The sequence below is a fragment of the Platalea leucorodia genome, assembly GCF_965183815.1.
Source record: "Platalea leucorodia genome assembly, chromosome: W".
NCBI classification, from domain to species: Eukaryota; Metazoa; Chordata; class Aves; order Pelecaniformes; family Threskiornithidae; genus Platalea; species Platalea leucorodia.
The window spans coordinates 815,705-1,093,313 of record NC_138859.1 but is presented as its reverse complement, the minus strand read 5'-3'; the positions used below and the strand labels follow the sequence as shown (position 1 = coordinate 1,093,313).

The 277,609-nt window shown below is 51.2% G+C and overlaps 12 protein-coding genes across 33 annotated transcripts; 6 read left to right on the top strand and 6 right to left on the bottom strand.

Annotated features, from left to right (window-relative positions):
- The first annotated feature begins 23,318 nt into the window (after nucleotides 1-23,318).
- On the top strand, nucleotides 23,319-30,624 carry LOC309601858 (golgin subfamily A member 7). Of its 2 annotated transcripts, none has more exons than XM_082335064.1 (5): nucleotides 23,319-23,496; nucleotides 24,823-24,975; nucleotides 25,330-25,431; nucleotides 26,628-26,691; nucleotides 29,273-30,624. In XM_082335064.1, exons 1-4 carry the CDS (start codon nucleotides 23,386-23,388, stop codon nucleotides 26,673-26,675), a joined length of 414 nt encoding a protein of 137 aa, XP_082191190.1. In that variant the 5' UTR covers nucleotides 23,319-23,385; the 3' UTR covers nucleotides 26,676-26,691; nucleotides 29,273-30,624. The 2 variants fall into 2 exon arrangements, with proteins under 2 accessions (XP_082191190.1, XP_082191189.1); XM_082335063.1 differs by having other exon boundaries at nucleotides 29,276-30,615.
- Nucleotides 30,625-30,894: 270 nt separating this feature from the next.
- On the top strand, nucleotides 30,895-33,822 carry LOC309601596 (DNA replication complex GINS protein SLD5-like; the record flags this gene model as incomplete). Its single annotated transcript, XM_082334700.1, has 7 exons — nucleotides 30,895-31,005; nucleotides 31,633-31,719; nucleotides 32,026-32,139; nucleotides 32,626-32,723; nucleotides 33,048-33,136; nucleotides 33,524-33,614; nucleotides 33,726-33,822. Exons 1-7 carry the CDS (start codon nucleotides 30,907-30,909, stop codon nucleotides 33,820-33,822), a joined length of 675 nt encoding a protein of 224 aa, XP_082190826.1. The 5' UTR covers nucleotides 30,895-30,906.
- A 5,850-nt stretch (nucleotides 33,823-39,672) lies between these two features.
- Nucleotides 39,673-41,115, top strand: LOC309601595 (protein phosphatase 1 regulatory subunit 3C-B-like). The gene is made up of 2 exons (XM_082334699.1): nucleotides 39,673-39,757; nucleotides 39,854-41,115. Exons 1-2 carry the CDS (start codon nucleotides 39,744-39,746, stop codon nucleotides 40,761-40,763), a joined length of 924 nt encoding a protein of 307 aa, XP_082190825.1. The 5' UTR covers nucleotides 39,673-39,743; the 3' UTR covers nucleotides 40,764-41,115.
- A 166-nt stretch (nucleotides 41,116-41,281) lies between these two features.
- Nucleotides 41,282-52,480, top strand: LOC309601816 (glycerol-3-phosphate acyltransferase 4). 2 transcript variants are annotated; one of them, XM_082334969.1, is made up of 13 exons: nucleotides 41,282-41,337; nucleotides 43,156-44,052; nucleotides 46,775-46,865; nucleotides 47,150-47,447; nucleotides 47,630-47,704; nucleotides 48,149-48,238; nucleotides 48,356-48,449; nucleotides 48,943-49,058; nucleotides 49,287-49,342; nucleotides 50,218-50,303; nucleotides 50,540-50,668; nucleotides 50,750-50,829; nucleotides 51,457-52,480. In XM_082334969.1, the coding sequence occupies exons 2-13, from the start codon at nucleotides 43,888-43,890 to the stop codon at nucleotides 51,563-51,565; spliced, it is 1,389 nt and encodes a 462-aa protein (XP_082191095.1). In that variant the 5' UTR covers nucleotides 41,282-41,337; nucleotides 43,156-43,887; the 3' UTR covers nucleotides 51,566-52,480. The 2 variants fall into 2 exon arrangements, with proteins under 2 accessions (XP_082191095.1, XP_082191096.1); XM_082334970.1 differs by having other exon boundaries at nucleotides 46,775-46,844; nucleotides 51,457-52,479.
- A 6,681-nt stretch (nucleotides 52,481-59,161) lies between these two features.
- On the bottom strand, nucleotides 59,162-61,149 carry LOC309601566 (homeobox protein Nkx-6.3-like; the record flags this gene model as incomplete). Its single annotated transcript, XM_082334630.1, has 3 exons — nucleotides 60,720-61,149; nucleotides 59,469-59,638; nucleotides 59,162-59,392 (listed from the first exon to the last, which is right to left on the bottom strand). The coding sequence occupies exons 1-3, from the start codon at nucleotides 61,099-61,101 to the stop codon at nucleotides 59,162-59,164; spliced, it is 783 nt and encodes a 260-aa protein (XP_082190756.1). The 5' UTR covers nucleotides 61,102-61,149.
- Nucleotides 61,150-62,133: 984 nt separating this feature from the next.
- LOC309602018 (ankyrin-1-like) lies at nucleotides 62,134-103,153 on the bottom strand. Of its 6 annotated transcripts, XM_082335295.1 has the most exons (44): nucleotides 103,112-103,153; nucleotides 102,912-103,004; nucleotides 92,838-92,939; nucleotides 87,256-87,354; nucleotides 86,057-86,155; nucleotides 85,244-85,342; nucleotides 84,945-85,130; nucleotides 84,708-84,806; nucleotides 84,020-84,118; nucleotides 83,568-83,666; nucleotides 82,929-83,126; nucleotides 82,747-82,845; nucleotides 82,287-82,385; nucleotides 81,926-82,024; nucleotides 81,538-81,735; nucleotides 81,264-81,362; nucleotides 81,077-81,175; nucleotides 79,785-79,982; nucleotides 79,462-79,560; nucleotides 78,958-79,056; nucleotides 78,539-78,637; nucleotides 78,342-78,434; nucleotides 78,075-78,147; nucleotides 77,666-77,689; nucleotides 76,663-76,765; nucleotides 76,233-76,380; nucleotides 75,921-76,018; nucleotides 75,609-75,833; nucleotides 75,035-75,189; nucleotides 74,645-74,856; nucleotides 74,339-74,543; nucleotides 74,056-74,152; nucleotides 73,456-73,684; nucleotides 73,178-73,303; nucleotides 72,972-73,091; nucleotides 72,669-72,753; nucleotides 72,334-72,408; nucleotides 71,631-71,762; nucleotides 71,292-71,438; nucleotides 69,060-69,612; nucleotides 68,151-68,409; nucleotides 66,749-66,832; nucleotides 66,307-66,474; nucleotides 62,134-64,416 (listed from the first exon to the last, which is right to left on the bottom strand). In XM_082335295.1, exons 1-44 carry the CDS (start codon nucleotides 103,136-103,138, stop codon nucleotides 64,390-64,392), a joined length of 5,826 nt encoding a protein of 1,941 aa, XP_082191421.1. In that variant the 5' UTR covers nucleotides 103,139-103,153; the 3' UTR covers nucleotides 62,134-64,389. The 6 variants fall into 6 exon arrangements, with proteins under 6 accessions (XP_082191421.1, XP_082191422.1, XP_082191424.1 ...); XM_082335296.1 differs by lacking the exon at nucleotides 77,666-77,689; XM_082335298.1 differs by lacking the exons at nucleotides 102,912-103,004; nucleotides 103,112-103,153 and adding an exon at nucleotides 102,246-102,507.
- Nucleotides 103,154-142,203: 39,050 nt separating this feature from the next.
- On the bottom strand, nucleotides 142,204-194,289 carry LOC309601874 (histone acetyltransferase KAT6A-like). 2 transcript variants are annotated; one of them, XM_082335106.1, is made up of 18 exons: nucleotides 194,156-194,289; nucleotides 192,234-192,283; nucleotides 191,350-192,120; nucleotides 170,635-170,743; nucleotides 170,031-170,146; nucleotides 169,689-169,770; nucleotides 168,796-168,931; nucleotides 166,753-167,090; nucleotides 165,467-165,585; nucleotides 162,108-162,223; nucleotides 159,985-160,126; nucleotides 159,382-159,543; nucleotides 158,322-158,415; nucleotides 156,769-157,000; nucleotides 155,424-155,634; nucleotides 153,650-154,342; nucleotides 152,458-152,773; nucleotides 142,204-147,299 (listed from the first exon to the last, which is right to left on the bottom strand). In XM_082335106.1, exons 3-18 carry the CDS (start codon nucleotides 191,950-191,952, stop codon nucleotides 144,712-144,714), a joined length of 6,057 nt encoding a protein of 2,018 aa, XP_082191232.1. In that variant the 5' UTR covers nucleotides 191,953-192,120; nucleotides 192,234-192,283; nucleotides 194,156-194,289; the 3' UTR covers nucleotides 142,204-144,711. The 2 variants fall into 2 exon arrangements, with proteins under 2 accessions (XP_082191232.1, XP_082191233.1); XM_082335107.1 differs by having other exon boundaries at nucleotides 166,777-167,090.
- A 334-nt stretch (nucleotides 194,290-194,623) lies between these two features.
- On the top strand, nucleotides 194,624-208,769 carry LOC309601906 (AP-3 complex subunit mu-2). Of its 3 annotated transcripts, none has more exons than XM_082335167.1 (10): nucleotides 194,624-194,902; nucleotides 196,058-196,110; nucleotides 197,472-198,860; nucleotides 202,056-202,227; nucleotides 202,760-202,897; nucleotides 203,434-203,519; nucleotides 204,053-204,186; nucleotides 205,055-205,262; nucleotides 206,092-206,236; nucleotides 206,661-208,769. In XM_082335167.1, exons 3-10 carry the CDS (start codon nucleotides 198,588-198,590, stop codon nucleotides 206,759-206,761), a joined length of 1,257 nt encoding a protein of 418 aa, XP_082191293.1. In that variant the 5' UTR covers nucleotides 194,624-194,902; nucleotides 196,058-196,110; nucleotides 197,472-198,587; the 3' UTR covers nucleotides 206,762-208,769. The 3 variants fall into 3 exon arrangements, with proteins under 3 accessions (XP_082191293.1, XP_082191291.1, XP_082191292.1); XM_082335165.1 differs by having other exon boundaries at nucleotides 195,034-196,110; XM_082335166.1 differs by having other exon boundaries at nucleotides 194,624-195,137.
- An 892-nt stretch (nucleotides 208,770-209,661) lies between these two features.
- Nucleotides 209,662-225,467, bottom strand: LOC309601898 (tissue-type plasminogen activator-like). Of its 3 annotated transcripts, none has more exons than XR_014230610.1 (15): nucleotides 225,383-225,467; nucleotides 219,770-219,871; nucleotides 218,712-218,751; nucleotides 218,166-218,297; nucleotides 217,646-217,759; nucleotides 217,107-217,281; nucleotides 216,458-216,549; nucleotides 216,028-216,199; nucleotides 215,601-215,686; nucleotides 215,007-215,202; nucleotides 214,383-214,519; nucleotides 214,152-214,292; nucleotides 212,534-212,682; nucleotides 211,416-211,670; nucleotides 209,662-211,327 (listed from the first exon to the last, which is right to left on the bottom strand). XR_014230610.1 is itself a non-coding variant. In XM_082335146.1 (15 exons), the coding sequence occupies exons 3-15, from the start codon at nucleotides 219,848-219,850 to the stop codon at nucleotides 211,512-211,514; spliced, it is 1,674 nt and encodes a 557-aa protein (XP_082191272.1). In that variant the 5' UTR covers nucleotides 219,851-219,871; nucleotides 225,043-225,235; nucleotides 225,383-225,458; the 3' UTR covers nucleotides 209,662-211,511. The 3 variants fall into 3 exon arrangements, 2 of the variants coding, with proteins under 2 accessions (XP_082191272.1, XP_082191271.1); XM_082335146.1 differs by adding an exon at nucleotides 225,043-225,235 and having other exon boundaries at nucleotides 209,662-211,670; nucleotides 225,383-225,458; XM_082335145.1 differs by having other exon boundaries at nucleotides 209,662-211,670.
- Nucleotides 223,864-242,224, top strand: LOC309601897 (inhibitor of nuclear factor kappa-B kinase subunit beta-like). Of its 3 annotated transcripts, none has more exons than XM_082335143.1 (21): nucleotides 223,864-224,286; nucleotides 227,720-227,814; nucleotides 229,043-229,277; nucleotides 230,025-230,094; nucleotides 232,902-232,990; nucleotides 233,472-233,561; nucleotides 233,929-234,053; nucleotides 234,323-234,430; nucleotides 234,726-234,855; nucleotides 235,319-235,513; nucleotides 235,756-235,870; nucleotides 236,232-236,355; nucleotides 236,615-236,766; nucleotides 236,879-236,940; nucleotides 238,013-238,122; nucleotides 238,383-238,432; nucleotides 238,976-239,075; nucleotides 239,271-239,418; nucleotides 239,621-239,748; nucleotides 240,463-240,553; nucleotides 241,123-242,224. In XM_082335143.1, the coding sequence occupies exons 1-21, from the start codon at nucleotides 224,251-224,253 to the stop codon at nucleotides 241,189-241,191; spliced, it is 2,322 nt and encodes a 773-aa protein (XP_082191269.1). In that variant the 5' UTR covers nucleotides 223,864-224,250; the 3' UTR covers nucleotides 241,192-242,224. The 3 variants fall into 3 exon arrangements, with proteins under 3 accessions (XP_082191269.1, XP_082191268.1, XP_082191270.1); XM_082335142.1 differs by lacking the exon at nucleotides 223,864-224,286 and adding an exon at nucleotides 227,494-227,639; XM_082335144.1 differs by lacking the exon at nucleotides 223,864-224,286 and adding an exon at nucleotides 227,495-227,639 and having other exon boundaries at nucleotides 229,160-229,277.
- Nucleotides 241,946-262,774, bottom strand: LOC309601900 (non-selective voltage-gated ion channel VDAC3-like). Of its 6 annotated transcripts, none has more exons than XM_082335153.1 (9): nucleotides 262,752-262,774; nucleotides 252,786-252,857; nucleotides 251,588-251,637; nucleotides 247,612-247,764; nucleotides 246,414-246,466; nucleotides 244,825-245,052; nucleotides 243,787-243,937; nucleotides 242,649-242,706; nucleotides 241,946-242,401 (listed from the first exon to the last, which is right to left on the bottom strand). In XM_082335153.1, the coding sequence occupies exons 2-9, from the start codon at nucleotides 252,850-252,852 to the stop codon at nucleotides 242,310-242,312; spliced, it is 852 nt and encodes a 283-aa protein (XP_082191279.1). In that variant the 5' UTR covers nucleotides 252,853-252,857; nucleotides 262,752-262,774; the 3' UTR covers nucleotides 241,946-242,309. The 6 variants fall into 6 exon arrangements, with proteins under 6 accessions (XP_082191279.1, XP_082191276.1, XP_082191278.1 ...); XM_082335150.1 differs by lacking the exon at nucleotides 262,752-262,774 and adding an exon at nucleotides 256,308-256,380; XM_082335152.1 differs by lacking the exon at nucleotides 262,752-262,774 and adding an exon at nucleotides 256,308-256,357 and having other exon boundaries at nucleotides 252,786-252,874.
- LOC309601899 (DNA polymerase beta) lies at nucleotides 252,807-273,838 on the bottom strand. Of its 3 annotated transcripts, none has more exons than XM_082335148.1 (15): nucleotides 273,728-273,838; nucleotides 273,585-273,642; nucleotides 273,405-273,471; nucleotides 272,796-272,870; nucleotides 272,232-272,290; nucleotides 270,681-270,730; nucleotides 270,205-270,256; nucleotides 268,590-268,644; nucleotides 268,430-268,502; nucleotides 267,869-267,939; nucleotides 267,001-267,087; nucleotides 264,024-264,088; nucleotides 263,342-263,481; nucleotides 262,752-262,858; nucleotides 252,807-252,857 (listed from the first exon to the last, which is right to left on the bottom strand). In XM_082335148.1, exons 1-14 carry the CDS (start codon nucleotides 273,786-273,788, stop codon nucleotides 262,764-262,766), a joined length of 1,008 nt encoding a protein of 335 aa, XP_082191274.1. In that variant the 5' UTR covers nucleotides 273,789-273,838; the 3' UTR covers nucleotides 252,807-252,857; nucleotides 262,752-262,763. The 3 variants fall into 3 exon arrangements, with proteins under 3 accessions (XP_082191274.1, XP_082191273.1, XP_082191275.1); XM_082335147.1 differs by lacking the exon at nucleotides 252,807-252,857 and adding an exon at nucleotides 256,739-260,452; XM_082335149.1 differs by lacking the exon at nucleotides 252,807-252,857 and adding an exon at nucleotides 256,740-260,441 and having other exon boundaries at nucleotides 273,728-273,823.
- Between the last annotated feature and the right edge of the window lie 3,771 nt (nucleotides 273,839-277,609).

Sequence of the window (277,609 nt, the reverse complement as noted above, 5' to 3'; positions counted from 1 at the left end):
AGGAGCTGAATGAAAGAGGCAATTGGATGGAGCGGGCCCTCTCCTGCTGCCTGGGCTCAGGAAATGGGAGCAAAGCACCGAGCACCGTTTGCACCAAGAAACAGCTGCGAAATGGACTTCTCCTCCCTTGGGAAATTCTGACACCCTAGAATCTGCTTTTACCAAAATCAGTGTAGAAACACTGAAACACCTCGTTCTGAGAATGTAGGAAATGCCCCAGCGTGGTTCCGCGTGGCAGGCAGAACAGGGCACCGATCTGCTCGAGGGCTGTTGGGCTGAATTCCTCCCAGGAATCTTTATTTGCACCCAAGCGTTAGATCCTCAGGGACGAGTCTCTGGTCCGGAACATGACCCCTGCTCAGCTGGGGCACGCAGAACCAAATTGTGCAAGTGACCCTCTATTTTCGATGGCAAGATCATAAGAAAGTCTCAGAGCCTCTCCATTTTCAGAGTGGCAACGGGCGTGATTTTTCTGTGCCAGGCTGCGCAGTGCGGTAGGAACATCACAGCTAGGCAGGCAAGACGGGGGCTTAGGAAACCCTTGTTCCAAAGTTGGGGAGCTCTCCAAAGGCAACAGCAGTAACACTGCGATAAAACGACAGTCAGGGTTCTGGTTATCCCCAGCTCGGCAAATAGCAGGTGGAGCGAGGCAAACGCCCTGTCGTGGTCACTCCAGTGTGCCACCAGGTACCTGGAGCATCCCACACTGGTTACTGGGCTGGCTGCAACCCTGACGCACCGTACAGTCATCGCCGAGCTCGAAGGGCTGCCCGCTGCAGTTCAGCGCCCTTGATGCAAGTGGGAAGGCTACAAGACGGCGTGCCTTGGCTGCTAAACCCATCCACGCTCAAAGCCCGGGCAGTTCTTGAACTCAGCCCAGGGAAGGTCTTTGCTGGCTCCCTTCTCTCCTCTGTATCTGATACCCACGTTCACAGCAGCAGCGCCTGTATGGCAATCTGAGAGTGAATTGTAAACTGAAATACAATTGCCCGGCAAACCATTTGGTCTTTAAAAAAAAAAAAAGGAGAAGGGAAAAAGAAAAAGGCCAACAGCTCTGGTCTAGACCACTAAATTGCTTAATACACAGTATAAGGCCTCTTAAATAGCAGCTGCCCAAGAAGAGCTGCTCTTCCAACAAACCCCTTCCAAATTGGGCATTAACTTCTCTGAGTGAAGCCTGTGCAGCCACTTCCATTCATAATTACGTAGCCCACTGCTTCTTAAATCTCTGCATAGTCTCTAATGTCATCATTTAACTTTGCTTTATAGCCATTTATTGCTGCCTCTCCCACAGGGGCTAACATATTCTTATTGAATAATGAGATGCTTTGCAACATGCACAATTTCGGCTGTCCCCAGTCCTCTCCTACCCTTTGAAAAGCCCAGCCCAATTAACCGTGCTTATTTCTGGCTCCATTGTTCGTCCCCGCAGCCTGCGGGACCACGCGCTCTGCCCCCCGCCGCAGCTTCCTCTGCTCGCCGCGGCTGCTCTCCTCCACGTCCACCCGCGGCGGGCACCCGGCGTCGACGGGATGGCTCCGGGCTGACACGCCGGTGACACCCGCCTCGCCTGGGCGCAGCAGTGCCCTCCCGCCCGCTCCTGGCCTCCCCGGCCGCCTCGCCCACCGGGCAGCGTCGCGGGGCCGGCAGGGCACGCTCTGCCCCGGCCGCCCGGCACTGGAATGCGCGTTTCCCTCCACGCCGCCCCGGGGAAACAGGCAGGCGTGGGATAATAGAATATATTAGCCCTGAGCCCATTCAGCCCTGGGCTCTTTACGAACAATGCCTGCTAACTGAGCTGATTTTTGCCAAATGACTGGCTTTCGTGCATGAGCAGCAAAGTGGAGCCCCCAAATAGTCCCGTGCAACAATCCGGCAAGCGCTGTTGCCCAGGGCCCATTGTTTTACTGCTGCGTTTGAGGGCATGGAGGAGTCATGGCCTTGCCTGCCCTGGCATTTCTTCCCCGGTTTCCCACCGCCTGCGCTCGCCCCGTCTCAGCCCCAACAGAGGCAGCAGTGATGGGGGAGCTGAGACCGGCCGGCCACAGGCATCCGCCGTCCCTGCCCCAAGCGGGGTGACACAAAAGCCACCGACAGCGGCTCCGCGCCAGGGCTTGCGCTGCCCCTCGGTGCCGCCGAGGAGGGGACGGACAGCGCTGGTGGCGGCAGCCCACCCCCACGTCCCCGCACGGGGAGCCCGCTCTGCCCCCCCTGCGGCAGGGCAGCTCCTGGACACCCCCCAGGGAATATTTGCTTTAAATTAGACACCCCCTCGGCCAGCTGCGAGCTGATAGCCCCTGCCGGGGCCGGCCTGCCAAGGAGGATGTTAGTTTTGCCGTGTTTGTTTTCTGGCTTTCCCAGTGGATAGCTCCGAGGTTCCAATAACACTGATGGAGCCGGGAACGCCTCCTCGCCCCATGACACGGGAATCTGTGTGGGGAGATTTTGCGGGACCCACTGCGCCGCCCCAGCCCGGTGCTCGGCACCGCCTGGGCTGTGGACGATGCTCACACCAAGAGCCAGCCCGCAGCAGGGCCGGGATCAAGGCACGCAAGCATTCCAGCCGATGTCTCCCGTTAGTGTGAAATTAGCACCATTAAACGCTATAACTAAACACAATCAACAAAGGGTTTACTAGCTGAGATAACATATAAAGAACTACAACAGCTAATGCCTTCAGCACTGCTGAAACTCTGACCGTCTGCCCCTAGTCCCAGGAGGGAACGGATGGCAAATATTTACAGGGGCTTATAAATATTTATCCTGTAATAACTTGCTGCATTACAGCACATTCTTCTCTATGAGGCTCAGCTTTGCCCTGGACCAGGTGCAGGCTGCTGAGAGGGTCTGTAGCATATATAAAGTTTGTCTGAATAACATACAGCGAGCGCTGGCGTTCAATAAAATAGCCAGCAGCTGAGCCGCTCGCGTGAAATGCGCTGCAAGTCATTGCTTACCCAACAAAAGAAAAATGTGGCTGGGGAGCACAGGTGTGCAGGCACCTCGGTGTGGGTGCAAACCCCTTCTGTGTTGCCAGAGTAACCTGGGGAAGTGCTGCAAGTCAGCGGGGAGCTATAAATCACGCTGCTGGGCCGACGAGATGGGGGCCTCAGCCCAGGAGCAGCCCCGTAGCGACTGAGCACACAGGGACCCTTGGCTGCTTTGGTGACCCCAAAGGAAAGGAGCCGGAGGCCTGCCCACCGCGAGGAAGCGTCTCCTCACGCTCCTCGCTCCGTGGCAATCCTCTCTCCAAGGAACCAACCTGCCGCACCCCGAAATCACCAGAGATCGCCGAGATTGGCTCTGCACGCGGCAGCTGGGCAGCAGCTCCCCGCAGTGCTGCGCATGGAGGGGTCTTCTCCAGCAGCTGAAACCTGCGACATCAGCAGGAATCGCAGAGCGACCAGCCCGTCACGGCTCTCCCTTTGGCCTGGCAGACCTGGCAGACCAAACCCCAAGGCTTGGGTGCTCCTGAACAGGCACCCGCATCCGTCACCGGGCGAGTACGTGAATTATCGGGGGGGTCTGAGAGCTCACCGGGTCTCTCGGCCTCGAAGGAAAGCTGGGCTATTGGCTGGGGTTTCTGGGAGCACTTCTTTGGACCCTCCATAACAAAAAAAAAAACAGAAAATAAATGGGTTTTTAATTCTTCCCTGACTTTCCCCAAATGAAAGCCCCTCTCTGCTTCTTCCCAGCCCTCCGCTGTGCTGCGTAACGAAGTGCAGATGACGCTGGTGCAGGTGTTCAGGGCGCAAGCGGGGAGCCGGCAGCAGCGGGGAGCTTGCAGCAGCACCCCAGGAGCGCCGGCCGCCCGTGCCAGGCGCTGCCTGACCGGCACCGCGCCGCCGGCACCGCGGGCCCTTCCCCAGCCTGCGGGGACCGTTTCTAGCCCTGCCCCGAGCAGTGCCCTCCCTTCCTCTGCTGCCCCGCGCAAGCTTGACTCGCTCAGCAGTGAAGAGAGCCTGGGACCAGCGTTTTGTTGTGGTGGTGTTTCATCTGTTTGGAGGCCAGATATTTATCTTCCCTCCAATAATTTTTTCAGCCACCCGTCCACTTATTTATTTATCTTTCTCGTGCTTAATGATTTGCAAGAGCATAAGCAGCCTGTGGTCTGGAAACCATGGGACAATCTCCGAGCAGCACCAGAGATGGAGTTCTGAGCTACTTTCTAACATGAATAAATAAACAGCGTGGAAAGGCTCCATTGTGTATATTCTAGGTTGCTATTTTCTTAACCCTGTCTCATTAAGATGGATGGAGTTTCTGCTTATTAGTAATTTGGCAAGTTCCTCTTTGTGTACACTCCGTACTTCTCGCTAATGACGCTTTGCTTCAGTGATTAACAAAAGAGACTTCCAACATCGTCAGTGAAAACACAGCCACGCACTTGGGGCACCGGGACGGAAACCCAATGTTCTGGAGATGCCGTTTGGGGAAGACAAGAAACTGCAGGGAACCCACAAAAGGAAAAGCTGCTGGTCATAAAACCTTTCCTGACATTCAAATAATTTTGACCTAAGGACATTCGTTCTTTGATTTACACGCAGAATTGCAGAGCTGACAGAGCCTATAACAAAGTGATTCAGGGCCCTTACACTGCTGGGCCTAAAACACGTCTGATGGAGATGAAGCTGGCACTGCTACCGCCTGGATTTACAGCTGGCCATTAAAGTATGTTTACAAGCCTTTAGTACAGTGTACACATCTGGTAAATCATTGATTGAGCAAACAGCTCCTGGTGTCATGCTCCCTCTGTCAACTTTTTCCACTACTATGTTACCCAGCGCAGAATCATCTGCTCCGGACCCGGTTTTCTGCGGCGGCTGCCAGCCCGCCGGCGGGCGCACGTGCCTGAGCGAGCAGCCGCGCGCGTACCCAGGTCGGCACGCGTGGCCTGGGTCGTCACTGCGCTCTAGATGCCGTCGGACATGCCCCCACACAAACCCCACACGGGTCTTTGGCACACCCAGCTGATCTATACCTTGCCTACGAGCAGGGGAAGCGGTACCAGCTGCACAGGACGGTGCCAGCTAGCTGTGCGAGGGGCAAGAAATGGGAGAGGAGGCTGTTGCTTCCTAGGGATGCGCATGAGAGAGGAGAAGGCAATGAGGAGGGCCTTCGCCAGCCTGTCGGCTGCCTTCCAGCAAGCTGGGCAGGCGTTTACCGGTGCCCGCACACAGGACGCACGCAGCTCCCCGGCACTGGCCAGCGCCCCGGCCGGCTTCAGGCTGGGCTGGCGGGCATAGCTCAGCGCGGCAAGGGGGACGTGGAAAGCATCAAGAGAGCAATCCTGCAACTGGAGACACTGCAGGCAGACCAAGACCCCGGAGCCTCACCAGCAGGCAAGATAAAGGTCCTAGATGAAGCCAGACCTAAGAGGGCAGCTCTTCTCTGCCTGCAGCCACACGTCAGCTGAGCGAGACAGACAAACGCCCCGTCAGAGCCAGGCTGCACCAGCAGCATAGGCACCGTCCCCCCCATGCCAGCTGAGAGCTGCCAGCTCCACCCCGGCACCGAGGGCTCACGCCAGCGAGCGACAGGCAGGGCTGGCAGGGCCTCGGGTTTGCCGCATCGGCACAGGCACAGTGGAAGAAAAGCAGGATGGAGACGGGGCGCAGAGCCAAGAATGTGGGGGGAAGCAGCATCCACCTCCCCGGCACCGGGGAGGCATCGCACACAGCCCACGCACAGGACCCGCCCCGGGGTCTTCCCTTGCAGCAGGAGAAAAATGCCGTGTTTGGTGTTTCACCAAGCATGCCAGTGCCCGGGGCCGGGGAGCGGGAGGAGCTGCGAGCCCCCCCCATGGCTCATTGTGCTTCTGTGAGAGCATCTGGCCAGCTGTGCAGTGATCTGTGGCCAAACTCTCACTCCCCTGGCCACGGAGCTGGGCAAAGGCCAAAGGGTAAAGGGCAAACCACGGGAGCAGAAACAAAGCTAGATCAGCTCATTCATGCAAACCTTTTCACGAGCTTTTGGGTGGCTGGACAGACAGACATGGGAGAGCAGGACTTACCGCCCACGTGTGAATCGCCATAGGGACGCACAGGCTGCCGGGTCCTGCGCAGTCACTTTGCAGCAGGTGGAAAGGAGGTGCGGGATCCTGCACTCGCGGCGGGCTTTTAAGCAAAACGAGGGTGCAGGGACGGCTCCCAGCTAGAGACAGAGCTCAGAAAAGCAGGGCGACAGTAAAAAACGGGTTTTGCAGGGAAAGGCACTGCATCCCGTCCCGTTCCGCACACCTGCGGGGCAGCTCCCACCATCTGCTGCGAGGACGGCCCAGCCCTCCCCGCCGCAGCGCAGGTCGGTGTCTGCGGGGCCGGCGGGGCATCTGCCGGGGCTCGGGCAGCTACCGACGGTGGCAACCGCGTCAGGGAAGGGGGAATCGCCACAGAGCGAAGGCAGGAGGGGAGGGGAGTCCGTGAAGGCAGCCTGGAAAAGGCGACCCAGAAGGCAAGCAGGGGAGAGCTCCCCGCTGTTATCCCACCGCAGCGGTGACCCAGGGGAACGCAGCCTGGAGAAGCATTTAGCCAGCTTCCACCCTGCCCAGGTCGCTCCTGCAGGCCAAGGACTCATTCCCCATCCTGGTCCGTGCCCTCGGACACTGGGCGACGTGGGGACCGGGAAAAGCCAGCACAGAGAACTCAGGCAGATTCTCACCTGGGCTTGTTGAAATTATACACGGGACAAGCACAGCTGCTACAAACAATTTTAAAACAACAACAAAAAAATGCAGTCAGATTTAATTGTTAGCAATAACCTCTTAAAATAGCAGCTCATTAGCCCAAGTGCAAACAGCTTAAAAGTGTCAGCATGATTTGTGGGATCCTGTAGGGTCTTCTGGGATTTTCTGGGGTTCCTGTAAGACTAATGCAAAGAAGAAACACAGCCCCTACGTCCTGAAGAGTAAAAAAAGTACTTCACTTCCCATTAGCACATGAAAAAGCAGCTCTGATACAGGGTAGGCTGCCATTTTGTTGCAAACCCAGAATCTCAAGGGCTGCAGGGGTGGGAGTGCGGAAACAGCGGACGCCACACAACAGGGCAGATCCTTTGCGCCCTCCGAAGCTCGTAAGGAGGATGCTGCAGCAGGACGCACGACGCTTTCAGCGGCTCCCTGCAGCCGGGCGGGAGCGCGAGGACGAGGGACCACGCGGCTCAGCCCCCTGCACCCGCGCTCGCCTCCCACCCTGCTGGCCCCAGAGCCACGGGACTTGCCCCGCTTCCCGCCGTGACCCCGCTCGCCCACCCGGGTGCACCTAAATCCCACCGCACCGGGGCACTTCGGGCCATCCTTGAAGTTAAGGTCTTGCTTAAGTGCTTTCCCGAATAAAAACTTTTAAATTCACCAGGAAAGTGCCTGCAGGGCACGAACAGCCCTGCTCCCGCGTCCTGGGAAAATGTGGTGCCTTTGCCCCGAGGCAGCTGTGCCTTGGGGTGGGAAGGGAAGAGGCTGGGCCCTCTCCCTCCATCCCTACTGCGTCCCTACTGGTGCTGGTGCCAGCTTCTGAGAGAGACTGGGAGATGTGGGCTTGAGGTTGATTTCCTGGGGCACAACAGCCCCTGAATTTCAGGTTTTTAATGGGCTGGCAGGGCATCCGGGAGGCAGGAGAGGGAAACAGACTTTTCCTTCCCCCATAAATAATTTTATGGAAGATTTTAAGAGAGATTTAAAGAAGAACCTCTTCCCGCCCTCCCCCCTTCTTGACCGTACTCTGCGTTTTAAACCGTTTGCGGAAGGGAATTAATTAACGCAGGCAGCAGAGCCCGAAGCTCTGCAGCAGCCCGTCCTCCGCACAATGGAGATCCGACTTTTTCTCCCCTGCCTGAGAAACACATGCCCAAAACCCAAGTACATAAATTTTTTCGAACCTAATTCATTTTGTAGATTGATGGAGAAAATCCATAACAAATATTTATGACTTTGCAATAAATAACCCTTACAGAAGTTACAAAGAGCTCTGGCGAGTCTCAAGGTAACTTTCAGCGAGTTCCAGGGGTCAGGGCAGACCGGGATACTAAGTCTACAGTGTTCGAGCCTTTGGCTCATCTGTTTTGAATTATTGGTATTAGTCAGTTGAGCAGCGCTCTCAATGGAGTAGCTGTGCTGTGATTCCATGCCATATTTTATTTCTATGGTGGGAGAGAGGCTTCAATAATTATTAGTTGTACTCTGTTGCAGCCAGCAAAAAAACAGGCCCCAGCGAGCAGGGGTTAGTCCTGCTGGTGCTTGCGGGCTGAGCTGTACGGGCTGGAGGAGGAAGGTGTCCGCGCCCGAGCGAGACCTGCTGGGACGGGATTCAGGGCTGGACATTGTGCATTTTGCTGCCAGTTCAAAACCTGGACCTGCTGAGATGCTCGCGGATTGTCCGGTGCTGCCTAAAAGGCGCTTGTGCGGCCACTGTGTTTGCACAGGCAGCGGCCAGTGCTACTGGCCAGGCCGGCACCAGGCAGAGCTGGGCAGCAGCGCGGGCAGACCTGCCCCGCACAGGCTGAGAGCCCTTAGCCCCTGTTTAAAGGGATGTTAACGGTGTTTCAGCCCCTGTTTAAAAGGATGTTAACGGCGTTTCAGCTGCAGCCTTTGCTGACTGCAGCGATGCCTGCCTATGGAGATGCTGCACTGCAAAATGCTAGAACCACTGGTCCAATGCAAAGGGGCCGAGGTGCAGCGGTGAGACCGCATAGCCAAGGACCACATTCCTCAGCCTGTTTTGGCCATTTACACTTTGCTTTCCCTTTTCCCATGGGATCCTCAGCTTTTCACCTGTGCTGACCCCAAAGCGTGCCCAGCGCTGTGCCGGGGACCACCGCCCACCTTCACCGTGGTCGGACGGAGCCGTCGCCGGGACCGCACCGCCGCAGCCGTGCACGCTCGGGCAGCGGCGGCCGTCTGCCCTGCCGAAGGCAGCTGGGCGATGCCTCGGGCGCCGCTGGAGCCGGCGAGGGGCAGCGGGCGCCGTGGGAGAGCTCGCCCTCGCGGCACCGCGTGCCAGCACACGGCACCGAGCCGCTGCCGAACCCCGGCACCCGATTCCCAGGAGCCAGGAGCGGGGCGAGCAGGGAGCAAGCCCGTCCCCGCTCCATCTTCGTTAGCTCTTAATCATCACAACGGAAAGAGAAACCGCCGGCAGCGTCACGCTGCTCTCCTGGGCGCGGGCTCCTTTCAGGGCTTTCAGAAAACAGGGTCAGACGTGTCTTCTGACCTGTGACCTGTCGCTTCCCTCCTCGCCATAATTATCTAATACAGCGCTCTCCCTGCCAAGTACAATGAAACAATTTGTCACTTCAATTGTCTGTCAGTCAACACTGGGGCCTTTTCAACAGGCCAACACATGTTTTTTGAGAGCTTGTCAGCAAGGGCTGTCTGGCCAGGCACATAACCATGGAAAATGGAACCTTTGTTAATTCTGGTTCTTAGAAAAGTAAATCCATTCACTTGCTTTTTTCAGGCCTTCAGTTTGGAATTTGCACAAGAAGCTGAATTGCCCCTGATCCCTAAATGATTGGTCAGAGGATTTGCATGAGGAAGCAGAAATTAATTATTCTTTTCTTTTCTTTTTATTTTCTGTAATTGTGTGTTTAGAAATGAGATTACATTCTACAGCAGCACGAGGGGCTGGGGGGGGAATTGCTTTGCATTTGTTTAGCTCCTTAGAGTTAAGATCACCTAATCGTTTCAAGCATTTCCTAAGATTCCCTCTCTCTTTTTCTGCTTTAATGACCAAACAAAGATTGTGCTACTTCCCGGGGAACTTTTCTAGCAGCTGAGCTCAGCGGTGGGAGCCAGGAGCTAATCCCTCGGCTGAAATGGTCTCCTTGCTGCTTTCGGCTTGCAGGGCACAAAACGCGTCCCAGAGCTCACAGGCTTGGGAGCCACGGTGGCTCCTCGCGTTGGAGAAAGGCTGAAACGGCTTCCCGCCAGCCCAGGAGGAAGATGCTGGGCTGCCCAGGGCAGGGGTTGAGTCTCCATCCCTGGAGGTATTTAAAAGTCGGGTAGATGTGGTGCTCGAGGACATGGGTTAGTGGTGGGCTTGGCAGTGCTGGGTTAACGGTTGGACTTGATGATCTTAAGGGTCTTTTCCAACCTTAACGATTCTATGATTCTGTAATTCTATGATTCTGTGATTCTATGATTCGAGTCCCGCAGCCGAGTGGCATGAGATGGAGCGTGCAGGCGGTCCTGGCTCGGGGAAGGGCGCGGGCAGCATCTCAGTGGGTTCGCCTGAGCCAGGCCTGACGCTCTCAGGACACGGACCCGCCGGCTCCAAGCCCTGCGGCCAAGCCCATGTTCAGACCACCACCAAAACGCTGTGGCTGCTCACGAATGCTCCGGGGCTGTCCTTCCTCACAGGCGACAGGAGGAGGGAATGCTGCCGCGGCTCAGAGGGACTCGGGGGAGATGGTGGGAACCAAACGACCATGAGCCACCACCAGGTCTGCGTGCGGCTCGTGGGGACGGCTCGTGGGACGGAGCACGCTGGGGATCCACAGGCTGCACGGCCAGAGCAGCGGCCCCGTTCCCCGGGAGCAGTAAAGCGCCAGAACCACGATGGCAGCGGAGCTGGGAGAGTCACCCCAACATGTAAGGGAGGAGGGCCGAAAGTAAAAAGCCTGTGATACGTTGCGCTGCCGTGCCGTATTTTTGTGGTATGAACTGGTAGAGGGTCTGGTTCTCGGACAGTGGCTGCATTGCACAGAGACAGGAGCAGCCGAAACGTAGTTCCTGGGAAACTTCAGAGGGAAGCGGCTGCGCCCTCCCTCCGGCCGGGGGAGCCTCTCCCCGCCGGACCCTGCAGTCTGCCCCAGCCTGCCACAGCAGCTCCCCACAGCTTTTATGTTTTGCACAGTCACAGACAATAAAACTGATGATAACCTCGTTAATAGCACAGACACAAACTGGTAGAGAAAAAAAAAATTCATTTTTTGGTGCTACTTAGAACTTCCTTTTTTTCCTTTTTAAAGCAGCACCCTTTGAAATTCCCACTTTCTCTATTGATACACGTGTGGAATCTTATTCCTAAATATTCAATACAACAAAGAGATCTCCATTTTCAGGTATTCATCATTTTCTTAACCATGCGGAAGCTTCATTTTCGGGCAGACCTGGAATGTTTTATTTGAAAGCATGGCAGAAATGCTAGATGGCCCCTACTCGATTACAAACACCCTGAGTGAAAACTTCTCCAGATCTAGCTTTCCAGAATACCGCTATCCAAACCTAATTCAAACCATACAGGGAGCCCTGACTTAGAATCTTTCAAGCCTATAAAATGAAACAAATTGGCTTTGCGAGCATATCTCCCAATCTAAGCTATGCCTGTAAATTCGATTTGTCCTCTTGGATCTATACTGCATTAGGTGGCCTGAAAGACTCTTTGTTTCCAAGTCCTTCTGTCTCCTCCACGAGCCCCGAGTTTCTGTATTTGGTCGCGTCAGGCTGGAAAACTCTGCTCATTAACAGCGAGGACTTGGTGACCCTCCGGCACTCAGCTTCGCCCACGGGTCTCGGCGGGAGAGGAGCGGGACCGCGCAGCCCCGCGGCACCCAGGACCTTCGCCGCCAGCACCCCACGGTGAGAGCGGCTGCAGAGGGTGCCCGGGAGCGCCCAGGCACCCTTGGCCGGGGAGCCAGCACGTATCGCTGGCTTTTCCCGGAGAGATCCCTGCCGGAGCAGGGTTAGGGTCAGCGCCCGAGTCAGGCGGGCTTTTCTGAGCCCGGGGCTCTCGGGGTCTCAGCTCGTCGGCAAACAGGCCCTGGCAGCCTCTCCTTTCTCGGAGCCGCTCCCGGAGCAGGTACCTCCGGCTCCCCGCGCAGCGCTCCCGCCGGGGTCCGGTGAAACCCAGCAAACGGGCAGCCGGGGGTTAGAGCGAGGGAAGCCCAGCCTGCGGTGACGCAAGGAGAAAAGCGTCTGCAGGCAGCGGTGACGTTCGGTGTTTCTCAGAGGCAGGATCTGCAGCCTTCAGATCACAGCTGGTTTGACTTACAAATAACAAATACAATCCTGTTCTTTGTGCTTGCTTTTTCTTTGTAAACACTGAGCGAGATACCCACCAGCACAGGTTCAAATTACCTTCCCCAGGCAGCGCCGGGGCAGGAGCCTTGCTGCCCGTGCTGCCCGTCCCACGGGAACCTCCCGGAGCGGGGCCAGGGGCTCCTGCCAGCGGGGCTGGGGGGCTGCGTGGGCTTGCTTCGCTGACCCTGCACGCTCCCCCGAGGCGCTTTGCCTCCGCCAGCTCCCTGACCTCTCCCCAGCGCAGGGAATAAGCTGCCACCCTGTTTCGGTGGCCTGGAAGCCATCACCGCGGCACTGGGGGGCTGAGGGCGGGCAGTCCCTGAAAAACACCACCACAAGACAGAGGTACGGGCAGGTAGGCTCTCCCGACCCCCGGCTTTACGCATCGCCGTTTTCCTCGGAGGTGTGTGAGCTAACACGGCTGTTTAAGTTTCCCGTCTTGCAAATACACTGCTGCGTGACCCTCACGGGGCGGCCAGGCTGAAAGGCCTGGGTTCGGTAGGGTTGGGTACAAGCGCAAGACCGGGTTTCCCTTCCCTCTGCTTGCAGCAGCGGTGCAGGCGAGGATGGGTTCCCTAGGTGCAGCCCTCGAAAGCGCCACGGCCTTGTTGGAAGGGGCTGAGCCGCTTCGGGTCGGCTGACGGTGTGCAGCTTGGAGACAGAGCCCGGTTCTCTCTCTTTAACCGAGTAATTTACTACCTTTCTTTATGATTTCATGTACGCTTGCTATATAATTTTAACAGGCTTATTCTAATTCACCATCTTTGAATAGGAATAAGCCTGTTAAAATTATGAACTACTTAGCTTGGAATCATAAAACGCTGTAACGCAATACATGGCTCTTTCAGAAACCGGCAGATTACATGATCCGCATTTCCATGCTTCGCCTCCACGTTCACACGGCAAACCTAGAAGATTCCCAGGGATTACAGCGTTTGCCATCTTTTCTGTTCCAAAAGCACAACAGTAGATGTCTTTAAATGAACATCCACTAAATTCCATTTATCTCCTTTCTTGATTCAGGGTTTCAGTTAAGCCAGGGAAGAAGTATCTTCTCGCTTCCCATCTTCAGAAGCCTGCCCACGAGAGGCTGAAGTCACCAGGCAGGATAAGAGAGATCTGTTCTTACACTTGCTGGGAGATAAGCTGAGCAACTTAGTCCATGGAAGGGCTGCCCTGAGCTCTTGTGTTTTTCGTATCCGATTCAAATCCATCCCTGTCTGCAGAAGCCAAGCCTTCAGCCCCCGACAGAAAGCAAAAGGAGGTTTTGATGCAGAGACGGAATGTATTTATTATTAACTGTCCCTACGCTAACTGTTTTCAGAGGCGACCAGATACAGGACTGAAGAATTAGCACATTTACCCAGCCATAAAAACTCCAGAGACATCTCCCATGTAGGAGCAGTTATATTCCACTGCAAGGGCTTCAGAGTTTCCTACCAAGGCCAGCAGCATCTCAGACACCCTGAAAAAAACGTATTTTTATGTTTTTATAAACTCTCAGATACGCTGAAAAACCCCATATTTTTATGTTTGTATAAACTCTAGTAAAATTGTAATTGGATAAAACCTCGCATTCAAAAGCACATTCTTTGAGAATATTTTATATGCACATAAAACATCTGAGAAAATGTTAACATTATGATCTTAACTGTTTGCACATTGGAACCAGCTAAAGGTTAGGAAAACGCAGTCCATCTGGTACAGTATTTTAAGCGGAATATTTGTGAGTGCATTTCCTTCGGAGCTTGGGTTCACAACACCGGACAAAGCCAGCCACGACAGACGGCGGGTGCATTGCCGCGCAGAGGCCAAGGTGCTGACCACAGCGCCCACAGGAAGAAGGAGCCCAATTTGTTTTCACCACGCTTGCGACCCGGGTCCCCAACGAAGGGCCAACACCAGACGGCATCACGGGGTTTCTGCAGCTTGCGCTACGCTGTGCTCGCTGGAATACGCGGCCCTGCAGCCCGCCCAGAGCTTGTGCCCAGCGTCTCCTCGGCAGGGCAGAGCGGGGAAGGTCTGCACAGCGCGGCACCCCGCTCGTGCTAGGAGCAAAAGTCCTGCGGCAAGCACAGCGCCCTGCCAACAAAGCTGCGCGGCTGTCGGAGCAGAGCTGGCAGCGCCCCGCGGAGCGGAGGTCCCCGCGTCGCGAGGGGACCGAGCCCTGCGGCTGGCGGCGGTGAGCGCGGCGAGGAAGGACAAGGTCTGGAGACAGCCACAGGCACTAGGGAGGCAAGCAAGGGAAAGCCTGGCCAGGCAAGGCTGGCAAGAGGGGCGACCGCGGGTCCGGTAGCCCTCGACTGCCGGTTTGCGCAGCAGAAGCCCGGCTGGCGCCGGGAACCAGGCTGCCGGCAGCCCGGGCGCAGCGGGACCGGGCTGGGGATCTCGGGCTCAGGCGTGCAGGAGGGGAGAGCCGGGGGCAGCCCCAGCCCCGCGCTCCCTGGTCTTCCCCCACGCCACCCCATGGGACTGGGGGTTTCCTATGGCCTGTGCGGAGGTTGTTTGTTCAAGCAAACCCATTAGGTGTTTATTAGCCTTCATTATGGAGTGCTAGCGGGTTAATTAGTTCAGGCTGTTCCTGTGGGAGGGGTGGGGGGCAGAAGGGTGAGGCAAGATCAGCAGCAGCCCATATCGAGGTTCCTACAGCAGCTCACCGCTTAGCCTGGTTTCTTTCTTTCCTTTTTTCCCCTCTTTCTCTCTTCCCTAAGCAAATCAGGACTGTCATTATCACGTCTGCAAACTGCTTAGCACAAGCAAGAGTGGCTGGGCAAGAGGAGGCTGGGGCGCCCGGCTCCTCTGCGAAGCCGGGGAGCAGGGGCCGGGGCGGCCGCGTGGCTCCATCTCCCACCGCGGTGCTCCGGGGGCCGGCAGGGCAGCCAGGCTCCACATCCAGGCTGGGGCTTGAGCCTGGCTCTGGCTGCTGAAAGCCTGGCGGGGCCCAGCTGGCCACGGCCGTGGCCAACCGGCTTCTGGCAACCTTTGAGGATGGCAAGTACCTCTCCTAGAGCAACCAGGGCATCCTTCCAAGGTGTCCCTTCCCCGGCTTGTGGCAAAGCCTGCTCTCCGCCAGCCTGGGCACAGGCCTGGGAGACCTTCCAGGGAGCCAGCCGCCGCAGATGTGTCCCTGGAGCGTGTGTTTGGGGACAGTGACAGCACTGTTTATCGTATTGTATTATATTATTGCAAAATTGCTGCTTTTGTCCAGAGCATGACATGGAGGCTGCTTATTATATTCTGTAAAAACTAAACAAAATAAATCATTCTCGTGTTTATTTCTTCCTTGTTGAATTGCAGTGTGGGGGACAACGAATGATTCATCGGTCTCAGCACCGGACGGGACGTAAGGATGTTGAACCCTTGCAGATCAGAGCCCACGCAGGGCTCCCGCGCCAACCCACCACTTACGGCCTCTCAGCCTGGAAACGCGTAGACAAGGGGTGATGGAGAATGCTCGCCAGCCACCCGCAAACTGTTTCGACAGTTAATCGCCCTTCCATTAAACTGTGAGTTCATCTGTACAGCTGAGCTCAGTATAGCAGATACATTTTTGTCTGGCTTTATCAGAAACCTGCTCCCTCTGTAAATACTTACAGACCACAGGAGAGGGGTGACTTGCAGCCTCACAAATCCAAATCAGCCATGCTATCCTGACACCTGCAAGCCCTTGTGCCAGCTCTTAGCCAAGCATAACAGAATCCAACCCTTCTCCCCGGGGAAGGCTGAAATCGATTTGCAACAGTGGCGAGAAATCCAAACCCAGAATTGCTTTGCTGGAAGGACAAGCCTGGGCTCTTCTTCCTTGCTTACAGTAGGGGGTAGTCCCTCACCAGCTGCGCCTTGCATCTCTCGGAGGCAGCTGGATCTGGCAAAAGCATCCCTGGGCCCGAGACCCCGCAGCCCGGGCTGCCCCAGCCCTCACCCAGCGACAGCCCAGGGGGACGCTGCGGAGCCCTCCCTGGCACCAGGGAGCCCTGCCACCCCGACCAGGCTCCTCGCACTGCTCGGTGGCTGCCCTAGCCGAGGATTAAGGGTTAATGTTTCTTGCTGCTCCACTGGCATGGAATTCATCTTGGCCATGAAAAGTCTTCTTGCAGAGGAAGGACAATGCTGCAGCAGGCTCCGGTGTGATGTGAATGAAGCAGCCCGGCTCGGCCAATGTGCAAAGGGAATTGCAAATGCTAAAAACGTAGGGTTCATGGAAGTCTTAGAAACTCCCAGGCTGAGCCCCCCAGCTCTCTCAAGCCGTGCTCAGCATATGACCGGAGAGGGATGGCGATACCCACCTTTGCTGGATACATCCCCTCCCGGTAGCTTTCCCAGCCTCCCAGATGAGTTAGAGCAGTTTCCACTTCAAGAGCAAAAAGACGAAGGTTAAATGCAAACAGAAAAAGGTGTCTTTCAAATGGTGTCGTGCTGCTTCCTTTCCACGGGCGCCCAGCCACCCACAGGCCCAGCCTGCCACCCCGCTGTATATTCTCCGTTGAGCCTTGCAGCCACTCCTGGGATTTATTGGCCCACAAACTCCACAGACCGCCTTGGGGTGCAAGAGCAGCTCTTCTGAAAACGGATTTCTAGATCCCTTGTGATGGGAGGAGCAGCATTATCAGCTTTTTAGCAAAAGAAAATGAAAAACTAGCAGAAGAGCACAATGAAGTAATCCCTGCCAGACTCAACTCTGGCAATCAAGTACAAGATAACCATGGTTGTGGCCCTGCTTAATTATTTCTGCTCCACCTAATTGTGAAAAAAACAGTCATTTCCACTTAAAAGACACTCTGTGTGATCTTTAGGAGGGCGATTCCCCCGCAGAGCTGCAGCTTCCCCAGGGGACTCAGTGCCGCAGCCCCACCAGGGCTTTGAAGAGGGATTCCCTGGAGGGTGGGCATTAGGCATTCGCATTTTCCAATTACTGTGCGGAGAAGTCCCTCTCGGTAGGAACTCTGCTCTGAAATCAAACCACGGCTGCCCGGTAGGGAGAGCTGCGGACACGCTGCCATCGGATCCGCACACCACCGGGTCTGTGCTCAACGTGTCTCCCTTGGAGTGCCCCGGTGCAGGGTCTCGGGGTCCCAGGAAAACTCCCACGGGCCTCAGGAGTGCCGGTCTGGACCTTCCTAATTGTACAGCTATCGTGCAGCCAACGTGCAAGCACTCAGGCATCCAGCTCCCCTGATACCTCCAGCACAAAGTTAAGAAACAGCAGCTGCACGTTGGGGAGTTTAAAGGAACTGAAGCTCCCAAGGGGATGCCCACAGGCAGCCCGAATTGTCTGCCCCTCTCTCCAGTCCCCGGCACCGCAAACCCAGCTCCCAGCACACGGCCGAAGCACAGCCCCCTCCTGCTCCCTCCTCTCCTGGTGTTCGGAGGTTTATCCTCCTAGAAGGGATGCGGACGATGGCTCAAGGCCATTTACAGCCCTGCCTCCCCATGAATGTAAGAAAGCCCGGCACATATTCACCTTGGGTTGCAGCACACTTTCTCCCGCTGCTGTGCTGTGTTTTTAAACAATGAATACAAGCTGAGGTGCCGGGGTCCTGCGGGCAAAAGCTGAACTCGTGTAACCTGAGATTTACCGTTACTACGCGTCCAAATTTGTAACCAGTTTACATAAATCCTGCGGGAAGGCAAAGCGATTCTTGGCAGGCATGAAAAACCAGAAGACGGCCAGGGAAGCTGTCAGTTCCCTGCGCATCGTGGCACGGCTGCGGCCTCCGTTCAGGGGTGGCACTAGGGGACACACAGCAAGGACAAAATCCATCTGTGTTGACAGGACATGAAGTTAGTCCTGGTTAGCCCAGGTCTGATGTCTGGGGTCTCCGTAGCCTCCACACCCAGAGAGACCCATTATCTGTTGTTCCCCACATCATCAAAATGCTCTGAGCTGGCACTGCCGATGCTCCACGCTGGTCTTTTCTCGTCAGGCAGTCGCCTACAACAGCCACGGGCTGCACCCACCTGCACCACCGCACCTGCCTTCCCCTGTCCTTAGCAAACCCGCGCTCTCTGGGCTGCTCGCCCCTTACCCTGGGGATGATTTACAGCAGCTACAGCTAGAGATAAAGCCACAGACAAAAGTCGGGGCTGGGTGAACCTTTTCCAACCAGTTGCAGAGCTGAGAGGCCACCGTCACTGAAGGTAAATATGATCAAATGATTTTCTTGTCGCAGCCGTGTTGAGGTCTGCGACCCTGAACCAGGAAAGGCCATCTCACACCGTGGGGGGAGAGACGTTTCGGCTGGTCCGGGACTGAAAAGGCGTCAGCATCCCTCTGGGCTGCCAGAGCACCAGTGGTCGTACCAAACATGAAATGGCACCTCCAGAAAAAGGCTCGCTTGAGGCATACAAAGGAAACAGGCGGCGAATAGCGGGGGACAGAAGCGCCCTGAACGTGCTGCCGTTATTCTTCTTCCGACACTGGCCACTGGCATCTGTGCAAGTGCCTGCACCCAAGGGCTCCCGAGCCCTTTGCTCCGCGGCGCACCCGGCTGCCCCGCTCCGCAAGCCGTTGGTTTATTACCTTCATAAAACAAGTACAACATTGATCTGATGTGCTTCCAATCTCGCTCTTAGCCATAAAAATGCACAAAAGTATGTTCAGCAAAGGGAGAAAGTTGAACCCTACGGTTAGATACTGCGGCTGCTCCTAAACACAGGCTGGCCTGTGGAAAAACACACGGCCGCACTAAGCAGGGCCAGGTTACCCAGCCAGGAGCATTTTCTGTCTCTAAGAGCATGAATTAGAGACCACATTTTACTACCAACATCTGGAATTTCAAATGCCCTTGCAACAGATAGCATCTGGATTGAATTCTCCTTCTATTTTTTACAGGGCCTTCTTATTTAATAAATAATAATAGTTTATTACTGCATTGTAAAATTTCATAATCCTTTTCTCAGCAAGAATGAAAAGGATTCAGAAAAAAAACAGAAAGTGCTTTAAACAGGATGATGCCAAGAACTCCCGAAGACAGCGCATTTCCTCAAGAGAGGTGGGTCAGCTCATTTTTGCATTTGTGGCACTTGGCTCCCTGCACATTTGCAGATGTGCCAACAAGTGCACCAGCAATTCCTGATAAAATCCGGGCTCACCTCAGTCCAGGCTGGCAGAACGCGCTCCATGCCTGCCCCGCTGCGGGACCCGTGCAGGCTGGGTTGCCTCCGAATGCACCTCTCACGTACGCGTGCTCAGAGGGGCTCACAAGCAAGTTTTGAAACATAGGACGTGGTTTATTTATTTCCCGATTTGTAACAATTTCAGACCCACACTCTGTTAATATAACAGAGCTCCCATCAGCTGAGACAACAAGAGTTTTGGAGGTAAAACAGAAGACTGATTTAACCAGTAAAATGATGTCTTTTCTCCCAGGCCTTGCTCCCTGGCTTTGCCCAAAAGCTTCGCTCTGGAGGTGTGCCCCGTCCCTTACCAGGCACAGGCACGTCTCTCTCTTGCTCGGCAGCCGGTAGCACTGCTGTGAGAAGGAGCAGGCAGAGCAGTGCTGTGGCTTACGAGAGCCCTGGACATCAGAGAGACCTTGGCTCCCCTCTTCCTTACGTGCCAGCCCCAAGGCAGCCGGACACTGGGAGCACTGGGGCGAAGCTGTGTGAGGACTGAGACAGCCTGCGAGCCGAGAGATCCCCGGGGTTCGCAGCTTTCTCGCTTCGCTCAGGGTTACTGCTCCAGGGCTGGGAATTTTGTCGTCCTCCTGAAAGAGAAAAGACATTTAGGGAGAAGAAGTAACTTGTACAAACCGCAGGAAGGGCGTGAAGGGCGTGAAGGGCACAGACGGTGAGCCTGTGACCCACAGACTTCACCACAGAGTGACGGGCGAAAGCCGTGCTGCTCAGCGAGGGAGAACGTGGGCATCGGTTTCTTTTTGGCGCTTGGACAAAGGAAGACACCCACGCACATCCCTTTCTTCCCCTACAGCTTTGGCTCCAGAAAGGCAGGATTCCCACGCCCGCTAGCACTCTGCAAGTCCCACTGTGATTCGAAGCGAGACAATTTTCAGGTAACGCCCGCCGAGGCAGCAAGGGAGTTTGCCTCCATGGAGAGGTGGACAAACGCCGGCAGAGCAGTGTCTGAGCAGCCCGCTGGGGATGCTCCGCAGCCTGGCTCGGTCCTGCCGCCAGCGAGCCCCGCACCCCCCACCTCACCGCACAGCCTCCCGGCAGGTCCCGCACAGCGTCCCGGCAGGTCCCGCACAGCCGTGGCACACGGCCTGGCAGCGTGTCCTCGCTCCGTGACCCTCGCTGAGGTCTGGGGACACCTCCCCATCCGGCACAGCAGCCTGGCTTCATGGGAAGCAGGTCAGGCCCTCCGGTCTGCTCCGAGACTGACCCGGTAGAGACGGAGCGTGGCCCATGTCTGCACTTGCGGTCATTCCTCCTTGGGATGCCTGGGAACTCTTCCCCTGTGTATCATCTTCCAAGTGGAAGCTTCAGCGGACTGAGAAGGAGCAGCTGCAGTAAGCAAATAATGAGACTGAGTGTCCCAAATGCTTTGCTTCCCTTTGCTTTTTGTTCACCAAGTGATGGTTTCCAATAATTGTTTAAATAAACATGTCACTGATTAGCTAACTTCTGAACCTTGGAACAGTGTCTTCCAATCATCTATGATTTCCCAACTTCCAGAGAAGAAACAGACTCTCAGGAATGCTGAAAGCAAGAGATCAGCCTCATTTGCGCAAGTCACAGAATTAGGAACAAGGATGACACAGGGAGGATCCGACCAAGACATGTTTCCTCACTCTGGCTGATGGTGCGTTTGTAAGACTTTGCTGCCCCTGGACTTCAAGCTCCTGCAGTGCTTCTGTGAAGTACTTCATTAATTAACGCAGACATACACTAAACAACTCCTGACGGCTTTTGCAGAACGGCCTGCTCCTAGTACCTCTGTGTGACCTCAGAAAATACTCGCTGAGGGCTGTGCTGCAGCCCAGGCTCAGTAATTGTGCCCATAATTAGTGTCTGCTTTTTTCTTTTAATCCCGTCGGCACAGCTTGCCATAGAGACCTCAGAAATCTTCAATTAGTTGTATCATTCTCCAGTTCCCCTGGTTTCTGAATTAGCTGAAAGGGTGCTGTCATTTTTCAGGGGTTTTGCGGAGGCCATGGCACTTGTTATACGGGACAGAAGTAGTCCACCTCCTGAGGAGGTTCACCTTTGCCTTATGTTGTTGTGCATTTAAAATGTTTTTAAATAATGTCATTAGATCCAGAGGCTGTTTAGCTGCAACACGTGAATTTTCTCACTGTCTATAGAATTCCCAAACTAAACCATCTCTGCAAATTTAACGTCCTGCTGCCCACAACACACCCCGCTGGGCTCCCAAAGGCTCTGGAAAGCGTACGCTGCCCTTTCAAGCCCATCGCTGCGGCTCTGAAGCTGCTCAGCAATGCAATGCTCTACACGCAGAGGGAAAAGACCTCAGCAGAGGGGTGCTGCTCACGGAGTCCCCGTCTTGCTGCTCAGCACCTCGGATCCATGAGTCCAGCCCTGTCCCATGTAGTCCCCAGGCAGGACAAAGCAGCTTGCAGGGCTGGGTATGACACAGGCTTGGGGTGGCAGGCTGCTTCTGCGGGGTGCAAGGATCACCTCAATTACCTGGACTTTAGTAAGGCCTTTGACACCGTTTCCTACAGTTTGTCCTGGAGAAACTGGCTGCTCATGGCTTGGACGGGCATATGCTTTGCTGGGTAAAAGCCTGGCTGGACGGCCGGGCCCAGAGAGTGGTGGTGACTGGAGTTAAATCCAGCTGGTGGCCGGTCACCAGTGGTGTTCCCCAGGGCTCAGTGTTGGGGCCAGTCCTGTTTAATGTCTTTATCAATGATCTGGGCTTGGGGATCGAGTGCACCCCCAGTCAGTTCGCAGAGGACACCAAGTCGGGGGGAGCGTTGATCTGCTGGAGGGCAGGAGGCTCTGCACTGGGTGAGGGTCAGCAAGGCTCAGGGCCGGGTCCTGCCCTGGGGGCACAGCAACCCCAGGCACCGCTGCAGGCGTGGGGAGGAGCGGCTGGGAGCTGCCCGGCGGGAAAGGGCCTGGGGGTGCTGGTCGACAGCCGCTGAACACGAGCCAGCAGGGTGCCCAGGTGGCCAAGAGGGCCAGTGGCATCCTGGCTTGTATCAGGACTGGTGTGGCCAGCAGGAGCAGGGAGGTGATGGTGCCCCTGTGCTGGGCACTGGTGAGGCCGCCCCTCGAATGCTGTGCTCAGCGCTGGGCCCCGCACCCCAAGGCGGCCATGGAGGGGCTGGAGCGTGGCCAGAGCAGGGCAGCGAGGCTGGGGCAGGGGCTGGAGCACAAGGCTGGGGAGGAGCGGCTGGGGGAGCTGGGGGGGCTCAGCCTGGAGAAGAGGAGGCTGAGGGGAGCCCTCCTCGCTCTCTGCAACGGCCTGAAAGGAGGCTGGAGCCGGGGGGGTCGGTCTCTGCTCCCCAGGAACAAGCGATGGGACGAGAGGGAACGGCCTCAAGCTGCGCCAGGGCAGGGTTGGGTTGGGTATGGGGAAAAACTTCTTCACCGAAAGGGCTGTCAGGGCCTGGCCCAGGCTGCCCAGGGCAGGGGCTGAGTCCCCATCCCTGGGGGGATTTAAAAGCCGGGGAGATGTGGTGCTGAGGGACATGGTTTAGTGGTGGGCTTGGCAGTGCTGGGTTAACGGCTGGACTCGATGATCTTAAGGGTCTTTTCCAACCTTAACGATTCCATGATTCTGTGATCAGGAAGGGGGCCACCCAGCCCAGCCGCACACCGGGCTGTTTCCCCACCACCCCCATACCACGGGGCGCGCGGCCAAGGCTCAGAATTCTGGTTTGAAGGGTGTCAGGAACTTCCCTTGCCGCTCGCCTGGTTTGGGTAGAGAAAGGCTTTCAGTTTTTCCTTAAACTAAATGATCTTTGACCTTGCTTATGCCTTGCCGAAGCAGGACTCCCAAGGCCAAAGGTGAAGGCCTGGAAAGGTTTATCAGCAAAATCAGCTGGGAAGAAAGCTGCCGTGGGTGCCGCGCGGCTCCCCCCGGCTCCGATTCCTAAGGAAACACGAAATCAACCCCCGGGGCGGCACAGGCGGAGGGAGCGGGCATTTTCGCCGTATTTTCACAGTATTTCGCACTATTTCGCACTATTTCGTAGCGTTCGGCCGCCGCGGCCGCCGCCGTGGGCGGGACGGGGAGGCCGCGGCCGGCGCCCCGCCCACTCCCGGAGGAGCGTCCAATGGGAGGCAGGCGGCTGCGCGCCTGCGCACTCGCACAGACGGCACTTCTGCCCTTTCCCTGCCCGGAGTTGTCCCGACGTTTTTGCGACAGCCGTAAGTGAGCGGTCGGCGGCCGGTGGAGCGGAGCGGAGCGGGCGGCGGCGGCGGCCGCGAGTGGCGGCGGCGGCGCGATGAGGCCGCAGCAGGCGCCCGTGTCGGGCAAGGTGTTCATCCAGCGCGACTACAGCGGCGGGACGCGGTGCCAGTTCCAGAGCAAGTTCCCGGCCGAGCTGGAGAACAGGGTAAGGCGGGGCGGGCCTGCTCCCAGCCCCGCCGGGCAGCCCGGGGCCGAGCCCCGCCGCCCGCCTCGCCGCTTTCGAGCCCGCTGCGCGGCGGGGAAGGGCCGGGCCCTGCCTGGGTGGCGGCCGGGTGGCGTTCACGGGTGGCCTGACAGACCGGCGCGGCCGTGAGCCCGCTCTGCGTCGTTCTGGAGCCTCTCTTGCCCAAACCTCCGCTCCGTCCACCAGAGGCGGCCTCCCGGGTGCGGGAGGGAGGCGGGGGTTCTCCCCGCGGCCCTCCCCTGGCACCCGTTCCCCCCCGCCGCACCCCGGGGGTGCTGTGCTAAGGTCTCATATCTGTCCTTAAGTTTAAGAACGCTAGCGCTGTCTAACCCTCTCTGTATTACGACCCTATGCATAGTGTGAGAGAGGCATGATTTCATAGTTTAAAGGCATATCCTCCTTTCGATATTGTTTATTTTTCACATAAAAGCGTTGTTTGTTGTCCAGATATCATTTCTGATCGATTGTGGTTAGAAAATACTTTCAATTTGCGGTGAAAAGCCACCTGAAAAACAGTTAAAAATGCTTCTCTTTGGTGTTTATGAAATGCTGGTGTTTTGTGCTTGCTTTAATCCTGAGGAAGGCAGCTGTCTTTTGCAGCAGTAAAACAGAATGTGTTCATTATGTCGGTGAGGATAAAGCGTGCGTTGTTGTGCTGTGCTGCGTCGAGGCTGTCCTCTCTTGTGGAGACCAGCCAGTTCTGCCGAGCCTGTCCAGTGGCCTCACAAGTGCTGTCTCAAGTACTTGCGTTTTGTTTGATGCTGTCAGATGTAATAGCTTCAACCGATAGCAAAACAAACACTCTTTGCTAACGCCTTTTCTTTTTCTCACTGCGCTTTTCTTCTCTTCCCCGTTTCTTTGTTTTGTTTTGTTTTATTGAGAGCTTGTTTGGCCAGCGCTGCAGCAGGAGCAAGGCATTCCTGATATTAAGAGTTAGCTCTGTCAGTATACTCCCTAACTGCTCTTTTTAATTTAGCAGATCTCTTTGTGTGTGAATTAACCTTTTTTTTTTTTTTTTCCCCTAATTGAATTGCACACTGGTTTAGTTGGGTTACTTGTTTTGTGTTCACGCTGTATTGGAATTCAGACTTGGTCTAATCTCTTGGCAGACGTTTAACAGAGAACTACAGGTCTGTAACTCAAAGTGTCCTTCAGACTTTGGCTCTAAACACAGTGGCTGCAAAGCGTGGAAGTGCAAATAAGCAATAAATGAAGGTAGATATCCGAAGATATCGTTGAGTTCTGAGATGTGCGGGGCGTGACGGCTAAACTTGACTTCTCTTGCAGATCGACAGGCAGCAGTTTGAAGAGACTGTCCGAACGCTGAATAACCTCTATGCAGAAGCTGAAAAGCTTGGGGGCCAGTCTTACCTTGAAGGGTGTCTCGCCTGTCTGACTGCCTATACCATCTTCTTGTGCATGGAAACGCATTATGAAAAGGTGCGCTTCTTTTGTTTACCTTGCCCCTTGGAAGGCAGTGTGTGCCACAGACTGCAGTCAAAGACATTTCTTGGTAGGGTTTCTGTGACTTGCACCGTTGTCCTACAACTTCCACGTGGACTCTGGGTCTTCCTGCAGAGTGATTTCACGTATCCATCAGATGGACTTGTCTCTGTTAGTCAATTTGAGTAACGTAATGACAGCTTGTATTTCACAGGGATCGCGCAAGTTCTGTCTCTAGTTTTGTGCTAGGCTCTCCTAACGTTGCTACATCTGTGATATTGCCGAGGCTCTGACTCTGATGTAGGGAAACCTGATTATGGGACTGTGACTTCTGTGCTGTTCTCTTACCAGGTTCTAAAGAAAATTGCCAAGTTCATTCAGGAACAGAATGAGAAGATCTATGCTCCTCAGGGCCTCCTTCTGACAGACCCCATTGAAAGAGGACTAAGAGTTGTATCCTTCTGTGGCTTCTTAGGTTGTCTCCTGGTTTGTCCATCGTGATGTGCTACCTCTATCTCAGTGCGGCACCCTCTGGTCGTGCTTGATCTGTGATAGGGCAGAATACGTGATTAGTCTTGTTACCCTCCGTTGTGTACTGTTCCCTGGTCAGATTTTAGTACGTTAAGGTCTGTCACATCAAAAGACGAGGAAAACACAGTATTGGAATCCGTCCTTCGAGACTTCCTTGAAAACACAGTATGTATAAACAGAGTACTTCCAACACTTCAGATGCTTCCTCTATTTCAGTGGCCTCTCAAAACGCAATTTGTTGATTGGAAAAAAGTGACCAACTTGGTAGGATAGAAATTGATTACATGAAAGCAAGAGATGGCTGTGGTTTAATTTGCAACCCTCAGCTCAGACTCTGGTGAAGATCTCGCCATACGACATCCCTGTAAGTTGATTCCAGCCTAGCACTTGCTCTTGGTTCCAGCATGGCTTATTTTAACCTTTTTTCTTCAACTCTTGAACCACACTGTAGGCATTTTATCTGGTTATCACCTTGGTAGTTGTAAAGGCGCCACATAGCAAATCCAGGGGTAGAATGAGTAACACGTTTTATTTTTTGAGAATATTGAAACCGAAGCAACTTGAAACACAGAATGCCAATTAAATGCATGCTAAGGCTAATTCCTTGCAGTTGGGTTATCTGTGTATTTGTCTAAATAGCTTATAGCTGTCACCTACATGACGTTTTCCACATTTTTCTATGCATGCACCTCCTGGAAAAAAAAACGAAAAAAATAAAAATAAAAACAACCCAAAAAAACGCCAACATTCCACTTGAGTAAAAGCATTTTCAGTTTGGCTAGTGACTTAGTAGCTGAACTGTAGAAGTGTTAACTTTTGTCTAGTGCGTAGCCTTTCCTGAAATTTAACAGAAGGTGGGAGGGCTCCCAAACCTTCCACGCACAGCACCTTGCGTTCTCGTCAGGACAGTCCTGGGCTGGGTCGACCACTGATCTCCCCTGACAGGGCGTCTCTTATGTGGGCTGTTCCGTTTGCTTTGCAGCTGTGAAACTAGCCTGAAACAGCAGGAATGAAGCAGAAAGATCAAAGGTTCTGATATCTTCATGGTGTTCCGCTTTTTCTTTTGTCACTTTCAGAATCTTTTTATAGTATGTTTCCCTAACGGCTTTTCTGTGCAGATTGAAATTACCATTTATGAAGACAGAGGTATGACCAGCGGAAGATAAAACTGCGGAGTCTCAGGTACATGGTAACCTTATACTAGATCAATCTCAACCTGTTTTCTATGCTCAGAGGGGTAGATTCTGTTACACTGAGACAGAGTATTTATCCCACCACTGTGTGTAATCAAAGGCTGTTCACATATATCTTGTGTGGACTAGGCTTTCTGAATAAGTAGAAATATCAATACTTGGCATTATGCCGCTGAATGTTAAGACAGATCAGATGGTACCGGATTTACCTTTAGAGAATTTCAGGTCTTGATTGTGTAAACATGCGTTAAACCTGTATTAATTGTTCCCTGTTCTGTGGATAAAAATCTTTTTTCGTTCTCTTGAAGTTTTTCTGTCATAAGGTTCTGAGCAGACAAATTTAAGACTAATCCTTAAAGCTAGACTTTAAAATAGGTCCCTATGTAAATGCTTATTTTGCATCTCCAAATGTTTTTCAGACTAATAGTGTAAGAGAGAAGTGTTCAAGAGAAGTCGCTGATGGCGCTGTACTAGCGCCTGCCCCTCCCGTACTGCTGTGAACGATGTGGCTTTTCCTTTTGGGTGTTTTCCGTGGTACCTCAGAGCAGGGGCTGTTTGAAAAGCTTTCATGTTTCGAGCACTTGTGATATCGAGGTTATAAGCACAGTATGTTAAGGATCCCCTTGTATTTTGCCTAGAAGTCAATATTATTCGCCCCAGAATGTGAGCAATTGCATTTTACCTTCTTGGTTCTAAGTATGTAGAAGATTCACTTCTATACATGGCTGAAGGGCAGCTTTTCTGTTCCAGAAGGGACTGAACAGAGAACTGCTGTTGCCTGGGGTCCCACTCCGGTTTCATGTGCCGAGTGGTGGGATTCTTCCAAGCCTCTTCTGCTCAGAAACATTTGATAAGATGCTGTATAAATACAGTTATCTGCTGCTCGAGTCTTGGAATATGGCGTATTCTAAGAGTCAAATCTTATACAGCCTAAAGGGAAAATGCAAGTAACTTACTCGGTAGCATTACTAAATTATTTCAGTGCTTTTTCTAACCTGCTTCTGCTACGCACCTGTAGGATTTCTCTTTTGGTGGTCTGCTTATAATTGACCCATATTTCCAGTGCATATAAACCAGATTAATCTGCTGCAAGCTGGAGCAAACCATGACAAGAAGTTCTGGTAAAGCAAAACGGTGAAGGTGCTTGCTGACGCATACCTGTTTCTAAACAACTCTGGCTTGTCAACTTGGCATCGCTTGTAGATGCCGGTTCTGTCTCAAAATATCCGTCTTTATCTGGTTATTAGCACTTGGGGATCTGTTGTATTGCATAGCACTTGTGTTCTGCTGTTGGAATAAGTTTGTGTTTTATCAATCAGCTGCATCTGCATATATTTGGCACAAGCCATTTGTCGTGACTCATTTCACAGCAATTATTGCAGAATGTTTTCGGAGGTGATGTGGGTTTTGAGCAATTACATAAAAGCTAGTTCTGTCAGTGTTCAAACAACTGAAATTTCTAAAATGAAGAAGGACTTATATCGTGAAGTTCTGGATAGTCTGATGAATTGCAAATAACTGTGGTCGGTAAACATCTGTTTTGAAAGCAGAATGAGTACCCAAGTAAGCCTGGTCTGGAACCGGAGCTTTCTTAGGTATTCACCTCCTCAGCTGTAACCTGGTCGTTTGGAGCCCGCGCGCTGTCCTGGATGATGCGTTCATGAATTCGGCCTACGTGGGCTCTACAAAACGCGGACTGTCTTTCTATCCTGTAGAGCGGTAGAGGATATGACTCTGGCTAGGAATAGGTGGCGTATATTAGGACTTCTAATGGTCGCTGCAACATCTGTGTAAATTCAGAGGAACTCTGAGATCTGCTGCTGTATTTGAGGTCTTACCCTACCCAGTAGTTTTAAGTGGAAAAATCTTTGCACGACTCTGTCCCTGAGTGTATTCTAGCATACAGAAACTCTTTGTTGCAGTTTTTCAGCTGGACGCTGTCCCAGTTCTCACTTTGGTATCTTTACTCGTGATGCTTTCAGTTAAGAGCGTCCAGCAACCTGTAGCTTTGGTAGCTTTAACTGGAAAAAGTTGCTGAAAGGCACTTAGCTTTCATGATATTGCGTGGCAGAGTCGCAAAGTGAAAAGAGTGCGCAGGGTACTTGAAAGAGAGAGGCTGAAATAAAGGATCATGCTAATTGCATGCAGTACAGAACTGCAAAATTACTGTCCCTGGGTTTTCAAAATACCTGTTGAACTTTCATTAAGCTTTGCTTTTGAAAAGCTCCGATTTGAACTGGCTCCCTTGTCTTAGGTACTCTGCAGATCCTGGGATGGTAGTCTAAGTCTAGGTTGATGGTAGTCTAAGTCTAGGTTGTTGGCAGTGTGTGCAGAAGAGAGATTGGAAATATTTGTGCCTGTCGTGCAGAAAGAAACAAAGTCGTCAAGCCTTTATTTCTTGTTAGATGAGTGGAATCCAGAGCGTTGGCTACTCACCACAGCACGTGGTAACCCTACCTTTCCTGCTACATCCCTCCTAAGAGAACAAAATACAGCTATGTAAATGTTTGTGTAAGGTTTTGTTGGTTTTATTTATAATAGTTTCTAATAATATGAAACTTTTTTCCTAGCAGATAGCTCAACAGTGGACTTGCTGTATCAAAGTTCCCCTACCTCCTACTTTAGAGCATCATTCCTTTCTCTGCTGCCAGATCCACAGTGCCATCTACTACAAGGACTAACTTCCTAAAACTGCTCCACGTGGGGTGACCTAGCTGGTCAGCATCCATTTTGTGGCAAACTTTTAAGCAATGAGATCACTTTTTAGTTGTGGTTTGTTTTTTTTTCCCAAGAAAAAGCAGAAGTGGTAAAGCTACGTACTCTTCTGAAAGAAATGGAGCACTTAGCCCAGCGGAAGTCTAGTTTTAGTCACGTAAGTGCAGTGCTGTTCCTCCCTAGTTCTTAAACCCTTCTGTACACCAGTCGGGCTTTGGAAAGCTACAAGTCGAGTTGGGAATTTTCCAGAAACGAGGCCTTCCCTCCAGTTCAGTATTGGAGCGAGGGGATACACAGTGCCTCTGCCTGGCGAGAAGGGACTCGAGGCAACGAGCGTTTTGCGTTTCCTGTGCTGATTCTTGTGGAAAACCAGAAGGCAAAGTGTTGTTTGTTTTCATGTTTTGGTTGTTCCTAGAAGGGGGAGGAATAGCTGGACTTTAATACTGCTGTTTTTTCTACTACTGTATCTGTGCTGTTATTGCATCTGTCAATGTTCACCAGAAGAGGGGGGTCTATTCATTCATGAAACAGTAAGTACAATAAAATGGATGCTGAACCAATAAACTTAACAATTCCCACCCTACTCTGATTAATGTGAAGTGTAAAACTGTTTCTTTATGGATTTATTATATATAATTTATAGGAAAACATTGATTTGACAAACTGTTAGATGTTGTATAAGATGGTTTCTTAATTCTGTCTGCTGGCACACTATTGAAAAGTAGAACTGTGCATTATTTAGTATCCCCCACGCATCGACATTCCTCAGCAATACCTGCAAAAGTAAAGTTCCTACAAACCAAGCTGGCTTAATATTTTTCTCTTATATCCTTTTCCCTTATCGAAGCAAGGATGTCCTGGTTTATGTTCCGAGCGTCATTGTCCGATCGTAGAAGGAATTCAAGAATTTAGAAAAGAAGACTTTTATGCAGAACAGATCGAGCGTTTTGGCTTTGGTGGTACTGTAGGTGCTAATACTGGATCTGAAATTCCAGGCTTATTACTCAGCCACTTTTTTTTTTTTTGATGTTTGTTTAATACTTTTAATTGTATAAAACTTGTTTTTTCTAAACTGTAACGGTGTTTGCCTTTCACATCTGTTGCGATATTGGCAGAAGTACTAATGGATTAGTAAATTTTTTCTTAAACTGTGTCTGTGTCATATTTGATAGCGCTGCTTTTAAAGGAGCACTCTCGGCGAGATTTTTTGCTCCTGCAGTAGCAAGGTCTTGGTTGTGAACAAACAGAGCTAGCATCATTTCAAGATCAGTTCCTCAGCCGCAGCTGCTTTGTCCGCCGTTAGTGCAGGTTTGTTTTCAGCGGCCTTTCCCCGGCGGAGCTGTGCTGCTTCCCGACCGCCATTTTCTGAGGGCTGGGGCGCGTGCGCGCTGCGGGGGACGCGCGCGGCGGCGCCGGGCGCATGCGCGGTGCGGGGGGGGGGGGGGGTGCGCGCATGCGCGGAGTGGCCGCGGCGGGAGGCGGCGGCGGGATGGCGGCGGCGAGCGGTGAGGGGACGGCGGCGGAGTCGGACGGGGACAGCGAGGAGCTGGTGCTCACCCCGGCGCAGCTCATCCGCAGCCTGGAGCAGGTAGCGTGGGCTGGGGAAGAGCGGCTGAGAGCCGGGACCCTGGGCTCTCTGGGGAGATCTGGCGGGGGGACTGAAAGCTGGGCCCAGGGCTCGCTCGGGGGAGATGTGGGGCGGCTGAGGGCCGGGACCCTGGGGTCTCTGGGGAGATCCGGCCGTGGGGGACTGAAAGCTGGGCCCTGGGCTCTGGGGGGGGGGGAAATGTGGGGCGGCTGAGGGCCGGGACCCTGGGGTCTCTGGGGAGATCTGGCGGGGGGACTGAAAGCTGAGCTCAGGGCTCGCTCGGGGGAGATGTGGGGCGGCTGAGGGCCGGGACCCTGGGCTCTGTGGGGGGAAATGTGGGGCGGCTGAGGGCCGGGACCCTGGGGTCTCTGGGGAGATCCGGCCGTGGGGGACTGAAAGCTGGGCCCTGGGCTCTGGGGGGGGGGGAAATGTGGGGCGGCTGAGGGCCGGGACCCTGGGGTCTCTGGGGAGATCTGGCCGCGGGGGACTGAAAGCAGGGCCCTGGGCTCTCTGGGGGGAGATGTGGGGCAGGAGGAGGTGGGAAGGGCTGAGTTTCTGGCCTCTCTGAGGGCTGGGGCATATAGCAGGTGCGTTCCTCGCTTCTACTTGTAGCGTACCTTCTTTCAGGCCTGGCTGAATGAGAAGTTTGCCCCGGAGCTGCTGGAGAGCAAACCTGAGATCATTGAGTGTGTTGTGGAGCAGCTGGACCATATGGTAGGTTCTGCTAGGCTAAGGTGGGGCTACAGGCAGGGCCTGTTTGCCTGGCCTGGCCTGCCTTGGGTCCCTCTGGGATTGCCGGGATTGTCTGCTCCTCTGTCACTGAGATACGGCTGTTCCGAGTACCTTCTTTGAGCTTGTCTTGGAGAGGGGACTGAGAGATACAAGGAAAGGGTGTGCTTTGTGTCACCAAAAGCAGCTGCAGTCTGGTTTTGTGGGCCCTATGCACAAAACCCGTCTCCCTCTCTGTTTCTTGTTGTTTGACGTTTCAACCATTTAATTTCTCTTTGCCTTTCCTTGCAGGAGGCAAACCTGAAACGGGCAAAGAGAGGAGACTTGAAGGTCAGCGTTCACCGCATGGAGATTGAAAGGATCCGTTACGTGCTCAGCAGCTACTTGCGATGTAGGCTTGTGAAGGTAATACTTGCTCGTGCTGCCCAGGGGATGAAAAAGGGTGACTTCAGGAGTGATTATTACCCACACGAGGCCTCCTGCTTCAGCAAGGCGCTTAGTTAAAGTGCACTTGCTCTCTCCATGTCCTCCGAAGTGCAACCCGAAGGAATTCCTTCCTTGGGCACGCTTTTCTGTTGTGATAAAGGAGGAGCACAGCATTGCTACGAGCGTTTTCTTACCTCATCAAAGCTCAGGGTGGCACAATTGAACGCTTGCATGTTTTGCCTGGGTCCTGCCGTGTACATCTGTGGTTGTGCAGCTTGGAGACCCCAGCTGACCATATCGCTGTTATTTCAGGGGCAGGTGTCTGGGCAGGCCTGCGGCTGCCGCCTACGCCTGTACAGCAGTGGCCTGCTGCTTGTAGGAGAAGCCTCTGGGGAGTGGGTGTTGTAGGCACTGCGCTACTGGGAGAGGTCTGTTACAGTCTTTGGGATTTTGTTCCCATATCAGATAGAGAAGTTTTTCCCCCATGTTCTGGAGAAGGAGAAGTCTCGAGCCGAAGGGGAGCCTTCCATTCTATCACCAGAGGAGTTTGCCTTTGCTAAAGAGTGAGTTGGTTTTGGATGCATCACCCTCCCTTTTTATAGGTTATAGAACTTGCCTGTGTGTTACGCTGAACAGTTCTGTTCAGCCTTAGACAGGTTTGCAGTAAGAATCACAGGCTTTACCAGGAGGTTTCCTTACAGACAAGGAAAGAGGTGAAATAAAATAACTCTGGTAACTGTGAGCCAGTTACTGGGGTGAGCCATTAGGTTTGTCTCTGGCCATGCCTCTGGGCCCAGGAGATGTCGCTTGCTGGCGTTTTGAGTCAGTGCTCTCCCTGCAAATTTGTATTTGATTAAATCAGTAAATGCTCCAATGATTTGTTTCAGGTACATGGCAAACACAGAGACTTATCTGAAGAACGTGGCCCTAAAACACATGCCGCCCAACCTGCAGAAAGTGTCTCTCCTAAAATCAGGTGAGTACATCCAGACTGCAGGGTAATCTGAAAATTATAGCAGCAGGGGTGTGGGGAAAGCTCTGGGGAGCATGAAACGTTAAGGGCTAGTCCTCCAGCTGGTGCTCAGTAGAAGCAAAGATGATGTGATGACAGTGTCGTAGCACACTGCTCTGCTGTGGTACGTGGCCTGATGTCCTTTGGCGCTGCTGTCAGAGGGTCATGCTGGCCCCTGCCATCGAGCCTTATCTTATGTTGAGGCAGTGCACGCTACATCTAACCAGAAGTGTCTAGCATTCCCTTTACTGGCCATGAGTTTGCTGTCCTTCCTACCCCTCTGTTAGCTCAGTGTCCTGCAGAGGAACGTAAGCAAGTGCTGAACTTACTCTCTGAATCCGTTTTCTGCAGTTCCGAAGCCCAACCTGGACTCCTTTGTGTTCCTGAGGGTGTTGGAGCGTCAGGAGAACATCCTGGTCGAGCCAGAGACGGATGAGCAGAGGTAGGTGGGCGCTTCCCCATGCGGTGCATGTAAATAAGTTGGTTTCACAAAAGTGGTGTGGGTTAAAGTGAAATAGGAGAGGCAGCTTCACGTCCCGCCTGTCTCTGACAGAGAGTACACCATCGACCTGGAGGAGGGCTCGCAGCATCTGATCCGGTACAAGACCATTGCCCCGCTGGTGGCCTCAGGAGCGGTGCAGCTCATCTGACGGGTGAGCGGTAAGTGCAGGGCCGAGCCCGCGGTGGTGGCGGGAAGGGGGGACAGTCGCTGCAGCCGCCGCAGCCCCCGGCGTGGGGCAGTGTGGTGGAGCTTGCCGTGGGGCCACCTGGGCCGTGTCCCCTTTGGACGTGGCGTGGCTGGGCAGGACAGCAGCGGTGTTGGAAGGGGTACCCTTGAAAGCATGCAAATAAACCCGCAGAACATCTTTCCCTCTGCTGGTGCAGAAGGGCTCGTTGCCCCCACAGCTCATCAAACTCCTAATTGCTTATGACATGCATGGAATACAGCCAGACTCCTTTCTCTGGTGCTCCTGAGTGAGGGCAGCCTGTGTCACAGCACTCCGTTCCACAAGGCTTTGCAGCAGCCTTGCCACAGTCCCCTTGGAGTCCCGAGGGAGGGACAAGTGTCGCTAGCACCTCTCCAGATCCCAGGCTGGTTTGACAGCAGACGTGGACAGAGCGCATCTATCCTCAAAGGTGGATACAGCCTTTGTAAATAGCAGGGTGCTCTCTTTCTAAACCTGCAGCTGGGTGTTTGTTCCTGTTCCAGTTAAGCACTCTTCTTTAAATTAGGCCATTGGTTGGAAGCTGCCTGACCAAATGGTGTGGCAACCAGCTCTGTAAACTCCACCTTCCCCATCGGCTTTGATCTCATCACAGGGTCTGTGCAACCCTGGATGTTGTGCAAGTGGCCAGTTGCTCTGAGGTGAACGGGGGGATGCTTCTGCACCAGCTTTGCCACATGATCCACTGAGCAAAAAACCACCACACGTAAAGGTATTTGCTGGCAGAGCAAATCTTGTTCTTGCAGAAGGAGCAGGAGGGATTGGGAATGCGTTAAGGATGGAAACCACGGCTCAGAGCAAAGGGAAGGTCGTGGGCGAGCAGGCGAGAGCCGTAGGGTCCTGTGTGGGGTGCTTAGCGCCAGCTCCTTACCTGCAGTGGGAAGGGAGGGTGAAGAGTTTACCGAGTTTGTTCCCTTTGTCTTTCTGACGATATCAGCTGGGAGATGGCCACAAGCTTGGGAATTCAGGGTTTCTACTTGCCTCAAGTTTCTCCCTTGAAGCATTGTTACGTGGGCCAAACAGCAAGCCTGTCCTTCCTTGGACAGGCCCTGCCTTTGGGGAAGGCAGGCTGCACAAGCTGTGTTCTGTCTGCGCCGCCTGTGTCCCCGTGCGGCTGCGGTTGTGTCAGTACGGCCCATTCTAATATGGCCAGAGAGGAGTTGTGCTGCTTTTTCCTGGAATTTTGGCAATAATAGCACTATCCTTGTAAAATATCCACCCTCACCATTACAGGTATCTGAGATTTGCCTGCAGAGCAGGCCTGGCTTTGGAATTGCTACCTGGACCTTGTGCCGATAATGGCATTTCTTGCCCTGGGCCAAGGAGTGAGTGCCTCCAGGAGCCACGGGCAGCTGTGTTTTCTCTGATCAGATTGTGAATGATGCAATCACGATCAAAGCTTTGGAAATGTCAGACAGCATTTGCAGGTTTGTGACAAACCTTTTCTTAACCAGAGCAACTGGTTTACGCTCAGGCTGTTTGTGCCAGAGCCACGGGGGCTTCATGCTGTTTTGATCTGTGGTTCTGCGGCGTGCACACACTTTGTGTAAAGCCACCACCAGAGCAGATCCTGCAGAGAGGATTTAAGTGCTGCTATTTCACCTCTTGAAATTCTGCATGTCGATCAAGTCCGGCGAGGGGGGTGAGAGGTCTTGCTGCTTTTCCAGCCTTTTCCGACCTGCTGCCTTGGCCCTGCTGACTTCAGGGAGGTTGCACCACTCTTACAGCTAATCCTTGAGCTGAAGGCTGCCTTGGTCAGCGTACTCCGGAGCAAGCAGGGCCCTTGTACAGGGTGGTCTGTGTGATCAGCTCAGCACTGTGGAAGAGCTCTGAGGAATTTTGTAAGCTTGTAGGGGCTTGTGGTGCCTTCATGTTGTTTAGAAAGATAGTGGAGCGTGAGGCTGGCACAGCTTTCCCAGAATGGTCTCTGGCTGCAGGATGAGAATAGGAGTCTTGTTTTTGGCCTCACCTTCTATGCTTTGTGTGTTATTCGTGCTGCTTCCTATCAGGCCAGCGCTCTGTATTTGATTTCTGCAGCAGAGCATCCAGCTCCCTGTGGAGGGAGACTTGGGTCCATAGAACAAATCCAAAGTGACGAGTCAGAGGGCATTTTCTGGGAAGCTTCAGTGTGTAGCTGCTGGGACGCCTTATTGAAGGCCAGTGGCGGCCAGTTTCGCTAAAACGGAACAACTGTAATCATGGGCTCAGGAGAAAGCGGCTTTCTGCTACGCGTGATCTGAAGACCCTCCCTCCACAGAGTGAGGGGTTCTGGTACAGCTTCTGATTGCGGTTTTGAGAGAAGAAACCGTCAAACTCCCTTCCGCTGAAAGAGCTGCTGGGGCAAGGGGGACAAGCAATTCCTTTGTGCTGGTCGCGCAGAGGAAAAGCTCCTCTGGCCCTGTTGACCTGTGCGTGCCTCTTGTAGTCGGAGGAGAAGCCAGGGCGTCCCGCGCTACCTCAGCTCGGTGCCTGTCAGGTGTGTGGGCGGGCAGGGGCTTGTGTTCCTCCAGGGCAGGGGCTTCCCGGCGTGGTGGGCTGCAAGGAACAGCCCGCTGCTCCGCTGACACCCCCTGCCTCTGCCGGCCGGGGGTGACACCGTGCGCCTTGTAGTGTGAGTGGCTTTGCATGTGTGGTTTATAGTGTTCCTAATGAATCCATTTAGGTAAAGAAGATTCTTTTAAGTATAGATGTTAAGAGGAGGCTGGTGTTAATCCTTCGGAATCAGTAGCACACACCTCTGCACAGCCCCCCAGGACAGGCTGCGGATTGTGCCCTGCCCGTACCTCCAGCCCAGGCAGCCTCACAGAGGTGACTGAAGCTCCCAGCCAAAGTCCTTAATCCGCTGCTGCAGAAGCGTGCTGTAGAAGAGCTGCTTGGAGAGTGTCTAGGTGTCACGTCTGGCAGACTTTCTCCTTGGCCCTATTAAGTTTGACTGGACAACTGTCCAGACAGCTGGTACTTGCCTCACCGCTGCATCTCACGTGGCTGCAGCAATGTGAGCGTGAGGGGTGCCTGTCCTCTCCTAGCAGCTGAACCTCAACTCGAGCTGATTCTTTCCCGAGCGCCTTCAGTACAGCTCCCCTCTGGAGCCTGACGGCTGGCCCAGGGCAACATCATCCCAGGCTGGGCAGGGCTTTTGAAGATGGCTGGTCGGCGGAAATCACTCAGGCTAACTGTGAGATTCAGTTCTGGCACACCTGAAAATGCTGCGGTCTGCTTTTTGTGTCCTTTGGATACTGCCTCGCTGCCAACACTGTGCCTCTGCTCTGTCTGTGCTGGGGGAAGGGGAAGCGTCCGCAGCTTCCTTGAGGAAGTGGTGGTTTTGGCTCGTACTTTTAGATGGAGGAGAAGACCCAGCAGCCCGTCCACCTTAATCCATGCCTCTGGAAGGGAACGTGCAGAGGGGGAGCAGCTTTTCCAGGTTGCAAGGGGTCTACTGTAAGGCTTGAGCTCAAATGCATCCCTCGTTCTCTGCTCCCTCCAAGGTGGAGGTAGCTTGGGTTTACTGAGTGATTAGCTCTGAACGCAAAGTAGGTGGATGGTGGAAGAGGTCGTGAGGAGGGCACTGATGGTGAGCGTGATTTCCCAGCCTGAGCCGGATCTGCTCTCCTCGGTGCCGGAGAAAGGTGGGGCAAGCGGTTTCATTGCCAAGAAGCCTCTTTCACACCCGTGTTGACTCCCCCGGGTCACCGAAGCGGGGGGGGGAAACGCACTGTCAGGCTGAGAGGGTGTGGGGAAAGGATGGTTCTTGGAAAGCAGCTGCTGAAAATTGGCTCATCGCCTGCGTTGCACGTGCTGGAGGGCGTCTGTGCGCGTAAGCGCATGGGGTCGCCTAGCGTGCCAGACATCCCCCCAGCGCGCAGGGGGACGGTCTTCCCTTGGGCTCCAGTCGCGTGTGACATGGAGTGTGGAAAACCTGTCCCCTGGGTATTTTTCCCTGGGCTTTCTCTTCCGCTGCCCTGGTTAACCCTGGCTGTAGGCTGCTCTGCTTCTGGGTGACAGCAGCTTTCCCAGAATTGAGAAATATCTGCCTTAGAGCTGGTAGCAAGGGAGTTGTTCTTCTGAAAGTTGCGTCTAGGAAACGTAATCCAAAGGTGGGTCTGTTTCTTTTTTCCTGGCTATCTATAGGAAAATGATCTCAAATAAATAACGTGATTCAGTGAGGATGATTATTCCTTAGTAGCAATAACTACCTACGCAAACTTTCTTACACGGTGGGGAAACAACGGGGAATTCTGCAGGAAAAAGTTTCGAGGATTCAAAGGTTGAAAAGCAGACGGCTCGTGAGACTGTGAGCAGGAGCCCTTGGTGCAGAGAAAGGGGGGCGATTTGCTGTCAGCACCTCGGCAGGCGTCGCTTGGGATGGTAACCTGGGCAGCTGCGGCCGCCGTTAAACCTCGCAGGGGAGCACGCCGCAGCTGACCTCTGCGGAAGGATGTGCGCCGCCGGCCTCCGAGGCCGGCGTCGGAAACGGGGAGCGCCGCTTCCAGCTCGGGCCTGAGCGCGGCCACCGGCTTCAGCTCGGGGCTTCTGAGGTCTGGCCCGGGCCTGGTGGACGGCTCTGCTCTGGTGCTGGCCAGGCTGCGGGGCTGGCACCCGGGCGCTGGGCGACAGCGGTCACCTCCAGCTCCTGCCGGCCCGGCCGGGTGAGCGCCTCCGGCTCCTGCTTGCCCACAGGGATGGCTGTCCTGCTCCTCCCCAGGCGGGAGCGTCTGGCCAGCCGCGCCGCGCGTATTTCTAGGGGATGGTGCCGCTTGGACTTCGCTTCTTTTTCTGTGTTTTTGCTGACTGAAGCCAGCCAACCTGCAGATTTTTGCTGTTCAAGCGCTCGCTCCTCCTGGCCGTCCTGCGAGAGGCGTCTTGCGTTGCGCCGGAGACGCTCAGACGCGGCGGCGATGGAGAGCCGGGTGTAAATGCTGATAGGGAGGTTGTGTCATGAGCTGATGAAAATCTGTGCTGTCAGCAGGAACAATCAGGGCTGCTTAATATAAACGGCTAGGCGGCTCTGGAGAGATTAGCAGGTAGTACAGGGCAGGGGCGAGGGGATTTCGGCGATGGTCTTCTCTGTCAAGGAGTCACATGTGAGCTGAACAGTGAAGGTGATTTTAAATATACATGTCAGGGACGCGGCAGTGTCTCTCGCCTGCTCAGGTGTGAGCGAATTCCTTTCTCAGGGTGAGGAACCGGGGTAGGAAACTTTTTTGAGTTAGGTTCACTTTCGATAGAGGATGAGGCTAGAGCCTGGGCTTTTCTTTGTGCTTAGGCACCCTGGAAACAGCTGTTTTCGAACAAGCGCCTGAAAAGGGCCCTGTAAAACCAGTTCAAACCTCTAAAGGCAACGTGAGAGGAACACGCTCTTCTTCTCCCCGTAGCTTCCTGCGGGCGCTGACAGCTCAGCCAACGCTTACCTTCTAACAGATAAAAAACCTAAAAAACGCCTGGTTGCTGGCAGCGGCAGCTTTCCCGGCGCTGCTCCCCGTCAGCCCGCAGCTCGGCAGCAGGGAGCGGCGCTCCCGAGGAGGAGGCGGGCCGCAGCCGGCAGCGTTACCCGGCAGAGGGGGGCCGGGGCTCCGGGGGCCGGGGCTCCGGGGGCCGGGGGCGGGGCGGGGCCGGCGGGCAGAGCCCGGCTGCGGTGGGAGCCGACGGGGCGTGGCCGGGGCGAGGCGGCGGCGCGTGCTCAGCCCGTCGGGGCGGGGCCGCCCCCCGAGCCCCTCTATTGGTCGCTCGGGGGCGCGTCTCCGGCGCTGATTGGCCGCCGCCGCTGCCGCGGGGTGTCCCGGCTGCCGGCGCTTCCCACGGTCCCATTGAGGGCGCGGAGCCGGCGGGAGCGGAGCGGGCGGGAGGCGATGAGCTGCGGCGAGTGAGCGCGGGGCGGGGGCGGGCGGCGGGGAGGGGGGCGCCGGCGGGGACCCGGCGGCGGGGGGCACGCCGCCTGACCCCCCCTCTTCGCCTCTAGGCTTTTCCAGGTGTACAGCGCCGGGGCCATCGCCCCCCCAGCCATGCCCGTGGACCTGGCCGTGCGGCTCTGCCTCAGCCACTCGCCCCCCATCCGCAAGCTGCTGAACTCCTACGAGGAGCTGCGGGGCAACCGGGGGTGCAAACCCCTCCGGTCCTGTCTCAACCAGAAGCTAAGCGCAGAACCCGAGCCCGAGCGGCGAGACAGCACCAAGAGCTCCAAGGGCCAGAAGAAGAAGAGGGTCGTGTTTGCTGACATGAAGGGGCTCTCGCTGACGGCTGTCCGCTTCTTCTCAAAGATCGAGGAAGACCTCTGTGACTTGCAGCACGCCCTGTCTGACCTTGCCCGCTTCCGACCTCGGCTGCGGAACTCACGCCCAGAAGCGTGCAGGTATGTGCTGGACTTCCCACAGCCCTCTGCGGACTACATGACTTTCCGCAGCCGCCTACACAGCAACCACGTCTGCCTGGAGAACTGCCTGATCCAGGACCGTGCCCTGTCAGGGACGGTGAAGGTCAGAAACATCGAGTACGAGAAGAAAGTGATGGTCCGCATCACCTTCGATGGCTGGAAGAGCTTCCGGGACGTCTCCTGCCAGTACATGCACAGCACGTACGGCTCAGCCGACACAGACACCTTCTCCTTCGAGCTTGCCCTGCCCAAGCTGTCCGTCTCCTGCAGGGCCACAGAATTCTGCATCTCCTTCCAGTGCGGCCAGAAGACCCACTGGGACAACAACCAGGGGAGGAACTACAGGATCTGCCATGTGGGCGTCATCCGCCCTCCCTCCCATGCCGTGAAGAGTGCCAGCGGGGCCTGGGAGCACCTGGGCACCTCGAGGGCTGCCACCCTGGTCCTTTCCCACCTGCAGACCTGGCGGCGCTCAGAGGCCCAGGCTCCTTATTGGTAGGAAGGCGGGGTGGGGGGAGGCCTAGGTCCCGGCCACGTCCCGAGGGTGGTACAAGGGTCTCTGGGGAGGGGTCGGCCGCAGACGGTGCCGCTCGGTGGCGTTGGCTCCTCCCTGCGTCTGGCCCGGCCGCCGGTCTCCGTGGAAGCTTCTTCACTGCTGGCTGCCGCCGCAGGGGCTGGAAGCCGCTGCTCGGTGCAGCTCCTGCCCCCAGGTTCTCCGGGCGACGGGGGGGCGAGGACGGAAGGGCTGTGGCTGCGCGGTGCTGCTGCCGCCCAGGGGCCGTGTGCGGGGCGGGGGGGCGCCCCGCTCGCTGGTGCTGTAACGGGGAGTGAATAAAGTGGCGGCGCCTCGCGACTCCTGCCTGCGCCTCTGCCTGTACCTCTGCCTGCGCCGGGGGCGGGGCCGGGGCGGGGGGCGGGGCCGGGCGGGCGCGGGGCGGCGGCGGGCGCCCCCTGCCGGCGGTGCGCTCCTGCGGGCGCGGCCCCGCGGGCGGCGCGCTGACGTCAGCGCCGGGCGGCGGCGCGCACGGCACGTGGCGGGGGGCGGAGCCGGGGCCCGGCGGCGGTGGCGGCAGGTGAGTGCGTGCGCGGCCCCGCTGGGCCCGGCCCGGCCCGGCGCCCTCCCCCTCCCGCCTTCCCCGCACCGGGGCTGCGGCCGCCGCTCCCCCCGCCCCGGTCCCGCTGCGCCCGGCGGGGTCGGGGCCGCCCGGGCAGAGCCCGGGCCCGGCCGCGGACCGTTACCCGGCGCCCGCCTCGGGGAGCGCGGCCTCCCCGCGCCGCAGCGCCCTCCCGCGCCCGGTCTGATGTGGCCCGGCCCGGTCCCCGCCGCTCGGCCCGGGGCGGAGCCAGCCGTCCCCGCCCGGCCCTCCGGGGCGCCCCTGCCGCCTCCCGGCACGGCGGGCGGCCGCTCCGCCCGCGGCCTGGCGCGCACACGCCGAGGCCGAAGGTCGCCGGGCCGAGCCGCGGCCCTGCCCTGGTTCGCCGGGCGGGCGGGCCGCGTCCCGCTGCATAAAGCCGAGAGCGACGCTGGCCGCTGCCGCCGGCCTGGGGGTGCCCGCCGTTCGGGGGGAGGGCTTCCCCCTCTGCCCGCCGGGCCGCGGTGCCGCAGCCGGGTTCTGCCCCTGCCCCGGGGCCTGCTAGCGGTGGGGCCGGACCGGCCTCCTGCCGGCCCGGCCGTCCCCAGCCTGGCGGCGTGGGCCCGGCGGGAGCCCCGGGGGCCGTAGCCTGCAGGCAGGGCTGCCTGCGCCTGCCCGGGCTTCCCACGCGTGGCTGCTGCCCGGTGCGTGGCCTGGCCTGCCCTGGCGGGCCGCCGCTGGGTGGCACGGCGGAGGAATGCCGTAACCGGGCCCCTCTCAGGGCAGCGGCTGCCAGCTCGGATGGCCGGTCTGACCAGTTCGCCAGCACCAGTCCTGCTTCCGATGGGTGACAGCTCTGGCATGACGGGCGGTTACGCGCGTGGCTGCAGAGCTGCCTATCCCGGGACGTGGCTTATGCAGGCACGCGTGTGCCTTTGAAGCACTAAGGATATTCGTAGCGTTACTGGTGCAGCAGCGCTGAGCCAGCAGCCGGAACATGCTGGGAGCAAGAGGATCTTCCCAGGCTCTCCTCTGCTCCCGTGTGCTTGGCGGCTGCCTGTTACATCCCACCCTCAGGCTGACGCTCCGTAGCCAGGTGAAGGGAAGTCTCCCCCGAGCAGACTCCTCTCTTTTGAGTAGCCCCAGTTGGCCTTGCGCGTTGGCCTCGCGCGTACCCGTGCTGCGGAGGGCGTCCTCCCCCGGCAGGGCTGTAGTGCCGGCTGTTTGACCTTTGACTGGCCCCCGTGGCCCGGCAAGTGCCACTTTGGCTAATCATCAGCAGTAATTGTCCCCTTGGGCTAACTGCCTGTCCTGTAAAGCTGCCCCGTGTGACGGAGGGGTGAGATGTGTGTACCGGAGTAGAGGAAGTGATTCCTTCCCAGGAATCCGGGTGCCTGGCTGGCTCAGTGCTCGCGGATGCCTCTGAAATGAGAGCGGCGATAAGATCTGTGTTGTGAGGAAGGGTTTTCTGTCGCTCCATTGGCTCCTTTCCTGTTCTTGGGACCTGATTGCGGCGTCCTGTGCTCTAGGCGTGGTTCTGGACGAGGCTGTTCAATCTGAGGTGTGAATGGTATGAAAATACAGGATGAGTGGCAGCAGGGGGTGATTCCCAAGTGTGTGACGGTGCCAGGCAGTAGCTGGAGTGCCAGTCCAAGTCTGCTGTGTCTCAGGAGCTGCTCTGGGTGATGTGACCTCAGCCCAAGCGCTGCCTTCCAGGTTTCAGAGCCCACTGTCCCTGGCCTCCTGCCACCCTCTCTGAGCTGACGTCTCTCCGAGCTGCGTGACTTGCTTGACTTCGGTTTCCTTTTCCTCCACTAGTGCTGGTGGCATGCGAGTGCCTCGTCTGCCAAGAAGCCAACTCGCTGTTTGAAGAGCTTTCCAGGGACACAGGCTTCGTTTGTGTCTGTAACGACCCTTCAGCGTGAGCGGGTGCCAGGGGCCTCCAGAATTAAACTTGTTCCAGGCGTCATGCAAGGATCTGCGCTAGTGCCTGTGTCCTCACGGAAAGAACAATAATAGCTCCACATACGGTAGGCTCCCGCAAGTGCCACCTCCCTCGATCTCCTCCAATGCAGGCTCAGGCATGGACTCCACCTTGTCCCCGTGAAGAGACCCTGCATGCTGTCAGCAGCCAGAAGGGGATTCTGCTGCCAGCTTCTCCGCAAGCTGCCCCACAGCAGGACTTGCTCAGCGGCGCCTTGGGAGGATATCCATTCATGCAGTTGTGTCGCTGCAGCGCCCGCTGCACGCCCATGGAGGAACCTATGCGCGTGTTCCGTCGTCTTTGAGCTCCTCAGCCCACACGGTCTGAACTCACCTGGGCTCCTGGCAGACTGTTTGCTTGTTTTCCCAACTGCTCTCCCTGATCCTGTTGCATTCCCTCTCTCGCAGAGCCCAAAAAGGATGTGAACTTTGGAATGGGGTCTGTGAGCAGGCTGTGGACTCAGTGCATGTGTGAGACTGTTGCCGAATAACAGGAGGACTGGGCAATCGCTGCGGGCAGCCTTTCTGTCTGGCTGCAGGGCACCAGCCTTGCCTGGGCCCTTCACCATGTTCCTCCTGCTCCCCTTTGACAGCCTGGTGGTTAATCTCTTGGGGATTTCCATAACCGTCCTCTTCACTCTGCTTCTGGTTTTCATCATTGTGCCAGCAATTTTTGGAGTCTCCTTTGGCATCCGCAAGGTTTACATGAAAACATTATTAAAGATTTTTCAGGTAAGTCACATTTTCAGAATTTTCTGTGTGTTCCCAGGGGTCTTGTCAAGCGTGGTCGTGCTAGGGAGAGAGGCTTTTGCCCCTCAGCAGAGCCTTGCAGATGACTGGGGTGGGAGGTTGGTTTGTTGGTGACATGTGCTGGTGCCAGATGTCCCGTTTGGGTCCTCTCAGCCAAATGCAGTTTACTGGACCTCTGTTCATGGGCTGTCTTCTCCCTGTAATTAATCCAGTAAGTCTTCAAGTAAAGTAGTAGGACAGCGTGGCCCGTAAGTATGCAGTGGTACAGGCGGATCTGTAGATGTGCTGAGAGAAGCTGTGTGCTTGGATGGGTTAATGTCCCAGGCGAGACAGAGGACTGTTACAGTTTGACATGGAAAGAAGCCAAAAGGGGTGTAGGGTGTGACGGGGAGGGACAAGGCCGCGATCAGTGGGCTGCTCCTCTCCAGCACACGTTTGGATGAAGCAAAAGCAGGAGGTAAGGCAGGACTTTCTGTACTGCAAGCCCCGAGTGGTCTGTGGCCAGAACCCAGAGCTCTCAACACCCTTCTGTCCCCGAGTGCCGCCTGCTTATCTGCTGAGCCATGTCTGGACCTGCAGCCTCTGAGGACGACCGGCAGCCCTTACTGACTCTTTTGGCACAGAGATGCCAAGTGGAATTTTCCAACTTGGGGTCACGCTGTTCCCTTGCCTGCCTTTGGCAGACTCGTTTTATGGGCTGTCTCACGGCCAACACCTCTCCTTGAAGCAAGTCCCTGGTGAGACCAGAATTTTTGCCAAACTCCTAGTAGATAAAGCCTACGCCACCCTACCCTGGCAGCCCGAGCAAAAGGAGAAGGGGTGCCCTGTGCTTGATAGCGAGGTTTTAGGCTCTTAAATGTGGAGTTCAAGCTGCTAAAGGATGCATGGTACAGCAGCTGCTGTTTGAACAGGACTGGTCTTCCCCAGGAGTAGCTCTGTACTGGCTGGCTTGGGAGGGCAGCCCTGGAGCTTGCAACGTTCAGCTCAGCTAAACTCCTCCCAAAAGCCTGAGGTGTGAGTGGGAAGACCCTGGGCTTTGTGAGGTGGTGCTTCGTTAACACGGATGTCTGAAGACCTGACTTCAAATGTAGGGACTGGGAGAAAAAATTGATAAGAAGTTTGGTTTATCTGAAATAGAACTTTTCACCTTGTTTGTTTTTTTTTTTTCTTTCTTCAATTCAGGAGCGTTTAATCTCTACACCTATTTTGGTGTTTAAGTTTGAAAGTATTTTTCTGAAAAGACTTTGAAGTCTGTTTCAAAGGGGTGAGAGAAAGGAGCACTCTGGCAGAACTGCTCACAGATTTGGCGGAAAGTTCACTCGCTAGCTTTGGTCATTCAGAATTGTATTTTCGGGGAGCGTTCTTCACCCGCCAGGTTTTCCCAGCTCTAGAGGCCAGTGTTGCAAACCTAGCCCAGGGGCCTGGGGTGGCAGCTGCACACCTCTGCTGGTGCTGAGGGAGACCTGCCTGGTGCTTCCCAGGGGGGCCTGCGTTTTCTGCGACCGCAGTCGGGATAGAGACGTGCTGGGCTTGCAAGGAACGCCAGCTCCATAGGCTGCCCAGCTCCTGCTGGGTCAGAGCTCCTCTTCTGACTTCTCCTGGGATGGCAGTGTCTAGACAATCATCTGCAATCCTGCAGTTCCTTTTGCTGGCAGAGGAGGCTGCTGGATGACCCGGACACTCCACAAGCAATTAGCATTCCCACATTGCTGCCTCCTCATCTGATGCTGGCATGGGCTGAGACCGGGATGCCAGGAGTTCCCAGCAGCTTCCCCTTCTTCACAGATCTCTGCTGGAGCAGCTGGCCTGGAGCAATAAGTGTGCTGTAGACAAGTCCTCCTTTAGACGCTTGTTCTCCTAACAAGGATGTGAGGGGGAGAGGGTTACTTGGAGGGCCAGAAATCCAGCCTACAGTTTTTGCTGGTGCCCTTGAGAATTAGCTGAGAGAGATTTCTGTGGATAACAGGTAGTCTGGGCATGGGATTTGGCAGCCAGCTGCCAGATTGCTGTCTGAGGGTGCTTGCTGCTGCTGTTTTGGACTGACTGGTGAGCTGAGAAGCAGCAGCAGCTGTTAGCTGAGATGGGGAGGGAAGGATCCCATCCCGGCATCAGCCTGATGTTTTTAGCAGCAGCCTGAAAACACAGTCTCTGCTTTGAGCTTGGAAGAAATGAGGGTTGAAAAATAGCACCAGTCCCGTGATCGGCTTTTTGTGCTGTGATGCGGACCACCCCAGCAGGATGCACGGTCCACCCAGAGGCTGTGCGGTGGCAACCACGTGCCAGTGCGACAGAGCCTACAGGGCACGGAGGCTGCAGAAAATCTTGCTGTGCCGTCTCACCACTGAGCACTCTTCTTCCCTCTGGCATTCCCTGCTTCCCGCTGGGGCTCTGCTGTGCAGAATGGCACACAAACGTGTGCACATCATGGCTGTCCTATGCCTGTGCTAGTCACCTCCCCGTCAGTCTTCTTGTCCTATGGCAAGCGGATCTCTGCTGTAAAAACGTTCCTCCCAGGCCAGTCTCTGCTTCCATCTCAGTTCAGTTGTGTTCATCGCTCTTTCAGTTCTGTGCAGAAGCCTCCTGCTTCAGCCCCGTCTTCTCCCCTTAGCCATGGTCTTCCCTGGAAGTCGACTGTAAAACAAGGGTGGTACGAAGTGGAGCTACAGGCCTTGCGAATCTTGCTTATCGTGTGTGTCTTTTGCAGTGGGCGACACTGAGAATAGAGCGTGGTGCCAAGGAGAAGAACCATCCCTTATACAAGCCCTATGTCAACGGTAAGATCCTGCCCTGCATGGGTACGTATGAAGTTCAAAATTCTTTATGGGAGATGGGGTAAACGTGGTGTCTCTGAGCAGCTGAGGTATGCTGGGAAGCCTTTTCCATGTGGGTGCGTTGGAGGGAGATACGGGGACGTCCATTTTGTGAGGAACACACCCAGGGAGTGCTTCATTTCCAGCCTGTCTGGACTGGAGAAAGGAGGGGGGCCCTGTGGAGGGCAGGCGAGTAAGGGCCCTGGTTCTCAGCTCTCTTTGAGCCGGCAAGTCGTCCTTTGCTCAGAGCTGCCTGCTGCGTGTTGCAGGTATCATTGCAAAGGAGCCAACATCACTGGAAGAGGAGATCAAGGAGATCCGCCGGAGTGGCAGTGGCAAAGCCCTGGACACCCCTGAGTTTGAGCTCTCAGATATCTTCTATTTCTGCCGCAAAGGCATCGAGACCATCATGGATGATGAAGTGACCAAGAGGTTCTCAGCTGAAGAGCTGGAGTCCTGGAACCTGCTCAGCAGGACCAACTACAACTTCCAGTATATCAGCCTGCGCCTCACCGTACTCTGGGGACTGGGTGTGCTCATCCGCTACTGCTTCCTTCTGCCCCTCAGGTGAGTGCTGCTGCGGGAACCTGCCTGCCAAGATGGTGCTGGTGGCCTCTTCCCTCTGCAGCAGGTGCCACTGGTCTCCAAGCCCCCCGGACCCTGTCCAACATGACCCAACAAGACAGGCTACTTGATGAGTAGGGCCTGTGGCCTGGTTTTGCTAGCATGTAGCTTCCCTCTCTCTGCAGGATAGCCCTGGCGTTTACTGGCATCAGCTTGTTGGTGACTGGTACTACAGTGGTGGGATATTTGCCAAATGGAAGGTGAGTTCATCTTGGGGGGAAGAGGGGATGGGGAGCCCCCTGTGCAGTTTGAGACCTGATAATCCTGAAGTTTTCCTGCAAGGCCTATCTGTTCTGCCTGCTGCGGACAAGGCAGGTGGTCCTGGCATCGGTAGCCTCTCAGGAGCAGACACCCTGTAATTTTAAACAAAGGGCTTAGATGTGAGCACTAAGCCCGTGGCAGAGCGCTCAGCCCTGGGCTCTGAAAGGAATAAGGACAGAAAAGAGTAAAGGCCAAAGTTTGATTCTCCTGAGTTAAGAATCACTGGTCATAAGCTGACGGCAAAACCCAGAACAAGACGTGTTTCTGTGGGAGAGATGTGAAGTCTCAGTTGGGTCTCGTGGCCGGGGGCAGCTGGGCTGAGTGGCACCGTTACAGGGGAGATTGTGGAACTGGGGGGTGATGGTTTCTGTCCTGGGCTGCAGGTGTAAGGAGTTCCTGAGCAAGCACGTCCACCTGATGTGTTACCGGATCTGTGTGCGTGCCCTCACAGCCATCATCACCTACCACGACCGGTAAGGAGGCACTGTCTGCTGCAGGGTGTCCCTTCCCACCAGCTGCTCCGTGCCTGCCTCTTGCAGGCCTCACGCTTCGTTCCTCTGTCCTCATCTGTACCTTTGTTTTGCATTTAGAGAAAACAGACCCCGAAATGGAGGCATCTGTGTGGCCAATCACACGTCTCCCATTGACGTGATCATCCTGGCCAGTGACGGCTACTACGCGATGGTAAGGTCTGCACCTCGGCCCCAGCTCTGCCTGCCGGGGCCTGGCCGCGCGTGTGGTGGGAGCGGCAAGCACGTTGCATGGGGCAAGGAGTAGGCAGCAAGAGGCTTTTGAGCGTGCAGAACTACTTTTCCCTGCATGACATCGCAGGGCACTCCCAGGCAGTGCCCAGATGCCCTCTTGTGCGTGGCTTTCCAGCGAGCTTGGCCTGGGACTCAGAGCACCAGGGGTCTCTGGGCACTGTTTTGCAAGCGGAGCTCTGGGCTTTGCTGTCCACGGCAGAGCAAAGCACTTCCCCAGCTGGACCTCCTGCAGTGTGGAAGGCACTTGGGGCTTGCTACCTCTGTCCTTCCAGTCAGAGCCTGGGACTTTTCCTCTCGGCCTTTCCAGGGCAGGGGTAGAAAGATGAACCTCAACTTGGCTGTGAAGCGAGGAGCTGCCTCGGCCTTCCGTCTGTCCCCAGGTCTTGTAACTTGTGTCTTCTTGTCCTCTTCAGGTGGGTCAGATCCACGGAGGGCTCATGGGTGTGATACAGAGAGCCATGGTGAAAGCTTGCCCCCACGTCTGGTTTGAACGCTCTGAGGTCAAAGATCGTCACCTCGTCGCCAAAAGGTGTGACAGTTACTAGCTGCAGGGGGAGGTCTGGAGGCTGGGAAGGGGTGGGGGTTGCCCACTTCCCTTGGGTGAGGACGCTGCCTTGCCTCCTGGGTGCTGGGAGACTGTGCCACCGTTGCCGGCGCCCAGCTAGTCCCCCGTGACTGCAGGATAGGGACTATGCTGTGTGGATTGCTAGTGATAGCTTCTGTGCCCTGTGCTAATTAGTGACGTTCTTCTGTTTAGGCTCACAGAGCATGTCCAGGACAAGAGCAAACTGCCTATTCTTATCTTTCCGGAAGGTGAGTTGTGGAGCAAGGCCAGACAAGCGCGTGGTGGAGAGGGCACGTTGGGACAGCGCCGCATCTCTGTTCCTTCCCTTCATACGCAGCCAAGGGCCTTGAAACCCTTCGCTGAGACAAAGGGGACATTGCATCTTTAGAGCTGACTGAACCCAGCATGTGGCAGTCAGATATACGATGTCCCGGTGACACGTCCTGTGCACACAGAGGACAGGGTTTGGAGCGAGTGCTAGGGGGCAGTTGCTGGGCGCCTGCGGCCTAGCCATTAGAATCATAGAATCATTTAGGTTGGGAAAGACCCTTAAGACCATCAAGTCCAACCGTTAACCCAGCACTGCCAAGCCCACCACTAAACCATGTCGCTAAGCACCACGTCTCCCCGGCTTTTAAATCCCCCCAGGGATGGGGACTCAGCCCCTGCCCTGGGCAGCCTGGGCCAGGGCCTGACAGCCCTTTCGGGGAAGAAGTTTTTCCCAATACCCAACCCAAACCTGCCCTGGCGCAGCTTGAGGCCGTTCCCTCTCGTCCCAGCGCTTGTTCCTGGGGAGCAGAGACCGACCCCCCCGGCTCCAGCCTCCTTTCAGGCCGTTGCAGAGAGCGAGGAGGGCTCCCCTCAGCCTCCTCTTCTCCAGGCTGAGCCCCCCCAGCTCCCCCAGCCGCTCCTCCCCAGCCTTGTGCTCCAGCCCCTGCCCCAGCCTCGCTGCCCTGCTCTGGCCACGCTCCAGCCCCTCCATGGCCGCCTTGGGGTGCGGGGCCCAGCACTGAGCACAAGGTGTATAGCGTGAGGTGAATAGCTTAGAACATGAGGTGTATAGCTTAGACTTCTGACCTGACTTGCAAAGGGAAGTTGAGAAGATTGTGCTTGCCTCTTGCAGGAACCTGCATCAACAACACGTCTGTGATGATGTTCAAAAAGGGGAGCTTTGAAATTGGAGCCACAGTTTACCCTGTAGCCATCAAGGTATGAGAAGGCAAACATTCTTACAGCACGAGTAGCTCTCGGTGTGAGAGCTCAGCCCTGGCAGCCCAGTCTCGGCACGGCTGGGTCGACAGCCTGGTCTGAGGGCGTGGGGAAGCTGAGGCCGCTCCGTGTTGCGCTCTGGGAGGGCTGGCCCGTAGCTGGGCTTGGGGTGGAACGTGGAGCCCAGGGAGGGTGCAACCGCTGCCTGACTTTAATAAGCTCTTCTGCCTCGGTAGTATGACCCGCAGTTCGGAGATGCCTTTTGGAACAGCAGCAAGTATGGCATGGTAACCTACCTCCTCAGGATGATGACTAGCTGGGCCATTGTCTGCAGCGTATGGTACTTGCCCCCAATGACCAGGAAGGTAAGTAAGCTGAACCTGGCCTAGCTGAGCTGCTGCCTCTTTGGCCCCTCGCTCCTGCTGAACAGTCTTATTTTGCCGCAGCCCGAAGAGGACGCTGTCCAGTTTGCCAATCGAGTGAAGTCAGCCATTGCCAGGCAGGGGGGCCTTGTGGATCTGCTCTGGTGAGTCCAGGCAGGCTTTTCTCTTCCTGGTGCCAGGTTTCCGTGTTCCTGGGTCCTGGTACATGCTTGTGGGCTGTAGAGCTAAGCTTGTGTCTTGCGTTGGGCAGCATAGGCCTATGGAGAAATGGAGATAGATCTTGCTTGTGACCTCCAAAACTGCTCTTCTGTAGCAGGGACCAAAGTCTTTGCTTCTGTCTTTGTGTTGGGCACCAGGGCTTTATTCTGTGATTCCAGCTTGCACTGGGATGCCCTGGTTCTGACTTGATGCTACTCAGCAGAGTGGGTTGAGCCTGGGAACTTCCTTTTTCAGGCACTGAGATCTTCAGAGCCTGGGAGGCAGAGGGACTCTGCAGGCAGTCTACTGTAGTGGTATCGGAGCAGTTCACGCTCCTGACAGAGCTGCCATGTTGAGCACAGTGCGGGGCTGTGGGTGCAGCTTCTGGCAGAGCAGGGTGTGAAAGTAACTGCCCTTGGGGACAGTTGGTCTGCAGCGTGCCCGGGCAGCCTAAGGTACCAGTGTGGCTGTCCGGCTGCTGCGGGAGCTCTGGCCTGCTCTGAGCAGCCCCAGCTGAAGCTGCGGACAGTGCACGCCTGCAGCTCCTCTGATGATATGACTCTCTTCCCCAGGGATGGAGGACTGAAGAGGGAGAAGGTGAAGGACACATTCAAGGAGGAGCAACAGAAACTCTACAGCAAAATGATTGTAGGCAACCACGAAGACCGGAGCCGCTCCTGAGCCCTCTGCCTCCAGCACTGTTAACTGGGCCCGGCCAGAGCCCTCGGCCTCCGGCATGAGCCAGGGCTTGTCTGAAGCAGCTCCAAATCTTTGGACTTTGGCTACTCCAGAGCTGCTTGGACTTGCTCCTTCATCCTCTGGCTGTTCTTTCCCGGAGGCACTATTACTGCCTAGAGCCTTTAGGCCCTGGGCAGCTCTTGGCAAAGATGCCTTCTTGTTACTGTTACAGTGAAGCCCCTTGCAGGGGCAGTATTAAATGAAACACTTATGGTGTCGTATGCTTCCATATGGTGTTTACAGACCCAGGGGGAGGACTGGTGTGTTGATGTGCATGTGTGTCAGTCACAAGTCTCCCACGGCACAGAAGCTGGTGAGCTGCACTGAAATTAGCTGCCTTGGCAACCAAGGGAGTCTTCATGAGCCGGTGCCTCTCACATCTGCGGCATAAGCCCCGTAGGAGCAGTATGTGGTCTCTCAGGCCATTTCCAGCTTGACTTCCAGAAGGACAAACCTTTCCTTTTGCCACCCTCCTGTCATAGCCTGACCCAGACCATTGCTTCTCCAGCACCTGAGTAACAGCCTCTTTGCTGGGCTTCCGCAAGCGGTGAGGATCATCCTCCGTGGAAGCCTCCCTCCGTCCCCTGGCACTGCAAGTTGCCAGGCAGGTGGCACTGGTGGAATCCGGTGACAACCCACTGGTCACTCGAGGAATCCCCGTGTGCTGTGGTGGGAGCCCGGGGTGGGTAGGAGAGTCTGAAACTCCGTGGCTGGGGCGAGAGATTCCCTTTCAAATGGCTCCTGAGGGAAACGGTGGGATCTGGTCTTTATGTGCACCAACATGCACATACATAATCTCAGCTTGTTGCGAGGAAGCTGAAATCTTGTGCCGGAGGTGGTACACCTTTCCCTTTCAGCTCTGCAAGTAAAACAGTAAAATTCAGTAAAACAGTAAAAAAGAGTAAAACCGTTTTAAAAAAACCTGTAAAACAGTGAAAAAAACCAGTAAAACAGTAAAATTCAGTAAAACAACTTGCATTTGAGCATTCATCCCATGTACTTTCCAATTTTCCGTATGTTCCCACAAACTTTAGCGCTTTCCTTGGGTCCTCTGCCTGCTCTTACATGCCAGTGCTGTTTCACTGCTGCCCGCAGAAGCCTGCTTGCGGTTTCTGGAAGGCTAGGGAAGGCGATACGTAAGTGCCCCGAGCAGTGGGGGGGGGCATCTGCTGCCCCCAGGGCAGGACAGCTCCTCTGTGTAAGCATCCTTACCTTTGAGTTTCCCTGCAGTAGCTACCAACACGGGTTAAGGCTGTTTACTGCCTGCTTGGTTTTATTTGGGTAAAACACCTTTATATCAAGAGACAGAGAAAAGAAAGCAACAGAAAGAGTCCAGAAACTCCCCTAGCCTTTCCCAAGAGACGTAACGCGCGTACCCTCACTTAGATTACCCAGTGCAAGCAGGGCGAGCACAACTTGTCCTCGTAGTTGAGGAACCCCGTCTTCCACCGTGTGCCACTTTCCACCTACCCCAGGACCGGCGACTTCTGCACGAACAAACTGAACTGTTCCCAGTACAAAACCTGGGAGGGTTACAGGGATGTAAAGCTACACTTAACAGCAAATGCTCTGTTAATGTACAGTTATGGGAAATGTTTCTATACTGAATTGATTTACCTTTGCTTCTTGTAGTGCTCAGAATGTGATCCTTTATAAATATGCACGCACGGACGCATTACCTACACAAACATTGCATTCAATTCATAGCATCATAGAACGGCTTGGGCTGGGAGGGACCTTAAAGATCACCTAACTCCAACCCCGTGCCACGGGCAGGGCCGCCACCCACCAGCCCAGGGTGCTCAGGGCCCCGTCCAACCTGGCCTTGAACCCTGCCAGGGCCGGGGCATCCACAGCCTCTTTGGGCAACCTGGGCCAGTGCCTCGCCACCCTCACAGTAAAGAATCGCTTCCTAACATCTCATCTAAATCTCCCCTCTTTCAGTTTGAAACCATTCCCCCTTCTCCTATCGCTATCTGCCCTTATAAAGAGTCTCCCCCTCTTTTATACAAGCCCCCTTTAAGTATTGGAAGGCCACTATGAGGTCTCCCCGCAGCCTTCTCCTCTCCAGGCTGAACACCCCCAGCTCTCAGCCTGTCCTCACAGCAGAGGTGCTCCAGCTTCTGAGCATCTTTGTGGCCTCCTCTGGATCCGTTCTAAAAGGTCCACATCTTCCTCGTGCTGAGGACCCCCGAGCTGGAGGCAGGGCTCCAGGGGGGTCTCCTCAGAGCAGAGGGGCAGAATCCCCCCCTCGCCCCGCTGCCCACGCTGCGGGGGATGCAGCCCAGGATGCGCTTGGCTTTCTGGGCTGCCAGCGCCCATTGCCGGCTCGTGGCCAGCTTTTCGTCCACCAGGACCCCCAAGTCCTTCTCCACGTGGCTGCTCTCAATGAGTTCTCCCAGTCTGTACTCATATCTGGGATTGCCTCAACCCAGGTGCAGGACCTTGCACTGGGACTTGTTGAACCTTCGGTTCATACGGGCCCACTTCTCCAGCGTGTCCAGGTCCCCCCAGATGGCACCCCGTCCTTCAGGTGTGTCACCTGCACCCCTCAGCTTGGTGTCATCCGCAAACCTGCTGAGGGTGCACTTGATCCCACTGGCTATGGCATTGATGAAGATATTGAACAGCACCGGTGCCAAGACAGAGCCCTGCGGGACACCACTCGTCACCGGTCTCCACCTGGACACAGAGCCACTGACCACAACTCTCTGCATGCGCCCATCCAGCCAATTTCTTATCCATCGAATAGTCCGCCCTTCAAATCCATATCACTCTAATTTAGAGATAAGGGTGTCGTGTGGGACCGTGTCCAAGGCTTTACAGAAGTCTAGGTAGATGACACCAATCGGTCTTCCCTTAGCGACTGTTGCAGTCACTCTATCATGGAAGGCCACCAGGTTGGTCAGGCAGGATTTGCCCTCGGTGAATCCGTGCTGGCTTACTCGGATCACCTCCTTGTCTTGCATGTGCCTTAACATTGCTTCCAGGAGGATCCGCTCCATGATCTGCCCAGGCACAGAGGTGACACTCACCGGTCTGTAACTCCCCAGGTCCTCTTTCCTACCCTTTTCAAAAGCAGGGGTGCTGTTACCCTTTCTCCAGTCACTGGGGACCTCACCTGACTGCCGTGACTTTTCAAATACGATGGAGAGTGGTCTTGCACCTCCATCAGCCGGTTCCCTGAGGACCCTGGGACGTACGTCACCAGGTCCCATAGGCTTCTGTTTGTTTAGCTTTATCCGGTGGTCTCGGACTTGCTCTTCGCTGACAGGGGGCCCTCGCTCCCCCAGCCCTCTCCTAGAGGTTCTGGTACTTGGGGGGTGCAGGGAGCCTGGCTGCCAGGGAAGACTGGAAGGAAGAACTCACTGAGCAATTATCAGTGATCTGTTACACCTGATCACCGTTAACACCAGCCTCACCAAGAGAAACCAGGCTGTTCTTGTTTGGTGATGGAGACGCCCTTTCGGCCCCATGCTTTTCACTGTTACCCCAGTTTCTTGTTCTTCTGCCCAACTTCAGCTATGGCAATTGATCGGGGGGGAAGAAAAAGCAGCAAAGCCCGGTGTCTTGTCCTTTCCACCTAAGGTAACAAAGCAAAAGCAGATGAAGGCAAGCAGGGCAGGTTGCAGTGCATTGCTTACGCTCCTGTGCTACCAATAGAGGCCAAACCAACTGCTGGTCGCTACCAGATAGAGCTCAGGTACCCGGGCTGGGCCCCCGCCTTCGTGAGGAGTTCGTTATGGCATTAAGGGTCTATTCACCAGCATTTTGGTTTACTTGTTTTACTACCCAGCTTATTAGGTACAGCTCCTAACACCAGTTCACCAGTCCCCCATCTGTGCCTGCTACCGATGGGGCTGTTGCTTTGCTCCTTAAAAAAAAAAAAAGAAAAGAAAAGCACAGCCCTTGTCTCCTTGGTGGTTGTTACATTTATGCAGAGTTTTTGAGCATCATCTTTTAGTTGTATAAGAAATGCTGGGTATAGCACAGGCCTTATGGGAGTTAACCTGTAGTGTGGTTAAGCTTCAGTAACCAAGCAGGTGTGTGCTACCCTGTGGTACCTGCCTAGATCATTTAATCACAACGTTTTACGAGCTGTATTTGCCCTGTTTCCTGCTTGAGTCACCTGCTTGCCCAAGAAGCTATTGCTGGCCGCCCTGGCCGCCCTGGCAGCCCCTGGCTGGGGGTGACGGCCTGATCCGGCCCCAGTTTTGCCTGCCTGAGCTTTGCTGCTCTGGCCCCAAGGCTTGCAAAGCTTTTCCCTTGCTCGGGGGGGGGGGTCGTTTGGCCTAAGCCCCCCGCCGTGCCATGGTCTGGCCGGCTCTGGAGGGTGCCCTGGCCCCAGAGAGCCGTGGGGTACCCAGGCAGAGCCGCGCTCGCTGGGTCCCGCGGGTGCCCCTTCCCCACGTGCTGAGCTGCAGCCGGAGCCATAGCACCGGGCTGGGGACGTGGGCATCGCTGCCAGCCTGTCCCCCCCGCCTGGGCAGGGTCCCCAGGCTCTCCTTCGCCTTTCCCCAGCCAGCAGCGCGCTCCTGAGCACGCACCCGCAGCCTGCCCGAACGCCAGGGCCCTGCACCCAGAGCTCCCATCTCGGGGCGGGTGCAGGCGTTGCCTTCAGGCTCCGCAGCCTCAGACCTGGCTGCCGGTGCCCACGAGTCTTCTGCCCACGCCTGGCTCCCCTGGCCCCTGTCACAGGTGCTGTGGTGATGTGCGGGAGCCCTCCCTGCCTCCCGCCCGCCTCCCCAGCCTTGCGGGACCTCCAGCCGCCCCGCCGAGCTCGGGGGGCAGCCCCGCTGCTGCCGGGATGCTCCGCAGCAGGCAGGGAGCTGGCCGGACAGGTTAGGAGGCACACATCCATCTTTCCTCAGCTCCCCCTCCTCATGCCCCCAGTCAATACGTCTCTCTCCGATGGGAAAGTTAATAAATTTAGCTCTAGATTAAAAGTATCGATCATTTCATTTGTAAGCGATAAATAACCGGGGGGAGCGCTGGGCGGCCCGCGGGGCAGGGGCTGCTGGCTCTGGCTGCAGCAGCCATGCAGCCCGCTGGGGCTGGGGGCCCTCATATGCATTCTGCCCGGATGCTGGCATTGATTTGCTATTAGTCTCCCCGCACCACCCAGTAGCACATCATTCCCGGAGCCGCTATTAATGGCCTTTTGATAAATAATCACTTGTAAGTCAATAAATTTTTATTAAACAGTGTGGCGCTTTGATTTATGAAAATCCGACGGGGTTTGTCTGGGAGAAAAGGGATGCAGAATTGAAGCGGAGCTGCTATCCATCTGCCTGCCAGGCCGCCCTGCCTGCGCTCGCACCCACACGCCCCCGGAGCAGCCGGCCCCAAGCTCTGCCGTGGGCTCGGCGGGAGCCCTGCCCGCACGCCCCGGCGCTGCCCAGCCCCAGGCCGGCCCCGGCCGCAGGGCGCGAGGTGGCTTTGGGGAGGGCAGAGCTGGTGCTCGCCCTTGGCCAGGCTCCGCGTGCCCTGTTGAGACCCCGGCGCTGGCCGGGGACCGCTCGGCTGCAGCAAGCCGCGGCAGCAAGCGGCCGTGCCGTCTGCGTGGCAAGCGGGACCGCAGGAGCAGCGGTCCTGAGGAGGGTGGTCCCGGCCACCGCCCCGGGGCCCTGCGCAGAGCAGCACCGCTCGGGGGACCCGTCCGGCCGCGGGGATGCACGGGGCAGCCAGGCTGCGGCTGCGATTTGTCACTCTCCCCGGCTGCAGCAGGCCCTTTGCCACCTGCTTTATTTGTCTCCCAGCCCTGACGTGGCATCAGACAGGTGTTAAACTACTTAATCACTTTAAAATTGTTTTAATTTTCTGTTTTGTATTGATCTCCACAGCACCAATTAATCAGCTCACTGGACCAGGCAGTTAGTACATTAAAAATTGTCAGCCACGCTGGGCAGCTTAGAAAATGTCAAAAAAATATCCCGACAGCAGTCCCGCACTTCTCCCACCGTACGGAGCCTGCTCCTGCCGAGCGCTGGCTCTGCCCACGGACGGTGACGTGGCTCTCCCAGCCCTGCCACGGGGCCGGGGCGCGTGGGGCACGCAGCCGCCGCCGCAGCACTGTGCACCGCGCTGCCCGTGGGGCCTGGCCTCCCACGTTCTTGCAAAGGGTCCGTCCGCTCTGCTACCCTCTGGCATTTCTCCCATCGAGGCAGCAGAGGGGCTGCGTGGCTGAGGGGAAAGAGTTACGAGCCCCACGCTCGCTGCGGGGCTGGACGGGGACCTGTGGGAGGAGATCAGCCTTCCCTAAGCCCTGGGAAAGGGCTGCTGAGCGGTCAGGGCTCCCTGCAAAGTCACCCCAGTCCAGCACGTGGCAGAAAGCGACAGTTTGGAGAGGACTTGAAGCCAAATGTGGGTCTTGGGGCCCGGGCAGACGGTGACGGTCTGCAGCCCCGCACCACGGCTCCCCGCCACAAGGCTCGTGCTCAGGGCCGCTGCAAAGCCCCAGTGCTTCAGGGGCTTTGGCCATCCCCAGGGGTGGACTTGGCCACCGGCCTGTCCTCAGATGCTGCCTGCAGCCGCAGGGGAGGGCAGCTTGGGTTGCAACCCCCAGCACCTCCTCCGTGCCTGTGCCACGCTGCTAATCAGTCTATGATGGGCCGGCAGCACCTTATCTCCTATCGATTTCCTCCCAGGACACGGCCGGTCTGTTTGCTCACACCTGGCTGGCACTTAGTTGGCTCTTGGCTGAACAACTGCCGAGCTTGCCGGGCCCCCAGCAGCGGGCCTGGGCCAGCAGGAGCCCCTTTGGCATCCCGAGCGGCTGGGGACAGACGGCACCCACCACTGGCGTGCAAGAGCTGAGCCGCGGGGAGCCAGAGCAGGGGGCACGCGAACATGTGTGCACACACGTGTGCATGTGCGCAGCCCCCGCTGCACAGGGTGCAGCACGGGGGGAGGTCCACGAGGTTGGCAGCAAACACACCGGGGCTATTGACGCCGCATCAATCCTGCGGCCCCGACAGGTGAATGGGCTCTCACTCACACCGTTAAGATAAATGATATTTATTTGCTGCTAATAGGTTCCAACAAGAGGCCCCAAGGAGTGACTTTTGAACCAGCACCTCTTGCTGCCGGTGCACGCCCAAAGCAGGGAAAACCCTGGGAAACATCCCCCGGGCTGCCCTGCTCCCGTGGGCTCCTCCTGCCCCCCACACAGCACCACAGCCACGGCCCCTTCCCCTGCCTGGCACGCAGACCCTGCCCCGTGCGTGCTATCCCAGCCCCTTCTCCGGCCCAGCCTCAGGAGGGCACCCTGGACCGCACGCCCGCGAAGCAAGCGCTGGGACTTGGCTGGGGCTGGGACCTTTATTTCGTCAATGCTGACAGCACGGCCGCGCCTGACGCTGCCCACGCGTGCTGCTGCCAGCCCTGCGAGCCGTGATCCCTGGGCGGGAGCCACCAGGAGCGGGGCGGCAGCCGCCCCATCCCCGCAGCCGGGCGTCTGCTGGGGGGTCACCCCCCTGGCAAGAAGCAGGTGGCCAGGCCGGGTGCCCCATGGCCCAGAGGGGCGGGCTGTGCCAGCGCTCAGCCGCTGTGCGTGCCCAAGCCCAGCACCGAGAAGGCAGCGCGGTGCTTCCTCAGCAGCAGCCGGATCTTCTCGTCATCCGAGTCGGGGTCCAGGGGCTTGTTGTACTCGTCGTCCTCGGTCTCAGAGGCTGCCCGCTCTCCGCCAGAGCCCCCCGCCCGCTGCGAGGACGAGGAGGGCTCCAGGGCGCTCTTCTTCCTCCATTTGGTCCGTCGGTTCTGGAACCAGACCTGCCGCCCCACAGGAGCGGCTCGGTTAGCAGCCACCACACCACGCGCCCCGTGCCACGCGGGGACCCACACTCACCTTCACCTGGGACTCAGTCATGCCAAGGGAATAGGCCAGCCGTGCTCTCTCCGGACCCGCCAGGTACTTGGTCTGCTCAAAAGTCTTCTCCAGAGCGAAGATCTGGTGCCCCGTGAAGGTTGGGCGCGTGTGCTTCTTCTTATGGATGCTGTCGGCCAGGTGAGCAGGGGCTGCGGGAGAGGAGGAGGAGGGAGGTGGGTGAGCACCTGGTCTCTCTGCCGTGCACGGCTCTGGGCAGCTCTCCCCTTCCCGAACACGGCACCAGCACACCCACCAGCCCTCAGCGCCCACAGGGTCCCTCCACGCTGGCTCCCCTCCAAATTAAAACTGTATTCCGGCTTCAAGGCTTCAGCCCTGTCCCAGGAGGGCCGAGTTGTGTGGGCGCCACAGAGCCAGAGCCGGGCCGTGCACCTCCTGCTCGCAGACAGAGCTAATTTGTGGTGCTGAGAGGGGAAGGTTCTCAGCAGCAGTGCCTGACCCCAGAGCCACGCAGCACCGGGAACACCGTGCCCCCATGCCCCACACCTTGCAGGATGCATGACGGGAAGGCAGGCAGAGCTGGTCCGTTCGTAGCTGTGCCGGGAGCGGAGGGCTAAACTGGATGACCCCTCTGCTCCAAGAGCATCACCTGGAGAAGCGGGAAGGGGACCACGGCTGCAGGTGCTGAACGGCTGCACCCAGCCCCTGGCCCAGAGCCTCCCGGGACTCCCCACGGCACAGGGGGTGCACCCATCCTGCCCACCCTCTGCCACGGCAGCAGCATGCTCTGCAATCCCCCTGCCAGCTCTCCACCAGGCAGGCAGCGCTGCCAGCCCCGGGCCAGCCATCCTGCCTGTCTCTGCCCCGAGCTGGCCTGGGCGCTGACCCCAGCGAGGCTGCCGGAGGGATGGGGGATCTCCGGGACGGTGGGCTCTGCCTGCCCTTGCCAGCTGTGGCTTGCCTGGGGGCTCAGCAAAGAGTGGGGCTAAGCAAGGAGTTAGGCTAAGCAAAGAGTTAATCTCTGCCGTTGGAGCTGCCCCTGCTCTTGAGCCGAAACCTCTGCGGCAGGTCGAGGTCCGGCCGTTCCCACCGTCCCGGGGCAGCCTGCAGGGTGACCAGCCATGCCTCGTGCAGGGCGATGGAGAAGCTGCGGCCTGGGCAGCTGCCCCACATCCCTGCCCCGGTGCCGATGGGTCGGGGCTCCGCGGGGTGCCCGCCGTCTGTGGCGCCCACCCCCCCGCCGCCCACCCGCCCCGGCCCCGCTGTACTTACGGCCGCCGCACTGCCGGCCGCCCCGCCAGTCTGGGGCCACCTCTGCCCAGCAGCTCCGGCCCCGTGGCAGGTACTCGCCGCCGGCCTTGGGGAGGGCCCCCACCTGGGGCCCGTAATAGACGCCCGGGGAGCTCAGTCCGTTAAATCCGCCTGCGTGGGGGTAGCCGGGGAGGAGGCTGCTGTTCGGCGCTGCCGCGGGCCGGCTGAGGATGTCGGAGATGCCGTGGGGGGTGCCGGCGGCCAGCTGGGCGCCAAGCCCGGGGGGGCCCAGCTTGTAGAAGGAGCTCTGCACCGAGTACTGGCAGACGGGCGCCTTGGCCTCGGGGAAGGGGCCCAGCGAGGGGCCGTTGAGCAGGAAGGTGCCCGGCAGGTTGGCGTCCATGGCTCTGGCACCGAGGCCGCCCTCAGAGCCCGGGGTGCAACGGCCGGCCCATCCCCACCGGCCCGGGGGCTACTGGGCCCCGGGGTCCGCCCTGGCCGGCGGGCACCCGGGTGGCCCTGGGACCCTGGCGGGCTGGCCGGGGGGCCACGTCCCGGGCGGGCAGGCGGCCACGGGCAGGGCCAGGGCGAGCGGCCCCGGCTGACCCCGCCGAGGCGGCACCGGCACCGGCACCGGACACTCAACTTGGCTTGGGGAGAGCCAACATTTCTCTGATAAAGCTGAGGCCCATTAGAATACGGGGCGCCCATTGGCCGGGCGGCTGCAGGCGGCGCCTCCCATTGGCCGGCTCTCCGCGGCCGCGGCTGCCATTGGCTGCGGCGCGGGGCCAGCCCGGGATTGGCCCGGCCCAGACAAATTGCGCTTTGAAAGGCGGCGGCGGGGGGACGCGGCGGGCGCTGGACAGCGCCGGCGGGATCGGGGCGGGGCGGGGCGGGATAGGGTATGGGCTATGGGATAGGATAGGATATGGGATGTAGGATATGGGATGTGGGATATGGGATGCGGGATGCGGGATGCGGGGCCGGGATGCGGGATGCGGGGCCGGGATGCGACAGGGCAGGGCGGGACGCGTGGCGGCGGGGCCGCTGGACAGCGCAGCCGGGATGCGGTGGGATGCGGAGCCGGGATGCAGCGGGATGCGGAGCCGGGATGCAGCGGGATGCGGGGCCGGGCCGGGCGAGGCTCCGGCGGGGCCCCGCGGCTGGGAGCCCCGCGCTGACGCCCTCCGCAGCAGCACGGGGCGCCGGTGGCAGCGGCCGGGCTGCTGTGGGATCAGCCCCCGGAGCTGCTCGGGGGCGCGGGCACGTTTCTGCAGCCTCCCCCAGGAATGGCGGGGCACAAGGAGCTGCCAGCCCCCGCCACTGCCCCTGCCCTCCTGGTGACGGGGTACGGGCAGAGGGGAACCCCTCCCGGCCACGCACCCCGCAGCCTCAGCCCCCCCCACACCCTCGGAAAAGCAGAGACGAGACACGGTCTGTGTTGGTTTCTTTATTAATTCATAGTCTGATAGCTGGTGTACAGGGAAATGATCTATACATCAGGGGCTAAGACAGGGAGATCCAAAAGGCTTGTTTCCATAACAATTAAAAAAAGGAAATAAAAGTAATTTTTAAAACTTCTAAAAAGCTTCTAGTGTGCAGACTGCAGCATTCTCTAGGCTCAATGTCGGGTGCAGCCTCCCCCTACCAGCCCTACGAGCAATCTGAGCGCAAAGCAATGTCACCGCAGGTGCCTGGCACGGCCGCAGCACAGCACATTCCCTAAGGCGTATACAAGGCCAAAGCACAGGACCCACACACAACTCTACAGTGATGCTACGGAGTCAGCTGTCGCAGTGGGTCTAGGGAGGTTATCGTACACAGCAAGGGTGATGGATGGAGAGTCCGTGCCTATATGGCTCAGCTTTGGGGTGGGGAAGGGGTTGCTCTGCTCTCCAAGGCTAAGCTGGGTCATTTGCTTCGCTGCAGCCAGGCTTCTTCCCGACTGCAGGGGAGCCAGGGGCTTTCCCGGCAGATGCACACCCAATGCGAGACAGGGCTGCCCTGCCAGGGCCACCGGCCCGAAGCTGGAGGTGGGCTCGCTCGGCACGTGGCCGCAGGGAGCAAACCCGGGCCCTGCGAAACAGGTCCGTGGCCACCTCCAGGGGAAAGAGCAGGGGGTCCCCACACCACTGTGCTACAAAGACCAGGCCCCCACCTTGGTTAGGTAAAGGACAGAGTCGGGGACATGGGATTTACTGCCACTGCCTGCATCTGGCCCTCCTGGGGTCAAGTATCGTAGCAGATTCAACCTCCTGCCCCCCGCAGAGGTGCCTGGGCAGCTCTGCCCGTCAGGGCTCTCCTGCTGGGGCGGCTGGCCCCGGGGCTGCCCTCGCTCCCGGGGTGGCCGCTTGGGCCAGGCCGCTGCAGCGGGGCCTTTCGCCTGGCCGAAGCGCAGCCACCAGGGGAGCAGCCCCCCGTGTCTCCGGGGTTGGTCCTGGGAGGGTCAGCGTCCACGGGGTCGAGGGGCTATGCTCATTTGTGCCCTCGCAGGGGAGCCAGGGGACCCTGCAAAGCCCTTGCATGGGGTGCGTAGCGCAGGGCTGCTGGCTGCTGCCAGCTCCCGGCTCATCTCCTGAGCAGATATTGTGCTGAGTAGAGCTAGGCACGACCCCGCGTGTGGCACAAGCGTCCCCTGCTCTGTCTCACTACCCGCTCTCCCTGGGCCCCAAGCACCCCAGCGCAGGCCTACAGCTTCACGCCAGCTGGAGCCAGCACAAACTGGGGTTTGCACCATGGACAGGCCCGTGGGACTGCGCCTGTGGGCCCCTCTCTTCAGGCCAGGAAGGGACCAGGCTCGGGCGCAGGGGCACCGGGCAGGGGCAGTCTGCTGCCCTTCTCCTCCTACAGCCTCCCAGCTCCGTTCACCAGAGCTGCTCACGTACTCCAAAGGTTTTTGCCCGTCCTGCAGCCTGAAGAGGTATTTGGGAGCGGAGCTGTTAGTGCTTTGTACATACTGCTAGAGTGTCCCTAGGGGTTTGCATAGTATTTATTGGTTCATATACACAAGGCTGATTGCTGTACAGTTTACACTTTCAACACAAGCAACGAGCTCAGTGCTCAGCCCAGAGCCCTGCCCTGGAGGAAGACGTTGCACGTGCTGGGGAGAGGAAGGGCAGCCCTGCACCGGCCCCCCTGCCCAGGGCAGTTGTGCTCCCCGCAACCCGCCTCTCGCACACCTCCTGGCAACTGCTGCCCTCCCCGTAACCCAGCACTCACTGAGAGGGATGAGAAGTGAGTCCAGCAGAGGCAGCAGGGGCGATGGGGGGTCGAGCCCCTCTCCTTCCACGGCGAGCAGCGCCGTGCTGCCCCAGCTTCCCTCTTGCAGCTGGAGCACGGGCGTGGGGATGCATTTACACACGCAAATGCGCAAGGATGGAGTCTCCTTCCCTCTCGTTCTCTGCCAGTCCGGCTCTTGCCTCCCAGAGGAGCTGAGAGGATGCCCCGGTGCGTGCTGCTGTCTCTGGGCTCCTGGCAGCAGCGGGGCAGGGACGGAGGCCCCTCCGTCAGTTTTAAGTACTGTAGCTCATGCGTCTTGCAGTCAGTCAGTCATGCGGATAGGACGGTAAGTATGTCTCATACAGAAATCATGCCATTAGCCTATAGAAACATGTACAGCCAGCCCTGCTCCCCTCCACTCTCTGCTTTCCTCTCCTCTCTTCTCAGGTATGTGTCAGAACGTGTGTGGAGTTCAGTGGTTTGGTGTTGAGGTGAGATCCTGGAGAAACACAGAGAGAGGCAGAGAGGGGGTTACCAGGCATCATGGTGGCACAGCCAGGAGAAAGGGGGGGGGGGCAGCCAGGTACGTGGCAGTCCCGGCCCCTTCTGCACCCCGTGTTTGTCCCACACGCACCCATCCTGCCCAGCTACCGCAAGCCAAGTTTTGGGGGGTGCCAGGGGGGAAGACCCCACACGTTCCTAATGCACACCCTGGGCCGCTTTTGCACGCTACGGAAAACAGCGAGAGCAAAGCAGCAGGAGCACTGCCCCAGAGAGACGCAGACCCAGGGACTGTCTGGGGCAACACAGTGGAGACAGGAGGGAAAGGAAGGACAGACAGACATAGCCTTGCATGTGCAGCAGAGACCAGAGGACCGACCGCCCCTGCCTGGCAGCTCCTCCCCGGCGCAGGCAGCGCCTGGCAGCTGGGCAGCGTGCACGCAGCACCTTCCCCCAAGGGCTGCGCTGCCGGCCCAGCATCGAGCGGGCAGAGAACAACGATGCAGCTGGGCCCAAGTGTGCTGTGCCGAGCACCCTGCCTTCAGCCTGGTCTCGTCCCACCCAACAGGGAAGGCAGGGGGCAGGGGATGCACAAGACTCAAGGGATGATCCAGTGCTCACGCTGAGGATCAATGGAAGGAATGTCCTGGGCCAAAGACAGGTCCCCTGCCCTCAACCCCCACAAGCAGCATGTTCCTGCACCCCGCCACTCCTGCTGCCCTGACGGCCACCAGCAGCGTCCTGCCACGGCCTGCACCCCCTTTCCTGGCCACAGGAGCTTCAGCAGACCTCACTGCCGCGCTCTCGTGCCACGGTGCGCGGCCGGCCGTGGCAGCCGCTCGCACCTCCCAGCAGGAACGCCGAGAGCAGAGGCAGCAGGCCGTGGCCCAGGAGCACTGCGACACCCCTCATCTGGCTCGGGGCGCTGCCGGTGCCCGGCTGCACCCCGTGGCAAGGGGAGGCAGGGGCACCAGGCTCCAAGGGCTGGTCTCGTCTGCCACGAGGCTGCATAATTAGTGCTGATGGATGAAGGGGACAGCTCTGCTCGGACCCCATGCAAATGCTATCCACTCCCTGAAGCAGTTTTGGACAAAAAATACCCCTCTGCTGCAGCCCAGCATAACCAGGAGTAACAGCCCCGTGGCCCTGTCACCGGGGACCGTTACCCTGAGCACCCAGGGTGCTGTGACCGCAGTAGCAGCCCCTGTGCTGGGCCAGCCTCTGCGCCAGCAGCTGGCAGAGCGGGGCACCCCGTGCCCATTGCAGCCAGGCCCTGGGCCCAGGAGCGTCTTAGCAGCAGGGGCACACCGCTGCCCACCCTCAGAACTTTGCTGCAGCGCAGCAACCCCTCTCTGCAGGCCAAGGGCTGGGCACAGCCCTGTTACACTTTCCCCAGGAGGATGTGCATGACCAGCAGCTCGGTGCAGGCAGCGGCATGGGGAACTGGGATAGAAGGAAGAGCAAAGGTGGGGTTACCTCAAAAGAGGCCATTTGAGGGGTCACTGCTTCCCCCTTTTCAGGCTGGCTCGTTTCACTATCTGAGCCCCCATCCTGCCCCCGGAGACCTCTGGTTTCGGGACACGCACTCGCACCTCCTCCTGAGGAAGCCGCAGGGGCAGGAAGCAGGACATCACCCCGGCGAACAGACAGACATAGAGAAGAGGACAGGAGAGGGAAAGGCAGAGTCAGTTGGCAGAAGACACTGAGCAAGACGACTGGTGCAGTGGGCAAGAGCTGCCCCTGGAAGCCTTAGAGGGGAAACAGGAGAGGAAAGCAGGGCAGAGGAAAGGATAGAGGGTGGCAGAGTCCCAGAGCTCACGAGTTCTGCAGAGACGGTGCTGGCCCCAGGCAGGGTGCCTGCAAGGCAGGGCTATAAGCCACACTGTACCTTGGCCCCCAGGCTGTCCCGGTGCAGGATGGAGTATTTCATTAAGTGATTGTCCTCAGCCTCCAGGTCTTGGGGCTCCTGCAGGGAGCCCTCCAGGATCAGCTCCTCCTGCTCCTGCCTGTGATCCGTGTCACCGGGGCCCAGCTGACGCACCACCTTCCGGATGACCTGCAGAGACCCGCAGAGCTGGGCATCACAGCTAGCCCCCAGGCACCATGCCTCCCTCCTCGCCCAGCCTGGCCCTGAACCACACGTGGCGTGCAGCCTCTGTCCCCTGCGCAGGGTCTGGCCGGAGAAGTGCCGTGACCGTAACCGAAGACGGTGGGACGCGGGTGCCCTGCACGGGCCCCTGGGCTGCAGGGAGAAGCAGGGCAGCCAGGCAGAGGGGACAGGAGAAAGGCTGCGGCGCACCCTTGCCCACACCATGCCCTTGATCGCTCACCTTCTTGGTGATGATATTGCCTTGATCATCTGTGAACTGCTCCTCAGTCACCTGCTCTCCGGGGAGATGAAAGCCTTCGTTTCCCTGCAGCAACAGGAGGGACATCAGGGCATTTCAGGGGGGTGAGGGGAGCCCCTTTGCAGGCAGAACAGTACACCTGCCATGCACCCCACAGCCTCCGTCTCCCACCCTGCCCCGTCCCTTCACTGCTCTCCTCTGCGTCTGCCCCAGGGCTGGTCTCAGCTCCCTGCTCATTACCTTCACAAGGACACGCCGGCGGACGACCCTGGTGGAGAGAGCCTCCTCGTCGTCCGCCAGCCCCAGGCTCTCCCCGAGCTCCTTGTCCAGCTCGCGGTGGGCGTGTTTGAGCAGAAAGCGGACAGAGCCCCTGACGATGTGCATGACGTTCTGGCAGCTGACCAGGAAGAAGGCCAGCAGCACCAGGGCGATCAGCAACTGGGCCAGGAAAGCCCACATTCTGCCTCGGCGCGTGCAGCCGCACGCGTGCCCCGCGGGTCTGAGCCCGCCGCTCAGAGCCCGGCCATGCTATTCGGCTGGGACGGGCAAAGCCCCCGGGGCAGGAGCAGCCCTGCGGGTCTGCAGCCTGGCCGGCGCGGTGCCCTGGCTCTGCGGGAGGACTGCTGTAACCCTAGCTGCCGCAGCTCAGCTGGCCGTGGGCGGTGAGAAGGGAGCGGGCAGGTGGGGCGTCCTTTGCGCTCACAGCTTCTGTCAAAGTCATGGGGCCAGGACTGCGACAGCACCACCCGTCCCCAGCCAGGCAGTAACCGGGACAGCCCTGTCCCCCTTCTCCGTCGGCTCGCCAACAACCTGTCTTCCTGGCTTTGGTGGGAGGGCAGCGTGCAGTCCCCCGTCACGGGACAAATGAAGCCCCGGGCAGGAGCCACGGGTTTGAGGTGTCACTGGAATTGCGTGTGACTCGGGAGACACGCGCTGCAGAGCTGCGCAACCACCTGCGAGCACGGCCGTGCTGCCGGGATGGCTGTGCGTGCCCTGGCCAGGGAAAGGTGCTTGCCCTCACCTTGTACCTGCCGGCTCCGTGTGGCCGTGGCAGGATGCCCACCACCCAGCCTGGCCCCCAGACCAGCTCTATTTCTGGCTTCAGCAGGCTGTTGGGCCAGCAGCCAGGGCAGATACTCAATAAGGAAGCAGGCAGGGAGGCTGGCTGGGTTATAAATGGAGGGCAAGAGCTCAGGTATCAAGCACAGCAGGCTATTCTGGGCCCAGAGGCACCCCCAGGGGCAGGGGCCAGGAAGCGTGCCAGGAGACTTGTGCCTCTGCTAGCACCCGGTCTGCCCGGCTGGCCGTGTGGCAGGCTCAGGAAAGGGCTGTCCATAGGGTCTCCACCTCCTGCGGGGCTGGGCACCCCTGCTCTTACCCTCACCTGCCCAAAGAAGCGGCTGTCTGCCTCCTCCTGCCAGCCGCCCGTGGGGTGCTGGGGCTGCCAGTCGCTGTCCTCTGCGGAGCTGACCCGCATCAGCTCCACGGCTGGCACCAGGACCTGCTCTTGCTCCTGGCCCTGTGCCCCGGAGGCCGTGGTGTGCATCGGGAGCAGCCTTCGGGTGACCCCCTCCTGCCAGGAGCCCGCTGTCAGGTCCTGTAGGCAGGAGATAAAGGAGCCTTCTGCATTCCAGTCCCTCAGCCTGGGCACCGGAGAGGGACAGGGACAGGGAGAGAGAGACAGAGAGAGAGAGGCAGTCAGCTTTGCCGTGGAGTGCTGCACCCTAAGCACCAGCCTACCTCCGGCGGGCACGCCGGTACAGCCTGCACCCCGCCAGGCGCTGGGCTCCCCGGCTCATGGCACTGCCGGGCGCCCGGCACAAGCAGCACAAAACGCAGATGCACAAAGGGCACAGGCCTCCTCCCTGCCACGCTCCCTGCCCACCCCACAGCCTCGCAGCCCGGCTGTGAGGGTCTAAGGCAACACTGTGGAGCATTGCTGGGCTCTGCCAGGGACACCTCACGGGACCAGCGCCACTGGGAACGCAGGAGGACGCAGCCCAGGCTGAGATGGCTGCGGTAAGCACAACCTACATGCAGGGCCTGGCTGTCTGCCTGGGGTCCCTCCCAGGTGCTCTGCAAGGAGCCCCCCAGAGCATCTCCAGAGAGGTGCAAGGCACCGGGACCAAGCCACTGCTCTGTCTGCCAGGGATGCCCGGGCTCCAGAGCCGGAGACCAGCAGAGAAGCAAGCAAAGCTGGGAGATTATAGCAGCCGGCTCAGCACAGGGCAATAGCTGGCGAAGCAGTTCTGCTCCCCTCCCACGGCCACCCCGGCGCCCCAGGCTGCAGTACCTGTCTGCGCTCTTCTCCATGACGTGGCTAACGGTAGGTGACGCCGTGATCCTGGCTTGCACCTTCTGCTGAACTGAAACAAAAGAGACTTCACTCTCCGGGTCCTGCTCCCCGGTCCCTGGCTGGCGATCACCGGCTGGCATCTTCCCCTCTGGCCTCTGCCCCTCCTCCTGCTCTAGAAGGTCAATCAGGCCATTCATGGCATCTGAGTCCACTGTGTCATCCTCAACCAGGTCCATAGAGCCCATGGGGTCTGGGCCATGCACGTCTGCTAGAAGCTGCCCCGGGAACCGGCCTTCGCTTGTGGCGTCCGAGTCCTCGGCCTTGCTGCACTCCAGAGAGGAGTCCTCAGCAGTCACCAGCGAGGGGGTGAGCCCCGAGGACCACACCTGCATGTCGGACATCTCCATCAGGGCGTCCTGCTCGGTGGCAGCCATGGGGATAGCATCCATGATGGCCACCTCATTCCAGTACTGGTCGGCACGCAGCGGGGATGGCAGCGTGTAATGCAGGGAGGCGGGGGACAGCAGCTCGTCCTGCAGCGAAGCGTAACCTATATGGGCAGACAGAGGCGACATCTCCAGCAGCCGTCTCACGCACACACAAGCACAGTGGGGCGAGAAGGGAAACAGCCTCTGGGAGGGTGCCTGCCCCAAGGACAGCAATGGCCATGCCACAGACCCCAGTGGCTGGGCTGAGCAGGGCTGCGCTCACAGCAGCGGCTGCCTTTGCACGGTCCCTGCAAGTGCTGCCGTGCTGCCCTTCGAGTCCTGGGGCTGGTTCGGGCAGGCCCTGGGGCTGCCCACTCCCTGCGGGAATGACTAGCCTGGGGTCCACACGATGCCCCATCCACACTGCAGGACACAGTGCCCTCCTTGCTACCCTGCTCCATCAGCCCCCGGATCCCTGCCCACAGCCCCCATCCAGCATCAGCTGGCTGACGGTCAGCCTGGAGTTCGGGTGGCCAAGTCTGGCAGGCACTGACTCCCAAAGTCCACCCCTCTCCACAGCACAGAGAAGCAGGCTGGAAGTAGTTCCATGAGCAGGGAAGCATGGCCCTGGTACATGTCATGCAACCCCAAGGCCCTGTGGGATGCAGCCAGGGCCCTACAACCCTGTTGGTCTCGCCGGGGCTACAAGCAATTGTCACGTCCTCATCAGCCAGGGCCACGTGCACAGCCCAGGCACACCGATACGGACTACAGACAAGCCAGGCACTCCCACCCATGCAGGTGGCTTTACTCAGCCTTTTTCAGCTCTGAGCCACTAGCCCTCCTTTTCCACCCCCAGAGATCAGCAGAGAACCTGTTCTGCTCCCCAGGCAGCCAGGGGTTGCTAGCCACAGCTGAGGCATGGGGGACAGCTGGGACCCCCGGCAGAGAAAGGGCACCTCTCCCCTGTGCGGGTGCCTGGCCAGGGGCAAGCAGTGCAGGGCCAGCGAGGGAAGGAGCGCGGGGCAGTGCAGGAGGAGAAGGCCTGGGGTGGCCGCCTGCAAGCACGACAGCCATGAGAGGGGCAGTCCCCGGTGAACATGCAGTCGCTGGAGCAGGACGCGGCTCCCGGCGGCCTCAGCTGAGGTGGAGACAGTGGAGACAGGCAGTGGAGGAAGATGAGAGAAGGAGAGGCCAGGAGGAGCTCAGAGGCAAGAGGTGACAAGAAGTGACCCACAGGAGTGCCCGCACCTGACGGTGCTAGGTGGCATGTTTGAGAGAGCAGAACAAGGGGAGAGACAGAGAGGGAGAGAGCGATGAGCCAGTGCTGCACGGGCAGTGCCCCAGTGCAGGGCTGCAGCAGCACCAAGCCCTGTCCCTGCCCGGCGCGCCAGCTCCCCAGCAGCACACGCTGCGGCTGGCTCTGTCCCCAGGCCCAGGGACGCTCTGCCTGGGAGCCAGCCCGAGCGCACCGCCGCAGCCGGACAGCCAGGACGCTGTGAGCCCCCCGGCCACGGCTCAGCTGGCACAGCCAGAGGCACCTCTCGCTGGCATGTCGGGATAAGGAACGTGTGTCCACCCCACCTGGGGAGCTTCTGAGAAAGCAGTATGGCAGGGCCAAGCTTCCTGCAGCACAAGCCCAGGTGAAGAGGCCACGTGTGTGTCGGCAACACCTTGTGCCCGCTGAGCTCCCAGCGGGCCACTGGCGCACCCTGGTCAGGCCAGATACCAGCCCCGATCTGTCTGCATGGACTCTGTCCCCGGGGCCCTCCTGCAGCCCCTGCCAGAAGCCGGGACTCACCATTCATCTGGGACGGCGAGAGGGAGTAGTCTCTGTCCATGTAGCGCCAGCTGCCCTTCAGGCTGCGGCTCTGCCGGCCGGAGCCCTCCAGCGTGTTGACAATCTCACTGCGGTCAATGTTTCTCAGCGCCGTGTACAGACTCTCGACTGCAGGGGGAAGCCAGTGTCAGCAAACTGGTCACTGGGGGAACACAGCCATGCCCCAGCACCCTCCGGGTGGGCAAATGCGCATGAACCAGTGACGTAAAGCCAGCCAGCGACCCCCGAGCATGCACACGCTGCTCTGCACAGCCAGCCCTGCCACCTCCGCGCCTGTAACAGGGCACTGCAGATACTCACTCTTGACACTCTTGCCCTCGCGGCTGACCCAGAGGTTGAGTAAGGCTAGGCTCTGCTCCAGCAGGGAGTTGGGGTTCTCCCCACGTATCCTGTTGATGTCATCCACCCCAAACTGCAGCTCACGTGCCAGCTCTGCGGGAGACACCACATCTCAGCATCACACCCTCTGGCGCCCACCACCAGCCCCCGAGCCAGAAAGACTAGGGATGTTGTGAAGGGCTCAGCCAGAGCCAGCACAGAATCCCCCACCTCAGGTACAACTGAACACGGCAGAACATGCAGGAGCAGGAGCTGGGACAGGCAGAGGTTGAAGCCCCTCTGCCCAGGCTGGCTGTGACCAGCGTAGCAGTGTCTCATGCTAAGGAGAAGCACGGATACTGCCGTTGGGTGTGTGGCTGCAACGACAGCAGCGATACGTACAAGACGGAACAAAACCCTAGCCTGGTATCTGTGCAAGTGAATGCATGCACAGCTGCAAGAAGGTTCACTTCAGTGCCACGGTATGCTCACAGTTTAGCACAAGAGCTGGGAGGCAAGGCCAGCCTGCCAGAGGAGCTAGTGCGGACTGCATGCATACCAACTGCATCAGGACCCAGCTCCCTGGACAGTGTAAAGCACATGCACTCCGCCCTGCAGCACGTTTCCAGCCTTCCTAAGTGCCAGCTTTCCGAGGAGTGGTGTGCATCCTCAGGTGTGGACTCACCGGCCCAGCTGAGGCCCAGCTGTTCTGCTATGTCGACCATCTTCTGGTCTGCCTTGTCCGTGCTGCTCAGAGAGCCTGGAGGAGAAGAGGGAGTCACAGCTTCAGCTGCGCAGGGCCCTGCACCAGGGTGGAGAGGGGAAAGGGGTGCTGGCTGGGGGGGTCCCGCAGCCCCGTAGGCACGGCACTGCCCTGCAGGCAGGACCAAGGAAACCCTCAGGGACAGGGAAGCTGCCACGAGCACGAGTACGACAGGGTCAGCCCAGCCTTTCCACCGGGCTTGGGCACCCCAAGCACAGGTGGTGAGCAGGCTTGAACAGTCCCAGCAGGCTGCGTACCGAAACTGGTCTCGCTTAGGATGCTGTATCGCTCCCGCAGAGACAACGGCGTCAGTGTCCTCCTCCGCTCCTCACTGCCGCTTCCCTGTGAGAGTGGGGACAAATCAAGGGGTCGCCAGCTTGAAAAGAGGGCAGCAGCTCTGCCCTGGCACCGCTGCTTTTCCCGCAGCCCCAGGGCGGCACGGCGTGGCCACGTGGAGCAGCTGAGGAAGAAAAGCTGACAGCAAGGGCTGTCTCCTGCACCTGGGAAAGGGATGGGTCCCCACCACCCCCTCCCAGAGGTGCCAGAGACCCAGCACTGACCTTGGTGCAGGGTGGGATGCTGATGTTCAGGTGGCAGAGCACATGCTGGAGGTCCTCATATTTCATGGCCTTGCGCAAGAAAGACAGGGAGCCGCTGGCTTCCCGGCTGCTGTCCCGAACCTGAGCACCGAGAGCCCGGTTAGGTGGCCTGGCACAGGGCCGGCACAGGGGCCTCAACACAGCCCAGCCCCGCACCCTGCCGTTACCTTGATGGGGATGGCGAGACGATTCTCCCGGAAGGACTGGAAGAGGAAGGTGCGGGGCTGAGTGGCCTTCTTGACAGGCACCAGGTTCCCTGAGAGCTCCACGTGCAAAGGCATCCCCTCCACCACCTGGCAGAGAGCAGAAAACAGGCTCAGTCCCTGTGCAGAGCTGCTTCTCCTGCCCCTGGACTCTCCTCCCTGGGCCAGGGCCAGGCATCAGTCTCCTCTGGCTTGGGCAGCCTTCTCCCTGCTGCCCCCCACGCATGCTGCTGGGGACAAACCTCAATGTCCCTGCTGCGGGCCACCTCGGTGAAGTTTTCATGCTGCTCTAAAGTCTTGTCAACCTTGTCGTCAGTCATACAGTAGCAGCGCAGCCGGCCTTCCCGTGCATCATTCATCTTGGCAAACACCACGAATTTGGCCATGTAGGGCACGGCCGTCAGCTCCTGGTACAGCATTGTGGCAAAGTGCACGGCCTCGGCTGTGCGCGGGCAGTCGGCCAGCCAGAACCTGCGGGAGGGCTGGGTCGGGGTGCTGCCGGGCACATTCCCCAGGGGCACCAGGAGAGCTGCCCCCCCCAACAGCAAACTGCACCACAGAGGGTGCCCCAGGAGCTCTGGGTACAGGAGCAGCCCCATCCGTGATGGGGACCCACCCAAGCACAAGGAACGGCCCCTTCCCTCTGCACCCCCAGTGTTTCTGACACGTGCCGAGGCAGCGTGGGGGTCTCAAGGCTGGAGGCAACTGCCCTGCACGTGGGAATGGGGCAGCACCACAACGAGCACAGGGGCAGGAGGCTCCTCCTGGTCCAGGCTGCACCCCAAGACAGCCCGAGGAGCAGCAGATGTCCCCAGATGAGCACACGCTTGCCCAGGACTCACCTGGCAGACACATTGGTGGTAAAGTTAGCACACTCATTTTCATAGGACAGCTTCGTGGTGCCTGTTATGTCTTCCCACTGGGCTTGGGCTGTCCCTCCTGCAGCAGAAAGCAAGGGTGAGCACCCTGCCTTTCCATAAGCCTGGGGTCTGCATCCCCCAGGCATCGCTCTCTCCACTGCCGTGCCCTGTCCTTAGCTGCCAGGAGCTGCATCCCGCTGAGGTGGCCCAGCCCGTCCCCACCAGAGAGCACGCTCGCCTGCGCAGCAGGGGTTGGCAGCCTCACCGATCACACTGCAGAGCAGGCGCAGGCTGGTGGTGTCACCCTCGCCGCTGTCTCGGGGATTGTCCTTCCAGGACGGTGGCAGTGGAATACGGAGGCCAATGGGGCGGTGGAATTTCCTCCGGCGCGGCTCCACCGTGACGATGGGGCTGAAGGTTGCCTGGTTCCCCAGCAGCTTAGTCACCAGCTCATCGGGCACGGGCTGCGCCTGCGGGCAGCACAACCATGGGCATCAGGGCTGGTTTCCCCTGAGCTGGGGCACAGCCTGGGTCTGCTGCCCACCCCTGGGCCAGGCTCTCCGGGGCTCACCTGCAGGGCCAGCCTCACTCTCTTGGTGACAGCAGTGTCTGGGAAAGTGGCCCGTACCATGGGCACCAGTGTGCTTTTCAAATACCCTCCCTCAGGGCCGATCAGATCGAAGTCTTGGCAAATCCGGGACATGACCACGAAGTAGAGAGGGAAGTCGGTGGTGATGATGCGGCAGACCCTCTTCTTCTCCAGCTCCTCCAGGCTCTCCAGCTCTGCAAGGGCAGCACAGCCATCAGTGCTCACACACCAAGCCTGCGGCTGTCACCCACCACCCGCTCCGAGCTGCACCGACCATACCATGCTCAGCCCCATCCCACCACCCAGGCCAGCCGCAGCCCTGCCTGTGGGGAGCTGCACGGTGCCGAGGCCCCGCCTGCCTGCCACGCTCACCCTCATCCATGCCGTTGAGCAGCTGGTCCATGTAGCTCTCCTCATAGCGGTTGCGGTGCTCCTTCCAGACAGAGCCATTCTCGCTGCGCAACACCACCAGCTCGCGGTCTCCGCGCCCATACGAGGCAAAGTGTGGGATCTCCACAATGACGGGGCTGCAGACAGCAGAAGAAGGGTGCTTGCACCTACATGCTGCCGCCAGGACACGCAGGCAGCAAGGTGGCCCTGGGCAGAGCACCTGCCCATGCTGTACAGCCGCCAGAGGAGGAAGGCAGGACTGCTCCCACCCCTCTCTCTGGGAAACAGGGCTCTGCGCCCAGCAGGACCGCGCTGGTCAGGGCTTTTCCTACGACAGCACAGCTGCTGCTCCTTTATGCCAGAATGACCCACCCCAAAAACATGCTGCGCCTGGCCAGAGGTGGGATCTCTCCTGCACCAGACCCCCAGAAGCAGAGATGGGCAGAGGTCTTGCCCCAGCTGGCAGAGACTCCAGAGGAGCCCAGATTTGTCCCCAGGCCTGAGGGACGGCCCCGGTGTGGGCAGCTCCATCCGCTCTGTTTCCAGCTGTGCTCACCTGAGGAACTGGGCGCCGGCGGGCCCCAGGGCGATGATCCGGCTGGCCAGACCCTCCTCCTCAGCCAGCTGCAGGGTTGAAGGCAGCTTTTGGGGCTTCACCAGGCGGCAGGTGATGCGGGTCGGCGCGGCGCAGGCGCGGGGCGGGATGACCACGCGCAGTCCGTGGTGCCGGCTGCCCCGCATGGAGCCGCCGCGGGCGTCCACCATGAAGCTCACCAGGAACCTGGAGCGGGCAGAGGCATGGGCAGGTGGGCACCTTGCAGCCGGCTCAGGCGCAGAGCGTGCATGTGCCGCGCGGGTGGGCACTCACCCTGTGTGCACTGGGCTGGCCACCGGGCTGATGTTATCCGAGGTCTCGGTGGCGGGGCTGCTGGGGATCAGGGAGTCCTCGTCGAACTCCTTGGAGGGCTGTGTAAGGCAGGGAAGAGCCCCCATGGGCACAGGGTCCTATCTGGGGATGCTGAGCCTGGCACTCCTCCACAGTCTCACAACCCTCCCTGGGCAGTCCCGTACCACCGGGTCCATCCCCACCACCCACCCCACATTTTGGCTCTGTGGTGATGGGGGGCTCCCCCCAGCAGGGAATGCCTGGGGTCCGTGGCAGGCTGTGTCTCATGCTCACCTCCTGTGGGGACACCGAGGGCGCATGCAGCAGGCTGACTTGCTCAGCTTCTGTCTCCACAGGTCCTACCTGCTCAGTCTCCTCCGCTCTGGTCACCACAGTCTCAGGTGGGATGCAGGGGACCTGCAGGACAGCTGGAGACTCCACCCTGGCAGGAGAAGGTAGTGACAGCCACAGAAGTGGCAGGCCTGGGCCCCTCAGCCCCTGGCCATCCCCAGGGATGGACATCCCCGAGCCACTGGACAAAGGCAAACTCGGCAGCAGACCCATGTCCTGGTGCAGGAACAACACCGACTAGCTTTGCCTGCTGTGCTAGCCAGTGGGGGCTCAGTGATCCGTTCCCTGCCCAGAGCCGTCCCTGCCCTGCTGGCATCCCAGGCTGGCCCCGCGCCCTGTACCTGCTCCCTCCCCACCATCCAGTGCCTCTTACGTTTGCTCCAGTGTCGTCGTGGTCACAAACTCCAGCATCTCCCTCTTGCTCTCCTGGTCCCTGGGATCGAGTGTCCTGGGCTTTGGTGCGATCAGCTCCTCCTCTGAAACAGAGAGCTGGCTCAGCATGCAGAGAGGCAGAAGGACAAGGGAGCACAGCCATCCAGCCCTTGCCCCCATCCCTCCTCAGGGCTGGAGCCAGGCCCATCTCTGCTCCCACTGCTGGTCACACACACTCGTCCCTTGGCTCTCAGGCAGCCACGGGGCGGCTTCGCCCTTGGCCATTTGGGGTCTGCTGGCAGGGGCAAGGCCCGTCCTGCGGGTCCGTGGGACAGGAGCTGTGGTAGCTGCCAGGAGCCTCGGCTGCTAGCCAACCCCTTTCCCACAGCACCGAGCACAGAGCCTGCCGGGGACACCCTGCCGTTGGATGCTGGGGACAGGAGTGTAGGCAGGGCTGGGGACACAGAAAGGATGTCCTAACACTGCCGAGTGCATCCGCACGTACCCTTTGGAGGCACGAGCCCAGCCAGCGCTGCCTGCTGGCCCAATTAATGTCTGCTAAGGAGTTCACCAGGGTTCAGCTCTCACCAGTGTCTCACGGGAGGGAGTCCAGCACCTCCCAAAGCAGGGAGAGAGCCCCAGTGATGGGGAGGGGTCCGCAGCAGCACGGAGACCCTTAAGCACTCAGGTTCATCCCTGCCCTGGCCAGGATGGCACGGGGCGGTTGCGGAGGGGCACCGGAGTTTGTCACAGAACCAGGCTCTTCTGCCTACCGGGGACAGGGCCTGGGGCCCACAGGGAGCCAGGCCCCCCCCAGCGGGGGACGGCCCCATTCATGCAGTCACACCACAGCAAGCAGCACGGACACAGATGGGCAGGGCGGGATGGCACTGGAGAGCACCAGCCCAGCAGCAAGGCTCAGCAGATGGATGTGGCGTGCGGATGGTTAGTGGCCATGGGGTGAAATGGGCCATTGAGCTGGGGCAAGGGGACACATTTCATACCCATTACTGTGACATGAGCAGTGCCTGCAAAGTAAGAAGAGGGAAAGGTGAGGTCTTGGTGGGAGGGAGCAGGAGCGGACCAGCTGCAGCCGGGGTGGGAGCTGGTGGCAGCCCGCGGAGCAGGGCACGGTGAGGGGCTCTGCACGCCCACGGGCTCGCTGCGCGCTGTCCGGGGGGCAGGGACCATGGACAGCTCCGGGCACAGCCCTCCTGCCTCCGCCCCAGCCCGGAGCTGCCGCCCCAGAGGCTGAGGGCTCCCCTTGTCCTCTCCGCAAGACCACTGCGGGGCCACGCAGCTCCCCCACCCCGGCCGGCAGGAATGCCGGTGCCCGTCCCGGGGGCTGGGGCCTGTCACGCTGGCCCAGCTGGCGGATCTCTGGGAGGGTGCGACCCAGCTCCGGCCCCTCACCTTCATCCTCCGACACGTCCAGAATCTCGTCTACAGTCTCCGGGAAGCTCATGCGGTGCTTGTCACCGACTGACTGCGGGAGCAGAGTGGAGTCAGGGGAGTCAGCCCTTCGCTGCACAGCCACCTGCAGCCCCCTCCTCACGCCCGGGCTAGGCACCCAGCTGTCAGCGCTGGCCCTGCCCGGCTGCGCTCAGCGGACCTCTGCTTGGCTGTTCCCAGCCCCAGCCCTCCTCCACAGGGTCCTGGTCCCAGTCCCCAGGGGCTCACCGGGATGTCCGTTTCCTCTGTGACAATCTTGAGCACGTCTGTGACGGAAATGTAGCCAAGCCTCTTTGCGATGGCCAGGGGAGTGGTGCCGTTCTGGGCAAGGAGGAAGGACTGGGTCAGCAGCAGCCACAGGGAAGCCCGGGCAGGCGCCCGAGCTTGCCACGGGGCGAGGAGGTGTGGGCGAGCGCCGTACTTACTGTGCTGATCTCATTGGGAGAGGCACCGTGCTTCAGCAGCAGTGTCACAACGTCCGTGTGGCCCTGCTGCGCTGCTTGGTGCAGAGGGGTGTAGCCCAGCTGCAGGGGAGGACAGAAGGTGCTGCCATCGGTTCTGGGAGTCTGCTGCCCCAGAAATGCCCCCGGGCCTCACGCCGTGCTTCATGCCTGGAGCACGAGGGCAGCCCCCTCCTCTCCGGGGTAAGCAAAGGGCTCTGCAGAACCCAGCACTTGCCCAGGGCTGTAGCTAGACTACAGCAGCTTCCAGCCATGGAGACAGGAGGGCTTGGAGCAATGTAGGGGGAGAAGTGGAAGCAGGGAGGGAGGCTAAGCCTTCCGCATCAACCTGCGTGCTGGTGCCCGGGGCAGAAGGGTCCTTGGAGCACAGGACATCTCTGTACCTTAGTCTTGGCATTGACATCAGCCTGGTGCTGCAGCAAAAACTTCACCAGCTTGATGTTCCCATAGTGGCTGGCCACATGCAGTGGGGTATAGCCCATCTGAAAGACAAGATCAGGTCTCAGCTTGCCCTCAATGGTGCCTCCTGCCCTTCTGGCTTGGGTGTGCTCATCCCATGGGCAAGCCCCCGTGGATGAAGGATGGGGCACGCGTGCGGGTGCTGCCTGAGAGCCCAGGACCAGGGCAGAGGGCACGCTGCAGACCACACCACGTTGTGCCTGGGGGTACAGGGGTGAGCTGTGGGAGCAGGCAAGAATCATCCCTCCAGGGAGGTGGGGGGGAAGAGGAGGAAGAGTCCCCAAGAGACAGACAAGATGGTAAGGACGCCTGCGAGAGGGGAGACTCTTGCACAAAGAAAAAGAAAAGCAGTGCTCCTCCTGGAGCAGGCCTAGAGGTGGTACCCCCACACGTTTTTCACCACAGCCATGGTCAATGCACTACTTTACCCTCGTCGTTGCATCCACTGTGACTCCGTGTTTCACCAGAACATCAGCAACCAGCACATGCCCCTCTTGGGCCACGAGATGGAGAGGAGTCAGGCCACTCTGCAAACAGAGGAGGTCTCAGCACAGTGGCAATGCCATCACTGCAGCTCTACCAGGAGAGACTCTAAGTCAGGCCTCCAACCTGGCAAACTGACCGACGCTGTGCTGTCGGCACACTGCTGCCCGAATGCAGGGAGGCACTGGGGCCTGGACTACCACCCTGTCTGCTACTCCCTGCCGGGGTGTTCGCCTCCAGCCTGGCAGGACGTGCCCGGACAACTTACCTTGTTGCCTAGGTCGCCGTTGGCTTGTTTGGAGAAAAGCAGTGCCACCATGTCCGCATGCCCTTCCTGGGAAGCCAGGTGTAGGGGGGTGACTCCCTGCACAGACTCCGCATTTGCAGAAGCCCCATACTGCAGCAAGCTGCTGGCCACCTCCATCTGGTTCTGCCTGGCGGCAATGTGGAGGGGGGTGTACCCGTTCTGCAGGGAGAGAGGCTCGTTGCAGTGCTCAGCCCCTGCCGAGCAGACCAGCGGGGACAGGAGGTGCCACCTTGCCTCTCCAGGCGAGGCCTGCCCTCCCTATTCGCCTCCAGAGCTCAGGGATGCAGGCTCACACCCGAACCAGCCCCCTGACAGCAACTAGCCCTGACGCTGAGGCCAAATGCCATTCTCCCAGCCAAGTCAGCACAGGGGTTTCAAAGACCACCTGCTCCAGGTTCGACTGGTATCGGTGGAGTTTTCCACACATGAATTTCTACAGCAGTATTCAGCCACCTGGAGCCGCAAGAGGCCAGGGCAGACAGACACCTCCTAGAACGTGTCTGGCTGAGGTGCGGAGCAAAACTGGCAATATGCAGGATTAGTATTCAAGCAGAGACTGCAGGGCCTTGAGCGCTGCCTTTGCTGCCACGCTGCAGGAACAAAGCAGCTGGCAGACACCCTCTGCCCGCGGTGACGCGCAGGCTGTCAGTGACGCAGACCACGGGGGATTGGCGCCGGTACCGGCTGCTCCCGATGCCTGCCCAGCAAGTCTGCCGGCAGCCTGCGCAGGAGGAGAGGGGAGTGCCAGATGGGGAGGACCGGCACCAGCAGCCACTTGTCTGTTCTGAGGATGCAGCTTCTGCAAACAGTGTGGAAACCAAGGCTGCTGGTCTGCTCTTTGGGGAGATGCTCCCCATGCTCTGGCAGAGCGCGGCGACTCTCACAAGCTCGTGGGTTTTCTGACTCACTGCTTCATAGCTGCGTGCAAACATTCGTGTGTGGTTTCCCAAACTGCGCTGCTCTGCAGGGCTTGCCATGGAAACACGTCCCCAGGCAACAGCCACAACGCTGCCGGCAGGGATTATCCCTGACATAGCCTGTCTGCCAGAACAGGGCGACCGCCCGGCACCCCTGCCTGCCCCACGTGCTGGTGCAAGGGCCGGGCAGGCGTGAGCAGCAGGCGCGGAGAGTGGCTGGTGGCGATCGGTCCCTTGTACGCTCCTCGAGCGTCAGGATTGAGGGGCAATGCTGGCCCCAGGCTGGGATGCCCTGGACACACGACACATCCCCAGGGACACCCAGCCCAGCCTCACCCAGGCCGAGCTGTGCGGGGAGCTCCCCTTGGGAAGCAGCAGCTTGACGATCTCCAGGTTGTTGTGGTGCACAGCCACGTGCAGCGCGGTCAGGCCGTTCTGGGGAGGGGAGAGGGCACAGACAGGTGAGACAGAGCCTCTCCCCATACCACACCACTCCTCCCACTGCCACAGGAGCAGCGCTCACCTTCCCTGCTGCATTGGGGTGAGCGTCATGTGCCAGCAGCAGCTCGGCCACATCCACCTTCCCGTACTTGGCTGCAACGTGGAGAGGGGTAAATCCTTTCTGAGGAGAAAGGCAGCCCGTCACAGGGTGTACAGGGATGAGGAGGAGAGCACTGGCGCATGCTGCGGCACAGGAGGAGGCTGCCCCTCCTGTGACAGGGACGCTGTGCCACCCGCCTGCCCAGCCTTGGCCCAGCCGGGTCACGCCTTCAGCGGCAGTGGCCACAGCAGCCTACCTTGGTCATGCAGGTCTGTGAGGCCCCCTTCTCCAGCAGGACCAGGGCCGTGTCCACATGCCCCTCTCTGGCGGTCATGTGCAGGGGCATGTGCCCCGCTGTTGTGGCCAGGTTGGGGTTGGCATTGTTCTCCAGCAGCAGTTTGACCATGCCGGTGTGGCCGATGCGTGCAGCACAGTGCAGAGGAGTCTGGTCATCCTGTGAGGGAGGCAGAGAAGCTGTTTTGGCAGACCTGGACCAGTCCCTTGCTTGCCATGCCGAAGGGGCGCTGGCCCTGCTCCCGCTGTTGCACAGCCCCTGGCAGGGCATGCTCTGGGTAGGTGAGAGCGAAGAAACCAGCACCAGCTGTTCCCACAGCTGGACTATCACACAGGTCCTCTCTACCTACCTTGGCCTTGGCGTTGGCTTTGGCTTTGTTCTGCAGCAGGTACTTTGCCACATCTGTGTGCCCAGCTCTGGCCGCCATGTGTAGGGGCGTCTCCACTTTCTGCACCAAGGACAGGATAAAGCGGTGAGGCCGTAGGAGGGGCTATGCCTTCCTGCAGTCGTTCCCCTGGTCTGAGCACAGGAGAGCAGTGCCCACAACCTTTTCTGGCCCCTACCGGTTCCTCCTGCCAGCACAAAGTGGCAGGGGGCACCAGGGATTGCTCAGGAGAGCAATCCTGAGAGAGCAGGACTCGGGCAATCCCCACCTCCTGCTGGACCCCACCATGCTGAGTTCCCACAGCCCCAGCCAGGGTGGGACTCACCACATTGGACACGTTAGGAGAGGCTCCACGCTGCAGCAGGGTCTTGACGATGGGGAGGTGCCCCATGAAGGCAGCCACATGCAGGGGGGTCAGGCCAGACTGTGGAGAGAAAGGGGCCAGGAGCCAAGATGGGGGCTGATGGCCTTGCCAACATCTCTTCCCACCCCCTTCTCCCCCTCCCCAGGGCATGCTCCAGCACAGAGGCAAACTCGGGGTCCCCAGCCTGGCTGAGGGGAACACGGAGAGCTGCTGCCTCCCTGCAGTCCCCCGGCCCTGTAGGGAGCAGGGTGTCGGGAGATGGTGCCAAGCTCAACAGGTCCTGAGCTGCAAAGAGCTCTAAGCCACAATGAAGAAGGTGCCTGGGGACCAGCAGAGGCAACAGGGCCATCATCCCCTGCAGCGCTGCCTGCTCTGCACAGGCAGCAGCAGGAGAGCTGGGGCTGGGCTGCAGCCCACCTACCTCGGTGACGGCGTCGATGGCGGCACCCGTCTTCAGCAGCAGCTCCATCACCCGGATGTGGTTCTTCTTGCAGGCGATATGGAGGGGTGTGAAGCCATTCTGCAGACGGACAGATGGACAGTCATCTGCGAGGGCAATCTCCCTCTCCCCCACCCCAGCCCTGCCTGCCCCTCCTCACTCACCAGGGCTCGGGAGTTGGGCTTGGCCCCCTTCTCCACCAGCAGCTTGGCCACCCGGTGGTGCCCGCAGTGCGCGGCCACGTGCAGCGGCGTTAGGTGGTCCAGGGTGATGTCGTCGATCTCGGCGCTGTACTGCAGGAGCAGGCGCACGCAGTCCAGGTGGTCGCCCTGCGCTGCCATGTGGATCGGCGACAAGCCGTTCTGCGACCGCGGAGCGGGGCCTCAGGGCTGGGCCAGGAGGGGAACCAGGCATCCCACCCAGCCCCTGCCTCGCTCCCCTGGCCACAGCTCTGGGGCAGAAGAGATGGCACGTTCCCCAGGCTGCTACCAGAGAGGAGCCCCGAAACCCCTCACTGAGACTTACAGGGGAGCAATGCCGAGCAGAGGGCTGCTGCCACGGGGCAGGCTGTCCCCAGGCCATCCCCTTCCCAGGGCTGGTCCCTTTGAAGCATGCAGCCCTCAGGCAAAGGGCTCCAGCTAGGGCCAAGGAGAAGGTCAGGAAGCTCCTTGCCCGTTGGCAGGCCAAAAACTCAGCCCCAGCCCAGCCATGGATGGCATCCAGCAACTGCGCACAGCTTGGTACCCCCTTGTGCTGCCCTGGGACCTGGCACCAAGCACAGCCCCCCAGAGTCCCATGGGTACCTTGGTTTTGGCTTGAATGGGAGCCCCGTGGTCCAGCAGGATCTCTGCGATTCGCACATGTCCATTGCGAGCTGCACAGTGGAGAGGGGTCAGCTCATCCTGGGGAGAGAGAAGGGTTCAAGGGCTCAGCACGGGCAAGGAAGGGCAGGGCTCCCCTCAGGCAGGAGAGTAACAGGGACTTTGGGCTTGTTTGCAAAATAAGGCAAAACTGAGCCTGCCCTCAGCCCCCAGGGCCCACCCGCTGCAGCCATGCAGCCTCCTCTCACCTCTACATGCACCAGCAAAAAAACAGGTCTGTCCCCTTAGTGCACCAGGGACCTTCCCTCCCACACCCAGCAAGAGGTTCACAGGGTACGCGCTGGGCCGTGCAGCACGGCAGTGCTCCCTGGACGCAAGGAGCTTGGGGAGGCAGATGGCCCGTGTACTTGCTGGTGTTTCAGAAGCCGTCTCACCTTGGTCCTTGTCTCTATCTGGGCCCCGCGGTCCAGCAGCAGCCGTACCATGATGATGTTGCCCCGGCGGGAGGCTATGTGCAGGGGAGTGATCCCATTCTGACAGAGGGAACGGCAGTCTGTTAGAGGGAGCAACCCCTTCTCTTCCCCCCGCGGGGCTGCAAGGAGGCACGGGGCGAACAAAAGACTGAAGGCAGGGGAGAGCTAAATCCCTGCCCAGGGCCGGCACAGGGGTACAGGTTGTTTCACAGGGTTGGGAGAGAGGGTGAGCAGCTGCTCCTGCCGGCAGGTAAAGGCTGAGGACAGAAGCTGCGCAGAGCTCCCAGGAAAGCGCCAGCTCACGGATTTGGCTGCACCCATGGGACTGGAAGAGGCACGCCAACTGCAGGGGCTGCAAGCTCTGCCCTGCAGCGACGGCACCAGCTTTCCCTCAGCCTGGACACAAGGTCCCAAGAGCTTCCAGGGATGCATGGCTGCATCCAACAGAGGGGAGACATACTAGAAAAGGCCCACGCTGGTTATTAATGGCAGCTCCCCAGACACGCATCGGCGTGCTACCTTCTGCATGGTCCCACCTCACCAGCGTACCCTGGCAGCTGCTGCTGCACCCACAGGGAAAGGAGGCACAGCATCCTCCTTTGGTGCTGGAGCAGGACCAGTCCCAGCAGTCTTCCCAGTTTGCACTCACCTGGGGTGTGAAGTTGACACTGGCTCCACGGTTCAGCAGTAACTGGGCCACGCTGAGATTCTCGTAGTGGGCTGCAATGTGCAAGGGGGTAAATCCAGTCTAGGGGAAAGAAGGAGGGATCAGCCCAGCCAGACACATGCTCCCTGCTGAAAGGATGGATAAATACAGCATACCAAGCTGCTGTTCTCCCTGGGGATGTGGGAAAGCTCCCGGAGACAGGATGGGAAAGCCACACACCTTGGAGAGGACGTCAGCATTGGGGTCGTTCTGCAGCAGCACGGCAGCTGTGCGAGTGTCATCGTTGCGGGCCGCAATGTGCAGGGCGGGCAGGCGGACCTTACCCTTTGTCCCATAGTTGATAAGGTGAGCAACCACGTTCTCATGCCCTTGCTGCAGAGCCACAGCTAGTGGCGTGAAGCCGTCCTGCCAAGGAGAGGCAAGTGAGAGGGGGAGAGCTGAGGAGCCATGGCAGCACCTGGCTCATCCAGCAGCAGCCCCAACAAGCAGGGCCCTAGGGCCCTCCCCAAGGATCTCACCTCTGTGGCTACGTTCTGGTTGGCTCCATTTTCCAGCAAGAACTTGACAACTTCCAGGTGGTTTTCCTGCGCTGCCATGTAGAGGGGTGTGAAGCCTTTCTGCAAACGCAGGGACACACACATCAACACAACTCTTCCTCGAGTTTCTCAAGCTCCTTGCAGACCTACCCCCCATCAACACCCACATCCCCAGCTCACCGAACTGGGGCAAAAGCATACACACTGTGGGTGGGAAAAAGGAAAAAACAGTGGAGCAATCGTAGAGAGCTGGAGTCCAAGGCTCCCCACATCCAGAAAGAACCAGGGGATGGTTCACAGCAACAGTCAGCCTAGGAGACACTGCCCCCCACTCACTGCCACTGCTCTCCCTTGCTTCGGGGACGTTTCTCCCATCAGGCAAAAGCTGAAGAGCTTGCAGCCCCACCAGGCCCAAGAAAGAGAGAACGAAGGAGGCACAGTGTGCAGAGCTGCAGGGGTTGCTGGAGACCTCATGGCTGTGCCAGGGAGGCATCGGCCGCGAGTCCTCCCGGGATGAGCTCAGCGTGCTTGTGTGTGCTGCCGTGGACTCCCTCAGCAGAGAGACCATGCTGGTCTCCCCATATCCCTCAAGTCCCCCCATATCCCCACCACCACTCGCACGCTCATCTTCTTTCAGGAGTCTGGCAGAGCAGCCCTTGGCCCTGCCCCTGAACAGGACTAGAGAGAAACTGTAAAGGGCTGCTGAAGTGCCCATGCTGGGCACAGTTCCCACCAGGAGGACACCACCATCACGCATCCTGGGGGCTTTTCCCGCTCCAGCCCAGGTCACTCTACCTGTGACTGCGCATTGACGTTGGCCCCGTAGTTCACCAGTTCCCGGACCACGTCCTGTTGTCCAGCCAGGGCAGCAATGTGCAGGGCTGTGTTTCCCTTCTGAAAGACACCACAGGGCAGCGCTCAGGGGCTGGAGCAGCCCAAGATGCCAGGGAAAGATGGGCCTGAGATGTGCTAACACACATGCAAACGGCGCAGCCGGCCGGGGGAAGCTGTGGGGCCACGCAGCCCTTGCTCCGTGCCCCATCTCTGCTACAGACCAGGCAGCTAACCCTTCACGTTTGCTGGCCAGCGAAGAGAGTGATTTCATCTTTCCCATGAAGTTACTGGCAGCAAAAGCTGTATGCACTGTCAGGCTCTGTGCATCTCCAGCACCGAGAGATGAGGAGGGGAGGGAGGATGGGGGAGCTGAGCTGGCAGTCTTCAGGCAAAACTGCAGTGTGCGCCCTGGTAGCCAAGGCATCCCAGCAGAGCTAAGGGATGATAAGCAGGCTGGAAAATGCAGACACAGGCTCTTCCGACTTGTGCCTTTGGGTGGCGTGGCAGAATGCCAGACTCCGCTCCGCGCCCCGAGCCCTGCCAGAGCACTGGGGAGGTGGCAAGCCAGGCTCCCTCCTGCTCTCGCAGCCCTTCAGACTGTGCTGGAGGCTGCTTATTTGTCTGTTTGCTTGTGCCATGGTCTCGCTTGTCACCGCGCAAGAACCACACCCCACCGTGGTGATGCAGGGAGAGACCTGTATCTTATTTACTGAGCACCAATGCTCTCCAGGCTTGCGACAGTGGTACCAAGGCCATCCCAGTGTTGCAGCACGCAGGGGCTGCCCTGGGGCTGCGAGGGCTGACTTGAGCCGGCAGCCAGTTCCAGGAGATGTGAGTAAAGACAGCACTAGCACATGTTGTGGCTTCTGTTACTCCCCTCTTGAGCTCACAGTGGCCCCCATGGGGGAGAGGCAAGGGTGGAGGGGAACCCCCCACCCACCTGGAGGTGCCCAGCACGGCTTTGACTGCGCTGGGATCAGAGCCTGGTCCCCAGGCACCAGCCCAGCAGCATTACCACCAGCCCAGCAGCACTGTCACCAGCCCAGCCTTTCCAAGGGCTGAAAGCAGTGTGATTCACTGCTCAGCTACTGCTGGTGTGCCTGGCAGCAATGCCAGGGCACAGAGTTGTGACTAATGTGACCAGACTCCTTTGTCCTCACCTTGGTCGTTGTCTCCAAAACGATCTCCTTGTGCAGCAGCTCCACCACCATTTTCACATGGCCCTCCTTGGAGGCCAGGTGCAAGGCGTTCAGCCCATTCTGGAGGGAGCAAAGGTGGGAGAGAGGCATTAGTCACCTGCTGGGGCTGGGGCTCTCCGGGGAACCCCCTGCTCTGAGCTCCCGTGCAGACACGACTGCGGGCACTTGGCCCATGCTGGCGAAAGTCCAGGCTGGTGGGAGCAGGAGCTGCCGCTTTGCCCTCGAGCCCTGCGCTGGCATCCAGCACAACAGCCGTGGTTAGGCTCCATGCTGCCAGGGCAACGGCATGCAGCTGAAGGCTGAGCCGCTGATTGAGGCTGGAGGTTTCTCCATGCAACCCCCGTAGATGATTTCCTACGGACGGGTGGCACCACAGCTCAGCGTCTGCGTGTTTGGCACCACAGGCACTGCTTTAGTCCTCCCTGCTCATGGCACATCCCTGATGGCAACTCCTGTCTTTGCTCAAGTGACTTTCTTTGGGGTGCCCCTCCCTGCGATCGCCTGCCCGCAGTCAGGCTTCTCAAACCTAAAGCACAGAGCTGAGCTTTGTGTATGGCCCGGAGCGAGGATGCACCAGAGCTGCTGGGTAAGTGTGCGTACAGACCTGAAACTTCAACATTTACACGGACAGAAGTGTAGCGAGAAGCTCTGCCTGGGACAATGATTTTGTCAAGCAGCAGCTAAATTTAATTCACAACAGTTCAGGAGCAACAGCCCCATCCTGCAGCCCATGCCCAGCAGAGGGTCGGCTTTGCTCCCTCGGAGTTTGGCTGCAGCAATGGGTGCCGAGAAAGCGTTGGCTGTGCCACTGCTCAGCTCTACCGGGTCCAGAAAGCTCCCAGACAACTGAAGTGACTTCTCAGGAACACCTCTGTGCGTGCCCCAGCTTAGCTCACCTTTTTGCTACACGTGGAGCCTGAGCACTAGGAGCAAAGGGCTGGCCAGCACCCTTTTAGCATCCCTGGGCTGTCGGAGGGGTCAGGCCGGTCAGCGCCCTAGAGGCTGCTGAGACAGCTTCTGCTCCGTTATTTCTGACATCCTCTTCTGCTTCCCCATGTGAGCAAAAGGGCTGGGATATTTGCTGACAGAGAGGTTAAACACTTGCAGGCAATTTCAGATGTCACTCTTCCCCCATAAGGCGAACTTCCCTTGTCCCTCTCTTCTCCCAGGTGGATGCACTATGTTTACTCACCCCTACGCAATGCCGTCACGTGGCAGAGAGATGCCAGCTCCCTGGGAGCACACAGTCCTGCCCAAGTACTCCACCTCCCAACCATCTGTTTCGGCTCCTGTAGATTACTGGAAGGTCACTGCACAGAATTACTTCATCCCCACCTGAATATAGGTAGGGGAGCAGAAAATGCCCGGGGAGGCTCCAGTTCCAGCCCTCAACACTCCAGTTAAACTTAGAACAGCTTCAAGAGTGTTACCATACTGGAAAAAGGTTTTCCACCCTCTGTCACTCCAAGCACCAGCTATCCAGGATCATAGTCAGAGTCACAGATTCTTTTACTCAACTCTGATTTCAGCACAAAGGGCAAAAACCTAAAAATCCAGAGGCTTCCTCAGCACACCACCTCCGAAGTCCCCTAGAGCCTCAAGCCCAAAAGGCCTGCTTCCAAGGGAAAATGAAGCGGGAATGCTGCAACACCCACAGAACAGAGCCACCAAAAGGAACCGCTCCCCAACCAGGCCTGGCTACACCGAGCCCATCACCTCCTCTGACCAAGGCACACCTACCCAGCCCCATACAGATGGCCACGGACACCCTTACCCTCGTGAGCTCACAAGTTGGCTATGTGGCCACAGGCACACACGCTTTTTCTCGGTTACACTCACGCAACAAACACCTGGAGCGCAAGACCACAGATGCTCGGTTGCTCCCCTCGGCACATACGCCTTTTTACGCAGGAGATTCATAAATAACCTTTTAAATGCTGAAAACCTGTGAGGAATCATTATTCTCTGGCCTTACAGCAATAAGCGCAATGTTTGCAGAAGATCGTTTCCCAGCGGCCCATCGATATTTCTGCTCCAGGAACAATACAGGCTGTTTTGCACATTTGCTTTGGCTTGATAGCCCATCTGACCCAAAACCGCCACAGGATGTGCTTAATTTGAAAGGTGCTGTATTCCCCTCACTAAGTGCCGCAAATGCTTCCCAGAAATCCCAGTCGCTGGCTGTCAATGCGACAAACGCAGCCCTACAGAGCGGGACTTTGCACTTAGCCTGTACCAAAGCAGGTCCCTGCCCTGGACTGCCCACCAGAGACTATCTCAGCTCCTGGCACCCGTGAGCTAGCACAGCGCTGTTCCCTGCCGGTGAGGGTCCTGGCAGCAAGGGGTGCGCATCCGCAGGCCTCCAGCTCCTCACGGATGAGATGGGAGCATGCGGGAATTCGAAACGCGAAAGAGGTGGATGATGAAGACACCGATGCAGATGGCAGCAATGAAGGGGATGGAATCGGCAGGATGAAGATCAGATGGCATGTCAAGGTCTCTGCACTTGAGTAAGAATACAGGGCCTGTGGGATAGGTCTGACCACATATATCCCTCTTTATTCTATACAGGACATGTGAGGTTGGACCTTTCCCACAGGTCTGATATTCCTCAGAAGGAAACCCCAAAGTGCCATCTAACCTCAGGGAGATGGCAGGAACCAGTGCAAAGACGTCACTGAAAGAAGTGCCTCATACTGTTGTAGCCACATGCTCCCGTCAAGGTGATAAATCCCCTCACCAGCACCAGAAATCTGGCTGGAAACAGGACTCGCAGCCAGTCAGTGGAGACATCTGATGACTGACCGTCTCGCTGGTTGAGGAAGGAGTTCAAAGCCATCGTCTTTAGCGTGTGGCTGGGTCTCCCTGTTTTAATTCTTTGCAGAGCCCTCTCCAGAACCACATATTCCTCTGCACTAGAGTGGTACAGGAGCGGTGGACGTAGAAATCCTCCCTCTGCTTTTAGGCTCGTCATCGGAAATGCGTGAACATCCGTGGCGCGCTCTGCTTGCGGAGCCTCCCATCTCGGAAGGCACGGGCCAGCGTGGCCAAACACAGCCCCCACCTCCTCTTGCCCCTCTCCTCCAGACACCCACAGAAACTGTCAGGAGGGAATTCTCCGCTTGTGAACAGGCAAAGTACGGTGATTTTCCCCGCCAGGCTCTGCTCCAGCCTCATACACAGGGCACACACGACTGTGCCGCACGTGGCAGCATCCCCAGTCCTTCCTGGAGAGGAGGGTGGCACAGACGTGGGAGCAGGATCTCCCTGCTCCTTGTGACTCGCTTTCCCAGAGGTCTGCAAGCGAGCAGCGGGTGCATTAAACACCTCTCTGGCTCTGCTCATTTGTAGCTAAGCGTTTGGAAGCAGGAGCAGCGTGACTGCTTCCAGCGACTAGCCCGCTGCTGTGCCTCAATTACAGGGGCTTCTGCTCCCCCAAGAGAGATTAAGGGAGCAGTAGCTGGGTTTAATGACTGGGCCAAATTCTGAAATGAAGCACAGCAACTTGGAAGATCCTGCCAGGTGCAAGCACACGATCTGCTCAGCGCCAAGTGCAAGCCAAGTCCTGCAGCCCAGTGCTAAGAGCGTGCCACATGGCCTCTCCTCTTTCCAAACCCTGTACATCTCCAAAATGGTTACGGGGTCAGAGCCCCTAAGCCACCAACAGGGCCCCATGGAAAAGCTCATCTTCAAAGGACTCTGAAAGTGAAAATTTTCTACCTCTTCTCCCTACAAGACCCCTCTGATCTAAATCCCATATGTCCCCACACAGCCCCAGGACAGAAGTCTTTCAGAGTATCTGGATGCTGATTATGAACTAATAATCCAGATAATACAGTGATGAACAAAATGAGCATCTCCTGAGCTTTCCCCAAGCCTCATCTGGTGTCCCAGAGAGGAGAATGCAAGCTGCAGCGTGCCCCAGGGGCCTGCAGAAGCCCCGCATCCCTGCACGGTACCGTCAGTCAGAAAAGGAGACGGTGACATTTCCTGGGGGAACCCGTCTGCAGCGACTGCGCTGGCCACCGCAGTGCACACAGCAGGAGCTCTGAACTACGCTTGGTTCGGGGACTTGATACTGAACCAGGTGAAGGTACATTTGTGCTACCTGCTGAGTCAGCCTCCCCAGCGTCACTGCTGCTCTGGAAAGCAGCTGACAGCGCAGCCTGTCTGTCCCCCCTGCTCAGCCCAGGCCCCCTGAGTCTCTCCCTACAGCACCTACCCTGATTCAGGCTGAGCCGCTCGCATTTGGCAGCTACACAGATACAAAATGTTCTGTCGGTTCTGCGCAAACCATTCCTCCGTGCCTGCAGTTCTCCTTTCCTGGGGCAGACCTGTCTCCGCTCTGCGCGAGGAGGGGCTCCACCTGCCCAACATCTCCCAAGCCACCAGGACTGGCATTTTGCGAACATCCCCTGCTTGCGTTAAGCTGCAGCTTCTGGGAATCTGAAAGCTTGAGCATTGCAGGCAAGGGAAATATCCCCAAGAGCGATTCCTGCAACGTCCCAGCCACTGGGCCACACTCTTCACAGCTATCTGCTCTGCCCTCTGATAACCAGCTGAGCCCCTTCCAGCTGTCCCAGTTGCTTGTTGTCACCCTAAAGGAGCCTCAGATCTCCCTCTCTGCTTACCCGCTAATGTCCTTTGCTACGCTCCAGGCTCCCCAGATCTTTATAGCTATTGCTGCCCTCCCTGCCCCAAAGACAACTGGTCCAGGTCTGCCTTCTGGTTAGCCCTTTTCCTCCCCAGCATAGGACCTTTTTCCACCCAGCTCAGCTGTGGAAGCCTCCCCAGCAAGGGACTGCTCTCACGCTGCAGTCTGCCCTGCGTGGCCTCTCCCCTGAGCTTAATTCTGGCTAGGAGCTCCTGTGCCAGCTGCCTGGCACAGGCAGCGACAAGGGGCTGCGGGTTGCCTGCAGCCTGGCAGGGGGTGGTGCAGGTGAGAGGAGGATGGGGTCTGCCGGGACACTCAACTCTGTACCCCAGGGATCCCCCCACCGCGCTGGCAGTCATGGCTCTGTGTTCTGCCAGGGCGGTGCACACCTACCCCGCAGCCGGGCATGCCACAGCTCTGGAGACACATGCCTGGAGACTGCACGATGCCTTGGCAGAGCAGACCATCCCCAGGAAATCACCACCGCGCAGCAAAGTTGCCGTTGCACTCCACCTAACACAGCACCTCTTATGTCTCACCCCCAGACGCTTTATCAGGAGCCAGGCACATGGGGCGCAGGAGGGGAGTGGGGTCAGGACAGGCAGCCTCTCCCACAAAGTTTTTAAGCTTCCTCTGCCAGGGAACTTACTACCAGCCAACTTACACTCTGCTCCGTGGCAGGTAGGGCTGTGGGATCAGGGCCGGTGCTCCCAATCGGCTACGCAGAGCAGAGCAAGCGAGCAGCCGTGGGGAACCTCCCTGCCTCCATCCTACGGGAGCAGCGTAAGGCAGGGGTGCAGTGACTGGTACCGGGCCTGGGGGAGCCGCCGCCTGGCACGTTTTCATATGCACTAGAGATGGAACCAGAAGCCCTGTGGGTTTCACCTACCTGGTTACAGGTGTTAATATCTACCCCATTCCTGAGGTGATCCAAGGCTTTGTCCAGGTTCCCGGATCTTGCAGCTCTCAAGAAACTGGTTGCAGCATCGGCCTTGGGGAAAAAAGAAAAAGCATGAGACTCAGAGTCCCCCTGTTCTCCCCCGTCACCAGCACAGGGCCAGCTCTTCACTCGGTTGCAGAGAACATGACTGCAGAGAAAATGACTACAGAGACCAGGCAGAAAAGGCAGAGGCCGGGCAGGTCAAGGTGGGAGCTGCTGGGACAGAGTGAGGTGCCCCAAATCAGACAGGAGGAAGCAGGGCTGGGACCTGGACTTGGAGTGAAGAGCATCCAGATGATGGGGCAGGAGAGCCACGCCAGGTCTGCAGCTCCTCCCGGCACCGCGGGCGGGGTAGGGAGGAAGCTCTAAGGGGTCTCCTGCAACCATGGCAGCCTCCCCTGGCCCAGAAAACGCCTCTGTGTCCTGGCTGAGAGACTGCAGCGATGGACGAAGCCCAGAGTACCGCTGTGGTGAGCCCACCCCTTCTGTCCTCCAGAAACCTCTGGGTAGCCGTGACGGTGGGTTCGGTGAGCTCGAGTACCGGCACCAGGGACAGTGACCCCGGCTGAGCACCCCGCAGCCAGGAAAGTCACAACTCAGACAGAAAACAAGGCAGTGCCTCCCTGCACCGCTAAAACACAGCCACCCCAGGCAAGGCACAGCAATACTTCGAGCAACACTATTTAGCAGTGTAAGGCAGCAAATGAAGACCATGGGCTGGCTCACCAGAAGCTGGAGAACAACAGGGTGGAAATGGAGTGATATGGCTCTGCGAGGCTGGGACCTTGGACCAGTAACTACGAGCTGGTGCCTGCCTGCTAGGTCCAGCCCAAAGGGCTCTCTGCAGCAAAGAGCCATGAGACATCCATGGCAAGGGTGCAGGACACCCTCCTCTGCCTCCAGCTCCGATAGAAAATCAGAACCACTTGTACCACTCACGTTGGGACAGACCCAGGGTCACCCTGTGCCACGAGAGCCTGCATCCCGCCATCCCGGGCCATCCTGTGCTGCCACGGCCTGGCTGCGGAGGAGCACCCAGGATTAGGAAGCTCCTGGACAGGAGCTGGAAGCAGCATGGCCGCAGAGGACAGCACTGGAGGCAGACCTAGGCAGGATGATGCACCACATGGGTTCAGGGCTCCTCTCTTTGCAGCCTCAGCCATTTGAATTTGGACTTTGGAGCAGCACAACTCAGCTGCCTTCTGCTGTCCTCCATCTGCCTCCCCTAGCCCATCCTTTCTGCCTGACCCTCCTACCCCAGAGAAACATAGCCACGTCCTGGGCCCACCGCCCTGCGACCCCCTGCAGAAGGAAGGCCCACAGACAGGGTGTCCTGGCCCCCGCTGTGCCGGGCGCACCCCGCAGAACTCAGCCCCGGGCTCCCGCAGCAGCGGCCGGGTGCGACGGCCCCTCCTGGGGCAGCCCACGGGGTCGGAGGGACAGGCGGTGGAAGTCAGCACCACCGTGCCCTGTCCCGGCGCGCAGCCTCCGCGTGCGGGGGGAACACGTGCTGATTGCCTGACCTCCTGTGCCAGCTGGCTCCGCTTGTTACCACCTCAGAGGAGAGCCCTGTTCATCTGGGAAGAGCCCCCAGATTCACAGCAGAGCTGCCGGCTTTGTGGAGGGCTGCGAGCACGGAGGAGGCAGGATGATCTGCTGTAAGAGGCAGAAGGCAGCACCAGCGCAGGGCTTAGAAGCGCCCATTTGTGCTCGGAGCCCTGCGTGCTGTCTGGGGTCTAGCAAGGAAACACCGACAGCTTCAAGCAACAGGTTGAATGCAAAGAGCTTTTCCAACTCCAGACCCTGCTAGAAGCCTCTGCATCTCCGATCAGGATCAATGACAGGGCAGCGCCTGAGCTATGCTGCCGGCATGCCAGCCACAGCACAGACCTTCGACAGCAAACCCCTTGGAAAGTCAAAGCACAGCTCAGCCAGGCTCTCCCACCCATGGGACGCATGTGAAGATTAAAATGGTAAAACTCTACAGGCTCCAGCAGCAAAGGGGCTCCCGAAGCCCCAGCACACCCAGCAGCAGAGACTACAGGCAGAAAGCAAGCAGAAAAGCAAAGCGGAGGTCTCTGCGGGCACGAAGGAGAAGTGCATTGTATACTCACAGCCACGTCTGGACCGGACCTGCCCTTTCGTGCTGCCATAGCCCGGCACTTCAGCTGAAACCTGAGCCTGGTGTCCCCTCTCTCCCTCCTTGGTTATCTACTCCCCAGCTTTCAGAGAGCCAGTAAGTTACATTGCATTCTATCTAAAAATACAGGCTCCCTCCTCGCTCCAACGCAGACCCTGCAGGGATCGCCAGCCGCTAATGGAATTTGTTCATTTTCTCTCCATTACTGTGTCAGACAGGATATTTAATACCAAGCCGCCTCCGGAAAGCAGATGACTGCTGCCAAGTGCAGGGAGCGGGTCAGAGCTGCAGGTACCACCTCGGCAACAGCAGAGAAAGAGCAGCCCCACAGCCATGCCCAGGAGCCCGGCATTTCACAGGTAACCCCTGCGACCGAGGAGAGGGGTCGCGGTTCCCTCCCGACCCTCTGGATGCTGGGGGCCAGGGCCTCGGAGAGTGTGCCGAGGCTTGAGTAATTCAGCCCTTCTGCTCCCCATGCTCAGCCTGCACCTTTCAGAGATGCAGAGAGAGATGCAGGACATCAGCCGCCAGCAGTCAGACAAGACGTGCAGCCGGCGAGGAAGGGATCGTTCGGCTCAAATGGTAAAAGCAGAGGCAATAGATCTGCAGTCATATCGCCCTTCTGATGTCGGTGTGCACGTTGGGACTGCCTGCCTGTCACTGCAGGGGCACTCGCTCACAACAGCTCACTTTACTTTGGGGTGTCACAGAGATCAAGACAACACTAGATTAGCCAGGGGACTGAAGTATGGATGGGGTCACTGCTGAATTTCAGCAAAAGGGGGCAGTGACAGCAAGAAATGCAGAGACCCTATGGACACAGGCAGATGTGCATATCAAAAAGATACACACATCCCGGTCAGCACAACACCAAGGTGCCGGAACACAGCCACACACATTGCACAGTCACCATCCTCTGCTAAGCACAAAGCGTAGCCTGGGCATGCTGCATGCACCCCGGTATTTGTACCCACAGGCGCAGGCACAGGCACTCGCTATCCCTATACAGCAACTGCTTCCAGCTGCCCAGACTGCCTCTGCTGGTTTTCCTTTCTTTGGAGTTTGTGGTGTTGCTTTCCCTTCTCCTTTGCCTTCCTAGCAAGTTTCCAGGAAGGAGCTATTCCAGGGGAGAAAATAACCTGCCTCACTCGCCATTGTGCACCTCTTGCACTCTTACACGGCCGCTAAATCCTACACACAGGTGTCGTGCTCCACGGACTTGCAGGCATTCAAGCTGTGAAGCGTCAGGAGGCTGCTGCCAGCAATTCCCCGAGGGAGATGCCTCAGATCTGGACTTTGCAAAGGGCTCCAAGACCTTCTAAAGTAAAAAACATAGCACAGCACATCGGACTGCGCTTCTATTCTCCATCCCTCTCTTTTCTTTCAGGAAGAAGCTCCCTTTGTCTGCTGACAATCTAACTTTTTCCCCTTTCCCTCTCCCGGCCCTGAGGAGTGGATCCCTCTGTTCCTATTCACAGGCGGCGTCCCGCTCTCACGGCCTCGCCCTGCCCAGCATTGCTGCCGCCGGGTGAATGTCCCGGCCCCGTCACCCCAACGCGAGAAGCCTGGACCTGACCGAGCCCGTGGCACTGTAGCCGTGGCTAAGGCCATAAGCAAAGGAGACGTTCTGCCAAACCAGAGGCTCAGGATGGATTTCAAGGGCTGCACTCAGAGGTTCAGTAATCCGGCTCTGTCTTCTGGCTGCGGTCTAATCGCTTCTGGCAGTGCCTCGCTCTCACTCCCACCCAGGGAGGAGCTCCACCAGCTCCCTCTGCACGTCGCTGATAAAGAAGGGAGGGTCTCAACATCACCTCCTTCTGCGAAAGGTGGCCGCATTTGCCAGGAGCCCACTCTCTACAAGCTGCTAAATGCCGCGAGTAGATGACGCCCAAGTGCAAATGAGTTCAGGGACTTGTGCTGATCTCACAGTGTTTTCTGGGACACAAAGACAGGCAAGAAGCAAGTCGCCACACTGTTCCCGACTGGCAAAAGGCACACGCGCATCCTGCTACATTGCCCTCTTTACCCTGTCTGCCCACTTGTCTCTTCTATCTGCAGGTCTTCTGCTGGAGCGACGAGGCAGCCTGAGCAGGGACCGCAACTCCTTCGCTGTGCAGACAGCAGCCGGCACGAGGAAGGGCTGAGCCGGCTTCTTGCTGAGGTGCTCCAGGGGAGCTGGGACCCTTCGCTGCAAGGGTGCGCACACAGGTCTCTGGGACTGCCTGGGACCGTGTCCTGCTATGGACAGGGCCAAAGATGCCAAAAGACAGGGACTGGGTGCCCTTTCCAACACGTCTCTGACTCTAGCAGCCCCCGGAGAGCAGCCCTGCCCGTGCCGCACAGGCGAGGGGCAGCACACCCCGTCGGAGGCTGCTAGCGCCCGCTGAGACCTTCTCACTGCCGGCAGAAACAAAGTGCTTTGACGCTGAAACCAGCTGTTTTCCTGCTCCGTTGGAGGAGCTGCAGGGACGGGTTACAGAGAGGGAAGAGTGGGGCAGCTTGCGGTCACTGTGAGGTTTTTTTGAAACGGGCTGTGTTTTCTTCACTCTCTGCCCAGAGGAATGGCACGGCCAGAGCTGCCCTGCAACTGAAACGTGCAGTGCTGCAGGGGATTCCCAGTCCCGATTCTCAGTCACATCATTCAGCCCCTGCCTTTCCCCTTCCCTGGTCTCTGCCACATATCTTCAGAGTCTCTGGTCTCACTGAAGGACAGTGCTGCTCTTACACCAGAGAAGAGGAATCACAAAGCAGACTTTCAAATAACAAATTACTTCCCATGCCCTGGGGAGCAAAACGCTGTCTGCCGAACAGCAGTCAGCCCCGGTGGCCGGGAAGTTTGGGGCTGCTCTGCAGCTGAGCCACCCTGCTGATGCTGCCCGGCGAGAGAGGGAAGCTGCCTGCGGGGCGGTTTCGCCTTAGCCCCTGCATGCCAGAGGCAGAAGGATGCAGACCAGGCCCATGTACACCGTCCTCGGGGCAGGCACCCTCCTGCCAGCCCTGGCACTCGTTCCGTTTTGTTTCTTCCAGGCCTAGCTACTGGAAAGCATTGCCAGTGAGGAGCAGCAGGCTTTGCTGCATGAAAGCTTCCTATGGCTGCTCTATAGCAAAGATCTTGAAAGCAATTCCACCCAATTACACCACTACAGCGGTTTCTTGCTCTCTCATGAGTTTTGCCACTAATGATAACTCTGCATCTTCAAACTCTTTTGTCCCTTTTGTATTCTTTGGAAGCCATGCGCTCCTTCCAGCAAGGAGCTTAGCGGCTCCTGCTCTGCGCACTGCAGGCATCCGTTTGCAGCTCCATTGTTCTAACAGTCTCTCAAAAGCCCTTACCAGGAGCAACATGTCCCCCCCTTTCTCTGGGATACACTAAGAGCAAAGCCAGCTGAGGCATCTTGCAAACCGGGATGTGCAAACTGTGCCAACAGCAGAGAAACAGCAACAGGAGGGCCACAGTCCCTTCCGAGAGTCGTGTGCTGCTGCTAAGGGCAAGGCGCAGTTTTACCCTTGGCCCTACCTGGGGGAGGCAGCAGCGGCTTTTGGCTCCACCAAGCAGACACGCTTCCTCCTGTACGTGGCCAGTGAACAGGGGGAAACAGAGCCAGACTGACATGGGCTCATGGAGCGGAGGGCAGAGGAGATCCAGCAAGGACCAGCACCCAATCACCCCAACAACCAAAGCCCCAGGACCGGCAGTGAGATGCAAACCTCAATCCTGGCACCAAAGCCGTGTATTGCTATGGGTATCCTACCTAGATGGTGTGGAAAGGTCCAGCTCACATCTAGGAGGTCATCCAGTCACTTCCAGTTGCTAGTGCCGGGGTGCTGGAACCTCAGGTCGGCGCTGCCAGCCGGGGAGGGAGTGCAATAAACCTTGCAACAGCCCTTGACGTTTGCTTTAATATTTCTTTGCTCATGCGGGCTTGTGTCTTTGAGGCATTATTTCCAGCAGAGACAGCAAAACCTCACATCAGTGTAGTGGTTTACTTTTAAGCAATTGCGCAAGCTAGGGATTTCTCTGGAGGCAGAGCTCATTTGGACCTCCCTGCCTTGCAGACATCAAGGGCCCAGGTCTGCAGGTGATAACCTGGATCCTTTCTCATCAGATGAGAAGAATACGTCAGTCCTGGGAACACACTAAAACAGCTGCTAAGATTAAGAGCAGTCAAAGATGGCACCTAGGGTCTCTCTAAGATGATCTGGGAAGATCAGGAAGATTGAACTGGAGATTCAACTCAAAATGCCTAGAAACAGAAATCCCACTGCCCGCCTTACAGGAACCTATCTGTATTCACAGAAACTTGACAGTGGTCCCCGCAGTGGGGACAAAACCTACGGGCAGGTTTCTGCCTTCCGAGCAGAAGACGGCATTCAGCAGAGCACAGCGTCTCCAGAGAGGCCATAGGAGCAAAGCCTCAGGCAGGCAGCCAGCGGAGCAGGGAGAACATGCTACCGGGCACATACCGCAAACCCAGATGAAAGAGCAAAGCAAAAGCATTGGGAAAATTCCTCAGATAAAAGGATAAATCCATATGCCCAGATTCAATGCTCTCACCATCCTTATCCCTGCCCACATGATTTAAGACAGGTAAATCCATATGCCCAAGTTCTGTTCTTTCACCAGCCTCATCCCTGCCCGCATGATTTAGGACAGGTCCGCAGATCTTAATAGGACTGATGACAGTCAAGGCACAAGAGGTCACCTCTGGAAAGCATCTGCCAAGCCAGTTTGTTCTCATTTCATGCACCGGACTGAGTAAACCCTTTCTCCATGCTCCTTTCTGCCGAGTGGAGATTTCACAAGAGCCCCAGGCCTCCCCAAGGCACGTACCCCAGAGGCTGAGGCCTTATATGCCCAGCAGAGATCCCCGGGCCAGAGTGCAAGGGGGAGCCTGAGCATCTCGCAGCAGGTGAATGGGAGCATGCAGGCAATGCCAGATCCGCTCACCTTGCTGCGGCAAGGGGCCGTTAGAGCTGGAAGAGAGCTCAGCACAACTGGCAGAGGAGAAATCCCAAAGCAAGAGAAGGAGGGTCCCTGGCAGGTGTGTGGGAAGGGAAGCAACTTGCCAATTAGCGTTTTGAAAGCACTGAGGAGGGGCAAGCTCTCAGGCGCAGGCTCCAGACTGGCCCCTCCATCACGTGCGATCCCCCACCGTCACATAATCCTGAGTAACCAGCTTTCGGAAAGCCCATTTCTATGCACTCTTAACAGGAGAGGTAGTTCTGGACTGTCACTGGTGGTGCGGTTCAGGGCCAAGGTTAACTCGGTCCCTGCTGAGCGTATTCAGGTACAGACAGCATCTGCGTTGCCCTTTGGCTCCTCCCTTCCCCTCTCGCAGGTCCCCTTTGCTAGCTGGAACAGGTTCAGGACTGTGGGGAGGGTGGATATCAGAAACAGCTTAATCTGCCTCCAGCAAGGGCTTGGGAGCTGCCCCTACACAGCAGACCGATCCTTCTGATAAGGGTCCCCTGCTGCTACAGCCTACGGCTCTAGGAAAGCTTGCCTCGGTCAGCTCCCAATGGATTTTCTAAGTAGTAGCGTCAAGATCTTGTTCTGTCCTTTGCAAACCATCGCTTCCCCAATGAAGTACAGTGCTGGGTCCAGCAGCAATGGACGGAGAGAGGAACAGGGGCTGGTCCAGAGGTCTGAACAGGGAGCTGGAGACCAGGGCATTGCTCCTTTCACACAGAGCCAAAGCAAGGCAAGAACTAACACAGCTACTGCTCCTGCCAGCTGAGGCCACGCACACCCAGGGGAAAGCTGTCACTCTCCTTTGATGTTAGCAGGAGCCTCTGCTCTCTGCATATCCTGAAAAAGAAAAGCTATTTTTACCTCACCAGAAAATACATAGACTGTGACTGAAGACAATACACGAGAGCTTTTTGCTGTGGCACTACACCTCTTCTAACGACGTAACAGGGTTTACAGCTGCTGAGAGAGATGCAGCAGCACAGTAACTGCTTTTTGTCTCCTACCTTCCTAATGCACTTCCTTCCTTGGACCATGACACGGCTGAGGCAGGTGTCTGCAGCGAACGCTGGGGAGCCGAGAGGGCTCTAGCAGGCTGCCAGTGCAAGGGGGAAAGCAGAGACGCGCTCTGAGCCCGCCTGATGCAAGCCAGGGCTAAGGCACACCTTGCACAGCAGCCTCCAGCCTGCCCTGGGCTCTGGGCAGTGCCCTTGCGCTCGGGAGATGCGCTGGAGCCCAGGCCGTGCCATCAGGGGCCCGTGCCATCAGGGTCCTGTGCCATCAGGGTCCTGTGCCATCAGGGGCCCGTGCCATCAGGGGCCCGTGCCATCAGGGCCTGCCCCGGTGCCTTGCGGAGAAACTTCCTTCTCTTTTCTAGTGGTGCTTATAAACCGCTCCTGATTTCTGCAGTCTGCTCTGACTCATTCTCTACCTCTGCTTCAGCAGGGCTAGTCCGCACCCGCTCTGCCTGCCCGCACGAGCAGAAGCGCCGAGAAGGGGGCTTTCTGCTCGGCTCTGCACGCTGTGCGGAATCGCAGTACAGTCCCTGCGCCACGGCTGCCATCGATTTACTGCTAGCAGCGTTCAGCCAGGCTGGTCTGGCCAGCGCTCGGGGTGCAGCCTCCGGGAGCCATGCAGGGAAGCAAGCAGTGACAGGAAAGCACCTGAAGCACAGGCCTGGCAACGTATCTCTGCCAGCTGATCCCCGGTGAGGACGTGCGAGCAAAGCCATGGCGGCACAGCCACCTGCGCCGCAGCAGAGCTAGTGCAGCGCTGTGCCTAGAAAGAAACGTCATCCCGCGCACCTGTCCCACGGCTTCGGGTGGGTAAAATAGGAAAGATGAGAACGCAGAAATCAACATTTACCATTACAATAGCGCAAAAAAAGCCAACACTTGGGGGCACCTCCCTTCGGCCGACAAAGCAGTGGTGAGAAGGACGAGGCGAGTTCAGCACCGGGGGGACCTAGCCATTCTGGATTCAGGGCCAGGCTCTGCCACTGGCTCCCAGCATGACCTTAGGCGAGTTCCCAGTGACCTAAGAAGGGCAGCAAACCCTTCCTGCCATTCTATGGCCCATTTAGCTGCAATCTTCTGGGGACAAGGGCCGTTTTCTCTGGACCAGACTTAAGTCCATGTCACTGGCCAGGATAACCTCCCACGTGCAAACCAAGACCCTGAGAACTGACCTGATTCCTCTCCCCACAGTGCTGCCCAGCGAGCCCCTTACCATGCCCTCAAGTACTCACCCTCAAGGAAGGCATGCATGGCATCGCTGCAGCAGAAAGCCAGCTCACCCTGGCCAGGCAGGGTCTGCAGCTCTGGTCAGCCCACTTCCACTGAACGCTGCAGCCAAGCCAAGTGCGAGCAGCCAGTCTGGAAGAGGTTTATTATCAGCAGAACTGCACCCTATCACCATTCGCACTCGCCTGCTTGCACGATGGCATAACAGGGAGGATCGTGCCTGGAGCCTGGAGATTACAGGCTGTCCCACGTCAGGGGCCTGGGGAGAGCTGTCAGGCTGGACACGAAGCGTTTAGTGAGCGTCGTGCCTCAGGCACACCTCGTAAACATATCTGTGAGCCGTAAACAGGGAGGAGCCCAGGCGCGTGAACCCTGCTCTTCAAACAGCACAAGGGAAGAGGAAACTTCAGAAATACAAAGGAAAATGAAACAGCTCTGTGGCCAGAACGACACCGTCTCTTGGGCACAAAGCAGGCTGGGCCAGAGGCAGTTAGCAGAAGACCCCAGATCGTTCGCTGGTCTCTGCAGACCTTGGCTGGGCACAGTCCCAAATGAAGGACACCGAGATGGAACTGAAGTGGCAAATGAAGTCTAGCGACAGCAGCTCCAGGCCCTTTGTAGGGCCTGGAGCCCACTGCAATACAATGAACGCGCCCCTTCCCCCCTTCTACCTGCACAGCAGACTCCTGCTCCAGCATCCCTTCAGGAGATCCTTGCTTGCAGCAAGAAGGCAAGGGGTCCACAGTGGTTGGTGCATGCCCTCTCTGAAAGACACGCAAGGGAGTCACACCAATTGTTCAAAGGAACAGACCTCCTGGAGACCGCTCCCGTCCCACCCGCTCCTCCTGCTCCGGCGCAGAGCGATGCTCACCGGGCACTCCTGCCTGGCAGGAGGCATCCTTCTGCTCGTGCTTTGCTAACCCCATCTGGGATCCAGATGCTGAAGCGGGGCCTGCTTGGCAAAGCGCTGGGGGACGGCAGGGGAGCCGCACGGCTCGGTTTCTGTCTCTAGCTACCATTCACCCGGCCCTTTTTGCCAATTACAGGTTCGAGAAGGCCAAGGCGCTTCTTCCCAGGCACTGGGGCCAAACCAGTGAATGCGAGGCCATGAGGTGATCACACCCGGACAGCCTGGGCAGCATACAGATAAACATGGCTTGTGACACTTGCAGCTTCAGAGAGAAAATACAACAGCTCTGCCAGCTGTCTCTCCCTAGGGAATTCCTATAAAACAGCCCAGCCCACCACTGGGAAAGCTTATATCAGCTGAGAGGCAGGAAAAGTAGATCAAGAGAACCTGTTAGGATGGAAAAATGCTTTGCATTACATAGAAATTGAGATTTTTATACTGAGCAAAGGCCACATGGAAGCATTAGAGCAAAGCAGAGTCCTTACCTCAGTCTAAGGAAAACACCTTCCCCTTGTCCAGTGCAATTCAGCCCTTCCCTGGAAGTCTGGGATCCCTCGGGTACTTGAGCTATGATAGACTCCACCTCCACTTCAGGTAGAGCTCAAATGTTAATTGCCAAAAGGATGGGCACTGCCACTGCTGGCTGGCACACTGCATTTGCTCTAAAAAGTGTTGCTGCTCTGAACCTACAAAGCAACATCATCAATGTCTCAGATCCTGCTATTTTTTTTTTTTCCCCCTGCATAACTGCATGTCATGAATGCAAATACGAGTCCTCTGCACCCTGAAGATGGGACCTTACCAGCCAGAGCTTACGAGCCTATTCAAAGTTGCTGCCTCAGCATGATGCAAACTTTCTCCAGGTCCTGCGAGCCACCAGGGTAACAGACACACTTGACAAAGCCCTAGAAACAAGACCTGTGCCCCCGATCCATTTGGGGTTACCTCTTACCGCACCTCAGTGAAAAGCAGTGTAAAAGTGCCCGTGAGGTTGCTCCACCGGTTTGCTGAATGGGTGCCCCCCCGCTTCGATTGCAAGAGCTCTCTCCGGCAGGGCTTAGGATTTAGCTTCGATTTGCGCAGCCTCTGGCACCAGCGAGCGCCAGCAGCGGTGACTTTCACAAACCCATTACAGGCAAACGCAGGGATGGGATAACCTCTGGGGTGGCAAACCCTTTGGCTGCAAGGGATGAGTAGTCTCAGACGGGTTCAGTCCTCCAGATTTCCAGCTGTCCAGTGATGCCACGTCCTCCCCACGGGGGTGGAGAGGTGAGCCCGGCGCAGTGCAGGAGGGGACATGGTGCTCACCTTTTGGCTCCATCCCAGGATTCCCCCACGCACATCATACGCCCACAGCCACAGCGCGGCTGAGGGAGGGAAACCCTGCGCCTGTGTGCACAGTGGGAACAGCTGTGGTTACTGCGGCGTCCGGCGAAGGTAGTAGCCACAGGGCGCTTCGGCACATGCCTACAGGCCACGGGGTGGGCTGGGCGGGACGAAGGAATTGCCCCAGGTCCCCACCACTGAGGCAGAGCCTTTCTGCAGCTATGAGAAATGAGAAAAGTGCCCAAATTCAAGAGCCCCTGACAGGGACGTTTGCAGGTCAGAGCTCCTCTGAGGGACAGAGAAACATTACCACCAGGCATGGTCCTGGCAAGCCTGGCCAAACCACGAAGCCTTTGCTCCCCCCGAGAGCTGGAGCTTTGCCTGCAAACAGCCCTCCGTCGACTTCTCCATCCCTCAGAGGCGGCGCTTGGAGGCAGCAAGAGCTCCGGGCACTGAGGCACCCCAGGCTCTCGGTGACATCCTCCTGGGCTGGAGCAGACCCACGGAGCAGCCGCTGAGGCAGGTGGGCATATCACAGGGCACTAGATGCCTGTCTTGAGGCAGCTGGATGGAGCTCGCAGGGTTAACTCTACTATCAGTCACATTTCTACAGCTGTAGAAGGGAAGGCGATTGCAGGAGCACGAGTGAACGGGGTCCTGTGAGGCGGCAGGTACGCGCCTGCGTCCTCCCGTTCCTGAAGAAAGGGGAGAACAAAGCGCTTTGCCTCGAAGTACGTAAGACACTAGTAACCATTTCTTTCCTTGGCTGTTTGTGGGGCTGGTGCAGGCTCCATCTCTAAGGGAACTGGTCTCTCTGCTACATTAATTGCTGCCCCTTGTTAATCATATTTTTCTGAACACTTCCCACCGACCCCCCTACTAGGTCTCATTCAGTCATTACCGCCTCACCCGAGGCATCTCTGCAGTTCCCGCTGTCTCACTGCAGACAGGCGAGTTGCATGTATACCGGTGCTGAAAAGCGATACCCTAGAGCAAGGTGCTTTACTAGCAGTTGGTCACTGTTACCTTGCCTGTTACACCTAACGGGAACATCCTCGACACAGCTTGCAGTTCTGGAGCAACCAACAGTATGGGCACAATCCTCTCTGAGAAATCAGAGCCTGGGAGAGCTTGAAAAATAACAAATACAGCTCTAATAAATGATCAGCTCTTAATCCCAAGAGCTCTTTGCATTTCCACGAAAACACCTCAAAGACTAAGGTCTCGGGCAGTTCCTTAACACTTACGTGTTTGCAGACCCTGACCTGAGATTGGCTGGGTTGCTCATTCCCTAAGATTTTATACTGTGTCCTCTCCGTAGTGACATCTGAGCATATGAATGTCCCCTTACAGGCCCCTGAGATCGTACATGTCAGCGTCGTGTTGCACCCACAAAAGCTAACACAGAGTTAAATCGGAGCTCTGCAAGGGGAAATGATTTACAGTGGACACAACAGGAATACTCTCTAAGAAAGAGCAAACTCACGTTGAGAAAAAGTGGCCACGAGTTACAGTGAATAAAAGCTGTCGACTCCCACCTAGCCCACCGTGCACCCCCATGGGCTTCGGGGGGTTTTGCAAGCCAGGGTTCCAGTATTAAGTGCTGTTCCCTGGATGCTATAATATCTCTGATACCCACAGGGAAAATAATTTCTCCCCCTGCTGTCCTGCGATGGCTGCTGGGATGAGACTCAGCAGCCCCGGTGCCTCAGTGCCACTGCATTCCGGGTTTACACCGAGGTAAACACACTGAATTCCAGCAGCAACTGCAGACAGCGTTGGTGGGGGGGAGAGAAGCGCTCTGTCAGAAATTCAGAAAGAAGAGGAGGTCTCTAAAGAAAACTACTCCTTCGGCTACAAATTGTTTTGTTTTTTCAAGATACCAAGTTCTGCCTCTGACCTTTGGAGAAACTCTTCAACTGCACTATGATGTAGCTGTGAAGGCACGCAAGGCTCCTTCCTCTGCCTTGTTATCTTCCATGTAACCAGAGAAGCCATCTCCCAGCACCAGGCACTTCGCTGGCTGCTGCTAGCCTGTCCTCAGCTGTTCTTTTCCTTTCATTTAAGGGAATGGAGAGCGCAGTGTGCGCAGCAGAGAACCTTAAACACATTACCTTGGAGAAGAGTAACTTTAACAGCGGGCTGCAATATTTTGAGGAAACCGCACGTGCTTTTGCTCAGGGAATGAAGCGCAGCCCTTCCTGCGTTCAGCAGTTTGAGAAATGATGCCAGGACGGGTCCAGGGCTGAAGTCACCGAAGGAGAGCTGCTCTCCCGGTACAAGGACAAGGCTACGCTAGGGGTTCACCTTACTCCAGCATGTCCCCTTTCTGCTCACAGGGGAAAACACTCCCCGTGCTCCCGTCACCTGCTGAGGCTCCAGGGAGCAGCCAGGCTCCCTGCTTCTGGTCAACAAGCCGTTCTCTTAGGAAACGTGCATGCAGTTTTAAGGCTGAGTCAGCAAGAGAAGCTGAATAATTTAAATCCTTAGCAATTCTGCTGCTGCTGCCCAGCCGTGGATAACAGAAGGTACTCAGATTAACGCAAGGAAAGAGCTGGGATGAAAAACAGTGCCGCTGTCAGGCTGCTTCCTCCTGTTAGGAAAGAACAGCAGTGATGGAGGCATAAATAAGCAGGTAACAATGCTCTGCAGTGCTGAACTAGACACTCTGCTGCTCAGAGCGGGCAGTCCTCTGAGCACAGCGAGGCTGAGGCTTGCTCTCCTGTGGCATTTGTGGTTTCTGGCACGGTGATCCATAATTTCACGGGAAGTCCCTAGGAGCTGCTGGTGCCTCACCTCTCAGATGGCTAATCCCTCAGCTTCCAAAGTGCTGGAATCATCAGCCATGAGCAACAGGGGAAGCATGTGAAATGTCCACACTGACACCTGCCCTTCGGCTTGCTGTCAGAGGAGGAGCCATGCAATGTCACTTCGTGGGAGGGGGACAAAGATTTGCTACGCACAGATCTTCCAACCCGTGCTCTCTCCCTCGTTGCCTCTCCAGCTCCTTTATTGTGGTGGTGGGGGAGCCAATTTACAAGTACTTCTCCCCAAATCAGTCTAAAAACCAGCACCCAGAAGCACGGGACAAATGAAAAGTTGCAAGAAATCCAGTGGACTGGGTTTGCAAAGCTCAGCAGCTAATAGACATAAGAAATCTCTCCCCATCATACCCCTGATTTAAGAAACCGTTTCATGGTCATCCATCGGTTCAGAACTATTTGAGCTGTGAGATTCCCAAAAGAAATCCAGAAATACAAATTGAATAGATGGTCTTCAGGTTGTGTTTCCTGAACTGTGCGCTGTGGCCTCCCAAGGCATGATTTTGGAGATGAAGCAGCCTGCTCTCTTACTCCAAGAGACAGCTGCCTTGTGCCAGCACCACCGCAGCTGAGCTCCTGGAGAGGAAGCAGTCTGTGCCCAAAATCGGGATGTTTAGGCAGCCCTTTGCCCTTCCCTGCACGCACACGGAGCAGACAGACAGCTCCATAGCATGTGCCTCCCTGGCATCTTATGACAGGAGTCATAAGGTGCTCTTGTTGCTCATCGTTTGGATGAGCCAGGCAACGCAACTGAAAATTTCATCACACTGATTTATCTTACTTCTACGCATTCGGGCACAAAACCTCAGGAAGTCACATTCGGAGAGGGAAGACATGAAAGAGTTGCAGAGCTCCCGAAGGAAAGGAATATTCATGGCCCGTTGTTTATGCTATGGCTTAGCTCTGTGCTATCCTGGCTGCAAAGAAGATTTCTGCACATACAGAAAGTGTTCAGCAACCTCTGCATCGAGCTCTCCTATCTTCTCCTAGAAGACATCTTGCCCGCAGGATTAACATCCACTGTTTGTCCCCCGTTAGAGACCAGGCAGTTCTGAGAGCAAAAAGCATCACCTAACTCAGCCTGAACCTGAAAAATCCCAGTCTGGGAGCTCAGTTTGGCATTATGCCCACAATATGGGCCAAGGGCAAATCACTTCTTAATTACTGCTTATGGTGCAGATTTCTGCTTTCACTCAGGCAGGTACCAATCTGAAAGATGTAACAAGACCTTTACTGGGCTGCAGTTAATTCCCCCCAGCTATTGATATTATTGGATCCACTGGTTCTGCTGTAACTGCAAGATTACGGCTCCGCTGAGATGCCTAAATGTTATGCCTATTTGGGGATCTCAGGATGGAGAGACATCCAGCACTTGGCTGCAGTGCATGCCTGCAGGCATTGCAGACTGACCTCCTGCGAGAGCAGATGAATGCACGCTCCCCGCCTGGCGGGCTGCACTCTCTCCTCTTGGACAGAAATCTTCTGCCCTGCTGCTGAGCCTCGAGCAGGAGAAACTCAGATCTCCCCCCCCACTTGCAGTGTACCTTCAGCCTCAGCAGTGACCTGCTCTCTGAGGTCCGCAACGCACCTAGATGCCATGGTCTGCACCAAGATCATCTTGCTCGGTCATGTTGGTTCAGGCAGTTTGACAAGAACTTAGAAATCATTTCTGTAAACCTCTTCTCTTCAGATTTGTCAAAATATTTTCTTCTGGGCTTGGACCAGCCAGAAAAGCCTTCAACCTCCAGGCACTCTGTGAGGTATGCAATCCTGTCACCTGCTTCTGCAGCGGACCTGCCACATTTCCAGGCTTCTGCACGGAGCTCACAGAGGGGAGGAGGACGTCTCTGTTTTAATATTCACAGCAAGAAACAAAACTAGCTGTGCACCTGTGATTGGACACCGACATTCTCCGGAGTTTGGGCTCAGACATCAATAAGAAGGCAGGAAGGTTTGCACCAAAAATGAAATGAATTCCAATCAATGCTCACACCACAGTTGGCTGCGAGTCGTCCAGCTTTTTCCTCTGGACAGACCTGGCACGCAGCGGGGCAGAATTAGCAAAATGGGGAGGATGGGCAAGAAGCTTGGTGGAATTACAAGTGCAGCCCAGCCATTTGTAGGCAACATCTGTGACAGTGGCAGGGTTGTGCTGCAGGTTACCATGAATTTGTGGTCACAGAGTCAAGGTACAATCAAAGGAACACAAGTCATGGGAAGCCTCCATTCTCTGCGGATCTCTGATCGATCTGGGGCCTTAGACACCCCCCTCCTGGGAGCTGGATAAGCAACGACAACTGGGTTATGCCATCAACAGCGAAGTCCGTAATAGGCATTGCAAAGAATATGTGTGAAAGCTATGAAGTGCTAGCAAAACCCATTTGTCACTAATATTTGCTCCTGGGGATTGTTCAGAGAGAGTCACTGAGATGATGATGAAATGTTTATACTGCAGCAGCTCACAGAGCAGGACTCCTCCCTGCTCTTCTGGCTCCCATGCAGAAAAAAACACCAAAAAACAAACACCCCCCCCCCCCAACAGGGAAAAACAAACAAACAAACCAAAAAACCGCAAACAAAGCACCGACGCTTCTCCCAGGAGCTCAGAGCTCCAGGTTCCACCAAAAGCAAACTCCGCACTCACAAGGTCACTCCTCTCTCTCTTCTAGAGGTGATGTCTAAAGGGATCGTGAGAAGGTTGGGACACTCAGACCGGCACGGAGCTGCCCTGCAGAAGCCATCCCCTGCCCCAGTAACGGGCTTGCAGGGTGTACAGAGCTGCCCCTCTGCATCAGGGCCTCCTTATCGAAACCCCCTTGAGAAGAGACTTCCAAGAGAGACCACTCTTGTCTGGGCTGGGGTGGTGCCAGGGAAAAGAGTCTCAAGGAGTGGAAATTGGGCCCTGAGCAGTCATCAGAGCTGAATACGGCCCATGCTTACGGAAGAGACAGAGTGCCAAGGACAGAAAATAAAGGCTGCAGATTTTGTCTTGGCCCCTACGAGACACAAGTCTGGGACGGGGTCCCCGTTTCCCAATACCTTCTTTCCAGTGCTATTTTAATGCTTTACTATTTAGCAGAAGCACGTGCCGTGTGTGTGGTTGTTTCTACCCAGAGGCAATTAATACTTGAACAGAATGAAGTCCAACTTAATGAAACTTTTAGGGGGGGTGAAGGTGGAAAAACATCAGGAATTTACTGTTTCCCAGACTATAACTGAAGCACTTCCACGTAACTGTCTGAGCTCAAGGCCGTGTTTTAAACCACCACAGGCGCAAATGAAGGAAGCAGTCAGAGACATTTTCATGCTCGGCCCCATATGCCCGCTGCTTGCACACCTTGCAATGGGCAGGAGTAGGTGTCAGCTGGGGCTCAGTGGGCACGGCACACGTACGGCTTCTCTGCCTGCAGTGCTTGGCTTGGAGAAAGGCAGTTTCTGCAAGGGTGGAGCAGCTGACTCTAAGCAGCAGCTTCTTTCCACCAATAAATCCACTCAGAGCAGTAATGCAACTCCCAAGGGACCGTGCGTGACATGACAGCAAGGCACGCTGACCAGCACAACAAATGTCGCAATATTAACAGGCCCAAAAGATGCAATTGTTTGCAGAGAGCAGCTCTGCAACACCTTTCCAGCCTCTCAATCCTGCTGTCCTTGCTCTTCCCGAAGGCTTAATCCAAGCCTTCTGAACTGAAAAGTTAATGCCCTGAGGTCTGGACCGCAACTGCACATTCCTACTCCTGCCCCAAGTCCAATCCTTTACAGACACCTAAGAGTTCGGAGGCCTGTGCCTTTGTTCATCACCTTGCTGAGCAAGCAAAGGAGCCAAATGCTTTCTTGGATGCATATCCATCCATGTTCTGATGACTACATGCAACTTTTTATCATGATTAGCTCTCCCGGATACCATTGATTCATTTATTTCTTGAGCACCCTTGGCTTGCCTGGACAACCTGATACAAACATCACAGCAAGAGCAGCCCACACCACGGCATCCTGCTCAGGGTACGACAGCCTGCACCTTTCTCCAGTTACTGCAAGGCTCTGAAGAATAGTTTGGCAGATCCGCAGAAAATCCACTTGAAATCTTGAAACCCATGCATTCCATTTAAGGGTAATTAATGAATGATTCAGAAGAGATGTGCACATTTCTGTTGTATGCCCATAGCCCTGCTCTCGCTGATCAGCATTTAGGATGATTTCATCGCAGAGTAGCTTATCCTAAGGTCTAATTCAATTACAGAAGATGCCTCTGGATGAGAGAAGCAGAGTCCCAGAGTCCCAGAAATACTCATTCATACACTACTTTGGGAAGTGAGCAATTCTGCAGAACGGGAGTGAGGACAGAGCTCCACTGACCTAGCAGAGCTAATGGGAGCCTCACTATTGTTCTAAAATTGAAGGAGATCAACTATTTTATTTCTCCCAGTGGACCTTTTTCAGTGAATGTCTGCTGTATCAGCACTTTTCCCTGGCCTCAGCAGTAAAAAATTTGGGAACAAAGCCTCTCTGGAACCTGCCCCTCGAAGCGCTGTCAGCTACCACACAGGAGATGTGGGGGTGCTCGCTGCTGGAAGTGAACTTGCCTTGCCACCTGCAAAACACCGCTGCAACTGCTCCTCTTGACAGCCGAGATGAATCCTTCTCTGGAGAATGGGATCTGAACAAATCGTGCTCTCTCCAGCTCTGCTCTTAAAGGTGCCCACCACGCACCTGCAACTTGAAATCTCCCAGCAGGACAAAGCCTCTAACAGCCATCATCTCTACAGCGCAGGTACAGCCCAAACTGTCCTATCGCTGGACACATCAACGGTGCACTCTGCAACACAGCGCCCATGAAGCAGCCCTGGTATATTTGGGACAGCTTCACAACGGCTCGTTCACCTACTTCTTCAGATAACATAAGACGCCCCACCGGGAAGGCCGGACCTCTGTGCTGCAGCACTTAGGTACCCGCACCAGTGCCAACCCCCCCGCCACAGAGGGCTTTCCAAAATCTCTCCCGCAGACCTACCCTATAAGGTCACTTAGGCAGCTCTTGTTCAGAAGTCACAGAGCTCCCACACCTACGTTTCTCTTACTGTTGTTTCCCTAACGCAGCCCCCCCCGCTCCTCCCCCAACACGTACTGTGAAAATGCAGCTCCACAGCGCGGGGCGCTTAGGCCACCGCACGAAGGCCAAAGAAAATAGGGGAGACTCTTCCCATAACTCACTTTGCAAATGATTTACTGTTCTCTTCTTCAACTGTCATCCAAATGCTGGAAAACAAGCTCTGGGCTCCTGGAACAGCAGCCTTTTTTCCTGCGACATCAGGCAAATGCTTTTGAACTCACCAGCAGGACAGTGGGGCCATTTGCAGGCTCAGCCCAGACAGCAGCATGAAACAGAGAAGAAATGCCACGTTTTACTTCAGAGGAAAAGATCAGGGATCACCATTGTCAGGAAAGGACTCTCTGAACAGCCTCAAGAGACGGATGCTCTGAGCCCGATGGGGCGAGGACCTTGCAGTGCAGGGACTGCATATCTGACCTCCAAAAGAGGCCAGGCATCAAGTTCAGAGAAAGGCACGACGACGATGAGAAAAAGTGGAGGAATCCCAAGGACATGCGTACTTACGCACCACGCACAAACTCACGTAACCCTTCTTAACCAGGGAGTCAAACAGGCCGCTGCAAAGCTAGCCCCTTTGTGGCCTTTCCCAAGGCAACCTGCTTGGTGTTCACACTTGCCCTGCAGCCTAATGTACCTATAAAGTATACATCCAGAGATGGGAACAAGCTTTCAGATTTCTGGGCACGCTGCCTTTGCCCGCATCCCCCCTTGCTACCCCAGGCAGGATTCAGAGCTTTTGCAGTTTATTGCAGAGAGATCACGCATCAGACAGAGCAGGACATGTCCTGAAGTCCCCTTGCTGTGGGGCGTTCAGGACAGCAGGCTTGGCTCTCAGAGTCATGCTTGCTTGAAATTTCCTCCAGCTGAGACATTCAGTGAGTCTAATTCAGCATCTACAGAGGCTTAGCCAGCTTCCCGGAGCATCAGCGCTGCTGTACTGGGGCCCTTCCAGCTGCCCCAGCAAGCGCGTCAGGCTTGCCTACCCAGGAGGTTGCAGGGGAGCAGCAAGGACACAGCAGCAAGATGGGAGGCAGCCTGAAGACATCTGTTCAGTCCCCTTCCCTGCTCTCCCAGCTGCGAGACGTTGTCGGCCCAGCACCGGGGAGCAGGCTGCTCTCAGGACTGGCAGGAGCCGGTCCCCGTGCTTTGCCCATCGTTCCAGAACGTGCTGAAACCCACTGGCCCGGCGTCAGCTTGTAGCCCTCGCCGAGAGCCATCCCAGCACTGCCTGTAAACGAAGGAAGCCTCAATGGCGGGTGGTGAGGAAGGGCATCGCACGCTCTCTCACCTTTTAATCTGCTCCTGAGCCAGCAGAGTAGTACAGACTGAACATACTCCCTCGGCTACCCCCGTTTTGCCCGGAGAAGTTGTGGATGTCCCATCATTGGAAGTGTTCAGGGTCAGGCTGGACATGGCTTTGAGCAACCCGATCTAGTGAAAGATGTTCCTGCCCACGGCAGGGACGTTGGACTAGATGATCTTTAAAGGCTCCTTCCAACCCAAACCATCCTGTGATTCCATGATTCTATGATTTGAGAGACAGGGAACTAAAGCACAGGTAGAAGTGAAAGGGAGCAAGAATGGGACCAGAGAATAGTGGCTCCTGGATCAGCTTACCCTGATCTAAACTCTGGAAAACTTGTGCACGTCAGCAGCAGATGACGGCTCTTGCTCTCAGTCCAGCATCCAATTCTGCATTGCAGAGCAGGACCAGGCAGAGTTCAGGGAATAGGCAGCAGCAAGTCACCGCCCAGGCAGCAGTGCAGAACCCCAAAGTGCTCCTATGACTCCATGCTACAGAACAAATCAGGTTTTGTTCTCCCATGGGTCTTCTGCAGCCTGGCAGCAAAAATCAGCTCAGAGTTACTTCAGGGTAAATGCACAAAGAGAAAATTGAATTTATTATAATGACTTCCACGGTCTTTGCTCCGCTCCTGTCAACAACATCCTTTTGCCTGCCTTCCTGCTGCTCCGAGGTGCACCCCAGCGCCTCTCTCTTGCACCTGCAGGCCCAGGTCAGACCTGCGGCGGTGTAAATGCAGCCTGGGAAAGCACTGCGACGGGCTGCAAGAAGGCGCTCCTGAGAGCGGACCCCCACGCACACAGAGCAGACACCCCAGATCCTCAGTGAGACCTTCTGCAGGACATCGCTATTGAAAAAGTCCAATTATGCCCTAAGACACGCCTGTTTTGTAGGCCCCAGCTAGTGCTACGGAAGCCCTCTGGAGCCAGGAACTTTACCTGGTTCTCAGAGATGGGAACAGAACCGCGCTTTTTTTGCACTTATCATAGAATCATAGAACGGTTGGGGTTGGGAGGGACCTTAAAGATCACCTGGTTCCAGCCCTCCTGCCATGGGCTGGGACACCTTCCACTTCAAGAGCATAATTTCGGAGATATTACATAGAAAATAGCTACAGCTGTTGGAACGCCCCGCCTGCAGAAGCACCAGGTCCCCAGCCCATGAGGGACTCTAGCCTAGCCTTGGGGACGCAGAGAAGTTAATGCTGCGTGCACGGAGGCAATGAAAACAGAAAGCACCTTATGTGGCAGATGAGTTTGTAAGTAATTCAGGTGACTGCACAGAAACCTGACAGCTTGCCACACTCACCGCAAACCATGGTACAGCATATTGCTACCACCTCATCCTCTCCTTTCGTCTGCAGTGGCCAACAGCACCCAGGCCACAGGACTGGCAGTTGGATGCCTGTGCTGTGGCAGCGCAAGGAGCAGGCAGGGTGCTCCAAATTACCTGCTTTCCTTCATCAAACCACCCAGCTCTTCCCGAGTGCCCACCACCACACCCCCAAAGGACATTTGCTACGTGCATGTCCGAATAAGCCACACATGTGCCGGTCCCCTCAGCAGACGTTGGCTGGAGATGCCAGGATCACCCAGCAGAGAAATGCTCGCAAACCAGCCCCGAATTCCCAGGGGCAATTTCACAGCACCCAACAAGGAGGATGGGGCACTTTGCCGAGGAAACACAGCTTGACAGACTAATGGCGAGGCCCAGCAGCGGACCCCCGGCCATGCTGCTGTAGCGTGCTGCCCAGCCAGACCGATGTCGTGTTTTCAGAGTGTTTAAAGCTCAGCTTTATGTTCGCTTCTGGAAACGCACCGTATCCAGCACGGGGGGAGCTGCAGGGGACAGAAGAGGCACCTGGGGCAGACACCCCAAGGGCAGGCTCACCGTGACAGTGTTAGGCACCTACAGAGTCAACGCTCGAGGCAGGGCTTGCGGTCTCGGCTCCCTTGAGAGCCAGCGGAGAGAAACAAGCATTTCTAAGGGTATAATTCAGCTGACCTACTTCCACGTGCGGTGCAGCATGGGAAGGACTCCCTCCTTCCCTCCCAGACGAGAGGGGGCTGAGGTGAGCCGTCCGCACGCAGAGGTCTGCATCACAGCACCCCTCAACTGGGGCAGGTCGTCCCGTTACGCAGCGAGGGAGCCACCCGCCGCTGGCAGCGGCGGGCGCGCTCAGGCCGGTGCCGACGCCGGCGTGCGGGGAGCAGCCCTGCTCTGCCCCAGCACGCCCAGCAACACAATCCCATCCCAGAAACATCCCAATCCTCTCAGCTGCTGCTGCCATGGCAACGCCAGAGCGAGGATCCGCCAGCCTTTGATGTGCTGATCTGTTTAAAGCATGCAAAATGCCATTCAGAAGCTGGGGAGCTGCGTGGAGGAGCACCTGACTGCCCTGAAGATGGAAGACTCTCCAAGGAGCAAGGATTAATGCACGCTGGCAGGCACCGCTGCCGTCTCCTGCCACAGCCAGTCATTAGCAGCGTGCCGTTGTTTCTGTGCTCCGGCTCACCCACTTAGCGGAGTTTAATATTTAACATCAGACAAGCTGCTGTTTCACGGGGTAATTTGGGTTATTAATAAAAAAATCCCCCTTCCCCCGTCGCGATGATTCAAAAATAAGATGCTGTTACTCCAGGTTATCAGTGCCGGCAGCAAGCGCGGGGAGCCGAGCACCACAGGAGTGCTGGCCACAGAGCAGTGATGGGGAGCCAGGAGGGGCTGCCACCGGCCACAGAAAAGCCAGCAGAGCCAAGTGACATGTGGCGTAACACTGTCCCCATCTCCCATCAGAGGCGGAGGAGGAGGAGGTAGTTGCAAAGGACAGACAGGCTGTGCAGGGCACGGGAGGAGCAGGCGGGCTGATCCCCCCTCCAGCAGCTCACGGAGATCCCCTGCATCGCAAGGACACCTCCAAGCTCAGAAGGACTGCGCAGTTGCTTACCTTCAAAGATGAATACTCTTGTAGCATTTAGCACCAGGATTCCCTGCGGCTTTGCAAAAAACCAATGCTGTCAGTGCCTAGAAATGCTAGACACCGACCCCTGCCTACCACGTGCCCTGACCGAGCTACCAGCTTAGGGTGGTTCAGTACAATCCGAGAAGTCCTGAAATGTGAGGGCATAGAGGAAGGTTTGAAACATTTGAGGAGGGTTTATGCTAGACTTCTGACAGAATTTGCTTTACAATACGAAACACAGAAACCTGAAGTAGTCTCCTACAGAGAGAACGTCTATGTCCTGCGCTCCGCCATTTCCACCGCTTTCATTTCAAGACTCAGCCTACTCCACAATCGCAAAGTTTCCCCTATATTCATTTGCCCTCTCGCTAAACTAGTGTTCCCACACCCAGCGCAAGAGGAGGCAGCCTTCAGCAGACCACAGAAATGCTACAGAGAACTCAAGGACCTGGAGAAACAAGGGACTTGCAGGAGCAGAGTGCAATTACCCGAGAAAGATTTTGGCTGAACAGAGGAGTCAATCCACGCATGTGCGCACGCACGCATACACACACACTTTTTCTTGGGAAAAGCATCACAGGATCTTTGACAGCAACTGTAGAGGATGCTGGATACCAGGCTCACAAAGGCAGTTCAACCTAAAACCTTTAGATTGCCTCCTTTTAACTTCTTGGAGTATAGGGGGAGTCTGAGTACCTGCTTTACAGTGAATACTCTGGCTGTGCATGCCTGTGAATGGAATTAAACAGTAAAGAAAATCCTACTAATTATTTCCTCTTTTGGCTTCCTCAAGTTCTTTTCAAAAGAAAAGAGGGCCTGTTTTCACCCGCCAGCAGGCAGAGGTTGAGAACCACGCTTTGGCCAGGCTGCCCGCTGCGGCAGAGAGAGGAGAGCACGCTGGTCGCCTTACAGCTGCTCTGCTGCATTACCTGCTGCCCGCCTTTTGCAGCGTGGGCCCGCTGGAAGCCCCCAGCACCGCGGTCTGTTCTCCTACCTCTTTGCAACCCTTCGCGCCTCTTCAGAGGCACAACGTCCTCCAAACAACACGTTTGTATGCATGTTTGTTCATGCTGGTCTTCGAAAACATAGCCAAAATTAGGTCCTTGTGTTCATGGTTCGGGTCCCAAAGAGATTCCTTGAATTTCTGTTGTTTCCTGGCAGCTCCCAATCACATCACTGGCATGTCATGTACCTCTTTGAATTTAAACACAAAAATGATATATCTATGCATATTTTCCGGGCACTTTCCATCATTAAACGCACCTAACATTATCCCAGTAACCTGCTGGCAAAGCTCAGCAGTAAACAGCAGACAGCTTGAGGGTGGGGAGGTAACTGCAGTGGCTGCAGCTCCAGAAAGAGGACAAAAAGCGTGTTACTTGCTTTGTTTGGTTGTTTTTTTGTTGTTGCTGTCATTTTTTTCCCCTCCAGAAATCTCACAAGAACAATAAAGGAAACTCTGAAGCTTCCTCCTCGGCTGAGCTCTTTTTTTTTTTTCTCCCACTATGTTCCAATAGATTCTTTCTGTCAAGAACAAAGTACAGGTTCTTGCGTTATTACTGGGCACCCTCCGTTCTGCTCCTGGGTGCAACGCTACATTTATTTCCAGCAAAATGGACAAAACGCACCACCTCTGCAGAGACCAAGTCTGTTCAGACTAAAACTCCCAATACGCAACGCCCTTCCCGGCGAACAGACCTTATCCCCACGCTGCATGAAGAAGTTGCTTCGCTATTGCAGCTGTGAGCAGAGCCTCTGGATCAGCTTGCTCCGAGTGTCCTCACAGTACTCGCAGCTCTAAAGCATGACTTGAAAGCAAAGTGAATCAGTGAAAGACGCCAGCTCCTCTGCCCAAATATCTGCAATTTACCCACGGTGTCTGTGGCAGTGCAAGAAAGGCAGAACGAACGGCCCTGACGCGGCCCCTCCGCTCCTGCTGATGGTGGCCACGCAGCCTCTTGAGAGGCCCCGCGGGGAGGTGCTGCCGATCCCTGCCGAAAGGCTGCCAGGAGACAGCGCATTTTGGATGGAGAGAGGGCGATCTCGTCTGTGCCTTATTGAGCTGCTGCTGGCCTTGGAGGACTCCTCTGGCGGGAATGAGAGGCATACCTCACCATCGGCGGGGACGACTTCACAAGCTTTGAGAAGAAGTTTTGCTGATACAGTACTGACGGGCAAGGAGATATTTTATACTTCTGTCCTGTGATACTGCAGCTCCTCTTACTGCAATCTCAGCTCCGCAGCCATTTGACAGCGGGCTTGACAAGAAGCATTTTTCCCAGCACTCACAGAAAGGGGGTCAGCCTGCTGACCATCATCTTGCTCTTTAACAGGAGCACGTTGCTGTGCATCGGTGCGGTGGCACGTCCAAGCTGTGTGTAAAGAGAGCTGCCATGCCATGCTCCACTGAGCAATTCTTGCTTGGACCAAATCTACTGTCACTGTGAGCAGAGATGATTCTGCCAGGAAAAGAGCTGAAGAATGAAAAAGCTTAGAAAATTATAGCCTGCAGGCCAAATACAGACCCCACGCAGGCATCTCCTAGAGCTGAAATACCCCCATGCCAAAGACAGTGGCCCACAGCTACAACTTCTGTTTCAGCATTAAGGATGGGAAGCAGAACCATAACACTCCCCACTGCAGCAAAAGCAAGTCCAGCAGCAAAAGCCGATGAGGTGAGTTTTCCCTTTCCGAGAACGCTCTAGCACGCCGCCACCCCACGCTCCACTCCCCATGCCCGCTGCCAGCTTGAGTGCTTTCATCCCCCACAGGCAAACGGAGGGGGGACAGAAAGACAGAAAGAAAAAAAAAAAAAAAACCAACACCCCAAACCAAGAGAAACTCCCTGCAGAGATTTGCAAGTCACGGACACTGGATTATTGAAGCTTAGCATCTTCTTTAAGAACACACTATTTACTCCTATAACCAAATCCACCGCAATAACTTACAGCAGACCATTTTTGATTCAAACAGCAGAGTAAGAACCTAGGAAAAGGAAGAGGTGTGCATATGATTACAGCGCACAGTAAAAGCTCACACTTCAGTCATCAACAGAGCACAGCCGGTTCCCAGGCAGGCCAAAGGAAGATCCCGTTCACTCTCTCCCCTCCCCACGCGGAGGAATGGAAGAAAGAGCTTGGTTGGCATCCCACCTCTGCCTAAAGCTCTGACAGATGCTCTCCAGCAGGAGCAAGGTACAGCCCAAAGCAGCCATTTTTCTGCTCCATCACTACAGCTTGCGTGACACCTGCAAAAAGAGGGACAGCTGACTTGTAAGTCTTTGCCTTGTGTTGCGATATGTTTTCACAGTTTTGAGATGTTGCATGGTAAGATTTCGCTTCTCCCTGCCAATTAATATAAGGTGTTAAAAAGGCTGGTAGTTTCTGAATCTTTCCACATGCTGATAACACCAGCTTAACTTTGTTTTTAAAAGATTATAAAGAACAATGGAGCGAAAAGGACTGGCTTGTTTTGGACCCTCCAGTGCCAACAGCAAAGCCAGTCATGTTCAACGTCCATCCAAAGCACCAGCACAAGAATCTCTTTCTTTGCAAACTCCGAGGTCAGAGAGAGCAGGCACGCAGCAGAGCAGACCGTAGTACCTCGGCCAAGGCACGCTCCGGGAAACAGCGTGGCAACCTCACCGCCAGAACCTCACCAGCACCTTACCCAGAAGGCTGCTAGATGAGAGGAGCTAGCAGGTTGATGGCACGTGCCTTACGAAATTGCCCAGGACCCTCCGTGTTTGCCCGAGAGCTTCCAAGGTCCCCGAGTGCCATTCACAACCTGTCAATGACAACTTAAAGCTGGGCTATGGAGACTAGCATCTACTGCTCAGCAGAACAGTTTCCCCCAGCAGAGCAATGTATGCATGCTTGGACGCAGCTCTCAGGCCTGAGAGGCAGTGCCTGCAGCTGGGGGGAGAGGAAGGAGAGCAAGCTGCTGAAGTACCTGAAAAGACAAGGAGTTTAATGGCAGCATGTTTGGAGATGGAAGGGTCAAATTGCTGGGAAAGCCTAGTACAGCATTTCCCACAACGCTCGCCCAAGGCAAAGCTCCGAGACCCTGCGTGACCACAGGCTGGTTCAGTCAATCAGCGAGCTGAGCGGACAGCTTAGTCCCTGTGAGGCGACAGCACAGACACTACCCTCTTCTCCTTCCCAGAACGTCCCTTAAAATAGACGACAGACCCTCAGAGTACGTCCCATCCAGTGCATTAGGATGCCAGGCATCTGTACTGCCTCCGGGTCCGTGAAAGCGCCAGATGACATGGGGGTAGAGTTGGAACGAGATGGAGATGGAGCAGTCGCGCCGATGGGTCAGCGCCTTTGCTGCCCAAGGCCAGCAGTCAGGTATCTGCACAGTGCTCGCGGGGGCACCCACAGAAAGGGGCAGCATCTTTGCTGCGTTCAGAGATGCTCTGCAAGTCGGGAAGTACACTGTTAAAGCTGGAACTGTCCTTAGCTCACCCCGCACCTGTCTGTCTCACCCACCAAACGGCACATCCTCACAGCATTTATCTTATTCTTTGCTTTGTGCTGCAGTCAGCAAGCCCTGAGAAAGGCACAATGCTCCCCATTCCGGGCATGGCATCATGACAGAACTAAATGGACTCTGAATGCACTATGCATCGCCTTCGTTTTCTGGACAAACAACACTGTAAAAAGGTGAAAATATTTATTATTCCTTTGCAGAGACCATCAGATTAGTTAGAAGCCTAACATAGTTCATACTCTGCAAAGGGTTTCAGCACTCTGTTCTCTGCATTTCCCAGTTAAAAGGTCCAACCTATGCCCACGAACGCACCTACAAGCCCCGAAAAGCCCTGCCACCACAGCGCAGTGAAGGACCATAGCCTTCATTTCTGCTTGTCGTCTTGCTGCAGTACCTTTTTGCTTAAACAGGAGTCTTCTCCGTGACCTGGACACACACAAACACTCGCGCGCACGCACACTCTCTCCTTCTTTCCTCATCTCTGTATAAATATAGAAACCTCGTCTGTTTTCTAAATGCTCTCCCGCTGCTGCATTCTCTCCCTCTGCCTCCCAAGACACTTCGGTGAATACCTGCTGCTTTGTTTCTGCTGTAGATTTTCCACTGAGGCTGCAACATTTTGAAGGCATAGCTTTAACATAGTCCCCTACATTTGCAGCCCCTACACAGAAATGTATGGCTCTGGCTTAATGTTTCACCCAGTCAGCAAAATTTGGTTTGCAAATAGGAAGGGAGCTTGAATTTTGCTGCTGTTTGCAGCGTTGGGGCTCAAAACATGACATAGTTCAGCTGTGAAAGGAAATGTGAATTTGCAGACGGTTCTGCCGTCCTGAGCAGTCCCCTTACAGAGACGAGGCGTCAGGAACCTCCCTGCACCCAGGGGGCTGCCCTCTAAGCTAAGGTTTTAACAAGGCCGGTGTATGCAATCCAGGGCTAACGCTTTCAGAAACGACCCTCGTGGCATTTTGAGAGCTGGAGGTGAGGACTGCTAGAGAGATGTAAGTAGGGCAGGGAACCCAGAAATCTCTGCAAGCCTTGACCCATCCTTCCATCACGCCCCCAGTGATGCTGCACCTTTCCAGACCAGCACAGAGAGGGTACATTTCTGAAGAACCTTGACATACTTAGACAATTAAAACAAATTAGCATAATTCAGACTAAACTTCTAATTTTAGCACTCTGTAAAGCTGCTTTCCTTCGAGCTCAGATCTAGCTTGCTGTACCTCAGCTTCAGTGCACTACAGGCGGCTTCCTACCGCGAAGAAACTGAGCCCCGCAGGCTCTCGAGCGCAGGACGTCCACAAAGGGCACGGTCCTCGGCTTCTTATCCTCCTGCAGGCGCTTGCTCGAGACAGGGCTCGCTGCCTGTACGTAGCAAGTGCCCTGCTGGGGCAGGCACCTTGGCCAAGGGACCCGGCGCTGAGGAGAGGGCACAGTTTGAAAGAACTTGCTCCCAAAAGAGATTTCTGAATGCTGCAAGGTTTCAAACGTCGCTCACCTCATTCCAGTCCCTTGATAACTGGTAGGCTTACCAAGCACATATAGATGCCGTTATTACCTGAATAATTTAAGAGCCTGCAGAGCAGCAGAGCAGAATGGCACCAGCTTCCCCTCAGTGCCTCCTCCCTCCCCGGCGAGTCCCTGCAGCAGCAGGGGCTGCTCGGACCCGGCATCCCTCGCATCCAGACGCCCGGGTTCTGCTCCTGCTCCACCCGCCAGCCGCTCCCCTCCCCTCCCCGCGCTGCTTTTCCCTCCTGCCTGGAAATGTCAGGAAAGGACACAGGCACAGGCTCTGAAGTGCCTTGCTAGCTAAGTACTGTACAAGCTGTTCTTCACTTACAACTGACTTTAGTATTTGTGGACAACTATTTACTGGGAAAGGGATGGACTTCCCAAGTCAAACACGGCTCCTTATATATTAGCTCACATTATCTGAGAGACTGGGCTCTCTTGGCACCACGTCCTGCAAAGGGCAAGGCAGACAGTGAAAGAAGAAAAAGGTAAACACCAGAGGGGAACTGCTACCATATAAATGTTCTGATTTTTCTAAATGGGCCATTTGAAAGAGCTCTTGGTCTGTGCCCGTTGCGACAAACCATGCTCAGCCAGAAACTCCTGTAACCTCCCCGCTGGGAAGGAACATTGAGATCAGTGTAATTTCTGCATTGCCATTTTCCTTCCTGCACACAAATACGCCGGGCGCTGTCCTCTGCCATCCCTCCCCCGTGCTGAATGCAAACACTGGAAAGAAAATACAAGTGCTGGGAGCCCAGATGCTCCCATTATAACCAGCGCATGCTGCATTGCAACCTAATAGAAAAATGCTAGAGGGTGATTGTGAGCGGCGGCGAGTGAAATTGGACAGAGTTTGGTCAAAGGTAAGTTTGAAACAGCCTCTTCTTGCTGCTGACTCCGTACCAGGGAGGGAGAGGGACGGAGGGGAGACCTTAGTGGGTGGTGAGAAAAAAGCCCCTTTCTGGGCCCCAGGCAGCAGAGCGGTACAATGCAGCGTGGCACTGATGCCGTTTTTAATCCTGACAGCATTTCCATTTGTACAGGACTCCAGTGGCAGGTCAGATAAACAGCATCAGAGAAAGTCATCGTCACACACAGCCCCTGTACTTCCCAACCCAGCCTAAAGCAAGAACTAAATATTTATTAAGCTTCTATGAATCAGAGGTCTGAATCTCCTGACAGTGCAGCCAGCTGACGTAATCCTCCCCAAATCCTGATGGGACTTGCTTCCCCAACAACCTTGACAGAGCTTGGAGGGTCACAGTTACCTTGCAGTCACACAAAGCAGTTCCACGGTGGCACACCGGGCAGATGTGGGGTGCAAAGCCTCCACAATTGCTCCGTCCTTCAGCGCACCGCATCACTTGTAAAGGAGCTCAAGCTTTGCCCCAATTTGCCAGCAGCTGTGTGTACAAAACACCTTCCCAGCTTTACACACTGGACATTTACCGCAGAAAAGATTCAACACTGTACTGCTGGTTTGCACCTAGCGCACACACAACCCACAGAAAGATTTAAGATGGCCCTTTGATTTGCAAAATCCTTTTGAAAGCCTATGTAATAGCTAGATAGCTAACAGCTGAGCCCGTTCCTAGTCACAGAGTTTAATTCTTTGTCTACGCTGTCCCTCTGGTTACATTCGGGGTGGTAAAAGCTAGGGCTTCCTTGAGTCTCAAAGGCTTCGGCTGTCCCGATATCCCATGCCCCTTCTCCCTGCCCTGCACGGCAGCATCCTGTTCCAGGCAGGAGATGCCAATTCCTCTGCAGAAAAAGCGCCTCAGACAGAGAGTAACTGGAGTCCGGACACCCAATCCTGGCTGCAAAGAGCTGCTGCCAGTGGCTGGAGCAACCAGTATCCTCATGGCCTCACCTAGCGCTGATCTCACGCGGTCCTAAAGGTGCCTTCTTCAGTGCCGGGCCACGCCACAAACTGGTTAACTTCTCAGGAAAGGTGCCTGCATAGTCATCGCTCTTGCGATGCAAGGAGGGGCAGAGGAGTTTTGGCTGATGGAACCGACAAAACTCGCAGTGGGAGACAACAGAAGTTGCAGCTGGAGCTGTTGCCCTAGGAGCGGGCAGAGAAAGGAGACAGAGCAGCTCCCTGTTCTGGGAGTCTGCAGGTAGCGTGGTCCTTTCTCCTGCTGATGAGCTCCAGCTTGCAGGTTAGATACCAACCCAGCTCCCAGCGGCCAGTGATGCCCTGGGTGGCTGACAGCCATGTCACATCTTTGGCAGGATCTACTGCCACTGAATGCAAGAATCCAGGTAGCCCAGTCCAGCAACTGTACCAGGCCAGACATCCATGGGAGGAGCGCGCAACGGTGGTCAGAAGTCCAGTTATCCCGGGGACGTTCTGAGCCATCCGCAGCCCAGGTCTGCTGAAATCCTTTGCCCTCCTTCTGTCCATCACTCTCCTCTGTAGCCCCTCTAAACCCAGCGCAAGCTGAAGGCTGCTGCTTAGGGACAGCCCTTGGGAAGGACGGCAGGCAAGCAGGGAGAATAGCCCCAATGGCTTCTCCTTGGCAGCACTCCAGCAGCGATTCCTCACGTGCTTACTGCATAATTCTGACAGAGGTGTCCGGATTTTCCATCTCGGGGATCCTAGGCTTGGACTCAAGTTCCACCCTGGTACAGCTCATCAGTGAACAGCCGGTGAGTGGGCTCTCTGGCTTGTCACAAAACAAGCACCAGCATGGCCACCCTAGGTGACTCTTCGACTGGCCTAAGGAATCATCTGTAATTGCTCCTCTCTCTGATTGAGCTTGTGGCTGTTGTTCCAAACCCTACTTGACCTGTTCTACTTCCCACATTTCCCCAGCTTCCTAAGCACGCAAAATTTCTTCCATGCAAAACCTTTCTCCTTAGCATCCTCCACGTCGCCTCAATCTTCTCAGAGCTGCCCATCCAGGACCCAGCCCCTCTCCCAACTCACCTCACACGCCTCAGCCTGGAGTTTCTTCTAACAGTTGATGTCAGCCGGTTACATTCACATTTATTCCTGATCCACGCTTGAGAATGCAAAGGGGTCAATCAATCCTCTCGGCTCCCTTCGCCCTTTCCCACCATGTCGTTTCGCCGGTGGAAGAGCTGGCTCCGCCACAGCTCTGCCAAATGCAAACACCTCTCTCTTTCCCACCTATTTCAAACCCTCTCTCACAAATTTCTTGCCTCCCTCCTCCGAAGCACCCTCCCAGCCTCTCCTGCTGGGATGTATCTCGGTGGGCAATACTGAGCACTAAAATATTTCCCGCTGCAGCGTGCAGAAGAAACACTGCACCAAGCCTGGGTGCCAGCCTACACTGTGGCGAGTCAGGAACCCTCAGACTGGGCTGTGCGCTGTTTCCCAGAAAGGGACAACTAGAAAAAAGGCAAGGAGTTTTATGCAGAGAGTTTCTTATTAGGAATCTTTTTCTTTCACCATTCAAGACTGCATTGTGTGAGATGCTCTACAAATCCATCACAAGAGACTGGCTTACCCTCGGCAACTTGCAAGATAAAGAAACTGGACAGGAGTGGGAAGAGCAGAGCGGTTTGTTCCTCATTACCCCCCCAAAAAAAGGAAAAAACAAAAAGTGGTAAATTCAGGCAGCCTCGTCCTCTATTCTTTAGATGCCAAAGCAGAACTTACTCTGAATGTACGGAGAGGATGTATCACATCTTCCATACTAATAATTTATCATTTAAACATTGATAGCAAGTATCATAGGAATTTTCTTCTGAGCTTTTGGCTAGATTGTTATTTAATCCAGTAGCCACAGTTATGCTGCACAGAGGCTGCACATGCTCTCACACGTGCGCTTGAGGAGCTCGTTGGACATTATTAGCATTGCTGCTGTTACTGAAGTGCTGCTGGTCTCATTTGCTGCATAGCACTCTTGGCACAGATGTCTTAGAGGTTCCAGCATCCAGCTCCATGAATCCCGCGCGCCCGCTTGCCAACCGAGGAGCACAGCTGGTATCTGCCTCTTCGTACTCCTCAGATGAAGGTCTCTGCCCCTCTGCTTGACTGGATATTTGGCTGAATTTGGTACCAGAATAAGTATACTCCAATAGGAAGAATGATTTTCGTAAACGTGTTAACTTTGTTTTATTTATTAGTCTCAATCGAAGGCTCTGCAGGTCTTGGGGGCACCTGGTACAGCTGCAAGTCGCTTGTAGATGTGTGTTCGAAACAAAGGGCGAGCCAAGTACTCTGGGCCCCAGTTTGGGGGTTAGACATTTTGGGCCCTAACAACCCGTTTGATGAGCTTTGCTAATGCTTCCAGAATTCCTGGAAAGGGATTTGGTCCATTTTCTCCCTTTAATATATAGCCACAACAGCAAGCCACATGCAACTCAAAAAAGGACTCGATATAACAGTGTGTTCATGTGACAAGTTGCAGACCTGGCATCAAAACGTCCCATTCTCGCAATGGGCCGTGCCGCTCCCCGCTGACCCTGCAGAAGGCAGGGCTGTATCTTTTAAGGGCTCTGCCTGCTTTCCAAGGGAGGGCTTTCTGCCTCTCGAGGTGGCCTGAACACGGCTCACCTGCAGCCTTCTTGACCGTCACTACCTCCCAGAACCACAAAAAGAAGACAGATGGCTGCATCCAAAGCACAGATATTGCTACTGTCCGTCACCACTCGCCTGGCCGCGCAGCTGGCCACATCAGAGACTCCACAGGCAGCCCAGCAGCTGTAACTGAGTGGCCCTGGTCCCCTGTGAAGTGGCCATCTAAGCAAAATGCACAGAGACTTGAAGCTGGGATGCTGCGGCAGGAATAGCAAGAAGCCAACCCAGATGATGTTTGGCAAATTCTCTAACGGCAGTGAACTTCTGTTATTCAGCTCACAGCCTCCTTTGCTCACGGGCTGCTCTCTGTCACACCCGCCTGTCCGCAGGGCGCCCTGCAAAGCCACCAACGCATTACGCTAAACCTCCTAATTCCTCACAACTCAGCACCTGCACTGAACGTGGCAACGGACGGGACTAGTGAGGGCTCGCTCCCCGGAGGCAACCTCCAGCCATGCCGCAGAGCCCACAGAGCAGCAGCACTCTTCAGGACGTCTCTGGCTGTTTAATGCACAGCTTGGCCCAAACCACAAGTGTGCCTACGCCGCACGGAGAGCAAGGGTGGGTGACAAGATACCATTCCTTAAATCATTGATGCAGCCCCTGTCAAACGAAACATCAGCTCTCATCGTCTGAGTTACAAAGGCTGGGGGCAGGGAATACAGGAGGAGGGACAAGGTTATGCACCTAGGCTGTCCCTGGGCTGAGAGACAAGTGAGAGGCACACCACGCGAAAATGGACAGTACAAGGTCAGTCGTGTTCTCGTTACATGCACTTAATATAAAAGCCAAGAAATTGCCATGGAAACTAAAAAGCAACAAATATAATGGTCCAAGGAGAAGGGTTTGGGGCAACACAGCATTAAATAAGAGAACTCACTGCCTCCAGGTATCACAGGACACCAGGTCCTGGCAGGATCCAACCGTGCAGTTCACGGGACACACACAACCACACAAGAAAGGCTGGAAACGCTCAAGGATACAAAGCTCTCATGCCCCAAGACATAACATCAGCTTGCATGGGATGAGAAGAAACTTGTTCTGGGGCCATCATCTCCTTCCTCTGGCCATCTCCACGGCTTGATGTCATGCTAGCACTCCCTTGGATGATGGGTTACCCCTCCACTAATAACTTGCATTGCAGCGGTGCGTGGTGGGCTCAGCCATAAATCAAGACACTGACACGCTGCGCTGTACCAACACAGAGCAAATAAAGAGCCTCTGCCCCAAAGAGCCTACAGCTCTATGCGGCGCAAGAGCCAAGAGGCAGGCACAGGTGGAGGAGCAGAAGGACCTAGAGACACAGCAGTGGTTTGGGTCCATTCCAGCGGCCGGTGCAGGAGCCTCTCGAAAGAGAGGCCTTTTGCAGAGACCTGACACCAGCCCCGTGCAGACTCACAGGGCCCTGACAGACACCCAGGCTAACGCAGATGAAGCCCCCACAACCGCTGCGGTTGTGTCCGCTGCTCTGCCCTTAGCGGCTCTCTGCAGACGCAGGCCCCTCCTGGGCTGCCCTGGCCAGATGGGCTGGCATTAAGAAAAGCGAACACCCTTACACCCAGCTTTGGTCCCAAGAGGAACGGGAGGGTGACCAGGGGCTGCGCCCGCCCTGACCACAGTCACCGCGCTGAGAGGCAGGCCGGCCTCCCCTGCCAGCGCGTTCCCTGGATTCACCGCTCAGGAAGGGAGAGCTGAAGATCAGCTCCTCCTCGGCGCGCCAGAGCCCTGCTGATTTCTGCAAGGAGACCTTGCTCAGCGCTCCCCATGCTGTGACAATCCCAAATGGCATACTACAGAAGGCTTGTTTATCGCTGTAAGGTCTCTCCCATCCCAGGGAAGCAGACCCCGTTGGGTGTATTCAGTGGTCCTTTGCCAGCTCCCTCACTTGCATCCTGCTGTGTCTTGGCAGCAAGTGCATCTTGGGTCTCTCACAAGGAGCTGGCGAGAAGGTGCTCTCTCGAGTACCTTCCACATGAGAAGTCCAGACACTTTGCAGGTATCTTTGGATCTCCCAACCCATCACCAAGACACATATGCACTGGGCTTCGGGGAGGGGGCAGGAGGGAAGAGGATGGTTTTCTCAAAGACTCACGGCCTGAGCCTTCACCAGAAACAGGGATGAATGAAATCTAGGAAGTCCAGTGTCCAGGACTAGCCCAGAGAGCCTGAACCAGCAGCTGTCCAGCAGCGTGGCAGGAAGAATAAAAGCCTGGGGGCTGGTTAGCAGTGCCTGTCCCCAGCATCTCAGCAAGACTCAGCACTCTCAGGGCGCAGCTATCGAGATGCCCCAAGCAGCAGAGCTCTGCTGCGGGGCTCTTGCTCAGAGGGGGCCCGTGGAAGTCTCCAAGTCTTTTGCTAAAGGCAGAGGAGAAGCCCACCTAAGACATCCCTGTATTGCAACCTCCTCTCACATGTATCCTTGATTACCCTTGGTTTCACCTCTCCTCACTGCCTCTCTGCACTGGTGCATAGCACATACACCCTCAGGCCTTGCTGTGAGAAGAACATTCAGTTCAAGAGGTCTCCGAGGGGCAGCAAGGCTATCTTAGCAAGATGCCTGCTCCTGCAGGAAGCTGGCGGCAAGAAAAAGCCGGCAGCGACTTCCCAGAGAGGAGCTACGGCTTGGTACAGCTGGTGGACCCAAGGCTCCGGCACGTCGGTGTCAGCGGAGGGGAAAGACACCTCTTCTTGCTCCTGGCCCCCCACTCACCTGCTGCCAGCACGTAACGTGCCCTCGCCGGGAGGGATGAGCCGTGCCGGGAGGGACGCCCTGCGCCCTGCTCCCCAACACAGCCTGCCTGAGCAGCAGCAGAGGGCTCGCTCCCCTGCACAAAACCGCGCGTGCCGTCGGTGGTCTGCTCCCGCTGTACCCTGGTTTCAGTGTTCTGGCAGAGAAGCAGCAGGGCATGGAGTGGACACCGCAACTGCTCCTTCGCTAGAGAAAAGGGTGGGGGTCTCTTGCCCCTTTGCTCTGCAGACACAGAGCAACTCTGGGAAACTGCATGAAGCTAGAAGCCAGCAATTTTATCTTAGAGATCAAATCTGTTACTGGGCTGAGTGAGTCTCTTTAGCTGCCTTGACAAACCCCTCACTTCACCAGGCTTTTTTATAAACACCCCCCCCCCCCAAGTCTCAATGCAAACAGCAGATTCCTGGCCCCAAAAGTTATCCTCTGTTTGGCAGACTGTTTCTTGGGCTGACTGCACATAGGTTTGTACAGGGACCAGACTGCCCCTCTGTCACCCCCCAAACCACAGACAGCACTCGCTGCCACAAGCGCAGGCATCTGGATCTAGGGCTGCTTGCCCCAGTGCCACTGACCTTTTTTTTCCGGTCCCGAGAGCGGTTCCTGCGCTTGCGATTGGATTCTTCCTTCTCCTTCTGCTCCTGCAGAGCCTGAGCCTCAATATCTTTGATTTTCTTCAGCTGCTTAGCTGCTTGAGCCATGGCCGGTCAGGCTGTAGTTCCCCCGGAGCTCGCACCTGCACTCTCCACGCAGCACCCTCCAATTCCTGGCCAAGAAAGTCCCTTCCCCTAGCTCAAATGCTGTCGACCCAGATGAGTGTGAAACCGGTAATGAGAGGAAAATAGAAAGCAGTCAGCAAGCCCCAAAGGGCGGCCGATGTCTCCAGCTAATTGCTAAAGGAGTCTGGGACAACCTTATAAAGCATTAATAATCCTAAATCCAGCTGTTCCAGAGGTTCTGTGCACCATTGCAGCAGCCCCTGACTGCACTGGCACATCATGCAGAATCCTGCCTGTGGGACAGGACAGCGGGCTGGTGCTGTGCTCTCTCCCTCACTGTGTCTCCTGCAGCAGGAGAAGAGATGCAGGCAGGCAGCCACAGGAAGGAAAATAACTCTCAGCAATTAACGCATGATGACAATAGAGAAGCAGCGAAAACGGAGGCTGATGCATTTCATCCCGACTTCTGGGTTCTCTGTAGCAATGCATAAAGAACAGTAACCTGCACGTCGTCAGTCAGTGGCTTTACCACTGCAGTGCTGCTGAGGCAGGCACATATTCCAGTCTCTCCAATTTTCTTCCTCTCAGTCACTCTCTGTGCAGCAGCCGCATCACTCGCTCACTCTCTGGGTTGTGATTCCAGCTCCTTTCAAGGGGAGCGACAGGGAATCGCTGCATCGGTTAGGAGGCAGGCAGCGTCTCTGCTCAGAAAACAGCCGATACTGCAAAGGATGTGCCAAGTACCGGAGCAAAGTGCGGCTTAACAGCATCCTTTCCTCTTCGCATCTCTCCACTGAGTGAGCAGCAAGGGGAGGGGAGGGATCTTGGCTGTGAACGGGAGACCGAAACCAAAGGCTCGGTCTGCTCTTTACACGGCACCACCAAAGTAAACCAGAGCCACCAGCTCCTGCCCACCCAGGCATCACCAGAGCTCCAGTCCTCTCTGAGGATCCCCGGCCAGGGCTCCTGGAGAGGCAGCCACCCCTTCTCCACACGCATCCCTGCATTTCACCTGCAGCTGCCTTCCAAAAGCACAAACAGTTCCATGTTGGAAGCCAGGGCTCAGGCCTCGAGGTGGAACCTTGGGTCCCGCACACAGCACCAGCGCGCGAGGGGGCCAGGATAAAAGCGGGGTGGACTCTTCGGTGCTGACCATGCCATGACCTGCAGCAAAGCGTGCTGTACTGTGCAGGCACCCCTGAGCAGACGTGCCGTTATCAGCTCAATTCTCGTCCCTCAGAAAAACCTGTCCCCTCTGTGCAAACCCACGGGCAAAGCGCTGGGAAAATTATCTGCCCAAGTGGAAGCCCTGGACACGCTGCACTTTTCTGGCACGGTCCCCTCAGTTCTAGACAGAAAGGGTCCCTTTTGTGTCAAAAGATGGCGAAGCGGGGATTAATGGCCATTTCTCAGCAACTGCTCGGCAGTCACTGCCAGGTTGTTTAGACTGGCAAGAAGCTGAGATGCAGACTTCACTGCGCAGACACTACAGGTCACTCTTTGTCCGAGTAGGTTTTCCTGCATTTCCCTTTGAAGTTCCCCCAATTCTGTTGCTTCACCCACAGACCAAGGAGGGTGATTAAAACAGAAAAAAGACTGGCATATCATATAGTTTTTAAAGAATACGATGACTGAGAATACAGAAGGTCCTAAAAAAATATGAAGAATAGGAAATCATCAAATTTTACAAGGCTTTTCCAAGGACAGCTTTAGTTCTGTGTACTGTACCCACACGAATAAATAATACGCTCAAGTCTAGATACAGCTGCACATCTTTATATAGCAACGTCCTATGAACGCCCATGCAAAAAAAAAAGACAAAATTCAATAGAAGCTGCGTAGCGAAAGGCTCCGCAGACAGGAGGTGCCGGGAGCCCAGCTGCAGCATCCCCCTAATTGCGCCTCTTCCACACGAGCGCTTTGCAGGCCAAACGAGGCCGAGGCCAGAGCCCCAAAAATGACCTGTGGTCAACAACAGGCACACAGGAGGCAAAACAGTTGGCACAATTAACCATCGCACACTGAGAGCTCCTCGCTTCCGTATGCTTGACTTTGCATCCTAAACCAGCTCTCTGCGAGTTTAGAATTCTTTCTGAGGAATTTCCTAATTTTTCAAAGCAGGGAACTCCGGAATGAAACCAAGTTCTGCTGTATACAACAGCACCAGTCCCCACCAGAGCTACTCATGGGTGTTTGGGCACCAGCCTTTCAGCGCCGGGGGGCACAGAGCCCCCAGCACGCCTAGCAAGGCACTGCCGTGGCTTTGCATCTCATCCCTAACCCGAGTCCTGCCTCCCAGGTTCCAGGACTTAAGCTGGGTCAGGCTTCAGAAACCCAGCCCCGCCACGTAGCAGGCCTGCACGCTTGCACCCGAGGGGTCTCTGTGCCACGCTCCAGACCTTGCCATAGGCATCCCTTTTTCTTTCCCCGATTTCAACAGAGCATCCGCTATAGCCCCAGCTAAATGGCATCAGGCAGTGGCAGTACCCTCCGTCTGTGCCTGTAGGACAGTGCCTCCTCCTACAAACAGATCCCACCTCTTAACTCCTTATAAGCCAGAACAGAGTGAGCAGAGGACAAGAGCAGCAATCGCCAAGGGAGAACCGGGATATGGGGAAAAAGCCACGGGAGCGAGCGGAGTCACGCTTTTGCTGGTCCGGGGGAGAAAACAGCAAAGCACCTTCCCGAAACTGTCTGAAAACCTGCTTCTCCCTCAGTGTGCGCACAGGGGGATGGAGATCCAGTCTCGCAGAGGGAACAGGAATGATTTCATGAGCTCCTCGATTCTGAATTCAGGATTTTGTCTTGACATATAGCAGCCCAGAGGCTGAACTCCTCCATCGCAGTCAAGCAGGTAGGCAGCGGAGCAATTCGCTGCGGATCCCCTGGCAGCCTGCCTGCTGTTTTCCTGCCGCGGTCTTTGTGGACACCCCATGTTTGCCACTGACTACGTACAGCTGCAGCCAGGAAGGGGCCAGAGAGGGCAGGCGAGGCGCTGGCACCTTGCTGTCTCTCCTAGGGTTACCAGAAGTTACATGGTTTTTCATGCATTTTGCAAAAGCCCTTGATTCTGAAATCAGAATAGAAGTTCTTCAAAAATGGCTTCAAACCCTTAATGATTGCAGAGAAAAGCTGAAAAGCATGGGTTGGATGGAACCCTCAAGGCGAAGAGCCAACCGCCCATCCCAAAACCTTCTTCCCATGGACTATTTCTTGTATCTTAAAGAGAATCCCCATCAGGACCTGGGGCAATCCTGCCAAGCTGGTGAATGGGCCTGCCACGCGCGATCCCGGGCAGATGGGAAGGGGCACACACGCTCTCTCCCCCTTTCCTTCCGCTCAGGCTCAGAAACATCGTCCGCCTTCTCTCGCTTCCCCTGGACGCTGGCTTTCTTCTATACTTCAGGCACAAGCCAGACAGGACCAGCAGGCACAATCTTTAGATTGGTCCTTACCAGCGAGGGTTAGATGTGGTCTTTCCCAGTGAGAACCATCATCGGAGCTTGTGGAGCAGCATGGCGTTTTTCCCAAGCCTGAGGCAGAGAGCTTCTGTGACCTGCACGGCCCTGGCCTATTGCAAAAATGACCCGTGCAGCTTGCTGCTATCAGAAGATGGTAGAACACCGCTAAGAAATGTCTGGATATGACAGCAACTAGCTATGGCTGCAGGAGAAAGGGGCTGGACGGAATGATCCAAGAGGCTTCTGTAGAAGAAAGAAGGGAGGAAGTTAATCCTGTATTGATTCAACCCGTCAGAGCACTCAGAGGTCAGGTTTGACACCGTTTCTGCAACAACTGTGCCTGCTTCCCATGAACCGTTTAAAACACAGGGGAGAGCGAGCACGAGATCGCTGCAGCCGCTGCCGTCTATACGGGCCCCGCCGCGGGGCAGGGCACCGAGCCGCGCCAGCTAGCCGAACCCTCCCTCGCTCGAGCCCTGCTCACACAGCAGGCCCTGGCTGCCCAGGCACAGCCTGCTCCTGCAGCCGCTGAGCGGCCAGCGTCGCCAGCGAGACCACACGGAGACCAGCGGTCCGGGCTTGGGATCTGCTTGGTTGAACTCCGTCCTCCAGCCTACACTTTACAGCACCGCTCCCTCTGAGATCAAAGCAGCAGTCTGGAGGGCTACCATGACTACAGAGCAACGCCAGAATGCATCACTCCCGTTCCCGGAGCAGAAAGTCACCGTAGCTTGTTTCAGCTGAAAGCTAGTTACAAATATCACCGAGCGCCCTGGCACTAACACCGGGACAAGAACTGACCACAACTTAACGTAGCACCAATCTGATGTTTGTGCAGGAGGACAGACGTCAGGGGGTGCTCAGCAGCTACAGCATGAACCCAGGCACTAGCACCAGTAGTGAATCACCCTACAACCGGAGGCTGGCAGGCAGCGTGCAGGTGCAGCACGTACCAGCCGCGGCACGAGCCCTGGCCCGTAAGAGCAAGCGTCCTAGCGTGCAGCCTGCACAGCAGTGCCAGCCCTAACACCAACGCTCCCGAGGCAGCGGCACACAGTCATCGGGCTGGCTGTATGAGCTGAGGGTCTCACGCTTGATCAAGGAGAGAAGTGGACTCTGGAGACTCAGCAGGAGTCACTCTGCTCAAGCTGCTGGTGTCAGAAGAGAGAAACTCAAGATTTCTTTCTGTCGTGCTTGTCCTAAGTTTCTTCTTCTCTGGCAAATGACCTGGGACTGATGACTGGCATGCCGAGGCACGTCAGCCTGTGCGTGCCACCGCTGCAGAGGACACTGCCTAGCTCTGAGGAGATGCCTCTCAGCTGCTAAAAAGGAACATTCCCAGGTTTGCTCTGGGAACGGGGAGCAGGGCAGGCACTGGCACCAGCTCTGGCAGCGGGCTGGGGAAAGGCCAGCCCTGCTCCCCCACCTGCTCGCAACGCCGTCCGTTCCAAGGAACGGGATGGAGAAGGTGCTGGCTAGGGCATGCCTCTTCTGGTGCCCAAGGAAGGGCCGTGCAGCAGAAGAGCTGGGAGCCCTCACCTCAACCAGTTTGTTGAGCCTAGGAGTCTCTTGGAAAGCTTCTTACTTTGTCGCTGCTGCTTTTAACCTGCTAACCCATTTGCTGGCGTGTGCATCAGGCACTGTGCTCTTTCTTTTTCCACACAGTGAGAACCATGTGAAGGAGAATGTGTGAGACCTCAGTTGCCCATTTCTCTTTTCTTCTTCCAGGCGGCTTTAGGCTCTGTTGCCAGATGCTCCAAACAAAGGGCTGCTTTGCTCAAATAAAGCAGCAGCATTAAAGAATAGGGACACTTAATGAACTCAGAAGGTAGAATGCTAAAAGGCACCTAAGAAAGACGTTATTATTGACCAAACGGGCCTGGGACATACTACTGCAAGCTAACATCACAGCTCAGAACTTAGCAGGGCTCAGGAGAACTCAGAGGTTTGCACGCGGGTGCTTGGAGTGACCATAAGGGAGACATTTTTCAGAGAAGGTGCCAATCTCGTTAACATAGGTGTAATTAGCTGCCAAGTCAATGAAGGCCTCGCACCGTGGGCAGGCTATTCCGCAAGTGCAGATGCTAGTAACTGGTTGAGTGGCCATTCTTGGGGCCTGGATATGCTTAGGCATAGCTATCCTAATGTTCATCACCTTTGCCTGCAGGCTTACACCTGATAATGCCCCCAGACACCTTTCTTTGGATGCTCAGCTGCCATTCTGTTTAATACAGAATAAAGCACTCATTCAAATAAAAACAGGGAGAAGATGCTATGATTCTATGAAGAGACGTGAAATGCTTACAGGGAGGCTGGAAGGAATCTCTCAAGGACGGGCAGGCAGACAGGTTAGGAGGCAGCTCTGCCAAGCGCCACAGAAGCGCGCTGGGATGGTCCGCACTCCGCTTTAGGTGGCCCCGTCGAGCGGGGGCTCGGACCAGGGGACTCCCAGAGGTCCCTCCCGGCCTCTCTCGTTCTGCAGCTCTGCGGTACACGGAGGGACAGCGCGTGCTAGCACAGAACCTCCAGGCTGGAAGACAGGTGATAAAGGGGCATAGAAAAACTGTGACTGATACAGATAACACACAAAATAAAATAAAATAAAAATTCATCATTTCACACAGAAGTAGAATCAGAGGCAGCATATTTAAAATAACTAAAAAACCCCATATTCTTTCTACTCAACATAAAAATGAACTGTGGAGTGCGCTGCTATGGGATGCTGTGAACACCAAGCCATACGTGAGTTAAACTTGGGAAGGAGAGGTCCATCACAGACTATTGAACAGGATGGTTTGCCCCGTCTCCTTCTCTGCAGGCCCTTAAAGCACAGCTTAATTACAATGCTGGGAAGGGACGCTAAAGGGAAGGCGAGACACAGAGAACTTCTCAAAAGACTGTTCCTGGCCACAGTGTTTACCCTACAACACCCTCCCTGTTGCCCTGCGCGTTGCTGCATGACTGATCATGACTGGAAAAGCACTGGACACGTGGGTTGCAAACCAGCCCTAGTCCCTGCCCGGGCACAAAGCGGAGCAGAGAAGTATCTAGCAAGAGTCCAGACAGCCCCAGGTTCAGACTCCATCTGTAAGTCGGAGGGATTATTGATCTAATGCCCTTTAGGCAGACGCTGCAGGGCACTGAAAGCATCGCCTGCCATCAGACGTCTGCCATCAGAAAAGGAGGGTGCACCCCAGCAGATGAACTGCTTTTACCAGCGCAGCCAATAGGGATTCCTACGCTTTTCCAAGGCCTGAAATGTTTCCCTGTTCAAACTCATTTTCCTCACCACCTTGTTCAGAGTAATGTTGTGTTCTTCAGACCCTGACGATCGCAGCGTGATCCGCAGTTGCACGTACGCTGTCAGAGCTACCCCGTAACATCACAATTCCCCTTCTACCTTCCTCCTGCACCACCATTGCTGCTCGGACTCGCCGAGCCCCGCGCGCTGTTTGTGATGAAGTCTCTTGAGGACAGCGGTCGTGTTTCCTAGCGGACCAAAGTGCCTGTCCCACAGCTGGATGGACAGGGAGATGATCCAGGCTGTCTGCGATGGCCTCTGAAGACACTGGTTTTTCAGTGGTTGCCTTTGTCCCCAGTCTTTCAGCCATCCCGCTGACCCCTTGCTGTAGCTCCCTTTCTGAGGACCAAATTCTGCGATTCGCTTTGGTCTCTAGAGCATGCTCACTAACACAAACCGAAGGAGGACAAGGACGCTCCCAAAGCAACTGCAGTCTTGCCTGCTTCAGACTGCAGATTGTTATCAGAAGGGAACACAAAGCAACTTGAACCTGCTGCTCCGGAGAACAGCTCCTCCCAGCACGATCGACTGAAGCCCTGGGTCAGGAGATCTGCTGTCCAGTAACAATTCAGTTCTTCCTACGTGACACCCTTTTCCCTTTCCCCACGAGACACCGGGGAGGATTCAATCCCCATCGAACTCTAGGACCGGAGCTATTGCCCTGGTACAACCCTCGCTGCTAGCATTTGAAGTTATATTTAGCTCCCTAACTGGCGGGGGAGCGGCATGCCTGCTAAATGGCCTTTGGAGGCAGCGGGGGTTGATTTTGAAACATCTGTCTTGAATTCTGACAGCGTGATTTAAAAGTCTGAGTTAACTGGGGTTAGGTATCTCTGCCATACTCGTAAGGTTGTCCTGTGCAGGGGCTTACACTCACGATGTTTTAAGTCACGAAGCATTGCCTGCGATTGATATCAAGCTTTTACGTGCTGTAGCTGTACGGTCGGTGGAAAGGGACCCTAGAGATCTGCTGGAGATGAAGCGGGGCTCGCCTCCTTCACCATTCGTGCTATTTCAGCAAGGACCGGGGACAGGACAAGTGGGAAATGACCGCAGTAGTAATTTCACTTAACTCACCGCATCACTTTTTCCTCCAACAGTGATTTTTCTCTTCTTTGGAGAAGTTGTTTGGGAAATATCTGGAACAGGAGATGTGTCGCATCTTGTTGCTGCTTGTTCCTATTGGATAAAATGGGGAAACAGAGGATGACAGAACTTCAGCAAACAGACCGCCTCCGTTCGCCAGAGGTACCACGTGCATATACTGGCCAACACGTTAGTAGAAAAGAAACTTTTCAAGAACCTTATTTAATTCGTTGGCACAGAGCGCTGTATTTATCACTTTTCCCTTGAAAACAGATTATTTGTACTAGGATAACTCTCTGATACCTCAGTCGCAGGCTGGGATTCTACCACGCGACACAAATGACAAACATACAGACAACAGAGCCCCTGTTCCAAAGAGTTCACGGGGTGAAGTATTTGGCAAGGGAGAACAAACAGATGCTGACGGGGGAACCCTGAGGAAAATAACGACACAGAATGAACAAGGTCATTATGTGCCAATTCCACACGCAGAGCTGTCCTCCAGAGGAGGACCGCCGGTAAGGAAGGAAGCACGGACACGAACTGTCTGCAAGGTACCGCAGCGCTCTCAAGAGATTAAAGGTGCAGCTGGAGTCCTGCCCTGCTCTAGGTGAAGATCAGTGTTTGGTGAAGTTGCTGAGATTCTCTGTGTTAGGGGCAAAAGGATTTTACATTCAAAGCTCAACTTCAGGCAGCTATTTTTAGGTAAATTATTCTGGCTGACAAGCTGTGAAGATAAAAGATGCTGCAGGCCCCACCTTAGCTGCTGTAAACTTGGGCTGCCTCAGTCTGCCTGCATTCCTGTTACTGCAGAGAGAGGATCTCAGCAAGGAGCTCTCTCCCCGAGCTGGGAACCGAATTAAGACGGTTCTGTTCCTTTTAGCATTTTCTTAATTATCGCACTGATGAGCTTTCAGAACTGTCAGACCCCTTTAAGATCACTCTCCTTCCAGTTAGCCTCTGCCCGGCCACACCGCTCGTCTCCCAGGCAGCGGTTTGTAGGGTGCTGTGGCTTGCATTCAAACTCTTCCCTGCGTATCGAGAGTTGGTAGCCGACATTTTGGTCCACACATCAACTGATTTAGGGCAAACCTGACGGCGCCGCGTGGAAGACCTCCCACCACGTCTACGGCACGGTACCCGGCTGTGGCAATGCAGAGCCTGCAGCAGCAGCGGTTCACACCGTGCTGTAGGTACTGAAGGTTCCTGCGCTTCAAGACAGTCTGGTGTCAGCCCTGTTCTAGCTTGGCAACTCTCTCAAAAAATAAAAACTCCACGAAAACCCCTCCCCTATTCAGGCATTCTCTACCGGTAGGATTTGGTAGTTTGTATGACGAGATTCTAAAAAAGAGGTCACCTTGTTCATGGCTCCTAAATGCGGCTATCATCAAGTGAGCCCACACAAACAGGCTTTTTTTTTTTTTCTTTTCAAACAAGCAGAGGCTATTAACAGCACAGCCTATTTGATCAAATAATGCTTTTTATAAACGGTTCTTAAGTAGCAGTTACTGCTTATCAGCTCATTAACTCTGGAATCACAGTTCCGTGATCTTGTTTCTGGATTTCCATAAACACTTACCTTTGCTCCTTGGCCCACAACGCTAGAAAGTTGTTATAAATCGTTATGTTCCTATCTAGACATGTGCTTTTTCTTCTTAAAATAGTTTCAACTACCTTAAGAACTGAGAAATGCACAAGAAGGTTAATTTTCATTACTAGCAGCATGGGCCCTGCTCACCCCTGGCTCGACAGCTTGCGATGAAGCATTGCAAAGACCTCAAACAATTATTTGAAAAGCATTTCCTATCAGCACGTCTAACCATAATTTGGTGCCAGGGCATCAGATAACGACTTTGAATTGTCAGGTTAGGGTACAAGCCTTTGACTAGAACATAACTGTTTGCTGTTATTTCATGGAAGCGATTTGCCATGACCATTTCAAATTCTGGAGTTAGCTAAAGCAGCAGAATTACACTCTAGTCCAATCACTCAGCACATTAATTCTGGAAGTCAAAGCCATTTTGAATTGCTGGAGGACATGCAACTGTTCTCAATTGGTATTTTACTTTTGAAACCCATAAAAATGAGAGATGATTCTGAAAATCGGCAATAAATAAAAGCTGACTCCGACAGTATCATTGTTAGATAACAAGTCAAGCTGAGCACATTTTAATGGTCAAATCAAATCTGCTAAATTCAGCGTGTACAGAAAATAACAAGCAAAACCCAACAGACCCAAACCCACAATTGTTTAAGTATGGAAAAAAACAGGGCACGCTGGGGTGGCACCCACCACCTCCTAACTTTGCTACCAGACAGTGCCAAACCTTCCTTTAATGAACAACTTTAAAAAATTAGAAGTGAGCTACGAGCAACTGGAGACAGCTTTTGGGCCCAGAACGGCTCCTTCAGGCTGACCTCCAGCGCTGTGGCAAGCAATAGCCGTGCCAGCAGCCACAGCGGGTGCCTCTCACCGGTGACCCGCTGGTGTACTCGCTCTCACTCGCCAGCGATTAAAGCAGTGACAACCTTAATCACAGGGCAGCCCGTCTCGCTCTCCTTCACGCTTGAATAACCTAAAAACCGTTGTGAGAATAAAGGAACGAATGGCCCAGGAGCGCCCCTGCACGATTAGCTTCTGTCTGTGTCTTGATGTGTTTGATCTGGAAATTCAGGTGCCTCGATAAAACAACTGTAACGAGCCCGAGGGCAAATACATCGGCTTAAAGGAAGATGCAGCATCATCCTCACCTTGCATAAACTCACGTTCCACCTTGGCGAGGACTGGAGATACGGAAAGCGCGTCAAACTTCATTTAACTAGTTCTCAAGGTCCTTTTCGTTTATTGACCGTGACGCACACACACACACACAGAGTTTGCTTACTTGAAGACATACTTGTGACAGCCCATCTGCGGGAAAGCCTTTGGAAGACTCCCGTCGCCCCTCTCCACGCTTCTCCCGCTCCTGGAGCCCCTGCCAGGCTGCGGCGCGGCCGGCGGCCTCGGCACGGCTGGAATCGCCCGAGGAGGCCGTGGTCACTGCCGCGACATCGCTCCCAGGGAAAAACTCTGGCCACCATCACGCCGTCGCTGGAACTTTGCTTCCATCTAGTGTTTTGAACGTCGAGAGCCTGCGGAGAAGAGCTCAGCACAGCACCATAAAGCTCACGACTGATCCGGTTCTGCCTTGAAGCTGCGGGGTAAAATTTCTAGTTCTCCCAAAATACAAAGTGCAGAACATAAAGACGAGGGAGCGCCTGGAAGGGGCGGGGGGGAAGCTGCAAACACACATTGCGGTTTTCAAGTGCACAAGTCAAAACTCTCAAGCAATCGTACAAACAGAAGCTGACAGACCGCAGCTAACACACTTCGCTTAAGCTCTGGGCAGCCCTTACAGAGGCGAATTGAAAGGTGATGATTTCTGGGAGCAGCTTTCAAGCTTTTGGTTTTTCTTCTTATTTTTAACCTTTCTCTCCTTAGAAGCCGTAGATAAAGATTAACGTGGACAGAGATCTCGCAAGCGAATTCCGAGTGCCGCCTCTCTTCCAGAGCAGGAGGCCAAGAGGCAATGGCATTCCCCGGCCCGAGGACCGGTGACGGAGCTCACCGCTGAAATGGAAGAAAAAAAAATCCACACGCACAACTGACATCCAAAATGGCTCAACATAATTTATTTTTTATGTTAAAATGTACAGAGTTCTTTTGAAAGTACTTGCTAGAAAGGGGAAAAAAAAGTGATATTACATACAAGGAGAGGAAGGGAGACCATCCAGCCAGGAGCGTATGACATGGAGAATTACAAAGGCATCTAGGCACCCCTTCCCCTTAGCTTACAAGTCACCATGAACAAAGTACAAAGAGGTTACAAAACAGGAAAAGCAAATATAAACAGACAGGAATAGACTCAGCTTCATTTGTACATGCGGCTTTTAGAGGCATCTGGAGCTCCTATTCACACACTCTAGAGATCTCTTTAAAGAGAATTTTTATCTTTCTTAAAATAGTTTTTAATATTCTACAACAAAGATAAAAAATTTTAAAGATGGAATGAAATGAAAAAGCTCTTATTTTTAAAAGGCATCAAAGTCACTAACAGTGAGATTTTTTTTTTAATTTCTTTTAGAAGATTACCCAAGTTATCTTGCTAAAAATACATATTTTTTTTTTAAACAGAAGTGAAAAAATGGTAGGTACCAATATTACTGCGTTGGATAATTTCTTTTTATATATAGAAAAGAACATTTTTTTTCTACAATAGTTCTACAGTCACAAAGGCTTGTGGAAAAGGGAGCTGCCCAATTGATAAAAAAACCATACAAAACCAAACCAAACGGAACGGCAACCGAAGGAAATTCACGGCCCTCGTTTCAACAGCTTCTCCTCCTGTCGCAGACCCCGACCCCCCTCCACCCCCAGCAACCAGGGACACAGCTGAAGACCTAGGAAGGAGAGGGCAGCACAGTGCGCTTTCTACACGGGTTATTTGGAACTGGAGTAGTATATACAGAGAACTGGGGTCCTACACAGCCTTGTACATGCTCAAAACTAAACAGAAATAAAAAACGTGGAAGTCCTTTGCATTCTGCCTTTTACGGTTAGCAGTTATTGGAGGAAAGTCCATTTTAGTGCATCCGAAGAAACCCCAACTTTCTTTTAGACTCTTTTGGTTTAAAAACAAAAGAAATTAGTCTTATTAATGTGTCTGTATTTCTACTTCATATACATTAAAAAAAGAACTTTACATTAAAGGGTGTCCCTTTTTGTATTGGGTGACATGCCAGCAGCGCAGCCAAAAAGAATGTAAATTGGATTATGCGGTAATAAACAGCAAAATCCTGCCGCCCGCATCCTACTATGGTGTTAGGACTGTTTCACTCCTATAAAACAGGCCGATTCCCTTCTTTTCCCACGCTAGACCAAAAGCGTGGCTATTCCTATAAAACGGGTCTCAAACGTAGCGGGAGAATCGGGGAAGACAGCCCTGACTCCCCCCGAGCGCGGCCCCTCCGGCACCTTCCCATCCCCTACCAGGAGGGAAGGGCGACACGGGCACCACGGGGCTCTCCGCGCGTCACTCACACGCACGCTTCAGCTTCCACCATCACCCAAGCGAAGAGATTGAGAGGCAGACCACTGGAAACGGCCGCTTTGGAGCTCAGCCTGACCCAAAGGCTCGGAACCAAGACCCTCAGCATTTCCACGTACATACTAAAGCAGAGTTTGGGATCTCAGAGTTGTGGCTGACTTGCAGTTCGCCAGAAGAGCCTGCAACGATGTTCTCGTCCGAACGGACCATTAACCACCCTATCCTCCTCCTGACTGCACACGGGATACAAACAGTTCTCTCTCGAGATGCTTCCAGTAGTTCGGAGTGACAGAACATGTGTGCATGCATGCACGCCCGTGCGCACATGCATGTCTGGGTGGCGAGTGGGATCGTTTCAAAATTACATTATATTTTCAGCATGAAACATACAATTTCAATTAACTCATCTACAAAAACACCAATGTGAATAGTTTATTGTTTACACGTAACTCCAAATTTTACTGAGGGCGAGGGAGTCAGGGAAAATTAAAGATTAAAAATTTTTCCTGACTTGCAGAAATAAAGAGCTTCATTTATCCTCTGTGTCCCCTTCCAAGTCTCCCAATAAGTGCCTCCTGCTCGAAGTAGGAAATGCTAGGTGGGGTTTAGAGGGAAGGGTTGTTATTCTTTGAGATGTCTAACATTTTACATGACTGCAGCGCTAGAAACTGCATACAGAGGGGCACAGGGGAGGGAGAAGGACATACATTTGAAAAAAAAAAAAATTTAGAAAGATGATTTCACTGTTACACATATTCTGTCCACATTGTCAGCAAAGTAAGGCTCTTTTTAAATTATGAAAAGATTTTGTGCATGTTTTCCCCTCTAAAAAACATCTGTAAATGATTTTAGCTGTAAAATGTTTCAGGATTGTGAAGAAAACAAAAACGCAAAACAAAAAAAAAAATCCAAAAAATAAAGACCAGGCTTCCTAAAAAATAAAATAAACCAAAGAAAATCCCTCTAAATCTACAGCAATATTTTAACTGGAAAAAGGTCCATTTTCTCTGGTTCGTCAGTATAAAAGGTTCCTTTATTTATATATATTTCAGTTTCTAGGATGCAAGTTCATCTTGCTCATCTTCTCATGTATGGTCCATTGAGAGACTGCTTGGGCACCCCAGCAGCGTTCATGTAGCTGTGATGGGAGGGGCCAGTGTACATCATGTTTCCATGAGGATTTGGCTGCATAGGCTGCTGGGTATAGGCCTGGCTCCCCATCATTCCCATCTGCATCTGCATAGGATACTGTGCTGTCTGGTTCATGTAGGCAGGGTTACTATGGTAACTGCTGTTCATCATGGGCTGTGTCATTCTGTAGCTGTTCATGGCGTTCAGGGTGTTCATATTCATGGAATTAACGTTGTAAGGGGCGGTGGGCATCAGGTTGACTCCCATGTTCATACCCCGCTGAACGGCCAACGTACGGGGCCCAGCCTGCATGGCAACTGCGGGCGGGCTGCGGCCATAGAGCTGCTGCTGGTGTGCGGTCGCAGAGGGCAGCGGTGCCGACTTAGAGCGAATGGAAATATGCCCCTTGACTGGCATTTGCCCCTGCAACCTCTGCGTGTGGGGAATACCGATGTTGGTAGCAGACATATTACACTGAAGCAGAGGTGACGTGAGGTTCATGGTGGTGGACGCCAGGTTTGGCGGGGGTGTCATGGTGGCTTGTGCTTGTGGTGTGCCTGCTAAGGGGTGAGAGGGAGCTAGCTGAGCCAGTCCTGTGTTGGAGAGAGAGACGCTGGTTGCATAGGAAGTCACAGCAGGAGAATGGCTATAAGGCATGGCATGAGGGTCCATAATGGTGTTTGTCAGCTGCTGCAACTTGGCTAAACTGAAGGTGGCTGATGGTTGTGAATAGCTCCCGGCACCAAAATCCCCTGGAATCCTCTCGTAGATACTTATGTTACCGGTGCTTCCCGATTCGGGTATTTCCATGATCATGGGTGCTGGGGTGAAGCTGTTGTTCATGCTACACTGAGACAGCGGCGGTTGCTGCTGGGGTGGAGGCGGGGGCTGCGGCTGCTGTGACTGAGGCTGCTGCTGTTGTGGCTGCGTTGCTGGTTGCTGGTTACTTGGAGGCCTTTCTACCACGCAGCTCTGAGGTGACTTGATATTGCAGTTTGCTGCAGGCTGGACAGCGTTCTGCTGCATCATACTGCAACTGCTGCCAATGTTTGCCATTTGCTGAGTGACAACGCAACTGTTCTGAGTGAGGCTGCTAGAAGAGGACAGTCCTCCATACGAACAGCTGCTCTGGGAAGAGTTATTTCCACAAATGCTGCCTCCCATAGTGGAGTCATAGCTGCTGGGGTTTTCATAATTCTCTGTAGTGCTCTCAATGCTGCCAAGGTCACTGAAGCCACTATCCACCACCTGCTGAGAGTGGTCCGATACTGAAGGCACATCCATCATGGGGCTGGTCTCCATGTTCTGCATAGAGGGTGCGGACAGGGATCCTTGCTCAGGACTGATCTGGGTGTAACTGCTCTCCAGAGCAGGCACATTTGGGCTGCTGACAGAACGTACAGACTGGCTGGGGTGGGACTGAACAGAGGATATTGGACTGTTGTGTTCTGAGGCCTGGCAATCTTCAACCATTGATATCTGGGGATCCTCCTCAGTCTGGGTGTAACTCTGCAAAGTCTGACAAGCTGCAAGAGTTTCTTCACAGTCCTGGTAAGCTACATCATGCTCATTGCTTTCCTCCTGCGTCAAGGACTGGACTGCTTGAACAGTTTCAAGATCTAGTTCACTATGAGGAATCTCCTCCTCTTCCTTTAATTCAATTAACCCTTCTTTATTACTTTGCTCTTCTTCGTGATCATCTTCAGAGCCGGGGACGTGCTCTGAGCCCACTGATGTCTCGTTGGAAGCCTGCTCTTCCTCAGAATCTGCCTCTGCTTCGTCTTTTTCTTTTGCATCTTCTCTACTGCTTGGTATGCTTGTTTCTAAAAAACATTCTTGCACCTGAGGCTCCTCCTTCACCCCTTCCGTAACAGGCTGTTCCTCCAATTCTTTTTTCTTCACAGACTCCAGGTGACCGTCATCTTCGTCATCGGCATCGTGATCTTCATTTTGATTTGTCACTACTGCAACTTCCTCTTCTTCCTCATGGTCGTGCTCAGGTTCGTCTAGTTCTTGCTGTTCTTCTTCTGATTGCCTTTGCTCTTCTAAAACCCGTGGCTTCTCCTCTACCTCCTCTTCTATCTCAGGCTCTTTTACTTCTGGCACTGGACTGCTGTTGCTGTCCACAGGAGAAACTGCTCTTACTTCACTGCTGGCTGTATCTTCCTCTTCTCCCTCTCCTACCTCTTCTGCTTCCATATTCGCATCTTCCTCTTTCCTTTCCTCAATAAGAGGCAGCTCTTCTTTCTGCTCAACACTTTCTTCTGTATCTGAAATTTTGGGCTTACGCCCTGGTTTTGAATTAGCTACCACTGCATCGACTCCTTCATCCTGAACTGATGGTGGCACTTTTTCCCGGTTCAGTTTAAAACCTGGTTTTCGACCAGGTCTTTTCTTCCAGTGGACTGGTTTTCGGCTTTTCCCTTTTGGCCATCCCTTCTTCTTTTTCATGGGTGTAGAAGTATCCGGCTCAAGTGAAGAATCCTTTGCTTCACATTTTCTCAGCATAGATAATGGTTTCAAAGTTGGGTTACCTGAAAACACAAATTGAAAGATACTGTTCAAACATTTTTGTTTGACCTGAGCATTCAACGGAAGCTTTTCCAAGCATTCCCACCATGTTTATCAACTTTCTGTATCAATACTAGCTTAGAGAGAAGAGGATCAAGGTCTGCTCATTAGCAATCACATTGCACATTACATTTTCAAAGAACGCCAATGCTTTCAAGATTTTGCATGGTCAAAGCTCTGAGCCTTTAATACACAATTCAAATTAAACACTAGGCTATATGATAAAGTCCTGGAAAGACTCTCCACCCTTTACAAATTTTATTTCTACAATATGTTCACAGATGAAAATGTTCCGGTGTAGGGGAACACATGAAATTGCAATAAAAGCGTTTAGATCTGTATTTTGTGCATCTGCTGAAGACTCATTGGACTTTTATTTGATGAAGCAAGTTTTGCATTTCAGTGACTTTCCAAACCTTAGAACAGGTTCAGAGCTTATACAGCCAGAAAGGAACGTGAGCGTTTACTGAGAACGTCCTGAATACTGCGAGGCGTTCCCTGAAGTGATTCGTTCTGAACCTGCCAATTAGGACAGTCAGTGACATTTTACACAGCTGTTGGCAAACTACAGCAGTTAATCATTGACACTAGTTGATACTCACACTTTACCATCTGAATTTCTGTCTTCAGACACTGAATTTACTTCATCTGCATTTGTATTACTTTTCCTTTTATCTGCTAGGCAGAAAATCTCTCTTACCAAATAACAGCTCTCACCTAAGCAATGTGTAAATTTATCAAGTCACTCTTTTGCCTCAGCTTTCTTTGACTCTATCATTACAGAACATTTGTTCTAGTGTGTTAACCAGCCCACGACTGTTCTTTGAACTATTCCAGTTTATCAATACTCTTATCAAGCGTAAATAACTGAGTAAAGACGGTTGTAGTAGTTTCACCAAAGTTAAATAAAGAGATGACAGAATGTCTCTACTCCACTTGGGATTTCCCTGTTCATATATTTAAAGATCACCTGAATCTCTGGCTCTGAGCTAGAAAACCATGTAATTACGGGACATGACCTTCAAGTACTCTCTCATCGGCTTTGTCAGTGAATTGCCCTTCACTTCATTTACCAAATCCCCTCTTTTTCCGTCAGCTGCTACATTATTTTTTAATCTATCCGTAAAATAGCAGTACAGCCATGACCCAGACCAATCTCCCTTAGAACAGAATAGCTCTCCTGGAAGGGACCTACAACGATCAGCTAGTCCAACTGCCTTGCACCCCACTCATAACAAAGCTGCTTAATTACTCCTTGTCTGCAGCTTGATTTATTTACTAGGTATTAGCTTGATTCTGTAACATGTCAGCTTAAGCAAATGGTTTTGATTAAGTCAAATATCTCTCAAAACACTAAGTAACATCAATTACCCTTATTAACCAAGCTGTAGTCTTGTAAAAATATATCATTGTCTGACAAATACATTTTTCACATACCAGTGTCATTTGTACGGAGCAAATAACCCTCCCGGGACCTTCTACTGAGTAACAAGCCAGTCGTCCTATTTACATCAGGATGAATGTCACACTGATGGGCCTGTAATTAGGTTGGTCATCCCACTATAAGAATATAAGATCCATTTCCCCCCAATATTCAGAGTACATTTATTCACATTTCTGCCCTTTCTACCATCTTAAAAAATGTTGTTGATTCCATGCTATGAGTTTCCCAAGAAGAGCTGTTTTAAGTCCATGGTTATCCAATGAAGGTAAAACTAAATAATGTGCTCCTAGTAGTTCACAAACACTTCTTAAAACCTAATCGTATGTCAGCAGAGTTACTCTTGCCCTCTGCTCAGACACGCATTTACTCTAAGTATCTCCAATGAGAAGCATTCTGAAAAAATTCTGGGTATTAAAAAATGAATTTAAAACACATACTGAATTCAAAATTCAACAACTCCTTGAAGTCATACATAAAACAAATATTTGGAATGTGAATAAAGGAAAGAAAGGATCTGCCACAGTCAACATATCATTGGGCAGGAAGAAGGAAACACTACTTTTATAGTATTTGTTAAAGCATTAACACTTAAGCCCCTAAAAAAAAAATTCCACCTCTTTAAAAAAAAAAAAATTTGCTATTTCTCTTCCCATTCTTTCACATTTCCTATCTATTACAGAGGATTAGATATACCACCTCGTAGGTAAAGACCCTTTGCTTTTATCTGTACTGTCATGGATTTAATATTTTTAGGAATAAAAAAAAAAGCTAAATGATCTTATGATGGCAGGCTCCCCTTATAATAATGCAATATTAAAGGTGTCCAGTCTGGACTCCCCAGTACAAGAGAGACATGGAGCTACTGGAGAGAGCCCAGTGAAGGGCCACTAAGATGCCTAAGAGACTGGAGCATCTCTCTGTTGAGTAAAACAGAGAGCTGGGACTAAAGAGAAGGCTCGGGGGGGGATCTTATCAATGTGTACAAATATCTTAAGGGAGGGTGTGAAGAAGATGGAGCCAGGCTCTTTTCAGTGGTGCCCAGCGCCAGAAGCAATGGGCACAAACTGAAGCACAGGAGGTTCCATCTGAGCATCAGGAAACACTTCATTCCTGTGGCCGAGACTGGAACTCTCCCTCCTTGGAGATACTCAAAAGCCATCTGGACATGGTCCCGAGCAACTGGCTCTTGGTGGCCTTGCTTAAGCAGCGGGGCTGGACAAGATGACCTCCAGCGGTCCTTTCCAACCTCAAGGGACTGCGATTCTATGATTTTTACCATAGGCATTTGAGACCGTCTTTGCAAAAGAATATGGATTTGATGACCACTCAAGATTTCACGTGCATCACTTTTTAGGATACTGAGAAACACGGGTACGTGCTCATTCAGTTGCACTTTTAAATGTCAGTGTGCACGCAACCTTGAACAGAAGATCCTTACAGTATTCACATTCACAGTAAAACTTACGGGTAGGACTAGGAAAAGCAAAATAATACAGCCCAGCCTATTACAGAGCTCCATCTTCCCCCACGCAACCCTAACCACGTTGCACAGAACTGGCAGCGTACAGAGAGACAAGCTTTATTTGTGTGCTGCACACAGAACACACTCGCTCTTCCAGAATGCCTAACCCTGATTAAATACCGGCCTCAAATCACCACACCGCACGAGCCATCCTCGCTGTAGCCCTGACAGCAATCCGAACCAATTCAAATCCTCATCAGACACCAAATTTAAGAGACTGCAATGTTACATTTCAGCGAAATAATAAAATACTTTCAGTGCATCGCTTCAGCTACAGATTAAGTTCTCAGGGAAAAATCTAACCCAAACCACCCTTAGTCAGAAAGTTAAAAAAAAAAAACAAAACAAAAACAAAACCCAAACAAACGGAAATTACGAGCAGGTTTCTGTAGTGATGGGAAAGCTTCCAAAAAACCTAAGCTTCCTATAAACATTCCCAACTCGTAGTTATGATTAAAATAGTCTAAACCTGAACCAAGTATTAATGACTGCAATACTCTTATTTCTGAAGTGTCAGAAGGCAGTGCTGCCCCCCTCCACCCAGCTGAATTTTTTATCAAAAAAGGCTGGCTGTTTATGATGACCGATTATCCCCGTGAGCTAACACGTTTAGGTAATTGAAAGTACACTGTATTTTCTCTAAGATCATTACAGTTTTACTACGGATATGTAAAGGCAGCTGCAGTAAAGGCATAAGCAGCCAACAGATACTGTTTGATGTCAGGAGCAGCAATACCCTAAAATAGTGTGCTTACTACTTTATTACTTCAGAGGTTCTGACAAATTTGCAGAAGTTCAGGAAAAAAAAAAAAGCAACAGAAGTGACACAAGGGAACAGAAAACACTAAATTACAAGTGGAGGCTAAGAAAGTAAAGTATTTATAAAGTAGGGGAGCAAGACATTTATCATTGTAGTATACAACGGGTGTGAGTTAAAACAGTGGCTTTCCAAATACCATTTTTGAATCCCTGGGCACTCTACGGACTATTTGTAGTCTGCAAAAGATGGTTAGAAATCACTGATGCATTTTATAAAGCAACATGTGTGTGTGGAATCTCTAAAGGGATCAGCATCTCCACCAGAGAACATTCAGAAGAGCACAAATAAAAAAGACTAAAAACCACTTATCTAACAGATCCTCTCCCAACTCTATAACCTTATTAATGGTGCTGAAGTACCACAAAAATGTACTTCATGAGTAATCTGATCACAACAGAATTAAAAAAAACCCCAATGGTATAAGCTGACTGTGCATATATTCCCACTAAGCAAAGTTAATGCTGCATCAACACGTGTTTGCGCTAAATTTACATAGTTATATGCTGCTATGAGGACTGAAGGGTAACTGATGCTAAATGGATAGTATACACGGCTATAATCACACTGATACTTTCAGTACTTAAGTACTTCTAAAGCAAAGTTCTCCTCTGCTAACCACAGGCTAGTTGAAAGCCATCAATTAATGAGTTTGTTCCTATAACGACTTTTTATTGTGGGATAATGGCACCATACTTCTCTTTCACACAGTTCTTTGGTTTTATTTGGCCGACTGCCTTGCACTATGTAGCCCGTGAAGAGAAGAGACGATACAACAGCCATAATGAAGATTACTAGTGGAGCATCTGAATGACATGTTTCTTTTGAATTGTCACTGCGCTCTTAAGTAACCTGTTCCAACCAAATAATTTTATTTTATGAACTGAAGGTTCAGAGAACTTTAAGGAGATACGAGAAGCTGAGAGGCAGGACATGCAATGTGATGAAGAACAAGATCTCAAAGGAGACAATTTATTAATTCTCTTTGTTACGGAAAACCGAGTGCTCTCCAATTAATTTCTGTTTTATTTCTGTAAGCGACCCTGCTGCACAGGTTCTTCCACAATCACAGATACCAATTCCACTAGGAACGCTGAATCAGAAGGACACCCTGTGATCAGGTCATTGCTAATAAGATCGTTAAAAGCACGCACCACATTTTCATAAGACTTGGGAATGTCTGAGGCTGGTTTGACTGGTAATTTATGCCTAACCCTACATTTTGGCTAGAATTTACAAGCCAAGGTAAGCAGCTTGTTCCATCATGAGCTAGTATCATCTGACACTCACTGACACACTATCTATAGCGAACTTTCAACAGCATACCACCAAACATACCATTAGTGTCATCAGACTCCTCCTCATCTTTGGACTTCCTCTTAGCAGAGGGTCTATGCCTGAGTGTGTCTGGTGGGGCTAAGTGCCGAAAGTATCCACTGGACAAAAGTTCATTCTCCTCCTCTTCGTCCTCCTCTTCCTCTTCCTCCTCCTCGATCTCGAATGTAGGCTCTAATCGAGGCATTGGTCGTTCAGAGTCTGAGTCCTCAAATGGTTCATCCAGCACTTCTGTGGTCTCCGAGATTGTTTCAGTGACAACGCTGCTGTTGTGGTGCTTACGCTTGCGGACTCGCCTCTTCCGATGAAGAATTGGTTTCTGAAAGTGGAAGGTGGAAGAAGAGAAGACATTTTATCATGTGCAGTAGAAATAAAACACTGAGAAACAGAAAACATGAACAGCAGAGTTCAACAGTCTAAGCAGGACCAGAGGGCTCCCTTCTGGAATCCAGGCTTCGCTAGAAATACTGACCGGCACCTGCCTTCAGTTAGGCAGATGGCAAATCCAAGGCAAGACGACAGCCTTCCATGAAGACTGCTAGATTGATGTTTGTGTAATAGGATAAACCATTTAAACAGCTGAAGCTAACAGCCCATCCATAACAGCTGGAAGTTCAGAGACACTGCAACACAGATGTGAATACTTCAAAACAAGCTGCAAAGATGATATAGAAGAGAACTTTTCAGTGCAGCGTCCCACACAGAGAGGATTTTCTTGGTCACGTTGATAGAACTGACGTCTCCGTGGTAAATCATTCCAAAGACTTTATGCTGTGATTTTAGTTGTTTAGACAGCATTTGTGTTTTGCAAGATAGTTTTAAAAGTAAGACCATATCTGTTTCTATTTTGCCTGACTGAGTAAAGCTTTAGTAACCAAGGTGGAAAAATCAAAAGCACAAGGCAGAAGTTAGAATTAAAAAAAAAAAAAAAAAACAAACAAAAAACCAACAAAACCCAAAAAAACCAAACAACAAAACCCCCAAAAACCCCCACCTACCTCTGATTTAACAAAAACCACTATTACAAAAAGGCAGGAGAAAGTACCCTCCAGACAGAGCTCTGGAACACCAAGAAGATGCTACCTGCACACTTAACACACACCTCATGAACTGCACAATCCTTCAGAAAGCACCAACCTACTGACAAAACAGACTGCGTGATACAGCCAGAGACAAGGAGACATAAGGCACACACCTTTCGTTTTAATGTTGGCTTGGTGAGAACAGGTGGAGAGCTCGATCGAGGACTCACAGGCTCATCATCTTCCTCTTCACTGCTCTCACTAAAACACCTCAGAAGCGCCCTATCGCTGTCACTGTAGCGGCGGGGTAATCTGTCGCAGTCCTCTGGGAATCTACACTTCAGTGGCTCCGTGTTCTTTTTCAACTGCCCTCTCCACCTTTCCATGCCTTCGCTGTACTGCCGACGGGGAATTGCAGATTTTTCACCTTTGCCATACTGTCCCTGGGAAACTGCAGATTTTTCCTCATCTTCAGCATACCGACCTCTCGGGGCTGGAGACTTCTCCTCACATTCACCACATCTCCCTTGCAAGGCCGCCGACTTCTCCTCGCAGTCACTGCACCGGCCTCGAGAGGCTGCCGATTTCTCCTCGCATTCGCTGCATCGCCCACTGGGAACTGCTGTTTTGTCCTCAATGGGCAATATCGGCTCCTTCTCACAAAAGGGCTCCCGAAGTTTTTTGCCCTTGCGGTTCCATCGACCTCTTCGTGATGGCTGACTGTTTGCAGGAAGACTATCCAGGGGGAAAATGTGCTTGTTTGGCCGTGCAGAATTGGCTGGAGCAACGATGTCCGGCTTTTTTTCACTCTCTGTAGGCGAGTACGGCTCTTGCTCTTTCTTCTCCCATGAGACTGATTTTACCATCTGATTTAAATAAAAACAAATAGATTTCACACTTCCTATTTAAGCATGCACATCTATCCTGAATTCAATTCCACAAAAGTTTTTGAGCAAGAAACCAGAAAAGTTTAACAAGAATGACTTTTAAGAATCCGAGAATAACAAAAGAATTGACTTTTACGAGACTCTAATAGTGCTAACTGCTCCTTCTTTCCTCCCAGGTGAGAAGGCACCTCAGTTCGCTTCCCGACAAGTGACTTCAGTCAGCAGCAGCCATCCAGTGGCCTGCTGGAATGCAAACGCCATCTTGCTACATTCAAACGCAGTATTTGTGTAATTCTCAAGAAAAGAGTGAGACAAACTTCAAGCTATTTTTTCCATTAAAATGCACAATTAGTTTAATGTAAATAGAGTAACAGTGCATAATTTGCCTCTTAGTATTCTAGTCAGTGCTCATCACCTGATGTGAGTGCAGCTCTTGAAGGACAGCAGCCTAGGTTTCAGAAACCTTCACTGCTCTGTGGGCAGTCGTTCTAGAGCTATTAGTGGTTTTACAAACGTACACAGTAAAAACCTTTGGTGAAAAATGTTAAAAGTTTTTGTTGACTCGTTTCCATTTATGCTATTTGTCATTTACAGAAATACTGGGGCCTTCAAAGCTAAATCCATTTCAATAATTTGATGAGAGACCAGATTGCTTGACAGTGGGAGACAGGATTTTTGTTTGGGTTTTGGGGGGTAGGGTTGTTTGGGGTTTTTTTGTGTGGCGTGGTTTTGTTTTTTGCCTTTTTTTTTTTTTTTTTTTTAAAAAAAAATACCGGTTCCCCCCCCCCAACACATACTTCAAAAATCATTAAGGGTAGAAAGAGCCTTTTTACTCCTTTCAGAAATCATCTTTAGCCTTTCTCTAGACTATGCCTCAATGTTTTCCCTATTTTTAGTTTCTAATCTGAAACTATAAAGATACATAAAGTAATCATGAACGCATTGCTTTTTACGATTATGCCAAACGCCCAAGCTTGGCATTTGAAATCGTGTTAGCATTGCCTGCAAAAGCACAAAGTGTAAACTACGTGCCACACAAAAGTAACAGATTCACTCTTACGCTGGTCTCTGGATCCTTTTCTTTCTGCTGTTGTTGCTCTTCATTTTCCCCATCCTCCGTCTCCTCTTCTTCATCTTCAGAGACAACGGAGTTGGAAACGATAACAGGTGTCCAACGCAGACATTCTGCATCCACATCTATCGGTCGGACATTAGTTCTCAGCTTTGCCATATGTTCCTGGATAAGTTTCTCCCGACGAATGATCACAAATCTAAACAGTAATAATACTCTGATCAACAACAGGCTACACACTGTACATGTCATGCGAAACAGATATAAGATACTACAGAAAAATCTGTGCACTCTCAATCAGTGCTGCCATGAATAACTTCAGAGAAGACAGAAGGCTCCTTAAAACTGTACAATTTGCAGTACCGTCAGACTACCCGAGAAAGCACCTTAAAACTGCGTAAGTGTTGTTAAATTCTTTCCACTTCTTGTTAACGGTGAAGCCATTATCCTTCCATGGGTAACATTCAGCTGCAGAGTCTCACTTTTATTATGTGTTAAATGGACAAGGGGTATGACATTTGGGGAACAGGCAACGTAAGGCGAAAGACACTGAATGATAATAAAAGGACTGCTTTAAAAAGTTACAGTCCCACTACCAGAGTGGACTTCATTCAGGGGGCTGAGAGTCACATCGCTGATTAAAGCATACTGTGAAACGAGGACATAAAACTGTTCTCAAATAACTTCAAGTTTTGCAAAGAAGTTCCAAGTTTAACACAAAACACAACAGAATACAATCCCACTCCCAAAGCTGCTATGGTCTGAATCAAGAATGATTCCCCGTATTTCACTTGACTTGTCTGCTCAGCTGGGCAAGCAGACTCCCTCTATTCTATGTCCACACACCTCATTTCTCCCCGTGATCTATCCCCCTGTCCAAGCATCCCATGTTAATCCACACAGTTCATGGCATCTTTGAGGCACAGAGAAAAGGGGAGAAACAACTGTCTGCTCAGTGACTGGAAAAAGGAACAGATTTCCCTCTAGAGAAGGGAAGTCGCTGCCTTTGCTCTGTTTTGCGAGTATGTTAGACTGATTATACTGAGGGACCCCAAGAGAACGTGGCCGAGACCAGCTTGCTTCCTCTCACAGCTGGAAATTACTCAGAAGTTCCACAGCTGCAGAGCTACACAGCTGGAAATCTGATCCAGCTTTGGCACTGAACAATTCTTGGATCGAATGTGAGCATCATAAATCTCTACAGCCAGTATTTGGACACTTAAGTCTTAAATAAAATCAAGCTTATTAGATGTGACTTGTCTAAAAACACCATTAAATTTCATTCAAATACATCTGAAGCTCTCTGGAAATACAACAGGACTCCTGTACTCACTGATCACCACGGAAGTCAAGCATTCGTAGGTGATGGAGAGTGGAAGTGATATCTTGAGGGCAGATTCCAGTCAGCTTACTCAACTTCTTGATACTTAATTGCTTGTCATGTTGATGATAAAGGCACTCCAATATTACACTTTTCCAATAAGCCATATATGAGAGGCGCCCCAGGTCTGACAGGGGCTTCTCTGGTGATCCTGCTTGACCCTCACGCTTTGAAAGCAAATAGCCTAAAGACAGACAAGAAAAAAGTTTCAAAAAATTAGCATACATAGCTTCTGTTTCCACCCCAACTTCTACAAAGGCATTTTTCCAGAAAGTAGCTGAATGCTGCCTACAAGATATAGATTATAGCTTTGAAGGATACACTGAGTGGTCTGACCGGTTATTTTTTTTGGTTTAAACTCCTGTTATTCAATGATAGAGCATAAGATTTCTAAACTACACTGCCATCAGACATTGGCTATGGGCAATGCCACGAGATGGCAGCAGTCGCCTGCCTAGAAACTATACTAAGCCTGAAGTACGATCTGCTGAGTCTCTTCCAATTGCAATAGCAATTTTGAAGATGACAGAGGGAAAACATATTTTAGCCATTTAAAACTAATATGGCAAACAATTTTCTTGAAAATTCTCTACTGTCAAACTTCAGGGCCATACTGGCGAGTACCGAGCTCTCTCTGCAGAGACTTACTTAATTTAAGACTGCGATACACTGCGCAGGTTCAATACAGACCGAGAGGTTATACCTCCCCAGTACGACCAAGGGGCGAGGGGAGAACCAGCTGACAAACGCGTCTTCTCTCCGCAGCTCTAATGTATATGTTTGTTGATTTCTCAGGATACAACACTGAGTTCCTTTGTTTCACCAATATTTTCAGGACAACAACAACTTACCTACACAAGGATATTTACCAGCAAAATCATTCTAATGTAATTATACCAGTAGGGTTTTGCCTGTAGACATTAATTCCAAAATTAGCATGTCCACAGGGCAGGCTACGTTAGATTGCACCCAGCATAACAAGAGATAGTTACAGTGGGAAGTTTCCCCGTGAACTTGCCGAGATCCATGTATGAATCTGAGAATTGTTTGAGTATTCAGAGCCTAAGCATGTCTGCTTTCGTTGCTCTCAAAGCCAAATTAAAATGTAACTATGACTACCTCTTGCTTAAGGCACTCATTCACTTAATCAAGCTGCTGAAGGTTTCAACAGACCGTGCAGTTTTGGGGCTGGCTTTCCGTAGAGAGAACTATACGCACAAGGTAAGCTTCTGCTAAAAACACCGTACTGACACATGCCCATAGTTTCTACCACAATGGCTTACACAAGAAACATGAGAACTAGGGGAAAAACGATCAATTTGTCATTAGAATTGAAGCCTTCGAACAATAAGAATAAATTGTGAAGCTCAGATGATTTCGTGAGCTTTAGAATCCTTTGTCCCGAGATGTTTTTTAATTTGAAAAACATCCCCCTCCACAGTTAAGACTTTCTTTAAAATATGAAAAGACAAAGACTAAAAAAAAGTGAAGAAAAAGTTCCTTACTGAAGTCAATTAGGAACCTGCCATAGCCCTTACGCTGGTATTGTGGAAGAATCATTATACAGGAAACATTGTACTTCTGTTGGCAGTGTTTCTCCTGTTGGGAAAGAAGCAGTAAATTAAAAAAAAAAGAAAAAAAAAAAAGAAAAAAAAAAAAAGACCAGTGAGAAATAGTAGAAGTTGTTCTGTACAAGTCCCTAATTACTTCTATAGCAAAAACTGAGACAGAAAGCCACAGTCAAAGCTTCTTAGGAACAACAACGTTGTACATGAGCCGAGGAAAGACTTTCAAAGAGAGAATAATATTAAAATTTTATTACCACCATTTCAGTTCAGAAAAACAAAAAGAATGAAACCTTGACACAACTACCACCTTCTGCTTAGATACAATACAGTAAAGAACACGGGCAGATAAAGTTCAAAGCATAAATCCAAAGGCAGCTAAATTCACTGAAAAAGATTGCAGTATTCCAGTGAATCTTTAAACGTTATAACCACAACATACTAAAATCCAATCTCAAATCTGCTGTTCTGAAGACTGAAAGGAAAAGCTTCAATTAATGCTATTTAAAAACAAGTAAAACAATCACAGATAAAAATCTTAATAAAAGGCCTGTCTGAAATCTTGGCCCTGTTCCGTCAAAAAAATAAAAGGTTTGAAATGAGGTGCAAAATTGCCAAACTTGTTTGGAAAACAATGTATTTACAGAAGGAAAGATGAGATAGAATACTTGGTAACAATCTATCTCACGAACAGTACTACCCATCACCACCAAATGACCAAAGTCATTTGAAGAGTTGAGGGGATTTTAGCTACTAGCTGCAGTACAAGTTCCTTAGAGAATATAAGCTATTCAACATTATGGGGAAACTTGGTTGTTCTTAGCTGGTGGTCTCGGAATGCAACATAAATAAGATCTGCTTGCAACGGATGTCTATACCTATATTACATAATGTATTATAGGAAATGCAAGAGCCTACATTACAACAATTTAAAGACTCTGAAGCAGCATTTCTCACCATAGCAAAGGCAGTTCCAAGCCTGAAGTACTCAAATACTTGCCTTGGAAAAGTAGCCAACAAGGTGACAGCCCTTGACATCATTCTGTGTCAGCACGTAGAAAAGAAATGGCTCCACATCGTAATAGAGAGTCTTATGGTCCAGGAAGAGTTTGGCTAACAAGCACAAATTCTGGCAGTAGATAGTGCTGACGTTGCCATCAACCTTACAGAAATGAGGAAAAGTTTTGTTACTCCATTTGCTGTCCTGCAAGGACATGCTTCGTCTGGGTATCCCTGTACATTTGAAGCGTCTAACAGGAGAGGAAGACTTCTCTGTCACAGGTAACGTCTCAAAGGACTTCAACTTCCACAGCATAAAGGCCGTGGCCAAGTCACTGTTTCGTTCATTAGCTGAAGAGAGAACTTAAAATTCATTTTCCTAAAATGAAAATGCATTTTTACAAAGCGGGCCTTCTCATATGTTTTATGGATGAATAATCTATACATGAGGTCAGCTCCCACTGCTTCCTTGTAGTTCTTCACTCTTAGCAACTGAATGCTTCAAGAGTGAAGATCTTCAGGGCTATGGAAAACTTGTCACACGATGGGGTGCTGAAGACCCTCTTCTATAGATAAAAGTGAGCGGCTTAGTTTTCTAACTTACCTCAAAGACTGAAATATTGTTTTTTCTGTAAATTTCATTGGCTGGAGGATGAAACCAGCCACATTTTTTCATATGCTGTTGGAGAATAGTTCTGCTTTTCATATACTTTAGACAGAATTCACAAAGGTACAACTTGGGTAGCCTGTAAGCACAGATAAAGAAAGATCAAAGACTGGAGATACAGACTTTTGTATAAATTTCTCACTCCTGCAGGTAGAGAGCTTGATGAAAACAAACCCAGTATATACTGACCTTGTGTATGTGCTAATCAGGCCAACAACACCTTACCATACTTAAAGTCATGGCACTTACTTATTCTGTAACGAATGCATATTAAAAAAATGTACTTAATGTCCTGCATAATTACTTTAAAATTATTATGTCAGAAGAAACACATGCATCGATTAAAATCCTAGAAAAAATAGCAACCCCCCCCAGCTTCGCACTAGCGATGCTAGGATGACCGAGAGTTGCTATTCTCTCCCTTCCCTCCTTGTAACAGACAGCTGGGTGCATCCCTGAGCAATGGCTCACACCACCATCTCTCCGTTTGCTTTAAAACCCTTTTACGTACTACATTGACATGAACAATTTAAATCACAACAATATTGGGACACTTGCACTCAACTCCATTTACATACTCTAGCTTGGGCAGGGATGCTCTTTTCAGTTACCTTCAATGCCTTTAGCAGAGCTAAAATAGTTCCTCGTGACAGACCACAGGCTCTTATTAAATGGTAGAATAAAGAGTTTAATTTCATTCTCTCTCTCTAGCTATGGCCCTTCGAAGTTATTCTTCTGTCTGAATCAAGTTAAAGTTTGGAGAGTTCACAATTCAGACAGTTTGCAAAGTTCTTAAGCAAGAGAACATCAGAACAACTATACGTGCATCACAGCACAACAATCTTTCAGATGCCAAAACACGTAACATTAAACATGTTCTTTAAACATCTTCTTTAGCTGTGTTGAACTACATACAGCATAAAAATAATACATCAAAGTAATTCCTGTGACATTTCTATTTATTTTTCTTTCAACTCCCATAGATAGTACACAGCCATTTCTAATCAAACCATTTAATACACAGTTAACATCCTATTCCCTAAACGAATTTATTATTTTTTATCAGGAGGAGGGCTGCAGTTGATTCGCTGGAGGGAAGGGAGGGCATCCAGAGGGACCCTGACAGGCTGGAGGAGTGGGCTGACGAGAACCTCGTGAAGTTCAACAAGGCAAAGCGTAAGGTCCTGCCCCCGCGTCGGGGCAACCCCCAGCATCAATACCGGCTGGGGGTGAAGGGAGGGAGAGCCGCCCTGCGGAGAAGGACTTGCAGATACTGGTGGATGAAAAACTGGACATGAGCCAGCAGTGTGTGCTTGCAGCCCAAAAAGCCAACCGCATCCGGGGAGACCTTACTGCGGCCTTTCAATATATAAAGGGGGCTTGTAAGAAAGACAGAGAGAGACTTTTTATCGGGGCCTGTAGTGATGAGACAAGGGGCAATGGTTTGAAGCTGAAAGAGAGTGGATTTAGATTGGACAGAAGGAAGACATTTTTTACGATAAGGGTGGTCAGACACTGGAAAAAGTTGCCCACAGAGGTTGCCCCATTGCTGGAAGTGTTCAAGGTCAGGCTGGATGGGGTTGTGAGCAACCTGATCTAGTGAAAGATGTCCCTGCCCAGGGCCAGGGGTTGGACTAGATGGTCTTTAAAGGTCCGTTCCAACCCGAACCATTCTATGGTGCCACATGTAAAGAACCAATGAACTCCGAGAGCCGGATACTCTCATCACTTACATGCCCAGTACCAGGTCATTTAGCTGAGGCTGCTCCCTCCTCAGAGCGTGCAATATGTCAGTTCTTTGGGAATCCATCTAATCATACGTTCCTGTGGCAGTCTGAATGCTCGCAGCATACCAGGTTGTTGCAGAGAGCTTATCAACTTTTTGACTCAGCCTAAAAAGACCTTAAGACATCTATTAACTACCCTGAAAAGTCTCTGGATTATGTGCACTTTGCTTCTGTCCTACATTCAGATAGAATCTTCTTAAGATTTCTATGCCTGCTGGAGTACAGCTTTCCCATAAACACTGAAGCAGAACAAAGAAGAACGTTCAGTCATACCTCGAGTATTCCTGTGGATACGGGGAGGAGTACCAGGTCTGGATTTCATACTTGCCAAATTCGATGACAGAAGGGCATCGGACTTGTGGATCAGGAGGCCCAGTCACCCCTACTTTCTATGCAAGGGGAAAAAAAAAAAGAAAGTTTTTGTGAATTTCCAAGTGAAAGCCTTCCAAGATGAAATAAATTAAAACATTCTTATCTACACAGTCCATCCTACTCAAACTCAGAGAATCAGGAAGATGCAGATGTTGCTTTCTGACACTAAAAACCAGTCACACATCAAGCAAGCATGTGATTCACAAAAAGGATGAATTAGTAAGCACTGTCATACCACATACCTCCACTACCTTTCACGCTGTTGTATGTCGTAGTTTTAAATACAAATTAGTACACAGTAAAATTTAATACAATCTTTTTTCAGTCCCGTTGCTATTTCCTTTCTCGTTATTTCAATAGCCAAGAACAGAAACACATAAAACTGCTCCTGAGGTTAAGATCCAGAATACTCAAGTACCTAACATAACACATCAGGGTTCTCCCAGCTCCGAGACTGTATGTACTACTGTGAACGTAGTACCTACCAAAACAATACTCAGGGTACAGCTACCTGCTTATCATCACAAGTGCAGAAGACTTAAAGACTCAAATTATTTAGTAGAAGAAAAAAATAGAAAATATAGTATTTTTAAATTATTTAGACAACCTTTATTTCCACTGTCTCTCTGATAGTAACTGTATATTTTATGGGAACTAAAAATAAGGGAACTAAATGCTCTGCTTTCAAAGAAACCAAATGTTTTGTCAATCCATGAAGATTTTCTCTCAAAGACTGTCACTCGCACAATTAGAAATCCAAATATTCCCACTGGCCTTGCATTATCATGTGAACCACCTGGATTGCAAAGCTATTAATAAATGAGACCGTAAATGAGACCATTCAGAAACTCACGTGAGGAGTACCAGTGAATTACCTGTATGCAACTGATGCTAGCAGAATGAAGCAGCTGTACCCAGGACAATGGTTTAGGGTCTGAAGGGCTAACGTTCCAAATTAACATTTTGCCAAGTTTCCCAGGTGGGACTGGTGTAGGCAGAAGTCACCTCAGAATCTAATCCTAAGCATACATATTTTAAGGAGCTCTATCTAGATGAAAAAGGACAGTAATCTCCTATGAAAATATTTAATCCAAGAGCTCCAAATAGAGCCATCAGTAACTGATTCATGTTTCCTTCTATTCTTACTCAGAAGATAACCAGAATATTTCAGTAGTCAGCCAAATAAGGTCTTAGCGCTTATTACCTGCGTGTGATCCACAACCACTTAATTATTTTTTTCCTATCAGTTTATTGATTTATTCCTTAGGCTTCTCCTTTCATCTTAGGCTACATACTAGGACGGAAACTAGATAAGACAGTCAATTTATCTCACTTCAACTGAACAGCTAGATTTAATAAGAACAAACTCCCTAGTATTTAAGAAAAAGAATTAAGACAATACTATCAAATAAGCACAATCTTGGGCGCTAAAACCTTTTGCTATTGGTGAGGACTCCATGAGGAAAGGAAAGCACCTCCTCTGTGTTTTTGGTAAGTGAAACCAGGCTGAGCGCCACACAAGAATTTGACTCCTTGGCAGAACAAGTCACCCAAAGAGCAGTTTATGAAGGCAGCCCTTTGTGGCTATGACAATCCGTAGTTAAGCACTTCCTGCCCTGCAGCTTCAAAGGCCTCGCCATTATCGCCCAGTGCAACAGCTCAACACAAACCATTATCCCAGGCATCTGACAGTCTTAAGGAAAACAGTAACGCGCACCTGCAACAACGAGTCCTGCACCTACGCCGCCTTCTCAGCAACAAACCCCTCCTCCAAAGGACGGCCCGACACGGGTGCGGAGACCCAGCTCCCGTACTACTGTTCACACGTCAGTCGTTAGAAGAAAGCCTGCGACAGCGGGCTGCTGCTTCTGCCTCTACGCTGGCCGCAGATAGCTCTGAACCACTTTCTTCTTGAACATTTAATATGCAGTGCCTTTTCCTCAGCTCACTCAGAAGCCTTTGATACGTCACCCTGTATTTCCACTTTCTTTGGCGAGGCAGTTAGCTCAGTGTACACGCACAGGGTCCCAGTGTCAGCTGCATCACAACTCTGGTCAACCCCTTCCTCACCAAAAGCAACCAACTAGCCACCTTAAATTTAAAGTATTTAATCTACAACAACTATTTTCCCCCTACAGGGGGAAAAAAAAAGAAACAAAAACAAAACCAACAACAAAACCCAAACACAACTCTCCAAAACTTGCTCCTTTTTCTAAGCAGATGTTTGGAGATTAATATTTTCTCTATTCTGGGTATATTTCCGCAGATTTCGTCTCAGATCTTCAGTTATTTTTCTAAAACATAATTATGGTCACAAGCCGTAGTCTCATACGTGATTTGCTCAATGCTCAAACACTGCTTATTTCAAACTTTGTTACGGGTTTGATTTTAGAAAAACTAACCCGTAACAAAGTTTGAAATAAGCAGTGTTATACAGTAGTGTTGTATTTGCACCCCAATAAAAGAGTTAATTGCACTTCATCTTAGTCTGCTTTATCACACGCACAGTGTAGTTCAGTCTTATCACAATTCATTGTTCATTAACTCTTTTGCTACAGAGACTATATTTAGTGTAGTGGAATTAAATCAGCCTATGACAGAATCATAGGTAAATGAACAGAAGTCAAATACCTGGAGAAGTTTACGAGAACAGTTATACTTCGTGAAGCACTGTTCAGGGAAGTCACTGCATAAAGCCAATCGACCTCTTTGGCTTCAGAAGGAGATAAGTCATAAGACCATTCAAGTTATTGAAATGGACAGGTAGAGAGATGCACACACACATATTACGCACACGCATATATGCACATGTATGTGCATACAGACACACACAGTAATACCCTATCCTGCTCCATAAGGAGTTAAAATATCTAGAAAAAGAATGTTTTAATTAGCCAGAGGCCCTGTGTGACCCACGCTGCCAGCAGAGTCCCATATTTTATTAACAGTCCACACATTTTACCAGCTATTTGACAGCGCTGTGTCCTGACACAACTGAAGCCACAGCCCTCAAGGCTTTTTAGATGCCCACCTTAGCCTCTTATGCTCACTTCTCTACTATCGTTCAGCTCTCCTGAGGTCAGTTCCCCATCACTCTCAAGCAGCAGAAACCAAGCACATTAGCCTCTATGACAGACTGACTCATCTGGAGTCTGTATTTCTTGGGTTTTGTTGTTGGGGTGGGGTGGGATTTTTGGGTTTGTTTAAATTTCTTTTACAGATTTGGTACTTACTGCCAGACACTGAAAATTTAACTTTACCTGCAGTGCTTGTTCCTGAATATCCCTAAACAGCTCCATGTCTTTTTCAGTTAAGACATCCTGGCTCCCGAAAAAACGCTCCTCGTTTTCCTGTTTTCCGTCCCAGCCATCCTGATTGTCTGTAAATGAGAGAGAAAATTGTCTTCACCTGCGTTTACAAAGGAGTACTTGCTTTTTAGTGCAGTGACAAATATCTTCCGGCTGTATTCAGACACTGTGCCGAGGTTTTTGATAGGATTTTCTATTCAGATTTGGGACCACAAAGGAAGAACCAGTTCTGGATTTGTGACCATGTAAGAAGCATTGTCACATATTTAGCCAGGTCCAAAACTCGCCACTTAGACATTGATAGTATCATCAAGGCATTTGTAACAGTGAGACAGTTTGGGATAAACGGCTCAACACTACGGCCGTTTCTCACAAACAAGGATCCCAACTATTTAAATGCCGTATCTGGTGCAACCAAAACCAGGACACTTACGTTCAGCCCCCAAGAAACACTCCTTCCACAAAAAAGCAAACAAAACCCACAAGACACTTCACTTCACCCCCAAAGCATTAAGATACATTATTGTTCTTCCAGTACCAGCCAGGCTAAGGTACATAACTATTCTAAAGTTGTAAACCTTGTATGTTATTGTGGAATACTTTCCACTGCTTGCTTAGGAACAATCGAAGCTATGAAACTATTCAACAAGACTGTAAAGGTCTGAATACAGAGATTAAATCAAGGTCCAGTCACAGATTAATATCTTAAGCTAGAAAACAAGGAAAGCAGAACTGCGTTCCAAAGAAGGGATGCTCTCCAGCAAGAAGGCGACTAACTGCACGAAGCAGGCTCCTCTATGGCTGAGAAAATTAAGAAACATTTGCATGCAAGCCCATACCATAGATTGGAAACTCATGGGTCTGTCAGACTGGTTTTAATTATCTGTTTCCCATTTCATACTTCTACGTTGCTGTTCTTATTTTTATTAACCACTCCCTACATCACTTCTTTCAAATGTGACATTATTTAGCACGTTTCGCTACCTGCAAGCCCCTCATAATCAAGGGGCATTTTACCTCACAGTAATCATTTAATCCCTCACCACACCTGACCATCATATATAAAGAGGCAAAGGTCTCTAGGATCGCTTCCTTTTCCAACTGGTATTCCACCACAATGCACCAAAGATAACTGCATTTGAGTGTTAACTTTCGGCTCAAAGTTTCCAGCCTCTAACAATTCTAGTCACTTCAGCATCCTAGCCTTTGAACATTTTCTTGGTTTACAGGATACTTACATTGGCAGGGTGAAAAATCTTTACCTGTGGGCCATTCTGAAGTGCTAGATTTCCTGGTACCCTTTTTCCTGATCCTATACTGCTGAGAATAGTCTACCACTTCCCCTCGAGCTTTTCGTCCATCAGGGGAGGGAGTGAAGAATTTAGTAAGGCCATCTATAAGCCCTTTGGTTTTCTTGTTAAACTTCAAGGTGGTGCTGCCATCTCTGCAGAAGTCCAAGACGTCTGTCTGCTCCAGGTATCCTCCTTCGGATGATGCTGACTGGCTGGACAGAGCAATCTTACGCTTCCGACCCCGACCAGGGCCAGTTCGAACTTTGCTGAAAGGGCCTTTTGATCTGAAGAATGAGAAGGGGAAAGGTACGGTCAGGAGATTTGGTAAGGCGGCTTGTTTTGGGTTGCAGAGTGGACTACCGTCTTCCCTACTTATTTATCAATCACACAGAAGCTAAACGTGAACTGAAGAATTTAATAACAAAGGAGCAGTCAAGAGCCTGCGTACCCTGGAGGAGCCAGGATTCTAAACGTCAGTAGAAGTACTGTACTATTCTTCTCCACGCTGAACATTATGTGCAATTAATTTGAGTATAAACAATAGATTTTCACCAAATTTAATACAACATTAAATTTTAACATCAGTAGCCAGAATGAATACATTGCACAGAAGGTTTCAATTTATGCAGTCATGAAACATTTACACTTGTCATTTGTCTAAGCCTTCGTACCGACAGGAAATTGTCCCAAGAACTGCACCGAAACTTAATGCATGCACGACACGCACATTAGCTAAGAACCTATGCCATCTTAGCAGAAAACAGTGTCAATCTCCAACCAGCTGCCATCTTTCAGGCTGGAAATTTTAAAACTCTATTGAGATAACTGAATATTTAACGCTTCTCAGAGGGATTGCCCTAGACCAACTGCTGTTTCAGGAAGCTGACTGTTTTTAGCTACAATTTTGCAGCTACAGAGGATAGAAATAGGCTGCTTTCTCCTAAAAAGACAAACTAAGCATCTGTGCAAAATTCTGTGGATATATTTTGTAGTGAAATGATGGGACGAAGGCAAAAAAATTCTGAATAAATCATGAAATAAAAATTAAAAGAGAAAAAACAGCAATAGCAGATAGCTAGCTTTCCTTTTCCCCTCTGAGTTATATAGGGAGTTCCTCTAAGAAAAGGTATCACACAGACTGAAAAAAATTATGATGCTTGAGAGAGACATTCCCTCTATGTTTTCATAGGCATTAAACTTTGTAAGGTTTTTTTCCAGAACATCCTTTGGTACTATCGGTTAGAATCAAGTGGTAGTTCAACTTTCTTTTTTTCAAGCTGATCTGATGCCCAAAACAGAAGTTCTTGTGACATGCTCCTTCCTTGTTTTGTCCCCTGCACAGTCAACAGTGCTGCATCACAACAGGCACTGCACAGCAATCTTAATTCAAGGAAACTGCTCTGGCTGAAGAGTTATCCAAAGAATTCCCGCCCACCCAAATCCAATTCCCTGACGACTGGCTGTCTCACAGCCACCACGACAAGGCCACACAATCTGTCCCAGCACAACAGAGTGCTCCACAAATGCAGAAATATGTGGAATGGAAGCAGAAAGGGGGCACGCATTTTCTGGCAGCAATGTCAGATTAAATGTACATCAAACCACAACCTCATATGCTTTATTGTAGATTACTTAGTTTCTCTAAACATTAGAAAGGGTTCTTGAGAAATGCAAAGCAAAATAACTGTGCTGGAAGAAGCAGCCATCCAGCAAAATAGACTTGACATGAACAGCAAAATTCATCTATGACCATAAGGAATAGTTTGAAACTAAAGAGTAAGTTATTACAAAAAGTCAAAATTCTAGGCCAAAAGCAGCACTGAGATTACTTCCAGTCTTTCACAGCACTCTTCAGAAATCCTGTGTTAAAGAATAACAAAAAGCTCTTCATTGTAAAAGAAATCTTCTCACAGAGTAGCCCAGACACTTCAGAAATACCCACTGCCCTATACAATCTCACACCTTACTCCTCCTTATAGAGAGACTTACGTTGTATTTTGATTCTTTAACCTGTTTTTGGGACGTCCTATTGGGTTAGCATAGCGTCGTTTTATCTGTGCTGCCTTCTTGTGTAAAAGTTTTCTTCCTTTCTTCCGTGGCCGACATATTTGACATATCCACATACCTATAAGACACAAGTCCCCATCACTGAACACAAGGGACATCTATACAGGACAAAAAGGAGATCTACAAGCCCCAGGGCTTCTGACAGAAAGGCCAGGAGCACTACCAAAGGCCTCAATTATCACGTATACATGTAAGAAAAATTATGTTCCAGCAATCTGAACTCAAGCCCATTTAATTCCTCCCCCCCTCCCCCCAAGATATACTTCCCACAACCATGCAGGAAGTCTCTAATTCATAGCACATTATCAGAAAACCATAAAAAAGTAACACGTTTAATTATCCCATATTCTGCTTACAAGTACACTACTTCCAACTATCTTCTATAGGAAAATTTTCTTCTAACTGCCAAGGAAGAATCTCCCACAGACAACCTGCTTTCTGATGGCAGAGAGAAGTTTGGTTGTACTCCAGGATTCTCTACTGTCCAAATGGACAGGACTTCAAAAACTTAGAAGCCCATGTCTTCCTTTTGTACAAGGCTACTCATTCAAATGGAAGCTGATCATTTTAATCTGCAAGAATCACTTCTGTTCCCTCAAACCTCAAAGACTTTTTTCAAAACCCTTCACAGACAGGAACGTATAGGAAGTAGGAGACTGGAAAATCCAGATGTGAAGCTCTGACCCTTCTCTAGCAACACTGTAAAGAACAAGTTAAATGTAGCTAAAAGAGGACCACATACGTGGAAGCACTTTCTACCCACTGATCTCTTCCAACACCACCTTAAATCACCCTTTTCATCACAAAATCCTCACCTTTTGGCATCCTGGTAAGAGGGGGGTCGCAGCACTCCATGTGAAAGCCACGGTCACATGAGTCACAAAATAGCATGTTATCCTGTTGAAGACAGATAAAGTTAACCTCTCTTTAGATGTGCATCAGCATCGAGCCCTCCATTAATTTGTCACCATCTCAGAGAACACGCACATCGTTTTCAACTACAGACATATCATGGTATTTCACAGGTGTCAGAAAGACTGCCAGACTCAAACAAAAGTTGCAAATATTTGACTCTAGAAGGATTTTATTTTGTAGTTTAGCAGAACTTCCACAAGACTCATATCCTCTTCACTCAGTCCATGCTCCACTGTACTCACAGCATTTTTGCCCTGATCTCGACAGGAACTGCACGTTTTGCACTCAATACACTGCCATCGCAAGGCTTTCACTCGAACTGTCAACTCTGGAGAGAACTTCAAACAGGACGGATGACCTACAGAAAAAGGAGAAAATTATACCAGTAAAACCATTCCACTGCTGTTCATGCTCGCAGATAGCTCACAGAGAGATTACTTTATCAATTACGTATTCCCATGCAGAATTTTGGTTATCCAGATGCTCCTATTTTTAGGTGCTTCTATTCTTATCTACTCGTAACACAAAAACAATACCCTAGATAGCAAGTGGCAGGCCCACATACAAAAGAACACCAAGATAATTTTTCATAACTGAATTGAGAAATATGATAAAACCGGTCATCACTACCACATTTTTAAAGAAACCCCCAAGAGCCAAACGAACTATTTGTGTTAGGTCAACTTAGCCGTCTCCCCTCCGGGAGCAGGCGATTCAGCTGAACCAACGGTACTATAGGCCATAGACGCGTACTCCTCCTACGCATGGTCAGAAGCGGTCACCACGCCGAGCTCCTCTGCTCAAGCGGACGGTTCCTTACCAGCAGCACTGTAAAGGGTCACCTACCACTGTTGCCACAGTCAGCACAAGAGATGAGCTCTTCAGGCTTCTTCTCCCGATTTTGCTCTTTTGTACCAAGGCAGAAACTGCAGATTGGAATTGGTTCAGCAACCGGCTGTGAGGAAAGCAGGCAATAAAAGCACTGAGTGTATCAAGGGAGCAAATCGTAGCACACACAATCACACAGACATTTATATCGCCTGTAAACAGCATGTAATATACACCGTGTCTCGCAGATTTTAGTTGCTTTTCACCACACAATACTGCATTACCTGTAACCTGATAGAAGTCAGAACTCCAAATACGAGAGACATAATCCCAGGTACAAAGGAAAAGAGAATGGAATTCCAGGGCTAGGGGAAACTTGGAAAAGCAAGCTGGGAAAGAGGGCTACAGATTAATACATAACTGAATGCAAAGTTAGAGAGAGTTGGTGCCTTAATTTGTCACCAAATGAATGAGCTATGAGGCGATGCAGTGGTGGAAAAAGGGCGCAGATGACCCCAGAGCACAGCAGTCTTCAAAATTCCCACCAGGTATCCAGAAAGCGGTAGTGCAATCGTCAAAAGCAGTTGCAATACATCACTTGGAATAAAACATATTATAGAACAAGTACGACGACTGTACAACTATTAACATGGTTATGAAAAATGAAAATAAAAGTCTCTTGTAAGAAATTATCCGAGTATGCTGTTTAGCACTCAAAAGTGGCAGATGAAAAAGTTTGGTCTCTCTGAAAAAGTTCAGGGGGGTCAAACATTATGTAGGGAAAAAGATGTATTTAAGATGAGGTACAAGACTAGCAAAACAACAAATAGATATTAACTTGCCAACGATACATTTGGCCTGGAATAAGCAGGCGGTTTTGAACCAAAGGACTGACATTCTACAACAGCCTTCTCAAAGAAGTAACAAGTGCAATAACTGATTGCTTTAAAGTGGCACTTGATCAAGTAACGAGAGGGAAAGGACAGCCTTATCTCCCGTAACGTTAAGTGCTGGATATCATAATCTAGCAAATTCTTTCTAAGCCAATTCTGCATTTCCCAAGACAAGCCTGTGATTTATAGTTTTCAGAGCAAAGATGCAAGCAAAATTTAATTTAAAAATATAATAAAAATACGCTAAAATCACATTCAAAACACTGGGAACCTGAAAAATGTTAGATTATGGTAAGTTTTGAGACACATTCTTTGTATAGCTGCATCGCATTACAGTTATTGATTTTACACATAGCTTTTTCAGAGTGTATTATGCAGCTGCATATGCACATACTGTTAGTTATTGTATGGAAGCACATGCCAGAACTACCTCAAGGAATCTTTGCTCTGGCTAAGCCAAAGCAAACGCTATATCCAGAATAGTTTCTTGCAGAACTCAGGTTGGTTTATATTACAGCAATATGGAAACTGGAAGTTTCAAGCTGTATCTTTACTTCAGCGTACAGATCAGTATACTCACGGCCTGAGGTGTGTTCCTTAGAACATCCACTAGATGGAAACAATCAGAACACCTTCGGAAATTTGCTATTTCAAAATTAAGCCCCACAATGCAGAAGGACTACTTGGGAATGAAAGCCCAGCATTCCTCATCCTGAACACAAGTATTTATCTTGGCCTTCGGGTAAATCCCAGATGATGCTGAAGTGTAAACGAATATGAAATCACCTGCCCATCAAACTATTTCACTCTGAAACACATTCATAGGGGTAGTTAATGAAAGGATTCCACTTTCTGCTCCTTTCGAGAAAGGGAGAAAACAAGACAACTGTAGCTAGTTATGCCAAGCACACAAATCGTTAACATCCAGGTGGGAGGGGGAAACCAGCATCTTCGCTTCCACAGAAAGCATCTTTCCAGCCACAGTCACCACAGTAAGGTTGGCTAAAAGGAGCCACGCAGGGATCCCCCATCCTCTCTTAACCCAGCGAGGGGACTGACTGTACACAAATCGTTCGTGGCTGGACTCCAGGTGCCAGGCAGATAGCTGCTTCTAGTCAGTATGAGGTGTGGTGTACTGGGGGAAAAACCTGTGTATAAGGGTCTGTCAGTGCTTTAATTTCTTTGGAATCAAGATTTCAGGAACTACTTTCACCCTCTGCCTTCTGAGAAACATTCACTTCTCTTCTTACCTTCAATCTCTTCTTCCCGAGGAATACTTACGACCTCTTGGAACAAGTTATTATTGACTAACCTTCATCTTTCCCGTAAGAATATAACTGGTTCTTTTTTTTGCTATTTTATTCGCATTTCAATACCACACAAAGTAGATAAGCATGATCATTGCCATTTTCAGATAAGAAAGTGCTCAGAGAAAATTCCTTGAGTCATGTCACCAAGCAGATGAGCACGAGGACTAAAGGATGCAGTGATCGCTGGCTAGGCATCTGCTGGTCCTCTCCGAAAGAAATGCAATGGTCTTGATCCACCACAAAGGTGCAGTAAAAAGGTTTAGAATCCTTTAGAATCCAATTGGGGATGTTCATTCTTCCTTTACACTTGGTCATATATTAGCTTAGGCAGTTCAAAATAAAAAAAAATTTTAAAATTACAAAACTCTTTAGCTTCTTTTAAATAAAGCAAATTGTAACCTCCACACTATTGTAAGTGCAGTTTTGCCAGAAATGGACGCAGCGGACATAATTTCACATCCCAGAATCATTCCTTTCCCTCTCGTTTCAGTCTGAGGGTACGATAAAATTTCATAGAGAATCTCAACTACACTGTAACAGTCTTTCAGACAGAAGGTAAAAAGGAACATTTATTCTTTCTAACAGTTAAATTTCAATGGGACTGAACACGTGACAGCATCAATTTCTCCACATGTATGGCTAAATCTTACTTTCTGACACAAACAGTTTACTGATTTTTAACTCGCAGTTAAGAGCCAATGTGACATTAAAGTTGCACTATCAAACGCTGAGGTTTATATCTGGTATTAAAAAAAAAAAGCAATGAAGCAGAAGAAGGGTTAAGAATGACAACGAAGCTATGACAAAAACACTTCTATTACTCTGCACACTTCTGTTAGCTTTGAAGTTACCAGTCCAAAGCAGAAATAATTAAGTAAATGACGACTGCCAAAAATACAAAATGAAACCATGATCCAAAACCCCAGCACTTCCTTGCTCTGAATATAGAATAATCGCAGTGATATTGCAATAGAACAATTCAATCTAAATTGCTTACATATCTCAAGAAAACATGGATGGCTTCAGTTCAAAGGGCTGTGAAATGAGGAGTTAATTCAGAGACTTCACGTGAGGCTAAAATGCCTGCTCTGCAAATCGATACGTAATAGAATCGAACTGCTAAAGCTAAGTACTCAGAGATGCCCTCCGCATAGAGTTACAATTAAACAACCAGAAGAATTTCATTTTCCCCTGTGTACGTAACCACAGTAGCACTTGGAGAGACTCCTTATTCACGGAGAAGGGCTGCGCCCCAACTTCACAAGACAAAGAAACCAGGCACGTCATATTTGCGATCACGGAGTAAGAGCTGATGTTTCTACCGTCCCTTACAGACTACATCAGGAGTGCAGTTGGTCTAACATCTGCGAGTGTAGCGAAGTGGACGTAATTACGCGGTCACACCTTATTAACTGCATTACTGAACTGCAATATAAGCACAGATAAGACATTCAAACTTTTGGCACCACTTAAAGAACACATAAACACCATTGGGTAATTACATTTCTCTTTTTTTTTTTTTTTTTCCTTCTTCCCTGAGAAATGAAGGAGAATAGCTTTACTACTTCTGAAGGAGACACACACTACAGCCCCTGGCAAAGCGATGTAGTTTGAAAAGCTGAACCCCTTGCAAAGCACAAAGTGTAAGAGAGGATTTCTTCCCTCTGGTCGACGTCACAGCAGACAGCGTGGCATGAGATAAATCACGTGAAAGACGACAAGAAGATTGCAAGATTTCTGCCAGCAGTATTAGGTGTAGATGAAAGATACAGTAAGAATTAACAAATTCTCATTAGGCAGCAAGTAAGAAAAATAAAGAGAACAGAACCTACAAGAAGGGGAAGGGAGAAACGAATGGCAAAAGGCTCCTTGCAGGGAGCAGATGATAAAATTGTAAATTATGCAAAAAAGGAGTAAATATTTCCCATCTATTTTTGCTTTGTATGTTTAATTATTATAGACAAATAAAAGAAGAATATAAAATAGAAATTAGATTATCGAGACTATTATTAGGACTGTATGTCTAGCTCCGATATTCACATAACAGCAGGATATGGAAATAATTTTCAAAGGACAGACAATAAAATTATTTAAGAACAGATGACCTACAGAAATTAATATACTCAGGAATGACTGAGGAATGAATTGGACACTAAGTGTAAGTATTTATACATGGAAGAAATATAAACATATTAACATATTAATATAGAGCAACCTTTCTGACAAAACGATAGCAGATGAGCCAATTCCTGACAGTTAGATAGGCATGGTCTTAAAATAAACTATTATTTTCTATATGCAAGTCAAGGAATAAAGATAAACCAAGAGAAACCATAGCCAGCAGATGTACAAATAATAAGAAGCTCTTCTGAATGTATTATGGGTAAAGAATCCTAAGCACAGCTTTCCTCACAAAACATCATAGAATTACTACTGACAACATAAGAAAGGCAGCAATATTCCACACACATTTGTTCTTTGCTTTGGGAACAAGCTACCGAGGCAATCCTACCACAGGATGCCAACGAGAGGCCCTTCTCGGCAACCCGAAGCAGTTCCCGTTTAAAAATCCCCCAAAGTTACAGTTCGTACGCCAAGAGCTGCTGCCACTAACACTTCAAGCCTTTTTGATGCTTGCTAGAGACCTCTTTCTGTACGTCTTCCTAAGAAACAACAACGGAGAGCTCAGATGCCTTACATACGGCCTTTCTGCCAACACCTTCGGACCTAGCGGGAAGCCTTGTGGCATTGACCGCCGCAGTCCTATATACTTGTTAATCAAAGAGCAACAGGACATTAAAAGGAATTAAAAAATGGACTGTTTAAATGTATTATAAAGAAATATTGTGCATTTAAAACTATAGTATACTTCAGGCAATACTTAACACATTACATCAAAATTCACCCGTTGGCCCAAACTTTCATTTAAATTATGTTAAATGTTAGCCTCTACCAAGAGTACTGTTTGATACAGTTTTAGATGACTTACGCATGCCCACACATTTGTATCTCTTACCAAGTACATGCAATTCATTCATACTAGAATGGACGTTTCACAGGTGACAGCAGACATTTCTGGATACCAGTGATGCTGTTATCCACTGAAGGTATCAATCCCCGTGACATCAACTGGATATTCACGTCTTGCTGGTCCCAATGCTGTGGTTAGGTTTTTTTTTTTTTAGAAGTCATTTTAAAATATCAACCTGCTAAATCGCATGCAGAGCACACTGGAATAGTTTTTGCAGAGCAGAATAAGACTGATGGCAGTTTCGCTGCTTTTGGCACGGAGAAGCCAGCAGCAATGAACAGTGATATCACCCGCTGCATTGTACAGGAACATGTGTGACATGTCATTCCATGTAATTCCTGGAAGCAATCTGATCAGAGGTCTGACAGACATCCAAGCTCAGAAGAGACTGCAGTCAGCTATGCCCCTTTGAACAACGTTTAGAGCTACCATCTTTCTCCTGATAGCAAAACCCACTAACACCGTCACCACCCCCAAAGAGCACCAAGCAAACACCAATTCAACGGTGCAGGCTACGTTATTAGCGTCAGTGAAGGTTGTTGGGACCTCCACTCTGACTTTTTGGCCTGAGAGACTACAGTATTTTTTTTCCCCGGGAGGAAACCATACACTCTGACCCAGTGGTTCTTTTTATCTGTCTCAGAGCCATGACTTTTTTTTTGTGCAATCCCCAGTAAGAAACTGCCATGGTTCTTGGAAATCAAAACCTAGGAGTCAAACCACTTATATAATCTGACATGCTTTAAAGAAGTCTAGTACATCAACGAGGCAGTTTGCCTTTGGGGGGGGGGGGGGGGGGAACCAAAAAACTACCATACCAGATTTATAAAAGTATCTTTTACAAACAGGTCTTTATTCAATCCATGGATTGCTGCCAGAATGCAAGCTTCCTGAGGTGCAGTCCTACATTGTTTTAAATATGTAAAACACCTGCCCCTCCCCAAGCCTTTCAGCGGAAGGTTTTACCACTAGGTCCTACAGCAGGGGTCGGCCCCCTGCTCCTCGGCCTCCAGGAGAAGGGCTGGTACGGGAAGAGGCGCAGCGGGGAAAATCCAGAACTTTAAGCAGAAGTCAAGCCCTTGTTTTTGTTTTAAATAAGAAGTGCTCTACAAAGTTAGTGTTTTATAATGTACAGTCAGCAACGTGGCAATCTCGGAGACGCTCCCTGACAAAAGTCTGTCAGGGCATGAATTATGTGATCTACTAGCCAAGGAATGATATTTTCCTTCGGAGCAAGAGCTTACTCCAGGCAGCAGTACCCCAAAGCGTACTCCCTCTTCTTCCTGGCCAGCAAGGCCACCTCAACAATGACAACAACAACAATCTCCACTTGTCTTTGCTTTGCTTGGCTGTAAAAGGAACCATGTCCCTTGCTCAAATCCTGACATGAGAGTTCAATTTCAGCAGGGCAGCTACACTGAAACTGCACAACCCCAATGTTTTCGTTGTCATTTCAGCCCCTTTCCTTCAGCTGTGTGTAGGCACTACCACTGGATGGTATAACAGGTATGAGTAAGGGAAGGATTATTTTTCTTTCATCTGTTTGACTTGAAGGGAAAACCTGAATCAACTGCGCAATCGGGAGCAGCTGATCATGGTAGTGAAATGTTTTAGAATTTCATTATAATGTAACAACAACATGGCACTAAAGAGCAGCGAGCATGAAAAAACAGGTACGACCAAGTAAGCTTATGTCTGATGTATTTAATCCGACCGCCATCCTGCTTCACTAAGGATAAGCCTCAAAAGTACCTCCCTAGTCCACGCACTTGCACGCGTTTCTTTTGCTCATGTCTATGCTGCATTTGTATTTGCAAGTCACCTGATATCATTAAACTGCACTTAACTACGCTTCTATTCACCTTGTACGTGCTTCTACCCAACTTCACCTCCAAAATCCTCATGTAGCTGCAGCAAAGTATACGACGTTAGCCAGAAGAAACCTAATTTGTAGGAAAAGACGACTTACAAATAAAGTTCATTTAAGTATATATAAATAAAGTTCAAATCGAGTAACAAGCTTTAATGATACTCCCACACAATGTTGCATCAAGGAGTCTTCTACACCTCTCTTTCACTAGTTGTAGGGTAATACACTTTGGTTTTGCATTAAAAAAAAGCAGCACTACTACGGCCGTTGCAGGCTTGTATACAGGTTATGGGGAATTTATTGTATTAGCAGTTTACATCTGAATTGTTTCAGATTCCACGGTAGCTTCATACAATTACATATGCTTTCCAGCTGTGTGACTGAGGCAGTTACAAAATGCTTATATGACCATAATAGCTGCATATTTCTCATGAAACATGAGACAACATGAACAATTATATTTGCTATGATTCTCCCTATCTCTTATTTTTCTATAGGTTATTGACTAACAAAGCTTAGCCGTGAATTTCATTAGCTGTCTTGCAATTTATTTTTTTCTTGAATATAAATACTTTTCTGCAAACAGAAGGAACAGAAAGTATATACTATTTCACTGAAAAAAATTTCCTCAACCACAGCTGGCCCCATCTCACAGCAGCCATCCTCTATCATTTGTGAAAGCAACCTCATGAAAGCAAAGCTGGAACATTCAGGCAGCTTCTCAGGGAAGAAGTACACGATTTCACGTATCCTCTGCAGGAAGTTCATGAGCAATTTATTTAACCAAAGGGAATTTTATAGAACCTCGGTACAGTTGGCAGTCTTAAGATAGCCTTTCTTATCTCTCCTAGCCAGTGTTTGTGCACACCCTGGTCATCCCCATAGTCCTTCGAAGTTGGATGTCCACATGCAAACGCTGTCTAGCTTTGGAAGAACCAGATCAAAGACTGTCCTTCACAGCTTCAGTGGTTCCTGTATTTGCCACCTCTGGTTAAGTGTGTGACCAAACACACACTTAACCACATTCAAAAACCAAACCGGCTCCAGTTTGGGGGAATAAAGAATAAGGTTTTACTAGAATTGAAAACGGTGTAGAATAATGTATTAAATTGGAATAACTTTGAATGTGGAGATCAGGCTACTCCTCCAAAGCTTCTGTGTGAGACTGTGTTATGCTAAGTACGGAGAGATTTCACTGCTGCTTTGTTTGTTCAGCAAAGAACATCCTGGCAAGTGGAAAACGCAAGCACACAATGAAAGATTCGTGAAAACAAGACTGGAAGCAGCCAGCTCAGTTTCATACTGCAAATTTTTGGCAGACATTCAACTCCTTCTGCTGTTTTTCTCACAAGCACATCTATCTGTGTGATGTCAGCAGCTTCGGCGAGGGAGGGAGCCAGAACAAATTGGACTGACAGCGCCTTACAGCCTGCCAGCCTCTCCGCACATGGTGTTACTATACAAAGGATGTCTAGAAACCAAACGTGCTCTACAGATTTGCAGACTGTACCCCCTCCCAAAGGCGACTACGGAGAAGTGCCTATGGAAAAAGGGGGGATGTGTGTGGAATTTTCAAACCTCAGTTTTGGCCAATCCGTCTGCTTTGTAGTCGTCTTAATTTAGGAAAAGCGAGGTAGGAAACTCCCTAACGCTCACAGGCAGCTCTGTAGCCCACACGTCACAGCGGTCACCGTCAGTAACCTGAATGCACTTCCCTTCTTGCAGACATTTTAGTACCACCAGAGGCTCACTAGATACCAGGACTGTCTTTGCCCCATCAGCATACAACTGCTTGTAGTAGTCACTGTGGTTGGAATCAACTAGGTGTAAAATTAAAGCTAGTGCAAAAGAAACACATACACTCACACCAAATTTCTTTTTTTGCTTTACCCTTTAAGACATCCTGAATGTGAGCCTTCCAGAGAGAGAATCCACAACACCTAGTATTTACAAAGCCATCCCCCCACAGTACATTTGTTTCTTAGCTAGGAAGTTATCATCCAGGAGCCCTGATAGATGGCTTCTGAGAATTCATGCTAGGTAATGGGGTTTTGTGGGTCTGTTTTTAAACAAGTGACAAACTATTACTCCTCCCTTCAAATAGCCCAGGCTGTTGCAAAGGTCTGCCTCAAATCATAGAATCGTTTAGGCTGGAAAAGCCCTTTAAGATCATCGAGTCCAACCGTTAACCCAGCACTGCCAAGCCCACCACTAAACCATGTCCCCAAGCACCACGTCTCCCAGCTTTTAAATCCCTCCAGGGATGGGGACTCAGCCCCTGCCCTGGGCAGCCTGGGCCAGGCCCTGACAGCCCTTTCGGGGAAGAAGTTTTTCCCAATATCCAACCTAAACCTCCCCTGGCGCAGCTTGAGGCCGTTCCCTCTCCTCCCATCGCTTGTTCCTGGGGAGCAGAGACCGACCCCCCCGGCTCCAGCCTCCTTTCAGGCAGCTGCAGAGAGCGATGAGGGCTCCCCTCAGCCTCCTCTTCTCCAGGCTGAGCCCCCCCAGCCGCTCCTCGTAAGAGGAGTAAGCTACTCCTAAGCTACTGGAAAGAGTAGATGAACCAGAAAAGCCAGAGGGGAAGTACAACCTACACCACGTGAAGAAAATTATTTAAAACATGAGGAAACATGTTTCAGTGAGCAGAGCATCACAAAGCTTGGATTCCATGCCTCTTGGATCAGTGGCTGGGAAAGAAAATCGCTTCAGTTCCATGCCTCAATAAAATGAGAACTAATAAATTTTATATTACCAAAGTAATTTTACAAATAATGGGTTTTTGTTGTATATAGGGAAAAGAGCATAATTTGGGAGATACTCTCCAGTAATATCAACTTGTGGCAGCAACGGGTTCAGTTTTTTTAACCTGCTGAATGACTCTCCCTTCTGCTATCTGAGTTACCAAATCACAATTCTTAATGTTCTCTCCAGACAGTATGGTAAAGAAAAAAATATGAAGCAGCTGAGAGTAAAAACAGAAATTCCTTAAAATACTCTTTGTGCTCCAGAAAACAATGCTAAATATATTTTAATAGACACATGAAAAACTATTACAATAACACATGTATTTATGTTTGCCTGTGTCAATGGGTATTTTGTCTCCAGTTCACTTAGTTGAGTCTCACTTGAAAGAAAGAAACATATTTACATGGCAGAATGATGGCCTAAAACATGAAGGTACATTAAAACAAGTGTAAGGGAGAAAAGATAAAAAAGCATACAGAAGAAACTGCAAGCCTGAAATACGCACCTCTTCCTAAGAGAAACATTAAAGGGTCATTTAAAAAGAAAATCAAAGGACATTCAAAATAAGCGCTGCTGTTTGAGGAAGGACTATTACAGTGGAGACAACATCCGAAATGCTGCTACAAGTGAAGTGTGAAGGTTGATACCTTAGATATTAGTGCAGTATACACAGGCTGAGTTCTATGTGGCGGCTATGATGTCTGGAAACATCAGGGCAACAAAGCCCTGGGGATACTACTTGGGGCTGGCATGCAAACGGACGAAATGGCCTTGCTATCGGACGTGCACACGGTAAGAACTTTACAGAATGCCTGCTGGAAATCCTTAGACAGTCAGTCGTTGAATAACCTTCGCAGAGCTAACAAGTCCTCTAATCAGAGGATTAAAACAATTCAAGATTTGTACGTCACGATCAGAACCGCGTGCCAAGATTTCCTGCCTCTAACCTGGGGGGGACGGGGATGGGAGGCTCAGATGTCTTTATTTGCGGTATAAAGCAGCTCCCTTCATTCGACACTGATTCAGGAACCTGGCAGGTCAAGTTACCGACGTCTTCTTTACCCAAAGCTATAGCCTGGAAGCTCTCTCCTATACTTTGTCCCAGCTTCCTAATGTTCAAGAAAATAAAGGGTACCATCTTAGGAGCAACAGATGATTATAACACTCGATTTTAGATGAGATAATATTTCTAAGAAGTCACAGACTTCCACAGCTGCAAAAGCCAAACACACCCCTCAAATCAACAGCAAACTAAAATCTTAACTCCTCTCACCAGAAACAGTTTGCATGCCCTGATACTTTGGTTTTCACAAAAAATAAGGAACTTCTTGACTTCGATTTCTAAAAATAACTTTGGGGAAGGAACTTTTGTAAACACCTAAGTAATTTCTGTGCATATAGGTAATCATTCCATCTTTAAATACTGTACACCACTTTCCTTCAACATTAGCTGCATCCCTAAAAGAAGGGAAAACACTTCGGTTAGAAAACAAACATGAACAAACAAAAATATTTAACACAACGCAGGGGCCCAAATAAACATGATAACAGAGAAGGCACAAAAGGAACTGTGAATGAGAATTTAGTGTACGTTAAAAACACACCGATACAAGGCTGCTATTTGCAGTTTACTCAGGATACCCACACAAGTGCAACTCTGGGACCAAATCCCACTCACTTTTTGAAGCTCTACCACCTTGAACATGAGGTTGGAGAAAAAAAGAAAATAAACACTCTGCATTTAACTCTTCCTATCAAAAGCCACTGCTCAATATAACACCCTTGACAGTAAGATTTAACAACGTCCCATGGTCTCGACCCACAGTCCTCATTCCGCGCTCTCCTCCTTCCCCGCGCGGTCTGCACAAGCATCCAGCATTCCCACACCAGGTGAAGCCCGTGCTGCAGTAAGGCAGTCAGTCACCGTATTTGTACAGTTGTATATTTAAAAAAAAAAAAAAAAAAATTGGTAGTGGCACAAAGCGAGTGCATCTACTTTTTCCTGAGATCGCGCTAAAGATTTTGCATGGCTCTTAATGATTAGCAGCTTCTGAAGCTTAGTCACTGTAACACCGAGCAGCAGAATTACTTTCTTCCCTTCCACACACACCTTCAAGGAATTCGCTATGAGTCCAGACAAGTTCGGAGATCCAGCACTCCAATCAAAACACCTCATTACTAAATATCCAGGATTGAGTCTCAAAGACTGAGGAGAAATCTAATGCCTGGGAGAGGCCGTATATCACTGAAGAATTTTAAATTAAGTCCAACCTACACACACACACACATCTAAAAGCTGTATCCGTCACCAATTTTTCTGGACTTTGAAGATTAGATGGGACGGTTTAATGGAAATGGGGAGAAATAAGTAGAAATGGTGATTTCCTTTATGATTCAGAACACCTTTCGTTTTGACAGATATCCATTTTACACGTGGGTAAAAGGAGACAGACCGGTGACTCAACTTGCTGATAAAGATTACAGCAAAGACTCCAGAAAAGGAAGAGCTCCATTCTCATATTTTTAGTAACACTTAATACTGCAGGTATTTAGCTGCGTACCAAGATCCATAATTTGTTCTATCCAATTTTCAGAAATCCAGTGAACTGATAGAGGTATTGATAATTAAAAGTTTTAGTAATTCATAGGTCTTCATAGAAACATGCTTGGAAGACCGAGTATTTTCAACCCATAATTCATCGTTCATGCATGGGCCCGCAGACTGGTTAACCGGCCTTCAGAAGTAACTCAAACCAAGCAAATATATTCTCAATGGGGCTCTGTTTGCTATGCGAGGGTCATTCTTTCTGGACACCCCTCTCCCTCCTTTCTTTTCACTCTGGCAACAAGTCCAGATTTACCACAATAGCAGTAACAATGGAAAGACTGCCAGATTCTTGGACAATGAAACAAGCTACGATTTCTCACCCAAGGCCTGGAGCAGTGTTAGTAGCTGTTCCAAAGAGCGGTGTTCACACGGTCAGAAAAAATTGGTGAGGACAGAAAAATTAAGTCAGATTTACACAACAAATAAAGAGAAAACCTCAACAGGTGGAATGAAGACTAAGATGACTTATCACAACTCATTAGAATAAATTTAGTTTGAAACCCTTGAACGAGGCAAGTAGGAATAAAACGCGTCTACCCACCTACTCCACAGAGGACAGAGGTCAAAGGACTCAGCAGTCTGTCACACATAGGATTTGTTTACCAGATTTTCTGTTGGTTGCGTATTTGTAGTTATTTTAAGAACATGGAACCTATCTTTCAACTAAAATGACATTACTTCATTAAATATTTATACCTTTTTAACTGTTTTTCCTGCCACCACTATGACTTAAGATAAACTTGCTGGGAAGCGAGGGGAAGGGCAGGGACAGAATTATCTGCCCTCATTCTCTCTGCTGTTTCTTCCCTTGCTACGTAACAAAGCTAACACTGGAATCAAGCTGTTGTTTATTTAGCAGTGTTCTCCATCATCCACCCTCCTCCCTGTCTGACTATACTTTAAAGCTCTGTAGTAAATAAGGCTCCTTTATTAACCAAACTTCAGAGCTGTGTCATTCCAGATCTGTCAACAGTCTCCCAGACAGAAAGGACTAACAACAGGGATCCAGCCAACATACTGGACTAGTCTCCTCCTTTTTAACCCGCTATCCTGTACTCCGCTTCTGCTGGAACTGTGTCAGAGAACGCTGTCAAAAACGCCTCCTCCACGGTAGTACCCCACTGGCGTAGGTCCTCATCACACCACCTGATGGCTTCCCACAGTCACAGACTTTGCCTTTAAGTTACCATTACTCCAGATGCTGCCAGAGCCCCTCTTGGTATCATTCCGCACCATTTCACCCCAAAGGCACCGTCTCATAGCATCCATTCACAGCTGGCCATGACAGTAGCTTTTCTGACACGCTTACAGTCGCTCTATTACTACGAGCTACTTCACCTGTGCACTAATCGAGGGAATCAAGTTCAAAGTAATTTTTTAGCACTTGAGTTTCCAGAGTTACACAGAGTACAGATGGGGGCCATCTGTTATCAACCATGATTTTTTTTTTTTTTTTTTTTTAGACAGAGCTACAGCCTTCTCTTCCATAGAAGCAGCTGGAAGAGAGCGAATCCTAACCGTCCTCCAGCTGGGAGCCAAAGCTTGAAGAGCACCCTTGGAGAGCAAGGGTGAGCGCCCAAAGTGTAATTACAATGCTCTGGTTGCAGAACATTTACGTACTCCACCCAAAACAAACCAATCCACAAATAACTTCCTTACCAGTAATGGAACAGTCCTTTGCTTTAAGACACAGAATTAACAGTTATTAACCTAAAACGGGCACAATATAGCAATAGCTACTGCATGTTTAAAGGCCTTCAAAAGAACTATGATGCCCTCAAAGCATACAAACTTTCTAAAAAGATACAAGAAGTTTGGCTTCATGTGATAAACACGAAGGATCTAGATCTATTATTTGGGATCTAGAACTATTATTTGCAAGGGGGAAGGCCTGAAGGATGCTGCATGTATAATAACCCACAGTTGAAGGGATTGATCGGTACCAACAGATATAAACAGCAGCACAAGACTAGGAAACGGGCATGCCGTAAGGAACGCACGTGAGACAGCAGCACAGGGAATCTGCTTTAAATATTCCTCCTATTTTTCAGCCACAGAAGCTGCCCTCTTTTTTTTCAGGAAACACTTTCAGAATTTTGTTTTTATACTCTCAGCTGTACTGCAGGACAATATTAAGATACTTACTTAAGGGTTGCTACAGCCATATCCAGTTTTAACTGACATAAAAGACAATTTCAAGGAGAGTGCAAAGGGAGATCAATTAATACCATCCGTATTTTCCTTTTAATTGTGGAAGAAATAGTCCTACTATTGTCCTGAGATCAAGTTTCAAATGATCTGGAAACATCCAACATGTACATCAATTATTTCAACTTCTCCTTCAGTTAGATGATAGTTAATTTTTTTTTCAATAATAATAATTTTACAAAAATTCTTACAACCTTTTAACCTGTGTTCTGTAACAAGTGTCAACAAAACAAAAGCAGAGCAAGCTCTCTTTACCTAGCGCTTCCAGCCTTAGGACCTGCATCTTACTATAAGCTTAGTTCCTCACAACAGCGTAGCAGGAAAGAGCTCTTTGCTCTTAAACAGCACTAAATATTGCTGTATTGTAGTAGCCTTGTAGTAGCGCAGTAATTCTTGCATTGTGGTAATGCCATATTAACTATTACACAGTACCTGTTAATTGTAGTCATACAGCAAAAAAAAATCACGCATAGACCACACAAATGGTAAATTTAATTCCTATTTGCTAAATATGTTATTACTATTTTTCTCGGCAGTGAACGGATAAACAGAACATGCAGGGTAGTGAAACAACACACTTCAGCGTTCTGGGGTTAACAGCTCTAGCACCTACCAACAACTGCTGCGCGAATAAGGTAACACAGTTTGCCTGGACTTTTCCAAAGTACTACATTCTGATCTCCCCCCTCTTCACTGCCTTTTGTCTAAAGCCAGCGTCCAGGCTGTGGCTGGGTTCCTCCTTCTAGCTTGACCATCATACTACACAACTTTAAAATCACGCTGAATGATTCCAAAGGAAGATATACCCTGCAGTAAGTACTGCCACAATACACAGTCGTCATTTTTTGTAATCTCGAAACCACGAATGCATTTGGTTTGTAACGACTAAGAGACATGATTAAAATTTTCAGCATGTAGCTAAAATACTGTGACCTTTATTTGTTACATAGCTAGTATTATCTTCTGCTGTCCATCTCATGAGTATCGTCTCATTTCACACTAAATGCCAACTTTCTAAAACAAGGTGCTTTTCAGTGACACTTTTGTAGAGTGCCAACACAATATGACTGGAACTGCGAGGTACCATAGCCCTACAAGTAAAGGCCACTGTACCAGCGAGAACTGTTCAGGAAGGCAACCCAGGGCTTGCCAGACCAACACAGGTTCAGTGGGCTCTTCTGCTTCAACAAAACAGAGAGGGGAAGGGGAGGCGGGGGGGAAAGCTGCAAAGTTATCTATTTCAAAGTTTCTGATCAAAAAAGACTCTTGAAGTATTGCAATCGGCAATCCTTTCCCCCAGCATTCTAAAGGGGCAGCACACAATCGCGTAAGAAGTTTCTCACAATTAATATATTATACGCATTTGATAGCCATACACAAGCATCAGATACTCGTTAATTTTCGGGCTTCAAATGCACAAATAGAGTAATTGAAACTAAATGCCTATAAGAGAGAGAAATCAGTCTTTCTTGTCTGGCAAATGCAACCCACCCTTTGTGCCAAAAAGTAAGCAAAGAAATAAAGGCATTAGCGGCACAGAGAAAACAGAGGTCCGGCAGGTTGCACGGCCAACGCCAGAGCATGTGGGCGAGGCCTCCGAGGACGTGCCAGTTCTCAAGAGACGATTAAGGAGGCTACGGCCCTGTGCTGCCCTCTCTGTCCCTTCATCGGAGATTCTCTCCCTCCAGCAGCAGCTGAATTTCCCAACACAGAACATTAACTTAAACCAACAATTTCATTTAATAGTAATAAACTGGGCTACAAACCGCAGCAGTTGAGGAGCAAAACACCACTTGCTTTATCTTTGCAATGGCTGTGGTAACCTCTGGCAGGGACGCAAGCTGTCAGTACCGGTAAGATTAACTTCCTAAGTCATCTCTACAGCACCTGCCCCAATCATGAGCAAGAAAAACCAAAAAAAACCAACAAAAAACCCACAACCCAAAACTAAAAACCCAATCAAGTGGTGCTGAAATATGCCAGAACATTTCATCAAGGCACTAAGTTTTTTCTGCAGACTGGTGTCCAGCCTTTCTATTCCCACAGACCTCTCAATAGCCAGTACATGTTAAAACAGTACCATTGTTTATTCTGTTTAGCTTTATGATAAAGATGACAAAAAAATTCTGCCCTCAGCTATCTAAAGATACATGGCATTCCTTTAAAGATAAGTTATGGTTTCCAAAGCAGCGCTGAAGAATTTTTTCTCCCACCTCAGAAAAAGCACTTTTTTAAAACAATAATTAGTAGGAAGTTTCAAGAAATAAAACTGTTCCTCTGAACAAATACTAGCATACAGCGATTTTTCCTCGAGAAAAAAAATACTTTAAAAAGTAAAAATCCTGTTTCAGTCTGCAAGTATACTAATTACACATGAAACAGAAGTGACAGTTATACTTTAAAGAAATCTTTCATGCATATTTAATCAGGGCTTAACTATAGAAATTGCACTGTAACAGTGGGATTACTTATTTTAGACTCTAGCTTGCACAGTATTGCTCATTCCCTACAGATGTCACTGACGGATGGCGGACTCTGCGCCGAACGCTCTTCGCTCCACGCTTATCACCTCTCTGGCCGACCTAACGCGGGAGGCCTGACACCCACACTTCCTCACGCCCAGCTATGTTGAAGGGATAGTGCTTGCCCGATCCTTACCCAAGATGCAGCAACGCAACCCTCTTCTCTTTCATTGCAATTTCAGCACGAACTCCCTTTACTTTTAGGTATTGCAACAATTTGCCACCACCTCGCCCCTTCTTTCTTTCCACGCCAGGGGTAGGTATCGTGAATCTTACCAGCCGGTCACCTACCACAGAAACACCGCCAAAGTCAAGTCCAGCGTTTCGTCCAAAACGTCACAAGGAATGCAAAACCAGCTCCTAACTGCAATTCCCATTTTACCTTCTAAACTACAGGAAACTGAGAAGAAAGAAAAGGCCGCTTCCCTAAAGCCTACACAGGAGCGAAGGCACACAGAGCACTTAAAACCGAAATTAAAGACAACCCTTCTTTTGTCAGCCATTGCCACTAACAGATAAGCAAATTTCAGCACTGAGCTCTGCCCATCAGCAGGTTTGGTTTTTTTTTTTTTTTTCTGTTGCTTGTTTTCATCCAAGTAGTGTTTTTAGGCCAGGGATTTCAAAACCATAACGTCAGCAGCATGTCATTACTACCTGGCAAACCATGCTAATTTGCCAGGTTTTTTGCCCTTGAACGCCAGAATGTGGTATTCACAGAATGCTGCACAAAACATAAGATCTGAAAGAAAGCAAATAATATTTACTAAATAAAACTTCTGTAGCCCTGCTTTATGTTTATTTTGTTTAAAAAATTTAAGCCCCAACTTTCATAATACACAGGAAAATATCCAGAATTGAATGTTCACTTCCAGGCATCTAAACAAAGTGACGCTGCTATCAGACAGACAGGTGAGTGGAAACTCTATTTGAACAAATGAAATAAGAAATATTACACCTTTAAGACTCATAAATTTGGATCATATGATATACAGAGAGTTTTTAAATGGATGTTAAAGACCAAACAGTGCAAGGATAAAAGATAAACAACAGTGAACAAGAGACAGGTCCTTAGGATTTCTCAGGTTTGGGAGGTTGAGCTTTTGTTCATGCTGTTGCCAAGGCTCTGCTAAGAATCAAGAGAAATATTGCCACAGTACTCCCAAAGAATCTGTACCAAATTCTTCCATTAGGAAAAAAAAAAAAAAAAAAGGACAGCCTCCCCCTGCAAAAAAACCCAAAAATCTCTCACCTCTCTCAGGCACCCAATAAGTAAAGAAAATTACTATAGCCCAGTAAGCCTTTTGCACCTGTGTAACTGCTTGAGATTTAACACAAGACGGAAGCGTGAAGGAAGATGATCACACAGTGTCTGCTTTAAAAAACCACAAAACCCAAACTGTCTTAAAATTCCTGTAGAATAGGATCGGATCTTTTGGCTTCCACTGACTTGCCAGTCAATTAATGCTGGCAGAATCTACATAGATGTTTTAATATCCTATCTTCAAAATAACTTAAGAACAAACCAGTATGAAACTCGGCATGGGTTACACAGCACAGAGATGGTACATCAAGAGCAGAAATCTAGGATGTTAGTTTAAAACCATACACACAAAAAATTAGAAGAATTTATTGAAGAAATCGTTTGCAAAGTTTTTACTATAGCTACTGTGCATTCTAATGTTACTAGCAACCCTTTCAGTGTTTGAGCTGCTCAGACCTGAGCAGGTGGAAAGGAATTAGGGAGCATATCTAACAGCCCAAAACGCACATACATATACCTCTGCGTGTGTTTATATTTATGCACACATGCGCACACAAGAACTTGATACGCGTATTTTTCCAGGGGACAAAAAACAAACCCCAGACCAAATTCAGTATTTATAGTAGCCCATACCATCATTCACCATTCTGATATACCCCTTTTTAAGAAAACCCCAGGGAACACTTCATCTGAAAGAATATCAAGCTGGTCCTGAGTTTTGGCGCATTACAAGACGACTGAATAGGCTGCAAAACATACTGTGTTAATAATAATACGCACAGCTAATATTTTCCACTGTTACTACCACTCTCAATCCAGCTGCCTCATGTGCCAGGCTTGTTTACATCCAGTTTCCATACCATTTTACAGCTATACTGTTTTCATTACAGATACAGTTGGAAAAGTACATAGGAAACATTTGTAGACAGAACGCTTGAAAAAAGGCTAGAGGAAGCGGCTGGAATTTTCAGCACAGTAATACTTACTTCCTACGTTCCACCAGCCCACAACACAACGCTCTGACTAGTTAAGTACTGCGTCCACAGTAGAGCTCCCACAGTCAAATCAGAACTTCAGAGAAACTTTACTGGTGATAAAGCAGCTGTGCAGATTTTTTTTTTTTTTTTAAATGAAGACAACTCCTACAGTAGTTTTAAGTCTTCAAACCCTAACAGATCATAAAGCAGCCCTCTCACCAAAGAGTGACGCTGACTTGAAAAAACATGAGCAGCACACACTCAAAGAACTCACCCCCGAAGACGATATTTACAACAACAAAAAATTTCCAACACCGCTGAAAAATGTATCTATTACGGATGGAAAAAATAATTTTCATATTTAAGACGTCCTGGAGACTAGTAATGCAAAGATATCAATTACTGGCAAATTGGTCTTCAATAAACAAAGACAGACTCCTGTTTTACTCCGCTTCCACAGTAGCACAAGGACAGGAAAGATAGTGACTGGGTATGAATTTCACTCCCACAACTTCATCTTGAGGTTGGAGTGGAGGGTCAAAGACCTCAGGCATGCAGAAGGATGGAAGAAAGGAGGGGGGAAAACAACCATAAAAATAAGAGAAAACAACAGAAAAATACCTCGGTTTGTATAACGAACTATATTTAAGAGGGGTGGGGGAAGGCACACAAAAGGGAACAGAAGTCCACGAGTGTTCATTCCAGCATTTCCATGCTCTCTATATCCTCTGAATTCACTCTTCCTTTCAGCTGCTATATCCTATATACCTTTTCTTCCTATTTCACAACAAAGCTGTTCTGGGACAGAAAGCAATTTTTTCACTGTGAACAAAGCAAGCCTCTATGACAGCATTAGGTGGCAATTGCTAATCAGCGCTTCGCTATGTTATCTGTATTCAAATAAGAAGCCAAACTGGCAGTCAAATAAAAATGTGAAAATAAGAGATGATCTCAAGTTTGCTTTGCAAATCCACCTCACCTTAAAGTCAGGAGGCTTACTTCCTATGTTTTGCTAACATAACTGTAGTAAGCCTGTTATCATATGCTCAATTCCGCTGCACAGAAGCGTTAAGAGGTAAATTCCCCACAGTAGCTCATTTGCAGTTTTCAAGTCCAAAGTACAAATTACGATCTATTACGCTTCCTCTGATCACGCTTCGAAATTTGGACACAGTAGGATCCCAAATGCACATCAGTCATTTCTAACTTACAAGGTGCAAGTTAAACAAACCATTGACCTCAAATTGCGACTCTGTATTGACACATTTCATCCATCACAAGAAAATGCCCATGCAAACTGGGTCTTACCTTATCCTTTTCATGGGGAAGGAGACACACTGGAGGGAGACAGGAAAGAGACTCAAAACTCTCCTTCCCATCAGCATTAGTGGTTGCTTTAGTGTTGAGTTGGTACAGAGGTCCATCTTTAAGGAGCCTACCATGGCCAACAGCACGCTTGACAGCTAATCGTAATTGCTGGTGAAAAATGGAGGCAGCGCTACCTCCAAATAATGCAGACACATCTTTCTGACCTTTCAGAAAGCGCTCGATGTTCTTCAAGGATGAGCCACTAGACTCACCCAAGCCCTCAATTGCCCGTTTGATAAGTTTATTCCAGTCCACGTTCGGTTTACCATCCAACTTGCCATGGTTCCGAGGCTTGGGAAGTGCTATTCTCCCAGGATTATCAGGATCCTTGTAGGAGTTGAGACCCTTGTTGGAGACTTTTAAAATAGTTCCATCTTTAACACTCAACTCCAACTGTTCCAGAACAGTTTTGCGGTCCAAACCGTGCGAAGACGACACTGCATTGCATATCCTCTCCTCTGAAGGACGTTGTTTTTGCTTCTTTACCTTTTTGATTGCCTCCAAAATCCACTCTGTATACAGCGGGTTGGCGAGTTTTACCATGGTGAAGAATTCTGTATATCCATAGAGTCGTTATCCTTTATCCCGATGCTGAACAAGTTTCACACGATGAGAAAACAGATTCTCGAATGATGGGAACCAGCTAACCATAGCATACACGTTTTCTGTCCTGAATTACTCCTCCTTTCTCAAACATTATTTGTTTTCACACTGAAAAAAAGAAAGCAAAACAATTAGAAATTTCATCATTCTTTCCAATAAATCCTGTAACAGCTTCACAGAAAGTTTCTCCACAGAAGTATAAAGATTTCAGCATATCTCACCTCAGCTTCTGGTCTGCACACTCACAATCAGAAGAACTGTAACATTAGGCCTGGAAGAAAACAAGAAGAGAGACATTTCCAAAGAACAGTTAGGAAAAAAAAGAAAAAAAAAATTGCAGCCAACATTGATTCATTAAACACATAGCAGAATTTTAATCCACTACTACAGTTCTGAAACAGCGAAGTAATACTTAAGGATTTATCTGCACTACTAATAAAAGCATGTTTTAACACTGAAATGACTCCAGACCTAGAGAAAAAAAAGCGTGCCCTTTTTATTTCAATCCATAAGTCAGTATAAATTCTATACCACGTTTTATATCATTGCTGAGCACAACCTCAATTAATATGGGGGGGCGGGGGGGGAACCCACAACAAAGATCTTAAAAAACCAGCAGCTCTCTTCATGCTTGCACATGAAAGACACTGCCTGAAACTTCAATAGAAAGCAGTAGGAATAGCCAAGAGTCTTGAGCAAGCAGCAAGAAACTTTCAGAGCTGTTCCAGCAGCGTAACCATAGGTCTGATTCCCTCCTGCTAAGAAAAGCTATGACAGTTGTTCCATCAAGGAAAAAAGTGAGGAAACGCAGCTGGAGATTGTAATTAAATGTTTGACTTTCAGAGAGCATAGAAAAGAAGAATACAACATTATAATCTTCAGTATAGATGAGGCACACTGAAAACACTTGAGGACAAAGTAACAGGTGACCATACACAATGAAGAAGGAATGCTTATGACACTGCTACTTAAAGATGCAGATGGAAGGGTACGAGGCTCTACTTCACAGCCTTTAGTTGTCTTCAACAAAGGCTTTTTCTAACTGTGATAACAGTATCTTGTGCTGAAGTTCTACCGCAAAAGTAGACTAACCGAGAAGGATTTATAAACTGTTTATTACAAGCAATAACGATTTTCTGCAAGAGAAGTTTTAGTCACGAGCTAGTCGTCAACACAGTTCTCCCGCTTTGCTTTCTAGTAAGTACAGAAGAATTTATCAACGCACAGAACACATTTGCATACAGACATCAGACTCAATTGCACAGCTCCATACAGCCAGTACCGGAAAGATTCAGAACTACTCTTTAGACCAGAAAGGATGCGGTGCTTGCCTAGAGTTCTTTTACCCCGTGAACAACACAGATGTAAAGGGAAACACGGTCCCCGAGGCCCGCCTGCCTGGCAAAGCCAGGCCGCGCTGCCGGGGTGCCCCGGCACGGCGGGGTTCCGGGGCCACGGAGGACGCGGCGCTCCGGCCCCAGCAGAGCTCCGGGCACAGGCCCTTACGTAAGGCCCGGCCCGGCTGGGGCCACACCGGGACGGTCCCAAGGCCGGGTGGCTTCACTCGCTCTCGATCCGCCTGACAAGCGGCCCCGGCACCTGCTACCGCTCGTCCCCATCCCTGCCCCGGACAGGCCCCGCACACGGCGCCCCGAGGGCGCACCGCCTCAGTCCAGGGACTCGCACCAGCGGCATCAGGAGAACCGGGGGCGCGGGCCGCAGCCCCGACAGCCAGCCGGGCCCCCACACCGTCCTCCCCCCCCAGGGAGACGGGCAGCGCAGCCCGGCTCCTCGCACCGGTTCGGCCGGGCCCGGGCCCGCGCCCGCGCCCGCCTCAGCCGCGCTCTCTTGCGCCGGAGACAGAGAGGAGCGCAGCCCGCGCCCCCCCGGCCCGCCCCGCCCGCCCCATCCGCGCCGGGCCGGGGCCGCCGCCTCCCCAGGGGGTAGGCCCGGCGGGCCCCGGGGGAGCGGGCGGCCGGGTCCGGGCCTGGCGCAGAGCGGCGGCGGGGCCGGAACAGGCCGCGAGCCTGGAGCGCCCAGCGGGCCTTCCCCTTCCCCAGGCCACGGAGCTCGCCAGCCGCCTGCCCCCGAGTTCCCCGGCGCCGGGCACCCGAGCCGGGGTGGTCCCGCCAGCGCTACTCACCGAGGCCTGCGGGAGACGGGAACCGAGAGGCAAAGGCCGGACGGCGGCGAAGCCCGAAACTGACGCGGCGGCCATCTTGGGTCCGGAGCTCTGCGGCGGGGGGAGGGGGCGTGGGAGGGGAACAGCCCGCGGCGGGCGGGGGCGCGCGCGGGGAACAGCGCGGCGGGGCGGGAGCGGCCGCGGCCGCCGCCGGGAGGAGCCGCGGGGCCGGGGGCTGCGGCGGGCCGGGGCCTCGGCCGCGGCGGGGGCTGGGAGGCGGGGCCGCCTCCCGGGCGGCCGGAGCCGCCAGGCCGCCGCCCCGGGGCCGGCCGCTGCCGAGGGCGGCCTGCGGCGCCATGTGGGTAGGGCGTGCGGGGCCGAGGCGGGAAGGCGGCGGCGCTCGGTGAAGGCTGACTGGAAACGGCGCTTGGGCGGGAGCGGCGGGGAGCCCTCCGCGCTCCGGAACCGCGACCGAGGGTATGGCCGCCGGCTGCTGGGGCCGCGGCGAGCAGGCGGGCGCGGCTGGGCGGCGGGCGGGCCCGGGCTGGCGGTCGTGCTCTGCTAAGAGGTGCTTATAACCTCTGAGGTAGGAAGTCCATCTCTGAGGGTTAATCAGGCTTGCAACAGCGACTCTGGGGTTTTCTGACATAAAGCGATGTGGAATCCCGAAATAACGATACCATTTGGCTTGGGGAGCGAGTACGCCTTGCCCGTGCCTCTCAGCTGCGCGCGGTTAAAGACTGCTCCGTCCTCGGGCATCTTCGTGAGGTAATTTCTGTCACCTTCTGACATCTTTGATACATTTTGGTTTGTACAGTAAAAATATGCTGCCAAAATATTAGCTGTTCCACGCGAAATAATGTGGGAGCTATCTGGGTACTTTGGTCTTGGCTCCGCAGAGCTGGCTTTTTGTCACTGAAATCAAGAGGGAGAAGAGTCCGAGAAGAGAGGTCTGCCCTGGGCTGATTTACGGGACAGCATGGCTCTCTCCTGCTCTGCAGAGGTAGAACGTGGGACTAGCATGTGCTGAAAGTTGGCAGAAATCAGCAAATTCTCATTTTACAGCATACTCTCTTAGGCTATATTTGATTGAAAGAATCTCATTTTGTTGTCCATGCTGAATGGCTACGTGCCGCATGCAATTCTCTAACCTTTTCTAACCTTTGGCTCAGTGTACCAGTTGTGTGTACACGTTGTAAAGTAGGCATTTTTTACCATTGCCTTAAAGGACAACTATTGTGTAAAGTTTCATGTGAGCTTCCCTTTTTAGAAAAGAAAAAATATAATCTTAGGAAATGTTGTGGAGGCAGAGTTGATAAAGCAATGTGATGTTTTCTGAACGGCTTTGTTTAGTGTCTTGAGGTGAGAAATTTCTCTTTTGAGCAAGAGGAACTCTCTTGATGTTTTAACAGAATAGGTTTTTCAGGGCAAAAGTTAAATGTTCTCAGTGAGTTACTTATTACTTGAAGCCAATGGCGTTTGAGATGCTCTTGTACAAGGTACTGTACAAACGGTTCTGTTTCTGCCATGCCGACTATAGAGGTCTCGTCTTGTCTTGTCAGAGTCGGATTCTCCCTACAAATTAATCTCTTCTCCCACCTCTTGCTGAGTCTTCAAAATTTGGTTGGTTCTATGCTGCATGGCTTCCAGTGCCTTAAATTACAAGGCTGTGGTGCTATATTCAGAAAAGGCAATGGAGATATAAATATAATTTCCAGATAAGAAAGTAAAGCAAGACTAAGAGGATTCAGTACGTAACAGGGAAACACGACTGTGTTCCTACAACACAGAGTATCAGTCTGTAGACTCTATTCTGCTTCAAAATTGGCAGTAGGTTGTTATTAGCACCCTTGCAAAATTAATTGTTTTTGTTATAAATAAAAAATGGCCTGTTTTCTTCTGCTTTCTTTTTTATTTTCACAGCCCAGGCTAACAGCTAAGTCACCAGCATTCCTGCATATGGCAAACTACAGATGGTAAGGAATTGTTTTATCATAAAGACAGCGCACAGTTTGGCAACACTGTTTTGTAGCACTGCTCTTTGACTGCGCTTAGGTTTCTCTGGGGTTCATGTACTGTAACTGAGGTATAGTACCCTTCAATGAGCACTTTTCAGGCTGTCAGTAAATTAACCAGCAGAATGAAATTCTGTTCTGGCAGCATCTTCTGCCATGTTCTCCTTTTAGGTTCCAGTTTCTATAAGCTCCTGAGCCACTGGGGAGACTGACTTTCAGAACAAAACACGAGCTTTGTGCTAACGGTTTGGAAGCAGCCAGGCAGCCTTTCTGCAGCAGTAAACAGTGGTGTAACTGCAAATTGTTCTCTGCAGGCGCCAGCAAGATACCGTAGTGGACCTGTCTGATTTTAAAGTAGAAATGTATTTCCCCTTTTCCCTCAGCAACCTTTTCCTTTGGTGTGCAGAAATAATTAATTACCCTAGGGTTGCTTTTGTATTGGCACCAATGTTCTTGATGGCTAAAGAAACTGAAGTAACCATAGGAAAAATACAGAAGTGACAACAACAGCAAGAACTGGGCAGAATACTAACAATTCTGATGATGGGCGCAAGCAGTCAGAGGGAAATGGCAGTTTTTAAACAATGTCTGTAATACAATCAAAACTGAATTGCGTGTCATGAGACAAAAAAGAAATGCCTGTATTGAAAAGACGTATCCCATGACTGTTGAGTTTAAGGTCCGGGTTAAAACCAGAAAGGTTGGAGTTTCTCGGAGAACCAAGCGTATCAAGGCTTTATGTGGTTGGTCGGTGTAAGGATGTGCTGCTGCTTTCCGCCCGGGATCCCTCTGTGCCGCCCGTTAATACAGCCTCCAGGAGCCTCATAGGCTGAGGCACCAATCTTGACAATTCCTTTGTGTTAAAAGCAAAGTGATTATATTAAAATAACAAATAATGATTTTAAATTTAGAAATGCTGTAATTAAATGACAAATTATTACCCCTTTGTTGCTCTCAAATGTGTAATTCATTACAGTAATTTGAATTAGACTTTAAAAAACATTATTTGATGTTTAAAAAAATGCATTTGATACAAATCGTGACCGTAAAAGAGAAATTAATATGTAGGTCATTTCTCCTTCATTATTTTGTGCTATAGCAAAAAGCTCATCTAGCGCGCGTTGAATTATCTGATACTTTAAGGACGTAGGCGCACAGTGGCATTGAAAGGTAACGGCAGAGTAAATAAACTGGCCTCCGCCCCATCTGGGGGGAGAACGGCTACAAGGTAGCAACAGAAAATAAGAGCTAACGTAAACTCCGAACGGCGCGGGTTTTTGCGTTCTGCCGTAACCAGTGCATTCAGCTCGCTCATCTTCCAGCCGCGGGGATGTCCCCGCTGACAAGGTTTGCCCGCAGCCGCGAAGCGTGGAGGTGCGGAGAGGCAGGGCCGAGGCTGTCGGTGCTCGCGGGGCAGCCGCCATCCTTCCCGCGTCGCGGAGGCCGAATGCTGGGACAGCTGATGTAACGGGGGAGAGGCGCGTCTTTCCCTCGTTCTTCTATTCGCGGGTCCCAGCAGAGCAGTGAAATCGGGAAGTTATTTGTGGTGGCATCTGCCTGACTCCGAAGTCCGGAGATCTGCTACGTGAGCGCGAAACGCCGCTCCTAACGACGCGGAGGAATCGCTTGGCATAGAGTCGGGATGCATTCTGCACGACAGCTGTCGTTTTCACGCCGCCCGGACTGCGCTTTCAGTCGCGTTGCTGCTCTGCGGCGAGCAAACCGGCGAAACAGCGCAGCGGAAAGCATTCCACCGGGCGCTTCTCGCCGCGCTCTGCAGCCCGCGCGACGATGTCCGGGTGCCCTGGAGGAGCCCGGGAAGCCGGCGCCGCTTTGCAGGCCGCGGGCTCCGCTATCTGCAAGGCGGAGCGCGGTTCTGCCCGCCCCGCTGGAAAGCCCGGGCCCGCGCCTCGAGGCGGGGAGAGGGGGGCGTGCAGCACCCTGCCGGCGCGAGGAGCGCGGGCTGGCAGCTCGTGACGTAACCGGCTGGTAGCTCTTGACGTAAGCGTGGGGAGGTGAGGAGGGAGCGGGTGTTCGTTGCGTAGGCCCGCCCCTTCCGGCGGGGGACTTGTCAGGAGCCCGGGCAGGCCGCTGCACCAATCAAAGCTTGAGCGCGGCGTGGCGTTCGCGCTGCGTCACCATCCGCGCGCCTCCCCTCGGCCTATCGGGCGTGGCTGTGAGCGGGTCACCCAATCGGAGTGCTCGCTGCCAAGCCCCTCCCCTCCCGAGGGGTTTTTCGCGCTGCCAATCGGCGCGCCGGGGGGGTGGAGCTTGTGGCGGCGGCGGCGGGGGCGCGCGCGGGGGGTGGGGCCCCGTGAGGCAGCGCGGGCGCGGCGGTGAGGGGAGGCCCGGCGCGGCGGTGAGGGGAGGCCCGGCGCGGCTGCCGCTTCTGCTCCCGCTGCAGGAGGGCCCCGCCGTGCGGCCGCCCCGCCGCAGTCATGATCCACAGCCTGTTCCTCATCAACGCCTCGGGGGACATCTTCCTGGAGAAGCACTGGAAGAGCGTCGTCAGCCGCTCCGTCTGTGACTACTTCTTCGAGGCGCAGGAGAGGGCCTCGGAGGCGGAGAACGTGCCGCCGGTGATCCCCACGCCGCACCACTACCTCCTCAGCGTCTACCGCCACAAGATCTTCTTCGTGGCCGTCATCCAGAGCGAGGTGCCGCCTCTCTTCGTCATCGAGTTCCTGCACCGCGTCGTCGATACCTTTCAGGTACGGCTCGGGCGGCCGAGCAGGGGGAGGGTGGGTGTGCAAGGGCCTGGGCGTGCGAGGGGGTATGGGTGGGAGATATGAGCGTGCAAGGGCCTGGGTGTGCAAGGGGGTATGGGTGGGGGATGTGGGTGTGCAAGGGCATGGGCGTGCGAGGGGGTATGGGTGGGGGACATGGGCGTGCAGGGGCCTGGGTGTGCAAGGGGATATGAGTGGGGGACATGGGCGTGCAAGGGCATGGGCATGTGAGGGAGTATAGGTGGGAGATATGGGCGTGCAAGGGCATGGGGCGAGGGGGTATGGGTGGGGGACATGGGCGTGCAAGGGCCTGGGCGTGCGAGGGGGTATGGGTGGGAGATATGGGCGTGCAAGGGCCTGGGTGTGCAAGGGGGTATGGGTGGGGGATGTGGGTGTGCAAGGGCATGGGCGTGCGAGGGGGTATGGGTGTGGGACATGGGTGTGCAAGAGCCTGGGTGTGCAAGGGGATATGAGTGGGGGACATGGGCGCGCAAGGGCATGGGCGTGTGAGGGAGTATAGGTGGGAGATATGGGCGTGCAAGGGCATGGGGCGAGGGGGTATGGGTGGGGGACATGGGCGTGCAAGGGCCTGGGCGTGCGAGGGGGTATGGGTGGGAGATATGGGTGTGCAAGGGCCTGGGTGTGCAAGGGGGTATGGGTGGGGGATGTGGGTGTGCAAGGGCATGGGCGTGCGAGGGGGTATGGGTGTGGGACATGGGTGTGCAAGAGCCTGGGTGTGCAAGGGGATATGAGTGGGGGACATGGGCGCGCAAGGGCATGGGCGTGTGAGGGGGTATGGGTGGGAGATATGGGCGTGCAAGGGCATGGGCGTGCGAGGAGGTATGGGTGGGGGACATGAGCGTGCAAGGGTATGGGTGGGCAGGGTGGGCGTGCAAGGGGGTGGGTGTGGGCCATGGATGTGCAACAGGGTATGCGGGGCATGGGCATCCAAGGGCATGGGTGAGCAGGGTGGGTGTGGGACATGGGTGTGCAAGGAGAGGTGGGTGTGCAACACCCCCCCCCCCCATACCAGGACAGGCTCTCTGCTTCTGCTTTAGCTGAAGGGTTAGGTGAGGTGTGCTGAGGAGGTTAGAAAAGAGCCCCAGGTCACTGCTGTTGTAAAGGAGAAGGGGGGGGGGGGAAGGGAGCCCTTCAAGTTAGCAGCAATTAGTTTTCTCGTTCTCCTATCTCTTAATTCTCATCCTGCACCTGCGAGGATCTAGAGTGGGTCTCGAGGGCTGGTGGTGGTTAGGAATGCACTGCCTAGGATGAGGATGGATTCAAGACCTACGCTCAGAGGAAGGACCTTTCAGCAATCGAGATTCATATTTCTGTTTTGCAGCCTTGTCTCTTCTAGGGGCTGTGAACTAAGACCAAGCTGGCCTTGTTCTCACAAGGAGTTTTTGCGATTCATAGCCATGTGCTTTAGTCAATTAGTGACCGCCTGCCCATGTGCTTGCATCTAGTGATATTTCTTGCAAGCGTATTTGCTTTCTAAAGAAGGGAGTTGCAGGAGTTGCCCCAGAGCAGCCTTATTCCCTCTGTGCTCTGGCTGGTGTGACTGCCGGTCAGTTTAGGGAAGCAGTGAAGAAGTCTGTCTTCTGCCTGCCAACAACAGGATTGTGTAGTCTGGATTTGAAATGTCTTGTGACCAGCATCCCACCAGAATACAGGAGATGTGGGTGCTTGATCAAACAAGTATCATGTGAGCTTTTGCTTCCAGGCACCAGTCAGAATGCGAGCGTGGGCTGAGTTATGTTTTATTGAGTTCAGGGAGTGGGTTGGCTGTTCAGACCAAAAATGTACAATATCAGATGCCCTGGCTTGGCCGTATGTTACAATCTGCTATGTCTGAAAAAGAAATAGTGTTTGTAGTGCGGGACTAGGAATTCTCTAGTGTCACAGTTTATGTATACTCGTGCTTTGTGCAGAATGCCTTGTCTCTTTAATTGCTCTAAGTAACTAGAAGCTCAGGTTTGTGTTTGTGTGCGTGTGCTCACTCTCTCTCCAGAAAGATGCATGAAATCCCCACAGAATAAAACTAGGAGTAAATTAAATGTTCAGTTTTAAAAATTACTGAATTATCGGCTCTGTTTCCTATAACATATGCCAAATCTTGAAAGTTCTCCACTTAGTTTTGTATAGCTACGTTGTGTTACAGATGTAGAATTTGGTATATTTTCACTGCAAACTTTAATATTGCTAATTATTGTTTTGGAGTAGGAGCTGAAGAAACAGTAGAGGAATCACGCTGGGGAATAAACTGGTCTGTGGATCTTTTATGATTCACGTTCTAAGGTTCTGCTTGATACACTTCATAATTTATGAGGAAGGAGGGTTTTGTTACATGGATGGAATTATTTTTCAGACTTCTCGGAATACTGGACTTCTGCTATTAGTCTAATAGATCTTGGGATGTGTAAGCAGTCTGTGCACCCTAAGAGGTATCAGAACGAAAAAACACAGGTAGTGTCTTGGATGGACTTCGGAAATGTTCTCCTGTAAAACAAACAGGGACTTGGGCAGAATATGCAGAGAGTTTGAAGCTGTGCTCCCCCTATATTCCACATCAAAATAAATTCTAAAAAAATATTTACAGAATTGAAGTTAATAATTGTATTTTTGCCTATATGTATATGAGCATTATAACAAAAGTAAATGAAGAACTTTGATGAGGAGAGGTTGAATTCCTTAAATAGCGGTGCTGCACAGTTAAACTACTGAGAGTACTGTAGGTAAAGGCTGGGGCGGCTGAGGAGGGGTATATAATACTGGAGCCCGATGAAAGGCATCGCTGCACGCACGTCAGTAGTGGCCACAGGAAGTAAGTTTTTCTTATCAATGTTGCTGCTTAATGGGTTGCAATTGAGCCACTTTCAAGTGCTAGTTAAAAAATCTCTGAGCTATCAAAGGGAATCTTTTTATATCGAAAAGCAATAAGAGCACATGGTGATGCAGTGACTCGCCGGCTGGGGCAGCGGCAGAGGTATGCTCAGAGCCGCGCGTATCTGTTGGAGCGGTCAGTCTGCCTGACGTGCTTGTACTAATACATGGAGTTTCAGTGTTGTTTCGCCTCCTCCGAGAAGGGGCTTGATTTATTTCTCTGTGGGAGGACACTAAACTGAATGATCGCTAAGACTCTCTTTCAGAGATTGTTGAGTAAGTCTTTCTTTTGCACAGGATTATTTTGGTGTCTGTTCAGAGGTGATGATCAAGGACAATGTTGTGGTGGTCTATGAGGTGCTGGAGGAGATGCTGGACAATGGCTTTCCATTGGCAACAGAGTCTAATATTCTTAAGGAACTGATAAAGCCTCCCACTATCCTGCGAACAGTTGTCAACACCATCACAGGTACAGGGAAACAAAAAGTAGATAAAACTGGGGAGGCCCTGTGGCAATATTCCTGCATAAGTAAATTAGGACATGGGTGGAGAAAATTTATGTTGTCCTATGCCATTCTAAACCCCAGCGTAGGTGTATTTAGGGAGTCCTGTGTTAGTGCTTTGCTTTGAGGTTCCTTCCACTTCCAGCACCAGCTGCACTTCTTTTTTTTTTTTTTTTTAAAACCAAACCAGACCAATTACATTTCCAGTTACAGCCATGACGTGACTTCCTGGATGAGCTAATGTGGTGTGGGTTTTGTGTTGGGGTGGCTTTTTTGTTGTGTTTTTTAGTTACAATTCCCCATGCCTTACTGTGGTATGGTTTAGCATTGGATGTAAGAGAGACGTAAATTGTAGAATACAGACAGTGAGTAATTGCTCTCCTGTGAAGAGACAGAGGTTCTCGGGGATGAATTACAATTAAGTTATGTGAGGCCAAGGACTTGTTCTGGAGCATTGTCTAACTTTTGTGGTTGTTGTGATTGCCTTTCTTTTTCCAGGAAGCACTAATGTGGGTGACCAGCTTCCTACCGGACAGCTATCCGTGGTGCCTTGGAGACGTACCGGTGTAAAATATACCAACAATGAGGCGTATTTTGACGTGATTGAGGAGATAGATGCCATCATTGACAAATCGGGTATGGAAGTTGCCTCTGGCTAAGATGAGGGTAACTTGTCCTGATAGTGCCTGAAGAGAGATTTAGGTTTTCAAAGAGGAGCTCCCTCATGTAAGTGTGGGAAGCTCTATTCCTATTCTTGCTCGGGAAAGTTGCCAACTTGTAGGTGCTATTCAGTCAAAAATTTTAGAGAGGTACCAAGGTTTTCACTTGCCCTTGTTCCTGAGGTCTTGTCAGCAGTTCTATATTGGGAAAACAGAGGGTGAGTGGAAACTGTGCGTAGCACTCTCTTTAGTTTTTCTGCATCTTAATCCTGTTAGAGTTGGGAGCTATTGTCACGGGCCATTAAAATTGACATTGCTCGTGTCAGTGGTTCTTATTTGTATGCATCTTCTCTAGCAGTTGTAGCGAATGAGAAAAATGTTGAGCGGGCAACATAACGAGCCATGACACTTCATAAAGATAATAAATTTCCTTCCTCCCCATTGATAGTTTTTCCACACTGGAATTTTTTTGATCAGGTTCACATAACTTCCCGTATTTACTTATTGTTGCAGGTTCCACGATTACTGCTGAAATCCAAGGGGTGATTGATGCTTGTGTCAAGCTGACTGGGATGCCAGACCTTACCCTCTCCTTTATGGTAAAGCTCAAGGATGTATCTTTACTTAAGTATTTTGAAAAGGGTTTCCCAGCCCTGCTGCTAGGATCTCGGTCTCACGCTGATGGATTCCAGTAGATCAGAACCTGGGTATGCCAAACAAAAAGAGAAAGAACTGACAATGGCAACTCATGGTGAACCTCAGCAAGTCTGAGCATAAAGGTTTTATTTTCAGATTCTTTGTTAAAAGTACTGTTAGTGTGTGCTGTGACTAAGTTTCTGAGATACAGTCGTGCTTTAGGCAGATACCCTAAAGGGTCGTACTCACTTTTTGTGAGTATGCATCAATGTAATTATTTGACACGACTGAATTTTCTAAAATAGGATAGAGGTTATTGAGTACTGCTATTGCACAAATGTAACAGCATCAAATAGCTTAACGTGTCTGAATGTAGATAGCTTCAAATGGGCAGAGCACGTCGAATGGTAGGCCCTTCGTGGATAGAAGATTGAGAAGAGGAGGCTATTTTAAGTAGTACTGCCTTCACTAACCCTGTGACTTTCTTTTCTTTCAGAACCCTCGATTATTGGACGATGTCAGCTTTCATCCGTGTGTGCGTTTTAAGCGCTGGGAGTCAGAGAGAATACTCTCCTTCATTCCACCTGATGGAAATTTTCGCTTGCTCTCCTACCACGTCAGCGCTCAGAAGTAGGTGATGAATTTGGTGCTGTGAATTACGAAATTTGGATCTTCCTGGCTAGGAAAAAAAAAGGAATTGCTTTTAAAGATCAGGTGGCATGTTGTGCCAAATGAAGTAGAGGTGCATGGTACCTTGCACTCTTCCTTTTTTAAAACACGTGTTTCCTCCTTGTTTGGAGCAGTGATTCTGTCATTTCTTTTTGGTCAGCCAGCATTTTTCAAAGACTAGTAGCAGATGAACAAACTAGAGAGGGAAAGAATTAGGCAGTATGGAGTAATCAAGCTGTTGATTTCCTATGTTTATGAAAAACTTTTAGAATAAAACAAGATAGTTTGGTAATCTTGTTGGTTTTTTGACATCTCTCTTAATAGAACTACAGGTTCTCGTCCACTGTTAGCGTTCTGTTCTAGAAGCAGCTTACCAAGGACTAACTGGGGTAGAGATGCTAAAGCATTTTGTTAAGCTTTGTCAGGCTTATCTCAAGTAGGTGAAAAGGAGCGGGAAATCCAACCGAAAGCACAAATGTGAAGTTCCAGTGCTGCTGCACTGCCTGGCACTGCTTGCCAGCTTGGTTGTGACAGGCCAAAACATTCCTCATCCTTTGCTCAAGTCTCTTGTTATAGTGGATGTAGTTACCTGTCTGTAGAGAGGTAGAAAACCAAGATACAGCAAGCTTGATTAAAAAAAGTGTAATTAAGACTTGAGAACAGGATTCTGACTTTGCTCTTAGATCAAACAAACGAGTATTGGATTTCCTTCTCTTTTAAGGAGATTGGTTTCCGGTGTTTTCAGTGTAGAAGGCAAGGACTGCATCAGGAAAAGCAAAGATGAAGGCAGGAGATTGACAAGGACTCTCTGTTGATGTCTTTATTCTAGTCTTGTGGCAATTCCTGTCTACGTTAAACACAACATCAGTTTCCGTGATAGCAGCTCGCTGGGACGTTTTGAGATCACAGTGGGGCCAAAGCAGACTATGGGGAAGACCATAGAGGGAGTGATGGTCACTAGCCAGATGCCAAAAGGTGTCTTAAATATGACCCTCACGCCCTCTCAGGGAACACATATCTTCGATCCGGTTACAAAGGTGAGAGGAAAGAGAGAAATGAGATTTTTTTTTTTTTTTTTAATCTTTCTTACCTTTCAGCAAATGAAGTTGTGCTGTTCATGCTTACATGAACATTTCCTTGAACATTGCTTTTCTGAAGGCATTATCTTTTCTTGGGGTGAGAACTTTTTCTGGACAATTGCATACTAGAAGTTGTCTTAATCTCCACAACAAATAGCTCAGTGTCTGTGTGGATTGTAGTTCTGGCTGCTTGGTGCAGAAGATCCAAGAACTGGTATTGGATGATGAAGCATTAGTCTGGTGGATGCTTTGCAGACTTCTGCATATCTCGTTGTCATGCCTAGTACTGCACGTTAGACTTGGGCCTTTGCAAACACTGAGGATTTGGGTTGGATAGGGGGGTTTGATTTGTTTTGGCGTGTTCTGGGTTTGTTGTTTGGTCGTCATCCTCCCCCGGAGTTCACTTTTTTTTTCTTATTGCAAACTTAAATTTGATGGTTTACCAACAGTAGGCACTCAAGCAGCACTGCTTCAGCCACTTGGTAAGGAGGCAATTCTGCATTATTTTTGTCACTGTTACACATAGGAAATGGGGCCTGTAGCGCAAGCAGTGGAAATATAATTCATGGTAGGCTTTTGGGGAGCCTCATGGAAAGAGAGAGGGAGAACAAAGGTTGAAGGCAGCTGCTCCTTAAGCCTGTACTGTGTCTGTCCGATATGAAAGGCAAGATACTAAGGCAAAGACCTTTTCCATAAAGAAACATTAAAAGCTGTCATTAGCAGGGACTCTTCTTTAGAGGGTGTTATAGCATTTCTGTTTCACTGCTCCATTTTCTGTTCCTTGAAGTTGCTGTCGTGGGATGTGGGGAAAATAAATCCCCAGAAGCTGCCAAGCCTGAAGGGGAGCGTGAGCCTGCAAGCTGGGACATCAAAACCAGATGAAAACCCCACCATTAACCTGCAGTTTAAAATTCAGCAGCTGGCTATATCTGGTAAGTGACTGTCAGATAAAGAAGCTGAATGTTCTCTGCTGTGTCAGTGCTCACTCTGCATGTAGCTGAGCAGGCCTTCTGAAGTACCTTCTATCTGAAACATGTTCTTCAAGTAAAAAAATCGTGTGCCTTGACTACAGATACGTGGATTTGTCCTCTCTGATGCTCTGTGAAACAGCCTATCTACATTTCCTTGCATTTCGTGCTTACACACCTATAAAGAATTTTAGGGTATGGATGTGTTTGTAAAGAATGGTTCTGACAATTAGCAGTTGTCAGCTTTTCTCTGTTATGTTTACTGCTTACTAGAACTTTCCCTCTGCTTTCTGCACCTCTAGTATGATCTTCTGTTGCTTTATCCTGAGGGCCTGTCTGCTTTGTTTGTGGCAGCAGTCGGTCTTATGCTGTGTTTGTTTGCCTTTAGGACTGAAGGTGAATCGCTTGGACATGTATGGGGAGAAGTACAAGCCCTTCAAGGGGATAAAATACATGACTAAGGCTGGCAAGTTCCAAGTCCGAACCTAGAGGATCCTGATAGTGAGGAAGAGCACTTTCCTGTTTCTCCTGTCCCTGGCTGTTGGATGAGCCTCTTACCCCATCCATCTGTTTAGGGTTGCTCCCTTGCCTGTAGTAGCATGAGCAGGAGAGCCAGTGCTTAGGGTGCTGGGGAGCAGGGAAAAGTAAGGTTGACCTGAAACCATCTCATCCCTGGCTGAGCCTGAAGTATTTGGAACAATGGCAGATGGAAGAGGTGTTCAGGTCCCTTGGGATTAGTGAGTCAGCTATGTAAGCTTGTATCACCTTCATTTTGCTGTCTTAAAGGAAATTCTAGGGATGTATTGCCTTTTGTAACTCCTCTTCCTTATATTTTGGTTGGCTTTTATCCCTTCGTAGATGATACAAAGTTGAATTTCCACAAACTTTGACTCCAGTGTGATGGTCTGGCATCTGCCCTTCTCCATCACTGGGCATTTGGGTGGAGAGCTGTATAGCTCGTGGCAGCAGAGATCATCTAGCCGTTCTGCCTCAGAGGGCCGGGAAGAAGTGGAAAGGTAGACTGTCCCACCCAGGACGGCAAGTTAAGCAGCCTGAGATTGGGGATGGTGCCACAGAGGGAGGAAGGGAAGAAGTGGATGCTTTTTCTAGATATTTCATAAGCCATCTTGGTCATCAAGTATCTGGGATCTCTGGAGATGGACTGGAAACCCATCCAAATGTTAGCATGGTATCCTGTGAAGGGCTGACTGTAGCACATCTGATATTGCAACTGATGGGTGGTGACATCTGAATGTAATTCTGCGTCTCTTCGTATTTCGTCAGTATTGGAAGGTAGCGATTCTCCCAGCTTCTTTGGGGAGTCAGGGAAGAGACAGAGAGGCAGGAGAATATTTGTGGAAACAGAACACTGATGGAAACTGAAGCTGTGGCTAAATGAAGACGATCGCTATCCCAGTAACTTGTTGGAACCTCTTTTTGTCGCTGCCTGCTTATTACAAATGAAGGTGATACTGCTGTTCTCCTGCTCACTGATGTCTGTCTTTGAGGTAATTGTGTCCTGGTACCTTTGTAGTGTTTCTGGCTGTCCTACCTCGTTCCAGTTCCTGTACCAATCAGCTGCTGTGCAGGTGGATTCAAGCCTACGCTGGACTTTTCACTGGGACCATCTCTTCTGCAGGAGCTGTTGCTGTATCTGCCCATTCCAGTCCATGCTGCATCTCTCTGTACAGCACATACGTGAAATGAGAGGCATCTGCACTGTTCCCTATTGTCTGTAATGTGCTTTTTGGCCACTAGATGCCAATGTGTTTTCTCCGCGGCAGCAGAACTTGCCCCTAAGCTGCTGTACGTGTGACTACAGCATCTGTCAGGTGGCTGTGGAGTCCAGCATGTGCAGTTCATGCTTGTGAACAGAACAAGGCGACCCTAAACGAAGGATAACATACCTTCTGGTTTGCATGTGATGGATACTTGCAGTGAACGAATGGCATCTTGCTTGTGGAATGGCAAGTTGCAGTGCAACCGATGCCATAGCAGGTGGCCTTACTGCGGAGCATGTTCAGTGCAAATATAACCTTCAGCAAGGGCATCAATAAAATTCACTTTTACTTGTCATCTGTGTCGTTTCAGAGTGGTTTGTGTGGGCTTTGCAAGAAATACAGTTGGTACTGAGGAGGAACGGAAATTATGCCAATTGGATTGTGGATAGCGGGTGCCTTAGGGAGATCAATGTCTTTATGCGATTGGGATTGTAAGCTTGGGACTCAGTCACTGTCTGAAAAGCTAAAATTAATCACTTTCCTGGTAATTTTTCTTAGGAGTGCTGAGCTTTTCCTAGAACCTCACTGAAACTGTAGGAATGCAGCTGAACCGTTTTTGTTTCTTAGGTGGGGGTTTGGGTAGCAGGCGAAGGGCTGTGCTTTAGTTATGAAGACAATGAAATACCTTTTCACCTTCCGCCTCCTCAAATACTGACGTTGTCCTTTGGCTTTGTAGCTTTGTTTTTTAAAGTGTCTTTTTTCCTGCTGAAGTGATTCATGTTACTTGAGATCTCGAAAGGCTTCTGATATGCACGTAAGGGCGTCTGGCCCTTGCGACGAGCTTTCTGTATCGGTCTGAGATGGCTGCAAGTTCCTATGGAGGGAAAGATGAAGCAGAGCAGAAGGGGGAAGCAAGGAGCAACATCAGAGAGAGAACTTGGTAGATGATGATATGAGGAGTTTTGGGGGAAAATGCAAGGTATAGCTGTGTGCTTCAGTTACTATAAATGCTGATGTTGACTCAGGTTCTGAAAGACCTCAAATATGGCAATATCAACTGCAAAGTGAGAAGAAAGATGAGGCAAGCAGATGGCAGTCATTATTGTCGTAGACCTTGTCTCAAGATGGTGCTACTGTGTGCTGGAAGTAGGGGAAAAAAACAGGATAAGAAGAGGAAAAGCTGATGATGTAGAGATGGAAACCGTCTTGGGGATTTTTATCAGGGAGGGATGTAATGGGTAGACAAGCCAGAGAAACGCAGTTAAACGCCCTGAGCTAGGTGGCAGCAACTTTTGAGAAATGGAACGCAATAAGTTAAAGTAAGGCTGGAGAACACAAGTTCTAGTTATTGGACTGGGATTTGGTAAATCTCCCAGATTAAGGATCTATTACTAAATGAGAGAGAAGTATTTGGAAAAATTTTGAGTTGATTCTGGGCCCTTCTTTAAGTCAGCTGCAGAGAAGATGTCACAGAGGACAGCGCAGGATAGAAGGGAGCAGCCGGTGCAGAGATGGCAGCTAAGGCTTGCGTAGCTCTCTTGGCACCTTGGATATTTCACATGAGGGCGTTTTCAAGGAGCTGGTAACAGCTGTGATGTAAAACTGTTCTCTGCAACTTATATATGTAGGAGGTATTTTTCTAAAAGATACCAGTATCAGGTGTGCTTCAGTTACATTTTATTGGTGGCCGTTAGATCACATCAAGCTCAAACAACGTATTTAATAGACTGTTTGAATTGTGGAACAAAAGTTGCATTCCTGAGGGCACTTACCTGTGTTACTCATTGGAACAGTTTTGGGTGTTTTACAGGCTGCAAATATTTGGCAGGCTTGTGAATGCCGGGATGGTGAGGCACGGCAGTACTTGCAATTGGGTTTAGGGGAGAGGAATGGAAATTAATTTGTCTTTTTCTCAAGGTTAATGCTTCATAAAATACAATTAACAACAACAAAAAATCACACCAAAACCTGAACTGTGACTCATTTTTAATAAACATCCTGGGCTTTTTTCCCCTTCCACTGGCTGGAATATGAGACTCACTGCCAAAGCCAACTGGACTTACACCACTGTTTCGCTGAGGACCTCAGAGAAGATCTCTTTGAGGTCAGTTTCGAAGCTGGTAACTAGAAAGACATGGACCATTTGTAAAGTTGTCATTTACAAAACCCACTTGAGGAGGTAATGGGCGTCCTTACCAAATCTCTCTTCTGTACTTGCCTATTGTACAAGCTTCTCTCTTTGACTAGAGGCTGCGCTAGGAGGTCATCAGAGAGCTCCTTAAAACGGAGAGTAAACATTTTGAGTTACAGTGTTTTGAGTTTCCCAAATACAGCAGACTAGTTTTTTAGCTACAACGCCTGATTGACACTAAAGCTAAACTCCTTTTGTAGCCTCTGTATGATTTTTTCCTTTTGTACAACAGTATTCACACCTGCTTTCTCTTTACTTTATAAAACAATTGGACAAGAGAGAATCTCTCAAAGAGGCTTAACTCTTCAGACGTACTTTGATACCACTTAGCGTCACATGGCAACGGCAACCCAAGTAAGTAATGCTTGATGACTGAGATTCTAGTTCACGGTGACTTGCTTATACCTGTCCTGTTAAAGGACAAATGCAGCCTTGTGACATTTGACTTGATCTTTACTCGTGGACGTAAATCTAGCAGGGACCTAAAACTATCATTACACTTGTCCTTTGTTCTGCCCTGCTGCGCTAAAGAGAGCTTTTGCTGTCATATCAGATGATAATGCATAGAAATTTAATAGTGGAAAAGTAATGTGTTGATTCTGTGGCAGATAAGGCTGGTGTTAAGTTTTTTACCTATTCCATATTTATTTAAATATTTAGTTCCTACCAGGAGGAAAAGCAAGTGGAAGAACAGAATGTCCTAACAAGCCTGCCATCCTGGATTTGCTCAGAGAGTTTAAGCTCAGATTCAGTTAATGAATCAGTTCCAAACTGAAAAAGTAAGTAGTATATTGATATGCAAATAAGCAGGAATTTTGCTCTTTCTATTGGAGTCAAGCTGAAACCAGCTTAAATAACAAAAGTAAAATGGTATAAGGACAGAGCTTAAGCCTGACTGGAATGTCTTCCAAATTTGCAGCCAAGTAAGAAGGAGGGAGACGAAGTTCTTGAGAAATTAAATCTGTCCCCTTTGCCTTCAGTTCACAGCCATTCCTAGAACAACACAGCTGCTTATGGGATGCAGGAGGTTCTCTCTTGGTTTATTCTCTCAGGCCAAAATGAATTTTTAATTGTACTCCTGTGGTTTGGTGCGAGGAGAAAGCTTGGGGATGTGGGGGGAAAGGAGTGTAAGCTTCCGATAACCTGTAATAAGGAGAGGAGAGTGATTTGAGAGTGTGCCCTTCCCTCGCGCTGCAGTTTGTCTTCCTCTTGTACTGAAAGTCATGAGCACCTGGACCAACAGGAAGCCCTGTCAGCATCCTTAAAGCACCCAGAAGGAAGCTGCGAGGGCCCGGCCACAAGGCTGTGGATAGTTCATTTTTCTTTCTCAGGGTTTCATGTTGTCCTGAATCCAGTCCAGATAACGATTCACTTTTGTATAAACGCCAGGTATGTCTTTGCGGCCACAGCCTATTCCCCAGCTGATGATTCCAATTAGATGCATACGATCATCCTTCATACAGACCAGAGGCCCTCCAGAGTCACCCTACGGAGAAGCAGCAGGTTAGCAACAATCTCCTTTTTTGTTTGGTTGGTTTTGTGTTGGTTTCCCCCCCGCTGGCTTTAGCGGTGCACTAGTGTCTACAGAAATACCCTATGTAGTGTGCTCACAAGTCGAGAGCTCTTAGTAACAGCACTTTCACATAAGCCGCTTTTGCGTTCCAGACTCCCTCGATGCTCCTCTCATGGGGAGAGACCCCAAAAAACCTAACTAACGCTAAAGCGTCTAACTTTGTACGGCACTCATTTATGAAGTGTAGGTGAGATGTTGATAAGAACAAAAAGAGGAATGCTCTTATTCAAGCTATAAAGATCCAGGGTGTTTTATACTGCTGTGTGTAACAGTAAAGCAAAATTACTGAAGAGACGTTTAAATGGAAGGGATGTGTATTGACTGCGTGCCCTCCTTTTTCCTCATGTTACAGCTGCTTGTCCTCCACCATCTTTTGGCCTTTATTCCTTTCTCCACTTCTCAGTAGAGCGGCACCCCTTCCTCTCACAGAACCTCCTGCTGAGTGTTTTGCGTGCTCACATAAGAGAAAACATTAGGAAGTGCTGCTGAGGTGGAGTTTCCTGCTCAGTTTTGTGGTGTTACCTATATTTGGAATTTTCAGTCTTTTTGCATTGTTCTGGTTTGCTTGGTTAAGTGTGGCTTGCTTTCCCAGCTATGAGGGGCAGGGGAAGAAAAAAGAAAGAGGCACCAACAGTTCTGTTCAACAAAAGTCCACTAAAATTTCCCTGTAGCCAAACACACAACTTCTTTAAACTGTTTTCTGAAGCTTTTTGTTTGGTTAGCTCAGACTATCAAGGACGGACCTAAAAAGAAAAGAGGAACAGTATTGGGCTTACCTTGCAGGCATCATCAAGGTGCCTTGTGTCCCCCGCACATAACATATTGTCTGTAACGGTCCGGTTGTCGAGGTGCTGTGTTGTGCACCGACTGGCTGGGAACAGCCTGACGTGCCCTTCCTTCAGGTGCTCTGAATAGAATGGAGAAACTGGAAGAAAAATGACAATATAAATATGTATATATGTCTGTATATATATGTGTGTATATTTTTTTTTTTTAAATTGCAGTTCAGTTTCTGTAGTTTAGGGGAAAGTAAACAGAAGAAGCTGGTGGTGGAGGGGTGGCTAAACTAGTATTTCCTTGCCAAAGGGTCTTTTTTAATTCTTGGGGGTTCTGCTTTGCTAGTGAGAACAGCTTAAATCTAGTTGAGAGAGAATATTGCTGCTTTAGCAAGCTTAAATGCTAAAGAGGTTTTTGTAGGCTCCAAATTAGAGACTGCTGGGCTTCTTGGATGGATAAGTTGTCTTTGCACAGTTGTATCGATCAAAATGAAGTCAGAGGAAGTGCCTATGAAAATCACTAGCCGTATGAAACGGGATCCTGACTTTTTAGTATTAGACTCGCGCTAACAAAAATTAGCCTTGTCGTACACAATTCTGAGTAACTGGATAGGAATGTAGACTTGTGTTATGTTGGAATGGAAAGGATTTTTGTTTGTTTTGGGAGTTGGTTTTATTCTCCTACATAGCTGCAATTGCACAGAGCTGAAAGTTGGCAGGATCGTTGTTTTTCAGTCTAGTTTTGAATTACAGTTGCAGCATCCTTTCCCTCTGAAGGAGCTTATCCTGTACTCCCTGTAAGCAATGCTGAGGACTAACTTTAAAAGCGCTTTTAAAACACTTTATGCCACACTTATATGTTAAATCTTCAAGCCTCTTCCAAAATCCCTATGGGTTTAAATCACGATTAGGTCTTGTTATGATGGATGCTTCACAGTCTCTGTCTCAAAGAGTTTACAAGTTAGAGAATAAAAACAAATTCGTAGAAAGTGCCAGTAAAATAAGAGCTGCGTTTTTTTGTTTGTTTTAAATATAGGTCAGCCTGTGTACACTTTCAGACAGGTTTTATTCCTGTTTGTTGTAGCTCACTTTAAAAAACATTTAGCCAGCCTTTTAATATGTATCCGGGATTGTTATTTCTTTAGCTTTCTTTTTTTTGCTAATCGCTGCACAGCCAATGTATCTTTTAGAATAATGCAACTACCTGCAGCTGTGTAGTATATTAAATCTTGACAGAAATGGATTGCTGTCAGAACGACAATATCTAAATGTACTCAGTACAGCAGAAACGTGGCAGCCCTGATTGCAAATTTTCTGTCTTTCCTACCTTATCCATTGTGCCATTTTTTGTGTTTCTACTGTCGGAGAGTATCAAGCAAGACTCTACTAGCCCATGCAGCTGACAGAACTCAGATGAATTAAATAACTTACTTACACAAAAAAAGTTTTGCTGTATCTCCCACTTACACATATGTTTTGTAGTGCTGATACAAGCCCATATAATAATTTGGGGTCACGCATTAAGCGATGCTAAAAGCTTGAATTCTTTGAGGGCAGAGGACTCAAACTTTGGACATAGAATCTTCTCCTTTCACGTAGACATGTGTCTTCTACTTACATTCTTCATTTTTGCCGTAACCAGAGATCTCGCATTCGGTCCAGTCAGGCAGCTGCAGTTCTGGTGTTGGGAGGCAGGCAGCACGGACAGTGTCCGTTTCGACAGCACAGTCTTCTGTGTCCGACTTCAACCGCAACAGAGCTGAAGAGGGAAAAAAAATCCCCCCCTTCATTAACCACAAACTTGAGCCAACCGTGACCTTTCCCGTCACGAGGTCGGAGAAGTTCTTACCAATATCATTGTCGAAATTTTCTGGGTCAAATCTCTGATGCACAGTGTAGTTCTTCACTTGAAACTTTTGCTCGGTTTCCTCGGGAATTGCTCGGGAAGTCCTACCCAGCACAACCTTCAGCTGATTTGTACTAAAGCTGAAGAACAAGAGAGTCTTTACTTCCTTCCCGTGTTAACTGGCATGGACCCTTCCCGTGAAGATGTGCTGTTGGAGCTTCTGCTTTTCTTATTTTAGCACTATGACCAGTTCATTACCCAGGCAGTTTGACCTCTAGTGTCCTATTTGCCTTCCTTTGTGCTAATTGCTTACAGCCATCACGGCAAAGCTCCTCTGCCAGCCCCTTGCTGTTCTCAAGTTTCAGAGTGCTCCGCATCTGTATTGACAACTTTGTTCTTCAGCTATTTGATATTCTGCTGTGGCAGCTTACCGCCATGCTGCTGGTTTGCCCAGTAAATGCCTGTCTGTAATGCTCAGCACAGTTAACTCTCTAATCTTTAGTGCAGAATGACTTACTGGGATAAAGAGCTTTTTTCAAGTCTTTTAGCCTTCCAGAAAGGCTGTACTGAATGCTTCCATTTTCCAGACTTTTCTTCCCCCCAGACAGTACTGAATCCTCAACTTACCCTTCCTCAAAACAGTGAGCAGCTGACAGAACCCAGCAGGAACCGATCAGAATTCCTCCGCAGAGGAAGTGCTCTCCAGGTGCTCGACGGTACTTCACAAAGATGGCAGCTTGCCACGGGTGAGCTGCAATGTCTGCATAGGAGCCACCTTTAATCCTGTACTGGCCTCCTCTGCGCTGCCGTAGGCCACAGGTGGCTGTGGACGACAAACCCAGAAATAGGCTTTTTGTTCAGGCGCTCTTGCTTTGGGCTTGGGTTAAGAGCCTGTTAGTCATCAGCGCGTGTTGAGGCAGCCTGGCCTGAACTGTTCAGTATCTGACTCATTCCCGTTTCCTAGGAAACTTGTATTCTGATTTGAAAAATACAGTAAGGAAACCCTGCCTCTTCTGTCCTCCATTTCTGCCGTCTTCCCTTCTGGCAGAGAAAAAGGCGCTTCTGTGAGAGTGGAGCCGCAGAAGCTCTTTCTACTCCAAAAAGCGCCTTTTTTCCCGCCAGCTCTTATTTTGCTGGAAGAGGCTTGACTTTAATACCAATGACATGCAGAGCAGTAATGCCTCAAAGAAAGAGAAGAATCAGGAGCGCTAGGATCCTTACAGCAAGTAGGCACATTGCAGTACTCCCATGTGAGCCAATTTCCTTTCTGTACGTGGCACCAGGGCTTGCTGTCGTTGTCAGGATTCCTGCAGCACAGGAAAGAGAAGAGCTCTTTGTATTATCAGATCTGCAGGGAGTTTGGGGAGACCTAAAGGTGGCAGACTGTGACCCGAGTGTACTCTTTTTGCTTTTTCTAGAGATACGGAGGGCCCTAGGGGCAGGTGGAGCTTGCATTTATGGAGTCTGATGTTAGAGAAGCATAGGTAGGTCAGGTGGAATAAAATTACTATTGTCAGTGAGCTTCATTCCCAGCAGCAAGGTATTTCTTGTGCTTTAATAACCCATGTAGAAGACTACAGAGCCCTGCCTCAAGAGCTCCCCAAGGAAGTCTGGTGGGATGTTTTTAATTCTGTAACTGACTACATACCGGCAGAAGTTGTGACTGCCAAGGCCCAGCTGGTACGCATCTCTTCTCCAAGCAGTATATAACTTGTTGACAAGCTTTCGAGAATTCCACCTCAAACAGGTAGCTCCAGAACTGGTAACGCTGTGGCTGCCTCGGTAATCTGTGCCTCTTCCAGATTTGCAGTTGTTCCCAACTTCAATAAGAAAGCTGCACGTTAACCGATGGATGTGAACCCGTCAGCTGTTCCTAACTGTGATTTCTGTCGAAGCATCTATATATTAGCTATACTTATCTCCGGCTCTCGGTGTCATAAATATTAAAAGTTTAAACATGATTTAACGTGAGAGTCTCAACTTTTCAGGCTGCAGAAATAGCATAAGTCCGCAGAGAACCCTTATATGCAGTGAATCGTGGAAGCTCTAAAGCCCGTTCCCTGTCCCCCTGCATGTACCTTTTGAACAGGAGGGCACACTGCAGTGTTCCCAGATGTACTTTCCCCCTTTATAGATATAGCACCAAGGTCTGGAATCCTCATCTGGGTTTCTGAAAGAGTTACGATATTATGCATCATTATAAAGCTATTGTTATTAGGCCCGTGCCTGCCATCTAGTTCGGTGACATAATCCTGCCCTGCAGTGAAGGCGTGGACTGAACCATCAGAAGTCGTTCGGATTCCTACTTTAATTATAAAATTGCGGGGTACGTGGAGGTGAGGGTGAGACAGCCAGTAGCTAGCAGGAGGGGGCAGCTTGTTTGTGCCGTTTAGTTCACGTGCGGGAAGCGCTATGTTTTTAGAGGTCTGAGCAGGATCTGGAGCTGCGGGAAACTGGCTTACAAAGGGAGCTTTAGGCACGGAGAAGGGACAAGGGAAAGAGATGTATGCATTTTGTAGTCTGTCATAAGCATCCAGTCTAGCTAGATCTGAAGTTCGGATAAGTCTACAGAAGTTGCAATTACTGCTCGTGGGCTGTGCCGTACGTGCACCGGTGCAGAGTGTTCTCTGCTTGGTATTAGGCCGTGGCAAACCGACGTTCCTTTGCTGCAGGCTCTTAGAACGGGCTGGTCCCTGCGGCTCTGACCTGCCTGCCTCAGCCCCTCACCTGCAGTAGTTGTGATTGCCCAGCCCCAGCTCAGCAGCATCCTCTCTCCGGCCGCTGTACGCCCGGTCCATCAAGCCGTTGCTGTTCCAATTCAAACATTCCGTTCCGCTCTCGGTCGTGCTCCATGTACCCCTGTATGTTACTCCGGCATCTTTGTAGCACTTCACTTCAGTATCTGAACAAAAGGGAACAAAATGTTACTATAAGGACAGCGTCCCAAACTCTGCTTCCCCAGTCTCTGTTCTGTTTAGACTTGGCTCCCAGATGTCTTGTCGAGTAAGTCGGGGAAAATGCCTTGCCAGGCAGACTGTAAGTCTACACGAAGGTCTTCAGCTCCAAAATTTAGGGGTTTTATTAAGAGACACTGAGAACAGCCCAGGTGTCCTTCGTAAAAGTTCTTTGTAGTATTAGCTTTAGAATAAAAAGAGGCAACTTGACAGAGCCTACTGTGCAGCAGCAGCTCCTGGGGACCTCATCCTCCTGCACTGCGCAGCTAAAACCAGTAGTGTGGTTCAGAGGAATTGGCAGGGTATGCTCACCTATTTCACACTGCTTCCCAGAGAAACCTTGGTGGCACTGGCAGATGAAGAGCTGGGGGGAATAATACGCCTGGGAACAGTGGCCCCCGTTGTAGCATTTATTTCTAGTGCAGGCTGCGGAAGAAGCAAAAGCCAGGAAACACTGTTAGATTTCACAGAAGTAAGAAGCTGGCAATGTACACCCATCTTTCCTCTCCTGTCAGTCTCCTTTAGCCTGTTCTGTTTTTCCCTGCCTACCTGTTACTGTCATGCACTTACAGTCTTTTCGTGTAGCGATTACGTTCTTCCTTTGCTCCGTTCTCTCCACATCACTATTAGGAGCCTTCCTCAGCCCCTTGCTCACTCCTGCTTAGTCCTGTCTGAGTCAGTATATATTAGTGTTTTCCTTTCTGTCCTATTTCAAGCCACATTTTCTGTGTGATAACTCCTTTCCTGACAGCAGAGTTCTTCTTTAGGATGATTAGATGGACAATCTCTCATCTCCCAACATCTCCTTTCTCTTTTTCTTCTTCATACTCACCTCTGACGGGCACAGTGTGGCAGTGACTCCGGCCGCTGTCGCACCTACAGTACTCTATTCTGCTCCCTGAGAGCCTCAGCCAGGTCCCCCTGTGCTGGTAAATTTCTCCAGATGATTTGTCTGCGCAAATGGCTGTAATTGGAGAAAGGAAATCCTCTTTTAGAGAGTCAGGGAAGAGACCTGGCTGAGCAAAAGCACTCCCTTCTCTTTCCAGGAGAAGAGTATCCGTGGTGGGAGCATCTATCTAACGGGCTGCCCTTTTTCCTTCTCAGGCCACAATTCTCCTGTCTCTCTCACTGCTGTGTTGCTGGATGTACTGTTCCACTATTGACTGGCCTCTTTTTCTTTGAAGAAGAGCAGAGGGAGGGGAAAACTTTGTACTTTGAGTTGTGGATGGTATTAACGGTCTGGTATTTTGCCTTCTGAATCTTTCATCCAGATAACCATGACAAAGAGCTTTCAGGCTCCGTTCCCTCAGCATCATCTGCTTTCCCCTCCTGTGTTCATAAAGCTGCAGGTAACACGGTTGCAGGTTGCCTGGCTTACCTCTAGATCTGGCTCCCCGTTTGAAACGCATGCGTAAGCCCTGCAAGCAAAGAAGGTTAATTCTGTGAGTAACTGCTCTCTTGAGAAAACTGAGAGAACAAGTGCCTCCGAAGAGCCAGTCCTCTTCTTGAGGCCTTGTAAATCGGGGAACTCTGAGCAACCGTCTGCCCTCCTTGTCAGACAGACAGCGAAAAGTGCCTTTAGCACCGCGGCATGGGTACCGAGAATTGCAAATCACTGAGTTGCCACAGATGACCAGGCGCTTGCTTGTCACTTGGGATGTGCCGTAGTCGCAGCGCGCGTGAAGTGATTATGTGCTCTTGGGGCATTGCAGGTGCTAACTAAAGCTTGTCAGCTTTCTGCTATTTGAAGGAGGTTCAAGCAAATAATTTCCAAAGAAGTAAATGTGAACAAGCAGTTACTTTTGCTCGTTGACATGCAGTTTCCCCATAAGCCTTTGTAGCTTGATTACCTTTGAGAGATATATCTCCTGCAGCCAATTAAATAAATATTTTGGATAAAGTTTTAAGGAAGAAACCAATTTAGAAAGCTGCTTTGGTCAGGCCACAAGAGAAAGAATAACATTAAAAGGAAGAGGAAGGCTGGGATAGCAATTTTTTGAGAAAGAGACTAAACATTTTAGAATTGTGTAGGGTTTAGTGAAGCTGTGCAATGTGACGCTCAAAGTGAGGGGACACGGGAACCATCGATGTCCAGTCCTAAGTGAGAGTAATGATGAAGATGGTGACAATGGAAAGAAAATTAAAGGATGATCACAACAGAACTCTTAGTAACAGTGAAAGGTGACAGTGAACAGATACACCAAGAAGATTTGGAGAAGACTTGCTTACTGAAATGAAAACCAGCCAGGATAGCGCATTACTGGAAATCCCAGCTTAGAGGTAGGCTGCTTTGTAAGGTTTTCCTTCCTCTGGTTTCTAGTGATACAAGCAGATTCTCCTTCTGTCTGATGCAGACGGCTGGAGTCGATGGTAAGGAAGTGCTGCTGAAAACGCAGGAGGATGGCAACAGCACTATTTTACGCATTAGCCTCTTACCTGGCACTGAGCAGTCACGATTGCTCCCATCAGCAGGAGGAGACATGGGAGTTTGCCTTCCATTCTGCGTGTTTTCCACATCACCTCCAAATCTCAAGTTATCTATAGAGACAAAAGAAAAACTAAGATGTCGAACAAAGGCATTTTACAGTGTGAATGGAGCTCAAGGTCATAAGCTTAAATAAAGGTTTTAAATTATGGAAATACTTTTTACATTAAAACACACTTTCTACTCGGCAGTCCGCAGCCATCTGGTATAGCTGTCCTGGTGGCCCTGGACAGGGGAAACGGCCAGGCTGGACCCAGATGTGCTTTTACTTGATATACTTAGAAACCCAACCAGCTAAAGCGCATGCTTTTAGGTCTGGAGGAAACTCAGAGAGTGTTTCCTGGGGGATAACGCTGGTAGAAGTAAATTCCAAGTCCTTTTCCCCGAGGTTGCTGGAAGCCAACGGTATTGTGCGCGTTATTAGAGAGATGGGCTGGTCTAATGAAGGAGTGTAATGCTGATTGGAAGTGTTAACTGCGATTCAGGTCACTGAGGCCTGTCTGAGATCTCTTGCAGGGGCGCACAAATCTGCTGAAGGGTGAGTCTGTGGTAATAGTGGTTGAAGAGGATTTGCATTTTCTGCACAGACGGCTTCTTTGGGTGAGAGTGAGGGTTTGTCTCTTGTGTAGAGGATGCGTCGGCAAGGAGACTTTGGTTGATGATAGGTGGGGACAGCACTGCTATGGCTTTGATTTTCAATATTTCTGCAGCTTCTCCCGAGCTGAGCTTTTCGTTTGTACTATGGGCATATGCTTTTGATAAAAAGGGAGAGTATGGCAGTTGGCTGGCAGGCTAGCTTTTGGTCTGGTGTCCTCACTTACTCGTTGCAGCATTTCTTTCCTTGTGTCGCTTCCATGCAGTCACAACTACATCTTATTCCCTCTGATCCCTTCAGCAGCTTTACACTTCAGGCGAAGCCCTCTTCCATCCCACGTGAAGGGTTTCTGCCTCCTCCAGGCTGATTTACAAAGTTTGTCTCCTACAGCAGCAGTCTTGGGAGAGAACCTCCAATGATCTCCTGTGGGAGACGGCCGGCTGGTATGGTGTGGCTGGGGTTAAGGATGAATCTGGATTTCTGCCTCCATTAATCTCATTTGCTTTGAAAATCTACTTCTCTTGTCACTCATCAGAGGTTAATTCCCTGCCTGGTGAAAATGCTGCTCTGACCTGGCCACAGATAGCCATAGGAAGGACATCTGGGTACTGTGTTCCATCTTATTCCTTCCTACTGTAGCAAAATTTATTTCTGCCTGGCCTCGAGCAGGCAGTTTCTTGGCAGAAGCATGAATTTAGACTTCTGTAGCCACTGACTGCAGCAAGATACGCTACCATCTTGTGCCCTGCTTTCCCCTCCCCCAGTTTGTTTCCTGACAAAGGAGGAAAAATGATTTCTTTCACCAAAGCCGAGCGCCTCGCGTAAGCACTGACTGGTTTAGGGCAGCTGCTGGGGGGAGAGAAAATTCTGAGCAGCAGGGGCCACGCTCATAACACGGCGTAGTCTCGAGCGTATACAAAATTCTACCGCTGAAATTAAGCAACACAGTTTTTTTTCCCTTGCTGTACTGAACGCCATTTCTAATCTCACGCTCATAGCAGAAAAATACGCTGGATGTGACAGACAAAGGCAGCGAAGGGCGCTCTGAGGGGGTCTGCTGCCGATGAAGGCAATGCGATTTGCTGTGGGCTTCCAGCTCCTCTGTTAATCCCCGTAGGAAAATTCCCTGAGGAGATGTATTTTGCCCATTCTTTTATCTTGGTGACCTTGTAGTAGCTGTAAAAGATCAGGCAAATGTATGTATGTAAAAGAACTCCAGTAAAGCCTGACCGTAGCGGCATGAGTTTGGTAGCTAGCGAAGTTCTATTTTATATTTAGAAACACTGCTGAAGGCGAGGTCTTTAAATGAGGATTTATTGTACATCAACAGGACGCTCTGTTGGGGGGCGGGGGGAGGCTGTTGTTCACGGCAAAACTTAAATTAGATGGATACACATGATTGTACAGTGTCAGAAGTTTAGAAACTTAGTGCCTAGGGGAGTTCTTGGAAACGTGGCATTAAATAGCGAGGTCCAATACATCAACTAAATCCTGGGAAGGTATTATCGATTTTCACAGTTGAGTAATAGCTTTTAAGGACTGGCGTTGTCACTATTGTGTAATCTGAACTCTTACAATAAGACAAATAACTTTATCACAGGTCTCCTGACTTGAACCCATAATTTTCTTCCTGAAAGTAATGGTTACTCCTGCATGCAGTAATAGTAGCTCTTTTTTACAGTGGAACGAGACGTAAGTAATGACCGGTGTGAGCAGATTTAGCTTGATCCTCTGTACTAACCGCGACTGCTATAGCAGTCAGCCTAGATGGCCGAGATGATGAATGACGAGAGGGTGATGGAGATGGGAACCCCCCTGCTTTGAACAAGACCAATACCAGACGTCCATTTTCTCTCTTCCTTCAAAAATATAATGCCTCCTATACAAACCGAGAGCTGGGAGTGAGGCAGAGTAGCAGGCAAGAAGATATAATTTCATTCCCAATCTGTAGGATTGCTCTGCAGTTCCAAATCTTTGACATTATATTCAGGTGCTGTCTCCCGCACTATCAGCTTTTTATCATCTACATGATAGGATCCCTGAGCAAGTAGAAAGCTAACCCAATTATTTGAGAGAACTACTACTTCCAGAAATTAGGAGCTCAGACTCTGTTTATATAAAGCCAGAGAAGGCAGCTGGATAGCAGCTGGTGAAATTGGAGTATGACAGATGAATGAGTCATAAATTGGGATTCAAGGCTAAAAAAGGGGGAGAGATTGTTTGTGGGTTGTTTTGTTTTTTTTTTTTAAAGATTTGTTCAAAGAAAAAGCAAAAGGCACAAATATTCCAGTCTCTGAAGCAGAAGTGGGAGGACAAGCAGGATAGTTTAGGCTGTGGTTTCTCTTCATTAGACTGCACAAAGAGGAGCCTTAAGTTGCAAGTCAGGCTGACAAGATTCGCAGGAACAGCTTCTGAGAACCTTAGTTACTCCAAGTCTTGTCTTTAGGTCACATCTTGATGATGAGATCCTTGTAATTCAGAGCATCTCTCAGGGATTTGTATTGGTACGCAGATTTTGTGCTATACTTTATATACTTTCAAGCCCTTTCTCACCTCTTGGGAAGCATTTTGCATTGTACAGCAAGCCTTTTTAAAAGCTATAAGAGTGATTTCCAAATAGGCATTGACTTCAGTTGAATCTGAACGAAACCGGCAGCGTTGCCGAAGCGGAGGGGGGTGAGCGGAGCCGCTGCCCGCAGTCAGCTGGCTGCTGCTGTGACCCCGTGTTACGTTTTCCTTGCTCCCGGCAGCTGTAGCTCATTATTGGAGCTCTGCAGGCTTTTGTTTGGAATCCCACAGCACAAGGCTTTAACTTGCTGTTAGTACCACTGGTCATCTTTGTTGCTATCTGTGGAGAAGGCTTGCAGTTCTTAGTGACAGCTTTAAGAAATGAGATTCTGCTGGCTAAGACCTTGTTAAGGAACGGTTCATTCAGTGAAACTACTTGTCTGACTTGAGCTGCTTCGTTAGCATTTCTCTCTGGGAAGCACCGTAAAGAACTGTTGAGACCTCGTTTTGGGGGTACCTGCTAAAATGCCCCCAAAACAAGGCAACACTGGTGAAATCTGAATTTTTTTTTTTTGTGGGAGGACAGAGTGGCAAAGCTGGCCTAACTAATATCTTGGAGGAAGTCCTAGCTGCCTGAAATCAGCAGGAAACTAGAGCTAGTTTTCAGGGGGGAAGGGGAAACATCTTTTAAATTTAAAAATAAAAAAAAAAAAAAATAAGGGCATTTTGGTCCTGGAGACTGACATGAAAGGAGGAGTCCCTATTTAAAAAGCAGCTGCATGGTTTAATTAAGTTTATGGTTATAATCAAGTTTATCCCATATAGTCCGCTATACAAGCGGATTTGAGTCTTACGCAGCACATGCTCACGCTGCAGAACGTGACAGAGTCTCCCTAACGGTGTCCTGCATCGGATGCCCCATCCTTTCTTCCACGTACTTCTGCTGCCCCTGTTCAGGCTAGCTTATCTCATAATGCTGCAGCCCTTCCCCGCTCCTTTCCCCCTCTCCGTGGGGGGATGCCTGGTCATCCATTGCTGGCCGCTGTCCCCCTACGCACGGAAAACCGGTCACAGATGTTGCCAGATGTTTATTTTCAGTTTCGGGAAAGGTACAGCTTAGGCCAGTCAATTGGAATGTTCCGAATGATAAGTCCTATCAAACTGAAACCATATGGCTGTTTGAAAAATACCATGTTTACAAGACTCCAAGCAGAAACCTGCAAGCAATGTGCTTTCTGGTAGGGCTCTCCTAAACGGTTTGTGCCTTCTGCTCTCACCCTTTGCTTCCTCGCTGATCAAAAACACGGTAGCAATAAGCCAGAGCCCTGGATGTGGTGTCCTGACATCTTGATTCTGCCCTTTCAGGTACCTTAGGACATAAAGATATATGATAGCCTAAATTTATCTCTCTTTGCCGAAGCATCATCAGCAGGAATACTTTAAATCCACATAGGAATTTATTACTACTAACAGCCCTTCTAAGCAGTAAGAGTGTATTATCTTACCGATGTGGAATAAGACCTGAAAAAGTGATGTGACTTACCAAGGTCGAACAAAAAGTCACTAACAGAAGTTAAAAGTAGCTCTCCCCCCATATGCCTCCCAATAACCTCGGATGTCCATTCCAGAATACTTTGATTCTGAGTCTGTAGCACTCATAGCTTTCTGGCTGACGAACAGCTATCTTGATCTAGTTTAAGCAAGATCCTTGCTGCATTTTCCTGCCTCCTGGAGCAAATGCTTCTGTATCCCTTTTTGAAGCTGAGGAGGTGAATATCAGACTCATACTGTTTCCCTTTAAAATATAACAGTGGACAGACCTCTGCTTTTGGGGAAAAGAATTAAAAGACCAAAACAAAGAAAGTAAGATGCTGTAGTCTTTGAAGGCATTGGAGGAAATGGATATTAAAAAACTCTGGCTTTGTTCTGGGAATCATTCTCAATATTTCCCGTGGTTTTGGCCGCACTTGAAAAGAAGCGCGTTTAGGGAGAAGCGAAGACGACCCGCCCTCCTCCTCTTTGTTATCCTGGTTGGGAGCCGGGGTGAAGGCACAGCCTGATCTCCTCCCAGGAAAACAATAAATTATCCTATCGCAGCTAGCTCTCCCGGTCTTTCCTTACCATCAAGATATTTGTCCGTCCGTAACTCTTCCTTTGTTTTAAGCTCTTTTGCTCCCGCTCTTTGTGCAGGGGACTCCTCCCTGCAAGCTGGTCAGAGCCTGAGGCTGCCAGCCCTTTCCCTGGAATAGCTGAAGCTTCCTTGAAACAACCGAAAGCTAGCGGCTTTACCCAGCGTTACGAATCTCTTCAAAAGCTGAAAGGCAATAGCTCAGTTAGTTAACTACCATGGTGCTTCGGTGGGATTTATTCAATAATAGTGTTTAGTAGTATTTAACGACAACGGCATTGATGCTGAAAATGGGAAATGCGCTTTCTCAAACAGGTGCAGAGCAGTGCCTACCTTTTTGCTTTTTCTCTCCTGCAGTCTGCGGATGCTTTCCCTTCCAGAGCAGCCCGCCTTTGCGCTCTCTGCGGCTGGGATCTCTTGGAGCAGCTCCTGTCCTACTTAAAGCTCCCCTCGAAGGGGTGGAGACTGGAGCGGGCAGCGGGCGTGCTTCCCCCAGCCCTGCCTGGCCTCGGGGTGCTCTGGGCAGGCTGGCTGCTCTCCGGAGGGCTAGCGAGTCCCTCTGCGGGCCAGGAGGACGGCTTGCTTGCTGAAGCGAGTGGGGCACGCTGGAGCTGACAGCCGCTTTGTTTTGGTCTGTTTCTCTTCCAGTCAGAGAACAGATTCAGTCTTCAAAACAGTTTTTCCCCATTGAGCACCTTAAGCTTCGCTGACAGTGAGAGCAGTTGTGTCCCTTATGGTGAACCGTCCCATCACGCTTCTAGGAACGTGAGGGAAGGTGAATGCACAGGAGTATTATTTCTAACGTGACCAGACGCCTGCAATCTGTAGACTTAGTCCCAGTACTGAGAAACTCCACAGTGTGCTGTGCTTGGAATGGCAGCCGTTGAGAACCTTTGGCAGAGAGACCCCGGCCTGCATCTGGCGCAGAGCATCGCCGTGAGCGGTGCCAGCGGGAGAAGGCATGCTCAGAGGAGCTCTCGAGTGGGTACAACGAGCAAAACTTCTAAGGACCCTTAGACAGAAGTGAGGAATAGCACGTTGAGGACCAGAGTTAAGTGTTCGCTGATGCTGTCCGTCCTAGAAGATGAAGATTACCCACCAGGGTGCGGTTACGGGGTGCTGGGGTGTCAAAGTGTGGCAGGCAAATCTGAACGATCGGTTTTAGAGCTGAACTTAGGGCTGGGTTATGAGAACTGTCAGTGGTGCAATTGTTACAGCAATGGATGTGTCTTAACTTTTAGGAACTGATTCACCAGAAATCAGGTTCCTGATACAATTTAGTGTAAGCACAGACATAATAAATGGTGTGTGAGCGACCTCCATCTTCAGGAAGCAGCTGCGTAGGGCCCTCAGTCGCGAAGCACGGCAACGGTTATTTTGCGTATGGGCAAAGATGAAGCGCTGGGTGCTCTGCATGTTTAGCTCTTCTCTGGATGGAAATCTGTGTCAAGATTATCACATGTGTTTCTCTGGGCGTCACAGTGCTGGTAGTAACGTTACTGCCTGATTTAAGGGCAGCTGCATTTGACTGTTTCCAGGAGGGACTCCCAGTTGTTGAGAAAAAGATGATGGGACGCCGCTGAGTGAGCAGGGGCTAAGTTATATTGTTTTTAAAGATAACAGCTATTTGCTCCTGGACTTCTAGATTAAAGATACTAACAGAGTAATGGCTGTGGGGGAAGACTTCAGAAGTTATTTCCTGGCTTTTCACAGCTTAAGGACAGCTTCAGCTGCCTCAGGTTGCGCCAGGGCAGGTTTGGGTTGAGTATTGGGAAAAACTTCTTCATGGAAGGGGCTGCCAGGCCCTGGCCCAGGCTGCCCAGGGCAGGGGCTGAGTCCCCATCCCTGGAGGGATTTAAAAGCCGGGAGATGTGGTGCTGAGGGACATGGTTTAGTGGTGGCCTTGGCAGTGCCGGGTTAACGGCGGGACTCGATGACCTTAAGGGTCTTCCCCAACCTCTGGGACTCGAGAGAGCGTGGCGCGGTGCCGTTTGCTTGGTGAGGTGGGGAGCCGAGATGAATGGTACAGTGCGGACTTCCAGCAGATTTTAAAGAAGCGGTGCAAAGGAGGCAGCAGCTCTGCTCTTCTACTCAAATAGCCCGCGAGCTCTACTCTCCTTTTACCCCCAGTCCCTCACTCCAGGAAGGACAGCAGCCGTGACTATCGCGACAGCGCCGCTCCTCGGCGGAGTAGGACTTGGCGACAGGGCCGGGAGCTCCCGCCCCGCGCACCTGCAGCCGCGCCCGGGCAGCGCGGCTCCTTTAAGGGCGCCCGGGCGAGCGTCGGGGCGGCGCGGCTCCTTTAAGGGCGCCCGGGCGGGCGGCGCGGCTCCTTTAAGGGCGGGCGTCGGGGCAGCGCGGCTCCTTTAAGGGCGCGCGGGCGGGCGGCGCGGCTCCTTTAAGGGCGGGCGGCCCAGCTGGCGCCGGAGCCGGAAACGTCGGCGGAGGCGGCCGGGCCCCGCGAGCGGAGCGCTGCGGCCCCGCCATGAGCCGGCCGCCGGCCCTGCAGGCGCAGACCTGCGGCCCCTGGGAGATGAAGGAGCGCCTCGGCACCGGCGGCTTCGGCAACGTCATCCGCTGGCACAACAAGGTAGGCGGCGGCCGGAGCCCCCGGCCCGGCCCGGCCCGGCCCCGGGCCCGCGCTCAGCCGCGCCCGTGCTGTGTCCGCAGGAGACCGGCGAGCAGGTGGCCATCAAGCAGTGCCGGCAGGAGCTGAGCCCGCGCAACCGCGACCGCTGGGCGCTGGAGATCCAGATCATGAAGAGGTGAGGCGGGCCGCGCCGCGCCGGGCCGGGCCGGGCCGGGCCGGGCGGAGCCCGGTGCCCGCTCGCCGGCGGGGCGGGGCGGGGCGGAGGGGCCGCAGGCCGGGTTGCGGGGGCGGCCTTCGAGCGCGGCGCTGAGGCGAGCGGTGGGAGAGGCCGCGGGCCGCCCCGCCGGGAGGGTGCCGGCCCCCGCGGGCGGGTTACGCCCGGTCGCGAGTGGCGTTCCCCGGGGCCGGCCCTGCGCCCCCTCTGTATTCGCGATCTGGGCTCGGGGGTCGAGCGCGCCCCCAGCCCGTTCGCAGGCGACACCACGTCGGGGGGAGCGTTGATCTGCTGGGGGGCAGGGGGGCTCTGCAGGGGGCCCTGTCCGGGCTGGGCCCATGGGCCCCGGCCACGGGGTGAGGAGCGGCTGGGGGGGCTCAGCCTGGAGAAGAGGAGGCTGAGGGGAGCCCTCATCGCTCTCTGCAACGGCCTGAAAGGAGGCTGGAGCCGGGGGGGGGTCGGTCTCTGCTCCCCAGGAACAAGCGCTGGGACGAGAGGGAACGGCCTCAAGCTGCGCCAGGGCAGGTTTGGGTTGGAGATTGGGAAAAACTTCTTCCCCAAAGGGCTGCCAGGCCCTGGCCCAGGCTGCCCAGGGCAGGGGCTGAGTCCCCATCCCTGGGGGGATTTAAAAGCCGGGGAGATGTGGTGCTCGAGGACACGGTTTAGTGGTGGGCTTGGCAGTGCTGGGTTAACGGTTGGACTCGATGATCTTAAGGGTCTTTTCCAACCTAAATGATTCTATGATTCTATTCTAAGTGCATAGAAACACAGGCTAAAGAAAACCTCACATCACGTTTCACCAGAGTCTTGGGTCTTGGACTTCCTTCTTCAGCGCTTCTGCCACTGCCTTCAGTGTTAACAGCAGTTCTGCTGCGTAGCTGCTCTTTTGCCTAGCTTACTGGCTGTGCTGGGTTGGGCTTCAGGGCGTTGGATTGATTTCGTAGGATGCAATGGTCTGATCGCCATTTGGGTCTTTTCTGGAGGGTGGCAACAGACTGCGTCACGCTCCTTCGCAAGGCACCTTCCTGCGGCTCCTAGGCAGGTCTGGTGTGCGTGCACGTTGAAGGGATGCGCTGACTGCACGTGAAACGCAAGGAGTCGGGATGAGTCTAGGTCTGTGAGAGATGGATGAATTGCAGACCTTTAGAATTCACTACTTCAGTTTCTAAAAGGATTAATGTCCTTGTAGGGCGTCGCGTGATGGCCGTGAGCACGTGACGCTGCATAGCTGTTGCAGAACGATCGTCTTTCAGGTGTTACCCTGGTTCCGCTCATCATGCGTACTTGCCTCATTTCCACTCCTCAGGCTGAACCATCCCAACGTAGTGGCTGCCCGTGATGTCCCCGAAGGGATGCAGAAGCTTGCACCTAATGACTTGCCGTTGCTGGCCATGGAGTACTGCCAAGGTGGAGACCTCCGCAAGGTGAGGTCCCTGGGGTGGGGAGCGAGGGCTGAGAAGCTGATCCTAGGGTTTCTATTGAAGTTTCCCTGTAAAACCTCTGTTTTCACATCCTTATGCTTCCTGATTCCGGTCATGGCACCAGCAGGTTTTGGTGGGGTTGGTCCTTGATACTACGTTCAGCTTTTGAAGACTTAAGTGCTTTCTGAAACTTTTTGTGTGTGTTTGGCTGCAAGTGACGCTGTGGGGAGTTTGCCCGTAGAGGATGAGGGTGTGCGTGAGGGGTGTGCAAGAGGATGTGAGTATGGCCGAGACCATCGTAGGGCTGGGTACGTCTGTGGGCTGTACCCTTCCTGAAAGTGATTAACTCTTATCTGTCATAGGAAAAAATAACACGTTAATTCTAATCTTGTTGTTTTTCTAACCTTTGCTATAATCTGCCCGTAGATAAAACCCAGAGCTTAAAGCTGAGATTTGAGCTGATAGCGCCAGGCGCAGGGGAAATGGCTATGAGGGATGGAGCAAGTAGAAGGAGGAGAATGGGGATGACACTGACGTCTTTCACCCACTCTTTTCTCCTCCCATCCGGTTAGATCAAGGCCTGAAGCTGTAATTGCTGCTACCGGAGGTCACAAGCCCATAGAATTTTGTGCCTCTAGAGAATTTCAGTGCTGTTACTGGAACTTCTTGCATTCGTCAGAGTTTGTAGGACTATGAGCCTCGCTCAGGATACGTGAGGGAAAGACTATATTCTGTGTTGTTTTCTTGCAGTACCTGAATCAGCTGGAGAATTGCTGTGGCTTGCGGGAAGAAGCTATTCTCATCTTGTTATCTGATATTGGTAAGTGGTAGTCGTACCTTCGGCTCTCTGAGCTATGGAAGCCCTTTTAGTGCCGAATCCGCTCTAAGGATGCGCAGCAGTGACCTGAATGACGCCACCTTAGACTGACCTTTGAAGAGCGTACTTGTTTCCTGTCCTGCTTTGCCAGCCCTCCCTGTGGGAGAGCCAACCTTTGACTTTTGTTCTTGAAAATCTCGAGACGGGTTTTCTTGCCTGGCAAAAATGCCACTCGGGATTTCCTGGAAGGCTCTGGGTAGCTGAACACTTGCCCAGTGACTCTGGTTTGTGTTGCATATCAGTCTCCACCCTCAGCTTAACAGCTGATCATCAGGGCTTCAGAGTGTGTGTGATCTGTGGGTTTCCGTTAGCATTTGGGCGACCACTATGTGGAATTTTAGACAGTTCTGTGCAAAGATTGCCAAGTGCTGTCGGGAGACTTTGGGGGGGGAGTTTTTTGGTCAAGCTATGTTGTGATCTTACTGAGTTGCAGCTGAGGCAAAACTGGACAGGCACTAAGGCGTTAGAGAGAAGGTATGCAAGAAGTGCGTTGGAGGCAGATGTAGGCTTGGAAAGTGAGCTTGTGACGAGAGAACAAACATGCATTTGTCATTACTTTTACTGCAGGTGTGGCTGTTAGGCATTATCTCCCGTCCTTTGTGTTCCCAGAGCATTTGCGTTCTGCTGCCTCGTCCTTGGGCGCTTTAGTGACCAGGAGATGATACCGAGTGCTGACCAGAGACAATGGCAGATCATGTTTAGAGTGAAGCTTGTGTTCACGTGCTTGTGTGTGTATGGGAAGAGGGACAGACCCAAATTTTCAATTGTATGATCTGAACTGTAGCTGATAAGAAATATTTTTGACTATTGATGTACCTTGTTCTCCTGATCGCTTACAGTGCATGCCTAGTTGGTCTTTCTGGGGTTACTGTCCTTCAGGAGAAGGACAGTTATGTTGTTGGTAACTCCTGAAAGTCTAGCGGGATCATTTTGCACTGAACAAGAGAGCTCTGTCTGGGAATGCAACGCCGTCAGAGGGACACGGAGTCTCAGAGAGCAGAAAAGTGAGTCCCTTTGGCTCAGGCCTGAGTCATGGCCGAAAAGCACAAACTGGAAATGCTGCCAAGTTTTGTGTTTCCTAGCACCATGATTTTTCTTTTTATCCACAGGAGAAGAGATAAATTAAGGTATTACCTTGAGCAAGTGTGAGAAAATAGAGGGCATTTATTCTGCCTTTGTGTATTCTTAAGATGAGATTTTTGTCTTTCTAATCTAGATGGAATTCATCAGTCTGACAGTTGTGGGGTCTCAGTGGTTCTGAGCAGAAAGTGTGTTGCACAGAAATTCACTATGAAGAATTTTGCCGGTGAAATGGGGAGAAGAACACCTTGTGGACAGGACAGAACAAGTGTTTGGTAGAGCAGCTTTTGGATTCTAGGTTAAGACTGTTGAAGAAGCAGGTAAAGGAAGGCTGAGTACAGCCACTCGATCGCCTAGCCAGGATGTTAGCACTGACGAGTTATTCTGTAGGTGATTAGGAGAAATTTCTGGATTGGTAGCCCTTGTCCTTATGGGGGATTTCAACTTCCCAGACATCAACTGGGAATATCATACTGCTGTGATGAGCAGGTCTTGGAAATTCTCAAAGTTTGTGGGAGAGAACTTCTTGTCACACGTACTCAGCCAACTAGGAAAGATGCCCTCCTAGACTTGTTATTTGCGGACAGAGAAGAACTTGTGGGAGATGTGATGGTAGGTGGCTGTCTTGGCCCCAGTGATCATGCAACGGTTGAGTTTAAAATTTGCAGTGTAATGAGAAAAAAGGACAGCAGAGTTGCTACCCTGGACTTCAAGAGAGCAAAATTCAAGCTATTCAGGGAGCTATTTAGCAGAGTACCCTGGGAATCTGTTTTTGAGAGCTTAGGAGTCCATGAGTGCTGGTCAGTTTCTTAAAAACCACCTTTTAGAAGCACAGGAGCAGGCAATTCCAGCGTGTCGTAAATCAAGCAAGCGGGGCAGAAGACCAGCTTGGCTGAAGAGGGAACTCCTCGTGGAGCTCAAGAGGAAAAAGAAATTGTATGATCTCTGGAAGCGATCGTACAGGAAGATTACAGAGCTGTGGTTCATACACGCAGGGAGACATGACAAGCCAAAGCTCAATTAGAGTTGAAACTGGCCAGTGTTGCATCAGACAGCAAGAAAGGTGTTTTAAAGTCTGTTAATAGCAAGAGGAGGTCTAAAGAAAGCATTGGACCATGTTGAAGATGGTCACCTGACTAATAGGGATGAAGAAAAAGCAGAGGTTTTTTGCCTCAGTCTTTAATAATACCGATAGCCCTCAGGCTGCCTGGTTGCCTGAGTCGGAGGGCCACCAGTGTGGGAACAGTGACTTCCCATTTGTGGATGCTGAAGTTGTCAGGGACCAGCTGCATCAGCTGAATGTTCAGAAGTCCGTGGAGCCTGAAGGGATTCATCCCAGGGTTCTGAAGGAGCTGGCAGATGTTATGGCAGGACCCCTCTCGATCATCTACCAAAGGCCTTGGGAGCCTGGGGAGGTCCCTGCCGACTGGAAGCTAGCCAGCGTTATTCCAGTTTACAAGAAGGGCGTGAGGGAAGACCCAGAGAGCAAACTCTGTGTCCAGAAGTGTTTGACACCGACTTTTCCTCTTGCACTTGGCGTTTCATTGTATGTTTGATTGCACAAGATTTGACCCAAAAGCCGTGCTTATACTAGGTAGAAATGAACCCTTACTGAGCTCGTGCTGGGTACTGTTAGTTACGCTCTTACAAGTGGTTTTTCTGTGTCTCAGCTTCTGCTCTCAGGTACCTTCATGAGAACAGGATCATCCACAGAGACTTGAAACCAGAGAACATCGTGCTGCAGCAAGGAGAGCAAAGGGTAAGCAGGAACCAGGTGTCTCTGCCTGCACAGACAAGTAGGCGTTAGAGGAACGTGCATGTGCTTCATGCAGTCACAGCGGTCCTTCTGCAAGAGCACCCAGCCCGGGATAACAGCTAGCTCAGATCTGTGTGTCGGATGGACAGTAGTCTGCGTGCAGCTGAGATGAAAGGTTGTATTGGACTTCTGGTAACAGCTGACATTTTGACTTTCAACTATTAAGGAAAGAACCAGACTGTACTGATTGACCAAAGATCTGAGTTAGCAGTAATGTCTCCCGCTCTGTGTGTATCAAGCCAATGACAACTTTAGATACTTTGTGGTCTTAGGAATTTCAGGAGCCTCCCATTTCCACTTCCACCTCTTTGTTGGCACCTTTCCTGCATACCTTTGAAGAGCTGAACCTTTTCTTTCTCTGCTGTATCGTGTGCTTTTAACAGGACTTTTCTCTAGTGTTTTTATTCTCTGTTGTGTGTTTCAGTTAATACACAAAATCATTGACCTCGGTTATGCGAAGGAGCTGGATCAGGGCAGCCTGTGCACATCCTTTGTTGGGACTCTGCAGTACTTGGTAAGGAAGGCATTCGGCCAGGAGAGCGGCTCCCGCTTTGCAGTGGGACAGAGGTAACTGTTAGCAGGCCTTGGGCTGGGATGAAGTACTTGTCCTGGTGTGGGGTGCGTCTGGGCTGCTGCAGCTAGCAAAGGTGACCGTTTTTTTTGCTGACACTGGATTTTCACAGCGTCTGCTAGCTATGTCTGTTATAAACAAGGAGTGCCAGTAACCTCTGCTGTTCGCTCTGAGAGGATCTCAAAGCTTGTGAGAGGCAGAGCGTTCAGCACCCTCTTTAATCTGTTGTACAAACATTAATGAGCTCCTAAGGGATAGAGAGCGCTAGGAGATGGGTGGCTTTGTCTCACGTGTGTGTAAACTGTCGCAGGCGCCAGAGCTGCTGGAACAGCAGAAGTATACGGTGACGGTGGATTACTGGAGCTTTGGCACACTGGCCTTTGAGTGCATCACAGGCTTCCGACCATTCCTACCCAACTGGCAGCCAGTGCAATGGTGAGTGAGCTGGGGCCAGGTGATAAGAAGAGTGCGCACAATGCAACCGTCCTGTTTACAGGACGTAGAAGTGTGGTCCCTTGATTCTTTGGGTAATATCCCTACGTTACTTGCTCTTTGGGATCAGGACTGGCTCCTGCAGGGCAGGTAGCAGAAATCAAAGCGGCATCTGTATTACAGCCGTCAAGAGTAGCTTCAAGAGCCTACTAACATGCAGGCTGGGGAAGGCAGGTGATTATTTCACCATTGTACTTGCTTGAATTCATTAGGCATACAAAAGTGCGACAGAAGAGCGAGCTGGATATTGTCGTTTCAGAAGACTTATCTGGAGAAGTCAAATTTTCTAGCAGTTTACCCTGCCCGAACAATCTAAACAGGTGAGGACTAGAAATCTCTTATGCCACGCTGGGATAAACTGTTTCTTCTGCAAAAGCACCAGGTTTATATTATATGCCTTGCTATGTTAATCTGTGAAGAAATCGAGTGCGTGACACAAACAGCACTTGTGTCCCTTGTCAGACTTGTGCAGTTGTGAGTCTCTGCCTTCTAACCGCTGCATTTGTGATCGGGGTGGGGAAGCTGTTTGTCAGTCCTCCTGCAGAGCCCAGGCCATATGGTGGCTGCAAACGCGCTTTCACCTCTTCCGATCCCCCTCTCGTTTTGCTCCTTCAGTGTTTTGGCTGCGAGGCTGGAGAAATGGCTGCAGCTCATGTTAATGTGGCACCCACGTCAGAGAGGTACAGATCCTACCTATGGACCCAATGGGTGTTTCAAAGCTTTGGATGACATTTTGAACTTGAAGGTGAGCAATGGGTCTGTATTACCCTGAAAAGTTTTCTAGCGAGCAGTTGCCCATAGCCCATGAGAGAAGAGGCTTGAGTCATAGACCTAGGAGGAGCAGCAGCGCAGAATCTCATTTAGCTGTCTCCTGGCAGGGAGTGACAGGTGCTTTCCTCTTGGTTATCTGAGGACAAATACTCCCTGAGCGTGTCGGGAGTAGCAGATAGCTTCTGTGTGTGCTTGGTTCCACGTTCTGGTAGAGGATTCTGCGGCTGAAGCTGTTTAATTGCCACGTGGCCTCTCTTCCAGTTGATGGAGGACAAGGACTTTGGTGTAATGTTATGAAGTAGCTGCGGAGTGACTTCTTGAGCCCTGCAGGTGCTTGGAGCAGTTTATCGGGGGCCAGTGTCTCAGTCCTGGGATCTCTGCTCAAACATGACCAATGTGTCTTCAGCCCTTCTCATGTCACACTACTCTTCTTGTAGTTGCTTCATGTTTTGAACATGGTCACGGGAACTGTACACACCTACGCTGTGACAGAGGAGGAGACTCTGCAGACCGTGAAGGCCAGGATCCAGTCAGATACGGGAATCCCAGAACAGGACCAGGAGCTACTGCAGGAGGCTGGACTTGAATTGTTTTCGCAGAAGCTGGCCACTAAACACATAGCTGATAGCAAGGTGAGTCTGGTTACTCCCTTCCTTGCTGTTGAGTGCATCAGCCAGCACTGCTCTCGCTTTGGGAGCGCAGCACTCCCTGCTCTCCGGGCAGGCTTTTGCCACAGTAACCACACAGCCCTTGGAGGATGGGCGCCCTGTCGCCTTTGGCGTTCAGTCTTTGGCTGAGCAGAACGTTCTGTTCGTGGTGTTACTCTGGCTTGCTTTTCCTGAGAGCGCCTAGTTGGGTCTTTTGTCTTCTGCAGGTGAATGATACTGCAGCTGCAGACACAGACCTCCTCTTCCTCTTCGATAACCAGAAAGTTGCCTATGAGGCTCAGGTTGCCTTGCGTCCTCATCCGGAAAGCGTTGACTGCATCCGTAAGGACTTTCTCTAGCATGAATGTGGGAGGTTGTCCGCGTTGAGAGGGCTGCCGCTGTTCTGTGGTCTGCATCATGTGCAAGGAGTAGAGAGAGCTTTTGTGTATTGGGACTGAAGAAGCGGCAAAATGGACTGGCATAGTGTTCGTTCCGTTTGTCAGAATAACTGAGGAAAAGGAAGCGTTTGATTTTTGATATAGTGGGGAAGCCGCGTAGGGGTTAGCCAGCTATAGGCTTTGCCAGAGGTAACGTGCCCCTCAAAGGAGTGATATTTTGGTCTGTTTTGTCACGTGATATCGCTGCTTTTGGGCTTCGTGCTGATACGTACGTTTCCCTCCCCACCTCCCTCCTCTGTTTCCAGTTCAGGATCCGAAGAAGAATCTCCACTTTTTCCAGTTGCGGAAAGTGTGGGGTCAGATCTGGCACACAATCCGGATGCTGAAAGAGGACTGCAACCGGCTTCAGCAGGGGCAGCGAGCAGCTATGTACGGTGGCAGTTTCTCTAGAACACTTACCTCTGCCTTTGCTCCCTGGGGAAGGGGAAAGGACAGGAATGGGACCCTGTGGGAGCGGGGAAGGCCATGAGTGGAGCCGTTAACGGTTAAAGAAAAGCTGAGAGTTCCATCCTGTGACACAACTGCTTTTGTGCTCACTGCTACACTCTGAAGTCTCTACTTTTGATATAAGTGGAAGTCTGCAGTTTTAGTTTGGGAGGGTAATCGGACCACCTTCTTGTCCCTGCAGGATGAACCTGTTGCGTTACAATAGTACCCTCTCAAAGATGAAGAATTCGATGGCCTCCCTTTCCCAGCAGCTGAAAGCGAAGCTGGACTTCTTTAAAACAAGCATCCAAATCGATCTGGAGAAGTACAAAGAGCAGATTGAATTTGGAATCAGTGAGTATAGCATCTGGCAAACAGGTCTTTTTATGCCTCTTATCCCCACAAAGCATCTACCCTTTCCGGTATGAGCCTGAGAAAAGCAATCACTCTTCTTTCATTCCTGTAGCTTCTGAGAAGCTGCTGTTTGCCTGGAAAGAGATGGAGCAGGCTGTGGAACTTTGTGGGCGGGTATGTTTCTAAATATAGCTGCTTAGCTTAAAGAAAAGGGGGCTTGGTTTTCGTTCCTTTTTTTTTTTTCCTTCTTTTTTTCTTTTTTTTTTTTTTTTTCATTGTCCTCCCCGAAATAGAAACTTCTTGTGTCTGGGCTGATTGCAGATGTCACATTGCCTTGGTTTGGGTGGCACCATTTCTGTCCATTGCCAGTACTTCATGAAGCTCACTGTGTTTTGTAAGGCTTAGGGGGAAAAAGGGAGATTATGGGGAAGGTGAGAGGAGATTTTGCAGCGGTTGCACTGGGATGTCCTGCTAACGCACTCCTGGAGCCAGGACAGCTGAAAAGAGGATATGGAACATAGGTTAAGCTGAATGGGAAAGGGAAGGATTAGATGACTGAATACAAGAATTCTAAGCATCAGACTTGAATTTTGAAAAGGCAGCAGTTTCCCATTCTTGGTGCACGTTCCGCACCCGCTCCCCGTAGGGCGTTCAGCCTTTTGGCGCAGGACAGCGTAACCCCGGTAAGTAGGGCCGAGGACCGTCGCTCCCGGACGAGGAGTGAAAGGTGACTTGTCGATATCCTACTCTTTTCCAACACTTGGTCCTCCTCTCCTGGGAGGAAGCAGAGGCAGAATGACTCCTTAACAGGCAGCAGCTTCTGCATGTGGATGAGTTCAAGAGAAAAGCAGAATTTGGGGTGCCAGGAGTGGTTGTGTGCTGAGGGAAAAGGGGAAAAGCGGTGATGGATAGGATGAGAGAAGAGATTTGGAATAGCCAAGGAAAAGGAAGCATGGTGGCCTGGGAACTAGCAGTACATTTACTCCAGAGTCTGACCCTTCAGTGGCTCTTTGTCGCAGGTTGAATTTTTTATCAAAAAATTCTTGGAAGCGGTTTTATCCCAGAGCACCAAGCTAATTTCCTTGAATTGAAATTACTCATGTTCTCTTGTCTCGGTCCAAGGCTGCTGGTTCCATCTGGCTGATGTGAGTGTTTAGAAATGTGAATGAGAAAGGAGGAGCCAGTGTGAGGGGTAGGGTCTCTCGGTCGGAGACTGCCCGTTGCTTATGCTCTGCCCTGCTTTCAGGAGGATGATGTGGATCAGCTAGTGAAGAGGATGATGGCCCTGCAGACCGACATCGTGGACCTGCAGAGAAGCCCACTAGGTCGTAAACAAGGAGGAACGCTGGAGGATTTGTGAGTTGAACTACCTTGAACTTCAGATGCAGGAGTACTGCTAGCTAAGCTTATTCGCTGCAGGGCAATGAAAGTGCTCCCTCTTCAGCCCAAATTACGGGAGAGAGGGAGGACTTTGACACTAAAAGACAGTTTTTGACTCCTTACCTGTCATCGGTCTGAAATGCAGACTGTTATATAAAAGATTTGAGTTCTTGAACTACTTGTTCGTAATTTAGGTTCTAGAGAAGTTCTTTGTGTTCTGTGCCTTTTTCTTCTAGAGAAGAACAAGCCAGAGAGCTGTACCGGAGATTGAGAGAGAAGCCAAGAGGTAAAAGACATTTTAGCTCAAGGTCAGCTTGCTTTGTGTGGATAGTGACTTTGGAGATGCAATAATGAGCGCTGAGAAAACTTTCTCTGCGTTCTAGGCCTGCCCATACACTAGCTGCGCAGGGACTCCACTGGACTCGCCTTTGTTTGGAGAAGGGGGTCAGGGAGTCAGTTTTAAACTAGGCCAGCCTTGCTTTCTTGGCGCCTTCTGAGCTCTTCTTGAACCTCCTCTGGAGCTCTTAGAGCAAGCTGTTCTGCAAGCACATGCTGCTGCTTCCGTGTAGGAGGGAGGAAGGCATAGCTGCTCCTTTGAGCAGCTGTACAGCCCCGAGGCACGAGACCCACCCTGCCGGCTCTGCTTTCCAGTTCTCATCATTTTGAAGAAGGTGGCTAAAATCCAGTGCAGTCCATCCCACTCCAACCGGCATGCCCCGACCTTGGGATGGTCCAGGATTGAAGCAGCAGTGGAAACAAGCCACTGAGAATCTTCTCGCTCTGTCCTGTAAGCCTGCCTTCCTGTGTAATGCTCTGACTCTCGTTCCAGATCAGAGGACAAGCGGTGACAGCCAAGAAATAGTACGACTGCTCCTACAGGCGATCCAGACCTTTGAAAAAAAAGTCCGGGTCATTTATGCTCAGCTCAGGTGAGCTTTGTAGAGTCAGCTTTTATTGAGGGCTGAGAGAAAGCATTTTCTCTTTCAGCAAGAGGTTTTGTTGTAGAGGTTTAAAAACCAGCGCGTACGGCTAACGAGCTCTGAGCGTCGCAGGAAATGAGAAACTTCAGAAATATTCCCCTACTGCGGTTGTCCGTGTGTGATCTGATGATTTTTTTTTAATAGTAAAACTGTAGTTTGCAAGCAGAAGGCACTGGAATTGTTCCCCAGAGTGGAGAAAGTGATGAACCTGATGAATGAAGATGAGGAAACAGTTGTTAGGCTTCAGGAGAAACGACAGAAAGAACTGTGGAACTTGCTGAAAATTGCTTGTGTAAGTAAAATGAAAACTCCAGTTTAACCTGGAAAGATGGTTTGTAGCACAGGTTACTGAAATAATTAATGGTAAATTTAGTATGTCCTATGGTTCTTTTCTCTGGTATTTTGAATTAGTGTTAAAGCCCAGTTCCAGGCTGTCTTACTCCTGGCTGCTGGACGTTAGAAATCGCCATCTCGATCTTCTGTGTTTTCTTCAGAGTAAAGTACGCGGTCCTGTTACTGGCAGTCCAGAGAGCATGAGCACCTTGCGCCTCAGCAGCCCTGGGCAGCTGCTGCTGCAGGTCCCTTCTGGAACTTACAATTTGTCAGAATCGGTCAGGAAAAGGTGAGGCCAAGGCTGGAGTCCTGTAGCTGCTGGTGCCAGCCCTGCGCGGCTGGGGCTCCCGCTTTGTGAGAGAACGACACGCAGGCTTTCTCACACTTCCCACTTTGTGTTCAGCGTCCATCGGCAGCAGTCCTTTCTACCTAGTAGCTGGACTTTGGGGGCTTGTGAACCTTCCTTATGAAAAACGGGGAATAATGGTTAGCTTCGCTTCCCCCTGCCTCCATAATAAAGGGTTTCTTTTCTCTGGAATGGTTGGGCTCACTCGAAGTCCACTGCCAGCAGGAATTGTTGGAGCTTTGTCACGGAAGGTGGGAGTAGCTGGGCTGCCTCATGCGGGAGAGACTGCTAGAACCAAGCACGTGTACTTCTGGCGTGCTTACACGAACAGGGGCACCGGCTGGAATGACAGACCTCCGTCTGTTTATCCCTGTGTTCCTTAATCCTGTAGTTTATAGGCTGCTCTGCAGCTTTTTCTCTAGCAACGGTGACTCCACAGAACAGGAACCCAGCTCCAACTTGGAACTTGCTTCCTTTCCCCTCTCCCAGTAAAGCTGGGGATGCCACCGACTTTCCCAGTTGCAATATGAGTTACTGGCTTATGAGCTGACTGGTAAAGGTTCGTATTCTGCCAGAAATATTTCTTAAAGGTAGAGGCAGCAGCTCTTTAAACACAAGTGCCATGGAAAATAATTGGGTCATCGTTGTCCCTTTCAGTGAGGAGCTGCTGCTGGAATCGCAGAAACTCTGTAGCCAACTAGAAAATGTGATGCACGACACGATGAAGGATCAGGAGCAGAGCTTCATGGTAACGTAGTTGATATTCTGTAAATGGGCCGGGGAAGCTCGTGGCTTCAAACTTCTGCCTGTGTCACTTTGCCACCACCGAGTAACGTGGCTGACAGCCACCTGCCTGCGAGTCTCCCGGGCAAGGGGAGAGCAGGAGTTGTGGGAGGGAGAGAGCACCCACTCCCGCTTCTGCCGCTGACCGGCGTGTTCCCTGCCCGCCGAGAGCGGGAGCCGCGTGCTGGGGACTCCAGTTGGGCCGAACAATAAAGGACGGGGAAGGCGCTTGGCTGTTGTACAAAAATGCTGCACAATCGCACTCTTCAAACTGGGATGGTCTTGTGGTGACAATACATTGGTGGGCAGGGATGCTTATTTAATGAAACAGAATACTGGAAAGGAAGTAAAATATTAGAGAAAATAAGTAGTGTAAGGGTTTCCTTTACAGCAGTCAGATGGTTCGTCACAAAAACGTACTGCCCCGCTTGTTCACAGTAACATTTTAAAATCTTTTCAATTGCTTCCCCTTTATTCTGGAGAAATCTCAACTGTAAGCTAGCGTTGACCTTTGCAGTTCTGTTTGTTCTTCAGGCTCTAGATTGGAGCTGGCTGCAGCTTCAGGTAGAAGAAACAAACGGTCCAGAACAAACCCAGATGTAAAATCGCTTCGGTTGCCTCTGAAGATGTGCTGCTTCAGGAAGCCAACTGTGAAAGCTGCTGCCTCTCCGAAGGGAAGTGCAAGTGCCTCCTTCTCCTGTCACCTACACCTGGCCTAGCTTTTAGTATCCACCTCTCGGACACGTTTTCCCACAAAGATACAGTAGGAAATGCCTGTTCTAACTGCTTGGAAAAAGTTCTTAATCGTGCCTTAAGACAGCAGATGTTCCTAGTCTCTGTCCTGCTGCATCCTCCCTCAGGCATCACGTGGCGTTTTGCCTTTTAGGCTTTCTAACGAACAACGGCCAACGCAAGCGTCGGCTCGCACAGTCACCGGTAGATGCCACCTTCCTGATACACCTGGAACTGTGAACTTAATTCCTTAACTTTGCTGATTTGCACTGTTTTCCTTAAGTGTAACGGTTGTACTTACCTAATACTTGTTTCCTGTATGGGAACGAAATTATCTAAAACATGTAAACTTTTGGTTTGCTCTTTTTGATACCCTCAATAACATTTTAATGAAAAAGCTGCTTTCACTGTGCGGGTCTCTAAAACATGAGAGGTGTAAGGATGTTACCCAGAGACCGCAGAGGAGGAAGCCTTCAGTGTACACGCACAGTTTAACACAAAGCATTTGCAGATTATCTATGAGCCACGCTTAAAGTCGCACCAAAAGAAAGGCCCAGCTGGGTGGAGCCCGGCTTTGGAGACAAGACACACCACCATTCTCTTCCAACTGCGACCAATTTATTTATTTCTGACGTAAACCCAAGTTTCCACTACAGCACAGAGACCACCTTTTACAAAAGGTTGTGAAGTACAGGACATGCAGGATGCATTACAATAATGGGGAGAGGTGGGGGTTAGGAAGAGATTTAAAATACGGGAACCTGAAGTGAAATGTGGCACAAACATCACAACTTCCATGCATGCCTTCAAGTATCTTCCTTGGATGTGCTGGCACTCTCTGGACTTCAGCGTTGGGTTAAAATGATTCTTTGGAGGAGCAGAAAGTTCACACTTCTTGAAATTTCAGAGTAAGATTAAGGCCGAAACACACTGGGTACACTTCTCTTTTGTCTTCCAGAGCACCGCCTGTTGTTTTACTTAAAGCTGCATTAAGCTTCCAGCTCAAATCCCAGCCCAACTTTGTGACCTCCGGCACTGAAGTTCTTGCCATCAATCAAGCCCGAGAGGGTCAGCTTTACACCTAGGAAAGCAAATCATGAGCCCCTCCGTACACCACTGTCCCCGCACAACGCCCTCCCGCCCGTACTTGAGCCCGACTAACGTGTCTTGGCTGCCGTAGGCACGGCTGTACGCGTGCGTCCTTTACCTCTGTGAGCCTATGTAAGATTTCCAGCTGATTTGTTTATCTCTTCTGTTCTAGAGATGACAGTAAAATAACCCACAGTGTAGTATAATACTATTTGCTGCTACCAGCTGGACCTACGTACCTGGTCGGAGGGCATGAGTGTAACCGATTCCAATCAGGCTGGCGTTGTTCACTTTAGCCTACAGGAAAAAAGAGATGGCGATGCTCACACGCTGTGTATAAATACCCAGGCAGAACGGGCCCAGGACCCTGAGAAGGCGGCTTACGCATTAACTCCTCAGCTACTCGTGGACTAACCTCTAGCAGAGGCCTATTCCAGTCTTTTCTCCTCAAGAGTTTCCAGCTTAAGCTGTAACAGGCTCAAGTAATAGTCCCAATCCTTCCCTCGAATGGTGACCCATTACGCCTACCACAAAATGCCACCCTGCCCCTCACTGCCCCAGCACTGTCCCTCTATATCCCTGAAGGGCTAGTTACTACAGCCCCTTAGTAGCCAATGAAGTCTCCTCCTTCACAGGCCCCTGGTCACAAATTGCTTAGTAGTGATTTTTTAATGAGCAATAAACGTACGACTATGCAAGCCCATTTTTGCATTACTAAGGTTTGAGCTGTTTACAACAGTGCTTCCCATCTTTCGTTTTGACTGACTTGCCCTGGAACTAATTCCGGTTTTGAAGTGTAACAAATGCTTGCTGCTGCAGAGCTCAGGGCTGGAACCTGCAGGTACTTTACTTTTATTCACTGTCACGGCCCCACAGACACGTTTTGTCTCCTGAACCTCTTTCTCTCTCTTTAAACCTTTTATTTTTTTTGCCCTAACATTTCTGCAAGAACTTGCAAGCGTCAGGAGCAACACTTACCTCCGCTGACTTTGGAGGGTTAGCTGACTGTTAGGGAAGGCTGCAAGCTCAGCTGAACTTGCAGCATTTTACGATAGTACAGTTTTACATTACACTTTAGATAAGAATTAGAGAATTAAAAGGATGCTGCATCCTCTCGTTACCTTCTGAAAAGACATTTTGCTCAGGCTCCGAGCCCACAAGTGACTGTTTCACCACCGACAGAACAGTGCTTTAGATTTCCCCATCGTTTCACAAATGTGACCTGGGAGGTCCCAACGTAAACCTGAGCCACAGCAGAAGCCACGGTTTGCCACCTACCGTACTTTCCCAGTAACTGTTTAAGGCAACTACTTCATACCACAAATGTTCAGTATTTAAGGCAGCTTGAAATACTCATTCCTGTAACAAAATTCTTACCACAACGGAAGTCTTCTCGTCCAGCTGGTACTTCGCAGCAATGCCAAAACGTGTGTTGTTACTGCCAGCAGTCCAGGCCAGATTGACCGATGTCTCAACCTTGTTATTAACCTTCTGATAAATAGACCCGCCAAACTCGGTGCCGTCGTTCCTGTTTGCAACGATGCAAGCGTTGTTTAGTAAACAGTGACTCCTTTGATTGACCCTTCCCCACAATCGCTTCATCTTTCTCTCTTAAAATGAACCAGGAGCTCCAAGGCTTCCCTGGACCCAAGCTCCTCTACTTCCTAGCTGGAGCGGGCAGGCTCCTGCTCGCGTTTTTTACCCAAAACTAAGCTTTGCTTGCAGAACGGAACACGACCTCCCAACGGCCGAGACCTGTGGTTTGAGGTTCTAACAAAAGACAACCCAGGTAACAACTTGCTCGCTTGTCTTAAGCAAGCAAGCCTGCAATAACGCGCGAAGCGACAAATCCAGGAGGAGACTGAGGTCGGTAGTGGGAACGATGGGGCTGAAGACAGCGTTGCTGCATTGCAGTTGTTTAAGGACACCGTCTTCAAAGACGCTCGGAGCATGCAAATGCCAAAACGGAGCCGCGCTGCGGTGGCAGCTGGGAACACGGGAGCGCAAAGCCAGGCACGCCTCCCTCCGCCACCTCGGGCGTTTCGGAGCCAGAGGCTTTCTGTCGGGGGGGGAGGTACAGTAGCTGAGTTGAAGGCTCTTTTATCTAGCGCCAAAATAGAAGTTAGAGTTTACCGATTTTAATTCCAAATGAACATTATGAAGTGCCTTTACGCCACTAGCTTACATACACAAACCCCAAAATCATCCTGAAGCAAGGTCTCACAAGACAGCCCAGAGTTGGAAAGCTGCCCCTGCTTTAGTTGTACTGAAGATGAAACCACCGAATAGAAATTATTTTGAAACAAATCGGCATCCCCTTCCATCCACCCACACGTCCCCTAACTCCCGTAATGCTCGCTGTGCATCTAGTTGGGCTCCTCTGGTGCTGCTTTTCTAGGCTCCGACAATACTTACACGTTAGTGTGCAGCTGAAAGTCTCCCGCCTTATAGCCCAAGGCAAAGTTATTTTGCGAAAGCTTAGACTTGGCTGTATCAAAAGCCATCTGGTAGCCAGCCAGCCAGCCTTCGTAGCCCAGCACTGCCCAGCCATAGATGGTTGGTCCAGAGACATCGATGTCTATGTTGCAGCCGAGATTTACGTATTCTCTTTTGTAGGAGGTCTTCAACTTTCCGCTCTTCTTCCTGCAGAGAGAAGCACGCCATTTTATCCCTGGTACTATACAAGCGTGTATGACGTGGTTTTGTTCACACACGCACGGCCCTTAAGGCCGGTCAATTAAAGGACTGTAATGCCTACTCAAAACTTGACATTAACAGCTGCTGAAGAGGGCATGGTATAGGGGGAATACTGCTATTATGTATATTTATGTGGTGCTGCTTTTTCCTCCACCATCTCAAACTCCTTAAAATCCTCAAGAAGAGAGAACGATAAAACCATTCCCGCTTAACGCTCTAAAACCCGTCAGGTTTCAAATTTTATTCTCCACAAGTGCAACGCGTTACAGCGGCATCAGTTTCCTTCAGGAGCACCCCCGGCGTCCCGCACCGACAGCTGGCCGTCTGTCCTTCAGCGACTTTCGTCTGCTCGCTCCTCTCCACCGTCCCTTCAGGTGCAGCGCTTGCTTCCCTTCCTTCGCACTGCCGATACCAGCCTCCCGTATCGAAAACGCATCTCCTCATCCTCCAGACATCATCCACTTAGGCTGCCTTTTTCTGTCCCTCTGGAGAAGCCCTTTCCTCTCTCCCCAACGCGTCCTCCTGCTCATTTTGCAAGTAATTCAAACTTCACAGAACTAAGACAAAACGTTACCACCTCCGTAACGCTCCCCCCAGCCGCCTTTCTCCCCCACCGAAGACACAGCAGAACGCCCTGCCGCCTGCACTCACACCCGGGCCCCGGGTCTCCTTTTTGACTTAGCTTCTAATTCCTTACATCCAAGCAGTATTTCAAACTCTGATTTTTCCGGTAGGCTCTGCCCAACAATGAAGAAATACCGGTAATTATTTACAAAGGAGTCTTTGTGCACTAGCCAGACATAAACGCCCGCCCTTTGCTCCACTGCCTACCAAAAATAAATACCTGATAACTGAGGAAGACAAACCAGTGCTGTCCCACTGCCTAGCACAACACCTATGCGGCCCCACCTCCTCATCCAGTTGTGCGTAGACACCTGCCCAAAAGCAGCAGGGGAAAAAAAACAAAACCCAACTTTTCTTTATGTTGTTAAGGCACCGAGGTGACAGCGGTAGGACTGTCGACACCGTGACAAAGACGGCAGAAGTTGAGTGGTGCACGTGAGACCTAGCTGTTTAAGGGGAGAGTTACAAAAATACCATACCTACTGCAAACCAACAAATTTGCCAACGGCCAAAAAGCTGAAGAATCATTTTTAGCAGACCTTGTCCTCCTGAGCCCCATATTATCCACTGCCGTTCAAAATATTCTACAGGAAATTTTACGCAATGACCAGAATAAGCATTTCTAATGAAAAGTTAGGGGAAATTCTAGCACTCCTGAGATAAAGGTAACAGAAAATACTTACCCTGTGTTTGGTACAAATGTAGTGTCAAGAGCCACCTTCAATCCTTCAGCCAACTGCAAAGAAAACCAGAGGTGTCTGCTCAGAGCCCTGCTGAACCGCCATTCGTTACATCCCGCTACTCGAGCTCTGCTGCCTCCCAAAGAGAGGACAAACCGCGACCGTAACGCCTCCCACGTCTTCTACTACGCAATCTGAACGATGCTGCGTGATGAGGGATTAAAATCTGGACTGTTTCTCCCCACAACGCGGCCCCGTCACAGCGCACGCTTTGTGGATCCGTTGTTACAGGAAGATTTCAAATCTCGTGTTGACAAGAAAATTGAGAAACTGTTAAAGAAAGAAAACCATTCCGTGCACGTTTGCTTATTCCCTACAGTTCCAACGGTAGCTCAAGGCGCTCTCAGAATCTACAGGCATTCTTTCAAGACACGGCAGGAGTTCGCAGGCCAAACCCTGTGCCTGCCTCGGCGCTCCCGCCCTCGTTTTCAGCCGGACAGCGTTTTGCACTTTAAAGCACGGGTAAAAGTGCAAAACCATAACTACCAAAATTGATGGCTGTGCACGGCAGAGGGCACCACGGGACTTTTGCTACTTTTGGCACCGTTCCCTTACACTTCGGGCACCAAGTGAAAAGCATAAAGCTATCACTGGGAAAAAGAATTGCGTGTTTTGCGAGCGCTGTATGCTCGCAGCCCTCTGCGTAAGCACTGCTAAGCTGCAAACACCAACCTGTCTCTTCAACCTTACGAAATACATTCAATCTCAAGGCAGCCAAACTTAAGTCCTGATGCATTAGAGGATTTAAAACTACGAGAGCCCTCTTTTGTTTTCCCTGCAGGGCCGCAGCAGTGACAGTTGTACATAGCTAAAGCGCATCTTTAAACAAACCCTCCTATTTGGGGTGGATAACCGTGACATTCGTTCAACCAGCTAGCTAATTCCAGGTGCCCGTACCGGCAGGAACTCTGTACCTTTGGATGGGTACGAGCAGCCCACTGCTGTGGGAGGAACGCTTGCAGCCCCCACCCCCAAAATTCACGATGCTCGCTCTCAGTCTGTGCGTTCTGCAAACACAACTTCTTTCTTTCCAGTACTCCGGGCAGTTTTGTGCAACTTCCACTCTTCAGGGCTTTCTGCTCAACTCACTACTGTCTCATACCGCTGCAGGAACGCTTTCCGAGTATCCGCCTCCTCTTACCTGATCCTCCACGGAAACTTCTGTTCCCAGTGTGTTGTCTGTGTTCCACTTCTGGGTGAACGTAAGTCCATAGTCTTTGATCTTATATTTGGTCTCTAGACTGCCCGAAGCCTTGCCCGTGTCTGTGTTGGAAGAACCAGTTGCGGTGAATTCCTGCCAAGAGCACAACAGGAGTTTCAGCACTCTGATATTTAATTGCGTTCAGTTTTTCCACTTGCCAAGAGCCAGCACTCACACTTGCTACCCTTAGGCCTTTCGACAGAACCCTCAAAATCCTCCTCCTCTTCCCTAGCCCCACCAAAAATAATTATTCTCGCATCACAAAATGCTGCTCCTTTTGGCACCTCTGTTCTGGGTATTTCTTTCATTGAGCCGTGCTGAGCCCCTGGGACTTGCTTAGGCTGGGAGAAGCACGCGTACACAAAGACCTGGCATCTTCACTCGCTTTTCACCTGCATCACGATTTGATTACCTGCCCCCTCTTCTAATTTTTACCACACTTTTTTTCCTAACTAATCCACCGACCTCCTCCCCACCAGAAAAACCTTTTTCCACCGTCTTTTTTCTGCTCCGAAGTGGCAATTGTTATTTCAACATTCCACAGCTTGCTCTGGGCCTTCGCATGCATCCATAGCCAGATACAAAAAGATACTCGCTTGGGATACAAAGCTGCTTGTATCCTTGGATCTTCCCTCACAATCTCCTCTAATTCCCTTTACCATCTTACCAGTACTGCCCCAGTTGTGCATGAAACAGCACCCGTTACAGTCCTGCTGGAAATCCACTCTCCCTTAAGAAAAGCAATCCTACATCCAACTTACGCTGCTAGATGAACAGCAAAAAAAGACTGATTTTTCTCTCATTTCTTCGAACACCTCGTGTGTTTCTTCCTTTTTTTCTTTTTCCACCTTTCAGCAGTGAAAACGTCTTCTGGAGAATGGTCACTGACGCTTTTCACACCAACTACTGCACCCTCACGTTGTTGTTCCCCCCACCCTTCCTACCATTGTCACGCAGGCTCTTCATGCACCGTGCTGATGACTTCAGCACCTTCTCCCTCAACCTAACGTCTCTGGCATTACCTCAGCCAGCAACTGCGCTTCAGAAGCTCCGTCACCCCTCTGTAAGGCACCTTAACGTTGCAGACCCCTTCTCCTTCACACCACCAGAAAACACCCTGACCCCAGCGGCACCTCGGCACCTCTCCGTCAGGCTGCTCCTTCGCTGACCGCTGTAACTGAACCAACAACTTTGAATTGTGTGCGCTATGGATCTGTGCTGTTGGGCCGGTCCCCCACACCGCAGGGACCTGAAGTCTCAAGGAACACCTCTCCTCTGGCGTAACTCAGAGGCAGCCTCCTCGGCGTTCCGCGCGCAGAGCACGAAGCAACGAGTAGGCGTGTTTGCGCAGCAGTCAGCTCAAGGGGTACGAGCTGGGTTTTAAGAAGCATCTGAGAACCGATCGCATGTCAGTTGTCCTCCTCTCTCAAATATTTTCCTTGAAGAGAATTAATCTGCCATTACACTTCCAAGTTATGCCTCTTTTGAAGTTTAAATATTGAAAGATACAGTGCTTAAGAGATGGCAGTATCCATTGCCAACGCATCCAAGCTCTGGAATCCTGACTTTCCAGATCCGTCTCATTCCAGGACGCTATTCCTGGGTGCTGCGTACGTTACTTTCACAATTCTGGGCTTTGCTGAGTGTACAAAGACTGTCTTTAAATGGTTTTGAAGTGCCAGGGAAGCACAGCCAGGTAACATTCCTTACACACCGGGGGGAAGACACTCCCTCGAGCTAACGCGGTACTACAACGGCACAGCAGCCGTGTAACAGATCCAGCCAGCTAACAAAAACACGCCACGCCAGCCAGGATGCGTTAGACTGTCCCTTAATGGCTCCACACTGCCCTAAGGTCGCTTCCACAAATTCAGTGCAAAGACATCTGACACCCGCACCAGAATTCAGAAGTAACTTCCTTCTGACCTCAGGGCAGGTAACTGACTGAAAGGGCTTCGTTTGGTTCTCAGACCAAGCAGAGGAAAGATTGTAAAATGCTTTTCTCACAGCCAAGGGGAAAAAAACCCTGCGCTGCCATATGATCAAAAGGCAAAGGATTCTGCCGGGTGTCAGAACCAGACCTGCTTCTGGAGGCAGAAGGCACGCGGTCAGCATCCGCTGCCACCAAGCTTCAACTGTCTCAATTAGAGCCCTCTCATCGAGCCACCTTGCGTAGAAGCGCTTCTTGAATTTTTTGCAGCTGAAAATCAAACTCATTCCGGCTCCAGGTGGCAGCCCAGTCTGCATCAGCAGTCAGCTCAGCTTCTCGCTCACCTCCCAGTTCACGGTGGCTGGCAGCTACGGGACCGCCACGCGCTTCCTAGGCCGAACCACTTGCGGTCCTTGAAACAATTCTGACCGACAGCCGCCACCCCGGCTGTTTTCTCAGTCCGCAGGAAAACCACCCAAAACATTTCTGCATCACAACAATCAGAGGTACTATTAGTACCCAAGGATGAGTTAGATCTCACGCTTTGTCCCTCGCCTCGTCTCCATCCCCAAGCCCCATTTCGTTGCAGCAGAATGCCCATTAGAAACACTTTGCAAGCACAAAACCTGAAGCAACAGACAACTGCGTCAATACCGCATCCGTCTTGTTTCCCCTCCTGCTGTTTTTAGTGTTCTTACTGTGGATTGTTGGACAAAGATTGCAAATGGCTTTACATACATGGATCACACAGCAGATTAAGAGCTATGGACACAGTCAAACGTCATGACGTGGATGATAACATGGCTGAAAACAACAGAACAGTTTATGAAGGGCAGTATGCACCACAGCAAGCCTCGCCAGACACAGCAATAAAGAGCCAACATGCCGAAACAGTCACTGTTCTTACCAGCTGGGTACACATCCAACACGAAAGTTGCATGGAAAAGGAAAAGCCCGTTTTAGAACTTCATACGGTTGTTTGTGTTCCATCGCGTTCAGAAGACAGCATAATTAACCATTAGCATATTATTTGAGAATCAAAACTTCCAGCCAGGAAAACTACGCACGTCATGGGACGTCAGTAACTGGTAGCAGTCGCAGTACCGAGACCACATAGCAACTCGTGCTACGCGTTCCTGGCGCACAATGCAAGCGACCCATCAAAAGCTCGACTGGGGGAGAATGCAGTAATCCAAAGGGAAGGACTTACACCATTTGCATGAGAAGAACACGGGAGGAGGAGGCAGGGTCGGTTATGAAGCAGGCTGAAAAGCACGCACAGAACTGAGGCTCAGTGGAAGAACGAGCTTATCTAGTAAACAGTACGTGCCTGTGCTTCGAGACCAGAATTATGAATCTCTCCCTGGTTTTGCCAGCCCTCCTGTGAAATCGTGAGGAAGCTCCACTTCTCCATCATTAAAGTGGAGATCATGGTATTTTCTAGTTACCTGAAGTGCTAAAGCTTAATTAACGTCTATAAAATGCTCTCAAATTCTACATAAAGGGTACTGCAGGAGGACCACTGAGTTTTAGTTAAGTCTTGCATTGGAAGCACGGAGGAGATGGGTGAAAATGAAGTTAAACCGTGGTTCTTATTTGCCCCTTGGTCTTTTGGATAACGAGTCAGTCTGGACTCAAAATCCTATAAAAACCAACAACAGCAGAAAAACTCAGTTGCATTCGTAAGCAGAAATGAGAGCTATTTAGGGCGAAGAAACTCTTCTGTTTGGGATGTGGCAACGGGAACCGGGAGGAAAGCCACGCGTCCACAACAAAATGTGTGAAAATCCTTGCCCGCCGGGGGAAAAGCAGCACCGCTACGCCAGCCCCACGCAGCGTTACAGAAATACCTTGGTCAGCTACGGGTTTTAAAACGAGAACTGAAAGAGAGAAGCGACACCTGCTAGCAAGTGATTACCACCAACCCGTTCAGCAATTTGTCCTCCCAGTGCACTACCGGCGATGCTGAAAGCCCCCGGTACTTACCACCCCGCTGGAAGACTTGGTCTTCAGCTCTAACTTGACCATTCCAAACCCTGAAAAGAAACGAGCACACAGCATGTGTATCGCCGCAATGTACAGGCAAGGCTTATTGCCAACCCACCCCACGTACGGCAGGTAGGACACACTGACCCGAAACAGCCCGTTTTCGTATTTCAACAGTTGTTGACCTTACTGAGGAATGACCGAAGGACTTTTGACAATTCAAAGCGGGTGGCCTCATAATTTATAGTCCTAACAGTCACCCATCATCAAGTATCCCCACCTTCCGTAGCTACCTGCAGTCTGGGGCCAACCAATACAGCTACCATTTCTTCCGATTTACTCATTTTACTTTCATATTTCTGACTGCAGGGCAGGAATTTTTCTTTTCCCCTTCTCCGAGAAAAAACACGTTTCAACGTACTTCGACTAGTGCTGTATACAGAGATACTGCTGCGTTCTTCCTTTTCTTTCTAAGCTGCTGTGAATCCAGGGAAACGCCCGGCCCTTGCACAGAGCAGAAAAGCCCGAAACAGCTGCCGCTAAAGCAGGGAACCTGAGGTGACTTCAGCAAAGCCTGAACCGCCGGGCGCAGAGGCCAGGCCAGGGTGCTTTCCAATGCTCTGCGGCCCATGGATTCGGGATACAAATGCCATCTTTGTTACACACGCACAAAGCCAGATAAAAAACGTCAACGCTTTTAGTACTGCTCCCAGAAAAGGGACTAATATCAGAATTTCTAAATTTGAATTCTTTAAAAGAGGAATGCAAATATTGTGAAATTATTTCCCTACAGCCATGACAATAGGCTATTCTCATTACCATAAAGATCATTCTGCCTCAGGAACCTGTCTGCTGCCACATATGGTCTCCTATGCCAATCTACCTGAGCTTGACTGATTTAATGCCTCTAAATACAAAAACTGGAAGGTAAAAACAGCAGCGCTCTTCAGAGACTGTTCTGGAGTGCATCTCAAGGTCAAACTCATAACTTCCCCCTCTAACTCTTTGCCTACTGCAGCACCTTCATGATATCATGTCTAAAGCCCAAACTCGGAAGGGGCTGGACGCTCCGGGCCTCCGCTGAACTCCTACCACAAGGTGTTCAGGGGATCGCTGGGGCACCCATGTTTTCATTGCCACTTTCAAGACGCCTAAGAACAAATAAAACAGGTTATCAAACCACATTCTCGTCACTTACCATATCCCTTGTTGAACACATCCCTGGCAGACTTTCCCAAGTCGCTGTATGATGGTGGGACAGCCATTGGATCTGAAACATATTGGAAGCTGTAATAATCTTAGGTTTAACAGCATAAAATCTAAACTACATCCAAAGCATTTATGAACGTCTGCGGCTAGTACACGCTGCAGGCTCCACTGATACGGAGCCGCAAGACCTTTGAAGAACGTTCATAGAAGTCATCCTGGTGTCATCGCTGCTCTGGCAGAAACAAACTTCAATTCAAAGAAGCGACGAAAGCCAGTCCGCTATTTGGGAACGCTAAACCCCAGGACAGGACATTCGGCCACGCGCGTAGGCCTCGCGCTCTTACCCTGCAAAAGGAGCTGACGGGAGCCGCATCACTGAACACCCCCAAGGGACAAGATACCCGACTGCCACGCGCACCTGCGACTTCTTAGAAAGCTTTTCCAGAGACTTCTAAAATACAAGAAGAGCTCTCCGTGTGCTGCCCAGCAGCCGCCAGGGAGGATTTCTGCCCTGTGTATACACAGCAGCAAAACCTGCTTTTTCCAACACAGGTAACTGTTACAGCTACTTCGGAGGGCCAAACCCCAAAGGACGGGCATGTGATATTACAGCTTACGTGACATATTTAATGTTAGTTACCACAATTTAGGGATTTTGCATCAGAAAATCCACATTAAAAGAAGCAGGCAAACTCTTCCCCAGTGGAAAACTAGTCTTCTCCTTCTAGAATAAGTTTGCACGAATGCAAAGGCACACCTACTCCAGAAAAGAAAAGCTATCAAAGATGATGCTTTTGTTTGATTTTAAGGGCAACTCTTTGCCACTTAACCCTTCCTACAGCTAATGCACTTGTTGATATTCTTCTCTGCAACACCCGACACCAGGAATCCCCGATTCCCCATTTGTTACTTCCACCATGCTGAAAGGCCAATCCAAAAAGTAATAACGCGAGCAAGACCTGTAAAATCCCTGAAGTCATCACTTCTCCTCCACCATTTCAGTTGCTTACCGCGTGCTCAGTCCCTCTGTCACGCAGGCGACAGTATCGGTACTAAGCAGTATTTTTTCAGACAGCTAGCCCTTTCCCAAAAGGAAGCGCTGGGGCAATTTACCTCCCGTAGCGGGCAAACGCTCTACGTCCAGTGACTTCATGGCTAACCTGCGCTTTGTATCTACCCGTACACGGACTCGATGAGCCTTACGGGTCCCTTCCAACTCGAGATGTTCTACGAGTCTACGAATATATACCTGTGGGTTTAGAGGATCTAAAATAGCTGGACATGACTGCAGGTTCCTTATCTGAAGATTAGTGCATAAAGCAGGTACTTCGCAAAATTACTACGTAAAAAGGCCTTTGTACCTGTCAACACGGAGGGAAAAATTACAATCAGTGAATCATTAAACTGACGAAAGAGAAACAGAACGGGTACTTTTATAACAGCATAGTTTAAATTGTAATTACAATAGTTTCAGCAACGCAGCTATGGAGCAGAGTATATCTTCACTTTAAAACATTGGTTTTTCACACAAATCTCTCAATTCAGAAGTTTCAACTCATACTTTAAATTTGGGGTTTGGGGTTTTTTTTTAGTTGGTTGGGTTGGGGTTTTGGGGTTTTTTTTGTTGTTTTGGTTTGGTTTTTTTAATAGGTTTGTCAGGATAGTTCATCCTGCTGCTTTCAAAAGCTTGGTAACTCAAGTTTTTGGAGCAAGGCTGATGCCTGGGCATTTTAACCTGGCAATACTCTATGTACGCAGTAACTGCCTAGCGGGCTCTCGAACCTCAAATGTTTTTTCCCAGCAAAAACCAATATGAAAGCTAACTCCCTGCATAAGAATTCATACAAAACACAGGCAGATTCGTTTCAAAAATGCTCTTTAGTCACAGCTGGCTTTCAGGGAACTGCCCAGCTGTTGAAAACGTGCCAGGAACACGCCATAATCATCGGGATCTGTAGCTGGCCTCCAAACCACATAACCTCTTTTCAATGAGAAGGCTGACGACGAGCCGCGGTGAGCCACAGCGCGTTCTGGGAGCTGGGACTGACCTGGTTAGAGGTTAGAAGACATCGGTCTACTCTAACGTTCAAACGACATGGAGATGTCACATCAAACGAGAGCAAGAGCTTAGCTACCCACCCTCCGCCCGTTCCCGAGAGCGTGCCGCACCCCGAGCTCCAGGCGCTGCCGGCTCTCTCACCTCTTCCCACCACCCTTCGAGTAAAGGAGGGCCTTACCCTCCCGTCAGCACCTTCTCACCCTAAATCTCACCTTTCGGCTGACGCCCTGCTCTGCTTTCGTTGTCTTAAGGCTATTGAGACATCCTGAACACTGTCAGCCTCTTCCCTCTCCTAACAGCTCTCCTCTCTTTACGCCATACAGCTGTATTTTCTGTATTCTATGTGTTTTAATGTTTACGTTAAATATTATGCGAGTATTTAAACACCATTCTTAAAAAAAAGCCCAAGGTAAATTCTCTGCTAATAACAAGCAGCTCCGCTTGCAAGCCAGAGCTGTTCAGAGGAAGCGAGCTCGCAGTTCCACAACCAGTAACGCGAAATTGGAACTGGGCTCCATCAACCAGACGCGATGACAACGGCTGACAAAACACAAAGTAAAGCGGGAAAAGAAACGTTAAGGCAGGGATCTGGGACTAAGCCACAGTACTCGTCCTAAGGACCTTGTTTTTAAACGAAGCTCCTTAATCTCGTGCTTTGATTTTCCCTCCCACGACAATAAAAGCAGTACAACGACCACAGGAGAAAATATATCAAGGAATAAAAGGCTGGGGGCAACCGATGCTTCACGTTGCCATCTTCAGGCACAGCGCGCAGTAAGCCAGCGCCTGTGCGTGCGCTGCAGAGAGGTAACCCGAACTGGAAACGCCAGCGAAGACGTGAAGGTAGGAATATTCCGCCGGTCTACGGAATAACCGCAAACCCCCCCAAAGCAGACGTACAGAAGGCGGCAGAAGGAGCAGGACGGCGCTTCGAGACGCCAGTTTCATTTTTACCGACGGGAACGGCGGCACCGCCGCGGCACGGCCGCCGGGCGCCCTGCGGCCGAGGGCCGGGAGCGGCGGGGCCCGGAGCGGCGGGGCCGGGGCCCGGAGCGGGGCGCTGAGGAGCGGCGGGCGCGGCCTCCTCCTGGTCCGTTACGCAACGGGTAACGGAGCGCGGCCCGCCCGGCCGCCCCGGGCCCCTCCGCGGCGGCACGGCGGGGAGGCGCGGCCGCCGCCCGGCCCAGGGTTCGCGCTTCCCGGCCGAGAAAGCGGGGCGCCGGGGGGACGCCCGCCCGCCCGCCCAGCCAGAGCCGGCCGCGCCCCGAGGCCATCGCCGGGCCCGGGGAAGCGCCGCCGCCCCGCCGCCCCCCGGGCCCCGGCCCAGCCCCGCCGCGCCAAGGTGACCCGGGGGACGCCCGCCTCGGCCCCGCGGGGGGCCGGGGGACGCCCCCGGGCTCTGCCCAGCCACCGCCGCGGGCCCCGCCGCGCCCCGGCCCCCGCCGCCGCTACCTGCCGCCGCGCCGCCCCCGCTGCCGCTCCCGGCGCCCCCAGCCCGCATGCGCGGCCCCGCGCCTGCGCAGGGCGGGGCGGCCGCCGTTGGGCCCGGCCCTGCCGGGGGGGCCCGGCCCTCCGGGGGGGGCCGGCGGGGGCAGCGCCCGGGGCGGCGGCAGCGGGGCGGGGGGGGCGGCCCCGGCGGCGGGAGGCGCCTCAGCGCCGGGCCCCGGCCGCTGCGAGAAACGGCGGCGAGGCGGAAACCCGCAACCGGCGCTGGAGGGGCGCGGGGGGGGGGGGGGGGGGGCTGGTGTCGCGGTGCCGGGAGCCGCAGGGCCGCTTCCTTCGCCCAGCCGGTCCCAGGGTGCAGCGGCTGCGGCAGCTCCTCACCGCCCCCCTCCGCGCCCACCGCCGTCCCCGCTGGGCACCGCTCGGCCGAGGAGGGAGCCGGGCCCGGCCAGTGCGGGTGCAGGGCCCTGCAGCTGGATGGGAGCGGCAGCCCCTGCCGCCGGCAGGGCCCCACCGCCGGCTGCCCACGCCGGAGGCTGGGGATGCTCGCGTGTGCCCGGGGCCCCTGCGGCAAGCTGAGGGCTGCAGCTACTGCCTCCCCTCACGACCAGGCACGGCGCAGTCCGGTGCCGCAGGAGGAAGAGGGAAGGAACTGTAGGTGAGCCAACGCGGCCCAGAAAAAGGGCCAGCTAACAGAGGCGGGGGGGAGGAAGAGAAAAAGACAGATTGGCTATTTGTATAGTTCAGGAAAACCAAACACCAAACAAGCCCTTTTTCCTCCACCTAGAAGAATTTAGCATTAGGAAGAGAGACCACAAGGCCAGCAACCTCTGCCTCAAGTGCCAAGCCAAAGCAGCCCCCTGGGCTACCTGCCGAGGACGATGGAGGACGCAGCAGCGTAACGCCGTGTGCTGCCCAGGGACCATTTGTGAACAGGGCAAGCTTGCGTTGCTGCTTCTTGATGCTCTTAAAATTACAGCTACAAAGAAAAGAATCAAACAGGATTACACATCCACAATGGAATTCTCACTTCATTTATTCCCACCGATTACTGAAGAAAACACCGAATACATCAGCTATATATATCTCTACTACAAGGCATCAGAAGACTTCACATAGCACCAAGTTACTTCTAGTCACCTTACATAGCACTGCATGCATTAGGGCTGGGGAACAGCCCCAGAGAATCATTAAATTCACAACAGGAAAAACAAGAAAATAAAGGGATAAGCAAGAGTATCAGCCCGTAATCTCCATGATTAAGACTGATCAACACTAATTATATAAGTAAAAATGTAGCTGTTCTGCAGGCTTAAGTCAGATAAAAATAAGAAACAGAATCCCGTCCGTCTTTGTGATTCCAGTCAGGTTAAGCAGGCTGGCAACTCCCCTCTGCCCCCGCAAAGGCAGAGAGGGGACCTGAGCCTTAACAAATCAAGGGAAGCGTTGGATAATTAGCAACAGTCAATCGGACTACGTATAAAATAGCCCTGCCTTTTGAAGCTCGCAATGGTGTAATGCGTTTGCCCTGTGCTCCTACAAGGCATTCAAGTACAGCAGCCGCAATGCATTCCTCGCTGCTGCTCTGCGATACATCACAACTAAGTTTAGTTCAGTTTTAAGTTAACCAACAGAATCCCTGTCCCAAATACAACTGGTAATGCCATCTTGACGGGCCCCCCCTCAACATCCAAAGTACTCATTACCTTTCACAGTGATTTAAGAGGAGCTATAAAAGCAGAGCCGACAGGTTTGCGTACAAAAAAAGGGCAGACTGACCCGATAGGAGTGGTAGGAACGCACCAGTTAACGAGACCAGTCTTCGGGGTAACGGCAAGTTGAACAAAACAGAGAGCCGACAGTACAACACGCCCAGGAAGAAAGGACGCAGGTCACACGCAACAGGAGAACGCTCACGGTAGCACGTGGCCACGGCGAAGGGGTCAGAAGCAAGGACACGGAAACAGCACCGCAGCAGGATGCTTAGCGCGGAGCTAAGGAGAGAGAGCCGCTGAAAATGGTATTCTGCAGGAGCGCTTCAGGACGCGGCCAGCGCTCTCATTCTGCTCTCTGCACGTACATAAGGTACAAAGAACCAGAAGGAGATCGGAAGAAAGATCTAGCCGACCAGTACGCCCTTCTGAGCAGGCAAATGCCTGCATCAGTTCAAAATTTCAGTCTCTTAACCAGGAGAAGGCGGGTTAACCGAGAAGAGGTTCAGAAGCAGGACTGTTGCTGCTAGTTTAAACGGTTGTCTGTTAAAAGCCTACATTAGAAAATTTTATCTATTATTTAAATGGGGTTTTTTGGTTGGGTTTTGTGTGTGTGGCTTGTTGTTGTTGTTGGTTTTTTTTTTTTTTTTTTTTTTTAAAAAACTGCTAAAAATTAGAGACTTTACTTATTCTTCATTACTCGACATTTTTGGATCAAGGCTTGATGTCAAAAAAAAAAAGTAACATTTACAGAAAAAAAAAAAAAAGGATCTGTGACCTTCATCGACAATGGATCTTTCTGTCTTTAAAAACTTATGTGGGTATAAATCTCAATGTTTATCAGGAGAAAAAGAAATGTAGGCCAATTTTCCTCTCCAGGTACCAGGACAAACGCACCACAAGGCGAAGGATCAACACTACTCAGCGACTGCCCAGGCTCGTTAGCGTTCTCATCCCCTCTCTCTGCTCTCTGGGGAAGCTCGGTGCCACTGCTCTTCCTCTCACAGCGTTTCTGAAAGACGCGGCTGTTTGCTCTCGGCTGCCGCCTCCGACGCTGAGCACCAGAGGTACACCCACGGTGCCGCGCTGCGCTGGCGGCGCCTTCACTTTGGGAATAAACGCAAGGTCCAGCCTGGCAAAAGCCCGTGTCTACAAACATAACCTCCACGTTGCGTCACGTGCAATGACAACACGCTTTTGTTTTAGATTCGGTTATGAGGAATGGGATAGCCGCACAATTCTTGTAACAGTAATGCAGTGAATGCGCATAGCGATGTTCTCGGATGAAGGGAAAGAGATGGAACGCTTTCTGCTGTCGCTGTCTTGGGGCAACACAAAGCTCTCGGGAGCTCCCAACAATTGCGAACGGTCGTCTGCATTGCTGTACCACTCAAAGCCCATTACGCTAAGAGCTAAGCGCATAAAATACGAACAGCAAGCACTCACGCACCTGCTTACCCAACTGGAGAAACGGATACGTAGAAAAACTGTTCTGGAGGACTTCCAAAGAATTCTCCAGAACATGCAACTGCTCTCTATCTAATCAGAGACAGGGAGAACAAAGACAGGGGCAATGGTGCAAGAACAATCTCTACACAGGCACGCATCCTTGTGGTTGCAAGAGCCACAACAGCAGTTCCTGCAGCCAGCTTCAGCTGGGCAAACTCTAGAGGGAAGGCATTAGCAGATATATTAAGAGAGAAGCACACCACTTTTAGAACAGCAAACTCGGCAGCAGAGCTAGTGCAGAGGAGGCAGCAAACAATCCTTTTATGTACCTCAAGAATTTCCACACATTTACAAAATCTCTGCATCCCTCGCCAAACCTGTAACAGACGCTTAGCCAGTAAACAAGGATTAGTTTCTGGAGAAGAGAAATATCCACAAAGGAGATACAAATTCGCTCAGAACTGGCAAGGGAGGGCTCTCGTCTAAAAGAAACCACACTTCAGCATGCGTGACGGTGTAACATTCTGTGTTCCTTACACGGGAAAACATGGAAACCTTAGGATTTGCTCTGGATCTCTTAAATCACTTCAGTAGGACGTTTGGGGCTGAATAAAAGGAGAAAGGCAGAATGAGGCTGGGGAAGAAGGGCACTAATCCACGGCCAGGGCATGTTGAACATTGATCTGGCACAGGGAAAGCGGCTAGGAGGAATCCGTGGACAAGACAGAGCGGCTAAAGAAAGGCCAGGAGGGCAGGTCACATGCTGCTTATCACAGGGCAAGAGGGAGAAAGCTGCCTTTGCACCTCGGGCTGTGCTGCTGGGCTTTGCTGCGCGTATCATTTCCAGACCAGAATCGGCGAGGCAGTTAGTTCTCAGTGACGTTGCTCAACATCCAGAATTTTTTCAGCACTGTGACCGTGGCTTCAGTTCGTCTTGTCAAACACCGGTCAGCAGAGCAGCACAACGATCGCACCTGAGCGCCTGCCAAAAGACTGAGAGAAATTAGGAACGCAGTCGTACAGAGGGACGTGCATTTTAATCTGGAGTTCTTTGTGCGCTGTGCCTCAAACTCGGGTCTCCTCTTCCACGAGCGAACAGCAGCACCTCAGGAAGCACCAGCCTGCAACACATAAGCACCTGAACACCTTGCATTTATTTCAGTCCGTAACCCTGGATATGTAAGCAATAGTGTGTCCAGTAGGCTAAGCCAGCGCTAGGAGACTCCTTTCCCTTCTCCCTAGGCAAGGAGAGAGTTTCTTTAAAAGCTCTTTAAAAGCTCAAAAGAATATTTTAAAGTCTAGATGCCTCAAACATTTCCGCCTGGTATCACAAGGACCTGAAATGTTTAACAATGCTGCAAAGAAAGCGACCGGCCCAGCAGATTTCAGGTTCTCCATGACTGGAGGTTTTTGACAGCAGCCAAGAGAGACAGGAATAATGGTTTAAAAATTCCACTTCAAGACCAGAAAGGGTCTTCCAAAGACATGTACCCCCTTTTTCCCATTTGCTCCAGGTATTGCAGAGCTTGACTAGAACATCCTTGTCCCAATTTGAACTGGAAATCCTATGGAAAATTGTTAGTCATGCCTGGCCTGTGCGACATTCATTCTTCTGCAGTCACATAAACGTGTAGTATTGCAACAGCACCAGCGATAATGACTTTGCATTCTATAACTACGTGCCAAGGTGCAACTTCAGCACTGGAATTTAAGACATTTCTGCCTTTCGTGTTTCTCACTAGTCTTAGGTGTTCCAATGATATATTTTTAAGCAAAAAATCCTGGAGCAGTTAGCTGTGCAACTAAGCACTTGGGCAGTCTCTTTTTGACCTGATTTGTATGTTCTGAAAAGCCTGCCTCGACACGTCTGCTGGCCAGCAGGGAGTCATAATACATTGTTTTGTGTCACCAATATTAAAAGTTTTTTATACTTTCATCTACTCAGTGGGGGTAGGAAATAGACTTCTAGGACTTTCCCCATCAAACATACATTTGAAAAGAGAGACAGAAGCATACAGAGTCTGAGATCTAAGCGCTGTAAGAATAATCCTATAACAATGATGGCACTTCATTTACGTGCTGTAAGAATAACACTCTCCTAATACAATTCTTCTGGTCTCCCAATATACGTGAAACAAACTGGTCTCATACTGAAGCTTCAGAACCATTTAAGTTTTCTTAATTGTGCAATGCCAGTACTAATTCACTACCACGGCCAGATCTCATCTGTGGTTATTTATAAAGTGCCTGCTGCTCACACAGATGCTGTAGATTACATACTCAAGCAAGTTATGCCAGCAGCTTAGCTTGTATTAGCAAAATGTTCATTTGGGCATTCCAGGATGCTCTACAGACATAATTGCTCAAGCTGCATTAAAAAAATAATTGAAAATATCATACATATTACTTAATGAGACAATTTGCAACAACCACACAAAAGCAATGGTTTTGCTTCCAAGTCTTTCAACCTCAACAAAGTAAATAGCAAAAAAAAAAAAGTTATTTCCTCCAAGAACTGCCCAGTTTTTAGATATTAAACAGCAATGTTTGCACAGAGTATGTCTGCGTGTATGACATTAAAACATGGAAGCAGCAGAACTCTGCTCGTCTTTTGCAAAACTACAAGAAACAAGCTAAGAAGGCTTGTTCGGTTTGAAATATCCAGACTTTTCTAACAATGATCACAGCCTCAGGGCTACTAAAATTATTAGGAAAAAACCTAATAGCCTGATGACGACAGGTGTTATCAAATCGAAGCACGTAGCCTTTTATAAAAGGCTAATATTGTTTTGTCAGACTTCCCAGTGACTCCAAAGAACCAGCACTGATTTTGATTGACAGCCACCATCTTCAAACCAAGCTGCAAGAAGTTTAATAAGATGCAAACTTTGCCTTCATGTCAGAACTTTCTGCTCCTCAGCGGTTAAACAGAAACCCGTGATTTATCATGATAGTTTTTTACTAAATCCCAAAGCGAAGGACAACATGCATTCTCCGAGGGGTCTGACTGCCACACCACCTTCCCCACAGGTTTTTCCAGTATCCCGGCCCATTCAGTTAAACACAGTAAGTACTTTAATCAGCTTGAGGCGGGGAGAGGGAGGGAGGGAGCGGGAGACAGAGATCAAAATGAGATCTTAGAGGATTTAATCTTCACTACACATTCTGTGCTAGCGCCATGGACTTGCTTTAAACATCAGTAACGTACACTTTTTGCAATAACAGCCAAAGAAAGAATATGCACTTTGTATGTTCATAAGAAGCCATGAAAACATCTCTCCAGGTTACAAACCTAGACAAGCAGTTATTCACTCCGATCCTTTGGCTCTCGGTATTTCCACTGGATGTAGTCAAAGATGTCTTTTTCACATTCTACTGGTAGGGCCTCCCCAGCAACTCCTGCAAGCAAATTACTTCAAATTACTTCAAGTTGCTATTTGAAAGGTGGAAGGTCTGTACAATCCTGAAATGCCACATGCATCGCAAGATTAAGACAAAACTGCTCTAAGTAAAACAGACTTAAAACAAAACACCCCCCACAGACCTTTTCATACAATGTTTAGGTGCAGGTCTCATTAGTGTCAAAGGAAGTAAGGTAATGAATTAACTTTGGGGCCATGTAGTTACGCAGTTAAATATATTTATATTCATGTGTGTATACATAAAATATATAGGCAGCCCCCCTCCAAACCAAAACAACTGAAGGACATGACATATCTTGTTAAGAGTGGGAAACCACATATGCGCTGTGCACGACACTGAAAAAACAATCTGTAGGTCGGTAAGACTTTAAGTAGATTAGGTGGCCCAAAGAGGTAACGCTGTGCCACAGAGCAAAGCACGTAACTAGAAAGAGTACTCTGCGTAAAGGCCCAGACTGACCAGTGACACCCAAGGGACGGATTGTGTACTCGTTGATTGTGAAGCCCATTTCCAGAGCGTGAGCTCTCATGTTCTTATTGAATATATCACTTCCAGTGAAATACAGCACACCACAGTAATACTGATCTTTGGGGATAAGCCTAGAATAAAAGTGGAAGAAAAATACAGATTTAGAACAAATGTGTAACAAAAAATTTACAAGCCATTTGGAATTCAGCCACTCAGACACTGTTCCAGGTTTACTTCCTATTTACATGCACACATTCTGCAACTCTGTACATTTGATTTTCCCACAAGCCAGGTGCAAGAATGAAGAGAACTGCGTATCAAAGAAAGGTTCAGCACATCTACCCTGACCCAGAAGTTACTGGTGTTCAGCCACTGCACGGTTATGGTGCTTGCGCTCCTGCCAAGAGTCAATGCCAAAGCAGCATGATAAAGTAGGTCACAATTCTGAAACTGGATACAAAGTCGTGATTTAAAATACAACATTCTTGCTAATACCCTGTTGTAGATACTGCCAGTTGCACAGCGGCTTCCGTACTGCAAAGGAATTAGAAACCTAGTAAACGCCACGTTCTGAACGTGGAAGTAGAGATTTAAATGCCGAACTTGATGCAAATGCCTACTGTGTAGCAGACAGCTAAAGCAGGGGATTTGGGGGTTTTTTTGGTGTGTGTACCGGATATCGATCCTCCTATGTGGATAGGCTGTTCCATCTTCTTTATCTGGCAGCTGACAGACGCCCTGTGAGGAAGGAAGGAAAGCAAGAAATTCAAAATGTAATTAAACAGATTTGAGATCAATCTTCACCCCCCTGCCCCTAAACAACCTCTAAACAATCCTCAGCCAACCCGGAGAGCAAAGTTAAATTCCCGCTGAACCGATTAAATATTTTACTAGAAGAGCTGGATGTCGTAGTACCATGAATCACTATTTCACACTGCTAAGGGGACGACAGTTCAATGTAGCATATAATCACTTCTTAAGTTTTTATTACAGCAGGAAGGATCGCAGGACTTCTCACTTCCCATTCCTCTGCCCTACCTATTATCAGGCTCTTCAGCATGCACAAACATCAGCAGGCTAAGGAAAAGGCAGACAAAGCTCAAGCTAATAGAAATCAAAAAAAAGAAATTTTTTTTCTTGAGAAATCCTCTGCCACTTTTCATTGCAAACCGCTTTGTAATCTTCATGCAATTCACACATCAGCCTTTTCTTTTTCCCTAGCCTATGCTCACCTTACATGACAATGCAGTAGGGGGGAGGGACGTGAACCATAAGGAATGATGAGAAATGGTTACATGCTGAACTGTTTCACCAATTGCAGCTTCAGGCTGAGTCTTCTCCTTCTATTCTTAGCTTTGTTTTGAAAGTTTAAGATTGCTTATGCTTTAAAGTTATGTTGTCTGTCTCCTTATCCAGACTTGCTTTTCTCAGATTCTCAGCTGCAGTCATATTTCCTTTCTTACAACATTCCTTTCTTAGCTTCCACTTTGAAGACAAGAGCTATTCCACAACTATTTAAGACCTACAGGATTATATGGAGCAAATGGTCAAAATATAATGAGCTTGTCGAACTGGGAATGCAAACTGGGAATGCAGAGTGTCTCTGCTTTTGGCTCACAGATGTGCATTTAGCTTTAAACCCACACGGTATTTACACTTAAACCATTTGGCAAGAACGAGAGCGACTTTCACTTATTCCTCCTAAAGATCAAGCAAAAGAAAAAAAAGCCATCAAGTTTCATTCCCTCTCAGAATGCAACACAAACTAAACTGAAGACATTCTCAGAGTTCTTTTAGCTCTTATTTTAAGCAAAACCAAACCAGCAAACAAAAAATAAATCAATAAAAATAATAAAATCAAGTGCTCCAACAGCCCCTTTCATCTTGGGAAAGCAAGTATCTTTAACTGTAGTGTTATATGTTTAAGTATTTATGCTGTTCAAAAGATTAGCTGAATATAATTGAGTTACAAAAATATTCAGTGGATGATGCGTAACTCCAGGTTTGCTTTATTTTCAGGCAACGATATATCAACGGACCACCTCCGCAGAGTGGTGGTTCAAACTGTTTTACTCCGTGCTTATATACCTTGTCTTTTACCATTATCTCATATAGATCACATAACCCGTGTCTGTTCTGAACAGTCAGACATTTCCAGGGTGTTCAGGGCATTTAGAACGTCTCGATTTGTTCCTGTTTCAAAGTCCCCCTTCTTTCAGGTTGGCTTGTCACAAAGGTCATCTCGGCCAAATTTCTTATTTGATCCTCGCAGTTTCTTCACTTTGTCTCGATTTCCACGTATACCTAAGTTATTTCTAATTCTTATCCCTATGTACTTAAAGGTGAATAATCATCTACATTTCAATCAACCTTTTTACTTATTCTCTAATTTCTATTTAGGTAGGCAGATTTTAGCCTGCCTCTGGGTTGGGGCTGTACAGGGACAAATGAGCAGTCTCGCTTGAATTTAATAAAAATGATTGATGTGGAACACCTGCCAGCATATAACCCATGTAATTTATATTCTATATTGTTCTTCTTAACATAATAGCTTAAAGATTAAAACTTACTATGCATTTAACTCATTGTTAACATTGGTATCTTGATTCTTGAATAGAAATTCCTAAGTCATGGACCTCTGGTGAACCCTCTGGCAGGAGCACTCCTCTGAGCTTCCAGGGAATTCCACAACGCCAGGGTATGAGGATAGTGAGGCACTGGCACAGGCTGCCCAGAGAAGCTGTGGATGCCCCATCCCTGGAAGCGTTCAAGGCCAGGTTGGATGGGGCTTTGAGCAACCCGGGCTGGTGGAAGGGGTCCCTGCCATTGCAGGGGGTTGGAACCAGGTATCTTTAAGGTCCTTTCCCACCCCAACCATTGCCTGACGCTGTGAACGACTGGCAGGAACTAACCAGTCTGCATTTCCACTCGCTATTGCTTACACTTATTATTGTTATTGCTAACACTTCTCCGTTAGAATTAACTTTTAACCCGCCTGGAAGACCAGGATACCTGGGTAAAGAAAACTAAGCGAAGCAAGCTAACACCCAATCCACATGTTTAAGAAAAAAGTTTTGCTGTGAGCAAGGGACCTAACAAAATGAATGTTCCTGTAATTCATTACTTCCTTTAGGCATCCCACATATTCCCTACTATATCCTGAGTCTAGCAGCTTATCCATTAAATCTGCTCTGCAACAAAACTGACAAAAAAGGAGACGAAAGTATGTTATGTATTAGACAAAACAAGGTAAACAGAGGCCCGAGATCAAAGATAGTGTTTCCAAGATCTTGAGGACAGAGCTACAAAAGCAGTCACTGGTGCAACTGAAGAAGTGAGGTTGTGCTAAGGTTCTGGAGAAACGTCAAGCAAAACAGAGACGCAATTGGCACTGTGTGATGAAGATTATGTCAGCAGGGTTCAGAACTACATAAATACCTGTAGATTTTCTAATACTGAAACCTTACCGTGAGAGATTCACTAAAAGTTAACTGCAGAAAGTTTTTATGCGTGGAATTAAAGTTAAAAAAAAAAAAATATATATATATATATCACAACTCCAGTGTCCAACCAACCTATCTTGTATGTGTCCTAGCTTCTGCCAGGAAAGGTAATCGCCCCAACATCCCTCACCAGCAAAAAAGCCTTACCATGAATTTGGTGTCACCTTTAGACAGCACATCTGTGACAAAGTGGACTTTTTCCAGTTGTTCTACAACTTGACGCAGAAGTTTTGACTAGAAACAGTGACAACACAGAAGAAGAAATTATTTCACAAATAACAAGAACATCTTACCCATTTACCAGACAATGGCCCACAGAAGTACAGGACATCGCTATAATTATATGGATTATTGTGCATGAAATTTGACCCAGAGGGGGAAAAAAAAGATAACAATGATACTGAGAAAAAGCTAATAAAATTACAGCTGTGCAAGGTAAAAAAAATTTCCACTGAAATCCCCATGTCAGATTGCTTTCATTGGAAGTGACAAAACTCATTTCTTGGTTCGAGTTTTCAACTTTTAAGCAATGAATCTATAGAAGTGACACAAGAAATACAAACTGTCGTTTAGACTTCTCCAGGGTTAGTCCCAGAAGATTACAAGGACAGGAGGACATTTGCTTCTCGTCCAAAAGATTATGGCTACATAGAGAGATACTTACTCCACCTTTAACCTCTGCTTTATCCAGCTAGCTGTTACAGTTCTACATTGTAAAAGCACACGAATTCGAGCGGGTGGGGGGAGTGTGTGTGAAGGGAAGAGGAGGGACGGAAGGGTAAGAGTAAACACACTGAATAGTTCTGCAAGAGGAACACAACGTAATACATGGACCTCAGAAGTGATTACAACTCCTCAAAATAAACAGGGTGATCCAAGAGAAGAGGTTACTATTACATTAACAAAAAGATTCAAGAAGGTGCAATACCAGCCTGAGACTACCTATCTTCTGAATTTAAACATGCCCTTGTGGCAGTAGTGCACAGTACTGATCCACAGCAGCAGAGAAACCCACCTGTTTGGATGATTCCGATGTGAAACTCGGATGGGTTAGGAGAACATCCATATCGCCACTTGACTCTGCTCCTAGGCAAGAAAGAAGAAAAATCCCTCTGGGTATGACCAAGTATACTAACATTGGTGAACATCCATCTAACCTCTTCCTGTAAACATATTTTTCTGGTAGAAAATAGTCAGTCACTCTTCAAGATAATTGCAAAAATATGATCTTAAAGTAAGAGAACCTGGTTCTTCCATCAAAAAGTTTATATCCCCTCATATCTCAGAAAATACCCAAGAAATTCTTGCTGTACTCTACAGCAACGAAGCACAAATGTTGTTAATGTAAAAGCAAAGCAAACAATTCACATGTCGCAATATACTACTCCTTATGGGGGCAGGGAGGAGAAGCAAGGATTTACATAGGTGTTTCGTCACTGAACTAACCAGTCAAGACAATACTAACAGGAAAAAGCCAGGGTCCAGCATAGACTTTCTCTCTAGAAGAACAACTTATGTAGTAGTAAGTCTTGCTTATTGGCCCAAAATAAACGTAACAAGATCACAGAGTACCAACCTCGTCTAAAACTGCCACAGACTGTAGCAATATAGTCTGGGTCCAGCTTCTTTACCTCTTTCAGCACAATTTCCTATGTAAAAAGGAAAGATGTGCATTTAGAGGCGTCAGTCATTCATGGGCCATCAGTGCCTCACATCCCCGATAAAGACGTTCTTACCTGCATCTGCAGCATTTCTTCTCTTGGGATTCTTTTCTCAAAATCTTCAAAATATCTGCATACATAAAAATAAAAGTGTTTGAAAGACTGGCAAGGGTAGCATCTTAAAATTTTAGTCAATTAAATGAGTAGCAGAGGAAAGGATACAACTTGTATTACCGTCACATCACAAAAAGCTCCCCATTCTCACCAAACATCTTAGAAAACATCTTGCCAAGCAATAGTAAAAACTCAACTGCGTGCTTGACAATGCTTAGAAGATGGTTTCATTGCCTATTATTTCCACTACACATGAGCAGCTGCTACAAGGTGGGAGTAATATTACTGTATGACCAATTGGTTTATATTTACATAGCCCTCTGAAAATACAAAAGGTTCCTGACAAAACTCAGTCCACCAGCAATCAGGAGGAACAGGTCCCTCGCCCCTGGTCAGAGGTGATCTATGTTGGAAAGAGCTAAATGGAAGCTCACAAGTCAAATACAGCTCCCGATATCTTTGCATGCAGCTGTAAAAACCAGACTGCCAGCATGCTGCTTGACTGTGGAGAAAAAGAGGCCAGGTGAAACAGCAACGCACCGACCAGCGGGCGCATTCCTCCCTCCTCCAGCACCAGAACCATTGACAGCAGCCGTACTGCAGCCTCGGAGCCGCATGTTCCCCAACACTCACTGCCCAACCATTCCAACCCCACGCTCTGCAGCCAGAGCTTCTGGATGTGGGACTCCCCCCGCCCTCACCCCCCTCCGAGAGCCACAGTGGAACTGGGGACAAAAAGACCACCATAGAGCACTGAAACCATTCTTTCAGCTCAGCACTTACTGGAGGTTCTGAAGCAACATCCGAGCACAACGCTGGAAGCAGACCCGAGGGCAGGGTGTGCACTAGCAACCTGGACAGGTCAGGTGGGTTTTCTTAGCCTCACTTAACAGTGAAAGGTTTTCCCTTGAATGCTCACCCGTATAAAGGCACCCACACTGGTACGGGGCGCAGATGAGCAGTGGGAAGGCGACAATCATTGTGTAACCCTTCTCACTCACTGGCAAGCAGTTTGTCCAGATCACATATTCCACACCTCTGCCACTGATGGGGAAACACTAGAGCTGGCCCCACGCAGAACCAATTCAGATACAGGGCTTTACTTGGTTCACTTGCAGCTTCTTGCAAACACAGCTATAGTTCTGCCAGAACTGGCACGCTGGAACAGCCACTCGGCAAGCAGCGTTCAAGCTGGTAAGTACTGAGGGACAGACACACATTCTGCATGGCATTCTCAAGTTCAGACGTGCAAAGGTCTTACCTTACTCACAGCACATGACAAAAAACACCCTGGGCCACTTTTATGCAGATTCCCCAGAAACATCATTGCAACCTCGCTAAAGGGATTCTCCATGAGCTAACTGAAAGAGCCGTTTGAAATTAATTTCCTTCTGGACGGAGACTAAGCCTACTGAATTTCAACCGCAATGAAACAAAAACTCTGAATAACTGCTGAAAAGCATGTAGAGCACCCAGAGAGAAGAGAACTTCACTTGGCCTGTGTAACCTTACGTTACATCCTGGTGTCTGAAGGAGTCATTACAAAAGCCAAGCACTTGCACCCAAGAAAGCTTACTTCAACCCAATTCGCTGGTGATGGGTCAGCTTGTGCTCATTTTTTCTTAGATCTAGAAGAATTAAGAAAAACAAACAGAAAAGTTACTTGAGGGCTAAAAGTATTACAGTAAGTTTCCACCGATGCAAAGATGATGCACGCAGAGAATATGTAACAAGAAAAAAGCAACCTCAAACACAAAGGAAGAGATTTTAAACTGACTACTCAACAGCTGATAGGATGCATAGAGCACTTCTGATAAAGACTTCAATAGACCATTCACCTCAAAGCCAAACCCCTTGTTATTTTCCATATAATCTGTAAGTACTTTATTTTGGATACGTACACAATGACTTTAGCCTGTGCACTAACTCTAGCATCTTAGACACTCTCCTCAAAGCCTCGGGCGTATCTGCTATCACAGTACCGCTGTGGAACAGGCAGCTTGACAGAAAACATTACTGGAGTGTAAACTGAAGACCCAAAGTTACACTTACCTTCTAAAGTCTTAATTCCTTCCTCGACGAACTTCCTAGCAGCAGCGGGACTGCAAAGAGACAAGGCAATCTGCCGTCAGGAACAGCAAGAATCTTACAACACTGAAAAGGACACTAGAATTCACTGTAACTGCCTAGGTTCCTCAAGGCCGAGACTGAAGTCACTTCTGATGCTTACCCTCTTTTCAGCACATGCGTTTTCAGTTTGTACTTTCAGTCAGCAGAGATGGCTATCCAAGGTTTGGCCTGCACATTTTTAGCATTGATATAACTATATAGCAATGCATAATCGTAAAAAAATAAACAAAATCTCACCAAATAGGCAATACTGCTTTAGACAACAATACTGAAAGCGTGATAAGAACTACTTTAACCACCATCAGTCTCTGAACCAGCTTAAGGCAACAGCAACACAAAAGTGTCTTTAGACTAGCACTTCAAAAAACCCAACAAGGCTCCAGTTTGCAACCTTCGGTACAGCAGAGCACTCCCAGCTCCAGTCTGGCTGGAGAGCGTGCCTTCGGCACAACACTCGAGTGAATGGCTGAACCTTTTTCCCCTTTAAGGGTTTGCCATCAGATTAATCTACGTGACTGTGTGGGAAAGAACAATGTTTCAGCTGTGAGACAGGCATTCAAGTAATGTTATACCCAGATACCTATCCAGTATCTCAAACCGCTGAGAACCACCCGCCCGGAAGCATAGTGCCTTCCTGGGGAACTACTCTCCAGCTACTCTGGAATCCCACGGTTACAGCTCCACCATCCTTAAAGACTTTGAATCCATTTCCTCAATAAAACTCTTACATTACAATAGAATTGTCAGATCTTGACCTGCCATTTACTTCCTTTCTTACCCTCCTCTGCATCTCTTGCTGGATTCCAGACCAAGGAGACAACTTCCACTGTCCTGAGACAGGACAGCACCCAAGCTTCTCCTTCTGCATCCCATCCCAACTTCTCAAAGGCATTCTCAAATCCCAGTATATCCTCAAACTTTGAGCACATTTTCTGTCAGAATTACTTGAGAATGATCGCATTCCCTACCCTCAGCCTCAAGGGTTTCAAACATTGCACAAGAGCTCTGATGGTTCTGGGGTTTTTTTGTGTGTGTGGGGGGGGGTTTATTCATTTGTTCTTGTTTTGTTGCCTGTTTCAGGGCTCTATGACTCCCTTTACAAACACACGACAGAGCACCACTGTCCCTGGGCCCAACCTCCCACCAAAAGTCCCAAAGGGGCTTCTCACTTCCACTCTTCTCAGTCTTTCATGGTTCCATTCGTGGCCAGCTCCCCTCTCCTTCCCCTCTCAGCCTGCACACAGAAGCTTCCCACTTCCACTCCTCCACCGCAGTCTGTAACTGCCGATTCCATACCCCTTCTTCTCAGCCAAATGTGTCATCACAACTATGGCGTCTCAGCGTGCGCACTACAGCATCAGCTCAAACTCATTCTCTTCATTATTTGCAGTCACCCAAATTCTGTTCATAACTCCACCAAATAAACAGGAGAAGGGAAAAAACCCCCAAACCCAACAAACAAACAAACTTTACCCGATGCCAGTAACCCGTGTCAGGAAATTGATAGATGCACTTGTATCATCTTGTCGAATCTACAAAAACAAAACAACACAACCCAAACCCTTTACTCCAGTTGCAATAAACGAAGAAATCTTGATAAAACAGCTTAGTCATATTCGGTTTTGGAGGCTCACTGTAAATCCGTGCGAAACAGTACCAAGGGTAGTACTGTGTCTCACAATAACGCCGTATGCACCAAGCCTGACAACTGCCTAGCTACGCATGCTAAGGCAACCAGCATGGTTAAACCACAAAACTCGACAGCCTTCCAGAGTCAGAATTCCGCTGCTCACAGAAGACATTCAGATGCTGATTACATAGCCTAAAATATTTTCATAAATAGACAGTTTTGAGACTTTGACTGAGCTTCTCATTCCCTGCTTTCTACTCGCCATAGACTCCTTGTCCACCAGTCTTAAGCTTGACATGCGTCTCTCTAGGGACAACAACAGAAATGGCACAAAGCAAGCAGGCTACTTTGCAAGTTACAAAGAAAAGCAACTATTGAGAAATAGAGCACAAGGAAAAGAAACCCACCTTTTCCAATTTGCGTAGTTTTCCAGTGGATAAGAACTCATCTATCTTCTCTGCTATTTTAGCACCAACTCCATCCTAAATATTGGTGGGGGCAAGGGGAGACAAGTTAACTTCAAGACCACTTAAAGTCATTATATCTAGAAAAAAAGGAAAGCTCCCCAGAATTTAGAGTCCAGAAAGAACTATGAGGCCACCGAGACCATGATGAAATACTGGACTGTAAGGGAGCACAAGAATTCAAGGGTACAACACAAGCAGCATAAACCCTGTAATTCAAGGGCTATATTAAAAGTTCCCCCAAAGCAATAATTTTGAGCAAGGCTCTGATTATTACTGCTCAAGTTCCCCGAATGTGGTAAAGCAGTAACACAACGAAGGGGAAACCTGCCACAACAGAATCCTTTTGCGGGCAGAGACTCAGCTGGAGCCCCCAGATCCAGCTATGACACCCCCACAGCAGCCGCACCGCGTCCCCGAGCCCCGACTCGGCCACCAGGCAGAGGAGCTGGCATCGGCGGGGCCAGCCTGGCGCTGCCCCCCGCTTCCCGGGAGCCCCCGGCGCCGCTGCCCCGAGGACCTCCCGCCGGCACCCTGGGCACGGGCACCTACCAGCTTCTTGGCTTCGGCCCCGCTCCGTATCTTGCTGGGATACCGGGAAATAACCGAGGCTGCTTTCCTGCAGAACACCGCCGGTCAGCGCCCGAACGCGGAGGGCGCTGCCAGCCGGCTCCCGCGGCGGCGGGCCGGGCCCCGAGAGGGGGCCGCCGGCGGGGAGGAGGGAGGCGGTACCTGTAGGCGTTGTACTTGTGAATGGCCCGGTTCACGTTGCGCTCGTAGTTGGCCAGCTCTACGGGGGAACCGCGGGGAGAAGCACGGTGAGAGCAGCGGGCCCGCGGCCCCACCGCCCGCCCGCCCCGCCCGCCCCCCCCTACCGGTGAGGAAGTCGGTGATGCCCTCGTTGGGGCTCTCCTGGGGAGCCTTCCGCTTGCTCATGGCCGCCACCGGCACCCACCGGCGGCCCAGGCCGGGGACGCGGCAGGGAGTCGCTTCCGGCGGTGACGTCACAAAGCACGGCCGCCCTCAGGACGCACGCGCGGCGCCCCGCCCTGCGTCCTCTGCGGCGGGGCGGGGCGAGCGCTGGGGGGGGGGGACAGGTATCACCACTTTATTAGCGTCTATTAATAAATACTGACGGCGTAACTGCCGGGAGCGGGTCCGCCACGGGGCTCGCTGCCCCCAGGCTCCCCCCCGGGGCGGCGGCTGCCGGCCCCCCAGAAAGGGCCGGCCCGGCGGCAGGGGCGCGGCAGCGGGCAGCGCTCCCCTGCCGCGGTACAGCTCCGCGGCGGTATTCCCGAGGAAAAGGCCCCGGCCCCGGCCCTTCTCCCAGAAAACAGGGGCACAGGCCCCCGCTGGCCCCCCAGGTTTTCAGTCACCCCCGCGCCGCGCAGGAAGCGGCACCCAGCGAAACGGGACAACCACCACAGCCCGCAGCCACCGGGGAGGCTGCCGCAGACCGGCTCCGGCCTCGCCTCACTCGCGCTGGCTCTCGGACACCCCGCGGGCCCCACAACAACCCCGAGAACAACTGCTCTGACTGTTACAGACTGAGGCAGGGAAGGCATTCGGGACCAGAAAGGCATTAAGGAATTTCTTCCATCTAATTATGCATGAACACTTAACAAGAAGTGCCGCTCATTTTCCATCCGTTACCGTAACGTATCTAACACGTGCGCTGAAATGCGTGACCGTCGTGGTTTAACCCCAGCCAGCAAACAAGCACCACCCAGCCGCTCGCTGCCCCCACCCCCGGGCGATGGGGGCGAGAATCGGAAGGGTGGAAGTCAGAAAACTCGTGGGTTGAGGTAAGAACAGTTTAATAACTGAAGTAAAATGAAATAGAATAGTAGCGATAGTAATAATATAATATACAAAGCAAGTGATACACTATACAATTGCTCACCACCCGCTGACCGATGCCCAGCACATCCCCGAGCAGCGATCGCTGCCCCCCAGCCAACTCCCCCAGTTTCTGTACTGGGCATGACACCATAGGGTACGGACTAGCCCTGTGGCCAGTCTGGGCCAGCTGGCCTGGCCACGCCCGCTCCAGCTCCCTGTGCACAGGCAGAGCATGGGAAGCTGGAAGTCCTTGACCGGTATAAACACTACTTAGCTACAGCTAAAACATCAGGGTGTTATCAACGTTATTCTCATCCTAAATCCAAAACACAGCACTCTACCAGCTACTAGGAAGAAAAATCAACTCGATCCCAGCCGAAACCAGGGCAGTGACATAATTAGGAATAACAACTGTGCTTCACAAGGCAACCTGGGTAACTCCCAGCCTCCTCAGCATACAAAGGAGCGACATGAAACTTCAGAGGATGTGTGGTTCACACAAGGTCACAAACCAAAAGGAACAGGATGGGGATTCCTCCTTTAAAGCTACCACTGTTTTCTGTATTTTATGAGAATGCCAATGACCGCATGATATTGCCATGAGAAGTGTTCTCCTGTGACTACAACCTCGCCTGGGCTCCTCCTCACCTGTGACTCCACGTCAGCCAGTGCTGGAACCTCGACGAATCGCGCTCTGCTTTCTACTAGAAAGTCATAATTGAGGCCTGTTCCCTCCTAATAAAACAAGAACGTAACCTAACAGCCAACACATTTCTGTAATCGCAGTCATTGGAAAAAAGGTGAACGTTGATTGTGTGGAAATCTCTCTCAGCAAACAGGCGTCAATGAAAAAAAAAGGAAATTACACGCATCTGCTTTTTTCCACCTAACTCCACACGGAAAATGTTATCTCAAGTGTAACAAAGCTGTGCTGCTAAACAATATATCAGAATACATATAAACAGATATCGAATTGTCAAGCACAGTTAGATTAGACAAATTAGATTAGATTAATGTTACCCTCCTCTTGGAAACTGGCTCTGTCCCTTCTCAAAAGATTATTTGTTTCCAAGATTACAGATATGTCAGAAATACTCAGAGTAGATTTCAGCAGTCAAATAAGCCTTTCATAGCAGGAATCTGACAGGGTTTGGGCACCACAAGCTAAACCAAAAAGCTTTAAGTTTTAAATGCTTTTAAACTACACCTTAAATTGACTCTCCATTAGTCGCTATGTCTTCACATACTCATTTCTTTTGAAAAGCACCCAAGAAGCATGGGCTTCTGCTTTCTTAAGCGTCGATATGCTTAGGCACAGGTAAGAGCAGAGCAACACACGAAGTCAACAGTTAGGTAGTGACGGAGAATGACAGCAATAGCCACGATCTCAGGATTTTCACCTTACATTGGACTGACTGAATTTTGCTGATCCGATCAGACAAGGCCAAAAAGTAAAGACTCATTTCTAAAAGATTTGACTAGTTAGCATTATTGCAAGACTATACTCCTAGTTGGCTCAGGCAAAGCCTAGATACACTTCCCATAGGAAAGCCTTGCTTTTGGGAGGCTCTCTCCCCACAGTTAATCACAGGTCTCTCAGTAACACACCTGAAATTAGCACCCATGCACTCGGAGGCAAGACTACCCATGACCACGCCAGAGTCCTCTAAGCGCCCTCCTATACTAAGTAACTGAAGCAAAGAGCTGCATAAGAAGGGCTATAACCTGCTTTTAATTCCACTTTCGCCAGTCCTCGGGCAGAGTGAGGCTTAGCTTAGGAAGCCGTGACTCAGAACCCCGTGGTGAACGTGAAATTCCACAGCGATGCCCACATTCTCAAAGCAGTCTCCTTGCTTTCGATACTTTTGATCTAAGTGAAGACTCTCAAACTTTCCTCCAAATAAAATCACTTTTTCCTCAACTTGCAGTCAGAGTGGTCATATCAGGGAAGCCAGCAGAAAGTGCAATTTGAGTGATGTTCAGAACAAGTAACACGTTGTTACAACACAGCGACGTTTATTATCGCGGGAAACTTAATTTCTCTGTTAATTTCATAAGGCCAAATATTTTCAAATACATTCTAATTTACCCTGGTGAAACACAATTAAGCTACAGAATTACTCTTAATCTACGTAAGTAAAATTGCCAGAAGAATTCGACCCATTATTTGGCACTGTCATCCATTAAAAATCAATTAAACAAAAGAATCTTCAACATCGAATGAAAAGAATACTTGTACAATTTCAGTTCAAGTCTGATTACCAAACAGGAATTTTAACACATGAGGAAGATGGATTCAATCAAGTTAAAGTGAGATTATACTACCACAATAAACTCTCCTGGTGACTCATGGGGTTTTTTCCCCAGATACTTTTCATAAATATTTACTTTATCAGGGAGCAAGCAGGTAGTAGGAGAAAAGTAAAGAATGAAGCAACACCTCAAAAAATCAACAAAATTCTCTATGCTTCCATTTGCATTTGGCTGGGCATGCCACACACGAGATAAAGACGGGGTGACACAGTTTAGAAAAATTTGTGTGGCACAAGGACAGGTCAAGCAGAATTAATCACATTCAGCAGTTAAAAAAAAAAAATAAACCAAGCTTCAAGGATGAATCCAGAAATCATTTCAGCAGTTTTATTTTTGCTAGACAGTAAGGCATAAAAAACCCCATGTGAAAATATAAGCGTGTGCACAAAATGAAACACTAATTTGAGAACAGGGTTCAAACTGGAACAGCTCTTAGCCTTGGGAGTTTGCTGCACAGTGGTACAAGAATTCAGTACAGAAACAGAATGCCTTGAGCAGAGCTTTAAAAATGAGAGAGAGACGAGTTTGTACTGGAAAAAGAGCAGGGTCTTATACGGTAAAAGCACTCCTCCCTGCCCTTTTTCCTGGCTTCTACTATTTTA

Bases quoted from the DNA above. Each gene is read 5' to 3' on its own strand.
- LOC309601899 (XM_082335148.1), bottom strand. From the start codon at position 273,788: ATGAGCAAGCGGAAGGCTCCCCAGGAGAGCCCCAACGAGGGCATCACC. The intron at 272,871-273,404 runs GTAGGTGCCCGT...ACCAATATTTAG, and splicing joins GGGCCGAAGCCAAGAAGCTG to GATGGAGTTGGTGCTAAAAT. The intron at 267,940-268,429 runs GTTGGTACTCTG...TTTCTTGCCTAG, and splicing joins CTGTGGCAGTTTTAGACGAG to GAGCAGAGTCAAGTGGCGAT.
- LOC309601906 (XM_082335167.1), top strand. From the start codon at position 198,588: ATGATCCACAGCCTGTTCCTCATCAACGCCTCGGGGGACATCTTCCTG. The intron at 198,861-202,055 runs GTACGGCTCGGG...TCTTTTGCACAG, and splicing joins GCGTCGTCGATACCTTTCAG to GATTATTTTGGTGTCTGTTC. The intron at 202,228-202,759 runs GTACAGGGAAAC...TTCTTTTTCCAG, and splicing joins AGTTGTCAACACCATCACAG to GAAGCACTAATGTGGGTGAC.
- LOC309601900 (XM_082335150.1), bottom strand. From the start codon at position 256,356: ATGCGGGCTGGGGGCGCCGGGAGCGGCAGCGGGGGCGGCGCGGCGGCA. The intron at 251,638-252,785 runs GTAAGTGACGAG...GTTTCTTTTCAG, and splicing joins TGTGTTCAACAAGGGATATG to GGTTTGGAATGGTCAAGTTA. The intron at 242,402-242,648 runs GTACGTAGGTCC...TTGCTTTCCTAG, and splicing joins CACTCATGCCCTCCGACCAG to GTGTAAAGCTGACCCTCTCG.
- LOC309602018 (XM_082335295.1), bottom strand. From the start codon at position 103,138: ATGCCTCCTGCCAGGCAGGAGTGCCCG. The intron at 92,940-102,911 runs GTAGAAGGGGGG...TTTTTCCCCAAG, and splicing joins AGCAGGAGTCTGCTGTGCAG to GCCGATGCTGCAACCAGTTT. The intron at 73,685-74,055 runs GTGAGTCCTGGG...GCCCTCCCGCAG, and splicing joins ACCACCAATGTGTCTGCCAG to GTTCTGGCTGGCCGACTGCC.
- LOC309601897 (XM_082335142.1), top strand. From the start codon at position 227,535: ATGAGCCGGCCGCCGGCCCTGCAGGCGCAGACCTGCGGCCCCTGGGAG. The intron at 236,941-238,012 runs GTATGTTTCTAA...CCCTGCTTTCAG, and splicing joins CTGTGGAACTTTGTGGGCGG to GAGGATGATGTGGATCAGCT. The intron at 239,076-239,270 runs GTGAGCTTTGTA...TTTTTTTAATAG, and splicing joins GTCATTTATGCTCAGCTCAG to TAAAACTGTAGTTTGCAAGC.
- LOC309601816 (XM_082334969.1), top strand. From the start codon at position 43,888: ATGTTCCTCCTGCTCCCCTTTGACAGCCTGGTGGTTAATCTCTTGGGG. The intron at 49,343-50,217 runs GTGAGTTGTGGA...TGCCTCTTGCAG, and splicing joins TATTCTTATCTTTCCGGAAG to GAACCTGCATCAACAACACG. The intron at 50,830-51,456 runs GTGAGTCCAGGC...TCTCTTCCCCAG, and splicing joins GGCCTTGTGGATCTGCTCTG to GGATGGAGGACTGAAGAGGG.
- LOC309601898 (XM_082335145.1), bottom strand. From the start codon at position 219,850: ATGTGGAAAACACGCAGAATGGAAGGCAAACTCCCATGTCTCCTCCTG. The intron at 218,298-218,711 runs GTAAGCCAGGCA...CTCCAATTACAG, and splicing joins ACGGGGAGCCAGATCTAGAG to CCATTTGCGCAGACAAATCA. The intron at 214,520-215,006 runs GTAAGTTGAGGA...CTTGTTCTTCAG, and splicing joins GCTCACTGTTTTGAGGAAGG to CTTTAGTACAAATCAGCTGA.
- LOC309601874 (XM_082335106.1), bottom strand. From the start codon at position 191,952: ATGGTAAAACTCGCCAACCCGCTGTATACAGAGTGGATTTTGGAGGCA. The intron at 170,147-170,634 runs GTAGGTGACCCT...CTTTTTCTGTAG, and splicing joins TGCTGACTGTGGCAACAGTG to GTCATCCGTCCTGTTTGAAG. The intron at 162,224-165,466 runs GTAAAGTTAAAT...CCCCTTGCATAG, and splicing joins TTCAGGAACAAGCACTGCAG to AAAGTAGGGGTGACTGGGCC.
- LOC309601858 (XM_082335064.1), top strand. From the start codon at position 23,386: ATGAGGCCGCAGCAGGCGCCCGTGTCGGGCAAGGTGTTCATCCAGCGC. The intron at 23,497-24,822 runs GTAAGGCGGGGC...CTTCTCTTGCAG, and splicing joins CGGCCGAGCTGGAGAACAGG to ATCGACAGGCAGCAGTTTGA. The intron at 24,976-25,329 runs GTGCGCTTCTTT...TTCTCTTACCAG, and splicing joins TGGAAACGCATTATGAAAAG to GTTCTAAAGAAAATTGCCAA.